This window comes from Zalophus californianus, chromosome 12 (assembly GCF_009762305.2).
Source record: "Zalophus californianus isolate mZalCal1 chromosome 12, mZalCal1.pri.v2, whole genome shotgun sequence".
NCBI classification, from domain to species: Eukaryota; Metazoa; Chordata; class Mammalia; order Carnivora; family Otariidae; genus Zalophus; species Zalophus californianus.
In genome coordinates this window covers 9404853-9670186 of record NC_045606.1, presented here as the reverse complement: position 1 = coordinate 9670186, position 265334 = coordinate 9404853, and the positions used below count along the sequence as shown (strand labels likewise).

General features: G+C 41.7%; 2 protein-coding genes, 1 non-coding gene and 1 pseudogene across 6 annotated transcripts; 1 reads left to right on the top strand and 3 right to left on the bottom strand.

Annotated features, from left to right (window-relative positions):
- Positions 1 to 28912: 28912 nt before the first annotated feature.
- LOC113911125 lies at positions 28913 to 29467 on the bottom strand (annotated as a pseudogene).
- Positions 29468 to 30463: 996 nt separating this feature from the next.
- Positions 30464 to 170064, top strand: VOPP1 (VOPP1 WW domain binding protein). 3 transcript variants are annotated; one of them, XM_027573799.2, is made up of 6 exons: positions 30464 to 30694; positions 77993 to 78051; positions 103567 to 103644; positions 108930 to 109066; positions 130140 to 130184; positions 131377 to 134006. In XM_027573799.2, exons 1-6 carry the CDS (start codon positions 30641 to 30643, stop codon positions 131565 to 131567), a joined length of 564 nt encoding a protein of 187 aa, XP_027429600.1. In that variant the 5' UTR covers positions 30464 to 30640; the 3' UTR covers positions 131568 to 134006. The 3 variants fall into 3 exon arrangements, with proteins under 3 accessions (XP_027429600.1, XP_027429602.1, XP_027429601.1); XM_027573801.2 differs by lacking the exons at positions 130140 to 130184; positions 131377 to 134006 and adding an exon at positions 169911 to 170064; XM_027573800.1 differs by lacking the exon at positions 130140 to 130184 and having other exon boundaries at positions 131377 to 131567.
- Positions 170065 to 170205: 141 nt separating this feature from the next.
- Positions 170206 to 227951, bottom strand: LANCL2 (LanC like 2). 2 transcript variants are annotated; one of them, XM_027573797.2, is made up of 10 exons: positions 227590 to 227951; positions 212732 to 212849; positions 187094 to 187146; positions 186790 to 186974; positions 185788 to 185935; positions 184196 to 184342; positions 182277 to 182459; positions 174606 to 174782; positions 174169 to 174241; positions 170206 to 170554 (listed from the first exon to the last, which is right to left on the bottom strand). In XM_027573797.2, exons 1-10 carry the CDS (start codon positions 227791 to 227793, stop codon positions 170451 to 170453), a joined length of 1392 nt encoding a protein of 463 aa, XP_027429598.1. In that variant the 5' UTR covers positions 227794 to 227951; the 3' UTR covers positions 170206 to 170450. The 2 variants fall into 2 exon arrangements, with proteins under 2 accessions (XP_027429598.1, XP_027429599.1); XM_027573798.2 differs by lacking the exon at positions 187094 to 187146 and having other exon boundaries at positions 186790 to 186997.
- Positions 195213 to 195319, bottom strand: LOC113912050. Its single transcript, XR_003516679.1, has one exon. It is a non-coding gene; the product is annotated as a U6 spliceosomal RNA (small nuclear RNA).
- Positions 227952 to 265334: the final 37383 nt, after the last annotated feature.

The window sequence follows — 265334 nt, the reverse complement described above, 5'->3', positions numbered from 1 at the left end:
ATATTCCATTGTATATATATATATATATATATATATATATATATATATATACCACATCTTCTTTATCCATTCATCTGTCAAGGACAAAAGAGACTCATTTTAGACCTAAGGATACCTCCAGATTGAAAGTGAGGGGATGAAGAACAATTTAACACACTAATGGACCTCAAAAGAAAGCTGGGGTAGCAATCCTCACATCAGACAAATTAGATTTTAAACTAAAGATTGTAGTAAGGGATGAAGAGGGACACTATATTATACTTAAAGGGTCTATCCAACAAGAAGATCTAAGAACTATAAATATTTACGTCTAACTTAACAGCAGCCAATTCCATTTACCAATTAATAACAAAGTTAAAGAAACACATTGATAATAATACAATAGTAGAAGATTGTAATATCCATGCACAACAAAGGACAGATCATCGAAGCAGAAGATGAAAAAGGAAACAAGGGCTTTGAATAATACCCTGGACCAGATGGACTTCACAGATATATTCAGAGCATTTCATCCTAAAGCAACAGAATATACATTCTTCTTGAGTGCACATGGAACGTTCTCCAGGATAGATCATATATTGGGTCAAAAATCAGGTCTCAAGTGGTACCAAAAGATTGGATTATTCCCTGCATATTTGCAGATCACAATGCTTTAAAACTTGAACTCAATCACAAGAGGAAATTTAGAAGGAACTCAAATACTTGGAGGTTAAAGAACATCCTACTAAAGAATGAATGGGTCAACCAGGAAATTAAGGAAGAATTAAACAAATTCATGGAAACAAATGAAAATGGAAACACAACAATTCAAAACCACTGGGATGCAACAAAGTATATAGCAATAGAAGCCTTTCTCAAGAACCAGGAAGAGTCTCAAATACATAACCTGACCTTACACCTTAAAGGAGCTGCAGAAAGAACAGCAAATAAGCCTCAATCTTGCAGGAGAAGAGAAATAATAAAGATTAAAGCAGAAATTAATGAAATAGAAACCAAAGAACAATAGAACAGATCAACAAACCTAGGAGCTGGTTCTTTGAAAGAATTAATAAAATCCATAAATCTCTAGCTGGACTTATCAAAAAGAAAAGAGAAAGGACCCAAATAAAATCGTGAATGAAAGGACCCAAATAAAATCATGAATGAAAGAGGAGAGGTCACAACCAACACCAAAGAAATTAGGCAATCTGGAAGAAATGCATAAATTCCTAGAAGCATATTCTACCATAACTGAAACAGGAATAGAAAACCTCAACAGACCCATAACCAGCAAGGAAATGGAAGCAGTAATCAAAAATCTCCTAACAAACAAGAGGTGGCCAACAGACACATGAAAATGTGCTCAACATCACTTGGCATCAGGGAAATCCAAATCAAAACCTCAATGAGATACCACCTCACATCAGTCAGAATGGCTAAAATTAACAAGTCAGGAAATGACAGATGTTGGTGGGGATGCAGAGAAAGGGGAACCCTCCTACACTGTTGGGGGGAATGCAAGCTGGTGCAGCCACTCTGGAAAACAGTATGGAGGTTCCTCAAACAGTTGAAAATAGAGCTACTATATGACCCAGCAATTGCACTACTGGGTATTTACCCCAAAGATACGAATGTAGGGATCAGAAGGGGCACCTGCACCCCGATGTTTATAGCAGCAACGTCTACAATAGCCAAACTATGGAAAGAGCCAAGATGTCCATCGACAGATGAATGGATGAAGAAGATGTGGTATCTATACACAATGGAATATTATGCAGCCATCAAAAGGAATGAGATCTTGCTATTTGCAACGACGTGGATGGAACTGGAGGGTGTTATGCTGAGTGAAATAAGTCAATCAGAGAAAGACATGTATCACATGACCTCACTGATATGAGGAATTCTTAATCCCAGGAAACAAACTGAGGGTTGCTGGAGTGGTGGGGGGTGGGAGGGATGGGGTGGCTGGGTGATAGACATTGGGGAGGGTATGTGCTATGGTGAGCGCTGTGAATTGTGCAAGACTGTTGAATCACAGACCTGTACTTCTGAAACAAATAATGCAACATATGTTAAGAAAAAAGAAAAAGAAGAAGATAGCAGGAGGGGAAGAATGAAGGGGAGTAAGTTGGACGGGGAGACGAACCATGAGAGACGATGGACTCTGAAAAACAAACTGAGGGTTCTAGAGGGGAGGGGGGCAGGGGGATGGGTTAGCCTGGTGATGGGTATTAAAGAGGGCACGTTCTGCATGGAGCACTGGGTGTTATAGGCAAACAATGAATCATGGAACAGTACATCAAAAACTAATGATGTAATATATGATGATTAACATAACAATAAAAAATAAAAAAAATAGTTTATGTGGATACATAAGGAAAATGCTATATTCTCCGTGAAACAACACTGTGTGGGAAGGATCTTTCTACTAACCTGTTCTCTCATGATATAGGTATGTTTCCAAACACCCTCTTAAATGAAGATAGAAGTGTTTTCTAATGTACGCGTGGAAGCTAAAGGAAAGTGCTTAATGAAACAATACTGTGTAAAAGCATCTTTCAACTAACCCCAATGTTTATAGCATCAGTATGCAACTAAATCTTACCTCAGAAAATAATAACACAGTATATGTAAATTGAATTTAAATTTTAAAAAGTAGAAAAAAATAAATGGGTTATGGGAATTAAGGAGGGTACTTGTGATGAACACTAGTTTTTATACATAATTGATGAATCACTAAATTTTACTCCTGAAACCAATATTGCAGTATATATTAAGTACCTACAATTTAAATTAAAACTTAAAAAAATAAAAAGTAAATTATAAAGTAATTAATTTGAAATCTTTCTTATTTATTTATTTTACATAGATTTTATTTTTTAATTTAAATTCAATTAACCAACATATAATTTCATTGTTAGTTCTTATTTATTAATATAAGCCTTATGGCTATAAAGTTCCCTTTGCCAGCAAAACTGCTGCATCCCATAAGTTTTGGTATGTTCTGTTTTCTTTTTCATTTATCTCTAAGTATTTTAATTTCCCTTGTGATTTCTTCTTTGATCCCTTGGTTATTTAAGTCTCTTGTCTAATTTCCAAAATTTTGTGAACATTCCAGGGGTTTTTGTTGTTGTTGTTATTTATTTCTAACTCAACCCATCATTGTCAAAGATATCATGATAACATCTTTCTAAATCTATTGAGATTTAATTTGTGACGTGACATATGGCCTATTCTTGAGAACCTTTCAAGAGCTTCCCATTTGTAATATGAAAATGGCCGCTATGAGCAGAGAGCAGGAAGAGGTCAAAGAAGGAGACAGGCCACTCCAGGTTGGTAGGTGACAGTGTCAATAACCAAAGTGAACTTACATATAAGGCTTGTCTTGAGTGGCAACAAGAAAAAAGAATTCCCACACCTGCCTACCAAATATTAGAAGTTAAAAAGAGGCCCCACCTGACCTCAGTCACATATACTGTGCAGGTATTTTGCACACGACATCACCATTTCAAGGCTATGTTCTTGGAGCAGCTTCTAGGAGTGGTAAAGGTAAACAGAACCCACATTTAAGGACAATAGATGGAATGAGAAATCTGGATCTGGCTTACAGGTCAATTGGTGGTCACATCATTTTGATGATGTTCCCCAAAATGCTACCCCTCATGACTGGCTTTTACAATCTCATCTGCTCCCTTTCCTGCAATGGGCTCTGAGTGGTCAGCAAGGCTTTTCACCAGCATGGAGGTGGCGCTATGGTTGTTGTCTTGTTGCATTGGAGGCTGATGCTAAGCCACAGCCCAGGCATATGAAAGGGAAAACACAGATTAAGAAAACAATTCCCAAAATTAGTGACAACTTTTTCCATCAAGAGCCCCAGGATCCAAACCATACACTTTTTAAATCTCCTAGGCTGGGGGTTGGATAACTCAGGGATAACTCGGGATAACTCACTTTTGTCCTCATGTGGTTTAATAAAGATGATATGTTAGCAGACTCACCAGGTATTAGCCCACACCACTGTTTGGCTAATGGCACAGGTGTCTCCTTGTGAGGCAGTAATAATGTCTAAGACCATTTTATTTTGGAGGACAACTTTTCTCATCAGAGGCTTTTCAGTAAGAACAGGATTTGTTGGCTATTATTTAATGCTTGCTGAATGAATTTAGTAGGTTTCTATGTGTGCTATAACATCCCCCTGGCCTGTGGAAGGAACAAAGACAGTGGCCAAATGGTCATACCAGTGAAAAAGCATTTCCCTCTGGCCTTAAGGAGAGGGAGGTTGGCAGCTTTAGAAACTTGACTTGATTGTATAAACCATACGTGCTGGCCAGGCTAGAGAAAATCGGCAAGCATGAGAAGATAAACTGGGGATGGGCTATGTCATTCTGAGATGCCCACGTTCTCCCCTCTTTCAAGGTGTTTCTTCCATTTCAAGCGTAGGGTATTTCAACAAGTCCAGCTTGCAGATGGATGATGAGATCCAAGCAGGGGGTTGAGCAGTTTCCCTTCACCCAAGGGTGCAAAGTAGCTTACCCATCCCAGAGGAATGTCCCCTTGTAAATTTCAACAGATAATTCATTTTCCAGATAATTCCTAGGGCTTGGTATTCTCAACAGCATAACATGTTGATCCTAAGTGAGAGTCAGGGTAAAGGCTGTTTCCCACAATTTTGACTCCTTTATTGTGCTAGATATTTCATCAGGGGGGCAGTCTGGTATATGGAGCAATATGCCCTACTGGTTCATTACCTAAATGTATTGAAGTCTGAGACAGTACTTTAGTACACCAGCCAAGATCATTTTTCTTGTTAGTAATTTAATTTGTTACTTTAATATTCCTTTTTTTATTTTCTACTAACCCTGCGATTTGTGAGCTATAGGGGAGGTAAAACTTCCATTCAGTGTCGTGTTCTTTTGCCCATTCTTGCATATTATACCCTTGAAATGTGAGTCCCCCCAGTCACTGTCTATTTTATGAAGGTATCCATACAGAGTATTCAGTTTCTCTAATTCCCTAGTGGTGGCAGCCTGGATTGTATGGCAGCAAGGGAAAGCTTGGGTTAGGCCAGATGCAATGACCACAGAAACCAGGGCATATTTAGAACATTCACTCAAAGGACAATCAATTTGCATTGCAATCTCTTACTGGTTAGGAATTCCAGGGAATGGCTCCAGATGTTTTGGGCAGTTTCTTTGGACATTATTTAGAACTCCCAGGACAGGCTGTTACTGCATTAACCAAGTCAATGTACTTCAGGGGCAATTCAGCTTGCCTGGCAAAATGCCATTTCATCTGGGTATTGAAGTGGCCATTCTTTCTATGCAACCAATGATGTATCTATTGAAGGGCCAGTAGTTAAAGCTTATACCCAAGCTAGGGCATCAGCTTTCTGATTGCCAGGAGATGTCAGTGTCTTGTAAGCTTGTACAATGAAAATAGTGAAGGCTGCCTTAGGCTCCTACAGACAGACCCAACTATCTTTCCACATATCTTGACTCCATAAGTGTTTATTCATAATCATCCAAACATTCAGCTTTCCATTGTCTGAGCCCTATGGTTAATCTCTTTAGAAAAGCCCAACTACAGTGCAAAGAGTTAACAGCCAGACTGCTGCTTTCCACCCACTGACTGCTATGGTTTCTTCCTGTTTACATCCAGATGGTGTCAGTATTGGGCTGAATAGTGATTGCCGTCTTTGTGAGTAGCTGCCCTTGACTAGACCCATCAGTATACCAAGTATCAGTGGGAATCTTCCCTACGCACTCTTTATAGGCTGCAGAAGCCACCATTAGGTATAGGTGCGGGGCATCTGGAAGTTCTATATACTCCACGGGGCCTGGTAGTGCCTGTATTTCTAGAGACAGAGGGCTGGTGGACAGGGTGCTCCTCTGCTGAAAATGGGCATGCCACTTAGTCAAAGTACAGGTTTGAGCCATAGCAGAGAGGGGTTGGTGGACATATTTTCAATCCTCTCCTTGATAGGCATAGAAATTCTCATCATAATGCTTTTAGTGAGAGGCTCCATCTGGAGGAGTGCTGTGAACACTGCTAGAAACTGTTGTTCTATGGTGGTATGTAGGATTTTCACCAAAATCCTAAAGGTGCTCACTCCTTCTGTTGTCCCTGCCACAATGCCCAACCCATGCCTTCTGGAGTCAAAGACATATCTAACTCAAATAGGAAACTTGCTTGACAGAACACAGAGCTTTAATCTGCTTTACTATTATTTTTACTTTCTCAAAGTTGGCTTGCTGGTCTGATCCCCCATCCCATATATGTTTTTTTTTTTTAATCAGGTGATATAAAGTATGGAGGCACTGTGCCAGGTGGGGAATAAAAGTCTTCCAAAACCCCCAAATCCCTACAAAAGCTCGTACCTCTTTCACATTCTTAGAGTTTGGGTAGGCTTGCATCTTATAAATCGCATCTTCTGGAATAATATGAATCTTGCCTAGCTAAAACCTTAAGGTAGTGACTGTGCCTTGAATTTTCCATGGATTTATTTTACATCCTTTCTCTTGCAGATGGTCCAGCAAAGACGGCAATGTGCCCTGGAGGAGAGGCAAATCTTTACACGTTAGATTGAGATCATAAATATAACGGTCCCTTCTCACCAATGTGGAAAAGGACAGAGATAGATGCCCAGATACCATCCATGACATATTGTGGGGGGGGAGCGGGGAGGGGCTATTCAGCTACCTGTCGGGGGAGAGGGGATTGGAAAGCTCATCATTGTCCCTTCCACATGAAAGCAAATTGATCTTAGTTATCAGACCTGTACTCACCAAAGTCTTCTCTATGGATTTCCTAAAAGCTGAAGCCATTTGGCAGAGAACGTTTTTCTTGCCAAAGCATCAGAACAGCAACAACAGACATTTAATGAAAGACTTAAAAATGGCCAGAGTTAAAAGATTTTATAAGAGTTCATTAGAATGCAGTTGACAAGGTACAGTGATCTGTATGTTAAAGAGTCTTCCTCTACCCCACTTTTATTTTCTTCAGCCTCTGTGGGCAATGTTTTGATTACCTGCTGGGGCGTTTACATTTCAAAGACATAAGATTTACAACTTCAAAGGACATGTTCATGTACCTTCTTATGGATTTTATTTAACTGTCTTTCCGAGTTTACTTATAGCTTGTCGAGTTTCTTCAGCATTGCTATTTTGAATTTTTTATCAGCTAGATTGTAGATTTGTTTTTTTTCCAGTTGCTGGAGAAATGCTGATAGCTTTTGACAATGGCATAATTTCTTGACTCTGAAATTCTTTGTATTACTATATTGCTGTTTTCACATTTGAAGTGTCTTTACTGGTTCTTCAGATAAGGAACTCTTTATTGATTTTGCTTTCAATGGAGATCATAAGTTTATTATAGATAGACTTGTTCTGTTGAATGGGAGAAAATATTTATAAATTATATATCTGAGGGGCATCTGGGTGGCTCAGTCAGTTAAGTGTGTCCAACTCTCAATTTCGGCTCAGGTTGTGATCTCAGGGTCAGGAGATCAAGCCCTGCGTCAGATCTGTGCTCAGTGGGGAGTCTACTTTCTCCCTCTCCCTCTCTCTTCCTTTCCCTCTAGCCCTCCCCCGACTCATGTGCTCTCTCTCTCCCTAGAATAAATAAATATGGGTAACTGGTTGATGGGTATTAAGGAGGGCACATGATATAATGAGCACTGCATGTTATATACAACTGATGAATCACTGAACTCTACCTCTGAAACTAATAATACACTATATGTTAATTAATTGACTTTAAATAAAATAAAATATTTTAAAAATTACATATAAAAATAATTTTAAATATATATATATATCTGATAAGGGATTAATATACAGAATATATAAAGAACTCCTAAAACTCCAAACAAGCAGCCCAATTAAAAATGGACAAAGTACTGGAATAAACACTTCTACTAGGAAGATATATAAATGCCTAATAAGCACAGTAGAAGATGCTCAACATTACTAATTGTTAGGGAAATGCAAATCAAAACAACAGTGAGGTATCACCTCACACCTAGTACAATAAATATTATTAAGAAAAAATAGAGGGGCACCTGGGTAGCTCAGTCAGTTAACTCTCTGACTCTTGGTTTTGGCTTAGATTATGATTTCAGGGTCATGAGATTGAGTCCCAGGTTGTGTTCCACATTCAGTGGGGAGTCTGCTTGAGATTCTCTCTCCCTCCCCACTGTCCCTCCCCCTGCGTTCTCATGCACTCTCTCTCTCTTAAATAAATAAATCTTAAAAAAAAAGAAGAGAAAAAATAGAAAATAACAAGTGTGGCTGTTAGCAAGAAAGTGGAGAAATTGGAATCTTTGTTCAGTTGTTGGTAATGTAAAATGGTACAGCTTCTGTGAAATCAATCTCCCATTTTCACCAAAAATTAAATATAAAATTACCCTATGATCTAGCCATTCTACTTCTAGGTATATATCTAAAAGAATCGAAAGCAGATTCTCAAAAAGATATCTGTACAATTATGTTTATAACAGCATTATTCATGATATCTCTAATATGGAAGTAACACAAGGGTCCACTGACAAATAAACAACATGTGCTCTATACCTACAGTAGAATATGATTCAACTTTGAAAAAGCAGGAACTTTTGACATATAACATGGATAAACCTTGATGACATTATACCAAGTGAAATAAGCCAGTCACAAAAAGATTATAACTTTGTGATTCCGTTTATACAAAATACCTAGAATAGTTAGATGCATAGAGATAAAAAGTAGAATCGTAGTTGCCAAGTGTTGGGAGGAGAAGGAAAAAGGGGAATCATTGTTTAATGAATACAGTTTCAGTTTTGAAAGATGAAAAGCGTTCTGGAGATGGATGGTGATGATGGTTTCACCATATGAAACATACATAATAGCACCAGACTGTACACTTAAAATGATTAAGATGGTAAAGTTATATTAAGGGTATTTTACCAAGGTCAAAATATGTTATTAGAAGAAAACAGAAAGCAATGGGAAGAAATTCGGGAGTTTTTAAGCAAAGAAGGAGATGATTTTTTTCCCCCTGTATTTTAGGAAGATTATTTTGTCAGCAGCATGGAGAACAGATTGAAAGCAAGTAACACAGAAAATATTGAGAGAAAATGTAAAGACCTGAACTAGGAATATATTTTTTTTGTAAGTAAAGGGCACACTCAAGAGACTCCTGTGCAATAAAATTAATACGCACCTTGAGAGGTAAGAGACAGAGAAATAGATGGGAAGCTCTCAGGATTTGGTCTGGTAACCTTTACAAGGTGGAGAAAACAGGAAAAGGGGCTGACAAAGAAGATATAAAGTTCAGGGTTTTACATAAGCTTGAAGATATATTACCCAAATGAAATTCTCTAGTAGGACACTGGATGTGGCCATGTTAATGTCATGCTCAGAAATACTGTGGATTGAGATAAAGATTTGAGGATCATGACCATATCAATGGTAAAAATCTGAAAATGAAAGAAATAATCCACAGAGGCTCCACAGATATTCCACAAGAGGTAAAAGGAGTATTTCATCTTTCCCAAAGTACAAGTCCCTTACTAAAATCTTTCTTATATATTAACTTGAATTAAACCTTTAATTTGATGTGAAATAATGATTAATACTTTTCTAGGAATTATTTTTCACACTATAAATCTGCAAGTATCATAGTTTTTGATAAGAAAATAAATCCTCTGAGGGGGTAAGAGTTATAACCTTAATTAAAAAAATATTCTCAACACAAGAAACAATAGGTGTTGGCGAAGGTACACTGTTCGTGGGAATGCAAACTGATGCAGCCACTCTGGAGAACAGTTTGGAGGGAACTCAAAAAGGTAAAAATAGAACTACCCTATGATCCAGCAATTGCAGTACTAGGTGTTTACCCAAAGGATACAAAAATACTGATTCAAAGGGACACTTGCACCCCAATGTTTATAGCAGCATTATCAATAATAGTCAAACTATGAAGAGAGCCCAATGTCCATCGACTGATGAATAGATAAAGAAGATGTGAGATTTATAGATATAATTATATATATAATGGAATATTACTCAGCCATCAAAAATTGAAATCTTGTTATTCGCAACAATGTGGTTGGAGCTAGAGTGTATTATGCTAAGTGAAATAAGTCAGTTGGAGAAAGACAAATACCATATGATCCCCCTCATGTGGAATGATAGATGAATATATGGGAAGGGGGGGAGAAAAAAAGGAAGAAATGGAAACAAGCTATAAGAAACTCTTAACAATAGGGGACAAACTGAGGGTTGATAGAAGGAGGTGGGTGGGGGATGGGCTTGATGGGTGATGGATATTAAAGAGGGCACTTGGGATGAACACTGGGTGTTGTATGTAAGTGATGAATCACTGAATTCTACTCCAGAAACCAATACTGTACTCTATGCTAACTAAAATTTAAATTAAAAAAAATAGTCTATTAATATCTGTGGATATTGCATGTTTGGAAGTAGTGCAATAATGTCATAGCACATATTCTTAGAAAACATACACTTGCAATTTTTCTACTTAGTCCAAAATTTAATAGCTAATTATTCTAATTATTAGAAACGTCTAGTTCTATGAAAATGGTAGGAACTGGTAGAATATTAGCTATATTTATGATGAGGAGTTTAGGCAGCCTGAAGGCAGAGTTATTGAGGAATACATTTTCTCTCCTAACAAAACCTTTGCGGAGCCAAACACTAAAATGTTTTGTTTTGTTTTTGCAGAAACTATTCTATAGTAAGTGGTCAGCAGTTCTTCAAGAAGGGTGTCAATATTGGGAAAGGTTTCTTGTTGAACACCATGAAAAGGTAGTGATTTTCCTCCTTGGATAGGAGTTAACCATCAAGTAGTACATAAATATTCTTGGAGTCAAATCTGTAGAAGGAAAGTAAGACATACCCATAGCACTATGGTAATTCATGGTTTAGAGAAGGCTATGATAGTGGGGGAGAGAATTATCTCTGAGTTTTGGGATGCAGAAATTGGCAGTTCACTTTGGCAAATACTCTGGGAGGACTCATCTCTGTAGTTACCCAAGATTTCATTCAGTGATAAATAGCACATTGAACATGTTGGGCAGAGCTTTCCAGAGAGACCAGTGTGACTGGAGTGTCCGGAGAAAAAAACCTGATGGACCTTTGGAGGCCAAAATTAGAATAAAACATCTTAGGAGTCTTCATATATCTAAATGCTATCGGGAGAGAGGGAGGCAAGATGGCAGAAAAGTCGGGGACCTAGTTTTATCTGGTCTCCAGAATTTAGCTAGATAACTATCAAATCTTTCCGAACACCTGTGACTTCAACCTGAGATGTAAGAAAAGAATTGCTGGAATTCTACAAATAGGAAAGCAACCACTTTTTGCAAGGTAGGAGGTGTGGAGAAGTGAATCTGAGGGGATATATTGGAAGCTGAATGGTGGGGGGAGTGAGATTCTGTAAGCTGGCTACCAGAAAGTGAGATAGCCCTGGAGCACAAAATTAGAACCTATAGAAGTCTGCTCCAATGAGAGACATCCCTGCTTGAAAAGTAGTCAGGTGGTGAAGTGGGGCAGAATCCTTGGTGGGACAGTGTGGTCTCAGAATCCCCAGGGTCGCAGAAAGAACAGGGTGTCTGAGCCGGCAGAGTTCCCAAGCACTGGAGCAGGGAAATTGATGAAGTTCAGTGAGCCTGGGAAGGAGGCCTCAGCTCGGTTTGCCATAAATTGTGAACCACAGCACAATCAGTGACCACTCTCCATGCAGGAGCCCTGCAAAGGACAGAAACTCCGCAAACGTCCACCTTCCCTGGGAGGATCAGTGTGGGCACCAACCACAGGGGTCTGCAGAGTTTGACACACACACAAAAGTGAAGACCACTTATCCCTGAAGATTTACTTGAAGACAGGGGACTGTGATCATTCAGCTCCAGAACTGGAGATCGGGGCCGGCCATTTTTATTTTCAACTTCTAAAGAGGCCAGGAAAGCCTTCAGTGAAGAAAAGACACAAAGAACAACCTGAAGCACCTTACACTGAGCCCCAACCCCTGGCAAGGGGTGGTGCAACTCTGCCCAGACAAAAACACCTGAGAATCAACGCAGCCGACCCCTCCCCAAGAAGACCAGCTGGAAGGACAGGGAACACCAAGTTTACAGAGCACACAGAACTGCAAAACTCCAGTGCTAGGGGAAAATAGTATATAGAAATTGAGGTTTCTTCTCATGATTCATTTATCTTTCAGTTCAAAATTTTCCTTTTCTTTTTTCTTTTTTTTTCCTTTTCAACTTGTTTCTTATTTTATCAACTCTTTGTTTTTAAGTCCTTTTTTTAACTTTCACTTTTTACATTTATATTTTATAGATATATTCTTCATTTTTGGCTTCTTTTCACTCAATTCAATTTTATTTTTGTATATATACAAGTTTTGCTTTCTTTGCAATATTGGGATTTAGTATCTTCTAACACACAGACCAAAATGCACTCAGGACCAAGTGCATCACCCTGTTTTGTCCACCTGGGAGATTATATTCTCTCCCCACCTTTTTTCTTTCTTTCTTTTTTACCTTCTGACCTCTTAGGATTTGTCTAGTGTGTATTTCACTTGGGTCATGGTTTATATTATTTATTTTATTCTCTTACATCCATTCTTCTCTGGACAAAATGACCAGAAGGAGGAAATCACAACAAAAGAAAGAACCAGAGGTAATATTCTGCCACAGAGCTACTCGATATGGATATAAGTGAAATATCAGAGCTGAAATTCAGGATAACAATTATAGAGTTACTAGCTGGGTTTGAAAAAGGCATAAAAGAACCTAGAGAATCTCTTAGCAGAAATAAAATCTAATCAGGCCAAAATTAAAAATGCTTTAACTGAGATGCAGCATAAATTGGGTGCTCTAACACCTAGGATAATTGGGTCAGAAGACAGAGTAAGTGACATAGAAGACAAATTGATGGAAAAGAAGAAAGCTGAGGAAAACAGAAAAACAACTAATGGACCAAGGTGGGAGTCTTCAAGAAATCAGTGATACCAATAAAGCTAAACAATATTAGAATTACTTGGGTTCCTGAGGAAGAAGAAAGAGAGAGAGAGAGAGACAGAAGGTATATTTGAGCAAACCATAGCTGAGAACTTCCCTAATTTGGGGAAGGAAACAGGCATTCAAGTCCAAGAGGTAGAGAAGACTCCTCCTAAAATCAATAAAAATAGATCAACACCTTGACATATAATAGTGAAGCTTGCAAATTGCAGAGATATAGAGAAAATCCTAAAAGCAGCTCAGGACAAGATGTTCTTAGCCTACAGGGGGAGGAACATTAGGCTGGCAAAAGACCTATCCACAGAGATCTGGCAGGCTAGAAAGGGCTGGCATTGACATATTCAGGGTACTAAATGAGAAAAACATGCAGCCAAGAATACTTTATACAGCAAGGCTGTCATTCAGAATGGAAGGAGAGATAAACAGCTTCCAGGACAAAAAGAAACTAAAGAATTTGTGATCACTAAACCATCCCTGCAAGATATAGTAAAGGGGATTCTATAAGTGAAAAGAGAGCCCAAAAGTAACATAGATCAGAAAGAAACAGAGACAATCTATAGAAACAAGGACTTTACAGATAATAAAATGGCACTAAATTCATATCTTTCAATAGTTACTGTGAATGCAAACAGGCTAAGGGTTCCAATCAAAAGACACAGGGTGTCTGATTGGATGAAAAGCAAGACCCATCCATATGCTATCTACAAGAGATTCATTTTAGACCTAAAGACAACTCGAGACTGAAAGTGAGGGGGTGGAGAACCATTTATCATGCCAATGTACCTCAAAAGAAAGCTGAGGTAGCAATCCTTATATCAGAGAAGTTAGATTTTAAACAAAAGACTGTAGTAAGGGATGAAGAGGGACACTATATCATACTTAAAGAGTCTTTCCACAAGAAGATCTAAAATTATAAATATTTATGCTCCTAACTTGGAAGCAGCCATTATATAAACCTATTAAAAACCAAATTAAAGAAACACATTGATAATACGAGAATAATAGTAGGAGACTTCCCTCCCCACATACAGCAATGGAAAGATCATCTAAGCAGAAGATCAAGAGGGAAACAAGGGCTTTTAATGATATATTGGACCAGATGGACTTCACAGATATATTCAGGGCATTCCATCCTAAAGCAAGAGAATATGTATTATTTTCAAGTACACATGAAACCTCCAGAATAGATCACATATTGGGTCAGAAATCAGGTCTTGACTGATATTAAAAGATCAGTATTATAATTAGATTATAATTGGGATTCTTCCCTGCATAATTTCAGACCAAAATGCTTTGAAACTTTAACTCAATCACAAGAGGAAATTTGGAAGGAACTCAAACACTTGGAGGTTAAAGAGCATCCTACTAAAGAATGAATATGTCAACCAGGAAATTAAAGAAGAATTTTAAAAAATTCATGGAAAACAATGAAAATGCAAACACAACTGTTCAAAACCTTTGGGATACAGCAAAGGCAGTCCTAAGAGAGAAGCACATAGCAATACAAGCCTCTCTCAAAAAATTAGAAAAGTCTCAAATACGCAAGCTAACATGACACCTAAAGGACCTGGAGAAAAAACAACAAATAAAACCTAAGCCAAGCAGGAGAAGACAAATAGTACAGATTAGAGCAAAAATCAATGAAATAGAAACCAGAAGAACAGTAGAACAGATGAACAAAACTAGAAACTGGTTCTTTGAAAGAATTAATAAGATTGATAAACTTTTGGCCCAATTATCTAAAAGAAAAGAGAAAGGACCCAAGTCAATAAAATCAAGAATTAAAAGGGAGAGATCATGACAACACCAAGGAAATACAGATAATTTTAAGAACATACTATGAGCCAAAAATTTGGCAATCTGGAAGAAATGGATGCACTCCTGGGAACTTATAAACTACCAAGACTGAAACAGGAAGGAATAGACAATCTGAACAGACCAATAACCAGCAAGGAAATTGAAGCAGTAATCAAAAGCCCCCCCCCCCCCCGCGCAAAAAAAAAAAGAGTCCAGGGCCAGATGGCTTCCCAAGAGAATTCTACCAAACATTTAAAAAAGAAATAATACCTATTCTTCTGAAGTCGTTTCAAAAATAGAAATGGAGGGAAAACTTCCAAATTCGTTCTCTGAAATCAGCATTACTTTTATCCCAAAACCAAACAAAGTCCCCATCAAAAAAGAGAATTACAGACCAAATTCCCTGATGAACATGGATGCCAAAATACTCACCAAGATATTAAAAGACCCCGAATCACTAGGGGAATGTTGAAAAAGAAAACCAAAGCTGGGGGCATCACAATGTCTGATTCAAAACTCTATTACAAAGCTCTGATCATCAAGACAGCATAGTATTGGCTCAAAAACAGACACATAGATCAATGGAACAGAATAGAGAGCCTAGAAATGGACCCTCAACTCTATGGTCAACTAATCTTTGACAAAGCAGGAAAGAAGATCCAGTGGAAAGAAGATAGTCTTTTCAATAAATGGTGCTGGGAAAATTGGACAGCCACATGCAGAAGAATGAAATTGGACCATTTTCTTACACCATACACAAAGACAAACTCAAAATGGGTGAAAGACCTAAATGGTGGACGGGAATCCATCAAAATCCTCAAGCAGAACACAGGAAGCAACATCTTCAACCTCGGCCACAGCAACTTCTTGCTAGATACGTCTCCAAAGGCAAAGGAAAGAAAAGCAAAAATTTACTATTGGTACTTCATCAAGATAAAAAGCTTCTGCACAGCAAAGGAAACAGTCAACAAATCTAAAAGGTAACCTATGGAATGGGAGAAGATAGTTGCAAATATCATATCAGATAAAGAGCTGGTATCCAAGATCCATAAAGATCTTATCAACTCAACACCAAAAAAAAAAAAAAAAACCCAAAGAATCCAGTCAAGAAATGGGCAGAAGACACGCACAGACATTTCTCCAAAGAAGACATACAAACGGCCAACAGACACATGAAAAAATGCCCCACATCACTTGTCATCAGAGAAATATAAATCAAAACCTCAATGAGTTACCACTTTACACCAGTTAGAATGGCTAAAATTAACAAGACAGGAAACAACAAATGTTAGCAAGGATGAGGAAAAAGGGGAACCTCTTACACTGCTGGTGGGAATGCAAGCTGGTGCAGCCACTCTGGAAAACAGTATGGAGTTTCCTCAAGATGTTAAAAGTAGAGCTACTCTATGACCCAGCAATTGCACTACTGGGGTATTTACCCCAAAGATACAGATGTAGTGAAAATAAGGGGCACCTGCTACCCCTGCAATGTTCATAGTGGCGATGTCCACAAACAGCCAAGCTGTAAAGGAGCCAAGTTGTCCTTCAACAGATGAATGGATAAAGAAGATGTGGTTCGTATATACAATGAAATATTACTCAACCATCCGAAAGGATGAATACCTACAATTTGCATCAACATAGATGGAACTGGAGGGGATTATGCTAAGTGAAATAAATCACAGAAAGATAATTATTATATGCTTTCACTCATATGGAACATAAGAAACAGTTCAGAGTATCATAGGGCAAGGAAGGGAAAACTGAATGGGAAGAAATCAGAAAGGGAGACAAATCATGAGAGACTCTGGACTGTAGGAAACAAACTGAGGCTTATGGAAAGGAGGTGGGTGGGGGGATGGAACAACTGGGTGATGGGCATTAAGGAGGGCACATGAGGTGATGAGCACTGGGTGTTATAGGCCACTGGTGAAATATTGAACACTATCTCACAAATGAATGATGTAGTATGTGTTGGTTCATTGAATTTATTTATTTTTATTTTTTTTTAAAGATTTTATTTATTTATTTAAGAGAGAATGAGAGATAGAAAGCACGAGAGGGAAGAAGGAAGAGGGTCAGAGGAGAAGCAGACTCCCCGCTGAGCAGGGAGCCCGATGCGGGACTCGATCCCAGGACTCCAGGATCATGACCTGAGCCGAAGGCAGTCGCTTAACCAACTGAGCCACCCAGGCGCCCGGTTCATTGAATTTAAATTTAAAAAAAGAAAAGATAAAAGGCTGCCTGCAGTTTTGCCACAGCACTTCTACGAATTCACTGATAATCACCATGCTTTCCCCTCTGTGTATATAATTCTGTGTAAGGACCCAAAATCATTTTCCATACATGTCCACTGTCTCATTGCATACTACATCGAAGGATCCTTTTTCTTGATGTATAAAAACAGACCCAACTGAATAATGTTTAAGCATAACTTTAGAACATAATAAAATAAAAGCTTTTCTCCAGAAAAAAAAAATTTAAAAATTAAAATAAAAACCTAAGCCTCTGTTTCCCTGTTGACTTTCTGTTTGTATATTCTGTCCATTGATGTAAGTGGGGTGTGATGGTCCCCTACTATCATTGTATTACTGTCAATCATTTTCTTTATGCTGTTTAGCTGCTTTATGTATTCGGGTGCTCCCATGTTGGGTGCTTAAATATTTACAATTATATCTTCTTGTTGGATTGTTCCCTTTATGATTATATAGTGTCCTTCTTTGTCTCCTGTTACAGTCTGTTTTAAAGTCTACCTTGAACAATGTAAGTATTGCTACTTTGGTTTACTTATTACTTCCATTTGCATGATAAATACTTTTCCTTCCTTTCACTTTCAGTCTGCATGTGTCTCTAGGTCTGAAATGAGTCTTTTGTAGGCAGCATATAGATGGGTCTTGTTTTCTATCCATTCTATCACCCTATTTCCTTTGACTGGAGTGTTCAATCCATTTACATTCAAAGTAACTATTGATAGGTATGTATTTATTGCCATTTTGTTACTTTTATTTTTGTTTTTGTAGTTCTCTGTTCCTTTCTTTTCTTGCTCTCTCCTTTAATGGTTTGTCGGCGCTCTTTAGTGATATACTTGAATTCCTTTCACTTTACTTTTTGCACATCTATTACCAGTTTTTGATTTGCAGTTCCATTAGGTTTGTATGTAACATCTTCTGCATGTGGCAATCTATATTAAGTTGATGGTCACTAAATTTCAACTCGTTCTTTACTCCCCCTCCCCACGTTTTTGGTATATGGTGTCATACTTGACATCCTTTTATTTTGTGAATCCCTTGATTTCTTTTTATAGATATACTTAATTTTACTGCTTTTGTGCTTTCTACATTTTTTTTTTTTTTACCCCTGTTTATGGTCTTTCCTTTCCACTCAGAGAATTTCTTTAACATTTACTGTAAGGCTGGTTTAATGGTGATGAACTCCTTTAGCTTTTGTTTATCTGGGAAACTCTTTTTTTAATTTAAATTCAATTAGCCCACACATAGTACATCATTAGTTTCAGATGGAGTGTTCAACAATTAATCAGTTGTGTATAACACCCAGTGCTATTTGAGACATATCTGTCTGTCTCCTCATTTTGTATAACTCTCTGTGTTTGTTTCTGTGTGTTAGGAAAGTCAGCTACATCTCCGGCTCTTAAGCAGTGACCTTTATGAAGAAGTCCTGTAGTGCCCTGTAGTACAATGTCCCCTCTTCACCAGAACGTGGTGCTTCAGGGAAGAAAGATTCCTGGATGCTTACATTCCACTAGTGTGTGTTATGGCTTTGTGTTCCCCCACGTGGAAATTCATATGTTGAAGCCCTAACTTTGAGTACCTCAGATTAACACCGTATTTGGAAATAAAGCCCTTAAAGAGATGATTAGGTTAAAATGAGGCTGTTAGAATCCAATCTGGTTGGTGTCTCATAAGAAGAGAGAATTTGTAGATCTTGGATACCAGCCCTTTTTCTGATATGTCATTTGCAAATATCTTCTCCCATTCTGTAGGTTGCCCTTTAGTTTTGTTGATCTTGATAAGGTGCCAATGGTTCACTTTGCTTGTTTCCCTGGCCTTTAGAGAGCGTGTTTTGCAAGCTGGTACAGCCACTCTGGAAAACAGTATGGAGGTTCCTTAAGAAGTTAAAATTAGAGCTACCCTACGACCCAGCAGTTGCACTACTGGGTATTTACCCCAAAGCCACAGATGTGGTGAAAAGAAGGGCCATATGCACCCCAATGTTCATAGCAGCAATGTCCACAATAGCCAAACTGTGGAAGGAGCCGAGATGCCCTTCAACAGATAAATGGATAAAGAAGATGTGGTTCATATATACAATGGAATGTTTACTCAGCTATCAGAAAGGGTGAATACCTGCCATTTACATCAATGTGGACGGAACAGGAGGGGATTATGTTAAGTGATGTAAGTCAATCAGAGAAAGACAATTATCATATGGTTTCACTTATATTTTTTTTTGAGATTTTATTTATTTATTTGACAGAGAGAGACACAGCGAGAGAGGGAACACAAGCAGGGAGAGTGGGAGAGGGAGAAGCAAGCTTCCCGCCGAGCAGGGAGCCTGACGCGGGACTCGATCCCAGGACCCCGGGACCACGACCCAAGCCGACGGCAGACGCCCAACGACTGAGCCACCCTATATGTAGGAGGGCATGTGATGTGATGAGCACTGGGTGTTATACCCAAATGATGAATCATTGAACACTACATCTGAAACTAATGATGTTAGTTATGTTGGCTAATTGAATTTAAATGGAAGAAAGAAGAAGAGAGAATTTGGACACACAAAGAGACATCAGGGCACAGAGAGACAACCACGTGAAAAGGCAGCAAAGAGTGAGGCCTCAGTAAAACCAATCCTGCCAGCACTCTGATCTGAGACTGACGTCCAGCCTCCAGAATTGTTAGAAAATAAATTTCTGTTGTTTAAACCACAAAGTCTGTGATAACTTTGTTATAGCAGCCCTAATGAACTAATGCAAATACTGCTGCTTTTGGAACAACAAACCTAAAAATCTGGAAGTGGCTTTGGAACTGAATAATGGATAAAGGCTGGAAGAGTTTTGAGGTATATGTTAGGTAAGCCCTAGATTGCCTTGAAAAGATTGTTGGTAAACCTATGGACATTGAAATTCCTTCTAGTGAGGCTTCATACGGAAAGGAAGAACATGTTATTAGACACTGGAGGAAAGATGATCCTTCTCATAAAGTATGGCAAAGAACTTGGCTGAATGTGTTCTAGTGTTTTGTGGAAAGGAGAAATCATGAATGACAAACTTAGATATATAGTTACATGCTCATAGCCAGATAGCTCTATTGTCCCATCCTGAAGAATTCCAGAAGTCCAACAGCCTTCTTCTATTTTATCTCGTTTCTGTCCCTTTAGTTCAATAAGGCAATGTTTCTGCTGGTTTAACCCCATTTCTATCCCAGGCTACTGCTGAGATGGCTGATTAAATCCATGAGTCACACCTGTAGTTTCTTTGTGGAGTGACTGTCTGACCGCTCTTGGGGTTCTCTCTAGAACACACTTTCTCACTGTTCGCAATATGGATAACTATCTGGCTGTGAACAGGCATTATCCTTCAAGAAAATGGAAGGATGACTCTGATGTTGGAAATATTTCTCCTCTTCAGTTCCAGAGGGTGGGACCACCACCTAGGTCTCAGTGGGCCTTATAGTTGAGGAGTTGCAACCCAGGGCTGAGGAGGCAATTCTGCCCCCCAGAAATGGACCCAAATTAGGACAGGGCTACCCAAAGGACAGAACATTGAGCTAAAAAGAATTATTCTCAAGCCTTAAAATATAAAGAATTTGCCCTGCTAGGATTTGAACTTGCTTAGAGCCTGTCACCCATCTCTCCTATTTCTCCCTTTTGGAATGGGACTGTCTGTCCTATGCCTGTCCCACCACTGTATTTTGGGAACAGATAGGGTGTCTGGTTTCTCCGATCCACAGATAGAAAGGAATTTTACCTGACGATGCATCACATTTTCACTCTTAACCCACACCCGAGTTAGATGATGTTTAGATGAGATTTGGGACTTAGCGTTTATCCAGGAATGGGTTAAGATTTAGGGGGCTGTTGGGATGGAAGTGAATGTATTTTGCATGTGAGAAAGACATGAAAGAAAGGCCAATGGGTGGAATATAATGAGCTGAATTTTATCCCCCCCCCCCCGCCAATTCATACGTTGAAGTTCTCAACACCTACACCACAGAGTGTGAGATAAGGCCTTTAAAGAGGTGATCCGACTATTATTTTTTTAAGATTTTATTTATTTATTTGACAGAGATAGAGAGAGAGCACAAGCAGGCAGAGAGGCAGGCAGAGGGAGAGGGAGAAGCAGGCTTCCCTCTGAGCAGGGAGCCCGATGCGGGGCTCGATCCCAGGACCCTGGGATCATGACCTGAGCCGAAGGCAGCCACCCAACTAACTGAGCCACCCAGGCGCCCCATAGAGGTGATCCAATTAAATGAGGCCACTAGTGTGGCCATTAGAATTCAAACTGACTGGTGATCTCATAAGATGAAATTTTTACACAGAGAGGGACACCAGGGCCACATGCACAAAGGTCGATCACATGAAGAGGCAATAATTAAGAAGGCAGCTATCTGCAAACTAAGGAGAGAATCCTCAGAGAAAACCAACCCCGTTGACACCTTGATCTTGAATTTCTAGTCCTCAAAACTATGTGGAAATATATTTCTATTGTTAAAGCCACCCAGTCTGTGGTATTTTGTTACAGCAACCTGAAAAAATTCTTCCCGTGGGTTACCTGCAAATACCTAGCACAAGGGAGACTAAAAAGTATAATCTTCACTATTCTAAAAAGTGTGGATTTATTTTTATGGAAGCAGAGGAGAACTGATATGGTGGGATTATCTCTTGGATTCTCGCACAACCCCTACAGAGATTCTGGATGCTGAGAACTTTTTCTTTTTAAAAAGGTTCATATAATGCTTAAGATTGTTAAACGCTGAAGTGGAATAACATCTGTAGTTAGGGGCCAAATTATTTTGTACTCACTTGGCAAGTGCTTTAGCAACCTAAGAATGAGAACTTGCAATTCTTTCAGTTGTTTAATTAATAATGGTTGAGTGCCAACTGTGCCAGGTAGCATAGGCCTAAAAAAACTGGATAAAGGTAAGACTCGAACGGTGCCTTAAGAGTCAAGAATTGGGACGTATGGTGCGGATTTGGTAGGAAGACGTTCCAAATTTCCCTTCATAGTTAGGATTTATTTAGGCCAAACTTTATATTACAGACCAAGAATCACAAACTGAACATAGCCCGCAGTAATTGTAAATATGATTTATATAGCCAGTTCAATGTTCTAAAAGTAACTGAATGAACCTTTTGCTAGACACCTACTTTTTATTTTGGCCATAGTCCTCAACTCTCCCTGTTGCTTTATACTAAGCTTCTTCCTGCTTCGACATTGACTGATGTCTCAATCATGCAGTCATTTGCATTGGCTCTTCCTAGTGTGTACTATATAACATGAGAACAAAATGTACAAGGCCAAGGGTTGTCTGAATTATCTCAGAGCTATTCTCCACCATTTGTCTCTTCTCTATGGCATTAAGAGATAGACATTGTCTTGAAGTTATATGATCTTAATCAGGAGAGTTTGCTTAAGCAGAAAATCAGTGGCCCTCAACATCGTGACTTTATGGTTATTTGGGAGAGACAGAAAGGAGGAAAACAGCATTAAGGAACTGACAGGACAGAGCAGATATAAATCAGGAACTATCAGATCAAGGCAAGCAGCCAAAGATCACTTGGCTGAATGTGCACAGCTCGCCCAGCAACCCTTTGTGCAGACCTGGGCTTTGAAACACGGTCAAGGGGATTTCTAGAGGACAATGGAATAAGCAAGGCTATGCTTAGGCTTAAGCTTAGGTTATGCTTAGCACAACTTTTAGTGGATTATTGAGGTGGATTTTATTCGCTAAATTGTTTCAAAGGTTCTGACAACGAAAACTTCCCCAACACTTTAAACTTTGACTCAGAATAATAATGTAGACATTTCACTAAAATTGCAAAATTTAGCAAAAAGACATCTCCAGGAGGGGATTTAGCAGGACTTTAAAACTCCATTTATAGCACATACTTGATACTCCTAACCACCTTTCTTCCTTTAACTTCTCTAACATATTCTTCCTTCCTTAAATATTTATTTAATGCCTACTGTTGTCTTTGACATTGTACCAATGTTTAGGGACACAAAAATGAATCTGACATACATATGTACTCAAAGTACACAGCTTAGTTTTGAGGCAGGCATTGAGGGAAGTAAAGTTTACAAAAAGATGTGTCAATTTTGTGTTAGATCAAATCTATGAAAGTGAGAGGCATCCACTAAACCTTTAGGTCTTTGTCTTTTGAAACATCTCAGAAGACCTCATCCGACTAAATCAGTCTAGACTCTGCTGCAGCTCACTGGGAGCAAGAAGTTGCTCTCATAACTCATCAATAAAATTTAGGCAGAAGTGCTACAATGGAGCAGGGATATGACCTGTCCTTTCTTTTTTCTTTTTTTTTTTTTTTAGTGAGTAAAGCAATAGAAGTTTATTAAGTGAAGATACAGAAAAAGCTCTCAAGAGTGAGAGGGGTTCCAACAGGGTTGCCCCCCCCCCCCCCTTTTTAGGGATATGACGTGTTCTTGCCTGGTACTCGGAGGTACCAGCTTGTCTGGTCATCGTAAAACATGTGTCAGGCCTTTGGTGCCAAACATGAATCCAAGGACATTTACTCATGAAGCAAAACCAGAGTCCTAATGTACCTTACTTCTAGTTATTACTCGAGTAGCTTTTCAGAAAAGCTGTTAGTAGCAAACAAATCAAGTGAAAAGTATGGCTTTAATTCTCCCTTTTGGCTCATTGGATCAAGATAATTTAAGACCATCCTCAAACAATGAAACAAAGTAAGAATCTAAGATGCTTGTTTTTTCTTATTAAAAGTGCTTCTCTGCAGTTCTACAGTTACTGAGGATTTAATGAGTGGAAACACTGCTCTTAAAGGAACTTTTTCTTTAGTGTAAAAAGGATGTATAGGCTTTGGAGCCAGATAAAATTCAGGCCTAGTATCACCTTATACTAGTTGACAGGTTTGGGAAGGTTACTTTTTGTCTCTGAATGGTAGTACCGAATCTGTGAAAAAGGCATAATGTTATCCACTTTCCACACCTGTTAAAAAATTAAATTCTATATTGTATTCAAAAGGTAGGTATAGCATAATATATGTCCAATTACTGCAATTTCCTCCCTTGCCCTTAGTATTTAACAAATGATGTTGCTTTAATTTAAAGGAAATGCAAATCAAAACTGCAATGAGATATCAGCTCACACCTGTCAGAATGGCTAAAATAACACAAGAAACAACAAGTGTTGGTGAGGATGTAAAGAAATAGGTGGGAATGCAAATTGGCGCAGCCACTGTAGAAAACAGTATGAAGGTTCCTCAAAAAGATTAAAATTAGAACTACCCTAAATCCAGGAATTCACCACTGAGTATTTACCCCCAAAATACAAAAACACTAATTCAAAGGGGTACATGCATCCCTATGTTTACTGCAGCATTATTTTTTGGTTTGTTTTTTAAAGATTTTATTTATTTATTTGAGAAGTAGGCTCCCTGCTGAGCAGGAGCCCGACATGGGGCTCGATCCCAGGACCCTGGTATAACCTGAGCTGAAGGCAGACACTTAACTGGCTGAGCTACCCAAGTGCCCCTGCAACATTATTTACAATAGCCAAATTATGGAAGCAGCCCAAGTGTCCACTGGTGAACGGATAAAGAAGAAGTGGATATATATATATATATTCCATATATACAATGGAATATTATTCAGCCACAAAAAAGAATGAAATCTTGCCATTTGCAACAACAACATGGATAGAGCTGGGTATAATGCTAGGCAAAATATGTCAGAGAAAGACAAATGCCATATGATCTCACTCATAAGTGGAATTTAAGAAACAAATAAGAATAAGAGCATAAGGAAAAAAGAGAAGACAAACCAAGAAACAGGCTCTTAACTATAGAGAGCAAACTGATGTTACCAGAGGGGAAGTGGGTGGGGGGGAATGTGTGAAATGGGTAATAGGGATTAAAGAGTAGACTTATCATGATGAGCACTGAATGATGTGGAGAATTGTTGAAGTTACTATACTGTTAAATTACTGTATTGTACACCTGAAACTAATAGAACACTGTATATTAACTATACTGGAATTAAAATAAACTTTAAAAAATAAAAATAGACACAAAAAATATAAAGAAAAGGCATACTATGTGGAATTGTGATCTGTTCACATCTAGTAGGAAAAATTTTTTTTTTTTTTTTTTTAAGAACTGTAGGGTCAGTTTTGCAAAGCCAATCTATGGGGTGTCAAAGCTACCACCACTGTTTTGTTTTTAAAAATCTGATTATTAAAATCTATGATTATTGACTAAATCTTTATCTCCAAACCATTCTATTTCTCATCCAGTCTCGTCAATTTTTCATTCTTATTCTCTTACATCAGCCATTTCAGGGAAGTAAAACTTTTCCTCTATCTTCTTAGGTTAATTCACTGAGGACCTGCAAATTAAACTAAGTAGCAGGTTAACATGAGAAAAAAAAAAGATTTATTCTTATATAGAAGAACTAACAAAACATGTAGCTAGCTTACTAAATGGTTAATGTTAGAGGTTTACGTACTTAATAGGTGAAAGGGGGTTGGGGAAAGAACTTCTGTGGGAAGAACGAAGAGGTTTCTTTAAAAAAGACAGTGGATTCTAGGAGAATAAATGGGAGATAAGAAGGTTTTTGTTTTTGTTTTTTTCATCTGGTTTGCAAATTTGTGCTGTTAACTGATTCACCAGAAATCTTTTTAGCATCCTTGTCAATTTTGTAATACACACTCATCATCATCATCATCATCATCCCTCCTCACACACACATTTTGGAGGGTATTTAAGATAAACTTCTCCAATCTTGTCTAAACAGGCAGACCTCATTTTTATTATTAAGCTGTTTGCTGAGCTTATAATTTTGTGTCCATGAATGGATCACAACTTTCTTGTAATTCACCTAGAACAGGACTCCTAAATCTGACTCCTGTTAACTTTTCAGGCAGTATCCTATAGATGTGTTGTACTGAACAACTCCCTAAAGATTTGTTGTCATCTTTTTTTTTTATTAGAACAGCTATACCCATCATCGGGGTCAAGCTATAGCCAGAATCCAAGTACTTCTCTCCGCTTCCATTCCTATTATAAGTCATCCCACCTCTTGCCTGGACTATTTTTTTTTTTTTTATTAGAACAGCTATACCCATCATCGGGGTCAAGCTATAGCCAGAATCCAAGTACTTCTCTCCGCTTCCATTCCTATTGTAAGTCATCCCACCTCTTGCCTGGACTATTGGGTCAGTTTCCTCACTGATCTTCTAGTCTCCGCCCTTCCCTTAGTCTTTCTCCACTGAGCTGCAGTCTGTTTTCAACATGGAAAAGGGGGTGATCCTTTTAAAGCACAGGCCAGATCATGTTACTTTCCAACTCGAAATCCTCAAACATCACATTTCTTTCAGAACTAAACCTCAAATCCTTATAATGGACTATCAATCTGGGTCTCATCTTGTCTTTGAATTCAAGTTCTACCACATCTAGAGGACCACAGGGCCTCGTCCCACTGATTCTGTCTGAAAGCTCCCCAGGCCCCAGCTGTTCCTGCCTTAGGGCCTTTGATTAATAGTCATATTCAGTTCTCTTCCCTCTCTTTGGGTCTCTGCTCCTGGCAATTTGCCATAGAGGCCTGGCCTGACACTCTTCTTTTCAATGATACCTGCCATACCTCCTAAATGTTTCGTGTCACTTACTTTTCTTCCTGGCACTTATAATTTGACATATACACATTTATTTCTTTCTAATTATCCCTTGCCGCTCACTGGATTAAAGTCTATACTTCAATCTAGAGGGCAGCTATTATGTCTATTTTTTTGTTTTTTTTTTTACTGCTATTATCCCCAATGTCCACAAGAGTGCCTGGCTGAAAGAAAGTGTAGATAAACATTTGTGGAATAAATGAAATACATGTCCATCATTCATGCACACTCCATGTGAGGAGAGTTGAGCTTTGCAATGGGACTACAGGTCAAGCCGAGTCCTTCCTGTATTTGCTTCCTTTTTTATATATATATATATATTTGCTTCCTTTGACAACACAAAAGCCCAGGTTCTTGGGTCTTCCCTCATCAGAGGCAGGTGAGCAGTCCTGGTTGCATGTCTAGTCCTGCCCCAAACCAAGGATCAGAGAATTTCTTCTCCAACCCCAAGTCATATCCTACCTGAGAGTTGTTGTAGTAGAGTTTTCTTCATCTTGATACTTTTTCAGAGCCTTTGTGTGCTCTTATGATTTGTATTCAGGGAAACAGCCTGGCTGGCCAGCCCTCATTCTGTTACCCACTTATGCCAAGCAGCCACTCATCATCTAGGACCAGGCAGAGGGCACACAGAAGAGATATCAGACTGGGAAGAAAGCATCACAAAGTTTTAGCTTTGTATTTTGAAGGAAATTTATATACATTATAGGAAGTTAAACTCAGCAAAACAACCTTCTTAGTGGAGATACAGAACCAGGAGACAGGCATCAGCATAATGTTCAAAATGGAATAGAAATGTAATTCACATACATGTCAATACATGCCAATACATAGTATACACATGTCAGGGTTCTATTAACGAAGGAACTGGTCGGATACGAAGCTGCTTCAAAGGAGAAGGCAGGCAACTGGTGTGTATACAGCTGAAGAAGCAAGGGGGAGGAAGGGACAACTCTTGGGATGAGATTGCTAAATTAGACACAAAATTGGCTAAGGTTCTGACCCTAGCAGAGGTCATTTGTATTTTTATGGGATTTACATTGCCATTGGAGAAAAAATTTTTTGTACCTCTGCCCTATAACAAGGCTTGCAGCTTAGTTTTCTCTAAGTTAACTTCTGCGCTTAAAAGAGTAGTAAAATGCCCTAATTGTAAAGAGTAAGTCAACGTTAGGAGAGTCCAGAGACCCTTGGTGGGCTCAACTGATGGTGCCTTTACCATGACGCTGAAGCCCACAGTCATCTTTCCTGATTTTCTTGCAAGTTCTGGTTCTAACAGGTACAGTCCAGTGGTGCATATTTTATTTTATTATTTTATTTTAATTAATTAATTAATTTCAAGAGAAAATATTTTAGTATTTAATGTCTTAGTATTAATCAACAGCTATTGATTCAAGAGTTAAAATGTTCCATCAAATGTACACGCTTGAATTATGAAAATTTAGAATTATAATAAAATCCTCAATATGCTGCCATTATGTAATTAGATAAATAACAACAACATCAACAGTCACTAGTAGTGTGCCAAAATCATGGCATAAGTTTATAAATATGTCAAGATTTCTTTTGTTTTATTATCCTCAGAAACCCAGGACCACTCAATGTTCATTTACTTGTCATTTTCATCAGAGATCATTCTTACTGATTTTGTATGCTACTGAATACTCTTTCCCTAATTATTCCTGTTTTACTAAAATGAAAATTAGAACAATTTTTTTGGAAACAAAATGAAGTCAAATTAATTCAACAGCTGCTGAAACTTCACCTGAAATTTTAAACAGCTCCAAAGCCACAAAAGGAGACGATAAACACATTAGCTTTAATATAGATATCGTGCAATAAAAATGGAAAGATTTATTTTGGGAAGGTTAACAGAAATAGAAAAATCAATTAAAATTATGTTCACTAGAAGTCTTATCATTAGCATTTTTATTTAGTACAATATATGCTAGAATATAATAACAATATGCCCTTTCTTATCATGGGGAGTCCCTTATACAACTAAAATTCATGGCCAACGTTTTATATGACAAAAGAAAAATAAACTACACCTGTAAATTCTCAGGAAAAGAGCAAGGATATAGGAAAATAATGTATTTTATATAAATTACAAAAGACAGTTAACGGTGAAAATCCATTACCTTCCTCTGACTCAATTTTACAAAATAAAGTCAACATGTATTCTGTAAACTAGCTGCTAAGAGTGCATGAACAGTGTGGCCCTTTCAAAACATAGTGGTCAAAGACTATTATCTTGATGCCATACGTAGTTCTTAACTGGAGTTGAGCTTCCTTTCATAGTCTTCTCTAAGCGGTGGTAGTTTGGCAAGATTTTCATCAGGAAATCCAACTGTAGTGTCTGGGGCTGTGGTCGCCCAGTCTGCACCTGATGAAGGCAGTCTGCACCATAGATCACTGTATTCTCAGGGATGACTTCAAACGTATTCAGGTTGCAGCAAGCCCCAGTGATGCCCACATATGCTTTTGATTCGATAACATTATCTCCCATTTTCATGGCTTGGGAATAACAGCCAACCAATGATCATAGGTTTCTGTTCTGGATCTTCAGCCTCAGGAGTGATATTATCGGGGTGAGCATTTATGATAAGCACCTGTTTTTCTATGAGGTTACCTTGAGCAATCATTATCGGCCCAGCGTCTGCAATAATTCGTGCTTTAGAGTGAATCACCGTCCTAGGTCCTACAGTTACATCACCCCGGATTTCACTTTCTGCACACGCAACGCAACTGCTCTAGGAGCAGTCTTCACACTCTTTTGAGCCTTCTCCGCCATGATTTGGACCATGAGTTTGCGTATTTTAAAATCATCAGATGAGTACACGTGATGAAGGCTAGAAAGTGTCTGGGATTAGCGTTAGGTGATAATGTATTTCCACGACTCCCTCCTCCACCTCCAGTCATCATTTATGTCCTTTATGCTCCTTTATTACCCTTGACCCCTTGGTCTCCCCACTCAGCACCCTGGATATGTCATAGTCATGTAAGTGACTATCCCTTTAAACTTCAGGCATTAAGTTTTCAAGAAGCCCGCATCTACATACTGGCCTTCCGGCTCAGGGTCTGGTACATCTTACAAGTTCAATAAATGCTTGTTGAATAACTGCACTGATGAGTTGAGATCCGAGCCACGTTGTGAAAAAAAAAAATATGGTGGGTGCTAGGCAGTGGAGGTGGAAGGGTGATTCAGCAGAGCTGAAGGACATCACAAACTCAGCAGTGGGAGGGTGGACTTGAACGTGGGACCAGGGGAAAAGAACGCAGACAGAAAGCACCGACATTTTAATGAGAAGTGAGGTGTAAGGAGCCTTCTATTCACAGTCCGTCTCCCTCTCCCTTTGGCTGTCCTTTCTGTCACACGTGGGTAGGGGGCACGGCTGCCGGCGCCCGCGGTTGGTAGGAATAGGAGGGAGAGTGAAGAACACAGAAGCACAGGATGCAAGACGGAGCGACAGGCTGATCTACAGCCACCTCCCTCCGAAACAAGCTTCACCACGCGAAGACTTTGCGTCTTTGCAAAACCTTCCTGGGTCTATTCGAGGGTGACAGGACGGTCTCCATCGAGGGAGAAGAAGACACCCGATAGCTCCTCTCCCGCTCGCCTGGCCCTTCAACCCCTATCCCGGCTCCCCGCGGGCGCCTCGAGGCGTTGCGGACCCGGGCTCCCAGCAGCGGTGTGGACCCGCCTGGGCTGGGATCCGGGCGCCCGCGGGCGCGAGCCCAAGCGGGCGTGCCGGGAGCGCGCGCGAGTCGGGGGCGGAGCGCGGGGCGGAGCTCAGCGAGGGCAGCGCGGCGCGTCTAAGCTTTGCCACCGCCGGCCGCCCCGCGCCCCCAAATCCGGCTGGCGCGGGGTCCGAACCCCCGCCCTGTCGCCAGCCCCACGGGGGACGTGCTGCTGACTCGCGCCTGCGACTCGATAGCAGGGCACACCCGGAGAGGACACGGAGCCATGAGCCGCCTGCCCCGGAGGGTGGCGGCGCTGCTGCTCGGGCTGCTCGTGGAGGTAGGGGCCGAGGCCCGGGCCGCGCTTCCCCCGGCGCCTCTCAGATGCGCTAGCGGAGCGCGAACAATGCCGGGGGCTGAGCGGGGTGCAGTGCCGAGACGCCCCCGAAAGACCATCTGGGAGAACCCGAAAGGTCGAGCGGCGGAGAGCCCCAGCCTCGCGGACCTGCCTAAGTCCGGGTGCTGACTGTGTGGGGTTCCTGGTGACAAGGTCCCATCCGGCCTCCCCCCTGCTCCCCTCTGCCCTCCGCTCCCATCCCCACCCAACACCGCCTACCCTTCCCCACCCTCCCTTCTCCCGCGCTCCGGGGTTGCTTATTTCTCTCGCTTCTCGCGGCGGGGTCTGGAAGACTGAGGAGTGACCTTTATGCGTTGTACCCCAAGTTCCCTCAAGGAGGGCGGGAGTGGGGAGGGGGCTGTGCGCGCCGAGGCGGGGGGGCGGTGGTCCCGGGAGCGGCGCAGGCGCAGAATCCAGGCCGCGTGCGGCTTGGGGTTGGAGTGGGTTGGAGGGTGGAGGTGCGAACGCGCGGACCCGTAGTTGTGGGAAAATGTCACGGAATACCAGGGAAGTAGCAGCAGTGAGCGCGAGGAAACATTCCTGCGTGTGAAAATGAAGCGCATAGTCTTCAGTTTCGAGAGAAAAATTCCACGGAGAGTTTGGGTGGTGGGCGTGATTTGCCGGAGCCTAGAGAGGGAACTTGTGGAAGCGATTGAGAGTGGAGGCGCCGGGTTGAACGCAACGCTCCTGCCCTCCCTCCAGCCCACCCCGCCCCGCCCCGCCCCGCCCCGGGCTGGAAAGTTGCGCCCCCTGATGTGTGTGTGTGGCGGGGGGAGTTCCCCGTTTTTGCTAAAGCGGGTACTTTAAAATGTGAGCTAGTAGGATTTTGGGGTGTGGAGTCTGAATTAGGGTTTGTCCGATTCCCTGCTCATCTTCATTATTTTGAAGGAAATTTGCATTAAATTAATGAAATCAGAGTGAATGGGTGATGAATACTTACACTCCTTTCTGTCTTTCGTATTTTAGAGGTCCGTAAAACTCTTTTAAGAGTTAGGTATCTGTGCTGGAAATGACTGGTTTTCTTAGTTGATTAAAAAGTAATTATTAGGAAATGTTGGATGGGAACGTCTTTTTAGCCCTCGAAAATAAGGTTGATGGAAAAGCTTCTTGCGCCAGGCCGACTTTTTGTTTTTCTTTTCTTTTGTTTTAAGATTATTTGGAGGAGAGAGAGAGAGAGAGAGAGAGGCGCAAGCGTACGAGCAGGGGGAGGGGCAAAGGGAGAGGGAGAAGCTGACTTCCTTTTGAGCAGGGAGCCCGATGGGGGGCTGGATCCCAGGAGTCTGGGATCATGAACTGAAGTGAATGAAGGCTGATGGTTAACCGACTGAGCCACCCAGGCACCCCTGTTTTTGTTCTTAATATCCCTCTGCCTTCTTATTTAATATTTTTGTGTGGTGCCTCCTCACTTGCATTCTTTGCATTTGTTCAGAATTTTAAGACCTTAGGAATCACATCTCTGTGACTCACTAGACAGAACGATGGTGAAGTGAATCTGAGAGGACTGTTTAGCTGAAAACCAATGCATCCGTACTTATGCATGCAATGCCCGCCTCCCAGCCACCTTTTAAAATCAGCTCTTGATAAAATTATCTAGCATTCCATTGTCCTGCCTCTCCCAGGTCTTTAGTGTGTGCGGTGCTGTGCCCTGTTAGGTAGCTGAGGCCGCTTCAGGGACCCAGTTCTTTCCAAAGAAGCTGTTGCATAGGAATTTATCCTCTTAGTAGAGTGTTCAAATCATGTCTGAAAGGTTGAAACGATCTCAACGGCAGAACTGTGACAGCCGTGAAAAGGAAATGACTAAGCTGATGTTTTCCCAAAGTCAAAAATCTAGATGATTGGTAATTTGTGTTTTCAATAGGATGGGTGGTGTAGCCCACTTTTATGAGATGATTATCCTAAGCACCTATTTTGTCTCTGGTGGAGAGGTGTCTCTCTGAAGAATTGAGATTTTTTTTTTTATTCAGCACATGGAATTTTATACATGAGATAGATTCAGAGATGTTTTCATCTTAAATTGATTGCTCTGAATTTCATCTAAAATTGGTTGTTGTCAGAGCACCTTTGACGCTCTTGAAGTCCTGAATCACATGCAGTAAGTGTGCAATAGCAGTTGCCAAATATGTGAGGAGGCAGAGTTCTCTTCACGTTAAGCACGTAAAAGTACTGATGGAGATATTTGGTGATCTCTGACAGCCAACTGCAATCCAGGAGAGTTGCCTCTGTTTCTTTGTTCTGCTTGAACTGGTTTAATTGTAGTTGTAGTGTAGTTGATTATATACTGCCTGGGAAAAGGGCACCCTCCTAGCAGCGGTTACTCCATTCCAAACCTGCAGCACTCTGTTCCTAGCCAGCACCACCCAGGATTGGGCAGGGAGGTTTTATTTATGTCAGCAAGAAGTCCTTGAGTAGGGAGGGGAACTAGAAGCTCACCATCCCTTTATAGAAATTCACTTACATATTAGACATAAAGACTGCATATTTGTTTTTTACTTATCAAATATTTATAGAGTGCTGATTACGAATATTCCCTTAGCAATTACTTTTATCGCCATTTTGATTTCAAATGGAAGCTGTTAGAAGTCCATGGTCTCACTGCTGTTAAATGTGAGGGATTTGAGATAAAAACCCAGGCAGCTGGGCTCCACCTCACGCTGCTGTTCTCCTGGCTCTCCTACTGCTGGGTCTACAGAGACGTGGAAAGAATTTGCCCAGAGTATGTCCTGAAACCAGTGGTGGACTTGGAGAGGTATGTGTTCCATGAAACAGGTAAACCTGCAAAATATGCTCTAGAACTCAGTCGCCCTTCCTTAGGGGACTCATATAATTTAGCATCCAAACTATGACACTTAGGAGAATGAAATTGGGAGCTCTTAATAACCGGACTTGCTCAGCAAGCATCCATCAACAGGGTTGCCCTAGGAAACTGGGTTGTGTGCTCACCCTGCAGCCTGGACAGGGCTTTAAGTAGGAACAGGCTGTTGAGAGCACCAACCCTTCCCCAGGGAGGCTTCTCGGGAGCTCATTACTGAGGTGACCTTTCCTTTCTATTAACCGAGAGCTTCCTACGAATTGCATGAGAAGCTGAGGAGGGCTCTTACTTGATCTTCCTGACTCCCCTGTCACTTTGCTAGAAGCTTAGGCCCCAGGCACCCAGGTCATGAATGTGGTCACAGACTCGGGAAGTCCCCCCAAGCCTTTTTTGGGTAGTAAAATTCTAAAGTTCTATGCTTCTGCCCTGAGAACAGAGCCTCCAGGAAGACTGAATGTGCTAAGCTGGTAAAGTAATTCCCAGGGGCCTTCAGTGAGCTGCAACAGCACCTGAGAAACCAGAAGAAAAAAAAAAAGTTTCAAATCTGACTGTGCTTTCGTTGAACCTGGGGAGTAATTAGGCCCTAAGGGTATGTGCTTCCCCCAGGGGCTTTTTATCACAGTGACTCATTTTCCAGATATTGTCATTGCAGGCTCTTTCTGGAGGTCAGGTTGTTGACACTTTTATAATAGGCTTAGTAGTATTTGTTCTAAGGGTTCTGAAATGAGCCGAGAAATATGTAGTGTACTCTTTAGTATAACGTTCCCCAGTGCAAGTGCTGGGTGTTCTGTTGCATCCATTCACTGCGGGGGGGTGGGGAACGAATTCTGCTGGGTTACTGTATTGGAGGGTCTGGCATCAGTATCTTTCTGTTTCTCCCCTGGAACCCCAAACTGGAAACCTTTGAGTGAGGCTGCTCTGTGTGTTTCAAAGTTGTTCCCACAAAAGAACAACCCTTCTTAGGCTAGAAAAAGGAGAGGTCTTCTCCTAGAAAGAGAGGGTTGGAAAGTGAACATTGTCTTTTTTTTTTTTTTGCCATAAGGACAGACTTTAATATGAATAACTTCAGTTTTATGGGAAAATCTTCCCAATTACCCATTCGTTTCTTCTTTTTAAATTTTATTTTATTATGTTATGTTAATCACCATACATTACATCATTAGTTTTTGATGTAGTGTTCCATGATTCATTGTTTGTGTATAACACCCAGTGCTCCATGCAGTGCGTGCCCTCCTTAATACCCATCACTGGGCTAACCCATCGCCCCACCCCCCTCCCCTCTAGGATGGGGTGGCTGGGTGATAGACATTGGGGAGGGTATGTGCTATGGTGAACATTGTCTTTTGCAACTAAGGAAAATAAGAGGATTACTGAGTATTTTTCTAAAGTCCTATGTATTTTGGTGCCTGGGAGTCTTGAAATTAGAACCAAGTCATGTTTAAGAGTGTTTTTTTTTCTTGCCAAATGTTTCTTGTGCCCTGGAATGCCAGCAATTGTGGCAGCCCTTGGGTGCCAGTTCTCTGAAATAAACCTTTTCAACCCTCCCACTTCTTAGAGCTTTTGGAATGTGAGCAACGTGCAATTTGAATGAAAAAGAAGACTCTAGGGAGTTTGTTATCTCTAGAGGCTCCGTGGGAGGCTGGGTGCTGATGGATGAGAGTTGGGAGTGATAAATGATCCCAGGGGCAAGCACTCGCTCTGAAGTAGGGAAAACCTGGCTCCAGGTATGTGAGGGGGGCCAGACTTGGGGCTCTAATTGGCCCTTGATCTCCTTTGTCTTGGGCACAGCTCTAAAGGCCAACTGGGGGCAAGTGACTCTCGAAGTACATGGATTAGCCTAGTGGTCACTTGATCTAGCCATAGGATGACAAGTAATTTTCCTGGAACTCATGTTTGTCATCTCTTCTTGATGAGGCCTCCCACATGTCACCCTCATTGAGGCCTGTCTTGATCACCCTATATAAAATTCCAGCCCAATTCCCCTCCCAGTCCCCTTGCTCAGACCAATTCCCTCCTTTCTCTGTATCTATTACCTCTAAGATATGATGGAATTTACGTTATAGGGGCAAAGGTTTGCTCCATTTTGTTACCTGAAATATCCCCAGCTCCTAGAACAGTACCTGCCACAGAATAGGACTCAGTAAATATTTGAATGAGTAAACAGATTAGTGGGTAATGACCATGGGTGAAGGAGCTGAGTAGATCTATAGTAGGAGAGGGGAAGGTCATTGATTAGCTGTGGACTCTGAAGAATGGAGCACCTGTACTAGGACTTAGTTCTAATCTGTTTGAACACCTGTAGTGATGGAAACTTACTATCTCTCAAAAACAATGCATCAACTTTTTGGACAAATTCAGTTGTTAAAGTTTTCTGTTATATTGAGGAGAAATGTTTGCATTGTTTTTACCTGGTTTTAGTTCCGCATTCTTGGGCTTTTCAGAAGAAATAGAATCACAGTGTCAACCCTTCAGTATTTGAACACAGCTGTAATAGTCCCCAATGTGTTCTTCTCGAGGTTCATTCCCTTCTGTCATTTCTCCGAAGATCTGGTTTTGAATCATCTTACCATCCTCACAGCTGCCCTTTGAAAACTCTGGAATTCTGTCAAGCTCAAGAAATTCTCACTGTCTGAAAATGATTGGTCCTAGAAAAAGTCAAAGCGAATCCACTTAAACAAAGACCAAAATTTTGTGGTTAATAGTGGGGAGAAAAAAACAAAGCTCAAGTTATAATAATAAGCTAATTTTATCTAAGTATCTTTTATAATTATGAATCAATTTTGGGGGTGGGGAGAGATTAATTTTTCTGACAAAAATCTATGATGAATAATAGGATAGTCTTCACTTGACATTGGAAGTTAGAGACATGATCATAGTGAAGTTTTCTTCTTTTTTTCTTCAGAATTATGTGCTCTAGTAATCAACCCTTCACCCCCAGTTCCCACCTGTAGCTTCTCATGGTCTTTTTTACTCATATCATTCTCCTTTGGTCATTATCAATGACTCAACTGCCAGATTCTCTTGTCCCTTCCATAGGCTTTATGACATACGGCATCTTTGTGAGATCTACAAGGTCATTTTGTTGTCCATTTGTGTGGTATTTGTGTTTTACTCTCCTGTGATCCTGTCATCAAAGATGCTGCTATACTTAGCTGGCTTGTTGATGCACTACTTTAGAAGCAATGAGTTCAGTGGTAAGTATGTTTTGTCATGAAGCCTTTGGCTTGCCTCCTATCTCTTCCCCGTTGTGACTTATTTGAACAATAAGGACACTGTTCTGTAGGTGTGACTGACTGGCTCTGTCACAACCCTGGTGAGGACCTTGTCTTACGCAGATAAGATAAACCAAGAGATTCACACTGAATTTTCAGTGGCACTTCAATCTTTTTAATCGGTGCTCCTGGTAACCCATAAATCCTCACAGCAGTTGTGGAGATGTTTATTATAATTTATTGTAATTTTAAAAACTGAAATTGAGGACTATATATTTATTCTAATTATATTTCACATTACATTCTTCATCTCATCTTGTTAAACTTGCCAACATCTGTTTGGATGGTGTCTCAGTCCATTTGGGCTGCTATCACAAAATACCAACTACTGGTATAAACAACAGAAATTTATTTCTTATGGCTGCAGAGGCTGAGAAGTCCCAAGATCAAGGCTTGGACTTGGTTTGAGCATGGTTGAATCCTAGTGAGGGCCCTCTTCCTGATTCATAGCGAAGCACATTCTGGCTGTGTCCTCACTTGGCGGAAGGGGCAAGGGGTCTCTGTGGGATCTCTTTTTTTTAATTTATTTTATTTTTATTTATTTATTTATTCATGAGAGACAGAGAGAGAGAGAAGCAGCGGGAGAAACAGGCTGCCAAGGAGCAGGGAGCCCAATGCTGGACTCGATCCCAGGACCCTGGGATCCTGACCTGAGCCGAAGGCAGATGCTTAACAATCTGAGCCACCCAGGCGCCCTGTGGGATCTCTTTTATAAAACTGCACTAATCTCATTCATGAGGGCCTTGCGAGGTAATCACCTCCCAGAGGCCCCACCTCCCAATACCATCACATCAGGCAGTAGGGTTTCAACATAGGAATTTTAAGGGGACATGAGCATTCAGACCATAACAGATGATGACATGACCATGTGTTGGAGAATCTCAGCTCTTTGTGTATTGGCTGGGAGTCTTTGAGGAAATTACTTACGCTCTCATTGACTCAGTTAATTCACCTGTAGAAAGAGATATGCCTCAGTGTTGAGGGAGGCCCTGGGAAAATCCCCCACTTGAAACCTCTTTGTGTAGGCTGGATCAACAGATTGTGAACATTTTCTCTAGGCAGGCCCCAGGCATCTTTATTTTTTAACAGATGCACAGTGTTTCTGATGAGATGATGAGATGACAGTCTTTAGTCAGCCCAGCCAGACTAAACTGTTTGCCGCAGGTCCCTGAAGGCACCACAGGATCTCTGCTTGTCTCCCTTCCCTCTTACTTTTCCATCTGAACTCCCACCATTGCTGAAGAGGATCAGGTGGCCTAGGAAGACTCTGCTATTTGTCCGCTCAGGTATGAGTTAAGTGCCAGACCTGGACAAGCCACTTCCAGGACCTCCTAGCTCAAGTATTTTAATTGCCTGTTTGTGGTCTGAACCCGTTAGATCTTAAGCTCCTAGGGGACCTTGGTTCCAAAGAGTTAAGCAGAGGCGGGGCAAGGGTTGGGGGGAGCGGAATGAGATCAAGAGCTTGGCTGTAGAGGTTTCCCTCAGGAAAGAGAATATGGTTTGAGTTGGGAAAGGAGGAGATGAGCAGGGGGGAAGGTGCAGATATATTTTAGGTTTAGTGGGGCAACTGTGGTGAGATATCTTGTTGTTGTTGTTGTTGTTAAAGTAATCCAAGAAGGTGAGTTGGAAAGGATCTGAAATTTAAGTAATGGCAAAGGTCTGAGAGAGCCATTGTGGGAAGGGCCACTCAGATGCTGTATACCCATGCATCGCAGAGCACTGATGGGTGAGATTTAAATGAACATTTCTCATAGTCCTGTGGATACAGCCACGTGTCCTGGCTTGCCTCTGAATGGCACGGGAGCAGAGGAATGAGGAGGTAGCTACTGGAGGGGATTGGCGCTGGGACCATAGTAGTACGTCAGGAATATGAGAGTTCTAGGAGGTTATTGTGAAGGTGGCTGATTTAGGGTCAGTCCCGAAGCTATAAAATTAGAAAGGGGGTCATGGATTGGAAAATGAAGAAAATTGGTCATGTGGAAGTGAGATGAGGGTATGGGGCAGATCCCCATAAATGTGAGCCCTTGGGAGAAGACAGTGAGGATATTGTGCTAAGGAAAAAGAACTTGCTATGAGGTCTGTATTAGTTTTCTGTTACTGCTGTCACAAATGAGCTCAAACTCAATGGCTTAAAACAACACAAACTTATTATCTTAAAGTTTTGGAGGTCAGGAGTCTTAAATTGGACTCACTAAAGTTAGGGTGTCCACAGGGCTCCTGGGCTGCATTCCTACTGGAGGCTCTCCTGGAGAATCTGTTTCCCTGCCTTTTCAGTTTCTAAAGGCTGCCCCCGTTTCTTGACTGCTGGTCCCTTCTCTCATCTTCAAAGAATAGCATCTTCAAGTTTCTCTCACTTCGGTCTCCCTCTATCACTTATATAGGCTCTTGTGAGTACAAGGTGCCTACCCAAGTTAGCCAGGATAATCTCTCCATCTCTAGATCCTTAACTTTTTTTTTTTGTAAGATTTTATCTATTTATTTGACAGAGACACAGGGAGAGAGGGAACACAAGCAGGGGGAGTGGGAGAGGGAGAAGCAGGCTTCCCACGGAGCAGGGAGCCTGATGTGGGGCTCGATCCCATGACCTCGGGATCGTGACCTGAGCCGAAGGCAAACGCTTAACGACTGAGCCACCAGGCGCCCCATCAAGATCCTTAACTTAATCACATCTGCAAAGTCTTTTTGCAATGTAAGGTGACATACAGGTTCCAGACATTAGTTTGTGCACATCTTTGGGGGAGAGGAAGAGGCATTATTTTGCCTAACACAAGGTTGAAAAAAATACTGCTTAAGATAAATACTGTAGCTAAATCAGCTGTCAGTGAAGTTTTTTACAGTCCATTACCACATTACAAGGTTATTCTGTGGGAAACTGACTTGTGCAGTCCAAAGCCTTGCTGAGATGGCCAGTGGAGTGAGTGAATGAGTGAGTGTGTACCACGATTCACTGCACTGGGCTGAAGTGAGGGTTTATTAATATAAGTCTTACGTCTGTTTCATGCTTTGAGTTCTTGGTAGAAAGAGTAAAAAAAATATGTGGTGGTCACCCCTGTGGAAGTTGAGGTTCATTTCCCACTTTTCTGAGTTGCACAAGAGGACAAATCACAGATAGGGAAAAGGTTTCTGTCATAGTGGAATTGAGACCACAGGTAACTTCATGCACTTGATGCTTTTTCCACTTCCTTGCAGGAAAGGAACTGGTCTTAAAAATTACGACACCTGGGCACACTGGTCACCTGAGCTGGATGTCAGGGGCCATCACTGTGGTGGCTGCTCTGGCTGCCACATGATCATCTCTGTGGCCAATGGCTGCCCTTGGAGACTTCCTTCGGGACAGGAGTCATACTATTCCTGTGAGACTAAAGGGGTTAACAAGGAGTCTGGGAAGATGGCAGAGTAGGAGGATCCTAAGTTCACCTCTACCACAGATATACCTACTAACAGCCACACTAGTGTAACTAACCCAGAAAATGAAGCAAAGACTGGAAGAACAGACGCTCCACAATTAATCGTAGAGAAGCCACATTGAAAAATGGTAAGAGGGACAGGGTCCTGGCCAGTCAGGAGCCGAACTGACCAGTGAGACGAACCCCAAATGGGAGGAATACCATGGAGCATGGAGCACGAAGGGACAGGAACACACCCCACACGAGGTACCCCAGACACGGGGGACCTGCACTGGGAAGATAAATCTCCATAGCATTTGGCTTTGAAAGCCAGAGGGGCTTAACTTTGTGAGTTTTTATAGTCAGTGAGACTTTTCTCCCAAGAATAAAAGAGCTGGCGGAAGCCATTTCTCACACCCGCCCCCTGCCTGGGCTAAATACCCAGACACCTGCAAGAACCAGCTTGAACACTCTCCATATAGCTTGTTAACACCATGTGTCCTACCTTGTGTTCTCCTCTGAATTTGCCCTGTCCAGCCTACCCTACCTGAAAGAAGTCCCACCAGAGCAGCCTGGTCAGATCTCATCCTTTAAGCAGTACCAGTAAGCACCTGCATAGACCTTGCTAATACAACATGCCCTGCCCCCATGTGCTGTGGACTTGCCCCATCCAACTGGCCCCACTTGGCAGGAGTCCCTCCAGAGCAGCTCCACGTCTCATCCTGCAAGAAGACCAGCGTGTATCTTGCTGACTGACACCATGTGTCCTGCCCCCACATTCTGCAGACTTCCCTATCCAAGCAGCCCCACTAGGCAGGAGTCTCTCCAAAGCAGCTCCAGAAGCTTCTCATTCTTCAAGCAGTCCCAGCAGTGGCCAGCGCCACTCCAAAGGGACTCCTGTCAGGGAGAAGAGAAGATAACCCCACACACCAGTTCCACTGCAGCCCCCGCCGTGGGCTGGAGTCACACATTCAAGCTGACTGCCACCCCCACACACCAACAAAAACTTCACAGAGAGCAACACAAAGGGGGAGCCCTGTAGTCACTGCAACCCCAAGAGATGGACTCGGGGCAGACGCCTAGTCTGACTGCAGGCCCTGCCCACCAACGAAAGCCTTTCAGGGAACAGCTCAGTGAGAGCACTCTGCAGTTAAGTGTGCCTGCAGCCCTGGCAAATGGGCTGAGGGCAGGCATCTGGTCTGACAGAACTACAAGCCCAGTGTGGCCCCAGACTGACCCCTTAACAGTGCAGTGACCAAACACTGACCACAACAAGCAAAGAGAGCCATTGTAACTAAGTGAACTGAAGGCAAACATGGCTCAACCACGGGAGTAGGGTGCATGCAGCACACATAGGAGACACTCCTGAAGTGCCAGGTTCTGGTGAAGCGGGAACACTGCACCGTCGAGCACTATAGGACCTCTTCTTCATAAGGCCACTACTTTTAAGATCAAGAGACATAAATGACTTTCCTAATACACAGAAACAAACACAGAGCGTTAGACAAAATCAGGAGAGGACTATGTCCCAAATGAAAGAACAGGACAAAATTACAGCAAAAGAACTAAATGAAATGGAGATAAAGCAATATTCCTGATAGAAATTTCATCTCTGATGGGTTCTTTTTTATGTTTTCTACCTCTATTTTTTAAGAACCAATCAGAGGTGAAGAACTCAGTAACTGAAATTAAAAACACACTAGAGAGAATAAATCATAGACTAGAGGAAGCAGAAGAACAGATCAGCAAGCTGGAAGACAGAGTAATGGAAAGCAATCTAGCTGAACAGCAAGAAGAAGAAAAAGGATAATAAAAAATGAGACTAGGTTAAGGGAACTCAGCAACACCATCAAGCTTAATAACATTGGCATCGTAGCGATCCCAGAAAGAGAAGAGAGAAGTGGGGGCAGAAAATTTATTTGAGGAAATAATAGCTGAAAACTTTCCTAATCTAGACCAAGGAAACAGCCATTCAGATTCAGGAGGCATGGAGAGCCCCCAACATAATCAACCCAAGGAGGTCCACATGCTGTACATTAGCTGTCCAGACCTTACACATCATGTGTAACTGAATTTTTGTACTTTTTGAACAATATTTCCCCATTTTTCCCCTTCTCCCAATCCTTGGTAACTATTATTCTATTCTCTGCTTTTGTGAGTTTGACTTTTTTAGATTCCATATATGATTGAAATAATGTAGTCATTTACGTGTCTGGCTTGTTTTGCTCAGTATAATGTCCTCCAGGTTCATTTTTGTTGTGAAAATGGCTGAATTTCTTTCTTTTTTAAGGATGATAATTTTTTATATATAAGCTTTTTTTTTTTTTTAAATCCATTCACCCATTGACACTTAGGTTGTTTCCTTAGCTATTGTGAGTAATGCAATGAACATGAGGGTTCAGATATCTCTTCAAGATAGTGATTTTATTTCTTTTGGATTTCTACCTGGAAGTGAGGTTGCTGGATGATACGGTAGTTCTATTTTTAATTTTTTGAGGAACCTCTGTAGTGTTTTCCATAACAGGTGCACCGATTTATATTATCACGAACAGTGTAAAACAGTTCCCTTTTCTTCACACCATCGCCAACAGTTGTTATTTCTTGTGTCTTTGATAATAGCCATCCTAATAGGTGTGAGGTGACATCTCATTGTGGTTTTGATTTCCTGTCCTTTTAGTGATGTTGAGCATCTTTTCATGTACTTGTTGACCCTTAGTATGTGTTCTTTGGGAAAATGTCAACTCAGATACTCTGCCTATTTTTTAATTGGGTTATTTGTTTCTTTGCTATGGAATTATTCCTTGTATATTTTACAGATTAGATAATATGGTTTGCAAGTATTTTTCGCCATTCCATAGGTTGCCTTTTCATTTTATGGAGTCTTTGCTGTGCAGAAGTTTTTTAAGTAAAATACAGTCCCCCTTGTTTCTTTTTGCTTTTGTTGCCTGGGCTCTTATTGTCATATTAAAAAAAATAATTGCCAAGACCAATATCAAGGAGCTTTCCCTCTATATTTTCTTCTAGGAATTTTACAGTTTCAGGTCTTACATTTAAATCTAACCTTGGGGCACCTGGGTGGCTCAGTGGGTTAAGCGTCTGCCTTTGGCTCAGGTCATGATCCCAGGGTCCTGGGATCGAGTCCCACATCGGGCTCCTTGCTCTGTGAGGAGCCTGCTTCTCCCTCTTCCTCTGCGGTTCCCCCTGCTTGTGCTCTCTCTCTCTCTCTGTCAAACAAATAAATAAAATCTTTAAAAAAAATAAATCTAACCTTGAAATGATTTTTCTCTGCTTGAATTTGTTGAGACTTGTTTTGTGAAATAACATGAATCTATCTTGCAGAATGTTCCATCTGCACTTGAGAAGAATGTCTGCTCTTCTGCTGTTGGTGGGAAGTACTGTATATGCCTGCTAGGTCCATATGATCTATAGTGTTGTTCAGTTCTGCTGTTTCTTTATTGATACTCTCTCTGTGATCTGTCCATTATAGAGAGTATTATTGTATTGCTATCTGAGTATTATTATATTGCTATGTATTTTCTCCTTCAGATCTATCAGTGTTAGCTTTATGTATTTATATGCTTTTATCTTTACATGATGACCTTCTTTGTCTCTTTTGACAGTTTATGATTGAAAATATCTTTTGTCTGTATAAGTATTAGCCACCCCTGCTCTCTTTTGGTTACCATTTGCATGGACTATCTTTTTCCATCCCTTTACTTTGAGCCTATGTGTGCCTTCAAAGCTTAAGTGAGTCTCTTGTATGCAGCATATAGTTGGGTCTTTTTTTTTTTTTTCAAAATCTGTTCAGCCACTCTGTGTTTTTTGATTGGAGAATTTAATCCATTTACATTTAAAGTTGTTATTGATAGGTAAGAACTTTCTCTTGCCATTTTGTTCATCATTTTCTGACTTTGTGGTAGTTTTTGTTCCTTTCCTCTTTTCTTATGGTCTTCCTTTGTGATTTGATGATTTGTGGGGTATGCTCCGAATCATTTCTCTTAATCTTTTGTGTATCTAGTATAGGATTTTGCATTGTGGTTGTCAGGAGGCTCACATGAAACACCTTATAGTGTAAGCTGTGAACTTACCTGCAGTTGCTACAAAAAATACACTTCTACTCCCCTCCGCCCACATTTTGTGCTGTTGATGTCACGTTTCTTTTTATGTTGTTTATCCATTACCACACTATTGTAACTATAGTTATTTTTTATATTTTTGTGTTTAACTTTTTATACTAGTTAAAAATTACTTACTAGCATTATGATATTGGAGTATTCTAAGTTTGACTTAGAATACTTCACCTCTACCAGTAAGTTTTATGTTTTGTGTGTTTTTGCGTTACCAATTAGTATTCTTTCATTTCAAATTGAAGAGCTTCATTTAGCATTTCTTGCAAGACAGGTCTGGTGGTGGTAATCTCCCATAGCTTTTGTTTGTCTGAGAAAGTATTTATCTCACCTTCATTTCTGGAGGACAGCTTTGCTGGGTATGTTATTTTTAATTGGCAGTTTTTTCTTCAGCACTTTGAATATATCATCCCACTGTCTCCTGGCTTGCACAGTTTCTGCTGAGAAACTTGCTTATAGCCTTATAGTTCCTTTATATGTGACAAGTCTTTTTTTCTCTTGCTGCCTTAAAAATAGTCTCTTTTATCTTTGGCTTTTGATCATTTAATTATAATATGTCTTGGTGTAATCTTTGGGTTGGTCCTATATGGGAACTTTTGAGCTTGAGGAGCCTGGGAAGATCTGGGAGATTTTCAGCCATTTTTCCTTTAACAAACTCTCTTCTCCTTTCGTTTGTCCTAGTTTCCTTCTCCAGGTCCCATAACACATATATTGATTCACTTGTTGGCATCCTATAAATCCTATAGGCTTTCTTCACTCTTTTTCACTTTTTTTCTCTCCGACTGAGTCATGTCAAATGACCTGTCTTTGAGTTTACAGATTCTTTCTTCTGCTTCATAGTGTTGAGGTCTCTATTGTATTTCTCTTTTCTTTCGTTGTATTCTTCAGTTTGAGAATTTCTGTTTATTTCTTTTCCTTTTTGTTGAAATTTTCATTTTGTTCATGAATTTTTCCCCCTGATTTTGTTGAGCTATTTGTATTTTCTTGAACCTCACTGAGCTTCCTTAAGACAATTGTTTTGAATTCTTTGTCAGGAAATTTATATATATCCATTTCTTTTGTGTTGGTTCCTGGGGCTTTTTTAGTTTTCTGTAGTGGTGTCAGTTTGCCTGATTCTTCATGATCCTTGTAACCTTGCGCCGATGTCTGTGTATTTAAGGCAGTAAACACTTCTTCCTGTCTTTACAGGCTGGCTTTAACAGGTAAAGGCCTTCTTCTTCTATGTTCCTGTACTGATGGGATTGCCTTCAGGATTGCAGTTGAGCAGGGTAACCTGGCTGCTGCTGGGTCTGCAGTTGGGTCCAACATTGGCCTGTTCCAGGGGCATGGGTGGTTATGGATCCTGCCTCTATCCCAGGTAGACAGCGCTGACTCTGGAACTTAGTTGAGTAGGTCTAGAGGCTGGTCATGGGGCCATTTTCAGGTCTGCAGCTGGTGAGCCTCTGACCAGGGAGGATATGGATGGGTGTGGCTCCAGCTATATCCTGAGTACACTTGTACCAGGTTTCTGGGTGGGCAACACTGCCTTATAGAACAGGGCTGGAGTAGGGTCACAGCGTTCTTCAGGATCTAAGTTGGGACTGAGGTTGGCAGACCTGCCCTGGGGGGGCCCATACAGGCATGTCTCCTCCAGTTCCACGACTGCACAGTATTGCCTTTAGACCACAGAGATCAGTCCTAGAACTGAGTCGGAGGGCTGCCACAGATGCCACAGCTAGGTGTGAGGTCAAAGGACCCGCTGCCAGGGGAAAAGATGGGTGTTCCTGGGTCCATGGGCCAGGAGGAGTGTCTCTAGACCTCCTTCTAGTGGGGTTTGGGGTCAGGTCACAGGAGGTACAGTCAGGTCTGAGGTTGGCAGGTGTGATAAAAGGGCCATGGGTGGATGTGGCTCCTCTGGGGTCCTCTGGTAGTTGTAGCTGGTTTCAGGACCATGGTCAAGCTGGGTTGGAGCCAAGTCCATGGGGACAGGGCTGCTTTCAGTCTGTAGCTGGGATCCCTGCCAGTGAGCATACCACTGGGGCATGGGCCTGCCTTCTCCAAGTGATGCTTCTTGGTCTTAGGCTTCATTGGGTTTTGCAGCTTCCTGCTTAGATCCCTAAATTCCCACAAAGAGACTTTTGTCCGTGGATGGCTGCCAAGTGCTTGTTTGTGTTGGGGCATGTGAGCCGGGCACCTGCTCTTCCACCATCTTGCTGATGTCCTGCAAGCACTGTTTTAAGCACTTGACATTTCCTCTCAACGGCCTACAAGTTCAGTCCATTTTTCAAATGAGCCAAATGAAGTACAAGTGATTAAGAAGCTTGACCAAGATTTTCTAGCTAAAGCCAGTATTCTCCCCCTGCATCAGTTTGACCTCTGAGTCTTTGTTCTTAAATACCGTGCTTCACCTCTGCCTCATGTTTATAAGTTTGTATCATGATAGCATTTTCTTCCATGCAGGTTCGTTGGGGCCTGGCCTGGAAAAGGTTCCTGCAGGATGACTCATATTTTGGGCTTTTTGAAATTCAGTCTTGTTTTCCTAAGTGATGTGTCTTTATTGTAAATAGGAAATGGAAATCTAGAAGATGGTAATTTTGGCTCATGGTATCCAGAAGCAGATAAATAAGCTTAAGAACTGAATGGTGGCTCAAAAAACAGTATGCTTCATTGGGTTGTCTTGGAGGCCTTTGAGTCCTGTGCAAATTATCATCTTCCACTGGGTTGCGGTCAGGGGCCCAGCCTGTTCATGATGGGAGGTCCAGAGGGGCTTGGCAGACTGTCTGGCAGCTGATGACTCCAGACAGAGCCTGCAGAGGTGCTTGGTGAATGCGGTGGCATTCTGCTTCATAAGTGTGAATGCTTGGTCCTGGCATAGGTAAACGGAGAGGCTCCTGGCACACAAATCCATTTTCTCATTGCCAGGTACAAATTACTAGGAAGGGAAAATCTAGGAAATTAGAATACATATGAAAGAAAGCAAAAAGTCAGTTTTGGTTCATGAACTATTTTGAGTATTTTAAAATTTATATTTATTTTCTCTATTTTATTTTCATTAGTAGACCTCATTGGAAGAATCCTGGTGTAAGTATTCTCTTATTTCCTTAGGATTATAGTTCTTGAAAGGTCTTTGTAAGAAATTATGTGAATGGAGTTTGGTTTTCTTTTTTAAAACTTTTCATAAGGAATTATATTCTTAGCCAAGGGCATGCTGCTCACATGAAGATAATTGACCACTATTACTATAATTAATGAGGTGAAGGGCACAGAAACTAGGAGAATCCTGTACCTAAAGAGCTTTTGGTACTTTGAAGCTTAGAAGAAGGGCCATCTAGAACCACCAATTACAGCTGGATCTGACCTGGCACCTGGTATTGTTCTGGTTGTATACCTTACCTGTGTTCCCCACAGTAACCCTGTGAGTCTTGTCACTCCGCTTTACAGATGCACAAACCAAAGTCAAGAAGTTCTGTGATTTATCAGAGATCCTGCGGGCAGTAAAAGGAGGTAGTAGGGGTTGCTTTTTTCCAGTTTTTATGTGTGAGGCACTAAACGTTAGGGACTGTCACAGTGTCTGTGCAGTATTAGCCTTCAAGGGCTGGTGTTTGGGTTGGGGAGAAGGGAGGGAGCGGCTGTGCTGATGGGTGGGACGCAGTTCATCATGGCAGCTGGGTGTGTCAACACAGCCCCTGCTCTCCCTGTCCCCTCCTGCCCCCCCCCCCCCCCCCCCCCCCGTCCCAGCTCCCATGTTTTACAGCTTTCCTTCTTTTTCTTTTCTGGTACTTCTCCAAAGTCTGCAGACAGATGGATAGTTTTTTAAGAGATTTTTAAAACGCGTATGTCTCTGTGGAACTTAAGTTTCAGATGGATTTGGCTTAGAAGCGTGCTTTAATGTCACGGTTTAACTTGGAAGGAGCATCTCTTCAGGAAGATAACCTTGCACCTGCTTTTCTCTTTTCTAGCACACAGCGGAGCATCCCCTCCTCCATTACCTTCCCAGACCACTCCTTTGTACCTTAGATGTTGGTGTCTCTGCGGTTTAGTTGAGGAACTTTCTACCCTCATTCTCTGAAAGGTCCTGGGGAATCTCCTCCACGGCTAAGTCTTCAGTGACCGTATTTATCCTCACGTCTCCAAAATCTATGTCTCTAGCCCAGGAATACCCTGCTGAGCTCCAGCCTCTGTTGATCCAGTTGCATAACAGAAATTTCTGCCAGGGCAGCTGACGTCTCAGATCCTGTACCTGAAACAGTTCATCCTTTCTCCCACGTGTCCCCTGTTTCTATCTCAGTGGCCATACCACTCACCCAGGATGCTGCCCCAGAAACCTAGGGCCATTCCAGCCCCACCCTTGTTGCATCCTCTGCAGTCTCTGAGTCCTGTCGACTCTTTGTCCTTCCAATTTGGAGAATGCTCCTCCCCCAGGCCTCTCGTTTCTCTATACCTGCCTCATTCCAGGCCATTCTGCCTGTGTATAATCCGCCTCCTTCTACCTGCGTGATCTTTTGAAACTCGAATGCAACCTGTCACTTCCCTAACTGAAAACATTAATGGACCTAAAATTCCAGCCAATCTTAAGTCACGGTGCCCTTCAGTGCCCTGTTATCTCCTTAGATGCTCTGTGGTTGAACTGTTCTGTCCCAAGCCTCTGTGACTCCATGCTCTTGCCCTAACCAGGTGCTGTGTCCAATAGTGAGGTAGCAGGCATTGCACGTTTGTGTATGTTTCTTTCGAGAATTAACTGATCACTTTACAGGTTTTGGAGTCTGTCTTATAGACAGGAAGTAGGTAAGGAGAAGTACCTTTGTGTGGGTAGTTCTCTCTGCCTCTCCTTTTTACCCTTGATCACATTCCGGCATAAGCGTTTGCATTTTGGAAATGGCAAAAGATGGGAGGGAAAGAGACCCAAGATTATAAATTTTGAACACGGAGAGTAGCAACCAGGGTTGCCAAGGTGCATCCCTCTAGGATGTGCCTGTCACAGTATAGTCTCTCTGAATGGCATTCCCCGAGTTGCACAGTGTACAGCCTGTGGTGCCAAACAGGACAGACCTGGGAGCAGCCCTGCTGTGAGGCTCCAGGGTCTGGACAGGAACGATGCCTGGCTGCTAGGCCTAGGAAGAATGTGAACGGAGGTATGGGTGCACGGGTACACGTGTACACGGGAGTGTGTGTGGGGGGGGTGGTAGGGTGGAGAACAGGGGCAGAGAGACTTATGTAGGATTGAGGGAAGTAATCTACCTCTGCCCCTACTTTGTTTCATTGGTTTCCTTAAGGGAAATATTTAAACCAAACCCAAAATTGTTAGGCCTAGATCTATAATCTAAATATTACCTGTTTTGTAGTAGATGAATTGGAGCTTACAACCAGACCTAGTAACCCTGTCTTTGGGTCTGTATCATAGGTAAACACCCTCCGTGTCCCTGGCTAGTCTTTTATTTTCCTCACTTTGGAAGCGGGCCCCTTACAGAGATTTGTATTTGTGAAAATTCCATTAGCACATTCTGACTCCTCCTCCCAAGTGGTGCAAAAGTGGAAATGAAAATACATCCCCATTAAATTCTGCAACGCGGTGGAACTGATTGTTAGGAATTACATTTAAAACTGTCCCCCAAACCCTTCCTTTTTGAAAAAACAGATTCTTGAATCTCAAATTTAAAAATAGGCAATCTAAGAGATGAACTGCAGGTCTTTTCTAACAGTGCCTCCTGGTCGGGGGACACAAATATTAGGAGCGAGGTTATGAAATACTTAAGTTCTGTACCTATAGTGTTGCTCCCTGAGTGCTCCCAAGTTTACTTTATTTTAGGAAGATCGGCAGTTGTAATTATGTTGTCAAGCATTTGTCATTTTGCTGTAGCAACAACATTAAAACCCAGACAAAACGCTCCGCCCTGACTTGGATTAGAATAGCGCAAGGCACAGATCTTGGTTGCATGTCTTTTCTAAAGTGTGTGAGCAGCTGTTGAAGTCTGCAGTCAGCAGTGTGACTACTTTCTCCTTTGGGTTCAAGGGTAGATTCTAGGAAATCCTGTGTCTTGTCTCCATGGTGTTCTGTCGCCTTTCTGGATTTGGCAGAGTTGAGCGACTCAGGCACTGGGAGGTCTCCTGGGGGAATCGGGCTCCCTTGGCTGCATTCTCGCTTCCGTCAGTGAATATCCTATGTCATTGATCTGGTAGATTAGACTCCTGCGTTAGGAGGGACGTTGGTCTACACGACCTGAGGTCTCCCCTTTTTTGGGTGTAATGTGGTAGGAAAAGGGCAGCTTTGGAGCCAGACAGATCTGTTTTAAACTGATTCCAGCATTTTCTTTCTGGGCATGTCACAGCTTTCCTGGACTTCATTTGTAACACTGGGGAGGGAAATCATGCTTGTATCGCAGGGTATATGAGCTTAGAGATCTTGTGTGCGTGGGGAGGTCTGCCAAATAATAGATGTCCAATAAATGGTGGTTGCTGTCCTTAAAATGTGTCATGTGTTTTTCGATAGGGACAGCCACTTAATTTCAGATGGTAATGAGAAAATCTTTGCTAACCCCATCCCCAGAGTCAGTGTGACGAGAACAGCTTTTTAAAAAGCCCCTTTGGGCTGCTTGGGAGGAGGCATCAGCTGACTTGTGTTCCTTCTCTCGTTGATGTTTCTAAGTCCAGAAGGTGCCTGTGTTGGTCATCTTTCCTAGTTCTTTAAAGGACTGCCTTCCCCGTACGGGGCACAGTAAAAACCAGCAGAGGGCACAGACCTTGACGATAATGGGCCCCACTCCTTCCTTTCCTCCCCTTTCACTGGTCCCTAACCTGGCTCCTAACACGGTCCCCCCACCTCTCCACCCATTGTCATTTCAACACCCATGTTTTACTGTTTTTCTGCCTGAACTCTCCTTTTTTCCTTCAGTGTTTTCCTGTTTACCCTCCTACTGTGTGCAAAGCGAAACACAGACCCTCTTTCTCTGCCTACCTGACTCCCTCACCACTCCACGTTTCCCTTACGAGAAAGGAATAAGACCTCCTTTCTCTCTCTGTTTTTGTGCACTTAGACATTTCGCTTGGATGGGACAGTTGGCCTTTGGGATATGCCTCGAGGAGTGCTCTGAATCAGAGTTGGCACTAAACAGTAGGGAATTTTCACCAGCACAGGTATTCAGAAGGGTGTGCTTACTGTAAACACTGGTTTCTAAAGTTTCGTATCCTAATATGCTAGGGCATTACTTTGATCTAACGAAAACTTACATTGACTGTAGAAGTGGCCAGACTCCAGCAAAGCATGGCCGCTTGTGGGTTGCATCCTGTAAGCTCCGGCTAATCCTTATGGAAGCCACAGCCAGCATTCACCAAGGAGGGCCTTGCTGAAAAGAAGTCTGAAGAAACGCTGCTGTGATTGAGGGGTGGAGTCAGCTCTGGGGGAGGAGGAGGGCGTGTGTGTTTTCTGTTGGTAATTTACCAGGCAAGCCAGAGTGCTGTGTGTTCATACTAGAACCTACCCACTTGCTTTTGCTTGTGCTGTGCCCTCCTCTGGGAATGCCCTCTCCCTCTGTCTGCCAGTTCCCATCTCAAATACGACCTTCTCCAGGAAGCTTGTCCTGATCCCTCAAGCCAATGCGGTCTCTGATTTTCAAAATTCATGGTTGAAACATTGCTTTATTCATTATGAAAGTTAAAACGATTCATTCTAATTGTGAAATCATTGGAAAAGAGAGAAATACACAAAGAAACAAGAACAAGGTACTCCTAATTCACCATTCTTAGAAAGCAACTTAGCATAGCGTAAGCTTTTCTGTCCGGCCAATTTTTTTTTTTTTTTTTTTTGCACTTTTCACCTAGTAGTTGTAACGTGTATGCCGCTTTGCATTCTTCTCTCATGAGCACTGCCATTCCGTTAACAAATACTCCTAAACATTTTAGTGGTCATATAATCTTTTATGATATGGCTATTGATTGACTCATCAGTTCTGATGTTGAATATTTAGCTTGTTGCCTATTTTCCTCTATCTTAAGAATCCTAAGATAAACATCTTTGCTTTTGGGATTTTTTTTTTTTTTTAAGGATAGATTTCTAGAAATGGAAAAATGAGCCTTTTCCTCATTTGAGAGCAGTATGTTTTTTCTTCAGAAAGGAGAGGAGTGCAGGCTTTTTAATATAGGATTTTTTTTTTTAATAGAAAACTTCTACACACTCTTTTCTGGAAAGAAGGTAAAGTGTTGTTCATGCAGTTGGATATGGATATGGTCTGTTTAGAGTGTAGTGTCTGGGGTAAAGGAAGTAGATAAAACAGTACTCATCAGCAGATGGAAAAACATACTGCTCTCAAATGAGGAAAAGGCTCATTTTTACCTTCTTTTGCTTTTGCTCACAGGGTAAGTTTACACTCAGTGCCCAAAGTGTCAGCCGTTGTGGCCCTTCTTCTAACAGTCACTGTAGGGAAGATGGAGAATATGGAGCAGACCCTGTTTCTGAGGATGGAAAAAAGGGTAAAAGTCCCTAATAACATGGTGTTCTGCTTCAGGCCCAGTTGCAAAAGTGATGTTTGAGGGTCTTTGCCTTCCTCAGCTTTTGTCCAGATGAGCCACAGATTTGGGCATTTTAGTAGAAATTAAGGCATGGGCCATATGCATCTGTCATCAGTCTACTGTTCCAAAAGGAGTATGTGTGCCTGACCTTAAGGGTCACCTGCCCTGAGTGAAGAACGAATGGTTAGGGGACTTGGGCCACTTGCTAACCTTCTTGTCCTGTGACTGTCTGTGTCAATGGGCCTTTGCTTAGATCTTTGCTTAGATCTGCCATTATCTACTGGCAGATCTCTCGGATGTGGTATTCTCCCTGCTAGGCAGGACCTCCTGTATCCTTCCCCTTGTCCCTTCACCTAGCTGTCATGCCTCGCAGGTGGGTCTGTCCCAACACCTGTATCTCCAGGGGGCCAGTCCCTCTGTGATCACCCCAGGCTGTTCCTAGACACAAATGGTCATCAAACAAGATCCCTCCTTCCCCAAAGACTGTAGATTTTGTTGGGTGTTGGAGATGCTGGGATTTCATCATTGTGAAGTACCTATTACAGAACCCATGTGTGCCATCTTTCCCCCATCTTTCATGTATTATCATAGATTATCAAAGCTTCATAGATTAGAAATCTGTCATGGTAAGGGTGCTGGTAATTATGGACTATGTTTCCCAGATTTCTATATGCAGTCTTGGGCCAAGAGGAATATAGTAAATTCCAGCACAAGGCTGATGAAAGTAAAGATGATTAAAGCCCATTAGAGAGAGTACACATAAAAGAGAGCTTTATAATTACCAATAGCAAACTTGATCACCCGCATGATATGTATTATTAGCCAGCCAGCACAGAGAAGCCAGTCTCTTTGGGAGCGTGTGTGATATCTGAATGCAAGACAGTAGGTTTGCTGCTAATGGAACTACTGTAGGTCACTGTGAGGGATGACAAAGATACATTTTAAAGCCTGTATTTTGAGAAAATGAGCAGGGAGGCTTGGTAGGCACCCTTCTAGGTATTCCGAAGTCCTGAGGAACGGAGGACTTGAGCCTTTGAGGTCCAGTCAGTTGGCATCTGATCTTCTCAAAGTGGGGGCACTATGATGTGATAGGAGAAAAGAAGAACACAGCATAAACCTAGCATATCTGCCTGGAGCCTCCTTAGAACTTCAAGTTTTTAGTGGGGAGGGGAGGGGGAGGTAGTCCTTTAGTTTATAAATAACTGAAAACATTATTCATGAAATCTAATGCAGCCGTATCATGGAATAGAATGCAGTAGGTATGAGTATTTAAGATAAAGCTCAAGGTGTCAAAAGAATTTGAATACCCATTTTTTGACTTGATTATTTGTTTTTTGGGGTGTTGAGTTTGAGAAATTCTTTGTAGATCTTGGATACCAGCCCTTTATCTGTAGTGTCATTTGCAAATATCTTCTCCCATTCTGTGGGTTGCCTCTTTGTTTTGTTGACTGTTTCCTTTGCTGTGCAGAAGCTTTTTATCTTGATGAAGTCCCAAAAATTCATTTTCGCTTTTGTTTCTCTTGCCTTTGGAGATGTGTCTTGAAAGAAGTTGCTGTGGCTGATGTGGAAAAGGATACTGCCTATGTCCTCCTCTAGGATTTTGATGGATTCCTGTCTCCCATTTAGGTCTTTCATCCATTTTTAGAGTTTATCTTTGTGTGTGGTGTAAGAGAATGGTCGAGTTTCATTCTTCTGCATGTGGCTGTCCAATTTCCCCAGCACCATTTATTGAAGAGACTGTCTTTTTTCCATTGGACATTCTTTCCTGCTTTGTCAAAGATGAGTTGACCATAGAGTTGAAGGTCCATTTCTGGGCTCTCTGTTCTGTTCCATTGATCTGTGTGTCTGTTTTTGTACCAGTACCCTGCTGTCTTGGTGATCACAGCTTTGTAATATAGTTTGAAATTGGGCAATGTGATGCCCCCAGCTTTGTTTTTCTCTTTCAACATTTCCTTGGCGATTTGGGGTCTTCTCTGGTGCCATACAAATTTTAGGATTGTTTGTTCCAGCTCTTTGAAAAATGCCATTGGTATTTTGATCGGGATGACGTTGAAAGTATAGATTGCTCTCTGTACTTTCAACACTATCCCAAACTGGAGGAGATGATGCTAAGTGAAATAAGTCAAGCAGAGAAAGTCAATTATCATATGGTTTCACTTATTTGTGGAACATAAGGAGGAGCATGGAGGACATTAGGAGAAGGAAGGGAAAAATGAAGGGGGGGAATCGGAGGGGGAGACGAACCATGGGAGACGATGGACTCTGAAAAACAAACTGAAGGTTCTAGAGGGGAGGGGGGGTGGGGGGATGGATTAACCTGGGGATGGGTATTAAGGAGGGCACGTTCTGCGTGGAGCACTGGGTGTTATATGCAAACAGTGAAACATGGAACACTGCATCAAAAACTAATGAGGTAATGTATGGTGACTAACATAACATAATAATAATAATAATAATAATAATAATAAAAGAGTTTGAATTCTACTGAGGAGTGTGATTGAAGACCACATCTCCATTTACTTGCTTCCATTCCCAGAATCTTGTCTTCATGCTCTTGGGTACTGTCAGGGGTACTTTGGTGAAAAGGTTTGAGAATTATTGACAAGGAAATGAAGCAGTCACTGTGAAACTGCTGGTGTGCTTGTGTGGAAGGATGAGATTGTGTGTGTGGAAGACACAGGGCCCAGGAGGTAAATGAACTTGTGTGACCGACTAGCTCCATCTAGTAGGCAGTGATAGGGAGGAAGTGTAGATAGTTAGCAAAGGTCTCATCATGGGAAAGGTGTGGCGGGGAGGCACCACTCAGAGCTAGCTGACTGTTGACAGGTTTTTGGATTTTTCACAGGTTGGAAATGGAGATTTTTCTGTAAAGTTTCCCTATCTTCAAACTATTGTGGGCCAAACAAAACACACCCATGGGTGGCTAGTGGAGATGACCATTCTCAATCAGTTCCTAGTAAGGGCTTGGCACATTCAGTTCTCTGTATACAGAGGTCTCTGTCAAGGTTTTCCCTACTCTTTCTCCAATTTGCATGATTCTGTAACTCCCAAGAAGCGGGCAAGATTTATTGGTATATAGAGACTTAAGTTTAAATTACAGATACTTGTATTAAGGAATTCCTAAATGTCAGAGAAGAACAGAATTTCATTATAAAATTAGCCAAATGCCCTGCCTAGTGTCAGTGCCTTATATGGCATCCTCGTTAGAAAGAGCCTCAGAGGTTACCTTGCTAATACTCCACAGTCTCAGAGATGTGATGGGGTCTGACCTGGATGTTCGTAGGCATTAGGTGTGCCTAATGGAGTGCTGTGGAGTAATACCCACCCCACTACGATATTCCTGGAGCGGTGCTGGCGCCTTCCACAACCTTACAGCTGACCTGGGGCTGCTAAACATCCAGGTCAGAGGGATGACGAATTGCCTGGCCTTCTGCCGGATTGGGCAGTTGGCATAATGTGGGTCCAGAGAGCTGATTCTTCCCCTCACTTCTCTGCTCACACGCTGAGTCATCTCTCTCCTGCTGGTTCATTCCTCTACGCTGAAGGCTGCCCATCTCCCCGTGTCCTGGAGGCATGCTGAGGAGAGTGCCCAACAGAAGCTTCCAGGAATTGAGTGACTTTCTGTCAGCCTCTGGAAAAAGACTGTAGTCCTTACAAAGGTGGCCTGCAAGGCCCTGGCTGACCTGGCCCTTCACTCCTGCTGCAGCCTCTTCTCTCCGGCTGCTACCGTTGCTCTCTGTATTTCAAAGCCAGGGACTCTGCTTCAGGTTTTTGTTGTTGTATATTTGTTTTGGGTACCCCCAAAATAAACATATACTTAGTTTTGGAATAATTTTGGATTCATAGAAAACTTGCAAAGCTAATATAGAGTTCCTGTGTGTTCTCTTACCCAGTTTCCACTGATTTAACATCTTATAGTGCCATGGTATATTTGCAACAAGAAGAGACCTCCATTGATATATTACCATTAATTGAACTTCAGGCTTTGTTTGAATTTCACCATTTTTCCCAATTTTTCTGTTCCAGGATCTGCTCCAGGACCCCATACTGAATGTAGGCATAATTCAGTTTTGCCAAAACTTCCTGCTTCCTGCCATCATCTTTCCCTTTTCATTAGGTGTTCACTTTGTACAACCATTCTCAGCTTGGTGAATGCCCTGGGGATAATTACATATTCATTTGTGGGCTAACTTTTGAACACAAGAGCTTTAAACCCCCTGCCAAATGATAGGTCTATTGGCTGAGAAGGCATAGCACCCACAACAAAGGTGAATGGTGGCTTCTCAGGAGCCTTTGGAACAGAATAGGAGCAGGTGGTACCTGGGCACACTTTATCCATCCCTGAGCTCTGTGGGAAAGGTGACCAGTGTGACTCACAAGCTGGGACTCCCAACTGCAGTCATGTCTGTTTTATTTTTTCAGTCATACCAGAGTATAATCATACCTGTGTTTATCTCTGGGTGAATTCAGTCATGCATGCTAGCCAGAAGGGGTGGTGATGGGGCAGGAAAGAATACACTTCTCCCTCCCCAGCTGGTGCACCTTTGACTGTGCCCAGGCCTGACATGTGTTGGTTGTGTGCTGCTTTGTGTTGGGGGTGGTGGGACATTGTCCAGGAACCGCGGGGTCTTCCCCATTGCAGCACCAGGGGCTGGAATGGTCCAGAAGGATACCCCTCCTGATGAGAGTATTTCTCTCCCAACCTGGTCTCATCTGGTACCTTCTTTGATAGAAGCGGTGATCATGGTTAATGTTGACTAAGTGGTTTTTGCTGTAAGCAACGACTTGATTCTGTTTTTCTAAATTATGTTTTTATTTTTAAGAAAGTAATAGAGTAATATAAATTGGCAAGGTTAATAGGGCCAGAGTTTAAAACTAAAAATAATAACTCCGTCATACTTCTATTATGGTCTGCTTCTCAAAGGCAACCGTTTTCAACCTTTTTTAGCTGGTTCTTTTAATATTTGCCTTCAAATTTTAAAACAATACACATATCTAGCTCTTGATTCAGTGGTGCTAGCCATTATCTGTTCCATCTTTCCTCTCTCTCGGTGTGTTTCGTTGTATCAACACACACACACACACACACACACACACACACACACACTCACACACACACACGGTATTCAGTCAGATCCATACTCAGTATCCTCATTATTATGACTGTTTAAATGTTGCGACTCTTGCCATGCAGAATACTAATACTTTACTTCTTTTATTGTACAACTTTTTTGTTTTTCCTTGAGTTCAAGCTGGCCTCATGTTTTCATTAGCTTAGTTTATTTCAAATGTTTGGTGGAGTTCCCAAGGTCTCCACCAGCTCTACAGAACTCAACAAAAATTTCCAGAGTTAAATATCAGATTATATCTGTCAGTCCCAGTTACCTTCTGGGGAGATTCTTCCAGAAGCCTCCTTTCCCCCGGGCCGATCACGACTCTTCTCCTTGGGAAGACCCAAAGGAAAGTTTTCATCACATTCCAATATCAGAAAGACTGTTCTCTTGAGAAGGACTGTCTCTTCTCTGAAATTTTTTTTTTTCCATCTGATGGCCCCTGCAATACTGTGGCTGATCATCTTTCCATCTGTGTGTGTTGGCCTCTGAGAGCTGAGGGTGGTCATCCCCCCCCCCCCGCCCCACACTGCCCCAAACTGACAACACCACGCCATCTTGTATATTTATTTTATTCCCATTTGATCACATTTTCCTCCCCTTGTCCCCTTTCACTCAGCCGTCATCTTTCTAAAACCGTATTTTACAAACCAACACAAATTCATACATGCAGATTTTTCTTGTATTTTTAAAAACAGCTTTATTGAGTTGTAATTCACATACCATACACTTTGTACATTTAAAATGTACAGTTCAGTATATTTTAGTATTCATAGCGTCGTGCAGTCATCACCATGATCTAAATTTAGAATATTGTTCATGTCCTAAAAGAAACCCATACCCGTTAGCAGTCACTCCCCATTCTAGGTGAGGGTAGGCCCCTCACCTAGCCCTAAGCAACCGCTAATCTGCTTTCTGTCTCTATAAGTTTACTCATTCTGGTCAAGTTGTATAAACTGAATCATGCACCATGTGGTCTCTTGTGATTGGCTTCTTCCTTGTTACAGCATGTATCTTACTTCATTCCAATACATTTGAGTTAATTCCACTTTTGGCTATTATGAAGAATGCTGCTACAAACATTTGGGTATGTTGTAATTTCTCTTGAGTATATTAATACCTAGGAGTGAAATTGCTGAGTCATATGGTAACTCTCTTTCGTCTTTGAGGAGCAGCCAGACATTTTTTTAGAGCGGCTATACTTTTCTATTCTCACCAGCAGTGTATGAGGGTTCTGATTTCTCACATCCTTGTCCAAACGTGTTATTGTCTGTCTCTTTTAGCCTAGCAATCCTAGGGAGTGTGGAGTGCTACCTCACTGTGGTTTTGACTTGCTTTTCCCTAATACTAATGCTGCTGAGCATCTTTTCATGTGCTTACTGGCCATTTGTATATCTTCTTTGAGAAGGGTCTACTCAAATCCTTTGCCTCTGAAAATATAGTATCTTTATTGACAAATCATTCACATCCGTGTAATTCACTTAAAGTGTACAATTCAGTGGTTTTTAATACAATCAGAGTTGTGCAAGAATCACTACCATCAGCTTAAGAACATTTTCATCACTCCCCCCCAAAAAAACCCTTTCCAGTAGCTTTTCCATCACGTGGGGGACTCTGTGTGTGCACACGCACGTGCGTGTGCAATTGTGTGTGATATATCTATATATGTGTGTATGTGTATAATCATGCTCATCCATTCATCCATATAGTTGGTTCAGCAACCATTTATTGAGCCTGCCTGGGGCTGTTGCTGTCCCAGGATGGTGGCCAGAAGGCAGAATACTGAGACTTCTGTCCTTCAAGACCACACAGTCTGTTGCAGGAGAACATGAACTCTCCCCGCAGCAGGGTCCGCTGTAAGCAGTGGGTCTCACCCATGAAGGAGCTGATTATCCAGCTGTGAATCACTCAGAGCCTTTGTTTGTCTTCCTTTTGGCCATTTCACAGCTCATTAGTTTTGTTTTAAGGATGGGTGGAGAGAGAAGAATAGGGAGAAACTGAATTCAGTTTGTTTGAAGCTTTGTTGTAAAGGGGTGAATACCAGTTGAAATGGCATTCTTAACTTATCTGGGGATTTCATCTATGTTGATCTTGCTCTTTATAGATAATTGATTTGGTGGTTTTAATTTTTTAAACAAAATGAATGCATGCATATGGTTAAAAAAGGTATTAGGCAGAAGGTGAGGGCTTCTCTTCTCCCTATTACCTCCCCAACCCTAGACTTTCTCTGCACAGGGAGCTACGACTAGTCTCTTTTGCAGCCCTCTGAATTTTTATTTTCTAATTTATGTACTCAGATACTTTGTTAAAAGTACACAGATCATATCAGACACAGTGTTCTGCATCTTGTTTCTTTTTTTCTTCAGAGATATTTCTATATCAATGTGTAAAAACCCACTGCATTCCCCTTAGAATTACAGAGTGCTCCTTTATGTGAATGATGATGACTCAATCAGCTCTCTTTTGATGGACATTTAGGTAGTTTCTACCTTTTTGCTGTTACACACAGTGCCCTGTGAAACTTTTGGACAAGTGTCTATCTCATGCTCTTCTGCAAGTTTGCATTAATGGATTATTATGTATGTCATTAAGCCATGAAAGGTCATAGTTTAAGTGATTTTCAGCTGGCTGAGGAATTGTGAGGATTCGGGTGGTAGTGTGATTAATTGTATGTGGTTTGGGTGCAGCCTGGTAGGAAAAGCTCATACTCAGATTTTGAGAAAATACTCGAACATTAGTTAGAAAAGGACCAAAATAGGGGCACCTGGGTGGCTCAGTCAATTGAGTATCCAACTCTTAATTTTGGCCCAGGTCATGATCTCAGGGTTGTGAGATTGGGCCCTGTGTTCTTGTTTTGGGCTCCGTGCTAGGTGTGGAGACTGCTTAAGATTCTCACCGCCCCCCTCCCCCCCCGCCACTGCATGTGTGCTCTCTCTCTTAAAAAAAAAAAAGAAAGAAAAAGACCCAAATATATTGTCCATTTCAGGGTGTTGAACTTATTCTTTGCATCTTTGTATTACTTTGGAGGCTGGATGGATCATGACTAAGTTTTGCTTGGGCTTGGAGACAGACGGAAGGACCAGTGTAGCTTGGTTAGAGAAGATACTTCCAAATAGGAAACAGGTAGCTGTCCCAAATGCAGATTGTGTAAGAGATAGCATTTGTGAATAGCACCTACCCATTCTGGTTTGTAGTAATAGACTTTTCAATAGTTCATGTTCTGGAAACACTTCTACAGTGAGCAGGTCCTGGAGACAGAATCTCTAGATTAGCAGTAAAAGTCTCCACCCTGGCAGCTGAAGAAGAGAGGTGTCTCGAACCCTGGGAGGTCTGAGGGCAGCTGAGGGGAGGCAGAAGGCAGCGCGTTGTGACTGAGTTAGGCTGGAGCTAATGTTTGAGGTCCGGCTCACTGTGAGCTGCAGTTTCCCACGTGGGGCCCTCTGGCTTCCTCATTGGCTTGTGGAAAGGAGCTAAGGAGAGAGATGAAGGATGTGGGCAGATCACTGCTCGGATGTATTCAGGCCTCCACCTAGGACCTGGTCTAGCCTGCAACACTTACTAGTGCTTACTCAGTGGATTTTAGGAGAGTGAACTTTTGCGGGTGGTTTGAGAATTGGATTTTCCTTTAAATGCTTTGGCATAGTTTGAAGTGGGAGCTGTTGGGAGATGATTGTTTCTTACTGGCCTGGGCAAGCAGGGACAGCCCCATTTTTTTGTGCTTTTACAAAACATTGTATCCTCACTGAATCCTTATAATACCGTCAGTGAGGTAGATATTGTTGTCTATATTTTAATGGATGAGGGTATTACCACCGTTTTATTGATGATCATTCTGTAATTGGTTTCATCCGTGTGACCTAATCAATGGCAAGTAGCTGTGGGCCAGCCAGTGCAGTGCTGAACTGAACACAGGATATTCTCACATGTGGGGTATCTGGGTGCCTCAGTTGGTTATGCACCTCTTGATTTTGGCTCATGTCATGATCTTAGGGTCCTGGGATTGAGTCCCGCATTGGGTTTCACACTCAGCGGGGACTCTGCTTGAGGGTTTCTCCCCCTCTGCACATTCTCCCTCTCTCTTTCTCTCTCACATAATAAATCCTTAAAAAGAAAAAAAAAAAGCCTAAAGCTGTAACTACTGGATTTGGTTCATGTAGATTTTCTCTTAGTAAAAACAGCCCTGGGTATAATATGTGAGCTAACGTGCCCATCAGACTTACTGAGGAGAGAGACTTTAGTGAGATGCTTGGCGCAATCTTGCATGACACAGCTGAGCACTCTGAGTGCTCGGGATGAAAAGCATGTGGGTTTGGCCTGAGGAAACCAGAAGAAGCTGTCAGAGCAGAGAGTATCAGAGCCAATTATGAGCAGCCTTTCTTTCCATGGAGGTCCCACTTGGTCTGGAGGAGGGGTTCTTAAAGTCCTGCCCAGTTAGATAATTAGACAGGGTCAGTTGAAAAATTCTTGATTAACCTTCTGCATTCTGTCCACTGCCAACTCCTTCCCTCCAGAAGCTTCTGACTAGAGTTTCTGTCGAACCTTCCACATTTCTTAGACATAACTTTAAATCTGGTTGTGCTGCAAGAGCCATGGATTTCACACCATCTGAATTTCATTCTGTTCACTTTCTGTTAACATTTGGGGTAGTTATGGTGAATTTCCTGTCCTGCTGAGAGTGAAGCTGGGTGCCTGCATTAATTCAGGTGGGTAACGCATGCCCTTTCCCTGTGGCCGATGCCCTGCCCCTGTTACCACTCAGCTCCGTGTTCCTCGACCACCAGTGCTTTGTTTTTCCAACCGTTTTCCTCTGCCACGTGTCATATGATTTCCATCATTCTTTATCTTTTTACCCTCATGAAAACTTTCAGAGACAGTATGGAATTTTATCCATCTCTGTCTCCCTCAGCCCCTCCCACAGCATATGAGGCGCTTTCTAAGTTCCCTGTCCTTGCTACGTGAAATCTTACCCGGCTGGGTCTTAATTGGAAAGCAAGCAGGGCCAGTTTCCAAACTACCGTCTGTTTAGTCAAAGCGAATTAAAACTTTTGAGCAGGCAGAGGAGGAAGAGGGGAGCATTTCCTGAACCCCTATCCTGGGCCAGAAACTGGAGCTAATAGGGTGAATAAGGCAGGGCCCTTGAACTTCAGAGGCCTGGTCTGTGGGAGAAGAGGCTAGACACTGCTCAAGTGGGTGGGCAAGAGTGTGAAACAGTGCACTGTCACCAGGGAAAGAATGAAGGCTCTTGGAGACGGCCTCAGACCGGCAGCAGGATGGTGGCCACAAAGGGGCAGCCCCTTTCTGATCGAATCATGGGACAGCATGCACAGGGCTAACCATGCCTCCTGGCTGAGCAGCCTGCCCATTCATGCAACATTTTAGGACCAAATAAGAAGATAAAGCACAACAGGGCACCTGGGTGGCTCAGTTGTTAAGTGTCTGCCTTCGGCTCAGGTCGTGATCCCGGGGTCCTGGGATCGAGCCCCGCATTGGGCTGCTTGCTCAGTGGGAAGCCTGCTTCTCCCTCTCCCACTCCCCCTGCTTGTGTTCCCTCTCTCGCTGTGTCTCTCTCTGTCAGATAAATAAAACCTTAAAAATAAAAGAAGATAATGCACATGAAAACCCTTGGGTGCCTAAGTGCTTATTGTTTTATTAAATTTCAGTCATAGCCCCAAGGAGAATAAGTAGCATCTCATTTTCTGGAATTTCAGGAAGTTTTCTTCCAAGCCCCACATGATGGAAACTCCAGGGAAGAGCGTTGCAGGCGGAGAGAGAGGATCTAGACTTGCCATCAATCAGGCACTTGCCTCCTGGAGGCAGGTGGATGGAAGGTGGCTGAGGAGGGAGCAGAGATAGGAGGCACTGGTGAATGAGGGGGCATGGTCAGGCTGAGGCAGGACCTTCCCTGTGAGTCTCGAGTTTAATCTGCCAGTGAGGCATTTTCAGGGTTCGAACAGGAGCTTGTGCTGTAGGAGCGCCCCCACTTTTTTGTGTTTGTGTGAGGGAGCCCTATATAGGATAAAATTGTATTCAGAAGAAAGGGATTTGTGACCTCAAGAAAAAAAAATGAAAGACACTGTCATGAATGGGGAGCCACTGGAGATTTCAAAGCAAGCACTTGATGTGCTGTGCTAGGTTCTCTTGGGTTGTCTCGAGCAGAACGCTGTGTAGCCGTCTGAGCATGATCAAGTCTCATGAGAAGTGAGGGAGGCGAGGACAGTGTCAACAGCCACTCAGCCAGGCCTTCTGAGGCGTGGAAGGTCATGTGGGCTGTCGAGGATGTCTGCCCAGCCTGGAGCTCTGCTCTCCTATCTCCACTGGTCTCCTCCTGCACCCTCATCTTCTTCCTCCCCCACAGGCAGGCTTACACTCTCTTTCCACTCGCCTCCTGGCCTCGATTGCCACCGAGGAGAGAGGTGCTGGGGAGGGACAGAGCTTGAGGAGCACGTGGGGTGGAGTGAGAAGAAGAGGAGCAGTGGACGCAGCATTTGGCTGATTGTGCCGTGATGGGGGGCGGTGCTATTCTTGGAAATAGGGAACCCAGGGGTCGGGGAATAGGCAGAGGCTCTCCGTTCCGGATGTCTGAGTCTCACAGTCCTGCAGGCACATGGTCAAGATGCCAGGGGCCCGCTGGGAAAAGGCCCTTGGCTTGTGACAGAACCTGCACAGCATTGTATCCTGGCATTTTGTTGTGGTCAAGACACGTGCGAGAGAGCTACTATGGAGAAATGTGGGGGTCGTTAGGTCAGAAATGGAGTAACTGCAGAGTGAGCTCAAAAGCAGAAGCCCGGTCAGTGGAAGTATTGAACATCGGACTCCGAAGGATGGAGACAGAGATGCCTCCAACCAGGGTAAAGCTGTAGGCAGCCCCAGCTTCCCAGACACAGCTGCTCACCATGGTGAGTGAGAACTGGCACGTGCCGCTGGTGACCATCACAGGACCGCGCACTTGCCAAGACAAGGGTTTAGAAAGTTATACGTGAGAAATGAAGCCAAGACAGGCCAGTGGAATTTAGATATTTGAACTAGAAAACACCAAAGAATGTCTGTCTGCCACATGTTTGTAGAATGCTTTTTGCCATCTGCTTGCATCTGCTTTTTCACTATGCTCCTGCGTCACGTTCCTTTTCTTTGTCCATCCCCCACCGACCCCCCCAAAAAAATCCCCACACAAAATGATATCCATCATAGATTTTATTTATTTATTTTAAAGATTTTATTTATTTATTTGACAGAAAGCGACACAGCGAGAGAGGGAACACAAGCAGGGGGCGTGGGAGAGGGAGAAGCAGGCTTTCTGCAGAGCGGGGAGTCTGATGGGAAGCTCGATCCCAGGACCCTGGGATCATGACCTGAGCCGAAGGCAGACGCTTAACCGACTGAGCCACCCAGGTGCCCCTCCATCATAGATTTTAAAAAACAGGACACAGGGGCACCTGGGTGGCTCAGTCGGTTAAGCGTCTGCCTTCGGCTCAGGTCATGATCCCAGGGTCCTGGGATCGAGCCCCACATCGGGCTCCCTGCTCCACGGGAGCCCTGCTTCTCCCTCTGCCACTCCCCCTGCTTGTGCTCTCTCTCTCTCTGTCAAATAAATAAAGTCTTTAAAAATAAAAATTAAAAAAAATAAAAAACAGGACACAGTGACAGCTATTAGAAATGATAGTTGGCAGAGTTAGGAGACAGAGCGATGAAAAATTTGCTGATATTCTTCCAGAAATGTGGTGTCTTGGATGGAATGCCATTGCTCTCTGCAACAGTTAAAACAAAGAATTGTTTACCTTGCAGACCAGAATTCTGCCGTTCTCCTTCCTATTTTCATTCATCCCCCACCCCCATCCCACATACTCAACAGGAGAAAAGGTAAGGAGGAAAATTCTGGGAGGGTTACACGTACCCAAAAACAGAGCATCAAGAGGGTGAGGTAAAAATGCTCAACACATGAATTGAGTGTAGCTGCAGGTTAGAGGTGCCTAAGGCAGGTCCGTCAGAGCACATACCCGGGGACTGTGTTGGGGGCGTATTGCCTTTCGTCCTCTGAACACACGTATTAAGTACCCTGTACATGCAAAGCAGTGTAGTAGCATTGGGGAACCAAACATGAGTTACGCTGATATGTGCCTGCCTTTGTGTTTAGGAGAATAAGGGGTGGTGAGCCCCAGTTAACACCCAATTACTAAACTCTATGTAATTACAGAGGAGAAGTCCAGAATGTATAAATGGTAGGGTCAGACTGTATTGGGGGTGGTCTGCAGAGTTCCGCTTTTACATTCAGACTTAGGAAGAAATTCATATTGCAGCTGAGACCTGAAGGGTGAGTAGCTGTTCGGTGAAATTGCAGTGGGTGCTGGGGGGTTAATGTGGGGCTGCCCTGGTAACTTGAAGACCCAGGGAACAACGGTGTGGGACTTTCTGGGGACAAAGAATGGGCTGGCGGTGCTTGGCATGAGATGAGGCATAAGTTGGACTGCCTTTTGAATGTGGGTGACCCCATGGTCGTTCAGCCTCTCATTGAGCTTAGCCAAATCTCAGCTCTTTTTAGGCTCTTGTGGCTCCTTACAGTTAGAATCCAGACTTTGAGCACTTTATATGCTATCAGAGAATCCAGCATACTTTCCATCTAAAGTGTAAGTCACACAGGGAGGCTAGTACACAGCCTAAGTTAGGAAGCCCTTATTTACTTTTTGGCGTTTTGCCCTTGAAGCTGCTGTGCTTATTAACCTTTGTAGGCATTTCTATCAACAAAAGATAAGAAGTTGATATTTTCTCATTAGTCTGGTGGTTAAGTTTTGGATCTGCTGAAAAAGATTTAGGCCCAACTGGAGAAGAGTGGCCTTTTTAAGCGTGTGTGTGTTATCCATTTGGGGGGCAATGTGTGATGGTTGGAAACGACTGACTTCACTATGCTCAGTCACTTCCTGTGATACATGGCATCCAAGCAGGGTGCCCACGTTATAGAGCAGGTGGTTGCCGAGCCGAGCTGTTGACCTTCTCATGACTTAGCTCTTGCCCTCTGGAGTCACGTTGAAAGGGGGGCCCTTCCTGGGTTAGGCCCTGAGGGAGAGTATCCAAAGGTTTCATCTCTGCTCCATGTTTTTTTTAGAATTGGGTCCGTGACTAAGGTTGATTATATTCATTTGTTGCCAGCAGATAACAGTAGCTCTACTATTTCCATCTGTTATCACTGCTTTCAGACCATTCTAATTAAATCTCCCAGTCATCAGTTTTTTGAATGAATGATGTTTCGTGGCATTTGGAAAATTTGTCACATAAACTTTTTTGGCTGCAGCTTGTGTATTCCCTTTGTGCTGTGCTAGCAAGTAGCACCTCTGTGTCTTTTTAGCAGCTAAGAACACTTCCTGAGCGTGAAGGTGGTTGGTTTGGCCCCTGGACAGGCTTTGGGCTCCTTGGGTTTGTGGTGGTTTGTGGCGGGTTGGCCGAGTCTTGGCCACGCTGCTAAGTGCTCGTGTCTTTTATTTTGCTCTTGGAGATGCAGTCAGTGATAGTGCTGAGACTTGAGGGGTGTTCTAAGGTCTAATTTCTAATGACTCGGAAAGTTTATTTTGGGGAGGATGGAAGTGGGGTCTTTCTTTTTAAAGATTTTATTTATTTGACAGAGAGAGAGAGAGAGAGCACAAGTAGGCAGAGCGGCAGGCAGAGGGAGGGGGAGAAGCAGACTCCCCGCTGAGCAGGGAGCCGGACGTGGGGCTCAATCCCAGGACCCCGGGATCATGACCTGAGCCGAAGGCAGCCACTTAACTGACTGAGCCACCCAGGCGCCCTGGAAGTGGGGTCTTTCATGTGGTTTCAGTCGTCATTTTAGTTTTCTTCGAGGCAATGAAATAAGGCCTGAGATAAATCTCATTCCGGCTCCCTGAGAGAGATTTGACAGACATTAACTAAGACTGGGATTATGAATTATTGTGACACATCTGTACCTCACCAGAAAAAAATGCACAGACGTTAGAAACCTGCAGACCTTATCCAGACCCCAACTTTCTGCTCATTTCCTGTGTCACCTTGCCAGGTGAAGTCACCTATCTGAGACCTTCATTTACGCGCTTGTAAGTACACACACCGCCTAACTCTCAGGGTTGTTAGGCTGTTCGGTGAGATTCCATACGAAGAGTACCCGGAGGAGAGTAGGCATTGCATAAACGGAGATAGAGTGAAAAGATGCTCTACCTCATTAGTCCTTAGGGAAATGCCAGCTAAAACCACAACAGGATACCAGTAGAGTATCAGATGGTTGAGATAAAAAAGCCAGGTAATAGCAACTGTTGGTGAGGCTGTGGAGGAACTGGAGCCCTGACACACTGCAGGTGGGAATGGAAGATAGTTTAGCTGCTGAGGAAGACAGTGTGGAGGTTCCTCAAGAAGCTAAACATTGAGTCACCAGATGGCCTGGCAGGTCCACTCCTGGGTATGTGTCCAAGAAATAAAGATGTATCTGCATGCAAATATTCATAGCACCTTGTTCACAATAGCCCAAACAAAGAAACAACTCAGATGAATGGATAAACAAAATGTGGTGCATTCATTCAATGGAATAGTATTCAGCACTAGCAGTGAGTGCACTGCTGATCTAGTTAACAACTAGATGGACAGAATCTAGACATAAAAGGCTATAAGTTTATGATTTCATGTAATTGAACCTTGTGGAAAAGGGAAGACAAAGCTAAAGGACTGATCAGTGTGGCCTGGGGCTGGGATAGGAGCTAGAATCGACTACAGAAGGAAAAGAGAACATTTTGGGGTGATGGAAATGCTCTAAAACTGGATTGTGGTGTTGAATGTACAAAGTATATAAATTTCTAAAATCTCGCCAAACTGTGCATTGAAAATGGGTGGGTGACGTTTATGGTTATGATACCGTGATTTATGCTAAGAAATACGTATTTGGTTTTCATTCCAGTAAAGGCATCTGTTGTTATATTAATGACTTGACTTTTGGAAAGCATCTAAGGATGGGGAGGCTGGTTGACTGGAGAACCAACCATATGATGGAATTTTCAGGCCTTCCCCTGATTCCCCAGGAGGGGAAAGGGGCTGGTGGTTGAATGATTACCAGTGGTTGTTGGTTTAATCACTAATGCCTACGTGACAAAGACTCCATAAAAACCCAAAAGGACTGGGTTCAGAGAACTTCTGGGTTGGTGAACACATAGAGATTTGGGGAGAGTGGTGTGTTCAGAGAGGGCATGGAAGCTTCACACCCCTTCCTTTTATCGTGCCCTGTGCATCTTTTCCTTCTGGCTGTTCCTGAGTTATATCTTTTTATAATAAACCAGCGATCTAGTGAGTAAAATGTTCTGTGGGCCATATTAGCAAACTAATGGAACCTAAGGAGGGGGTTGTGGGAACCTCTGATCTATAGCCAGTAGACCAGAAGCCCAAGGGACAAGGGGGAAGGTGGGAAGGGGCACTCTTGTGGGACTGAACCCTTGACCTGTGTGATCTAATGCTGTCTCCTGCTACACAGTGTCAGAACTGAGTTAAATTGTAGGACACCCAGCTGGTGTCACGGAGTTGCTTGGTGGTGCGGGGAAAGCCCCCACACATCTGGTGTCAGAAGTGTTGTGAGTCATGGAGAGTATTGGAGAAACATAGGAGTGTAAGTTTTCCGACATAATGGTATATATATTGAACCTCATGTTGAGCTAGAACTTGGATCCCATGACTGTCTCATAAATTATACTTTATGTTGATAACTGTTTTAAAAAAATAACATGTTTTTCAGAACTCTTGTGTTCAAATGGCATGACTAGGAATGCCTGTGTGCCTAAGGGTCTTGAGTCTTTCAGTGGATCCCGTCTTTTAAACTAATTTAGGACTCACGTGCCCTTTGCATCATGCCACAACAGCTTCTGAATATTGTTAGAAGAATTTAAGGCTCAGGTAGAGATTTTTGCAAAGTAACCCAAAAGAAAGCACACTGTCCCAAAATAACACTATAAATTTAGACTTGTACTGTCCCATTTTTCCTAAAAAAATACATATTTTTTTACATTGTTAAAATTAAATGTATATAATGTTTTTAAAATGACTGCATAAGATGAACATTTTTCATGATGTTAAACTTTTTATAAATACAGTTTTAATTGCTGACTGTATGAGTATTTGTTTCAATACACCCTTTCTAGCTTTGTATATTATTTTTCACAAACTTTGTTCATCTGTTACTTTTTATTTAATTTGTAGTAGAATAATGTTCACTTTTGTTAACCAATTATATTTCCTCATTTTAAATGTCTCTTTATGCCCACTCTCCACTTCTTTATTAGGCTGTAAGTGATCTGCTATCTATCTATCTATTCATTTATTTGTTTGTTTATTTATTTATTTATGATTTTATTTATGATTTTATTTATTTGAGAGAGAGTATGAGCAGGGAGGAAAGGGAGAAGCAGGCTCCCCACCGAGCAGGGAGCCCGATGAGGGGCTCGATCCCGGGACCCTACGATCCTGACCTGAGCCAAAGACAGACACTCAACTGACTGAGCCACCCAGGTGCCCCAGTGATCTGCTTTTTAAAGTAAAATTTAACAGAAATTTAGAAACAAAATGTTCCATACAGAAATTACATAGAGAAAACTTAGAAATTTGATTACCAAAATGAATAATGAAAAAAATCCTCTCTAATGCCACCAAAAACGTAACTTATTGTCATTACTTTGGCATATATCTTTATATATTATTTCCTCTCTCCTGTGATGTATAACAATTATATGCAATCCCAGTTATGCTATTTTATTGGCTTTATTTTTCTTAGCAAAGTGCTTCCATACAATTGTATATTTTTCTAGAATTTGATGGTATATGCCTACTGATACATCTTTTGGATGTATTATGATTTTGTTAACCAAACCTTAAGTAGGTGCATTAAAACTTAATACATATAGTACATCATTAGTTTCAGATGTAGTGTTCAGTGATTCATTGGTTGCGTATTATACCGAGTGCTCATCACATCATGTGCCCTCCTTAATGCCCAGCCCCCAGTTACCCCATCCCCTCACCCCCGTCCCTTCTGCAACCCTCAGTTTGTTTGCCAGAGTCCAGAGTCTCTCATGGTTTCTCTCCCTCTCTGATTTCTTCCATTCAGTGTTCCCTCCCTTCCCGTATGGTCCTCTGTGCTGTTTCTTATGTTCCACATATGAGTGAAACCATATGATAATTGTCTTTCTATGATTGACTTATTTCACTTAGCATAATACCCTCCAGTTCCATGCCGGTCGATGTAAATGGCAGGTATTCATCCTTTCTGAACGCTGTGTAGTATTCCATTGTATATATGGACCACACCTTCTTTATCCATACATCTGTTGAAAGACATCTCGGCTCCTTCCACAGTTTGGCTATTGTGGACATTGCTGCTATGAACATTGAGGTGCAGGTGCCCCTTCTTTTCACTACATCTGTATCTTTGGGGTAAATACCCAGTAGTGCAATTGCTGGGTCATAGGGTAGCTCTATTTTTAATGTCTCGAGGAAACTCCATACTGGTTTCCAGAGTGGCTGTACCAGCTTGCATTCCCACCAACAGTGTAAGAGGTTCCCCTTTCTCCTCATCCTCATCAACATTTGTTGTTTCCTGATTTGTTAATTTTAGCCATTCTAATTGGTGTGAGGTGGTATCTCATTGTGGTTTTGATTTATATGTCTCTGATGACAAGTGATGTGGAACATTTTTTCATGTGTCTTTTGGCCATTTGTATGTCTTTGGAGAAATATCTGTTCATGTCTTGTGCCCATTTGTTTTTTGGGTGTTGAGTTTGAGTTCTTTATAGATCTTGGATATCAGCTCTTTATCTGTAGTGTCATTTGCAAATATCTTCTCCCATTCTGTGGGTTGCCTCTATGTTTTGTTGACTGTTTTCTTTGCCGTGCAGAAGCTTTTTATCTTGATGAAATCCCAAAAGTTCATTTTCGCTTTTGTTTCTCTTGCCTTTGGAGATGTGTCTTGAAAGAAGTTGCTGTGGCTGATGTCGAAGAGGTTACTGCATAGGTTCTCCTCTAGGATTTTGTTGGATTCCTGTCTCCCATTTAGGTCTTTCATCCATTTTTAGAGTTTATCTTTGTGTATGGTGTAAGAGAATGGTCGAGGTTTATTCTTCTGTATGTAGCTGTCCAATTTTCCCAGCACCATTTATTGAAGAGACTTTTTTCTATTGGATATTCTTTCCTGATTTGTCAAAGATGAGTTGACCATAGAGTTGAGGGTCCATATCTGGGCTCTCTGTTCTGTTCCATTGATCTATGTGTCTGTTTTTGTGCCAGTACCCTGCTGTCTTGATGATCGCAGCTTTGTAATTTAGCTTGGAGTCAGGAATTGTGATGCCCCCAGCTTTGGTTTTCTTTTTCAACATTCCTCTGGCTATTAGGGGTCTTTTCTGGTTCCATGCAAATTTTAGGATTGTTTGTTCCAGCCCTGTGAAAAATGTTGATGGTATTTTGATAGGGATTGCATTGAATGTGTAGGATGCTTTGGGTAGCGCATTTCAAGGTTTTTTGATATGTACTGAAAAATTGTCTTCCTGAGACAATATTTCCAACACTATTATGTGATATGTCTTTTCCCTCATACCCTCATCAACAGTTGATACTAGGTTGTTTTTTCTTTTTAACAATTTGGTAGTGAAAACCGTACCATTATAATTTACATTTATTTTATTACTAGTGGATTTTATCTATTAAATAGCTTTATCGACCTTTTGTGTTTCTTCTCTGAAGAATTGTTATATCTGTTACTTTTATTTTTTTCCTATTGGGATATTTATCTTTTTCTTATTATATAAGCTCTTTATTGCTTAAAGATATTAACTTTATTATATTTGGATAGGTTCTTCTATTGTCTGCCTTTTAATTTTGGTTATTGATTAATTTTCATTTCCTGGAGATGAGGATTTTTTTCCTACTTGCATTAAGGACCTTGATGAAGCTCCCCTACCATTCTTCCGTTGAGCAGATAAAGCTAATAAGGAGACTATCTTCAGAATAAGTTATGAGAGTCCGCAGAATTTTCCCAGGGATATGCAGCTGGGCCTGATTTGTGTCTTGTCTACGTGCCCCTAGAATCTTTAGACAGTGCTACATCTCTAATGATTATTTGCTGGCAATATAGGAATGGCTGATTGATTTCTTCTGTAAGACAGTAGAGGATCTTTTATTTCTATTGTTTAAAGAGTTTCTCATCTTTCTTTCCTTTAATAAATGATGCTTGTGAGAAGCCTCATACTCTTATTTCTAAAAAAATCAACGTTCCTTGGAGATGAGATGTTCTGAAAAAGAAAATGTCCATACGCCAAAGGATTAAGTAATTAGCACTTAGGGAGTTGATTAAAATTCCAATACAGGAATTTTTACTCCTGTTTTAGTCCAGCATGTTCACTCCTATATATTATTTGAAATTCAGAGACTTTGCTATAATTACCTGGGTGATGGACATTGGGGAGGGTATGTGCTATGGTGAGCGCTGTGAATTGTGTAAGGCTGATGAATCACAGACTTGTACTCCTGAAACCAATAATACATTATGTGTTACTAAAAATTACCTGTTACTGCCTCCATAAATTCTTGCCCTCACTTCAACAAGGACTCTCCCCCGCCCTCTGCCTCTGTCCCTGGTCCTGAGCACCAATGCTGCCAGCATCCAGGAGGCTCCCTTTGTTCAGAGTCTGTGCTGAGTGTCAGTGCCCACTCTAATTGGGCTGGAACTGGCTGCAGCCTAGATCCTGGGGCGTGTGTCTGAAGTTCAGCCTTTGATGAGTGAGAAGGCAGCACTGAGGCGCAGCAGGGCATCTTTCCCCTTTGACAAAGAGAGTCATCAAATTGGTCCTCCTAGGGCCTTCCCTCCATTTTGAAGCAAGTTGTGAACTTATTTGCCCAGGACATACTAGTGAAGTAAGTTAAAAAAAAAAAAAAAAAAGAATCCTTGCTTTCCAGGTGTCAGTGGGATTCGTTCTGTTAGTGAAGCACTAGGTTACCAGTTTGCTACTCATTTAAAGATCCTGCTCCACTGCCCTTTGAACAGAAGGAGAGAGGGTGGAATTCCGATAAAATCCATAGTGTTTTGAATCCTTTCGTCCCTTAACTCTCCACTTGGGTGTGTCCCCAAGTCACAGCTTCAGTTCTCTCAGAGTCACCCGTTTATTACTGTCGTGCAACCTTTCTTTTACCTTGGATCAGGAGAAGGGTGTGCCCTTTTTTTAAACGGTGGTGTCTGGGGCCTCCTGTATTCAGCACAGATGGGCATAGAATAATTTATATTACTGTTGGGGATTAGCAAGGATTTGTTCCTTGGGCTTACTTAGATCCTGGCTCAATATGGATGACTATATTTAGGAGAGCTCAACTACTTTTATAAATATCCTAGTGCTTGAATAATAGATCACTGGGATTCTTCCCTGACTGCAGATGTCTTACAAGCCTTTCCAGGCTAACTCTTAGATTACCCTCGATTGAATGGCTCCTTACACGACGTGGTTCTCACAATCCTGCATATTCTACTTTGTTAATAGTTTATAAATTGTTGCTATTCTTTATGATCTCTTTGAGAAATAGATGGTTATGCTTATTATTACTTTCGTTGTACACATGGAAGGAGTATTACGTTATGAGTGCATTGAGAGTGTACTGTTTACCCAGAACCCTAGAGCACCCTGGCTGTTGAGGATGCCCCATCACTAACAGAGAGCAGCTGACCTGACCTTTCCTAACAAAATATATCTTCTGTTTCAGTAGATGGCCAATCCTTAGGAACTCATGATAGCATCACGGCAGTAACTATGGTAGAATGGGTAGGCCTGCTTTTAGGGTGGACGTGACCCTGAAAAGGTTTTTTTTTTTTCCCCTTAGTTTATATACTTAAATTTTTTTTAGAGAGGGGCTTGTTTATTTTAGGGTGATTTTGGAAAACTTTCCATGCAAATGTAAGGTACTAGATACATAGAAGCTTTGTCCTCAAGAGGTTTGGAAGCATTGCTTCTCTTTAGATGATAGGTAATCACAGTAGAATGAGACTTGGAAGTCATTTGTTGCAGAGAATTAGGAAAGCTTGATTCAGGACACACATTTAGAGATAGAATTGTTGGCTGGGTGTGAGATTCAGTGAACTATACCCTGATCTGGCCAGGCATTTGATGCATTCAATCTCGGTTACTTTATAAAGCCATCTTATAAATTCAGCACAGAAGGGAGTCTGTCCTGTTTTAAAAATAAGAAGGCTGAGGTCCAGACTGACTGGCACCATGGCTGGTAAATTCTCAGCATGAGAACCCAGCTCTCTAGGTTTTGATTCATCTTTCTTCTGTGGGACGGATACATCCATTCCTCTTGACTTGGATGTTTTTCCAGGGGACCCTAGCACAGTGCCTTTCTTCTGCCTCTCCCCATATCCACCCCTCTGCTTGCTCATTAGGTCACTCGTGAGAGCCCACCACTGTTTGGGAATGCTTTGGAAGCCCCCCTCCCCCTTACGCATCCCTCACAAACTCTCATTTTGACCACATATCCGAAGTTCCAGCTCTCTGGCTCTGCCCTGAATCCCAGTGCTTATGCTAGATTTGGGGACTGGAATTTATAGGGTTTGCCGGTAGACTTACACTTGGCAGAACCTGGCTCTCAACCCTGGGTGGTTTGTAATAGGGATCTTCCTCTCCACCTCCTATCCTATGGAACCTAATCTTCAGTCTTACTGTCAGGCTCTTGGATTGGTGTGCAAGCTGATTTTGACACCTGGGGTTCAGTTAACAAGCGTTTAGCGAAGGAAAGGCTCAACAATGAAAATTCCCAGGACTTCTTAGTCCTCATTCAGTGTTTTCAATTGAGTAATGAAGTATGTGACTCTGTGTTCTTCCTATTATCCAGCTGTAAAATGGAATAATACCCCATTTTACCTTTAGTGAAGTATAATATGTGTGTGTGTTATTACAGTGTTAACGTTCCTTACTAAGAAAGCCGTTGTAAAAGTCCAGCTACCAAAAACGATGAGAAGTTGCCTGGATAGTTGCACATTTCAAAAGCTTAAACTAATTCCAAGTAACGATAAAATGAAACTATGTTTTAGTGGTAGGTAGCTCAGTTCTCAAGGTGTTTTCTGTTTCAGGAAGCGTGACCATAAAATTTTCTTTTTTTTTTTTTTTTCTTTTTAAAGATTTTATGTATTAGAGAGAGACGCCTCTGTGTATGTCACATACCACCACCATGCAGGCAGCTGGGTGTTGAGGTGAGGGAGCACTGCCTTTCCCAGAGTTGGTCAGCCTGGTCATGGCAGATCTGGGAGCAGGATCCTCTGTCTTGATTGGCTTTTCTTTCCGCCATCCTGTAGTCAAAGGACAGTCTAGGGAGAGTTAGGTGTCAAGTTCAAAGAGAAGTGTGCCTATCTCCAGTAGGGATGGAGAATAAAGAAGAAACATTTAACATGCTACCTGGAAGAACGACCTGGTTTCTCAGCTTATCATAGAGGACGCTAGTGAAATGAATTGTAATTTAGGGCAGAGACCTGAAATTGCTCTTCCTTGCCTAAATAAATTGATTTCTTTGGTTGTCTGAACTTCATTTCTTGAACTGGGCAGAACTAACGTAGTCTAAATTAAACTCATTTTCCATTAATAAAACTGGGTCACTTCAGGCTGCCTGAGTGTGTTTCTGAGTGTCCTGAAGCACATTTTAAAAAACCCAGTGTTTCACGCTCTTTTCATAACCCATTTGATTTAGCCAGTGTAACACATAATATTTGCATTCACCTTTCCCTTGACACTCTGCTTTAGAGTTGGGGTCTGTTTCTGAAACTTCCTTTTAACTGTCAGGAAGACTGTTGCAGGAGGGCATTGCCATCCACCTGCTAGGGCTAGAAAAGGCAGAGGAAGGATGCCCAGGGGTGGGGGGTTGGGTGAGGCAGTTAGCCCCTGCCTTGCCCAAAGAAAGCTTAGTTTTCATTATGCCTTTCCTTGTTTTCCTGCTGGTGGCTTTGCACTATAATATTTTGAAGCTATTGTTTATACATAGGGTCCAATGAACTGGATCATGAATGTGGGAAGTTGTGAATTGAAAAAAATGATAGCACAAGCTGAAGAATTTTAGAAAAATCTTGTGCAGGTCCATGAGAGTGTTTCTGCTTGGAGCTCTCACTCAGCACTTGGTGCACGTACTCTCGGTTGTTGGAGGTGCGTGAGGTAGTCCAGTCCACCAGGGTCGCATTACACCTGCTCTGCCCTCCGTGTCCAGTGTCAGACTTCCTTGGAAAGCACTGGGGAGGCTCTGTTATCTTTCCTGGTCCTCCTCCATTTCTACTTCCTGGGAACGAGGGCGGGGGCGCTCTGGATGCTGGCAAGTGAATCCTGATTTACGAAGCCCTGCACATGTACATCCCCACCAGGAGAGCTGTGATTTGAATATGGCTTTTGGAATACTCTGAAATATAAAGATCTAGAAATGTTAAAACTGTGGGAAATACTTTTCAAAAATGACAGTTGGGGAAAATGGAAATATTTGTCATATTTTATTTTTAGCATATTTTAGATATTTGAAATATGGGACCATATGAATTTAAGAAAATGGGTTGTTTTTACCTTTTTAATGAACTGGTCATGCCCATATTTTTAGGGATATAAAAGCCTAGAAAAATTATAGGGAAATTGATGTTTTCCCATGTTTTCTTCCCTTTTAAAAAATTAAAGAAGTTAAAAAGTCATCATGGGGACGCCTGGGCGGCTCAGTCGGTTAAGCGTCTGCCTTTGGCTCAGGTCATGAGCGCAGGGTCCTGGGATCGAGCCCCGCGTGGGGCTCCCTGCTCAGCGGGGAGTCTGCTTCTCCCTCTCCCTCTCCCCCTCTCCCTGCTTGTGCGCTCTCTCTTGCTTTCTCTCTCTCAAATAAATAAATAAAATCTTTAAAAAAAAAAAAAGTCGTCGTGGGGATGGATCTCCCTCTGATTTCTTGTCTCCCCTAACCCTCTGTTTTCCACACTTCAAGGTATATCAATTCACCCGTCCTTGTGTCTTTTTGTCAGATCTTAACAATATGCAGATGACTTTCCACTGACAGTTTTTCTTCTATTTTCAGTGCACAGAGGCCAAAAAACATTGCTGGTATTTTGAAGGACTCTATCCAACATATTATATGTAAGTATTTGCATTTTTCTGTTGGTTTGATTCTGTGGTCACGTCTTTCTCTGGGAATTATTTCTTTCATAGGTTATAGGACTTGTTATAGGATGGGGGAAAACTCAGTTTGTGGAGGCCATCACCCTTGGTTTCACCTGCCTCTGCTCACAAATGTGCAGGCAGCCTCTCTAAGGACACTTTAGTCGGCTCAGATCACTTACTCTGAGGACAGCATGAAATACCAGGTGCTTTGTCCTGGGAGACATGTCCACTCATACATAATTGGTCAAAAGGGCCAGAGTTGTGTTGGTGTATACAGACTTTCCTAGGCAAAGGGGATGAGTGTAGGGGGAGTAGAATTCTGAACTTGAGTTGGATAGGAAAAGGGTCCGTTGCTGTGAGTGTGTGTGTGCATATGTGTGTGTTGACAGTAATCAGAAAGGCTACCTGGCCCTGGGCCCCCTCCCTAGTCAGGGACAGTTAGCCTTTCATGGCTCTTGGCTCAGAGCAGGTTATGCTTCTTCCTGTGCCTGGGTGTCTGCCAGTATTGCTCTAATTAAAGCATTATTGTATTTTACCCCTGTTGTTTTTATTTTTATTTATTTATTTATTTATTTATTTATAATATTGGCTGAGTTAGCCACTGGCTATGCTCAGCCACCTGCCTAGGTGGTCAGATTAACTCTCCAGGTTACCAGTTATTATTTTTTGTGTGTGTGTTTTGAAGCTCCACAGGTTTTGAGAGGAATGCCCCAAACCAGTTTTTTTCTGAAACTTCTTTTTGGTAGTAAATTCTGTAAAACATGAGATCTTTCAGTAATGTATGTAATTGTATTAGAGCAGAAGCACTGTATATCTTAGCATATAAGGAGATTGGACAGGAAATACATAATAGTAGCAAAGAATGTTATTTCTTAATTGGCCAAGATGTACATTTTTGTTACCTGCCATTCTTGTGGAATTTCTGATCTGAAAGAAACCACTATAGGAGGAGAAATGTTGCCTGCCTGTGAATGGGGACATACTGACAAGCAGGGGTCCTTGATGCCTCACATTGGAGGAGTCCTGGCAGAAGGCCTCCACAGCTGCAAAAAGACAAAACCCACTTGGAAAATAAAGCAGCATAAGGACTTTAATTACAGAGTTGTCAGCTTGAAGAAACATGGTTATGGGATAACGTGAAGATAAAATATTCTGGTTCTTAGAACAATGTATATTCCTTAGTAAACTTTAGTTGTTTTTTTAGAGAGAGTGTGTGCCACAACGGGGTGGGGGGGGGGAGGAGGAGAGAGGGAGAGGGAGAGGCAGAATCCTAAGCGGCCTCCACGCCCAGCACAGAGCTTGACATGAGGCTCAATCTCACGACCTGAGCCAAAATCATGAGTCGGACGCTTAATGGCTGTGCCACCCAGGCGCCCCTGAAAACAAATCTTTCTCAAATTGTTTTGTAGATCAGCTGATGAATCATTTCCTGGTGGTTTTTAAAAATATTTATTTATTTATTTGAGAGAGCGAGAGCATGCATGCAGGTGAGCATGTGAGCAGAGGAAGAGAGAGAATCCCAAGCGGACTCCCTGCTGAGCGTGAAGCCTGAGGCAGGCTTAGTCTCAGGACCCTGAGATCATGACCTGAGCCAATACCAAGAGTTGGTCACCTAACCCACTGAGCCACCCAGGTGCTCCAATTTCCTGGTCTTTTAGAGTTTGGGAGTTGGAGGTCATTGCTCTTCTTGTGTTTGCGTGTTTGTTTTTGCCTTTATTCATTTACTTATTCCTTCCATATTTGGGAAAGGTTTTTGTATTGACAGCACAGAGACAAGCCCTGTTCTTGTCTTGAGTGTGGTTTGTCTCCTGGTTTGGTTTCCTTTCACATCTCTTTACCACTGGTGAGGGCGGGTTCTAGAAATTAGAAAGTAAAGTCACGCTCTTATTTGAGTGCTGAAGCTAATATAAAAAAGTAATAATAGTAACGTTGAGCATTTACTATAGTCTAGGCATTGTCCTGTGCCCCTTACATGAATCAATGTCATTTAACCCACAGCCACTTAAAAACCCCAAGCATACACACTGGTCTTCCTGACCTGACCCCTGCTCTCTCCGTTCCCACTGCTTCACCTGAATCCACACCTGTGTTAAACGCTCTTGTGAACCATTGCATACACTTTGTTTTATCCAGCTTTATCGAGATATAACTGATGCATAAGTTTGTGTAAATTTAAGGTGTACAGCGTGTTGATTTGATATATATTGCAAAATGAACACCACCTTTAGCTAATGCCTCCATTATATCCCATAATTGCCATTTTTTTTTTTTTGTGGTGAGACTACTTAGATTGACTCTCCTTAGCAACTTTAAAGTATATAATACAGTATTGTTAACTATAATAACCGTACTGTGCCTAAAATCCCCAGAACTTACTCATCTGATAACTGGAAATTTTTACTCTTTGACCCATATCTCATTTCCCCCACCCCCAGGCTCTGGCAACCACCATTCTGCTCTCTTGAGTTTGGCTTTTTTGAATTCCACATATAAATGAGATCATAGAGTGTCGTTTTCTGACTTATTTCTGACCATAATGCCCTCACGGTACATCCATGTCGTTACAAAGGGCAGAATTTCCGTCTTTCTTGTGGGTGGTTAATATTTCATTTTATGTGTACATCACAGCTTTTTTATCTGTTCATCTGTTGATGGACATTTTGGTTGCTTCAATATCATAGCTATTGTGAATAATGCTTCAGTGAACACGGGAGTGCAGATCTCTCTTCAAGATCCTCTTTTCATTTCCTTTGCAGGTTTAGCTATGAGTGGGATTGCTAGATCATATATTGTAATTTTATTCTTAATTTTTTGAGGACTCTGCATACTGCTTTCCGTAGTGGCTATACCAGTTTACAACTCTACCTGTGCATGGGGTTCCGGGTTCCCCTGTCTCCATACCCTGACTGACGCTTGTTATCTCTTAACCTTTTTGGTGATAGCCATTTTAACATGTATGAGGTGATACCTCTGTGTGGTTTGATTTGCATTTCCCTGATGATGAGTGATGTTGAGCACTTTTTCATGTACTTGTTGGCCATTTGTTTGTCTTCTTTGGAAAACTGTCTATTCAGTTCCTCTGCCCATTTTAATCAGATTATTATTATTATTGTTACTGTTATTTTCCCCTATTGAGTTGTATGAGTTCCTTGTGTATTTTGGGTATTAACCCCTTATCTGATAAGTGGTTTACACATATTTTCTCCCCTTCCATAGGTTGCCTCTTTATTTTGTTGATTGTTCCTTTTGCTTAGAGTAGCTTTTTAGTTTGATGTAGTGTCGCCCTTTCTGTTGATGTTTGCGTTTGTTGTTTGTGCTTTTGGTGTCAGATCCAAAAAAATCATTGCCAGGAGTTGAGGAGCTTCTTCCCTATATTTCTAGGATTTTTGGTTTATCAGGTGTTGGGAGTCCTGGATCCATTCCAAGTTAATTTTTGTGATTGGTGTGAGGTGGAGATCCAGTTTCATTGTCCTGCAAGCATTTCTTTGGTTTCCCCAGCACCATTTGTTGAAGGGACCGTTCTTTCTCTCCTGAGTCTTGGCTCCCTTGTGAAATACTAATTGACTGTAAATGGGAGGGCTTGTGTCTGGGCTTTCTGTTCTGTTGTTTTGGTCAATGGGTCTGTTTTTCTGCCAGTACCATACTGTTTTCATTACTCTGTCTTTATAGTAGTGGTTTGAAATCAGCAAGTGTGATACATCCAGTGTTGTTCTTTCTCAGGATTGCTTCGGCCACTCCTGGTCTCTTGTTCCTTGCAAATTTTAGGATTGTTTTTTCTATTTCTGTGAAAAGTGCCGTTGGAGTTTTGATAGGGATTGCATTGAATATACAGATGGCTTTCTAATGGGTCTTCTTTCATTCCTTTCTCTCATCAAATTCTCACTTCTTTCTAAGTTACTGAAATTTTCATGTCACTTTCCTGCTTAAAAATGTCAGGAACAAAGTCCAAATTTTTAGCCATCTTTAACAGTAGATTTCCAAGATATTTGTCTGGTTTTATCTTCTTTCTTTATTGTGAGTCCCATGAGGACCGGACTATGACTTTTGAATATTTGAATTCCCAGTGCCTAAGATAGTGCCTGGCACCCAGCGGACATCCCTGAATGTTGAGTGGGTGCCTTTCTTTTCAGCCCCTACGGTAGGGCCCACACTGACTTCTGCAGGCGGCCCTGCATCCTTCCTAGTTCTCTGGCTGGCGGGCTCTTTGCTGGCTGGAAAGCTTCCCTTCAGAATTCATTCCTCCTTCCTCATTTTGGCTCTGATGTAGCATCTTGGATAGTCCTCACACAGTGTTGTATGTCCTGTGGGTGCTTCCAGGATGGGCTTGTACATCTACTCAACCCTGCTGCCTGACACAGTGTGTGGCATTGGGTGTTAACTGTCATGTTTGCACAGTTGATTTCCTACCTGCTTGGTTCTCCCCGTTTTTATTTCCCATGTTCTGCCACCTTTTCTTTTTAAAGATTTTATTTATTTATTTGAGAGAGACAGAGAACGAGCATGAGCAGGGGGTGGGAGAAGCAGGCTCCCCGTTGAGCAGGGAGCCCGATGCAGGGCTCGATCCCAGGACCCTGAGACCATGACCTGAGCCGAAGGCAGACGCTTCACTGACTGAGCCACCCAGGTGCCCCTCTGGCACCTTTTCCTTAATCATAGACTTTAAGCACTCCAGGGTCCCGAAGATCAGAGTTCAAGTATTTGCTCTATGACTTTCTGTTTAATTGAGGTGAAATTCACATAGCAAAAGTTAGCATTTTCAAGTGAACAGTTCAGTGGCCTATGGTATATTCATAGCGTGGTGAGGTCACTGCCTTTATCTAGTTCCGCACATTACAGCCACTGCACTCCATTCTTTACCGGCCTTTGGACCTGATTCTCAGTTAGCTTCTTCATGAAATGTGAACGTGAGTGTTGACCAGGGTGTGTAGCATGGGGCCTGTGTGTGGTCAGCACTGAAATCGTACGCAGACATATACACCCCCACGGCCCGTTTGCTTCTCCTCTGTGTGCACACGGGCTTGGTTCTACAAGCTGAGCTTTCCACTATGCTGCACCTGTGAGGTATTTCCACATGAAGCTTCTCCTCCCTGCTTTCCATCCAGCTGGGGATGAGTGAGGAGTGAGGAGAAGTGGCTTAGATGTATTCTACTCCATCCAAGCTTATGCTGCTCGAGGACGGATTTGCTGCAGGCCAGATGATAGGCCCAGAAAGATCACAACCCTGACTAGAAGCACTTAGGTCTGTGGAAGACACGGGGAGCAACTCTTGTTCCCCAAAGCCAACTCTGTCATGGTTTCCACGGGGTTGGCACAGGTGGTGGTACAGGTAAAGGTGACTTGGATCCAGCTTGAGCTCACCCTCACTGGGAGCCTGGATGTCAGCATGCAGCATCCAGGCTAGTGCCATATGGTCTCTCCACCGGAGAGCCAGGCCTGCCTCACAACACACGTGTCGCGTGCAGCATCTCGAGGGACTGAGCCAGCTGCGCTTCATTTGTTCTGTCCCCAGACACTTGTGGAGTGTCTGCCAGCGTGTTTGTTGCTGGGAGACTCTGGTGTAGGGAAGGCACTCGTGCTCCTGGAAGCTGCAGTATAATAACGTGTGACGGAGCCGTTATTTTTGAAGCACCTTTACCGTTAAGTTTAAAACCCATGAGTTAACAGATCTCACTTGGAAAAATACACTTCTGGTATATTCTGCCTTTCATTTCTTCTGGGTAAAGTGCTTTTTATATGAGAAGTCTTCAAGGTAGATAATTTCTTGAAGATATGTTGACTCAAGATGGCGTCCTCTCACCCCATGACAGGGTTTTTTCCCCTGCAGAAAATCTATTCCAAATGATACCTCTGTTTTGGGCCTATAATTTACCCTGGAATGCACTAGGGAGAGAACATCTAGTTTGCAAACTTGTTTTAGAGATTTTACTCTTATATTTGAAATCTAATTCCATTTGTCTCACCAGAAATCCCATATGGTACTCCTACTTTTCCTGCTTTTCTGCATGTTCCTGAATTTTATTTCAGCATTAAAGGTACTGAGCTAATGGGGGCTCACTTTTTAAGATAATTGGGCTTCCACTGTAGCTACCTAGATGTACAAAATTACCATCGCCTGTTTAGATCTCTTTATGCTAAATTATCTTTCTCTCACTGCCCTCTCCCTTCAGTCAATTTTTTTATTTCTTTCATTTGTTTTTTTTTTTTTAACCTCTGTTGAGCTGGAAGCCTGCATACATATATGTACAAACAAAATATTCTCCTTATTTTTGAAGAAAAAGTCCCTTTAAAATCCAAACAGAGGAAAAGCACATGTTTCAAATTTTTTTTCCTTTCCCCCACCCTTCATTCTACTACCTTTCTTTCTTATCTACAGGCTGCCCTTTCAAAAGCCTTTAATTAAAACGTGCCTTCTTTGTACTTTGGTTCAGAGCTTCCTTGTATCTCCTCCTAGCAACAGTATGAATTAAAAATAGCTAGGTGGTCACGTGGCCTCACCAAATCGAGTTCCTTCACTTTCATTCTCCCTCTGCTTGAATTGGTCTTCTACCAAGGACCTGTGCATTCAACCCTTTTTGTCCACATAGCTTAGAACTCAATGTGAGCCGCGGGAGGCAGGAGATGAGAAGATAACAGAAGGACCTTGCCGAGGAGCACGTCCTGGGGCAGTGGCAGGCACAGGGCCACATAGATCTGAAGGAGCACTCTTTGCTCTCTGTTTGTGTAGCATCCAGAAAGTACTGCAGTCAAAGGTGGCGTTTATCTAAAGGCAGCCTTGCATTCTGGAGCTCCCTTTATATGCCCAGGTAGCTGCAGGCAGTGCTCAGTTCCTTGTGCCTTGTCAGGTGCCTGGGAACTGCTCTTCTGTGTCAGGTAGTGCACCCAGTGCTCCTGAGTGTGCAGAGGGCAGCCAGGCAATGCAGGAGAGGTAGTTCTGGGCTCACCTGCCCTCACCCACTGAGCAGCTCGGCAGATCACTTGGCCTCTGGGCCTTCATTCTCCTGTTATAAAGGAGATGTGGTAATAACTACTGTATTCAGTTGCAGTCAGGGTAGATACTGCTGTGCGTGTTCATAATGTGTGTATCGTCACTAATACGTAGTTGCATTATGGCCTGGAGAGGGCTGGGGGTGTGTGTCCATAGATGACCAGGTGGGACCCCTGACTTAACATACAAGGATTGCCGCCCCAGAGGGACGGGAGGACTGGATGAGTTTGGCGTGGGGCATGCCCTTGGTGATTCTCAGAAGGGCCCTTCCCAGCCTGGCTCCGGGATCCAGAGATTGGCACAGGGTGCACTTCGTGCCTGAGTGGGTAGCGCCATGGCCATAACTGACCCCTTCCTGGGTGGAGGTTGGTGGGGGGGCGGTGCTCACAGATCAGGAGCAGTGTCTCCCCTCTCTACAAGAAACGTCATCCTTTCTGCTAAGATTTGCAGCCTGAGGCTGGCCCCAGCAGCTCTCTTGCCCAGAACCGCCATCCATGAATGGACACGCATCTTCAAGGGCGGAGGGGGGAGACAGCTTGGGAAGCAGAAGCCAGTGGAAAGTGTTCCAGTGCCGAGTCTATGATGGGCATGTAGATGGGTGAGTTTCCAAGTGTGGGGCTAGGGACCTCAGGGCCTTCTCCAAAGTTGACAGTGGTGGAGGAACCTCACATTGGAGGGCCCTGGCTCGCTCTGCAGTGGTCACCAAGATCCACCCACGTTTCCATGTCTCCCTCAGATCAAGACAGAGCAGAGTGTGTCCCTGAGTTTTCCCAGACTGCAGCTGAGACAGGGCCCTCCACGACATCAGGGGAATTAATTATAATTCAGAGACTAAAAATGACAACAGCTGACACGGATTGAGTGCTCACTCTGTGCAGTGCCCTTTCGAAGCTTGTTGTATGTATGATCTCCTCCAGAAAGCTTCTGATGGTGGACTCTCATCCTCTATCTCTGTTTCAGCTGAGGGGCGTCTATCCTTCTCTGGTCCTTTGGTACCATGTTCGAACCATCATCAGACTCACTGTCTCCTTCCTAGACTGGGAGTCTGTTGAGGACACGAGTTCTGTCTTGCTGACTTTCATGTCTCTGTGCTAACACAGGGCCTGACACAGGAGGCTTTCAGTGCACGTTCGTAACCTTGGAGAAGGCAAGAGCGAGTCACTGCCAGTCTTTAGTGATGGAAGATGTTTTAGGGCCTGGAAGTAAAGACCTTCTCTAGTCCTCCTCTGCCATTCGGTCGCTGTGTGATCATGGGCAAATCTCCTAACCTCCTGGGTCCTAGTTTCCTATGCTAAGTAGTCTTGCAAGGTCTCATCCTGCTTATTCAGTGACACCCTCCGGCTGTCTGTGCAAAATAATGTAGAGCATAGGCAATAAAAGATGAATGACCAAGTAGGCTTAGGAATTGTAGCAGAAACAAGCCTGCAGATGTGGGCTGGATTTTAGCTCATTAGGGGCCCACCCGTCTTGCCAAATACAAAACCACCGAATATTTTCTTTCAAAGGAATGAATCATCTTTCTTCCTCAGGTCTTAGTATTGACACAACAGTAGCAAGTAGATGTGAGTCACACAGTCAGAGAGTGGGATGGATCTAGGAGCCTGTGACCACTCACTCTTTCACATTTTGAGGTTCCTAAGGCATCGTCCTAGGTGCTGAGCTGAAGCTTTGCGACAGTCAGGTACATGGATGTTAATTTGGACAGTGACTTTTTTCATGTGATTTTAAACAAGCCAGAGAAAGCTTGTGATTTAGGTGTGCATATTTCCTGTTCTTTATGAATAGAAATGAATCTAGTAATTCTTTCCAGAAAATTGAGGGTAGGTTAGAAGTGGGTTGTGTCTTCTCACCTAGACACCAGTGATTTTGAAGTGAGATAACCTAGTGGCCCTCTGCAGAGCTGGCAGGTGGGAAAGGTTTGACCCCAAAGGTGGTCCTTGATTTATCTATATTTTCTTAGAAAACTAAGGAAACCTTAAAACCATTCCTACCTAGTTTTACCAATGAAATCACTGGCAACAGGAGAGGTTAAGGCATTCACCGGGGCCTGTATCCTCTTCGGGGGCCTTTTGCATAACTGGTCACATCTGTGGCTGCCACGCGGCTAGGACAGGGCTGCAGAGCATCTGAATTCTAGATGTTCCGTTTACTCACTTATTTTAGCCCAGATCTAAGTACCACTGAAGGAGAGAATGTGGGGAAATTTCTCGGAAGTCAGCCCCACCGAGACTCAAGGGAGTCCACACCACGCCTAGCTCAAAGAAGAGAATGGAATGGAACATATGGATGGAGAGTGTTTTGGTCAAATGCAAAAGGAAGATAGGATACATGACAGATAATGAAAGGAGACACCATCAGAGTCATGCGTTAATTCTGCTAACATTTGTTGAGTACCTGCTATTTCCACACCACCACCAAAGGAGGAGGGAGTGAGGGGAGGGACCATGGGAAGTAAAGGTGAGGGAGCCGGGACCTGCCGTCCAGGAGTTCACGGGCCACGGCCTATTGGGCAGCAGTGTGTGCCCAGCTCTGGGCAGCTCGGGTAGAGGCCGTTCCTTCCAGTACTGCTCTTCCTCTTCCCTTCCTGTTGATTTTGACCAGGCCATTTTCAGGCCCTAGCCCCGGGTCTCCCACTGGAGTGTTGAAGCTTCTTGTAAAGCACTCACATTACCCTGGTTTATTGTATCTCTCTGGGTCCATTTCTCTGTTGTGAATAATTAGTGGTGTGAGTGGATGGAGTGTTATTTGCCGATGTCAGATCAACAGCCCGGAAAACAGGCTTTGCAGAGCCAGAGCCGGGCCAGGCTGGGCTGCCTTCCCTGCCTGGCCTTGTGTTTCAGAGCCCCTGGAACTGATCAAGATTTGTTCATGATAAAAACTCTCAACAAAGTGGGTTTAGAGGGAACGTATCTCAACATAATAAAGGCCATATATGAAAAATCCATATATGAAAAAGACCATGTATGAAGGATTCAGTTCCAGGGGCTCTGAAACACAAGGCTACCTCTGAGGAATAGGAAGTGCTGGTATGCACCACCTCTCCCTAAGCCTTTCGGAGAGCTGCCTCTCTGCCACATCGGCTGGACTCCATGTGGCCCGCTCTCTTCCCCGCAGCACTGGGAGCTTGAGGGGTGTGCAGAGTGGAAAGGACTGGTGGCGGTAGGGAGCCGGTGCACTCCCTTCACTGTGCATTGCTCTGCGTGCCCCTTTACTGAACCCTTGCTGTTCTGCCATGATGGAGCCAGCTGAGCATAGCCTTTGCTTAGCAGCCTTGGGAGAGGAGGTGTCTGGTCTAGTCTAGGGACAGATATTCTAAGGAGGAATTTTTCTTCTTTCTCTGTTCTTACTGTTGGCTTTATCAAGGAAGATTCTTGGTGTAAGGTAGAGGCATTTTCTTGTCCTCAGAGCAGGGAGAAATATTTCCCTGGTTCTCCACCCTGAAGATCTCTAGACTCCTGCTGTGGTCTGAATGTTTGTGTCCTCCCATCGCTCCCCAAATTCATACGTTGAATCCTAACCCCCAAAGGTGATTATTTTGGCCATTTTTTGGTGTCTCTTTTGTGTCTTTTTTGTTTCCATATAAATTTTAGGATTATATATTCTAGTTCTGTGAAAAATATTATTGGTATTTTGATAGGGATTGCATTGACTCTATAGATTGCTTCGTGCAGTACAGACATTCACTATTAGTTCTTGTAATTCATGAGCATTATAGGTACTTTTCATTTTTGTGTGTTGTCTTTAATTTATTTTATCAGTGTTTTATAGTTTTCAGAGTACAGGTCTTTCACTTCCTTGGTTAAGTTTATTCTTAGATATTTTATTCTTTTTGGTGCAATTGTAAATGAAATTTTTTTCTTCATCTCTCTTTCTGCTACTTCATTATCAGCATATAGAAATGCAACATATCGCTCTTAATTTTGTATCCTTCAACTTTACTGAATTTATTACTTCTAATAGTTTTCTTTTTTTTTGGTGGAGTCATTAGGGTTTTCTATATATCTACATATAACTTCTTTACTTATTCCTTATTGATTTGGATGCCTTTTACTTCTTTTTCCCGTCTGACTGCTGTGGCTAGGATTTCCAGTGCTATGTTGAATAAAAGTGGTAAGAGTGGACATCCTTGTCTTCTTCCTGATCTTAGAGGAAAAACTCTCAGTTTTTCACCATGGAGTATGATGTTAGTTGTGGATTTTTCATATATGGCCTTTTATTATGTTGAGATATGTTCCCTCTAAACCCACTTTGTTGAGAGTTTTTATCGTGAACAAATCTTGAATTTTGTCAAGTGCTTTTTCTACATGTATTGAGATGATCATATGATTTTTATCCTTCATTTTGTTAACGTGGGATAGCACATAGATTCATTTGTGAATGTTGAATCATCTTTGCATCCCCAGAATAAATCCCACCTGATCATGGTGAATGATCCTTTTAATGAGTGTGATGTGCTAATATTTTATTGAGAGTTTTTACATCTATGTTCATCAGGAATATTGGCCTGTAGTTTTCTTATTTTGTAGTGCCCTTGTCTGGTTTTGGTGTCAGGGTAATGGTGACCTCGTAGAATATATTTGGAAGCTTCCCTTCCCCTTATTTTTTTGGACTAGCTTGAGGAGAATAAAATGTTTCATAGAGTTTGCCTGCGAATCCGTTTGGTCCTGGACTTTTGTTTGTTGGAGCTTCTTGATTGTTGATTCAATTTCATTACCAGTGTTGGTCTGTTGACCAACAGAAAATAGAAATTTTCTATTTCTTTGAAATGCCAGTTTTGGAAGATTTTATGTTTCTAGGAATTTATCCTTCTTCTAGGTTGTCTACTTTGTTGGCATATAATTTTTCATAGTAGTCTTTTATAAAGCTTTGCATTTCTGGTGGTGTCAGTTGTTACTTCGCTTTCATCTCTGATTTTATTTATTTCGGTCCTCTCTCTTTTTTTTCTTGAGGAGTCTTGCTAAAGTTTTATCAATGTTGTTTATCTTTTCAAAAGAAACTATTTTTGGTTTCATTGATCTTTTCTGCTGTTCTTTTTAGTTGCTAGTTCATTTATTTATTCTCTGATCTTTACTACTTCCTTCCTTCTACTGACTTTGGGCTTTGTTCCTTTTTTTTTTCCCTAGTGTCTTTAGATGTAAGGTTAGATTGTTTAAGATTTTCCTTATTTCTTGAGGGAGGCCTGTATCACTATAAATTCCTCTCAGAATTGCTTTCACTGCATCCCAGAGACTATGGACCATTGTATTTTCATTTTTATTTGTCTCCATGTATTTTTTATTTCCTCTTTGATCTCTTCATTGACCCACTGGTTGTTTAATAGTGTGCTGTTTATTCTCCACGTGTTTGTGTCTTTTTCCATTATTTTTTCTTGTAATTGATTTCTAGTTCATTCCATTGTGGTCAGAAGAAATGCACTATATGATTTCACTATTCTTCAATTTATGGAGATTTGTTTTGTGGCCCAACATATGAGCTATCCTAGAGAATGTTCCGTGTAAACAAATTTTTAAATAATTCATTTGGTAGCAAAAATGGATTTGAATAGACATAAGGTTGTTCTTTTTAAAATTCCATTTAGTATGATGTGTTAAAAGATTAACTGAGGCATATTAGAATTCTTGAGTTTATTTGAGTAAACAGTGATTCACATTGGGCAGTCTCATAATGGAAGTAGTTAGGAGCAGTCCGCCAACAGGAGCCTGGGGCAAGGATTTTATAGAGAAGCAAAGCAAGGAAATTATTGAATTGGCTGTGGTTTAAGTGGTTGCATTATTTGGGAAACCCTAGCTGACTGTTTGTAAGTGGTTGTTCTTAACCTGGAGGCATTTACAGGAATTGACTCTGGCTTAGATTTTGGTTTGCTTACATAGGTTCTGATGCCACCTCAGTCTAATGGCGTCCTTGTTTGATTATTTTAGCAGATGTTTTGTATATTTCAGTGCAGATTCTGCTCGGTTGCATCATATAATACGTGGTATTGCCTATCTTATCGTTCATGAATCCAAACGGTTCTGAGTTCTCCATGTATCTGGTCCCAGGAGTTTGGAGAAAGGATTTTAGCGTGCCCCACTACTCAGTGAACATCTTTTTACCTACTGTATCTTTATGTGCCACAACTTATGTTTGTCATGGGATAATTTTGCAAAAATAGAATTGTGTTGGCAAAGGTTATGCTTATTTTATAATTTTAATGAACACTGCGGGACTAACCTCCCGAAAGTGATCATGATGCAATCAGCCAAGAGTATAGAAGACACTTGTTTCCAACCATCCTCACCAGCTCTGGGTGTAATGTTATAATCGAAGTGCCCTTCGTACTCTGAGTTCATGTTAGTTACTGTGCTCTTATGTTTGAAGGAGTCTCCTTTCTGCTGCATTGTCACTTCTGCTTAAGGCAAAACCACTTATGATGTGCCAGGGGCCATGGCAGGCCCCTGGGCAGTACTTAAAGGAATGAGATAGGATTGCTCTTAAGCTCAGGGTCCTGTGTGAAGGACAGATGCTACTAGCAGTGAACACGATGAGAGCTGTGGAAATGGAGATCCAGCAAAGGGAGGATCATGGTGTATGGGGGAGGATGAGGGGATGGCATGAGGGAAGAATTTCACAGAACTGACCTTTGAAGGGTGAGGAGCAGTTTCAGAGGCTATGGTGAAGGTGTAAGGCATGGAAGTATGAAGATGCATCGTATATTTGGGGAACCACAAGGCTAGAGTTTAGGGTGCCTGGCAGGTGTGAGGAGATAAGACAGAGAAAGAAGGTGAGGCTCGTTGAGAAGGGGTCTGAGTGGTTGAGACTCCCTTCTGCATGGTGCATCCGCTTGCTCTTTCAGAAGGCTGTCAGGACAGTACGGGGGTGAGAGGTGGAGACAGGAAGTGAGGAGGTTTTTGCCGTAGTTAGGGCAAAATATGGAAGCTCTGACTCAGTGAAGGTGGAGCTAAAGAACACAGTGGTGGGCTTAAAGAGTATTTCACAGAAGATGTGGGGAAAAGGGACTCAGTTACTCCAGACACTTCTACTTGGGCGGACAGTGAGAGAGACCATGAAGAGAACAGGTTCAGGGAGGAATTTAGCAGAAGAAGGAGTGGAGGATGTCAGCTCTGTGCACGCTGACTTTGAAGTTCTTGCCGAACATCCCGAAGCTTTGTTTTTGCGGCTCAGGAGGAAGTCCAGAGACAGAGTGTAGATTTAAGAGTTCTGAGCATGTAAATAATAGTTAACCAACTCAAGTAAAAGTAGAGCTGAGATAGTAAGCCAGGTGTCAGCCTGACTAACTTTCATGATTTTTGAGCTAATGGGGACTAGAATCTGTCTGTTTTCAAGATTTTATTGGCGAATTCATATCGTTCCATTTTTATTTTCCGTGCCTGTGTATTTCAGTAAAATGAAATTTATTATCAGATTTAAATTCTGTAAGATCGTAGGAGAACCCTTGTTTTTCATTTTCCATAGTAATTCATTATTCTGGCCAGAATTTGGTTTCTCGATCTGAGAGCTAACCCAGTGCTACAGGGAATAAATCCTTTGTTTTTCAGGATAGAGTTGAACAGAACTGATTTTAAGTGATCAGCAATTTGCTGAGAGGAGAAAAAAGGAGAAATCTCTATCCCGGAAACACAAGGTTAGAGTCTCCAAACTTGGAGTTAGCAAAGGTCAGCAGTAGCTAAAGCTTCTTGGTCCATTTTACCTCACCTCCTCAACTCTGGGTGCACCTGCTCTGAGGCAGCAGTGAAGGCCAGAAGGCCGGGGAATGAGCCCTTTGTAACCCATTTAATCTGTTAATTTTAGAACTTATGATAAGCACTGATAGTATTTTCTCCCATAGTAAAGGTAAAGGTAAAAATTCTCTAGGTAGATCCCATATGCCACCCTAAGTACAACCAGTTCTAGTTTATCTAAGTTTGTGATGTGAATGTGTCTCTGGAGAAGAAACTCACAGGGCAGACCCTCAAAGTCTGAAGGTTGGTTTTCATCAGAGTCACTGTGGTCTCTTTAAGGCCCAGAGGTGTTTGACTTTGCCATGAGGTATGTCAGCCAGATCCACAGTTAAAAGATCATTACAACAGGACCTTGTCTCATCAGATGGGCACAGCTCTGCCTGTCAGGGAGAATACATCACACCAGGAAGGAAAAGAGGCTGACATATCAATGGTCAGCTGAGGTGGACAGAAGGAATGAACCATCAGTTCATCCTCAAGTCTGAAGTTTTTGACTTGACAGCCAGATAAAAGGTTTAAAACCTGTGATTGGAGAGATGAACGTCCTTTAAAAAAAAAGTCTTTTTCTCACAGATGTTCAGTATTGAAACTGACCAGAATATGTCTATTATTTTGGTTGTGATGATTGTATCACGGGTGTTTGCATATGTCCAAACAGCAAACTGCACATATTAAATGCAGATATGATCTGCCATATTATGCCTTCATAAGGCTGAAAATGAAAAATTTCATTAATGAATTGAAATAATGAAAAATTTCATAATGAAAATGAAAAATTATATTAAAAAAAGCAGAAGATAGTAGAAAGGGAAAAATGAAGGGGGGTAAATCAGAGGGGGAGACGAACCATGAGAGACTGTGGACTCTGAGAAACAAACTGAGGGTTCTAGAGGGGAGGGGGTTTGGGGGATGGGTTAGCCTGGTGATGGGTATTAAAGAGGGCACGTTCTGCATGGAGCACTGGGTGTTATGCACAAACAATGAATCATGGAACACTACATCAAAAACTAATGAGGTAATGTATGGTGACTAACATAATAAAATAAAATTAAAAAAAAAGGGGCATATGGGAAAGTGGAGGCTTCAGGAGAATCATCTAGAAGAGATTTTTAAAGGGTTATTTTGTGATCATTTACAACTAATTAGGGTTTGCCCCTCTAATGTCCTGTGAAGTTGGCCTAATTTTTTCAAAGGGACCATAAGACTGGGAGATCTGTGACTTGACAGTGTGCCTGAGTTTCATGGGGACATTTAATGGCCTCTCACACAATAGCTCAACAGTAAGACAGGGAATTCTAATCGAAATAAATAGGCCAGTTAGGTGGATTTGTAACTGGTACAAGAGCTGTACTGATAAAATGATGATTAATAAAATACCAAAATGGAAGGAAGGTGTCTAATGGAGTTCACCATTCACTCCATCCTCAGTACTTTGTCACTGATTTGAGTGACAGTGTGGAAGTCATGCTGTAGCGATCATACAAGTTGTAGGGAGGGCAGGTAGGTCTTGGATCCATTCTTCTTTCCTTTCTAAGTGAGTATATAATTCAAATACCACTTTCTTTTTATCCAGGCAGTGAACTGATCTGATTGGTCAACGTCTAGGACAGCTGATTAGAAGACCACTTAGTGGCGGGTTGGTACTGCACCTGCGAGGGTGGTCATGCTCCCACTCCTCCTGCATAAGCGCTCAATTTTTGTGCACGCCCCTGCCCACCCCCCAACATTCCATGCGGCCAGGCCACGAATCACTTACTTAGCAGGGTGGGTTTCTTTTTTTCTCTTCCTTTGATTTTCTTATTCCAGGCAGCCTGTTGGACTTTGGGAAGATCTCTGGCTCTAGATGTCAGCATTAAGGTGTGGAAAGAGTCCGCTTCATGGGCAGGCCCAAGCCTCATTCTCCATCCACCTGACCTTACTGTGGCATTATTGGCCTACTGCTGTGCCACATCATCTGTCGCAGGGTCGGGGCGGACAGGAAGAGCAGAATGGGCTGGGTAGTGATGGACATTCCTGGGTCCCAAGAACACTTGACTCGGATTCTTCCACTGAAATGACAGAAAAGTAGAAGGAATAGTGAATGCTTGGAGTGACAGAATGAGGTTTCAGAAGCTCCCGACTGACTGAAACAATGGACCAGATTTCAAACATGAAATTTAATTATAGATAACTCTTAGATCCCGTAGCGGATGTCGGCACCGTAGCGCTACAGTACAGGATGGGAAGACCCAACTTACTGACTGAAAAAAGCCTGGAAGATTTTTTGTTTTTTATTTTTATTTTTTTATTGTTATGTTAATCACCACACATTACATCATTAGTTTTGGATGTAGTGTTCCATGATTCATTGTTTGTGCATAACACCCAGTGCTCCACGCAGAACGTGCCCTCTTTAATACCCATCACCAGGCTAACCCATCCCCCACCCCTCCCCTCTAGAACCCTCAGTTTGTTTTTCAGAGTCCATCGTCTCTCATGGTTCGTCTCCCCCTCTGATTACCCCCCCATTCTTCCCCTCCTGCTATCTTCTTTTTTTTTCTTAACATATATTACATTATTCAGAAGTACAGAAGTACAGATCTGTGATTCAACAGTCTTACACAATTCACAGCGCTCACCATAGCACATACCCTCCCCAATGTCTTATCACCCAGCCACCCCCTCCCTTCCACCCCCAACTCCAGCAACCCTCAGTTTGTTTCCTGAGATTAAGAACTCCTCCTATCAGTGAGGTCATATGATACATGTCTTTCTCGGATTGACTTATTTCACTCAGCATAACACCCTCCAGTTCCATCCACGTCGTTGCAAATGGCAAGATCTCATTCCTTTTGATGGCTGTATAATATTCCATTGTGTATATACACCACATTTTCTTTATCCATTCATCTGTCAATGGACATCTTAAAAAGCCTGGAAGTTTTAGCTGATGGACTGTCATTATGATTCAGCTGTGTTATATGGTTGCTAAACATGCTAAACCTTACTACATGCCTAAGGCTGTAGTAAGTGTAAAAATGAGAGTGAGTGGACATTCTTCCTGAGGATAGGAAACGGAGACTGTACGAAAACTATACTTAACCCTTTCCTGGAGAAAAGAAGACTCTGGAAACCATGAGAATTCTTTCAGACATTGACAGGGCCACTCATTCTGTGGTGGCACTGTAAGGTGGGAATTGGACCAGTGAGGGCCAGTCATGGATTCTACATGAGGAAGAATGCCCTGAAACCATGAAAGGCATGTACTTTCAGGATCCTGCAGTAGGGAGTGGACAGCCTGTGTGTGAGAAAGTGGAAAGGAAAGTCCATCATGGCCTATGGTCAGAGGCCAGCGTCCTCCATACAAGTAAGGCACAGAGCTCTTGAAGAGATGGGCCAGGGAGATGCCTCAGGGGCATCGGGTATGCTGAGGATCAAGCTGACCTCTGCTCTGTCCCCTCAGAGTTTTACTTACCTTTTGGAGTTCTCTCCAAACCTTGTGGGGCTGTGTTTCATTTTTCCAAGGAGTCCAGTTTCTCACAGGTAATGCTGAATGCTTTCCCTAATTCTGACTCAGTAAGTCTTCTTCAGGCATCTGCCGTGTGCTTTGCTCTGTGGGAGCAAACAGATGATAATAAAAGTAGTGTAAGAAGCAACATGAAGTATATGATTCAGGAGACCAGATCACCTGTCATAGTAAGAAGCTTGAGGTTGGATGAGGAAAATGAGTTGTACTGGCAGAAACTTAAAGGAAGGGAATGGTTCACTGAGACTTAATCCAGCAGGTAATGGGATAGATTGGCATTTTAAATGACATGATGTTGATGGGAAGTTACTTAAAACTCTAAAGTTGTCATTTGTTAACCATGCCCTGTTCTCTATTGAACACTAAAAAAATGAACAGACCCCACAAACTCCATCTCTAGACCTCCACTCTGAATACTTAACTGATACTTTAGTTGTTCTACCAGATGGCTGAGATGATTTTTCCATGAATCAGTTTAAGTATTAATGACCATTTTATGCCACATGAAAGAGTTAACATATCAACATCTGATCATTTTTCTTTCCTGCAAAGATTTTGTGACTTCATTAATATTGAGCATTCCCTGCCCCGGGATGTAATCCTTTTCTGCTCTTGAGATTCAGACTCAACAGCTAAGAAAACACATGTCCAGTGCCCAGACCCACTTTCCTCCTGGACGGTGCCAGGTGTGACGTGTGCTTACTTCGCAGACTCCTGAAACACCCAGGGGCGCCATCCTGTCATATTTGCATTTCATCGCTGCTGTGACACATTTCTAACTGCAGGCTCATGCTTCCTTTTACATTACATATCCTCAGGACCTCAGCACCTATCACTTACTGGACGAGAGAGGCTGGACAGTCTCATTCTATCTCTGTAATGTACTTAATTACAAATTAACACCCCCTTCTCTGACCTCATCAGAAATTTGTGTTCGGATCCTGGGATACAGTGAAGAATACCTGCCTAACGGGAAGCAATACCAGGAACCCGATGCTGCTGATGTACATGCTGTTTTTACATCTTTGAAGCAGTTGTGTGTGTTTTAGAGTCCTGGACTTAAAATTAGTTATGTTGAGGAGTGGATTTACTTAAAAGTAATGTTTGTTCCTTTCCACTGCAAGTCTGAGAGGTGGCACACAGAGTAGAACAAGAAGGAAAATTCCATTCTGTTGTCTCCACCCTGATTTTTTTCTGTGTGCAGCACAGAGAAGGTAGTGGGCCTAGTTAGTCTTTAGCTGTCTTTTGGAACACCAGTGCCATTTCAGGCTTAGGCACTGGGAGCACTAGACCTGATGTGTCAGATGATGGCTTATTTAATGTGCTGGCCTGCCTGTTGATGTTTTACTACTTTTAATTCAGTTCAGTGTTACACTTAACTTTCCTTTTATAATCACAGCTGTTTGGAATGCCGGTAGGTATGTTCTGAGGGCTCCCATTTGCCAGCAGGTTCACTGGGGAAAAAGTAGCAGAAAGAAAGGGGGTAATAGTGTCACCCTATGGGTAATTACGTGCTCCTTCAAGAGGTTGGCACTCATCAGCATCCACACTGGGAGCCAGGCCAGGATTGCTGATGAGCAACAAGTACGCTTGGAGTGAATGGGTCTTCAGCTAAACAAGGGAACATAAAGCTTGCTCTGTTTTGAGAAAAGAAAGCAGATAATCAGTTGACAACAAATATTTACTGCTAGTGTTCCAAATTTGGATCCTGAAAAGAGCTAGAGCACTTAGATGTTGAATCTTGCCAATAGAGAGTAATTTGAATTAGGAACTCAAAATCATTATCCTTCTATCTCTATTCTCAGGCTGAGGGGAGAGAGAGAGAGAGTGTGTGTGTGTGTGTGTGTGTGTGTGTGTAGAATTAGAGACAAGAGGCTTATAGAGGTTCAAGTCTTACGCGTTTTTTTTCTAACCTGGGAAATAGGATGCTGCAGGGGCTTAGGTTTCAAAGTAGCAAATGCTTGCTTGTAAGTATAGCTGTGAAAGGGAAGCATTTTATCAAAATCAGCTCTTGAAAGATGATCCATTCACCAAATGTTTTTTTTTTTAAAGATTTTATTTATTTATTCATGAGAGACAGAGGGGGGGTAGAGAGAGAGAGAGAGAGAGAGAACAGAGGGAGAAGCAGGCTCCCAAGGAGCAGGGAGCCCGATGCGGGACTCGATCCCAGGACCTCGGGATCATGACCTGAGCTGAAGGCAGATGCTTAACCATCTGAGCCACCCAGGCGCCCTCCATTCACCAAATGTTTATCCCTATACCTGCTTTCCTTTTTTTTTTTTTTTTTTTACCAAGTTTACATTTACCAAAATTGGATGGACTCCCTGAGTATACCTTCAGCTCTGAACTGTGCCCGAGGCAGCTCTAGTTAGAGTTAGGGGCAAAGCCCAGAGGGAGGGACACAGGAAACCTCATGGTTCCAGTAGAGCAATGGAGAGATGAACAGTCTCATTTCTCATAAGCTGCAGGTATCTGCCATCTCTGTCCTCCAGCCCACCACAGCCACCTCCAGCCCTCCTTCAGGGGGTGCTCATAAGTAGGTGGGTAAGCAGGGGGCATTCCCACTTGAGAGGGCCTTCACGAGAGTTTCATCTTCTAGAATTTAATCATTGCAAGGCATCTTTCAGAATTAGGAATAAAAATGCAACAGCCATTTGACCAGTGTCACCCAGGCAGAGGTCATGGGGGACCTAAAAACAAGACTTTATTTTAGCCCACCACCATTGACAACGGGAAGTAACCTCCTAGTTGGACCTGAAAGCTGCCCTCAACCTACCAGGAGGACGAAAGAAGCTCATCTAGATACAACAGAAACTTGAGCTTGTCCATTTTGGGGGCTTACACAGCAGAAGCTTTGAAGAAATATCCTTTGTGTTGCGACCTAGTACACACCTATCTGTATGGGTGTATATGTGAGCAAAAGATCAATTTCACAAAACAGTTCTTGTATGTGACACCCTCTGATTTTTTTAAATCAATCTTTACCTTTATAAAATGGATATCACAACCTACCAACTTGATTTCACAATCCACTAGTGGGTCACAGTAGTTGAAAAACACTGTTCCGATGTATAATATTGTCGTAGCACTGGTAATTCTTTCCAAATGAACATCATACTTTTACCTAATATCACCTCTTACTGCATTATTTCTATCTTTTATGATTAAGTATCTGCCAGTTGTAGAGAGTTCTTGATATAGGGTGGTATAGGCATTTTGGGGGAATCTCTGTGGTCAATATACAGTTCCAAGTTAAAGCAAGAACCCCTACAGGCATTATTAAAGAATGGTTGCCAAATTTCTGTCTGTAGGCTCTGTCCCGGGGACCCGCTGCCATTTGCCTGAGGATTCAGTGCTTGTTTCACATTGTCTCAGTTTCTGTAGTCTTGCTGAATATCCCTCCTACTTCCTCGGGCTTGATTTGCCCTCTGGGAATGGCCCTCACCACATTAAACTTCACCTTCACCTTCGACATCTTCTCAGCCTCTTTTGCTGGTTCTTAGGCATCCCTTCACTGCCTTGCTTCTCTTTGTCTCTTCCAGTTGGTGCATTCACATGAGCCAAATGGTTATGGAGTCACTCTTAATAAGTATAGTCCCCACACACCATCACTGTAATGGATCGGTCCATAGCAGCTTGTAAAAGCAGGGCCAAGGAAGAAGTGGGGACAAAGAAGTTACCCTTTGGTAATGGCAGACTCAGTATTACCCAAGAGGCAGTGTCTGTGCCGAACACTTTCTTGAAACGCCGGCCAGGTCCATTCTTGGCTTTAGCAGATAGTGCCCTGGACTGAAATGAGGCATGATGTCCCAAATGCCCTGTTTTCTGAGCTTCCTTCAAACATGAGGCTAATAATACTTCCCTTGTGTGTGGATGCGCTGAGTGTTAAATGAGATAGTGGTAAAGCACCTGACCTGGTATCTAGAATGTAAGAAGTGCTCTCATAACCTGTAAGCTTTGTTCTTATTTGTATTAGTATTCTGTTGCTACATAATAAATTACTACAAAGTTAGCAGATTGAAACTATATGTATTTATTATCTTATAATTTTTATAGATCACAAGTCTAGGCACAACAGCCACTAGGGGTCCTTTGCTCTGGTTCTCATGAAGCTGAAATCAGGAGTTGGCCGAGTTGGGTCCTCATCTGTGGCTTGGGGTTCTCCTGCAAGTTCAGGCAGGTTGTTGGCAGAATCCAGTTCCCGTGGTTGTCAGGCTGTCCCCGTTCCCCTGCTGGCCGGTTGGGGGTTGCACCCAGCTCCTGGAGACCACCCCCAGTCCGAGCCACATGGCCGTCTTACCACACAGCAGCTACTTCTTAAAGCCAGCAGGAGAGTCTTACATTACATACCACCTCACGTAGCATACCATACTTGTGGGCATGGCCATTCCAGCATATTCATGGGATCCTCCAGGATCACGCAGGCCATGTTCTCTAAGGGGTGGGGATATTGGGGCCATCTTTGAATCCTGCCCATCACAGCATCACAGTTATCATGAATCTGACACGATTGCTGAGGATTCTTCTCTTTACAGATTCGTGATAGAAAATAGTTTAATCTCCTTTGTTTACCATTCATTGTTTGAACACCACCTACCCTAAAAGCAGGAGGTCCTTTTTCTCCCTTGAATACTCCCCCCCTTCTTCCACACAGATGTGCGCAAACGTGCACACACGCACACGCGCACACACATACTGGTTACCCAAGACCATTGAGATTCTTGAGGAGGAGGACACCAAGGAGTTCCTGTGGACAGTGCTGTGCATCACACGAGCAGAGTGTGCTGTTTGGGTGGTAGGGGGTCCTTGCTGCTCCAGCCCTGGCCCAGACTCCCCCAGCCCCCTGAACGGGGCACTTCATTTCCCCTCACATTCTGTGCTTAACCGTTCTTTCCCACAGTGCAGCCATGGTGTGTGAGCGCTAGGACTGGAGGGCTTGCACTCCTCCACCAACACTGAGGGCCTCGTGCCAGGCCGGGTCATTGCCAGGCCGGGTTTCTGCGTGGTCTCCACTCAGGTGTCACCTTCTCAGTGAGTCATCCCTGAACACCCTGTTTGAACTTGTATTACCTACCCCCCCGTCTCCCTCGCTTTCAACCTTCCAGCTTCTACTTTCCTTTTCACCAGAGTAGGACGTATTGCTGTCCAACATAGTTCATATTTTTCTTGTTTGTCTTTCTCTTCGAGAAAGAAAGCTTCTCCATGGCAGGGTCTTCTGTCTGGCTTTTCATTGCTCCACCCCCCAGGATCCAGCAAGTTCCTAGTAGCACCTTAGTGGCTTTTTGATGGGTGCATAGGTTGTAAGAACCAGCAGCGCTTTTTTTAAATTGTTTAATTCAAGTAGAATTCATATACAGTGTTACATTAGTCTCAGGTGTACAATATAATGATTCAACAATCCTACGCATTACTCATCACGATAAGTGTACTCGAAATCTCCGTCACCTACCCCCCATTCCCCGGCCTAGCTCCCCCCTGGCAACCACCCGTTTATTCTCTGTAGATAAGAGCCTGTTTTTTGTTTGTCTCTTTTTTTCTTTGTTCGACTGGCAGCATTTTTGAGCACACACTTCGGTGCTCTGCTATTTGTTGGTTGATTAAAGCAAGTTAAACAGATTACCTTCTGTCACCAACTTATGGGAGCATCTCGTAGGAATCATAACGAGTTCTACCTAGTACGTACAAGTTCATGTTTGTGGGCTGTGGGAGGACTGGATGTGAAAACGTGTATCATGTGGAGAATGTGTGTGTGCGTGGTTCTGGTGGTGGTGGTGGTGGTGGTGGTGGTGGTGGTGGTGGTGGTTCAGCGGGAGTCTCTCAGCTCAGTTTGTCCTTGAAATGATAGAGGATTTAGCAGCAGTCGGGTGCTGGGTGTTTAAAAACACAGACACAAACCCTGGGAGCCAACCAAGGAGAAACGGCATTGGAGCTCAGCTTTGCTGAGTTTCACTGAACTCATAACTCTCCATCTCAACTGGTCTTCACTTATATTTCCTAGGGAGCTATCTTCTACACATTTTTCTTCATAAAACAAGCCAATTTGTACTGGAATTATCTACAAATTCAGTGTCCAAGATCCTGGATCAAACTGTGTGTTTCTCCCAGCTATTTTTTTTTTTATTTGAAGTATTATTTTATTCCAAAAGGAAAAAAAAATTTTCTGAACTGGCAACTATTTCAGCTAGAGGAAGCTGTGTTTTTGCTTTAAAAAAAAAATCACATTTAGCACTCTCTTCCTCCAAACACGTGGAATGTTTCCTCCTTAAATTTTTAAGAGAAGAAAACTGGCAGGAACCTAGATCACAACTATATGATCACGTAGTATTATTGAGAAACAACCCACCTTGCTCCCTTTCCCCACCTACTACCGCTTGGACTCAAGTCACTGTAGTGAAAGTGTCTCTGTAAATACCAACGTGCAGAACCAAGGGGCTTCAGCTTTCATGGTAGTCTCTCTTTTCCAAAAAAAGGTTGGGGAGTGGAGTATTAAAGGAAGCTAACGTAACTCTTTAGAGTCCACACTGAGTCCTGAGGGCCTTGAATGGGCAGAGCAATTCCAGGGGAGGAACAGCCCCTGAGCACAGCCTGTGTCCCGCAGGGCCCCCAGCCTCAGGCACTGGGGAGGGGCAGGGGCAGCAAAGGCAAGGACAGTCCCGTCAGCAGATTGTATAAGGATGATGGCCTTAAAACTTAAAGCAGCACTGTAAGGGGGCCTGGTCTCCCACCCACTTTACTGGGACTGCAAAAACTCAGTTACGGGAAACTGAGGCTCACAGAGGTTGAGTGACTTGTCAGAAGCCCCACAGCCATTAAGTGGCGAGCCCAGGACTACCCCTCCTATGTCGTCTGACTTCGTAACCTCTGCTTTTAACCTCACTGGACTTGCCAGTGCCGTAGGGCTGTCTCGTGACCCTCATCAGGGATTGGGCACTGAGCAGGATCGAGGGCGCATGGACGCGGGTCTGTGGTGGAGCTTCCTTCCAGCTGCAGAGCTGATGGGTTTCGTGCTGGTCTTTGGTCACAGGCCTCACCAGAAGGAAGCCCCTGTGATCCAGCACATGGAGATCGTATAGGAGACATGGCACTTTGAATGACGCTCACTGCGTCCATCTGAGTACTTCCTGTCTGGGCGTCCGAACTGACAGCAGTCAGCTCCGCCAGTTTGTGATGAGACGGTGCCAGTCCCGTCCTTTGCTCTGAAATCAGCCTGGACCTCATGACTGGTTCGGTATTCCTTCCGAGCCAGGACACTGACCCGCCCGTGTTGCCCCCTCTCTCCACAGATGCCGCCCCTACGAGGACTGCTGTGGTTCCAGGTGCTGCGTGCGGGCCCTCTCCATACAGAGGCTGTGGTATTTTTGGTAGGTCACAACTCTTCCTGGTCTCGAATGCTTTACTCTCCCACCCGTCACCCATACCCGCCCCCCCCCCCCCCCCAGGGGCTCTGCCACACTCCGTATTATTACATCACCTTCACCTGAGCTCTCAGTCTCAGGGACAGCCTCTGTCAGGAAAACAGGTATGTTCAGCTTGGCTTCGTGACAAGCACTTCTGCTCACAGAGTTTGCAGAAAGCTCGTTCCCATTTTCACAGGCTGCAGCCGGGAAAGAGGAGTTAATCTTTTGGAAGGTGGGAGGGATGACAGTGTTGTCCTTCAGCAGCTGCTTCGCCAGGTGCTGGGATGGAACTGAGGATGACTGTCTGGAGGACTCAGAGTTAGCGAATCTTGGTACAACGTTTCTGCTGCCTGAAGGCCGTTCCCATTCATGCCGTGTCAGCCGAATCCTACCTTTCAGGACAGACAGCCTGCTGATGATCTTCCAGCTCTGCTGAGGGAGATCAGGAGCTGTCTGAAGTCTTTAAAATTCTACCTTGAGAGGGAGTGAGGGAGTATCGCTGACAGAGCATCCTAGAAGGATAGGGGTGCTGTTTCCGTTAACGGGAACCCCCCGCGTGTTGCTCTCCTCAGGGGATGCCCGTTTGGGGGTATGTCTGAAAATGTATTTGACTCTGTAGATGAGAGATACTGCTTCAGATCTCAGGGATGGCAGGGCATGGGCGGGAGAGGGTTTGCATGAAACCAAAAGAGCATTTCATCAGGGAAAACACCAGTACGTGGGGATTCCACATGTCACGTTGTCTTTGATAGGAAAGGTTGCTTTCCTGTTACTGTCACGACCTCCTTGATGGGGCATCAGCCACTTGGGGGCTCAGCTCACCTGTCACATCTGGCCCTGGCCTGGCCTCCCAAACAGCTGGTTTGGACATCCCTTGTCTTGATGTCACTGCTTCTGGCAAGCCCTACTGAACCAAGTGCCATGTTGGTGCCTAAAACTCTGTAGTAGAAGGTAAATTTTTTTTAGCCTAAGATTTTCTAAATGTGAACATCTCTGGGTGCACTTTAAGGTGGAGTGGACTAGTACCAAAGCAGGGGAAAGGAGGAGCGGGGGGGGGGGTGACCTTTCAGAGCTTTGCCTAGCTTCATGCATACTTGCCCTCAGAATTTTCCTCCATGGGGCCTTGTGTAGTAGAAGGAGACAGGACCATCTGGGGCAAGAATCCTGAAGTAGTTAGGAAGTTATGCCAGGTTGCCTCAAGCAGCGGAAAACCTGACCTAAAAATGAAAAAAACTCGTCAAAGTTTAGGTATTATGTGATTTTTTTAAAAAATGGAGAGTCCAAGGGGCACCAGGGAGTGTCATTCAGTTAAGCATCTGACTCTCAATTTCAGCTCAGGTCACGCTCTCAGGGTCATGAGATTGAGCCCTGCCTTGGGCTCCGTGCTGGATGTGGAGCCTGCTTAGGATTCTCTCTCTCTCTCTCTCTCTCTCTCTCTCTCTCTCTCTCTCTCCCTCTGTCCCCCTCTCCCCCCCCACCCCCACGCTCGCTTGCTTGTTCTCTCTCTTGAAAAAAAACTGAGAGTCCAGGAAAAATGTGAGGGCCTAGAAGCTAGAGCATTTTCTTTTGGCTTTCCCAGGAAGCTTTACCTGAACCATTGAGCTCCTGGCCAGAGTCACTTGTCAGAGTTGGGGCACATTAGTAAGATGGCATGCAGTGAGTTAGTGGGATCCCTACACAGAGACATCTTGTAAGTGCCATCAAATGAGGGGTGCCAGATGCCAGAAGATGTGGCCAAGCTCTTAGTGTTGATATTCTGACAAGAGGTTCTAAAGTGGGGATATAGCCAGAGAACACCTTGAGGTATAATTTTGAGGTGCCCCAGCTGCAGTCAAAGGATGCCTGGGTTCTTTCTGCTCAATGCATTCCTTCTCTTGGTAAACATTAAGTGTCTGTATGCACCAGGGCCCCATGGAGAGGCACTTACAGTAGTCAGTCTCCTAAAAGAGACAGATAGGTCTAAATAGGTAATTATATGTGGAAAGTTTTGTTTCTTTTTAAAGATTTTTTATTTATTTATTTGAGAAAGAGAGAGAGCATGAGCAGAGGGGAGGAGCAGAGGGAGAGGGAGAAGCAGACTCCCTGCTAAGCAGGGAGCCCGATGCGGGGCTCTGTCCTCGGACCAAGATCACGACCTGAGCCAAAGGCAGATGCTTAACCGACTGAGCCACCCAGGTGGAGAGTTGTAAACCAGTGTTCTGGAAACACAAGATGGAGCCTCTGATGCCAGAGAAGTTGAGGAAAGCTTGCAAAGCTTCTGACTGGGTCTCAAGAGAGGGTGTTCTGTGCAAAGGGACCAGCACATTGTTGGGACAGAGACATAAGAAGAGCCAATGTGGTAAGAGAGTGGCAGGAAATTCATGTGGGCGGCAAGTGTTTGGGGGAGAGGGACAGGGGATGCGAACCGTGGAGGGAAGGAAGGGCTGCCTCCAACCTGGGTCCCACCTTGTTTTTGAGGAAGTCTGTCTCCTTACCATAGAACAAAGGTTTTGGAGGAAAATACTTTCAAAAATCCCTGCCAGTTCTAAAATCTTGAGTAATCTTTAACCGACACAGTCTGAATGAAATCATTGGGATTAGAAAAACTAGACCGGTAGCACCCTTGCTAGAGCTGGGAAGCACACTAGAAAGTAAAACCTGGCAGGGTTAGCACCATGCATGAGCCCTGCTGCTGGGGGCTCCCACTCAGGAGATCTGGATGCACCTGGGTCCGCGTAGTAGTTCAGGGAGAGAACCACATGCTAGGGGGAGGACAGAAAGAGCTTGGAAAAAACAAATTGTGAATTGAACAAACCAGCTTACTTTTGGTGATAGAGAAGGCAGAAAGTTCCTCTCTTAATCCCTGGAAAGCTCCCCAAACCCGCTCAGCAATCAATCTCTGGTACTTCAAAGAACTGCCTTTCTTACTCTACCACTCCTTTTCCCTAACTGAAGTCCTGCTTCCTCTCTTTCCTTGTTCCTATAAGCTCATTTCCCTGTCCCTTACCAGTTTGTCTCTTAAAATAAGTTCTTTCAGACTCATATTTCAATGAGGAATGAACCTGATGATGATTGATATTGGCCGTTGGTCTCCTGCCGTGTGACTTTGTCCTGTCCTTGCCTTGTACTTACTTGCCATCCGTCTAAAGTCTCAGGTGCAATATCGTTCTTATTTGGCTAGGAGAAGAAGAATTCCATTTGATAGTGTAATCCGCAAGTCAGCTTATCTCCTGGAACAGACCCATATCTCAGATGGCTTCTGCCTTTTCCAATCCAGGGAGCCAGGGGGTGAGTCTCTTGGGAGTGAGTGGTAGTGTTATTTGAAAAGGTAAACCCTGATATACAGTCAGCCTCTCTGTGCTTTATATTCCTGCTCAGATACTTACAGTTGGACCCACTGTTGAATGTAAGATTATAATTGAGTCCCCCCGAGGGAAATTAGTTTTAAGAGCTGAAACAGTTCCCTTTGTGATTCCAGCATCCCAGTGCTGAGATGGCAGGCCCCTGCACAGTGGGGATCTCTTAGCTCCCCAAGACTGCAGCCCACAGCCACCCCCTGGGGCCTCTTGCTCACCCAGCTCCCTGCTGGGGCTCAGGTGCTGTTCTTTCCCCCCAGAACGTGCCTTTCCTCCTCTCCAGCTTGCTTCTTTCTTTCTATCCTTCAGAACTCAGCTCGGATGTTGAAGGGAAAGAAGTTTTTCCGATTGCCTCACTATAACACATACCCTTGTTTAAAACCTCTTGTTGCACTGACTTGTATGCTTAAAACTGGTAGAGACGGTCAATTTTACGTTATATAACACACACACACACACACACACACACACATACCCTATGATTGCACCTTCGTTTTTCTTTCATAGCACTTACCAGAGTTGTAAATCACTGATTTTGTAACTTTGTGGTTTGCTGTTTCCCTCCTCTACCAGAACTCAGGTTTAACTGGTGGGGAGGGACTCACCTTACTCTCTATAATGCACAACATGGTGCTGGGAGCAGAGCAGCTGCTTAAAAATTGTTGAATGAATAATGAATTAGAAGACAGGTCAGCAAGCCACAATTTCAGCCCTTTCCTGAATCATTTCCTGTCTTGTGCCTCTGATCTTTCTTCCTACTCCGTGTTCCAAGGTTGTCCAGTAAATACTTATTGACTGACTGATGGACTTACACCTAGCATCATATTAATATTCTTAAAATCTTTATTGTCTGCTTTTTTCCTAAATTTCATTCATGTGTGGTCAGATGCCTTTAACCATGATGCAGCGTCTCTGCCCCATGTTCATCTTTCACAAGGCAGTAAGCTGCCCACATAGTGTGGGTATCTTGGGTGAGGTTCTGGAAGATTCCATGAGTCCCATAGTAATGTCAGAGTTTCCCAGCTATGTGTGTGCAGGACAGACAGCTTGGCTCTTCTCAGAATGACTCCCCTTGTTTCTAGAAAGACAAGGTACAGCGCAAATGTGAGGTGGGAAGAATCCGTTTATTCATTTGTCAGTCATTTATCGAATGCCAGCAACGTGACAGTCTCTGAGAAGTCTTAGATGAGTTGGATGAAGATTCTGTCATTAAAGCAGTCAGCTCTACTGTTTGTTAGACTTTAAGGTCACGGTAGGAGAATGTCAGCCATCCTTAGAGATTTCACATCTGCAGCTTTTTTATCGACTGTATTTCCTCTAGTTCTGTAGTGTTTCTATAATTAATTAAGGTGTGCTCTAGGAAGGCCACCATTTAAAATCTCTTTGTCAATATTCCTGTAATAATGGAGAGAAAACTGCTAGGAAGGATAAAAGTGCTTATCCTTGTGGCTTTCCCGGTGAAGAATGGGAAGTGGGGGGCATGGACAGTGAGGCAAAGCCGGATCAGCCACGGCCTGCGTCCAACGAGATTGAGAAGGCATCTTCCGTTTTGACGGAACTTTTTGAATTGAGGTCAGCGCCATGGACGGGAAGTGATTGCACCAACCCTTTGAAGGCAGCTAACCATTTGGAGCATTTGAGACTTCTGGGACACCCCTGCACACAGCTGACTCACACTGAGAAGCTAAGAGAGCTCTGTTCAGGGGTGTGCTAGAAGTCTCCCCGGTGTTATCCACCCAAGAATGTCCTGGTAGAAACGTCAAGGGAAGGCCAGCCTGAGGAGCCAGGTGCTGAGCCCCTGTGACCCCTGCATCACGAGTCCCTGCTGGCAGACCCCCGAGTCCTAGGGCCTTTGAGCCTGGGCCAAGCCACTGCCTGCCCCAAGCACCACCTCACCACTGTGCTCTTGCTCAGGTTCCTCCTGATGATGGGCGTGCTCTTCTGCTGCGGAGCTGGCTTCTTTATCCGGAGGCGCATGTACCCCCCGCCGCTGATCGAGGAGCCTGCGTTCAACGTGTCCTACACGAGGCAGCCCCCGAACCCCGCGCCAGGTCAGCCCGTCCGTCTGTCCTTGTCTCCTCTCTGCAGTGTTTGTGTCCCCTGCAAGCATTTGAAAAGGTCCCTGCTGCCATGTCTGCTAGAAGAAAAAAATTCAGGCCATGTTTATTCATTTAAGTTCTGAGGATCAGCCTTACCGCGCATTTGTGCTAAGGAAAAATGCAGCATCTATTGGATTGTATTTCTGTTACCTCATATTCTTACCTAAATAGTGGTGTGCCTTTTATGCATATTTGTGCCGTTCACATATGCATGTCATTTGCTCTTTTTCCTTAAAAATCATTCCATGTAGAAATTCCTATGTACAAACAGTAGTGTCCCTGTTATTTATAATGCATCTGGACTAAATATTAATTATGCCACTTTAAATGGTGATTTGCTCAGATAGTCTGTCATTGCTGATCATTTGTTTTTTCATTCATTCAACAAGTATTGATGCAATTTGCTCGTATTCTGAATACTTATAAACAGTGCTGCTAGAGACATTTCTGTACAAGTTACATTTGGCCTAGTTAGGGAACATTACCCAAAGTGAGGCCACAGAGTCAAAAAAAATTGGTGGTTTCTTAATTCTTACAAAATTGCTTTAACTATCTAAAAACTCTCAGGGACGGTGGTGGGTGAATTCAAGCTTCCCTTGGGACATAGGCTGGTTCCCTATTTTTGACATTGATGTGAGATGTGAGATGTTTTCCTTCCCTTTGAGGGAACCTCCTGAGGAGGAAGGGATAGAGGGGTGGTGAGGCATTGCTCATTCGAAGTCCTGTCTTTCGGCCACTGTGTGCTGAGGCCACGTGGCAGGCATCACTCCCGTGCACCCTGCTCTCCTGCTCTCTGTCACAGTTGCCCCCTGGGGAGTGGAGGGCAGGGGTTCTCTCTATTGATTGCACACGACAAGTAGACAGAATTCTGGGAGCAGTTCCTGCCATGGTTTTTACATCCTAGAGATGTGCTATACAGTGTAGGGTTTATAGTTAACAGCACTGTTAAGATTTTGTGAAGAGGGTAGATCTTATATTAAGTGTTCTTATCATAATAATAAATTTGGAGGTAGTGAATAGATTTATGGCATATATTGTGCTGATGAGTTCACAATATATATTTATCTCCAAACTCACCGCATTGTATACATTAAATACATTCAGCTTTTTGTATGTCAGGCATAACTCAAAAAAGTGTTTTTGTTTTTGTTTTTTTTAAATTAGGGGAATTTAGTGTAAAAAGTTTTCTCTCTCCTGTTCGCATGGAGGACGTGCTGTTCTCAAGATGCAAAGGGAGTGGAGATGGACATCTGTTGATTACTTCTTTTACACCAGATACTCCCCAGTTTTTTTTTAAAGAATAATCTTTATTATTTTTCTAAATGTTACTAAAAGATCTGAATATGGATTTTCCATAACAGTTCAGAGGTTGCTGTACTTAAACTTTCAGTCAGGATAGTATGACTTTTCACGTGTAAATGGACTTTATTCTTTCATATTTGGAAATATCTGAATAGCTTTAAATGTGCTCCCTAGCATAGGGTGAGGTGCAAATTTTCAGTTAAAATTGGGGAGGGCGCAAAATTAGATTTCATCTGGATTAATTTGAGTCCTTTGATTTTTTTTTTTCTTTTCCAAGAACGAAACAGTAAATCAGAGAAATGGGCCAAACACTTACAAATTTCCTCTTCTTCTATCTGTGATCACTATGTCAATCTGTAACGCACAGGGAAAAACAGTCCATGTCCCACGTGGCCACAGATGCAAGATGCCACATGTCCTTTGTCCACAGTGCTGGCCAAGTGTCAGGTCTGCCATTCCTTTCCTGTCAGGGTGAATGCGGTGAGCAGGTGGAGCCCCCAGCTGCCTGACACATACTCCCCTTGAATGTCTATGGTGTCTCAGTCTTTCCAAATGAGAACGCTCTGTGTGTGCCATCTTTCCTCATTCTGCATCTCGGTGCTCCCTGCCTGGGGTCCTCAGTCCCCTTATCAACCACACCCAGTAAATAGGTGTCAGATCCTACCAGGTCTTATTTCAGACTCTTACCCCTGAGCAATGGCTGCTGAAAGTTTCCCAGTCACTGATATCTTCTAGCTCTTTGTCTACCACAGTGCGACCAGAAAGTTCTTTATAAAAAAATTAAAAAGCACGTAGGTCATGTTATTCTTCGGCTTTAAGGTTCTCTGCCAGCTCACTTTGCTCCCTGCAAGTCCACACTCCTTAGCCAAGGACTCGGAAGCCTTTACAACCTCATCCCTCCCCCCATGGCCTTGCTTCTGCTCAGTGCCCTGTGTGAGCCACCTGCTCTGTCAAGCCCTGCCGTCTTATGAGATGCTGCACATGCCCTCTGTTTGCCTGGTAAATGCCCCCTGGGTGAAATTGTCCCAGGCCCTTCATTGCCTTTCTCTCGTGGGTGCTTTGCCAAGTGCTTTAACAGCATTGATTGTGGTGAGTTTTAATCCCTTGTGTATACTTTGGTCCCCCCACCGAGCCCTGCTTCAGTAGGATTTACATCTCAGGCACCAGGCAGCTGAGTGAACTGGTCAGCCTGGGGTCAGGATTTACTGTGGCCGCCCTCAGAGCCTGGAGCCCTGGCCGGCTTGAAGTGCTCCTTCAGCCCATATATACTGCACAGCTGCTGAGGTGCAACAGGGACATGGGACACCGCAGCGAGCCTGGGTTCCAGCGCTCGCCCACCCGCTTTTGCATTGCGTCGTTTGCACAACTGTGTGTGAGAGCCTGTGTGATTGCACAAATGACTATCTAGTCACCAGCCACGGTGAGACCTGTGGCAGAAAAGGTCAGGATGCGGGGAAGCCATGTATGTGGGAGGCTCTCTGCAGTATGGGTAGATGGGAATGAATGTGTCAGTGGGGGTGAGCAGGGGAGTAGTGAGGGGCCAGGAGGTGGGCAGAGAGGCCCCTGTGGTCTTCTTTTCCCACCGGCCTTTAACACGCCCTCCAGGTCTCTGGAGCTGCAGAGCTCCAAACAGCTGTTGTCTGTCCTGTGACCACAACACCCCCCTCCCACCCCCGCAGGATACTACTGAAGGTGGCATAAATGTAGGAGAGTCCCCAGTACAAAACTGTCCCTTTATAGACAGCAGAGAAAGATCAGAAATGCCAGGGAGCAGCTGTTGGGGATGAAGCACAGGCACTTAAGCGTCTCGGGGAGTGTGGTTTGACCCCGTGCTACCTTGTGGTTGGAGGCATCCAGAGAAGTGGGGGCCATTCATTTTCTCCAAGACCTCCCATGATGCATCCACACTGGAGCTGCGTCATTCACCACCTGTTGAGAGACACTGATTTGGGTGCTCCTACGTCTCTGCAGTGAGTCATCACCTTCTTTCTTCCATTTGTACGCTTCATGTGGGCCTGTAGCAGTATGCAGTCGCCAATCCCAAAATATAGCAGGGCATCGAATGAGAGGAGGGTTTGCTTGTGTTCCGTGGGGGTTGGGCGGTTTCCATAATTGCACTACAAGATCAAGGTCTGTGTCATTTGGTCACAGCGCTGAGCTTGGAAGCAATGTAAGTCCTTTGATTTGATTCTTTAGAACTAGTCATAAAAAAAAAAAATAGGGTCTGTTGGCTTTTTAGTGATTCAGGTGGAGATACCCATCTCATGCTGTCGGTGGGCTTCATCCCCTCTGCAGCACTTTGTTGAGATCCTGTAACGCTCAGGGCACTGTGCCCCTGGGGATGTGCAGTGGGAGAAGGCCATGCAGGTCTCGGCAGCGTAGGAAGAGAAACTCAGTGAACTAACATTACACGGTAGGTTCACAGGATAAATATTACGCCCAGGAATAGGCTGCTGGGTGCTCAGGGAAACACACGTGTTTGTGAATTTGCTGGGGTGGCTCCATTTCTCTTCTGTTGGCCTGCGGGGGGGGAGGGAGTGGATTCTGGTGAGCTTTGCTTATTTGTGAAGAAGAACAAGCAGAAGGTCTTGGAGAACCCATACTCATGCACAGGAGGACAGGGGGAGGGTAGCGGCTCATATCCTGGTTTGCGAAGGGGCACACGGCGGCGTTCCATCCGGACCAGCATCCCGGTCCAGTGCGGCTGAGTGAAGAAAAGCAGACCTACACATTGCAGAGGTGGCTCCTGACGGGGGCACAGAGAGGACTGTGGCAGCATCGTGGCTTTAGGGGGCTGATGCGGGTGGGAGCAAGGCCCTGGGGAAGGAGACAGACAAACCAGGTATGCAACTGAAGTTCAAAGGTAGCGCTCCCAAAAGAGACAAAGGCTGCAGCCCAAGGCCTCCCATTGGCTCATTTGGGCCTTGAGCTAACTGAGGGCTGTTGGAGAAGCTGCGGTTTGGGGAACAGAAAAAGGCACCTGGACAGGGCATTAGGGGGCCTCAGGCCTCTGAGATCACGGTGGGCCCCTGTCCTTTCTGAGTCTAGGTAGGCGCTTAATCTGAAAAATGGAATCAGATGAAGAGCAGCACTCCTCGCTTTAGTTCGTCTTTATATACGGAGGTAGCCGACATGTGACCGGAGAAAGTCAGAGCTCCCTAAATGCTGCAGCCCCCCCCCCGAATCTTCCCACATCATGCTAGCTGGCAGGGCCCACGGACACGTCCTCCTGGGTAGAGGAAAGATAGACTTCCTTCCTTCGTTCAGAAAACGAGCTGACGGGCAGCCTCCACTGTGTTCATACAGGAGGAGATGCAGGACCAAGATACCGTCACTGCTGCCCTTCAAGAACCTGTAGAAAGGGGGGGCTGGGGAGGAGGGTTAAAACGTACAGACTTCCAGTAACAAGTTCAATACGGGCTGCGGAGGTAATGCACAGCATGGTGACTCTAGTTAATACTTTATTGCATATTTGGAAGCTGCTAAGAGGGTCGATCTTAGAAGTTCTCATCACAAAGAAAAAAAGATGCCGCCACGCAAGGTGGTCTGTTAAGTAACTTACTGTAGCGATCATTTTGCAATATAAACATGTATGTATCAAATCATTATGTTTATATCTTAAACTTACACGAGGGTCTCTGTCAGTTACACCTCCATAAAACTGGAAGAAAAGAAGAACTTTTAGAACCATGGGAAAAGAAAAAACATAAAAACCTTGGCTAGAGCAGGGCTGTGGGTCTGGAGGCTAGCGGGGGCTGGATTTCAGGAAACCCTGAGTGGTGGTCTCAACTGACCTTGGTGTGCACGAGATGCATGTAGGGACGGGGGGCGAAGGGGGCCACCAAGAAGAGATTCAATTATGGCCTCTCTTCTTTATAGGATATTATGTGGTCACCAGAGTTAATAGTGAAGATCAAGGCCACGTAACTGTGGCAAGACAAGAGTAAAGCTTGTCCTTATTTGGGGAGGAGGGCGGTGGGCGGTGTGTTATTTAGAGTGTGGATCCTGACTGTGTAATCACAGAAACGCACAGAGAGAATAAGCAATAATGACATCTGCGGTGTTAATGTGGCTTGTTTTCTTTTAAAATGGTTTCCTTTAATACTGATTAATGTGACTCACACTGATTTAAGAAAATAATAAAACAGAAGAAGATGGAGTATTCCATCCAGTGTTCCATTAGGAGGTACACTTGCGTCATTTGCATTTATGGAGAGTTTGTTGATGGTTTTCTGGTAGTTCTAATGGCTCAGTCTTATACTTGCCATGACCTGCAGTGACTAGTGGTCCGACTGCATGACGCCAACTGCAGGAAAATGGAAACAGCAGGGAGTATGTTTGACAGAGCTGAACCACGAACAGAGCTGCTTTGGTTCTGGGGACGATCTCTTTTTTTAGAGCAGGTGGGGTAAGCATGGTTCTACGTCAGTGTGACAGTGCTTCAGGTGTGTGGAGACGGAGATCGGACAGCCTGTTGCCGTCTCTAACCTCGGCAGCTCTAAGGGTTACGTTGTTTATTTTCTGAAGAAACTGGGTGAAGAGACGCTCTACCAGCTGCCCTGGGCTGGGCAAGCCCTGTGCTCCCCTGGGAGTCTCACCCATGGCCCTCCACTGTGGTGCTCTGGGGCACCCCCTTCAGGATGAAATCATCTTAGAATTTATGGTTTTGGTAAAAGAAAATAACTGGAAATATTTATTTGTTTAAAAGTCACAAATGCCAGTGTCCTAATACATACTTTCACAGCTACCGGAATACTCCTTACCGGTTCATCCCCGATGACGGAATGTGACTCGTTAACCAGATAATTAGGGCGAGGGAGGAGGTGTGGTTTTGAGATTATGGCCTCACAGCGTGGAGTTCCTCCTTGCTAACCAGAAATATTTTTTCCAGAAAGTTCCATGTGTCTGTCTTTCTGATTTTCTGCTTCTGTGTCTTACTCTTTCTGTCATTCTTACTCTGGTAATTCTTTCTAACTTTGATTCCACCCTTTCCTTTTCTGTGACAACTCAATTGCTATTTTGTATGATTTGCATTACTCAGTTCATATAAAGTACATACATCTAGAATGTTCTACCATATAAAAATGGGAGCTTAATTTTTTTCCTGCCATTTGAAAATGTGAGGGTTTTCCCCCCCATAAAAACATTTAATATCCTTAGCTACTACAGATAGATGACACACTTCACACAGAGTGCAATGCAATGCAAAAGGAAAGGCATTTTTTATAGCCTGCCCTGTTGGTAGGCAGTTCATATTGTTACTTTAATGACAGCAATGTTGCCATTTATAATCTTTGATCATCGGGGACAGAAACTTCTAGCACATGCTTATTATTCTCTGCTCTGCCAATGACAGAGCAAAGACAGAGTTTGATCCCCTTTCCTGCCCAGTGCACGTTCTTAAAAACCACTCATACTTAAGGGAAGATGACACGCGTTTGAAGTGTGCTCCTTACGTGGTTCCTAAGTGCAAAGCTAGTCGGACAGACTGTTCCCACTCACTTCATTTGCATTTAAGATCCTTAGATTACCTTTCAGGTCTGCTGTTTCATCTGTCCCGACTGCCTCACAGGCCTGTCATCATGAACTTTTCTCCCTAAATGTATTCAAAATGGCTGTGATTAGTCCTTTCAGAGCTGAAGTAAGGGCAGACTTGGGCCAAACTAGACAGAGGGCTCCTTGTTGCAGAGAGGTCCCCAAATGATGTTTTGTACACACAAAGTCTCCTTCTGTCACCTGTCAGTGTGCTTCAAGCACATGCACTGTGTGCCAAGTGCTGTGCTTAGCCAAGTGCATACAGTGGAGATCAAACAGACGGCCCCTGCCTCTGGGCTCCTCAAGAAGGACAGCGAAGCAGAATGACAGCAGTAGTAACTCCTGACCTCTGATCTAACAGAAAAATGTGGAAGCTGTAGATCCTGAAGTTAAAAATTATGAAGTTTGAAATTTTTATTCTCTTATCTTACATATTCGGGTTGCATATGGAACTTCAGCAAAAATAATACAACATGCATTTTCCACCTGATCTGCCTTTTACCTTTTCAGTTGACCTTTTATAAACTTTCAGTGTCCTCTAATACATTTCATCTTTTTTTTAGAAGACTTTTAATGTCTTGGGGAAATACTTTAAAATGTTTTTCTGCTTGCTCTTTGTTGTGTATTAATATTTTAACCCTTACAAAATACAAATCAAAACCACAATGAGGTACCACCTCACACCTGTCAGAATGGCTAAGATTAACGAGTCAGGAAACAACAGGTGTTGGCGGGGATGCGGAGAAAGGGGAATTCTCTTACACTGTTTTTGGGAATGCAAACTCATGCAGCCACTCTGGAAAACGGTATGGAGGTTCCTCAAAAAGTTAAAAATAGAACTACCCTATGACCCAACATTTGCACTACTAGGTATTTACCCAAAGGATACAAAAATACAGACTCGGAGGGGCACGTGCACCCTGATGTTTATAGCAGCATTATCAGCAATAGCCAAACTGTGGAGAGAGCCCAGATGTCCATCGACCGTTGAATGGATGAAGAAGATGTGGTATGTATACATAGTGGAATATTACTCAGCCATCAGAAGAATACAGCCTTGCCATTTGCAATGTGAATGAAGCTACAGTGTATTATGCTAAGGGAAATAGGTCAGAGTAAGATACCATATGATTTCATTCATATGTGGAATTTAAGAAACAAACAAATGAATACATGCAAAGGAAAAAAAGAGAGGGAAGCAAACCATAAGAGACTCTTAATGACAGAGAACAAACTGAGGGTTGAAGGAGGGAGGTGGGTGGGGGGATGGGCTAGATGGGTGATGGGCATTAAGGAGGGCACTGATTATGATGAGCACTGAGTGTAATGTGTAAGTGATGAATCACTAAAATCTCCTGAGACCAATATTACACTATATGTTAACTAAATAGAATTTAAATAAAAATTTGAAAGAAAAAATATTTTAACCTTACATCTCTGTGGAGGAAAAGCTGTCTGGTAGGAAGCTAGGCTGGCTACTCATTTGAGACCCATGAAGGGTCTCAAATTATTATTACTGAAAACAAAGTGAGCTTAGCGGTGGGTATGTAGCCAAGCAGGGATATTTTATTAGTTCCCTTTGATTTATTATAGGCACACAAGAGAGAAAAATCATAGAAAGTCACAGTAGACACCAGTAGGTCATCGGGTTCGCTCCACACCCTCAAATTGGCCTCCCGCCTGTCACCAGAAGCTTCAGTAAAAGAAAGCCAGCTCCAACATTACCTTTGCCATCTTTGGGCACTTCTGCACAGCATTTTTGTTCATGAGGCTTCTACAAACTGGAGAAGCACATGATGGGGTGGAAAGGGGAAAGAACATGTTTGTCCCCAGGTTCAGTTAAAGACTGGCAGAGGGGTAGAAGGAAGTCAGTAATGCTAATTTTCCACAAAAGGAACCCCAGCATTGAGTTTGATGCCTTATTATGCATCTTTATAGTACCTAGTCTTGGAATTAAAAGTAACATGTTGGGGCATCTGGGTGGCTCAGTCGATTAAGCGTCCGACTTTTGATTTTGGCTCAGGTCGTGATCTCAGGGATGTGAGGTCAAGCCCGATGTCAGGCTCTGCCCTGGGAGTGGAGCCTGCTTATGATTCTCTCCCTCTCCCTCTGCCACTGTTCCCTCCCCCCAAAAAAGTGACATGTCTGCATTCTAAATCAGCATCAAAGATAGTAATAAACATTTTTTAAGGCAAGGAAACAGAGTAGATGAGAAACATTGAGGAGACATAAAAGCAGAATATGAAAGTGGAAGATTACCTACAATATATATTCCAGTGGCTCTGAATGTGTTAAGATATCAAGTTGTGTTAAAAATCCAATTACATACTGCTTTAGAGAGAGACAGCTGAAGAATGTAACAGAAAAGTAATAGGAGTGCATTAGGGGGTGTTTAGCGTAGAATGATCAAAGGTGATTTGATAGCCACATGGGAGAACTTTCCGTGAGAATCACAGATGGAAGAAGAGGAACCAGACTGGCTGTCACCATCTCAGGAGGAGGCAGTGGTGGTCTGGGCCAGGAGGTCGGTGGCAACAGAACCGGGGTGGGGGGGGGTCCATCTGGGCCTAGAGTTGACAGGACTTACGGAAGAGTTCCAGTGAACCGAGGGACCTAATCTCTTTAGGACTCAGATTTCTCTTCTAAGAGGAAGAATAATGTTAGGAAGATCGATAGACACTTCTAAAGTGTCTAGTTCTTGCTACTCAAAGTTTGAGCTGGAGACATAAGTGCATCCCTGGGAGCTTGTTAGAAGTGCAGACTCTGGTACTGCAGAGATGCTCTACCAACATCTGTATTTTAACAAGATCCCCAGGTGCTATAGAATAGTACCCACACAGAGGAGTCTAGATGTTTGATAAGAAACAACAACAACAAAAAAGGAGGGGTGGGCCTTGGTGGTAATAACCGATCTCATACGAGCTAAGCATTAAAGCCTGTGTAAGAACCTTCGAGATCCACAGGACTAGAGTAGAATTTGGTCCTTATCTCTGTTGGGATGTGATCACTGTTGCTCTTTTTCTGCCTTGTGCTCTAGGATTTGCTCCTTGGAATACCACTGTATTCTTAGAACAATTATTTTGGCTTCTGTTGTAAAAAATTTTCAGTAGTGAGCAAAACTTTTCTTCACTCAACTTCTGATTTATACAGCCAGGAAAGAAAAAGTGAAAAGGTTTTGGTGGAAGGGTTTTATTTCCTACTTACCTTGCTCACAAAGCTTGTGGCTGCCTTTTCTCGTGAGACATTGGGGCCCCAGTGTTCATGTGTGTCTCAGCTGTATTTCAACTCCATACATAATCTCTATAAACCCTGGTGGGTCAGCATGAAGGTATTAGGTACCTAATACAGATACTCCTTTTAACTCCCTCCCCTCCTCCTCCTCCTCCCAAAGAAGCAGTAGAAAAAGGCCCCCCCCCTTTTTTTTTGTAATGGGTAATAAATGCAAGAGGAAGTATACAAAGCCATTTCTTCCCTGGTTCTCTTTTTTTTTGCAGCTTACCAGCATTCCCAGTCTTTTGTTTATCCTTCAAGAAATAACCCGTGATTTTCTGAATATATACACATATATAAAAGAACGCTGAAATATACACATATTTTAACGCTGATAAAAATAATTTTGACGGCGCCTGGGTGGCTCAGTCGTTAGGTGGCTGCCTTCGGCTCAGGTCATGATCCCAGAGTCCTGGGATCGAGCCCCACATCGGGCTCCTTGCTCGGCGGGAAGCCTGCTTCTCCCTCTCCCACTCGCCCTGCTTGTGTTCCTGCTCTCGCTGTCTCTCTCTCTGTCAAATAAATAATTAAAATCTTAAAAAAAAAATCTTAAATAATTTTGTATTGTGATGATGTAACTTGAGTTATGTATTGAATAAATTCAAGTGTATAACACGAAAACTTAGAAATGAGGGGAAAGCATGCTGTGAACTGGAGGAGTGCCCATGTATTACTATGAATCTGATCAAAGTATAAAAGTTCCTGGCGCATTTAAAAGAATTTGTCGAGTTGTACACTACCAAGAAAATCTAAATAAGTTTACAAAAGCAAAAATCATATACCTCAGGGTCTGGGCTAGGGTGATCGCAGTGTCATTTCTAACTTCATGCCCCTCTAGCACATCTTGGGAATGTGACTTGGTTTCCCTAAGCTTCAAGCTCCTCAACTGTGAGGCTGAGCTCATAAGAGACTTTCTAGGGGCGATGGCATCTGAGATGACCCACAGACAGTGGTTAGCTCCAGGCCTGAGGCAACGCTCCATAAGTGGCAGTAACTGCTACTATTAGTGGTTCTAAATTTGTAGTTTTAAGAAATCTACAAATGAGCAAATAAATAACCTGCTCCCACTTGGAAATAAAAGAATACTCCCTAAATCATTTGTCGAGCAAATGAAGGGTAGGAGTGAGGGCCTGGTATTTACCGCTCCTTACCCCAAGCCTGCCCACCCAGTCTTCCCATCTCAGCGAATGGCAGCTCTGTTCTTCCAGCTGCTTGGTCCTAAAGCCATCTTGACGTTTTCTCCCATCTGCCACCTTTTATTCAGATTCTCACCGGAGCCTCCCAGCTAGTCTTCTTGCTTCCCACTTCCCCTGCTTTGGTCTATTTCCTACAAAGCAGACACTGTCAGAGAGGTCAGCGCTTCCTAAGTGGAAGGCTCACAGCTCTCTAGAGACCACACACTGTGCTCACAGTCAGAAGTCTTTACAGTGGTCAACAAGGCCCCTCCCTGTCTCTCCCCCTCCTACTGCTCTTCTGTTCCCACTTGCCTCTCCTGCTGCTGTCTTCCCAGCTCATTCCACTCCCACTGCACACCGGCCTCTGGCTTTTCCTCAGACCTTCCAGGCTGCTATGTTGGTGTTTTTTGCACTGTGATTCCTTTTGCCTGAAAGGGTCTTTCTCCATCTAAACCCTCCCTGCCATATACACACGGCATGCTTCTCCATTACCTTCCCCCATACACTCAGGGTGGATTTCTTCATTTCTTTTAGGTCTTTCACCTTCTCATGAGACCCTCCCTGTTTACACAGTGGAAAATTGCATTCCCTTTCCTCCTCTGTTCTTTGCTTTTTTCCAACATCCCTGCTTTGTTTTCAGTTTTAACGCTTAATATCAAGGTACTGTATTTTTTATTATTTACCTTGCTTATTGTCTCTCTTTGCTGCAAGCATCATAAAGACTGAGATTTTGTTTTTGTCATTGCTGTGTCCTAAATGCCTGGAACAGTGCTGGCACATGGTAGGGATTCGATATTTGTTGAATACACAAGTGAATATAGGAATCAGTATGAATGTTAATACAAAAACATATGCAGTGTATGTAAGTTGACTTCTAGAGGTACATTCATAGCCTTATTCTTTGCTAAAAGTTTAAAATATGAAAGCAAATGAATTGACCTCTCCTTAAAAGAGATTCAGAAACTAATAAATTCACAGAAAGCAGTAAGAAGCAAATAATAAAAATATAAATTAATTGCACAAAGCAGAAGAATAGATTTGCAAATTTAAAAGTTAGTACTCAGTACAAAAGCAATAAAAGTAAATGTCATTGCAAGTCCTACCCTTGATGTATCTCATCTGTAAAACAAGGAAAAAATAAAATCATAAATTAAAACAGAGAAGATTAAACGTTATAAGGAAGTATTCATGAAATGGAAAGCCTTGGTAAGATTGGAAAGCCTTGGTAAGATAGGAAAGTGTATTACCAAAGAGGCATCAGAACCTTGAAAATTTCAGTGGACCTAGCAAGAGTTTGAAGAACTTTTCAAAGAATTAACTTCTAAAATGGCTGTAAATTCATAAGGTATCTTTGAAACTTTTAAGTATATAGAAAATCATGGAAAAAAATATAGAAATCTATTATCGTTTGCTTTATGAAGCTGGTATGACTTGGAAACAACAGCAGAATTAACTTATACTGAAATGCGTTTAATGAGCATAAATACAAAAGTCCTAGAAAGCTAAATTAAACAGTGTGTCAAAGAAGGAAACCACCATAACCAAGCATTGATCTTCCTAAGAGAGCAAGGATAGTCTAGTATTAGGCAAACTGTTAACATTGTAAGTTAGATCAAAAAGCGTGATTGGCAGAGAATTCCGGGAAGAAGTTGGAGTAGGAAGCACCAGGAACTTCTCTCCCCATCTAGCCAAAAATTGCAGAAACTGTCTGATGTAACTACACAGGAAGACCCTTGAACAATACAAGTTTGAACTGTGCAGGTCCATTTATATGTGTGGGTTTTTTTTTTTTCAATTAATACCGTACAGTTCTGTAAATGTGTTTTCTCTTCTTTACAATATTCTTAATAACATTTTCTCCAGCTTACTTTATTGTAAGAATGCCATATATATATAATACATATAACATACAAAGTATGTGTTAATTGACTATGTTATCAGTAAGCTTTCCAGTCCGCAGTTGGCTATTACTAGTTAAGTTGTGAGAGAATCAAAAGTTATACATGGATTTTAACTGTTTTCTTGGAATTTTTCAGTCTGTTGAAAGCTTGTAACTTTCGGGGAAGACTTCGAGGTTAAATTGCAGTTAATTTGGTCAATTTCAACTCTTAGCACTCTAGCAGCTACCCATCCTCAATGCAGGCCACTTGATAGGCAGATGAGCACGTACTCCTTGAGGAGCTTGTGCATAGTGTGCAAGAGCAGGGTGGGCAAAAAGGACCCTGCCCTCCAAATATGGGGGCTCTGCACTCTGATAGCTATTTGCTAGTACTGGTTTAAGAGGCACCTCCCCACACTGTTCCAAGGCCTTCCTCCTCCAGCTGAAGTGACCTCCGGGGAATTTAAATGGCCAGAGCCCTTCTCCCTGTCCCTTCATTTTTCACTTTTTCTCCTTTTAGAGCCAGACATTAAAGGCTAAGATGTTCAAAAACAACTGCATATACAAAAAATTAGAACGTGACTGCACATCCCAGGGAGAAGACTATAAGTTTATATCTCAGGCTGATTCTCAGCACAGAGACAGCCTACAACAATTAATTTTAAAAAATAAAAATAAAAATAGTAGCAAAGACAGCAGACTCTGGGGAAAGAGGAGGATGTGATTTCCAGAGTTACCACATTATTAGATTCAAATGTCCAGTGTTCAACAAAAAAAATCACAAATCATACAAAGAAATAAAGCATGGCCCATTCAAAGAAAAAATTAAATCAACAGACTGTTCATGAAAAAGACCTAATGCCATATCTGCTAAACAGATATTTAAAACATTTGTTTTAAAGATACTCAGAGAACTACAGGAATATGTGGAGAAGGTAAAGAAAACGACGTATTAACAAGTGGAAATATTAAAGAGATAACCTAAAAAGATGCCAACAAGAAATTCTGGAACTAAAAGGTACAATAAGTGAAATGAAAAATTCACCACATGGATTCAAAGACAGGTCTGAACAAGCAGAAGAGAGAATCAGCAAACTGAAGACAAGACAATAGAATTGATCAAGTCTGAGGAACACAAAAAAGATTGAAGAAAAGTGAAGAGAGCCTAAGGGGCTTGTAGGGCAGCATCAAGCAGACCAGCATTTGCATCATGGAAGTTTCAGAAGGAGAAGAGGGAGAAAAGAGGGCACAGAGAATATTTGAAGAAATAATGGTTGAAAACTTCCAAAATTTGATGAAAGACATGAATATCAACATCCAAGAACCTCAAGAAACTCCGCCACACCAAGACACATTATAGTCAGTCTTTCAAAAGCCAGAGACCAAGAGAGAATCTTGAAAACCACAGGGATCATCGCTCAGTGAGAATATAAGCAGATTTCTCATCAGAAACTATGGAGGACAGAAGACAGTGGGCTGACATATTCAGAGTGCTAACATAAAAAAATCTGTCAACCAAGAATACTCTATCTAGGCAAAACTTTCCTTCAAAAGTGAGGAAGAAACTAAGACATTCCCAGATAAACAAAAGCTGAAGGACTTTGCAACCGGTAGACTTGCCCTGCCGGAAATGCTCAAGGGAGTCCGGCAGGTTGAGATGAAAGGACACTAGACAGTAACTCGAAGCCATATGGAGAAATAAACATCTCAGTAAAGGTAGGTTCCTTGGCAATATAAAAAGTATTATTATAGGGGATGCCTGGGTGGCTCAGCCGGTTAAGCATCCAACCTCGGCTTAGGTCATGATCTCAGGGTCCTGAGGTCCAGCCCCAAGTTGGGCTCCGTGCTCAGTGGGGAGTCTGCTTGAGGATTCTCTCTCTCCCCCTCTTCCTCTGCCCCTCCTCCTGCTTGCACACGGGCACTCTCTCTCTCTCTCTTTCAAATAAATAAATCTTTTAAAGAAAGTATTATTGTAGGGACACCTGGGTGGCTCAGTTGGTTAAGCGTCTGCCTTCGGCTCAGGTCATGATCCCAGGGCCCTGGGATCGAGTCCCACACTGGGCTCCCTGCTCAGCAGGGAGCCTGTTTCTCCCTCTGCTTGCCACTCTGCCTACTTGTGATCTCTCTCTCTGTGTCAAAGAAATAAATAAAATCTTTAAAAAAAAAAAAAGAAAGAAAAAGAAAATTCCCAACAAAAAAAGCCCTGAATCTGGTGATTTCATTTCTCATACTTTCCCAAAAATTGGAGAGGAAGCAACTCTTCCTAACGCATTATATGAGGCCATCATTAATAACCTTGACACCAAAGTCAGACAAAGACACTACAAGACAATTGTAGGTGACCATTGTCCTCAGTGAACATTGATGAAAAACCCCTCAACAAAATACTAGCAAACAGAATTCAGGAGTATTTTTAAAGGATTATACACAGTGACCAAATGGCATTTATTCCTGAATTGCAAAGACTGTTCAACAAATAGAAATCAGTGTAATAAACCACATCAACAGAATGAAGGAAAAAAACCACATAATCATCTCAATTGATGCAGAAAAAGCATTTGATGAAATTCAACACCCTTTTATAATAAAACACACACACAATCAGCAAACTAAGAATAGGAGGTAACTACCTCATCAAAACAATAGAAAAAAATCAATGAAACCAAGAGCTGGTTCTTTGAAAATATAAAATTGGTAAGCCCTTAGCCATATTTATCAAGAAAAAAAGAGAAAGGACCCAAATAAATAAAATCAGAAACAAAAGAGAAGTAAAACCTGACATTATAGAAATATGAATGATTATAAGGGAATACCACAAAAATCATGCCAACAAATTGGACAACCTGGAAGAAATGAATAAATTCCTAGAAACGTATAATTTTTCAAAGCTAAATCATGAAGAAATAGAAAATCTGAACAGACCAATTACTAGTACTGAATTTGAGTTGGTAATCAAAAAACTCCCAACAAACAAAAGTTGAGGACCGGATGGATTCATAGGTGAATTCTACTGAACATTTAAAGAAGAGTTAATACCTATTTTTCAACTATTCCAAAAAATGGGAGAGGTAGGAAAACTTCCAAATACATTCTACAGGGCCAGCATCACCCTGATGCCAAAACCAGACAAAGATGAAAGAAAGAGAGATTGGGGGGCGGGGGGTGAGAAAGGAAAGAAGGAGAGGAGAGGAAAAAAAAGAAAGGAAGGAAACTACAGATGATATGATCTTATATGTAGAAAATTCTAAAGATTTGACCAAAAAAAGATATAATAAATGAATTCAGCAAAGTATCAAGAAACAATCAACAGAAAAATCAGTTAAATTTCTATACATGAGCAGTGAACAGTCTGACAAGGAAATTAAAAAAAATTCCACTTACAGTAGCAGTACAAGATAAAATAATTAGTGATTTAACCAAGGAGGTGAAAGACTTGTACAGCGGAAACTATAAACATTGCTGCAAGAAATTTTAAAGGACATAAATGGAAACTGACCTCATGTCCATGGATTGGAAGACTTAATATTGTTAAAATGTCAATACTACCCAAAGCATTCTACAGAGTCTAGGCAAACCCTATCAAAGTCCCGATGATGTTTTTTACAGAAATAGAAAAACCCATCCTAAAATTCATATGGAATCTCAAAGGACATTGATTAGCCAACAGTCTTGAAAGAGTAGGCAAAAATTGAAGGATTCACACTTCCTGATTTCAGAACTTACTAAATAGCTACCCTAATCAAAACAGTGTGGTATTGGCATAAAGAGAGATAAGCAAACCAATGGAAAAGAATAGAGAGCCCCATAATAAACCCATGCGTATTTGATCAAATTACTTTTAGCAGGAGTGCCAAAGGCCATTCAATGGGCAAAGGATGGTCTGGTCAACAAATTATGCTGGGAAAACTGGAAATCCCTATGCAAAAGAATGGAGTTGGACCCTTACCTAACACTGTGTACAAAAATTAACTTAAAATGGATCAAGGACTTGGGGTGCCTGGCTGGCTCAGTTGGTAGGGCATGTGACTCTTGATCTCGGGGTTGTAAGGTCAAACCCCACATTGGATGTAGAGATTACTTGAAAATAAAATCTTTAAGGGGTGCCTGGGTGGCTCATTCAGTTAGATGACCAACTTTTGATCTCAGCTTAGGTCTTGATCTCAGGGTCATGAGTTCAAGCCCCATGTTGGGCTCCATGCTAGGTGTGGAACCTACTTAAAAAAAAAAAAGAAATCTTAAAAAATAAGTGGATCAAGGACCTAAATGTAAGACCTAAAACAATAAAACTCTTAGAAGGAAACAAGGACAGGGGCGCCTGGGTGGCTCAGATGGTAGGGTGTCTGCCTTCAGCTCAGGTCGTGATCTCCGAGTCCTGGGATCGAGCCCCACATCGGGCTCCTGGCTCAGCGGGGAGCCTGCTTCTCCCTCTGCCTCTGCCTCTGCCTCTCCCCCTGCTTGTGTGTTCTCTCTGTCCCTCTCTCTCAGATGAATAAATAAAATCTTTAAAAAGAAGAAGACGAAAACGACAAAAGTATCACAACACTGGATTTGGCGATGATTTCTTGGATATGACACCAAAGGTCTGAGTGATAAAAGAAAAAAAAAATGCAAGTTGGACTTCATGAAAATTTAAATATTTTATGTATCAAAAGACACTATCACTAGAGTAAAAAGGCTATACCCACAATAGGAGAAAATATTTGCAAATCATATCTAATAAAGCAATTAATATCTGGAATATAGAGAGAACTCGTAAAACTCAACCAAAACAAAAAATCAAATAACCCTATTCAAAAATAGGCAATGGACTTGAATAGACATTTCTCCAAAGAAGATATACGAATGGCCAACAAGCACATGAATACATGCTCAAGATCACTAATCATTAGGGAAATGCAAATCAAGGCTACAAGATAACCACCTCATACCCACTAAGATAGGTACTGTCAAAAAGCAGAAAACAAGTGTGGGCAAGAATGTGGAGAAATTGGAACCCTTTTGCACCGTTGGCGGGAATGTGAAATAATATAGCCACTATGGGAACAGTATGTCAATTCCTAAAAGTTAAAAATATAATTACCATCATACATGATCCAGCAATTTCACTTCTTGGGTATAAAGCCAGAAGAACTGAAAGCAGTTTCGAAGATAAATTTGTGCACCCAAGTTCATAGCAGTGTTATTGACAATTGCTGACACATAGAAGTAACACAAGTGTCCATTGACAAATGAATGGATAAACAAAATGTGGCATGTACACACATACACAATGGGATATTAATTTAGAAAGGAAGTATGATGTACTACAACATGGGTGAACTTTGAAGATACTGTCCTAAGTGAAATAAGTCAGCCACAAAAAGACAAATATTGTATGATTCCACTTATATGAGGCACTTAGAGTAGTCAGAATCATAAAGACAGAAAGTACACTGGTGGTTGCCCAGGGCTAGGGAAAGGGGATAATGGGGAGTTATTGTTTAATGGGTATAAGATTTCATTTTTACAAGATGAAAAGAGTTATGGGACCTATCATGGTGATGATTGCACAACACTGTGAGTATATTTAATACCACTGTATTGTAAACTTAAAAATGGTCGAGGTGGTAAATTTTAGGTTATGTATATTTTACCACAATAAAAAATGCAAAACAAAACAAAAAATGAGTACCTCAGTAGATGCTGAAAAAGCTGTTGATAAAATTTGATAAAATTCAGTATAAATCCCTTATCACAACTCTTTCAAAACCATTAGTGTACTGTAAACTAGTAATGTAACTGGTATTGTAAGGCTTTTTCTTAATATAATAAAGACTGTGTTCCTTCAGGGTCCTGGAAGGCAAGGATCAAGTCCTCAGTGATATACCCCCAGTATTACCAGCTGTGCCTTTTGATGTTCAGTAAGGATGAAGTAAATTTATACTCTGGGCCTGCTGCCAACGTCATTTTTAGTGCAACAGTAAAAGTATCCCCATTAAAAAATTAGAATATTTACTATCACCAATATTTAACGTTGTTCTAGAACTTCTGGCTAAAGTATTAACATGAAAGATAATATTTTACCATTAGGAAGGAGACATAAAACTATTTCTAATTGTAAACAATATATCATTACATATCTAAAAAAATCCTAGAGAATGAACGGAAAAATATTTTTAGTAGCTGAGACAATTTAGCAAAATGAATAGATATAGTATAAGAAGAAAGAAAGGGGCAAGTAATGAAGGCGGGGGGAGACTTGTCTATCAATCACGAAAATGTTCTCTGCAAGAATTCGTTCTGGTATTTTGGCAGCAACTGACACCCCAGTTTTTAAGAGTTACCTCTTGTGATAAAAAGTCACAAAGAGGGAGGCTCCTGGTTTAACTCCGTGGCTTACTTTGCAGCGTACAGGCACTCAAGCTCTTTCCTTCCATCTGAGTACGCTGCCCACCCCAGCTCACTCTTAGCTACTTCCCCTCACTTGCTGCGGGATGGACTCCTTGTTTCTTACAGATCCAAATATCGTCCAGTAGAAGAAGATCCTCCTGGGCAAATTACGTACAATTTTTGGCCTTGAGCTTTTGCATCTACAAAACGGGAATAAGTGATGCGCATCTCATAGTATTAATGCAGGGCTTGAATGCTGGTTTTCTTCCTCACTTCCTACACAGTGGTACTTTGTCAAGAGTCAGACCATCCGATTGTTCTCCCCAAACCCACCCTGTTATTACTTATCTTAGAGTTCTTTTTCCCTCATTTTAATCTCCATTTACATTTCAAACCATTTTAACAAGAGAATCAGACTGAATGTTTTTCTTTGGGCCATTTGTTTTCTTTCTGAATCTTCTTTATCCTCCATGCATACATTTTTGAAAAGGTTCTTTTTTGTTCAGTTTTGTGTCAACCCTTAGCTCCACTGGATTTTATTTTACCTGGTTCCATTCTGGTGATAGGTGCACTTTTCAATTTTGTTCTTTAGGATCAGTCACACTGGCTTGGTTTGCAAACTTTGTCTCTTTGGCATTGTAGAGGACCAATCACTTCTTCCTTAAAAATTCTCCTTTCCCTTTGCTGCCATAACACAACCCCTACTTCACTGTGCTTCAGTATTTCTGCCCAGTCTCCTTTGCATTCTACCACCTGCACGCTTGGTGTTTTCTTCCTGTCTTGAATGGTGGTCTTTCCTGCAGTTCCCTCCTCAGCCGACTTTTCTCCCTCCCTGCACAATTCCTGCCTGGTTTTAACCACACCCACGTTTTTGTCCCCACTTTTACAGGAGAGTCCTGAGGCTCCAGCAGGCCCAGCATGGAGCTTTCATTGGCCCTGCCCTTCCCCTGCACCCCCTCTTTCCTTATATCCCCTGTCTTTCTTGTTGGGCCCTTTTCTCAAGACGGGAAACCAGGGTCTGTTCGAGGCAGGCCTCTTTCTATCCTCAAGCATTTCACACTGAATTGGTCCCCAGGGCCTTTGGGTTATTCCCCTGAATACCTCTCATTCTCTCCTTCTCTCATAGTCACGGATTTCTCTCATAGTCAGTCTTTTCCAAACTATTACAATTGCCTGTTTTTTTTTTTTTTTAATCTTTAAGTAACTTTTTGTTTATATAAAATATACAGGGATCCAGAGATAAATAAATTGCAATCTCTGCCCTTGGGAAACTCATGGTCGAGGCTGGTCATGGGCTTGTAAGCAAATGCAGCCCAGGGCAGTGGGAAGATGCACAGATAGGAGCAGGTGCTAACTGCTGGGCCGTACAGGTGTGAGATGAGGCAGTGATTGATAAAGCTGGCATTTGTGGCTGATGGCTCTCCTACTGACACCCGGGGATGCATTTCTGGTCTTCAGCTTCTGTCTTACATTCTCTCCTTTCGCACCTTTGTAGATTTCCCAGATCTGACACAGGCCAGGTTTGCGACATCTTACGCAGGTTGGTGGGCATCTTTCTTAGTAAACTGACCTTTATTCAGTTAAACTGTGGCAAGAGACATTTGAAAAAAGGAAAAAAAAAAATAAAAGCCCTAACCGATATACACACAGGGATGATTTCTCTGACACTCCGAGTAGCTTTCTGGGTTAAATGAGGCCTAACTCCAATAGACCTGAGTCTACCCACAAAATTAGCTTAGCCCGGGACACACCCAAAGCTCGCAGTTTTGTTTTGTTTTGTTTTTCTCGATTCTTTCTTTATATATTCAGTACTCTGTAGCATTATCCACATGATCAGAGTGAGCAAATCTAAAACATAGACTCGAAAGTAGCAGCTCAAATATTCCTGCCCATTAAAATGAGAGTTACGACTCGATCTGGGACAGGGTGGCCAGCTTGTCACATGCTTTGTTTTCTGGGTGCCCCCCTCCCATGTCCTGCACCCTGGCCTGAAGCAGGGGAGTCAGCCTGCATCCTATAGCCTCACCCGTGGAGAAAACCGTCTCCTCCAGCAGTGCCAAAGACAAATGGAGATTCCATAGATGCATCAACCCACCCTTCTGGCATTTGCTCCCATGGTCTCCCTGTCTGTGAACTTGGGCTCACCTGGATGACCAATATCCGCCACCCTGATAAAATGTTAGCCCAGCGGATGGAAATGGAGGCCAGACTTCAGGAATGGACTTCAGCAAACTGTGTTCTCAAAGGGCTTATGGAGCTGCCAGTGATAATTCTGGCAAGAGTCAGGAAACCAGTAGGGAGCTTCGAATTGGCTTACCTTACTGTGGCCCTGGTCTTCTTCACTTGAAAGTGGACACGGCCTTCTCTGTTGGTAATTTTTTCAGCACGCACTTCCCCAGCTCTTTGCAGAGCCTCCTTGGTTTATCATTCAGGCTTTGGGTTAGCGACATGGGAGCCCCACCACCTACTGTACCTGATCCTGTTAATGTCCGTCCTGTCGCTTAGCCACCCTGGGGAGTTTGTGGGTGCCCTTTCAGCCGTCTGCACCCCCAGAGCATGGGCAGCATGAGGCTGGGGACTCATGTGTGGCTCTGGTTCGTTCCCATGTCCCGGGTGCCCCACTGTGTCTGGGCATTTGGCCCTCAGTCCATGTCAGCTCAGGGGATGGCCGGGGGTGATAGGCAGTTTGCCTTTTTTCCACTCTGTTCACATCTGCTCATCTGTCTTTTCAGGAGCCCAGCAGCCGGGGCTGCCGTATTACACCGACCCTGGAGGACCAGGGATGAATCCTGCTGGAAATCCCATGGCGATGGCTTTCCAGGTCCAACCCAGCTCACCCCAGGGAAGCACAGCCTACCCTCCGCCCCCCTCTTACTGCAATACGCCCCCGCCCCCATATGAACAGGTGGTGAAGGCCAAGTAGCAGGGGGCACGGCCTGTGCGACCTCACAGGGGAACAGGGAGGGGCGCTTTCACCCCACCTCTCTGTCCCCATCGATGTTCGCTTCCAGGAATTGTCTTCTGAGCCACTAAGGGCAAATTCCTCATTGATATCTTCAAAGCAAGCACAGCTCCCTTTCAAGTTTTCTGTGGAGAACCAGTATTTGAATTTATCCTGTGTCTCCTCTGTTGCTTCTGTTTCTGACGTAATCTGAGCTCTGGCAGCGTGTGGACAGTCCCCAAGGGTTGACACCCAAGATCCTCGGGAGAGAGACTAAGGAGAAGGAGCCACAGCAGGGCCCATGTGTGTAGGCGGAGCACAAGGAGGGGCTGTTCTGGCCTAGGCAGCTTCCTCCCAGGCACACAGCAGTCAGCTCACAGAAGTGAGGGCCCGCGGGGTCCACTCTTGGAGCCCCACGTGTCCTGTCAGTCTTCCTCTTCAAGAAGCTGTTAGACTCCGGTGTGGGAGAAGCTTCATAGCACTTTCTATGTCCATTCACTTCCTAGAGATGAGAGCGGCATCCCTTCTGCAAAGCCAGGGCTGGGAGAAGACTGTGTACATCATCGAGGAGATGAGGATCCAGGTTAGGTCAGGTTGGATGTCTACAGTTACCTGAAAATCACTAAGGAAAGTTACTTAAATTTGTGGGAAATTGATTTCCTGCGTCAAACTGAGATATTGCATTTTATGAACTCTTGGTCTGACTTGGCAGAAATAAAATGTTTCCCCCCCTTTTTAGTGAGTTTGTGGAAGCTCATGTAGAGTCCCGTCCTTGAAAGTCAGACTCAGAGTGTCTTCTCTGAACGTCAGCAGCTGTCTGGCCTTGGTGCCTGACCAGAGGTCTCCACGCCCTTCCCTGTGGCAGCCCTGGTGGTGGTTGTGATGGACACTTTCAAAGCGGAGAGGCACATCTGGCTGGGAAGTCACATCAGCCCCTTGGGGAGAGTGTCCTGGCAGGGTCCGGCCAACGGTTTTGACGGGCAGCCAGTGGTTTGATCTCAGCAAGGTGTGTGTGTGTGTGTGTGTGTGTGTGTGTGTGTGTGTGTGTGTGTGTGTGTGTGTGTGTGTGTCAGCCTCTGAAGAGGAAAAGCTTGCTGAAAAAAAGACAGGAATGCAAAATCCCAGGACTGCCAGAAGATCTCTTCAAAAAGTACTGAATAGGATTCACTGACAACGTAATCAAAATTAGAATCAAAGATGTGGTTGGAAATGCAAACCCTGGCTAAGAAACATGTGTCACCCTGGGATCTAACAAGTAGTCACTGGGTTATAAGGAAGTTCTGTTCCTCTGCAGCAAATAATGCTGGTGGTGCATTTAAACCCAGATTGAGATCTGACCAGTTGTGTATAGGAAGACAAAGCAACGTAGCCAAGATGGGTAGATCTCCTGTGTGTGTAGTAGTGGAATGGGCGGGGGGGGGGGGAGCTTATTTTTGTAAAAACTAATTGGAGCCTCTTGAGAAGTTGTTACTCATTGAACCTGAGCATCAGAACATCTCGCTGGAGTTTTCATCTCCCCAGACCAGGAGTCTGGGTGTCCCTTTGCTACCGGGATGTTTATGTAGGGTAAGGGTGAGAAATCAGAACAGGACTGCAGCAACTGCTCAGACTTACCTTCCTGCAAAGATGGAGAATCTGCAAGCCTCCCAGGGAATTCCACAGGAAATGCTGGGAGCCAAACACAAACCCTCGGAAACACAGTTTTTAAACGCAGATGGTGCTGCTGGAGTCTTCAGCTACCCTCGTGTGACCTCCCAACTCCTGCCCCTGATGGCAGTACCTCTCCTCACTCTGGTCCTTGATCCAAATGAGGCAACAAAGCACAACATTTGCTGTTTACAGCCAAGGACAACTACATGGGTCCAGAAGGTTCCTCTTCTTCCGGGTCATTCGTTTTGCATTTTTGACTGAAATTTCTCCCTTCACTTTTTTTTTTTTTTAATAACGAAGCACAGTAAGAGCTGCCCCGGAATTGGATCAGGGTGCGGTTGAAAAAGCACCCAGATATCCGTGACTAAATTTTATTTATCTTTTTGATAGCAAATGATCTCAGAGATTGAATGATTTAGGTAGTGCTCAACAATTTTGTATTCCATGTTTGTGAAGATAAATTTTGGTTTCCCTTGAACCTGGGTGAGAACCCTTCTACAGTGAACGCTGATACTGTGTGTAGAAATTCCACTTGTGGTGACATTTCTTGGCCATTCTCATTCCGTCTGTGCTGGCAGTGGACTGTGTCCCCCTCCTGGAGTGAGTCCAGCTCCTGGTGTGTTGAAGTCTTATAGAGTCGGTGGTTAGGAGTAAACTGGGAGCAGATCTGTGCATGTTTTTCCTCTGCAACATTTGGCTCACACCTCTTTTTTTGTTCTCTTTTCATAGGGTCCCATTTCCTATGTGTGCAAAATAAAAAAATGAATTTGGGCACATGCTCCGATTGTTTTGTTGGGAAGTGGGGAAGAGGGTAGAGGTAAGGGTTCTAAGGAGGAAGGGCCCACAGTGAGTCATGGGTTCAGCCAGGTGGGGGTGGCATGGAGGAGGCTGCGTGGTGCACTCAGCCTCAGGAGCTCCAGAAGTTAGAGGCCGTCAAAGAATGTAAGGAACGTTTGGTGCCTCAACACATTTTAAAAATCTGGCTAAGGAAAAAATAATCTGAGGCAAGTAGAAAGACAGAAGCATTAATTAGATAAACTCACAGGTAACACTGACATTAGTTATCCAGGGGGCCTGGATCTGCTTTCCACAGGTAGGTGAGCCTTGATTTTAAAAATGCAGCTCTTCAGGTGCCTGGGTGGCTCAGTCGGTTAAGCGTCCATCCAACTCTTGATCCCGGCTCAGGTCTTGATCTTAGGGTCGTGCGTCCAAGTCCTGTGTTGGGCTCCACGCTGGGCGTAGAGCCTACTTAATAAAAAAAAAAAGGAAGGAGGGGAAGGGGGTGGGGAGGGGAGGGGGAGAGGAGAGGAGAGAAGAGAAAGGAAAAAAAAATACAGCTCTACTGGGTCAGAAACCATATTTCTCTCGCAGATCTATTGAAGGAGAAAGCTGCTACAGGCTGCATTTTAGATGAATCCCTAAGTGAGATAGTATTTATAAAGAAGCATATGATTTTAAAACAGGACAGGAAATAAGCCAGAGGGGGTCAAACAGCTCCCCCTGGCGAAGTCAGGGCTGATTTACACACCTTACCTAATGTACAGGACACCCCACCAGGTTATCAACTTGCCCCAGCAAATTGGAAGCAGCCTCATTTATGTCAAAGGTCATGACTTGAGATGGCAAACAGTGACTGAGTGCTCACTTTTATCTGTTCCTCCCAAATTTCATTGAACTTCAAGAAATCTATAATGGCTCTCAAGGCAAAAAAAAAAAAAAGGTACAAGGGCAGAAATTCTGAGTAATTCTGAAATAGAAGATGGCAGGTCAGGTTGAATAATAAAGACTGAAGCAGGAATGTTAAGGTGGCTGGGGAGGTGAGGGCTTTACAAAAACTCACAGGGAAGCCAGCAAGGGCCGAGAGCAAGCATGGGCAAGGGGCCTATGCCAGGGTAACGTTGACCTGTGGGTGTGCCGTGTTCTCTGCCCCTGGCCCCCAGGTAAGGGGGACAGCCAATTGCAGGAACTAACGGCCCCGCAGCCTGCTTTCTCACAAAGGGGACGCTCTGCATTGCAAGGTGTTGGGAGGTGGGCTAAGTGGTATCATTATTTAATTTTTAAAAACTGAGTTAAGCATCTTCTAATGTATCAGTCGATTAAAACAAGTATTTTCTAATGTGTCAGTCACTTAAAACATTCATGAGCTGGGCTGCCATCCCTTTCCCACAGCCCCTGGATGCAACGTTGTAGAGAGAGGCCTGCAAAGTGGAAACCCAAGCACCTGTGAGAAATCATGACCCAGTCACCAGCACCACAGATGTGGAGGTTTTCTCTGGCACCAGAGGAAAGAAGCTCAGCCGAGCTTTCTCCTGACTTGCACTACACCAGCCTTTCCACCCAACTGGCCAAGCATCTCTCAGCTGAAATGATCCTTAATAATTTGAGTTCTCAACTGCTAACACTCTGAATGCCAAAGATGACAGCACAAAGTAGACATGAGGGCAAGCCACAGGGGCATAACTACCCATTGTGGTATCATGGCGAGACTCTGGGCTCTGAGGATGGACAGCCTTGCTCCAGTCCTGAGTCTACTGTTTGTTAGCCGTGTGTCCTCAGACAAATGACTTAAGTTTCAATCACTCGAATGATCTCAAGTCTGTTTCCTCAACTTTACACCAGACTTGTACCCGGCACATTGTGGAGAGTCAACAAATAGTTAAAATCCTCTGTTCTCCCTCACTCCACAGTTCCTTGAGCAGGAGAAATTGAAGCACAGTGGGAAAGAAAACTCTCACCTAATCCTTTGCCCGTCTGATGAGACCCGGGGTGTGGGGGAGAAGATCCTTGAATACATCCTCCGTGTAGTTCCCATCTTTCAGACCTTGATTACGTAAAGGTAGATAACAAGTGGTTATCAACTTGTTATCTATCTACTGCTCAGCAATGGGTGTGTTTTCCCTCACCATTTATTTACGATGAGATTGTGAGCACCACAGAATAAGCCATGAATTACAAGCAATATGTTTGTATGTTTATATTACTTTGGGTATTTCTTTTGCTGCCTTCCATCCCCCCACAACTTTTTATTGTAATGTTCCTGTTTTGGATTGGCTGTCTTGCACTGTCCAGGAAGGATCCTGCTCATTCCTGGGCACAAAGCCCTCCTAAAATGCTCTGGGGGGTGCAGGGATGATTATCAACACGCTTCCCTCCCGGCTACCATCCTTGAAGAAGGGAGTTCTTGTGCTGGTCCCAAGAGTGTGTTGAGAGAGGAGGAGCATCACTCCATCTCTTTTCAACAGTAACAGGAATGCTGGAGTGAGCTGCATTTGTCTCTCTCTCTCTCGACTCTGGAAATCACAAACAGTCCCGAGATCCTGAAATCATTTGCCACGGACCTGGTACTCATCGTACAGGAACAGGAGAATGATATCAAGCATGTACCTTTGAAAAGTGCCTGGACACTTAAAATTCTTCATGTTTTGTGGAAGAAAGGAATGTTGCATTTTGCTTTAAAGTTTACAGGGAGAAATACTTTTAGATAGATATTCTAGACCAGCATCATCCATGAAAAACATACTGTGAGCCAAATATATTAAATTTTCAACAGCTTTTCGTTAAAAAAGAAAAATGAAATTTATTTTCATCATGTCAACATATAATAATAGAAAATTTATTAAAAAGAAATGTTAACATCTTTTTTATTCCACACTGTCACCAAAATCCAGTATGAATTTTATGCTCACTAGCACAATCTCCAGTGTGCAGTAACTCCACAGCCCTAGTGGCTACTTTCTTGGACAGTGTAGGACAAGACTGCATAAGAAAATGTTCAGCTCTTAGGTTCTTGCAGGTTACTTACAGCATAATCCAGTAAGGTTAAAAATTAGGTTAATTATAAAAAGGTTGAAGGTAAAATCCAACCTCCTGTGACCTAGTTTGCAACTTGTAGTGAACCAACACAATTCTCTGGGTATCTGATATTGCAGATCCCTGTAACAACACAGTTACAAGTCAGTCTTGGGAGGTGAAAGGTTGAACTGCTTCTTGGCACTCTGTACACTGCGCATGAGGGTTGTTGCCCTCCATTGTAGCTCACTGTTTCATTCCAATGTCCAAAGGTGCTGGATGGTCAGTCCTAAAACAGCATCAAGGTGCTGCTAAGGAATACCCAAGAGACAGCTTTAGCGGGACCCCAAAATTGCTTCTAAAATCATGTGTTCCTGGTCTGGTAGATGATGCCAGGACCAGCCCTGAGGTCTCCTGCCCCAAACGTGTGCCAGACACAAGTCTGTCACTCCTTTGGTTCTCACCAAGTTCTCCAAGGAACTCGGATGCTCGGATGTCTCTGGAAGGAGCAGGTTGTTATCAGCAACTGAAGGGAGGACAAGGCAATCATAGTTCCATCACTTCAAGCTTGTCATTGTCTGGAAGAACTTCCCAGTGTGACAGTGTGGATGCACAAAGAGATCTAAGATAAAATTGCAGAAATCATGCCCTCCCGTCAAGAGTGCTCATCCCTAAAACTGCTGGCCACTTGAGTGCCCTTGGACAAGTGTTTCCTCTAAAATATGACAAGGTTGACCTAAAAGTTGTCCGGGACCTCTTGCATCTGACCTCTATGACTAAGCCCTAGAATACAGGTACAGAAGGGGTGGTGGTGCAGAGGGGGACTAAGTAAGGGGGGGACAGAATCAACAGAGTCTGATGGGTGGTGAGGGCTCCGGCCTCCTGGGGCCAGGCTGGCTATCCCCCATGCTGTCCTTTGCTACTACCTGCCAGGACAGGCCCTGTGTGGAAAAGCCCTCTGTGCGAGCAATTACCTAAGAACTGTGGTCTCTCCACCCCCTTCTCTGTGCTCCCCAGGGAAGAGGCAAAGCCAGGGACCCTTCTAGGTGACCCCTAGCCCTCACAGAGACTTGGAGGCCTAGCAGGGATAGTCTGTTGGTCTAGTGCCCTGAAGGGGTATCTCCGTTCTGGGAAGTCCTGGGGAAGGCATGTCCCCCTTACAGCTCCCCTTCTAGCCCAGGTCACTGCCTGCTGTGTTAACCCCACAACCTGCAAAGGACACGCTGGCCGTGCTGACCTTGGAGATCGTCTCCATTTTCCTGCCTTCTGCTCTTGCTCAAGTCATCCTTCCTCAGAAGGCCTGGCCTCATCGCCCTCAGGCCGGGGCAGGGGCAAAGACACCGGCTTTGCACTCTAGGAGAGAGGACACAGTGGGACAGGTGTTCTTGGTGTGCACCCTGTCCTAGAGAGATCGGGGCCCAGGCAGAGCTGCAATGTGACCGCGGGGTGGGAGGCAGGGCCAGTCCCTGGGTACAGCGACTCCAGCGTGTCACCCCACCGCTGGGGTCCTGGGAGCTCCAGATGTCTCCGTTTCGCCCTCTGGAAAATAGGGCTATGGAGGCACACAGGTGGGGTGAGGACTCAACAGAGCACTCGGGGTCTCACCGGCACTACTCGGAGAGGGGGAGGCACAAGGGGAGCGGGGGTGGGGGGTGGGCAGGCCGGCCCCAACCAGTTGAGCTCAGGGCCCACGCCTCCTGGGGCCACTGCAAGGGTGCAGGGGCGGGGGTGGAAGTAGGGGTGGGGGCGGGGAAGGGCCCAAGGGGGCGCCCACAGAAGATCCTGCTTCATGCATCTTGACAAGATCCCTGCTAATAGTCTTCATTCAAAAGAAGCCAAACCCACGGATTTGTTTTTTTAATCTAATTATGAAAGTAATATGTGCTCACTACAGAAAATGTAATGTAGACTGAACACAAAGCACTAAGGAAAAGGAACATCACTGGCAACTGTCCCAAGATAACAGTTGGGTACCTCTCCAGGCTTTCTAGCTCTCTTGCTTTAAGGACACACATGGGAATAAAATAGGAATATTTTGTACCCTGTTTTACTCCAACATCTTTTTTCATGGCATTAAAACATTTCCCTTCCTCTTCCCTGTAAAGATTAAATAGTAGCCTACCATATGGCTGCTACACAGTTTACTTATGCTCCATTCTCTATAATCTAACTTTCAGGTTTTTGTTCCATTTTGTTCATTTTTTTAAATTTAAATTTTAGTTAGTGAACATACAGTGCAATACTGGTATCTGGAGTAGAATTCAGTGATTCATCAGTTAGATACAACACCCAGTGCTCACCATAGCAAGTGCCCTCTTTGATACCCGTCATCCGTCTAGCCCATCCCCCACCCAACTCCCCCTATCAACCCTCAATTTATGCTCTACCATTAAGAGTCTCTCATGGTTTGTTTCCCTCACTCCTTTTTTTCTTTTCCACCTTCCCATATGTTCTTAAATTCCATGTATGAGTGAAATCATATGGTATTTGTCTTTCTCTGACCTACTTCACTTAGCATGATACACTCTAGCTCCATCCACATTGCTGCAAATGACAAGATGCCATTTTCTGATGGCTGAGTAACATTCCATTATATATATAAAATGGAATTATATATACATGTGATGGATTATATATATATATATAATGGAATATATATAGGCATGCCATATCTTTATCCACTCATCAGTCGATGGACATTTGGGTTCTCTCCATAGTTTGGCTATTGTTAATAATGCTGCTATAAACATTGGGGTGTATATAGCCCTTCAAATCTATATTTTTGTATCCTTTAGGTAAATACCTTGTAGTACAATTGCTAGATCCAGGGTAGTTCTATTTTTTAACTTTTTGAGGAATCTCCAAACTGTTCTCCAGAGTGGCTGCACCAGTTTGCATTCCCACCAACAGGGCAAGGGGATTCCCTTTTCTCCGCATCCCTGCCAACACCTGTTATTTCTTGGGTTGTTCATTTTAGCCATTCTGATAGGTATGAGGTGGTATCTCATCATGGTTTTGATTTGTATTTCACTGATGATGAGTGATGTTGAGCATCTTTTCATGTGTCTGTTAGCCATCTGCATGTCTTCTTTGGAAAAATGTCTATTCATGTCTTCTGCCCATTTATGACTGGATTATTTGTTTTTGGGTGTTGAGTTTGATAAGTTCTTTATATATTTTGGATACTAACCCTTTATCAGATAAGTCATTTGCAAATATCTTCTTCCAGTCTGTTGGCTGCCTTTTAGTTTTGTTCATTGTTTCCTTCACTGTGCAAAAAGGTTATTTCTTCATGAGGTCCCAATAGTTCATTTTTGCTTTTGTTTCCTTTGCCTCAGGAGATATGTCTAGTAAGAACTTGCTGTGGCTAAGATCAAAGAGGTCTCTACCTGTGTTCTCCTCTAGGATTTTGATGGATTCCTGTCTCACATTTAGGTCTTTCATCCATTTTGAGTTTATTTTTGTTTATGGTGTAAGGGAGTTTCATTCTTCTGCATGTTGCTGTCCAGTTTTCCCAACACCATTTGCTGAAGACACTTTTTTCCATTGGATATTCTTTACTGCTTTGTCAAAGATTAGTTGACCATATAGTTTGGGGTCCATTTCTAGGTTTTCTATTCTGTTCCATTGATCAATGTGTCTGTTTTTGTGCCAGTACCATACTGTCTTGATGACTACAGCTTTGTAATATAGCCTGAAATCTGGAATTGTAATGCCTCCAGTTTTGTTTTTCTTTTTCAGAACTGCTTTGCCTATTTGGGGTCTTTTGTGGGCCATACAAATTTTAAGGTTGTTTATTCTAGCTCTGTGTAGAATGCTGGTGGTATTTTAATAGGGATTGCATTAAGTGTGTAGGTTGCTTTGGGTAGCACAGACATTTTAATGATGTTTATTCTTCCAATTCATGAACATGGAATGCTTTTCTATTTCTTTGTGTCCTTTTCAATTTCTTTCATAAGTGATCTATAGTTTTCAGAGTACAGATCTTTTACCTTTTCAGTTAGGTTTATTTCTAGGTATCTTATTGTATTTGGTGCAACTGAACATGGGATTGATTCCTTGATTTCTTTTTCTGCTGCTTTGTCATTGGTGTATAAAAATGCAACAGATTTCTGCACATTGATTTTATATCTATCAACTTTGATGAATTCATATATTAGTTCTAGCAATTTTTTGGTGGAATCTTTCTACATAGACCATCAAGTCATCTGCAAATAGTGAAAGTTTGATTCCTTCCTTGCCAATTTGTATGCCTTTTATTTCTTTTTGTTTTCTGATTGTTGAGGCTAGGACTGCTGGTACTATGTTAAATTCTAATGGTGAGAGTGGACATCCCTGTCTTGTTCCTGACCTTAGGGAAAAGGCTCTCAGTTTTCTCCCCATGGAGGATGATATTAGCTGTGGGTCTTTCATATATGGCTTTTATGATGTTGCTGTATGTTCCATCTATCCCTACTTTGCTGAGGGTTTTTATCAAGAAAGGATACCGTATTTTGTCAAATGCTTTTTCTGCATCTACTGAGAGGATCCTATGGTTTTTATCCTTTCTTGTATTAATGTGGTATATCACATTGATTGATTTGTGAATATTGAACTACCGCTGCAACCAGGAATAGATCCCACTTGCTCATGGTGAATAATTCTTTTAATATACTGTTGAAGTTGATTTGCTAGTATTTTATTGAGAATTTTTGCATCCATGTTCATCAGGGATATTGGTTTGTAATTCTCCTTTTTAGTGGAGTCTTTGGTTTTGGGACCAAGGTAGTGCTGGCTTTGTAGAATGAGTTTCGGACTTTCCATCTCTATTTTGGGAACTGTTTCAGAAGAATAGGTATTAACTCTTGTTTAAATGTCTGGTAGCATTCCCCTGGGAATCCATCTGGCTGAGGACTTTTGTGTGGGTTGGGAGATTTTTGATGACTGATTCAATTTCTTTGCTAGTTATTAGTCTATTCAAACTTTCTATTTCTTCCTGTTTCAGATTTGGTAGTTTGTAGATTTCTAGGACTTTGTCCATTTCTTCTAGGTTGCCCAGTTTGTTGGCATATAATTTTTCATAGTATCCTCTTATATTTGTTTGCATTTCTGTGTTGTTGATTATGATCTCTCCTCTTTCATTCATGACTTTATGTATTTGGGTCCTTTCTCTTTTCTTTCTGATAAGTCTGGCTAGGGGTTTATTAATTTTATTAATTCTCCCCAAAAACAAACTCTTAGTTTTATTAAATTGTTCTACTGATTTTTGTTGTTTCTATATCATTTGTTTCTGTGCTAATCTTTATTATTTCCCTTCGTCTGCTGGCTTTAGGCTTTATTCGCTGTCGTTTTCTAGCTCCTTAGGTGTAAGGTTAATTTGTGTATTTAAGACTTCTCTTGCTTCTTGAGGTGGGCCTGTATTGCAATATACTTCCCTCTTAGAACTGCCTTTAGTATATATCAAAGTTCTCTGACTGCCATTTTTTTTCATTTTCATTTGCTTCCATGTATTTTTTTTTTATTTCTTCTTTAATTTTCTGGGTAAGCCATTCATTCCTGAGTAGCATGTTCTTTAACCTCCATGTATTTGAGGTCTTCCCAATTTTTTTCTTGTGGTTGACTTCCAGTTTCATAGCATTGTGGTCTGAAAATATGCATGGCATGATCCTGATTTTTTTTGTACTTGTTGAAGGTTGATTTGTGACCCAGTATGTGATCTATTCTGGAAAATATTCCATAGGCACTGGAAAACAATGTGTATTCTGTTACTTTCAGATGAAATATTCTGAATATATCTGTTAAGTCCTTCCAGTCCAGAGTGTCATTCAAAGCCCTGTTTCCTTGTTGGTCTTCTGCTTAGATGATCTGTCCATTGCTGTGAATGGGGTGTAAAAGTCCCCTAACTAGTATTGTATTATTATCAGTGAGTTTCTTTATGTTTAATATTAATTGATTTATATATTTGGGTACTCCTAAGTTGGGAGCATAAATATTTACCATTGCTAGATCTTCTTGATGGATAGACCCATTCATTATGATATAATGTCCATCATCATCTCTTGTTACAGTCTTTGTTTTAAAATCTAGTTTATCTGATATAAGTATGGCTACTCTGGCTTTCTTTTGATGTCCATTAGCATGATAGATGGTTCTCCAATTCTTACTTTAAATCTGCAGGTGTCTTTAGGTCTAAAGTGAGTCTCTTGTAGGCAGCATATAGATGGATCTGGTTTCTATCCATTCTGATACCCTATATCTTTTGATTGGCACATTTAGTCTATTTACATTCAGAGTGATTATTGAAAGATATGAATCTAGTGCCATTGTGTTACCTGTAAAGTTGGTGTTTCTGGTGATGTTCTCTGGTCCTTTCTAGTCTTTGTTGATTTTGGTCTTTTTTTCTCCAAAAAGTCCCCCTTAAAATTTCTTGCAGTGTTGGTTTAGTGATCACAAACTCCTTTAGTTTGTGTCTGGGAAGCTTTTTTTTTTTTTTTAAGATTTATTTATTTGAGAGAGAGAGAGACAGAGCAGGGGGCAGGGACAAAGGGAGAGGTAGAGAGAATTTCAAGCAGACTCCCTGCTGAGTGTGGGGCCTGGGACAGGGCTTGATCCCATGACCCTGAGACCATGACCTGAGTAGAAATTAAGAGTCAGATGCTCAACTGACTGAGCCACAGGGGCACCCCTGTCTGGGAAACTCTTTATCTCTCCTTCTATTCTGAATGACAGCTTTGCTGCATAAAGAATTATTGGCTGCATATTTTTCCCATTCAGCAAGTTGAATATTTCCTTCCACTTTTTTCTGGCCTGCCACATTTCTGTGGACAGATCTGCTGCAAACCCGATCTGTCTTCCCTTGTAGGTTAAGGACTTTTTTTCCCTTGCTGCTACAATATTCTTGTCTGTATTTTGTGAATTTGACTGTGATATGCCTTGGCGATAGTCAGCTTTTGTTGAATTTCATGGGAGTTCTCTGTGCTTCTTGGATTTTGATGTCTGTGTCCTTCCCCAGATTAGAGAAGTTTTCAGCTATAATTTGTTTGAATAAAACTTCTGCCCCTTTATCTCTGTCTTCTTCTTCTAGGACTCCTATGATATAAATGTTATTAGGTTTTAATAAGTTGCTGAGTTTCCTAAATCTACATTCATGGTCCATTACCTTTCCTTTTCTCTTTTTCTCAGCTTCATTTTTTTTTCATACTTTTATCTTCTGTATTACTAATTTGCTCCTCTGATTCGTCCATCCTCATTTTTATGACCTTTAGTTGGGATTTCATCTTGGTTATAGCATTTTTAATTTTGGCCTGACTAGATTTTAGTTCTTTTATGTATGCAGTAAGGGATTCTGTAGTGTCTTTTATGCTTTTTTCAAGCCCAGCTAGTATCCTTATAATCACTGTTTTAAATTCTGTTCAGACATTTCTTATCTCTGTATTGATTAAATCCCCGGCCATGAGTTCTACTTCCTGTTCTTCTTTTGAAATGAATTTCTCTTTCTCGTCATTTTGTACAGAAAAGAAAAGAAGAAAGAAAAAAGCAAAACAAACAAACAAACAAAAAAAAAAACCAAAGAAAACAACAACAACAAAACCTAGAACCTGGGTGTGTTTTGGTCTGCTTGTTAAACGAATCTAGATCCCAAAAGAAAAAAGGAAAAAAAAACTAAAAATGTTAAAATATATAAATAAAAATGTATACATTTTTATTTACAAATTAATAATAAAAAGTTTAAAAAGAGAATTGAAAAAAAATTAAAAAGTAAAAAGGAAACTAGGTCCCATTTCCCCTAGAGCTGAAGCTTTGCAGCACTTTATGACCAGTAGACTTTGTGTCATGCAGTTGTTTGTGCTAATCTTCTGAGGTAGGAGCCTGCTGTGCTAATTCTCAGGCTGACTTGTTTCAGTGGAAATCCACCTCCAGGGCACAGGGGGATGGGGCTTGGTTTAAGCAGCTCTGGCTTCCACTAGGTGGTGCTGTTTTGTTCCCTGAAAGGTTTCAGTGCTGATGAGTGGGATTAATAAGGTGGAGTCCTGGTCTCCAGCCCAGGAGTTGAAAGTTTGCACCCCCACTCTTCAGTGAGACCTCACAGAAGAGCAGTCAATCACCCCTCTTGTGTTCCTGGTTTCCGTCTGAAAACTGTGTTCATCCTGCCTGTGTCTGAGCTTTTTTATTTCAGGAGCATGACTGAGTTTCAAAACTCCAAATTTTAGGGACTCCCCGTGGTGAAGACCCGTACTGTTCCTATGGATTGGGGGGGGGGGGGTCTTGCCAAGCTTTTGCCAGTTGCTAGCTGGTCCCAGGAAAGCAGTTACACAACCACACAGCAGTTTGCCGTTTATGGCAAAACAGAGCAGAAAGCTGGCACCAAGACCTGCTGTTCTCAGCTGGCTTCTCACTCCTATGCCTGGAAACAGTGTAGCAGGTTGGCACCATCCATTCTTCTTGTGACCCAGGGGATTCTCAGACCACACTTGACTCCCGGGATTCTGACCAGCTTCTCCACCTGAGCACCTTTAAGCCAGGCACATCACCCAAGGGTAGCAGACTTCTGAAAGTTCAGATTCTGTGCTCCGCTGCTTATAGTGTTTTGTGGTGGCCGTGGTATCCTCCTTAAGCAGAGCTCCCATACCCACAGCTACATCTCCCCCACATCAACTCTTCACACCTCCTACCTTCCGAAATGTAGGAGGTGTTTCTACTTGTAGACTTGCACTTTTTGTTCTCTCAGACCTCCAGTTGATTTCTTGGGTGTTCAGAATGGCTTAATTAATACCATCTAGCTATAGTCGATGAATGAGACAAGATTTGGGTCCCCCTACTTTTCTGCCATCTTAATTCCTCCTCTGTTTTTCATTTTTAAATAAGAAAATATTCTCCACATTCAAAAGAATGAGTGTAACTTAGGTTAAGATGTTGTGGTAGATGCTGGCTAGATGCTTAGAAGAGAGCATCCATCTTCAGCTGTGCCCACCTCTCCCTGGCAGCCAGGCAGGGGGCTATGCTAGTTGTGGAGTGAGGATGCTGGTAACCCAGGCCTACAGGCTCTCCCTCCCCGTTCTGGAGCCTGGATTCAGAGTCTCACACTGTGGAAGCTGGCAGCATCGGGGTCCCTGGATGGCCGTGGGGCTGAGATCTACAAACTGCCAGGAAAGGGACTCCAGTGAAAATCAGTCTTCATTGTGATGGCTCATAGTTTGTTAGCATAACTGGATGACGCAGACCAAATTCAATAATAACATGAACACACCACATTGCCTTCCCACTTAAGAAAACAGAGGTCCCTAGGACTCTCTACTTCATTGCACCCCCTACCATTATCCTGAATTTTGTGTTAAAGTCCCCTTACTTTTCTTTATAATTTTACCATATATGTCTTTTGCTTCCTTTTTAAATTTGTGGTAATAATATAGTTCTCCAACTTGCTTTTTCGCACAAGTTGTTGCTCATTTTTCTCTATTGTGCATAATATTGTACTGAGTATGCTTGTTACTATTTTTTATGTGCATCCACATTTATTTCCTTAAATTGCTGGGTCAAAGCATATGTAGATATTTTAGGGCTTTTGATACATATTACCTTTAGAAAGATTATACTGATTTATTCCACCAGCCTTTGCCAATACTGTATATGATTGTTAGTCCATATAAAATTACCAATTTGAAGGGGGAACAAGAAGCCCCACTTTTTGTTCAAGTTTGCATTATTTTATTATATGTATCCCTCACCAACTGTGGAAAATAACTGCTTGAAGTGTGTGTAGTTGCCAAGACAAAGAGTGGCAAGATTAAGCTCTCATAGAAAAGAGAAGTTTAGGGGTGCCTGGGTGGCTCAGTCAGTTAAGCGGCTGCCTTTGACTCAGGTCATGATCCCAGGGTCCTGCGATCAAGTCCCGCATTGGGCTTCTTGCTACGTGGGGAGCCTGCTTCTCCCTCTGCCTGCCATTCCCCCTGCTTGTGCTTACTGTTTCTCTCTCTCCCTCTCTCTCTGACAAATAAATAAATAAAATCTTAAAAAAAAGAGAGAGAAGAGAAGGTTAGGAAGAATATGAGATATAGCATTAAATATGTATTTACGAAATATATGTGAAATATAGCACTGGATATATATATATAACATTAAATATATAGAGACATGAAATATACATTAAATATATATTAAGGGTGGAATAAATAGAAGTCTTTTAAGGTATCCACTTAGATACCTGTGGACACTAGCAGGCATCTCTTCTACTGAATGGCCTTCTTCAGTTCATTATCCAAGTGTCAACATCACTGTCTGAGAGCAGTGTCTCTTCTGTTCTTTGAGACTACACAGATCCTACCTCTTCTTAAGTGTTCAAATCACCTCAGACTCAGGCAACATCAGTTTTCATCACCATTCTTCAGTGAGCATGCCTTACTCATCATGGGCTTTGGAATCAAAACATTTCTGCCACTTACTCACTTGGTAACCTTGGGTGAGGTATTTTGCCACTCTGAGCATCAGCTTCCTTATCTGAACCATGAGGAAACACCTTCATTACCACCATTCCCTTGCCTGTCTGTTCTACAGAAGCTGGATGAGCTGCACATCATTGTCATTTTCCCGTCATATTCATATGGGTGATCATGACAGTTTTGGCCAATGAAAGATGCTATGGAAGTCTACTCTGGGACTTCTGGGAGAGATTGAACTTTTCTCGTGAATGAGACCGAAGTTGCTGGCACTACCACATGCCAGTTCATTCTGCTTTCATCATTGATGTGATATCTAAAGCGGCAGCAGCTATCCTATGACCAAGATGAAAAGATAATTACCAAGAAAATCACAGAGGTACCTGCTTTCACATTGTTGAATTGCTGAACCAGTGAGCCATTTCTTATTACCTGAAAAAATAAATTCCTGTTAATCAGATTTTCTGTTCATAGTGTACCTCTTGGGTGGTTGTGAGAATTGTGGAAAGTAATTTTTTTAAAAGACTAAGTACAGTGCCTAACACCTAAGTAGTCAATAAAAGGTATTTTATGATTATTAGTTGTGGGGTTAGCAGTACCAACTGACCTCAGGTGCCACAAGATATTTTCAACTCTGATGTATGAGTCTGGCCAGGAGTAAGAAGATATTTGTTGAAGGTCATTTCTTTGCTTCATACTAGCATCAGTGACCTAGGACAAGTCTTGAGCCTCTGTGGGCCTCAGTTTCCTCACATGTTTATAAAAATGATATCAAAATTCCCTTTCAGATCTAAAATTCTTTTATTCTGTTTTATTTTCCTTACAAATCTTTTCCATCACAGGATGTAAGATCCAGGCTGACACGACCAGAGAAGGATGTCTAGAGTAGGGAAGAGTGTGATATTTCTAGTTACATGTATACAATTTATAAGTCACTTGGGGCACATTAGAACTCCCAGCCAGGTCTCCTCATGTGGTACAATATGAAGTACCAAATATCAGCTAAGAGGTCATCATGGGATCAAAGAAGATGGCAGCTAAACAGGAGGACCCTAAGCTCTTGTCCCATGAATACAACTAGATAACTATTAAATCATCCTTAATATCCCCAAAATTGTCCTGAAGACTGGCAGGACAAACTCCACAACTAACGGTAGAGAAGAGGCCACATGGAAGAAGATAGGAAATGTGAAGACATGGTTTGGGAGAGAAATAGATCATGGCTGCTGCAGTGGGGAAGGAGCTGTGGTCGTGGAGAAATGCAAGAGACAGACTAGCACACAGATCATAGGGAAAATGAAACCCCATAGCAATTGGCTTGGAAAGTGAGAGGGGCTGAATTTCATGAGTTCTTGCAATGAGTAGGGCTTAAAGCCTGGAGTTTTAAAGGTCAGCATGCTTAGCTCTGGGAGAGGTCAGAGGCATTGGAACTGCTCTTGGAGAAAAGGCAGGCAAACAACCTGGGAACACACAGCATCGAAACAGTCATCTGAAGAGTACCTGGGACATAGCGGGGAGGTTATTTGCTCATGTCAGAGCATGTCCCAGAGAGACAGCATTCATGTACAGATCCCTCTGGGAACAAAGAAACTGGCAGGTGCCATTTTCTTCCCCAGCCCATCAGCATAAATAGAGCCACTTGCCAGAACCAGCACAGCACAGATACTCACTACCTAACTTGCATACACCAAGCCTGCATACCCCACATTCCTGTGGAACTGCCCCTCCCAGTCACACCTACCTCAGTCCCAGCCTGGTGGACCCCCTGCCTCAGAAGACCACCCAAACCAATGCTCACAATGTGTCTCCCCACTTGCAAGTTTTGCAGAACCTCAGTTCTGGTGGCAGTGGCAACAAAACTCATTCCATAAACACACCAGAGCACACCTAGTTAAAGCATGCCACATTCAGGCCAGTCACCAAACACTGCCCTCAGCAGACAAAGAGAGCCTCTGCAGATGACTGGCTTAAGGGTACAGTGGCCAGGACACAACAGCAGAGTGCATGCAGCACACACGGGAGACACTCCTGGAAGTGCCAGGCCCTGGAGAACAGGGGGCACTACATAATAGGTCACTACAGGACCTCTTCTTCATAAGGACATTGACCTCAAGAACAGATGTAGCTGACTTTCCTAAAACACAGGAACAGGCACAGAGACTTAAACAAAATGAAAAGACAGAGAAATTTATCCCAAATGAAAGAACAAAACAAGGCCACAGCCAGAGATATAAGTAAAACAGATGTAAGTAACATGCCTGATAAAGAATTTAAAGTAACGATCATAAGGATACTCACTGGACTTGAGAAAAGAGGGGAAAACATGAGTGAGACCCTTAATACAGAGATAAAGAATAACATAGCAGAGATAAAGGACACAGTAAATGAAATCAGAAACAAGCTTGATGGAAGGAAGAGAAGGCTGAAACAAACAGGAATGAATTAATGACTAGAAGACAGAGTAATGAAAGTAATCAAGCTGAACAAAAGAGAGAGAAAAGAATTAGGCAAAATGAGAATAGACTTAAGGAATTCAGTGACTCCATCAAATGTAGTAATATTCATATTGTAGGAGTCACGGAGGAAGAGAAAGAAAAGGGAGCAGAAAAATTATTTGAAGAAACAATAGCTGAAAACTTCCTGAATCTGGGGGAGGAAACAGACATCCAGATCCAGGAGGCCCAGGGAATTTCCACCAAAATCAACAAAAGCAGGGGTGTCTGAGTGGCTCAGTTGTTAAGCCTCTGTCTTTGGCTCAGGTCACGATCCCAGGGTCCTGGGTTTGAGCCCCGCATCGGGCTCCCTGCTCAGCGGGAGGCCTGCTTCTCCCTCTCCCACTCCCCCTGCTTGTGTTCCCTCTCTTGCTGTCTCTTTCTGTCAAATAAGTAATAAAAAATCTTTTAAAAAAATCAACAAAACAGACCCACACCAAGACTTACGATAATTAAACTGGCAAAATATAGTGATAAAGAAAAAATTTTAAAAGCAGTGAGACAAAAGAAGAGAGTAACTAACAAGGGAAAACCCATAACACAAGTAGGATATTTTTAAACAGAAACTTTGCAAGCTAGAAGGGAGATGCATGATATATTCAAAGTGCTGAATGGGAAAAATCTGAAGCCAAGAATACTCAATCTAGCAAGGCTATCATTCAGACTAGAAGGAGAGATAGAGTTTCCCAAACAAAAACTGAAGGAATTCATGACCATGAAACCAGTCCTGCAAGAAATATTAAAAGGGACTCTTTGAAAGGAAAGGAGAGACCAAAAGTGACAGCATAGAGGTAGGAAACACAAAAGCAGTAAAAATGAATATTTCTATGAAAAGTCAGTCAAGGACCTCACAAAATAAAAGGATATAAAATATAATAGCATATACCTAAAACATGGGGAGGAGAGGGATAAAGAATGGATTCAAATGTAAATGACCATCAATTTAATGTAGATGGCTATATGAGATGGAGTTATATACAAACCTAATGCTAACCACAAATCAAAAACCACTAATACACATGCAAAGAATAAAGAAATCCAAATATTAATAAAGAAATTAGCAAACCATGAAAGAGAAAAAGGGATCAGAGAAAATCTTCAGAACCACAAAACAAGTTAAAAAATGACAATAAATACATATCTGTCAATAATTACTTTGAATGTAAGTGGACTAAACACTCCAATCAAAAGACATAGGTTGACAGATTGGATTAAAAGAAAGCAAGACCCATATATATGCTGCCTAGAAGAGACTCATTTTAGACCAAAAGAAATCTGAAGAAATCTGAAGATTGAAAGTGAGGGGATGGAGAAACATCTATCATGCAGGTGGATATCAAAAGAAAGCCAAAATAGCAATATTTATATGGGACAAAACAGACTTACAACAAAGGCTGTAACAAGAGGGGGGCGGGGCGGAGTTAAGATGGTGGAGTAGTATGGGGACCTAGAGCTTGCCTCATCCTTCAAACATAGGTAGATCAACATCCAAACATCTCGAACAACTAGGAATTAAGGACTGAGGATTACAAAAACAATCTGCACAGTTGGAGGGAGAGACATGGCAAATGCAAGGTTCAGAGCTGTGAATTGGAGGAGAGGAAAGCCATGCAGCTGCAAAGGGGAGGGAACCCTTTTTGCAGAGCAAAGTCAGGGAGAGGGAGAAAGTGGGAGAGAGCGGAGCAGGCAGGGATTGCACAATAAGCCACACCAAGGAGATCCCCTGGGTTGTGCTGGGAGAGATCGCTCCCCATCCCAGAGTACATTTGGAAGAGCGTTTTTTGCTTCTCCAAGGACAAAAGGCCAGCTGGGAGCCACTGAGCGGTGTTCAACAGCAGGGTCAGAGATGTGCACAGTGGGCGGAAAGCCTCTTAACAACTTTTTGCTGTGAGCCACAATAGGCCTAAATCTCTGTGTGCACACAAGAGTGACTGCTTTTCTGCAGCAGAACTGAGCAGAGACAGTGGCAGACTGCAGATAACCTGACTGCTTCTTTTCACTGTCTGCCACAGTAGAATCAAACCTCCGCGACTGCTTTTCTGGGACAGAACAGAGTAGGGTACCGAGTAGGGAGCAGACTGCCAATAAGCTGGTTCCAGCTTTGCACTGAGCGTTACAATAAACTCTAGCCTATTTGTGCACACTATGCAACTGCTTTTTGGGGACAGGACGGGACAGTGCAGGCTGTGAGGCTCTTCTCCGGGGACAGGGGGTGGAGAGTGGGAACACAGCTTGCCAGGCCCTTTAAAACTCGGAGTTTTGATCCCAGCGACCAGCCTGAGATAAAGTACGGGAGATCTATGGCTCTAGGAGTGCCAATGGCCCAGGAACAGACAGGTTAAGGCAGGGAACTGACAAAAGCATGGGACAGAGGAGATTGTTTGCTTTTCTGAGAGGGCCTTCTGAACATCAGTGGCAAGGAGTTCCCCTTGCCAGGGACAAAAGGGCGGGGTGACACCATATTCTTCCTCCTTCACCACTCCCCCACCCCGCCAGCACAGTCAGACTGCAAAGAGAAACACAGCATGTCCAGTGGAGGCTGGAGTCCCCTACATTAAACCCTGCCACCCTGCACCAGGCGGGAACATCTTTACAAGGGCAAGTAACCTTGTAAGCCAACCTACGGGCCTCTCCCTCAGAAGACCAACACATGCCCCTGCATCCACCATGTCTCCTGATTAAAGAATGCTCCAGTACACCAGCTTCTGGTGGAAATAGGACTAGGCTTGCTTCTTTTTTTTTTTTTTTCTTTTTCTTCTTCTCTTAATGTTTAAATTTAAAATTTTTGAATTTTTCTATTTCATATTTTCAATATTTTATCTTATATGTATTTTTTCATTTTTTTTCTTTTCTCTTCATCTTTTTTTGTTTGTTTCAGGCTTATAATTCATTATAATTCAGGCTTATAGTTCATTTGTTGGTTTGTTTCTTTCTCTTATTTTATGGATCAGGTTTCTAATTTTTTTTCTCTTTTTTTCTTTCCTTACTCTTTTTCATTCTTTCTTTCTTATGCTTTGAAATCAGGCTTGTAGTTTTTGTTTGTTTGTTTGCATTTTTGCTCCTTTTCCTTTTGTCTTGGATCAGGCTTTTTTTTTTTCTTTTTTTCTTTTACAGGCTTATCTTGCAAACAAATCAAAGCACACCTAGTTAAAGGTCCAAACACTCTCCCCACTACAAGCAAGGAGGAACTCTGTAGAGGACAGACCAGTGGGAAAGAGTAGCCAAAATGCAACAGAACAGGTGTATGCAGCTTATACCAGAAACACTTCCTGAAGTTTTTGTTCTTCTTGTTGTTGCTCTTGTTTCTTTCTTCCTTTCTTTTCTAGAAAAATGACAAGACAGAGAAATTCACCACAAAAGAAAGAGCAGGAGGTAGTACTCACAACCAGGGATTTAATCACCATGGATGTAAGTAAGATGTCTGAACTAAAATTTAAAACAACGATTTTAAAGATACTAGCTGGGCTTGAAAAAAGCATAGAAGACACTAGAGAATCCCTTACTATAGAGACAAAAGAAGTAAATCTAGTCAGGCAGAAATGAACAATTAAAAACGCAGTCCCAAGTGGAGACCGTGAAAATAAGGATGAATGAAGTAGAAGAAAAAAATCAGTGATATAGAAGATAAAATGATGGAAAATAAGGAAGCTAAAAAGAAGAGAGAAAAAAACTATAGGTCACAAAGGGAGACTTACAGAACTCAGGGATTCCATAAAGTAAAATACTATCTGGATTATCGGGGTCCCAGAAGATGAGGAGTGGGAGAGGGGCAAAATGTTTATTTAAACAAATTGTAGCTGAGAACTTCCCTAATCTGGGGAAGGAAACAGGCATTCAAGTCCAGGAGGACAGAGAACCCCCCTCAAAAAAAAAAAAAAATAGGTCAACACCTCAATATATAATAGTGAAGGTTGCAAATTTCAAAGATAAAGAAAATCCTGAAAGCAGCTTGGGACAAGAGGTCCTTAACATACAAGGGTAGACACTTAAGGCTGGCATCAGACCTATCCACAGAGACCTGGCAGGCCAGAAAAGACTAACATGATATATTCAATGTGCTAAGTGTGAAAAAATATACAGGCAAGAATACTTTATCTAGCAAGGCTGTCATTCCGAATAGGAGAGATAAAGAGTTTAGAGGACAAACAAAAACTAAAGGAATTCGTGAACACTAAACCAGCCCTGCAAGAAATGTTAAAGGAGACACTTTGAGTGGAGAGAGAGACCAGAAGTAAAGAAGACCAGAAAGAAACAGAGATGATCTACAGAAATTGCAACTTTACAGGTAGTACAATGGCACTAGATTCTATCTTTTGGTAATTACTCTGAATGTAAATGGACTAAACGCTCCAATTAAAAGACATGGGGTAGGAAAATGGATTAAAAAACAAGACACATTGATATGGTGCCTACACAAGACTCATTTTAGACCCAAAGACACCTCCCGATTGAAAGTAGGGGGGTGGAGAACAATTTATCATGCCAATGGACATCAAAAGAAAGCTGGAGTAACCATCCTTATATCAGACAAACTAGATTTTAAACCAAAGACTAGAATAAGAGATGAAGAAGGACACTATATCCTACTTAAAGGGTCTATCCAACAAGAAGATCTAACAATTGTAAATATTTATGCCCCTAACTTGGGAACAGCCAAATACATAAATCAATTAAAACAAAATTAAATGAACTCATTGATAATAATACAATAATAGTAGGGAACTTTAACACCCCACTCACAGCAATGGACAGATCATCTAAGCAGAAGACTAACCAGGGAACAAGGGCTTTGAATGACACACACTACTAGGTATTTATTCAAAGGATACAAAAATAGTGATCCAAAGGGACACGTGCACCCACATGTTTATAGAAGCAATGTCCACTCTGACCAAACTATGGAAAGAGCCCAGATGTCCATCAACAGATGAATGGATAAAGATATGGTGTATATAGACAATGGAATATTAGCCATCAAAAAGAATGAAATCTTGCCAATTACAATGACGTGGATAGAACTAGGGGGTATTATGTTTAGTAAAATAAGTCAATCAGAGAAGGACAAATACCAAATGATTTCACTCATATGTGGAATTTAATAAACAAAACAGATGAACATCAGGGAAGGGAGGGAAAAATAAAATAAGATAAAAACAGAGGGTGAGGCAAACTATAGGGAACAAACTGGAGGGGAGGCAGGTGGGGAGATGGGGTAATTGGGTGATGGTCATTAAGGAGGGCACTTGAAGTAATGAGCACGAGGTGTTGTAGGCAACTGATGAATCACTGAGTTCTACCTCTGAAACTAATAATGCACTATATGTTAACCAACTTGAATTTTAAAAAATGTTAAAAATAGATCTACCCTGTGATCCAGCAATTGCACTACTGGGTATTTACCCAAAGAATACAAAAACACTAAATCAAAGTGATACAGGCAGCCCTATTTATAGCAGCATGATTCACAATGGCCAGGGTACGAAAGCAGCCCATTTGTCCATGAGCTTGCGAATGGATAAACAAGATGCGAGATAGCTACATGTATATCTATCCATAATGGAATATTATTCAGCCATAAAACAGAGTGAAATCTTGCCGATTATAATGACATGGATCTACTAGCGTGTATAATGCTAGTGAAATAAGTCAGTCAGAGAAAGGCAAATCCCATATGATTTCACTCATGTGTAATTCAAGAAACAAAACAGATGAGCAAAGGGGAAAAAAGAGAGGGAAATACAAATTAAGAAACAGACTCTTAACCGTAGAGAAGAAACTGATGGCTACCAGCGGGGAGTGCGGAGGGCAGGTGAGTTAAACAGGTGATGGGGATCAAGGAGTTCACTTATCATGACGCGCACAGGGTGATTTATGGAATTTTTGAATCACTATATTATACACAGAAACCTAATATTACACTGTACGCTAACTAACTGGAATTAAAATAAAAACTTAAAAAAAAGTAGTCATGCCAAAAAAGTTTATTCTATATAGAACAGTCTAGTGCTGTGTTATCCAATAGAACATTCTACGATGATGGAAATGCACTGTATTTGCGCTGTCCAATACAGTCACTACTAGCTACATGCGGCTATTGGGAACTTGAAATGAGGTCAGTGAGATGGAGCAACTGAATTTTTAAATTTAAGTTAATCTTCATAAAGTAATTTAAATTCAAATATTTGTATGTGGCTAGTGGCTACCACACTGGAAATGTAGCTCTAGAGTCTAGGCCTATCTTCTAAGTTACAGGAAGTGGGAGATGGCAGAACATGTTAAATGACACCATGGGGAAAGAATCAGACAAATCCATAGGGGGAAGTTTTGTAAGACAATAATACAGGAGTTCTCAGAAAGTCAATGCCATAAAAACAAAATAAAAAACAAAAAACAAAAAACAGGTGGGGACAGGGGGATTATCTTAGGTGAGAAGAGATGAAGAAAATATAAAGCATTCACCTGGATTGGATCCTGACTGAAAAACAACAACAACAACAATACAAACTTAAAGGACAGATACAACATAGTATTACAAAATCATTGTTAGTTTTCTCAGGTATGATATTGGTATTGTAATTATGTGGCAGGATATTATTTTTAGATGATGCATAATGAAGCATTTATGAGCAAAGGGTCATATTGTCTACACCTCACTTTCAAACGATGCAGCAGATGTATGCGTACATATGCGTGAAGAGAGAGAGAGAAACCTAAAGCAGATAAAATTTTTTTTAATAGTCCTATCGTACATGATATCTCTTCTAAGAGAGTAGAAAATGTATCTATTGAACTGAGTGACTTACAAGATTTCCAAGCAGAATCTTAAAGATGCTGCCTGGCTGCTTCTTACTCTTTATAGAGTACAGGCATGCCTTGTTTTATTATAGTTTGCTTTATTATGCTTTGCAGATATTGGATTTTTTACAAATTGAAGGTCTGTGGCAACCTCATGTCAAGCTAGTCTATTAGCACCAGTAGCATTTGCTCAATTCATATCTCTAGGTCATTGGTAATTCTCAGAATGTTTCAAACTGTTTCATCATTATTATATTTGTTATGGTGACTTTTGATCAGGGATTGACTTGCTGAATGCTGAGATGATGGCTAACAATATTTTTTAACAATAAAGTATTTTTTTAAGATTTTATTTATTTTTTGACAGAGAGAGAGCGAGACAGCGAGAGAGGGAACACAAGTAGGGGGATTGGGAGAGGGAAAAGCAGGCTTCCCACTGAGCAGGGAACCCAATGAGGGGCTCGATCCCAGGACCCTGGGATCATGACCTGAGCTGAAGGCAGATGCTTAACGAATGAGCCACCCAGGCGTCCCAACAATAAAGTATTTTTAATTAAGGTATGTACATTATCTTTTTTAGAAAAAAAGCTATTGTGCACCTAATAGACTTCAGTATAGTGTAATCATATTTTTTATATGCACTGGGATACCAAAACATCCATTTGGCTCGCTTTATTGTGATATTTGCTTTATTGAAGTGGTCTGGAACCTAATCTGCAATATCTCCAAGGTGTGCCTGCAAAATGTATGAGCTGAGAAAGAAGCTAAACAGAGGACTCTCAAAGGGGTCAGGACTTGCTGGTTTTGGAAATTCTCAGACCTCTAGTTGGCAAATAATGTTAACATTAAGAAATAGTTTCCAAGCAAAGATAAAATTCAGGGTATTGTCAGAAAACTATGGTATAAAGATGGAAGGCAAGAGTGTAGCTATAAAATCTTTTTTTAGGAGTTGTGTTAAAAGAAACTTCTAGGGTCAAACCTCAGACAATTGTTCAGATAAACAAGAGCTAAAAACCTGAAGGTCATTGTATTTAACAACCTAACAGAAGCTAATGTTGTAATGAGATGAGCATTTAGGAGGCCTGGGGAAGGGATGAGTGTATTTTTCAATTGAAGAAATGTGTATCATGTAGCCAGCTCCAGGGTGGCCCTCAGTGGTCCTGGTCTCCTGATATTTGTACCCTGGTCTAATCCCCCCACAATGAATACAACACAGTGGAAGTGATGGTATATGACATTTGATGTCTGGCCATAAATGAAAGGCCTTGGCTCTCTTAGATCCTTGCTCTGGGAGATCCATTGGCCATGTCATTTGGACTCTCAAGCAGCTCTATGAAGAGACACCACCCCCCTAATTTATGTTCTTTCCAAACCCAGACATGACCTTATTTGGAAATAGGGTCATTGCAGATGTAATTAGTTAAGATGATGTCTTACTGGAGCAGGGTAGGCCCGTGATCCAATATGACCAGTGTCCTTGTAAGAGTTAAAAAAGGAGCAACAGACTGGGGCACCTGGGGGCTCAGTCCGTTGAGCATCTAACTCTTGATTTAGGCTCAGTTCATGATCTCAGGGTCATGAGATCAAGCTCCATCTCAGGCACTGTGCTGGGTGTGGAGCCTGCTTAGGATTCTCTCTCTCTCAAAATAAAATAAGATGAAAACAGAGAGGGAGGCAAACCATAAGATCTTAACTATAGGAAACAAACTAAGAGTTGCTGGAGGGGTGGTGGGTGGGGTGATGGGGTAATTAGGTGATGGGCATTAAGGAGGGCACTTGAAGTAATGAGCACGAGGTGTTGTAGGCAACTGATGAATCACTGAGTTCTACCTCTGAAACTAATAATACAGTATATGTTAATTAAATTGAATTTAAATAAAAAAATTTTTAAAAAGATTCTCTCTGCCTCCCTCTCCCTCTGCCCCTCCCCGCCCACTCACATGCACACACATATTACTCTCTGTCTGTCTAAAAAAAAAAAGGCACACATGCACACGGTAGAACACACGTGAAGACAGAAGCAGGCATTGGAGTGATGTGTCTGCAAGGCCAAGAGTGCCAAGGATGGATGGCAATAGCAGAAGCCAAGAGAAAGCAGTGGACCAGATCTCTAGATCCCTCAGGGGGAGCATGGCTCTGAAAACACCGTGACTTCAGATTTCTAGCCTCCAGAACTGTGAGAGAACAAAGCTATTGTTCTAAGTCACCCAGATTGTGGAACTTTGTGCGCCAGCGCCAGGAAATGAATACAGACCGTAAGTGAGGCCTCCTGCCAGCAGTAGCACCAAACTGACAGCCAAGTGGGTGAGCCATCTTGGAAGTGTTCCTCCAGCTCCAGGTGACATCTAATTGCAACCTCATAGGAGACCCTGAGCCAGAATTGCTCAGCTAAGTTGATCGTGAATTTCTGTCCTATGGACACAAATATGTTTATTGTTATTTTAACCCACTAAACTTTGGGGTAACTTGCTACACAGCAATAGATCAGTAATACTGTAAGGATCTTGCGGGAAGGCCATACCTTTCAATGAATAAATAAGTTCACTTATATATTTGATAAATTATGTGCTCTGGTCTAGAGCTTTGATGATGGTTTGGACACTTGTCTTGAGTGATCAACTGAAACAGATTATCAGAAACAGCAGTTTGGGAAAATGGCATGGCCTTAAGCACGGTTGAAGGACTATAATTCCATTCCACAGGCACTGAATCCTGAGCCATTCATTCTTGGCTTTCCTCTGAACACTGCTTTTCTTTCAGTTCTTTCCAAGAGACACGTCCCTTCCTCTCTAACCTTATTCCTTCTTGTCCAGCCACTAGTCTTCTGTGTCACAGTCCTGGTTTCCCACCATTCTTCTCCAAATCATTGTATCTCCATGGTCCCAATTTCAGTTAGATCCCAATTATAGGAAATTTTTAAAAATACATCAGAACAAGGATTAGAATTATGAACTCTTAGGTACCCATCACAAACCATCAAAAATTATAAGCTCATGACTAATCTTGTGTTATCCATCTATATTACTTGTGACCCTTTCCTACACTATTTTGAAGCAAATGTCAGACATTTTGTCTATAATTAGTTAAGCATATAGCATTATCACACTTAAACTCAACAATCATTCTTTAATAGCTTTAAAGATCCAATGAATATTTACATTGTTCCTGATTGTCTTGCAGTTTCTTGAAATAAATTTGTTTGTATCAGGATTCAAATAAAGTCATACCATGAAATGGATTTCTAAATCTCTTTGAATCTGCAGGTTTCCTTTCCATCTCTTTTTTATCTTTTTGTAAAACAAACCAGGTTATTTATCCTGCAGATATATCCACAGTCTGGAGTTTGCTAAAAGCATCTCCATGATATTGGTATTTCTTATAAACTAGTAAATAGAGAAGCTTGATAAGATTCAGATCCTTTTTTTTGTTTTGTTATGAAGGTCTACTTGAGAAGTGGTGGTGTATATTTCTATCAGAAGGTATATAAAATGTCTACTTGTCTCCAGATAGCCATTGGTGATCATTGCCTAGACTCACTAAGTAATTAAGGGGCAAAGCAGTAACATTTACATTCTATTGTTCCCTGCAATGTATAATAGGGTGAATCTGTGAGAACCATGCTTGTTTGAATAGGGTATAAGACAAGAATATGAAGCTCATGTGCATGATTGAAATGCTTTAATTTTGAGCACATCTTTTAGCTGCTGCTTTGTTGTCTCTGTCCACTAAGCTTACTAAGCTTTAGATGCTTTGCTGTCACTGTACGGCTCATCCTAACGGCTTGTCTTCCTTCACTACCCTCACCCTTCAGCAAGGATGGAAATTAGCTCCATTTTTATCCTGGACCTTGAAATATCCGATGCTACTCCCATTAATTTGGGTCTGGTTGAATCTCTGCCCTACAACTCAGTTACATTGGGCAGCTCTCCTGATCCTGAGTTGTCTCATAGCTAGTAAAATGTGGCTCAGAAAGCTCTGCACAGACTTCTGTCAGGCCTGAGTGGGGTAATTGAATGCAATGATGCTTATCAAGTGCTTCACACAGTGCCCGGCTCAATAAATGATCGCTATTACTACCATACATTAGAAATGAAATGCACTCAAGTGATTAAGCCCATTAAAGATATGAGAGCCTAGAAGAAAGAATGTGAAGAATCCCTATTGTTATATCTCTTGAGTGGGCCACTGGGAACATTACCAATAACTCAGAAGGTGCTAGTTTTAAATTAAATACCACATCTTTCTGGAAAGAGTTAGCCATATGTGGGGTGGGTGTGTGCTGAAGCTGCAGCACCTAAGTGGGAGGAGCAAGCAACTCCCTGAGAAAAGGTCTTGTGATTACCAGAAGAAGCAGGCCAGTGGTGCTGGAATGGGCAAATGATGATGACATCTGCCTTACCTGGCTTACTTCTGGGGTAGTGCCAGCTCAGAAGCATTATTAAAAACTTCTTTCCTTAGAGAATCATTCCTAATTTTTAAAGGTGACATTGATTTTGTGAACGTTTGTACTGTGTTAGCTGCTTTGCTCAGATTATTTTATTTAATCCCCCCCAACAACCCTGTAAGGAAGTACTGAGTGTGGCAGAGCCCAGACTGGAACCCAGAGAGTCTGGCATTAGAGACTATTCTTATCTCAGGGCCTGTAAATGTTGATGAGATATTGAATAAAATGTACCGCCATCTCCCCAGGGCACTTCACCTTTACAGCTTCTCTCTGGATGTGGAATACGGGAATTTCAGGTGTCAGCATATGTCTGTAAGGTTGAATACTTTTCGAAGCAGGGGAGGTCGAGGGGGAGGGAGGGTGGCTGGCTTTGCGGCTGTGCTGCAGGCCCATTGCAGCTCCTATTTCCTCGCTGCTTCCCGCACCCCTAGCCACCTAGCTTCTGTTCTTACTGACCTTCCAGGTCTATTCTTTCAGAAATGGCTAATATTTGTGATGGTAAAACGATTGAGAAACTACGGTGTTTTGCAAACACTTGACTTCTTCATTTATGAATTTTCCCATTTGACAAAACTAGCAGGCTTTCCACAGGGGACGAAATCACAAAATTAAGATGTTAGCAAGATAATTCAATGTAAGAAAAATTCAGAAAGCCAGAGTGGTCTGGGGTGTGCCGCGCGGCAAGCAGCGCCCGTCTTTCACTAGTCCCTGTTTGAACACATGATAGTGATGCTGACAATTGAGTAAAAAGAAGTTTAAAATCTGCTCAATCTGTGATGATCATGGTGGCTGGGCAGTGCTTAGTATAGCTTAGGAAGAGTCCCAGAAAAATTATGGAGATAAAAACTCTCGGGGGCTCAAAAATATTGAGCCATTCCTGGCCTTTCAAGCCAGCCAGGGAACCTTGGGAGAGTGAAGCTGCAAGGTTGAGGGGCACACTTGGGCTCCCTCCCAAGGTCTGCTGGAGTGCAGCATGCCGTCCCTCAACCCCCAGTTTATTTTGATAAAGAGAATGAGATCAGCAAGGGAGGAAACAGCCACGCATTTGGGGAAGCCAAAAAGCAGATGGATGAGTGATTAATGACTGAGCAGAGGAAGGCTGAGGGAAGGAGGAGCAAAGGGAGTCCAGAGCCCCCAGGAAGGAGAGCAAGAGGTGCCTGGTCAGGTACCCGGACCCTGCTCAAGGCTGTGGGACTGACAGCTCCAGGGCCTCTGGGTGGCAGTGAGGAGACTGAGTCTAGTTGGTTTAAACCTAGTCCGCTCTCCAGATGCTTCCCGCACCTACCCAATGGCATCACAGCCCCCTCCCCAACCCTCGCACAAAATTGAAAACTTTTTTTCTGAAAAGAGTTCTGGTCTTTGGCCCAGAGGACACTAGATCTAGCTGAAGGTCAGACTGCCATCTGATGACGGTGGCCACCCAGCTTCCTGCCCCTACTTCCTTCTGCCACCTGCAGAAGGTCATCTTAGTAGGGACTGACCCCCGCAGTTCCCCAACAGAGAGGTCGATGAGATCACACCACATGGACCAGAATTTCCATCAGCTTCAGTCTCTTCATAACTCAGCAGTTTTTGAGTTGAGGGAGTTAAGAAGGCACAGTAGCAGGGGAACCCCATGCTTGCCTCGTCCCTCAAACACAGCTAGATAAATATCAAGTCATTCTGAACACCCAAGAAATCAATCTGAGGACTGAGAGAACAAACTGCACAACTAGAGGGAGAAAAGAGGCCACTTTGCGGAAGATAGGAGATGCAGAGACTCATAATTTGGGGAAGAAAAGGATCATGGGTGCTGCAGAGGGAAGGGAGCCCTGATCATGGAGAGAGGAGAGAGAGAGAGAGAGAGAGAGCGAGCGAGAGATAAAACATGCACAGCACACAGGGAATTGCACAAGAAAAATACTTTCTCAAACCGTTGACTGGGAAAACAAGAGGGGCTGATTATCATGAGTTTGTACAATCAGTGGACCTCAAAAACTGAAGTTTTAGAAGTCCATGCCATGGCCAGTGTGGAGCCTGGGATGTGCAGCGTTGTTCCTGTGGAGAAAGAGGGCAGAGGCCTGGGAGCAGACAGCATGGTCTCTGGATCCCCTGGGACACACTGGGAGCGATAGTTCCCCTTTTTGGAGTGCATTTGGGAGGTGTGGCACTGTCTCTCAAGGGACAGAAGAGCCAGTGGGTGCCATTGCATTCATTAGGACAAGGGCAGAGACACCTGCTAACGGCAGCCAACCTGGATGCCTGCGTTTTGCTGTGCTTTACCCTAAACTCCAACCTCCTGTGTGTTGGTGTGATTACCCTTCTGGGACAAACTGGCACCAGCCGCAGCGCCGTGAGACCCGCCCCCCAGAGGATCAGCATGGGTCCACGCTGCCCTGGGCCCCTAAAATGTGGAGTCTTGAAACTCAGCCTGTGTGCCTGAGATAAAACACAAGTGCACTGAGCTACCAGCCCAGACAGAGACAGGGTGAACGCAGGGATCTATCTGAGGGATCCCTGGAACACACGAGTGGAGATTGTTTGCTCTTCTGTGAGGGCTTCCTGTATAGCGGAGGGTACAAACTCCCCGCTCTGGGACAGGGGAGCCGCCTGGCACCATTTTTCTCCCCCACCCATCAGCACAGACTTCAGTGAGCAGCACAGCACCCACAGTGGAGACTTGAGCCTCTTATGCCACGCCCTGCCCCCTGAGTTCTGCAGGTGCTTCTGTACCAGGGCAAGAGTTCAGGTTGGCTCCCACTATCACTTGGGTGGGGGTGGGATGTACTTGAGGGAATTCAGCATCTCTTCCTTCTTGGCATTCTCCTGATGCCGGAACTGTTTGCCTGGGAAGCCGAGTTTGACCAGGCCCTGGGCCCAAGACCCCGCTACAGCTCCTTCATCTGGCACCACATTCTCCATGAGCAGCACCTTGCCCCACAGAGAACCCAGCCAGCAGGCACAGAGCGAAGGCTTACATGGAGCCATGAGAGCGCACACGGTGGGCTATGGGACAAGAGTGCAGAGCTTTGTCCTTGCTGATTTTCTGCTTAGATGATCTGTCCATTGCTGTGAGTGGGGTGTTAAAATACCCTATTAGTATTGTATTATTATCAATGAGTTCCTTTGTGTTTGTTTTTAATTGATTTATATATTTGGGTGCTCCCAAGTTGGGGGCATAAATATTTACAATTGTTAGATCTTCTTGTTGGATAGATTATTATGAAGATATAGTGCCCTCCTTCATCTCTTGCTACAATTCTTGGTTTAAGGGCGCCTGGGTGGCTCAGTCATTGAGCGTCAGCCTTCGGCTCAGGTCATAATCCCAGGGTCCTGGGATCGAGCCCCGCATTGGGCTCCCTGCTCAGCGGGAGGCCTGCTTCTCCCTCTCCCACTCCCCCTGCTTGTGTTCTCTCTCTCTCTCTCCCCCTCTCTCAATAAATAAATAAATAAATAAATAAATAAATAAAATCCTTGGTTTAAAATCTAGTTTGTCTGATATAAGTAGGGCTACTCTGGCTTCCTTTTGATGTCCATTACATGATAAATGTTTTTCCATTTCCTCACTTTCAATCTGCAGATGTCTTTAATGAGTCTCTTGTAGGCAGCATATAGAAGGGTCTTGTTTTTTTTTATCCTTTTTGACACCCTATGTCTGTTGATTGGAGCATTTAGTCCATTTACATTCAGAGTGATTACTGACAGATATGACTTAGTGTCAGAGGCAATGCCGGAAGCTAGATGACAGTGCAGCAATGCCTTGAAATTTCAGCAGAAAAGTGATTTCCAGTCCAGAATTCTATAAACAATCTGTGATTTAAGTGTCAGAGCAGAACAAAGACATCTTTCAGGCATGCAAGGTCTCACGACATTTAGCCCAGGTGCGAAGAGGAAATGTGCTCCTCCTTCCCACTACTCCTTCCTGACTCAGGGCCTAACTTATCCCCCTTTTAGTCCCCAACAGCTGATACAGTCTGTGATAACTTCCTCTGTAAAGAAATGGTTTGAAAAGCCGGCCTCATCCATTCTTGGGACCATGGGGAATATTTATGATTATGGGAGGATGTGTGATTGCGTTGCTTGGTACCTGTTTTAATTCTCTTGCGGGCAGTACTTTAAAGGGTGGGGTGGACTCCATTGACATGTGACCTGCACTGCTTCTGTCTAGTGAAGATCCTGTGAAGGCCACGACAGGCCACCTGATACAGAACTGGGAAGGTCTCTGTGGGTCACTAAACAAAGAATAGGCCAGCGAAGTAGAGGACCCAACCTCTCTCACCTTTCAGATTTGTCATAGGCCTGAAATTGTTGCTTGGTTACTCCTTGCCCCTATGGGATTTCCTCCCCTTGAAAGACCCTGGGGCAGTGAGGTGCGCGTGCACACGTGCGCGCGCACACACGCACAGGTTGCAGGAAGCTCCAGCATTGTCATGAAGCATGGGATTTTGGAGCTGGACAGTTCTGGGTTTTCATTCAACTACTTAGGAGAGTGAGCCTGTTTCCTCACATTTTAAAAGCACTACACCAACACCTTCACTTGCCCCAACAGAGCACTCACATGTGGCTAGACACTTTCTCTACTTATTTCATTTTAATCCTCCCACCAACCAAATGAAGTTGTCCTGATTATTGTCCTGATTTTCTGGAAACAAAACGAAACAAAACTTGAGGCTCAGGAAATTTCTTGTCTAAGTTCACACAAGTGGTTGAATTCAGAGGTAAACATAGGCATTCAGCTTCCCAACGCCCAGTACATATGCCCCTTGGTGGCTGGGACCAGCCTCATCATCATGCCAGAGGGCGTCATACTGCACAGCTGGGTGATTACTTACCTGGGGTCCTCTCCTGCCGTACCTGGAAGACGCACACCGCCTTCTTCACCCAGGAGGCTTACTGCCCCCACCCCCCAATGCAGAGGAGCTGTCTGATGTCCTATTAAGGGAGGGCCTCCCCTGCATCTGAGCTCAATGCTACTCGCTCCCAGCAGGTGTTCACCAAGCAGGACCGTGAATGCAGGAGGCCAGTATCCATGACCGTTTGTCAGTTCACTCTCAGCACTTAGCCCAATGCCTGGCACACTGTAGGTGTGCAATTAAACGCGTGCTGAATGAAGCACTCAAGCCTCCCACCTCTTAAGTGGGAGGGGAAAATGGGTGCAGTGGTATTTGTGAAGCAACTGGACCTCATAATAGCCCCAAGCATCTGGGATCACTGGTGCTTCTAGCGATCCAGCTCCAGGGAGCCAGTCTTGGTTAAAACGGGGCCTTGAAGGAGACTGCAACCTTGCTCTGATCAGGAAGGGCAATGATGCAACACAGCCTTCCAGGGCCATGGGCCCGTTGAAGAGCAGGCTGACGGGCATCAGGAGGTGACAGTCATTTTGAACATTGACAGCTGACTCTCCTCAAGTCAACGTGATATGGAAAAGTTGAGACCTGAAGGTAGCATCTTCCACCGTGATAGGGGTCTTCCTAAATGCGCGGGTGCCTTGTGATTCCAGATACCCCTGCCATGCCCATCTTCCACCGCATCCCTGCTCCCTGTTTTGAAACCCAGCTTGCTAACATGCATTCTTTACTCCAGAACCTGAACTTTTTACCTTTTGGAGTCAAAGGCCACTTCAAAGCTCTGATGAAACTAGGAACCCTCTCTCCGGATAAATATTCATATGCATATGCACAGAAAACATTGCACACACCTAGGATCCCCAAAACAACCATGGCCCCAGCCCCCCCTACAAACCTAGCCTCATGCCGGACTTAAGGCCCAGGAAAGGAAGAGACCCTCTAAGCTGCAGCAGAGAGCCTGGGATGGAGTAAGGACAGTCTGTCAAAATGTTCAGGGAACCTGGACTGTAAATTTGGATCACTGCTCTTGTGAATTCAGCAAATGAAGTAATAGACGCTAAAAGCACTACACAATTACACTAACGGTTGCAGTCCCCCAACCCAGCCTGGAGGGCAGTAAGCTCGAGCAGGTGACAAGGACAGAGAAAGAGGCCCTGTTCCTCCTTCCCTAGGCATGTGCTCTTGTGCAAGGCCTCTCCCAGGTTTCAATTCTTACTTTCTGTAGGGGGCACCTAGGGGAAGGGGTATTGGGTGCAAGAGAGTATGACCAATGGCAAAACCCGCCTGTCCTCCATTCTAGCGGTTATCCTGGGCAAGGCTGTCAGCTTTCTCAGTTGTAAAACAGGGATAACAGTGCCCACCTCCAGCAGTGTTGTCACCATTTGTCACCGTTAAGGACGGTGAGGGCAAAGGCCCGTCACACTATGCCAGCTAAATATAGGATGCTCTTACCATCATCGTCCAGCTTTCAGGAAGCCTTGGGATTAAAAAAAAAGAACGCATGTGTGGATACCTTGTTATCGTTCTAATGAATTATTCAGTACCTCGTGATGTGGGCAATTGCCACATTTTTAAGTGAAGAATGAAATCTTCAGAATGGTGACCAATGCTCCCACCCAACCTCACTCTCAAATGCAGACGGAGGTGAGAACGAATGAAGAGCCCGCAAGTCGCCATCCACGAAACTGTCTTTACTAACGAAACCAAAGAACCCCACACACTTTTTGTGGCCATCAACTTTTTTTTTCTTTCAAATTTTAAAATGGTATTGTGCACACACATAGTTTTTAAATTTAGACACATTTTGGAGATCACAAACAAATCAAGAGATCACTGTGAGATGTTCTGAGATCTGAATTCCAACACTTAGAATTACTGAACCGACCTCCATTAAGTCTTCTGTTCCTTGAAGTGGATGCCGCTTCTTCTCTGCCTTCAGGGACTGACCCTGGAACCGTCCCTTCTGCAGCAGCTACGTAACAGGTGCTAGGAAGGGGGGTAACGGAGAGTCCAAGAGCTGCGCATCTGTTAACATCTAGTGGGTAAGCAGGAAGGCGTCGACCCGGTTGACTTAAAAAAGGAAACCCCATAAATAAAAGCTCCATTTATTCCACAAACACTTTATCTTTCCCTCAGTACATTAGTTGGAAAGAAGGCTGACACTTAACTTCTCATAGATGGTGAGATGCCCAGGTAAGTGAGTGAGTCTCCCTTGCTGTTTCTGGTCTGGAGACATGTGCCCAGAATCAGGGGCTTTGATGTGCTCCCCCTGGCTGAGGCAGGATGTACCGGGGGTGTCTGGGGCCAACCCCTGTGCTGTCCCACTGGCTTCCCCTGAGGAATTCAGTTTGGGCAAAGCTGTTGGCCGAAGCCTTGAGGCAGGCAAGACCTCCCGAGCTCTGTGTGTTTGGTTTGGAGGAGGTGGGCGGCAAGGGAGGGAGGGTGCACGGTTGTTTGGCTCTCCTGCCAAACAGTCCCCCTCAACTGACTCAGGACGGCATATCCTGACTTTAGGAATGGGGTACTGGGCTGCCTGAGAAGCACTGGGCCGGTCCAGGAAGTCGGTTAAAATATAACCATGAGCATTTATGCCCATGGAAGCCATCTACCTAACTTGAGAGAAGATAGTCATGACTTAGAAACAGTGTCTGCAATGAAGGCATCCATGAGGCTTCATTTAGAAAATGAAGGTCCCGGGGCGCCTGGGTGGCTCAGTTGGTTAAGCGTCTGCCTTCGGCTCAGGTCATGGTCCCGGGGTCCTGGGATCGAGCCCCGCATCGGGCTCCCTGTTCTGCTGGAAGCCTGCTTCTCCCTCTGCCACTCCCCCTGCTTGTGTTCCCTCTCTCGCTGTGTCTGTCAAATAAATAAATAAAATAAAATAAAATAAAATAAAATGAAGGTCCCATGTTTGGCTGCCAGGCCCACAAAGAAGGTTCAGCAACACCTGACGAACTGCATATGCATGAAGATTTGTCTTCTGCATGGATATTCTTGCTCTTTTATGAAAGGAGTGGAAACTAGGGCTGATAAGTGATTAGACAGACCCTTACGGACAAGGACCAGACCAGCAGAGAAACCTATCTAGGCTTTTATGACCCGTGCCTTAGCTCACAAGAGGAGAAGTGCCTGGAAAGTCCTAGGCCACTGGTACGGTGATGACAAAACTCTTCTAAAACCTGAAATCCACACGACAGGATTATTGAGAATATGCTAATCCAAATTAATGTCCATCTTTTTAGATAAAACAGGTCAGGCAGATTAATAGCACAATTTTCTTGGTTAGATTATGTTTCCCATATGTATAAATGCAGACTAGTCCTTTTATTGCTTCATATATTTCAATCAGATGTGAGATTTCAATGACCAAAAATGACCGTATTCCTCCCAAATTTACACTGAGATAACTTCTTAAATTTTGAAGTAAGTGTAATTGCAGGGACATGGCAACAGGTGAATATCTGCTTATCTCCATCTGGAATTTTATCCACTGAACTTATAATAGGTTATGATGATGATAAAATTGAGGTGTAGTCTGTTTTAATAATGTAAGCCAAATCTAGAACTGCCAATGCTTAGTCATCCCTACTTGATTTACAATGTGGTCATGGCAAGGCTTCCCTTGGATGTTTTCTGGTATCATGAAGTCCAGCGCCCAGGGCACTGGCTGGTCTGGACTGGGACTGACAGGCGCCTCTGGAACTCCACACAGGTTCCCGGAACTTCAGCTGAGAACAGAGCGCCCCAGTAGAGCTGCAATGCACGCCCTCTGGCTTCTGAAAAACACTAAGGGGGAACAAAACACAAAGAGGGAGCGGAGTGTTTGGCGACCTGGTGCAAAGGCTCAACCCACACCCCCCACCCCCAACCATTCCAGCCAGACCCCCCTCTTAATCTGTCTTCTTTCTTTTCGGTTTTAGGAATGGTCTTTCCCTCGTGCTTGTCTGCAAGGTACTCACAGAGAGTGCTGACAAAGCATCATGAGGATATCACCTTAGAGACGCTTTGTGGTATATGAGAGAGACACCGCCTGCCTATTCCCCGTCTGTCAACACAGGAGACCCGTCCCTTGGAATCTTATATACAGAGAAGTGGCTGCCGCCGTGCTCTCGTGTGCGGTCGGCTCCGGGCTCATGGGAAGGGAAGGGCTTTCTGTTTGGAACAACTTACACCTATAGACAATGAACACCAAGAAACATGCAAATGCTACAGAAGGCCGGAGGTGAAGAATTCATATTTTACACCAGTGAGGGGAACACTGTTACAAAACGCTGATGGGATGGTTTCTGTCATTCATGCTCTAACTTGAGGGTCTTTGCAACAAAGGGGGCCCGTGAAGGTGTCTGCTTCTCTCTCTCTTTTTTTTTTTTTTTTTGGCCTTCTTCAAGATTCACAGTTGGTTCTGTGTCAGGCACTAAGCAATCTGGCTTTTGGTCCAAACAGGTGTCTTAGTAGTCTCTTCACATCTTTTTGTTCCTCTGCGAAGGAGCAAGTTCAAATGCTGGGAACTGGGATGTCTCCGGTGCCAAGATGTCGGAGAGAAAGTGAATGGCGCCAGCCATGCCTGCAACATACAACGTGGATCCTTTTATTCAAGGGCATTAGGGGAGCGTCTGAAACAAAGTGACCTGTAATCACTGCCTGTACCAGGGGCGACAGGGATGATGGAAAAGGTGCTGAGGACTTTACAAATGACTTCACAAAAAAACAAAACCAAAACCAAAAAAAAACACAAAGAAATCCTTATATTAGCACCCAGCAGATAACAATACCAGTTGTTCTTCCCTTCTTTTTTTTTTTTTTTTTAATTGGGTTCTGGGCTTTAATCTTGTATCTTGCAACTCTAAGATGATCTCATAGAATGGCCACCTAAAAAGTTACGGGTGCTGCTATTGTGCTATTTCAACTATAAAACTTCCTCTCTCAGAGCTTTATTCCTAGTCCAAACAAAAAGGCTGCATTTTGTATCTTCTTTGAATTTTAAGAATGCCACTTTAATTTTTAAAAACTTTTTAAAGTTTAATTCCAGTAGAGTTAACACACTATATTAGCTTTAGGTGTACGATGTAATGATTCAACACTTCTCTCCGTTCCTCGGCGCTCCTCACGTGTACTCTTCAGCCCCGTCACCTGTTCCCCACCCACCTCCCCTCCGGCAACCTTCAGTTTGTTCTCTGTAGTTAAGAGTCTGATTCTTGGTTTGTCTTTCTTTTTTTCCCTTTCTTTTGTTTCTTAAATTCCACATATGAGTGAAATCATATGGTGTCTTTCTCTGACTTAGTTTGCTTTAGTACAATACTGTCTAGCTCCATTTATGTTGTTGCAAATGACAAGATTTCATTCTTTTTTATGGTTGAATAAATATTCCATTACACACACACACACGAATGCTACTTTAAAATGAACTTTGTTTTCGAGGCGCCTGGTTGGCTCAGTCGGTTAAGCATCTGACTTTAGCTCACGTCATAATCTCAGGGTCTTGGGATGGAGCCCTGTGTTGAGCTCTGTGCTCAGGGGTGGGTGTGTGTGTGTGTGTGGCGGGGAGAGTCTGTTTGTCTCTGCCCCTCCCCCTGCTCATGCTCTCGCTGAGACTCAAATAAATAAATAGAATCTTAAAAATAAATAAAATGAACTTTGTTTTCATCGAAATCCCCACCGCAAATCACTGTAGTCTGCACCAAGATCGGGCTTTAAATAGACCTACAGGAAGGTGGGCGAGGAAGCCTGCGAGCTGGCTGGCTCCAGCCTCTAGGCCCCTTATCTCCCTTTTCAATCAGAACAATTCCTCCCTTATTGGACTTTTGTTTATAGCTTTTCTTTTGACGTAAAATTTACATGCCCCGAAACACCCAAGTCCTCAGTGGACTCCTCTGAGTCTGACAAATGCACACACTTGTGTAAATCAAACTCCTATCAAGAGATATGGACCATCTCCATCGCCTCCCCACTGTGTGTTCCTCTCTAGCTTACCCCCGCCGCCATCCCGAGCACGGAGTAGTCTGGCCTGTTTCAGAATGTCCTTTGAATGGAACCCCACAGTATATATAGCCTGCTCTGTGTGGTTTCTTCCCTCAATGATTTTGCAATTCATTCACATTTTGTGTGTGTCATTAGCTGTTTTCCTACATTTTGGTTGTTCTCAGACTAACCCTGTAAGTTTTTGTTTGAAGAAAGGGTTCCAGTAGCTTAAGAAATCTGAAAAACACTGACTTATTAGAACCTATTACAAAAAGACGATGACCCATGACACCCTAGAGTGTGGTCCATTTGTTTTCCTGTTTTGGTGGGGTGGAGCAGCAGATTGACCTCGACGGAGCGCTTGGACAGGAGAAAGCTCCAGAAGGGGTTACCGGTGTCAGTGACCCTTTCAGCCTAGTCGCCTCCCCAAAGGCACTAGAAGTACTCTCCACCCACCCCACAAGGATCTACCTAGAGCCCACTTCCAGGCACTTGGGAGGCATAGGGGAACAGATGAATCTAACTTCCCAGCCTTTAGGAAGTTGTACATTCAAAGATTTTGACCTACTCGGACTTTGGAGCTGCCATTAATAGACCTGAATGCACTCCACTGAGAGTTCAGGTATTAACTCTGTTCTATCTAATGCAAATACACTGCATTTTAATGATGTAAAAGACTGAAATTTTTTTCTGAGGATTATTTTTTCATTATGACTGCTTTGAATATTAAAAGGATATTAATCTGCAAAAGATAATGGCAAGTGCTCTATTTTCTGCTTATATTTCTAATATATGATTAAAAAATATACCCAAGAGCAGAAGCAGAATAGGGCCTATCACTACAGATAATTCAGACATCAGAAGGGAAATAAAGGATTAGCTTTACGCACATCAACTTGACACGTAGGTGAAACAGTACAATGTCTCAGAAATACAAACTACTGAAACTTACCATATGTGAAATGGAGAACTTGAACAGCCCTATAAACTAACTAGTCCCCACCCAAATCTCTACTCCAAGGTTTCACTGGAGAATTCTACCAAACATTTATGTTAGAATCAACACCAATTCTTCCACCAAGTAATACATTATCTGTTCCAGAAAACAGAAGAGCAAAGGATACTTCTCAATACCGTTTATTAGGTCGGTATTACTCTGATGCCAAAAGCAGGCAAAGATAGTACAAAAAGGGAAAACTCTAGGCCAAATCCCTCATTAATACAGATGCAAAAATCGTCAACAAAATATTAGCAAATACAATTCAGCGATATATAAGAAGACCAAGTGAGGTTTATCCCAGAGATGCAAGGCTGGCTTAATATTTGAAAATCAACCAATATAATCCACAATGTTAATAAAGAAGGAAAAAAATTCACACGATCATTATCAACTGATGCAGAAAAAAGCATTTGACAAAATTCAACACCCATCTATTGTTTGATTTTTTAAAAAAATATTCAATCATTTATTCCTTTTGAAGTTTACTTTGGAATTAGTACAAGATGTAGCTCTAAAGTAATCAAAAGTTATCACCAATTTATCCTAATACCATTCAACCTTTGCCCTTTGATTTCTGTGGCTTACATTACAAATTACCTAATTCACACACAGAGGCACACGCACAATATAAATACAAAAAATGTATGAGTCCTCTCTGTAGGGTTTCTATTTTGTTTTCCTGAATTATAGTCTATATAAGGTGCTTTGCAGCAGACTTACTGCGTTTGCTCATTTCCTGTCTTTGCTTGTTCTTGAGTATGCTACTATTTTTTCCAACTACCTATTTTCCTAACTACTAATACTTTTAAGTTACTAATATCAATTAGTCATACTTCTTTATATATCTGAAATAATTAAACATTATTTAAATAACTAAACAAGTTTCCTGTGAATAGATCAATATTATATACACAGTGTTATAGACAAAATGCAGAGGAGTAACCTTATTATTTCTTCTATTACTGAGCAGCAAACATTCTATGTTGTCTGCACATATTCTTCAGAAATATTGGAAGGACGCTCACGGGTGCACGAAATAGGTAAGGCACAGAGACTCGACATAATTTTCAGCGATAAACTACTTTGTTCACAGTTGTTTTACAGTTGTGGAGTTATTACTCAAAGAAGGGCAAATGCAATAGGGCCAGTGCAGAGACACACAGAAGGACCAAATTCACCCACCCAGATATTTAAACCTAGCGTTTTCTGCTCACACTTACCTTCAAAGAGAGAGTAGGGTCTGTCGGGGATGCGGCACCCATGTGCTCCATATTCTAGACACCACTCTGCAAACTAAGAGGAAACATATTTAAGAGCAGAGATTTCGCTTGGTGAAAAGGCAGCAAATGAGACACTGCAGTGAATTCACCAAGCACTCAAGGAAAAGGATTCCCGGGCAAGGGGTACTGCTGGGCCAGGAGAAACAGGGGAGACCACAGAGCTGGGAGAAACCAGTTAAGAGAAGGAGAGGAGCTGTAGTTCTGGATTTTGTGCGTGCTCGGGGGTATTCCAAAGTGGTCTCGATAAAGACTCCTTACTTTGCTCCCTGCTCGGCAGGGAGTCTGCTTCTCCCTCTGACCCTCTTCCCTCTCGTGCTATCTCTCATTCTCTCTCTCAAATAAATAAAATCTTTAAAAAAAAAAAAAAGACTCCTTACTTTGCAAGCTCGGTAGAGATACTTTTTCTCCTGCGTGAGATGGTACAGGGACAGGAACGAATAGCCGTTCCCGGCTGCCCCGTGGCAGATCCCATAGCCCTTCCGAAGCAAACCTCGCTGCCAGATGACATCACTACACTCCATGGCATCTTTCAAGTATTTCTCCTCCTTAAAGACCTGCGCAGTGGAAAGCAAAAGAGTGTGAGAAAGATGTTTTCGATCACGAGTTAGCCAAACAGCTTCCCTTTCAGGCTAGTCAATGACGCGTCAGGAAACCCGAAACAGCTCTGGGGGGAACCACAAACACCACCAGCAACACCACAGTACCGCACCTCACAACCTTAATCTCCCCACCTCTTCCCCTCGTCCTCCCAGTTCATGGTTTTGCAAAACTAGTTCTAAAATTTAGCTAAAAAATTAAAACAAAAGCTACCAGAAACCAGGAAGCATTCTCTAATTCCTGGAGCAACATGCCCTCCAGCACTAACACTTACGCTCCTGGTGAAGTCAACTGAGGGACTGATGGTTCCACAATATCCTGTCAGCTAGGTCGAGAATACTCAATATCCTGGGTCAGCCACATTATCAGTAAGACCCTGATGGCCTGGCACTATCGGGGCTGGTGAGACCTGTCATAATCCATCCCACGGAAACCAGCACGAAGCTGCCTGCAGTTCCCGGAGCAGACATGCCTGGGATGCACAACATACTGGCACGGTCTCCACTGAGTGGTTTCTATGTAAAGAGACAGATGAGCTTGACGAAGACAAATGCCCAGCAGGAGGAGGCTGTCTGTTTTTGCCTCCTCAAATTCCCTTTTAAATTTTCCTTTCTTTCCCCTCATGTTTCATTTATTTTCTCTAGTCCTTCCCTCAGAATCTGCTGTCAGTAATCTCCACTTGCTTAGCTCATTCCATGCTAGCGTAAACGAATTAGAGGCAAAAGGGTCCTAGAGATGATCTCCTTGGGGGGAGCAAACAGGATTCATCTACCTGTGACTGATAAGTAGTGACCTCACAAAAAAAAAAAAAAAGAGAGAGATGAAGTATGTGCACCAGTGTATGCAGAGGGTAGAAGGGGAAACAGAGAGACATTTGCATTTCACTCACTATTCCTGATGTAGAATCTATTCACCAGGGTCAGAAGCAAGACTCTAACTCATGAAAGCAACTGAGATGTGTGCTCTGGGGTCAGACTGCCTGAGTTTGAATCTCAGCTCTGTCACCTTGTTAACTGTGCAGCCTGGCCTTGGACAAGTGGCTCAATGTCTCAGTTTTCTCAACTCTAAAAGGATACTGGTTCTTCAAGTCAGTGGCTTGTTATGAGTATTAATGACACCAAATCAATCAAATGGGGGAAAAGAAAAGTCTTTCCAAGAAACAATGTAGGAACAATCAGATATCCTGATGCTTACAAAAAAGAATCTCTCTTCTTGCATCACATATACAAACCTAATATACAAAATACACATGTAATATATAAACCGTAGTTAGAGATAGCTCATAGTTCTAAATCGAAATCCGTGCAGCTTGGAGAAGAATACTACCTGTATAACCTGGGGGTAAGTAAAATTTTGTGACAATTAATAAAGGGAAACCTCACTAAAGTGGAGCTGGGAGGTTAGAAGGGCAAGCCTGCCACTCTACTCAATTCCAGAAAGACTTGTCAATTACAGACCCCAACAGAAGAGGAAACAGGAAAGAATCATCAATTATAGGCCCCAACAGGGAAAAAAGGTTCACCGCATCTCCTACAAGAAATCGACTATCCCTGCAACTCAGCCAATGAGAAACTGTCATGACCCTGAACTCCTGCTGTTTTCCAATGGACTTACATTCAAAACAACCTCTCCCCGACTCCTCCTTCTCCTCCATAAAATAACGTTCATCTCCTTTGTTTGTTGGACTTGCCTACGGTTTTGTCATAGCTTGCATATCCCAAAATGTAATTCTCCGCTATTCTTGAATAAGCCCATTTTGCTGGTAAAATAACTGGCTGTTTATTTTTTTTTTGGTTAACAATTTCTTAGACAAGATACAGAAAGAAATTACCATAAAAAACTTGATAAAACACAGACTTTATCAGAATTAAAAACTCTATTCCTCAAAAGATACCAGAAGGATTACGATTAGGCCAACTACAAAATTATTTCCAGGATCGAGCCCCGCATCGGGCTCCCTGCTCCGCGGGAAGCCTGCTTCTCCCTCTCCCACTCCCCCTGCTTGTGTTCCCTCTCTCGCTGTGTCTCTCTCTGCCAAATAAATGAAAAATCTTTAAAAAAAAAATTATTTCCAAAACATCTATCTGACAAAGACTTGTAACCAGAACATAGGAAGAATCCTTACAACTCAATAATAAAAAGATAAAAGACTATAAAACAACGTGGGTAAAAGGAATGAACAGACGTTCAACAAAGCAAGATACATAAATGAGCCATGAACACAAGCAAAATTGCTATCCATTAGAAACTACAATGAAATATCAGCCAGAGTATAATTAAAAAGCCTTTCAGTACCACATGTTGCCAAAGATGTGAACCCTCTTACATTGTTGATGGAACAGCTGTTACTTTGTGAAAAGGTCTGGCAGTTTCTTACACTCACTCTGTGATCCAGCAATTTTACTCCTGGGTACTGGTCCAAAAGGAATGAAAACACATGTCTACAAAAAGACCTGTACAAGAATGTTCCAAGCAGCTTATTCATAAGAGTAAAAAACTAGAAACAACTGGAAAACAAATTGATAAAGTGGTAGATTTATATAAGGGATGCTTACACTCAGGAAGGTATCAACCATCTTGAGGAAGAAGGAAAGAAAGTATAATTTGAAAGACTCTCTCCAGCTGATTCTGATATGCACTCCTTCAAGATATTCCATGTTTCAAATAATCAACTTACAAATGAGCTTTTGGAACACCGTTTATATGAAAACAATTTCTGATGTCTGGTCAATGGCTGACCATTGGAGAGTATTTCTTTCTTTTTTTTTTTTTAAGATTTTATTTATTTATTTGAGAGAGAGAGAATGAGAAAGAGAGCATGAGAGGGGGGAGGGTCAGAGGGAGAAGCAGACCCCCCGCTGAGCAGGGAGCCCGATGCGGGACTCGATGACGGGACTCCAGGATCATGACCTGAGCCGAAGGCAGTCGCTTAACCAACTGAGCCACCTAGGCGCCCTCCGAGAGCATTTCTAATACAGCTCTATTTTGGGGTTTTCAGCATAGGCACGCAAGTACAGGAGTGGGGAAGGTGTGGTGGTTTCCTACTTTACGGAATCAAAAGATTATATCAATATCACTTTGGTATGACTTACATGGTTTTCCTGGGCCGCATATTTGTAAATACCTTTCCAAATACAATTTTCATTTGACCAGTGTTAGCATCTGTTTACAGTGGCTGAATCCACATACTGCTAATGCTGGCAGGCCCATGTGTGTAGTTAGAAGGAAGAATTGGTTACCATCACCTGTAGTTTACTGTCAGATAATCAAGAACTGCTCAGCAACATAGGTTCCGGTTATAGGGCCCACAAATGTACTCTGCTAGAAAATCATTTGCAAGTAATATAATTCCTAATATAGCATAGAATATTATTAAAATCCTGACATTTTTCAAGGATCATCTAGAATACAATATAATTTTAAATTAATAGTATATATTCATACAAAGTAAAGTCCACCCAACTAACACACATGATTGGCATCTCTAGGAAGGGAAAACAAATTAAGTGAAACTAGACTCAATTTATAGTTTTATTTGTGAAGGATATTAATAATTTTGCAAACACTTGAAAACCTTATGTTTTCATCAGCATTCTTGAAGAACTTATGAGTTCACATGCCAGCAAGAGAAAATGTTGAAAACTTACATAAAATGCAAGCACTTCCTAATTCTGAGACAGCCTCAATGAATGCAGATATTGCTCTTAATTTAACAATAACTTGAGAGAAAATGGACCCTCGAGCTGTGTTTCTCTAGCTTTGCATTTCCACCCCACCCCCTACCCTGTCTCTGCCCACCCCACCCTCCACCTTGGCCGAACACCAATCTCACACGTCACTCATATATTGTAAAATTATATTATTTATGCCTTTTTAAATTACCACTGAAGCCTTCTGCCCCCAAAGATTCTGATATTCCTTGCCTTCCTCGTGTTTGAGAATCTTGATGTAAATGGACAGAATTAAGTTTTAGTGACTAAGTATGGGATCGTAATGTCTTTGCTCTATGCTTAAGAGAAGAGGGAACTTGCTGTTTCGGAAGAAGTAAGGCAGGGACAGACATTCCGATGATATTCTGAGCCAAAGCCGGATAGGCAGCAGCTGCTGGGAGGCATCTGTGGTACTGCCGCGAGCAGGCTCTGCTATGGGTGGTTTGTGTGCTCCCCGTGTGACCAGCGGCCGTAGAAACAGACGGCATGACTGCCAACGGGGCTAGGAGAAATGGATCTCCTTAGGCTGATGGCCCCACTGGACGTGTTGGCTCCCGACTACCTGCTTACCGCTGGCTCGCGGGGGGGGGGGGGGGGGGGGCGGACGGGACCCTCAGAAGCCGAGACGGTTGGCCACCAGGAGGGCCCACCTGCACTGCTTGCCCTCCTTAATGTGAAAGAGCAAAAGGCGTCTGACAAACAAAAGCTTTCACTTTTTCTCGAAGTCATACATCTGTTTTAAATATCGAAGGGTCCTTGTTTGTCAACAATATACTCGTCATGGTTGGACAATTATAACATTAGAGACTTATCTCGATGTCACTGAAGTTACAACAATCATTCTAAGGCTCTCAAAATGGGAGGCACTGATTTGAACAGAATTTTATTTTAATTTAAAGACTGAGGTATTGGACGCCTGGGTGGCTCAGGTTGGTTGAGCGTCTGCCTTCGGCTCAGGTCATGAGCGCAGGGTCCTGGGATCGAGCCCCCGCATCCGGCTCCCTGCTCAGTGGGGAGTCTGCTTCTCCCTCTGCTGCTCCCCCTCCTCATGCTCTCTCTTAAACGAATAAATAAAATCTTAAAAAAAAAATCAAAATAAAAATAAAGACTGAGGTATTGTTAAGAAGATGAATCCTTAAGTTCTTTTGATTTCCAAAGAGTATATTTCACTATGCTTTTTCTTTTTATCATAACTTTCTGAGTTATTTTCTTAAATGCTCATACCTGACTTTTGTATTTGAATATCTTAGGTGTTACTCTTGTAGGAGGACTAAAAAATTCTGAAAAATCAGGCAAAATCATGAGATTCCCCACAATTTTTCTAAATTATTATGGTTAGTCACAAAGGGAAAATAAAATTGATTCGGGGATTAGTTCTTTTGTTATTTCTAGGTAGAAATATGAATTCTGCTTCATTAATTCTATCTATTTCTACAAAACTAAGAGACTTTGCCAAAACACTAATCAATCATTGTGGTTACTGTTATATACTTTGATATATGAACAACACCTCCAACATCAAATATTACAAATAAAGATGCATTAAAAAGATAAAATTACAAAAGAAGCATTATTTACAATCCAATTAAAAAATGGGCAGAGGACCTGAATAGACACTCTTGCAAAGAAGACATACAGAAGGCTAACAGACAATGAAAAGATATTCAACATCACTAATCAGATTAGCAGGGAAGTACAAATCAAAATCATAATGAGATATCATCTCACACCTGTTGGAACGGCTAAAATCAAAAAGACAAGAAATCACAAGTGTCGGAGAGGATATGGAGAAAAAGAAACCCGTGCACACTACTGATGGGAATGAAAATTGGTTCAGCCACTGTGGAAAACAGTATGGAGGTTCCTTAAAAATTTAAAAACAGAGATAACATACGATCCATTAATTTGACTACTGGGTATTTACCCAAAGAAAACAAAAACACTAATTCAAAAAGATATATGCACCTCTGTTTATTGCAGCATTATTTATAATAGCTAAGATATGGAAACAACCTGAATGTGCACTGACAGACAAATGAATAAGATGTGGTGTGTGTGTGTGTGTGTGTGTGTGTGTGTGTTTGTAATATATCACTCGGCCATAAAAAAGGATGAGATCATGCCATTTGGTACAACATGGGTGGACCAAGAGGGTATTATGCTAAGCGAAATAAGTCAGACTGAGAAAGGCAAATACCATAAGATTTCATTCATATGTGGAATCTAAAACAGAAAAATGAATAAACAAACAAAAAGCAGACTCATACCTGTAAATACAGAGAACAAACTGATGGTTGTTGGGGGTGCTGGGCAAAATGGGTGAAGGGAGTAGTAGATACGGGCTTCCGGTTATGGAATGAATAAGTCACAGGAATAAAAGGCACAGCATAAGGAATATAGTTAATGATACTGTAACAGCACTGCATGGTGACAGATGGTGGCTACGCTTGTGGTAGTCACAGCATAACGTATAAACTTGTAGAATCACTATGTTGTACATTTGAAACTAATACAACATTGTGTGTCAACTACATTCAAATAAAAACATTTTTTTCAAGATTTTATTTATTAAGAGAGGGAGTGAGCCTGAGGGGAGGGGCAGAGGCAGAGGTAGAAGCAGGCTCCCCGCTGAGCAGGGAGCTCAACGCGGGGCTCAGTCCCAGGACTTCGGGATCATGACCCAAGCCAAAGGCTGACGCTTAACCGACTGAGCCACCCAGGCGCCCTCAAATAAGAAATTTAAAAAACAAAACCAAATGTGGCATAGTGTTCTAAAAAACTTGCTTGAAAACATTGTTTTCTTTAAACGTGAATTATTTTTCCAAGAAATGTTAAAAAACTTAAATGTTACAGGGTACAGTAAAGCTGTTTGTAATTTCAACTTCTATGTAATAAAATATTAAGAGAACGCATTTATGGGGCGCCTGGTGGCTCAGTTGGTTAAAGCGACTGCCTTCGGCTCCGGTCATGATCCTGGAGTCCCAGGATTGAGTCCTCCATCAGGCTCCTGGCTCAGCAGGGAGTGTGCTTCTCTCTCTGACCCTCCCCCCTCTCATGCTCGCTCTTTCTCTCTCTTCTTAAAGAAAAAGAAAAAGAAAACACATTTAAAGACAACTTAAAAAAAAAAAAAAGAAGCATTGTTTGCTTTCAACTTACAAGGTTAATTCTTAGTCCAGGAGAAAAATCGAATGCATTCTTAATATTGTGCCCAAATAGTATCTTGAGACTACCAGAATTATTCAGTAAAGGGACTGCCTATTTTTCTATAATACCCCATATGTGTAAAACTTTGAACATCACACTTCTCCCTTATGAATAATTTTATAACAATTTTAAACTCAAACTTAAAGGGCCCCAAATAAGCATCCTCATCCAACAATAAAGGCTTATTCAACCAAGAAAATAAATGACGTGAAGTCAAACAAAAAAGCGCTTAGTTATAATAGTGCCTACTGCCTTCTCGGATATTCACACGCAGAATAAAAATCATTACTATGCTGTCCCCCAGGTTTTCTTTTTACATATGAATATAATCCCTGTTAAAACGCACATACATACCCTTACAGCTCCAACTACAGGGATGATACAGTGAAACAAGGAGACTTTACTTTGTAAACACATTAATTCAAAAAGGTTTTTAGTTTGCAATCAAATGTGCTGGCCAAAATCAAACTCAGAACCTGGTGGAGAAAAGTGGATTTCTAAACATTAAATGATTATGATACAAATGGAGGTACTGACCTTGTAAGCTTGCATAAGCATGTGGATGACACCTGGTGCACCATGGCACCAGTGGACCAAGCGATCTGTTTCATTGCTTAATGATGACGGATAATTCCCAGATCGGAATCTTTTGTGGCGCACATAATCAATACTAGGTTTCACCATTTCTGTCAAGGTTTCTTGGTCCACTTTTGCTGCCGGCTTTAAAACAAATAAAAAAAAACAAAACATTTATTTTTCCTTAAGTTTTTTTTTAAATTTTGTTACGTTAGTCACCATACATTACATCATTAGTTGTTGACGTAGTGATCCACGCTTCACTGTTTGCATATAACACCCAGTGCTCCATGCAGAACGTGCCCTCCTTACTACCCATCACCAGGCTAACCCATCCCCCCACCCCCCTCCCCTCTAGAACCCTCAGTTTGTTTCTCAGAGTCCATAATCTCTCATGGTTCATCTCTCCCTCCGATTCCCCCCCTTCATTTTTCCCTTCCTTCTCCTAATGTCCTCCATGCTGTTCCTTATGTTCCACAAATAAGTGAAACCATATGATAATTGTCTTCCTCTGCTTAACTTACTTCACTTAGCATAATTACCCTCCAGTTCTATCCATGTCGGTGTAAATGGTAGGTATTCCTCCTTTCTGATGGCTGAGTGATATTCCATTGTATAAATGGACCACATCTTCTTTATTCATTCATCTGTTGAAGGGCATCTCGGCTCTTTCCACAGTTTGGCTATTGCCGACATTGCTGCTATGAACATTGGGGTGCATGTGGTCCTTCTTTTCACTACATCTGTGTCTTTGGGGTAAATACCCAGGAGTGCAATTGCTGGGTCATAAGGTAGCTCTATTTTTAATTTTTTGAGGCACCTCCACACTGTTTTCCAAAGTGGCTGTACCAACCAGCCTTCCCACCAACAGTGTAAGAGGGTTCCCCTTTCTCCACAACCTCTCCAACATTTGTTGTTTCTTGCCTTGTCAATTTTTGCCATTCTAACTGGTGTAAGGTGGTATCTCAATGTGGTTTTGATTTGAATTTCCCTGATGGCTAATGATGATGAACATTTTTTCATGTGTCTCTTAGCCATTTGTATGTCTTCTTTGGAGAAGGGTCCTTGACTTGCTAGCTTTGTGATTTTTGAGCATTAGTCACTCTGTTATGGGTGTGGTCGATAAAGAAAGGCTTAATTGGGGGGGGAAAAAAAAGTCTGTGTACCCAGCAGGGAAGGGCACCACGGGCCAAAAGGCTGGAAGCAGGTTGAAGCACGATCTGGGGTGGAGTCTCTGCCCGCTTGACGGATCGGGGACTACTCAAGTCACGCAATGTCAGGCATGACTGAGAGACAAGATCACAACCACAACAATAAACTAGTTGAAAGTTTAGAACACAACCGAAAGCAAGTTGGGGGTATGTGAACAGGAAAAAGTCTCTGCCTCAGTCGGGATCCTGGAGGCCCTTTCTGCTCCCTGAAGGTTCCCCTCTATTCAAAGAGTTAACGACTCCGATGAGGAGAAGGACATGGACCGAAGAAAAATGTGGCCACTAGACAACTAACCCAGTGCAAAACCACACGTAGAATGTGCTCTTAGGGCACCTGGGTGGCTCGGTTGGTTAAGCGGCTGCCTTTGGCTCAGGTCCCAGAGTCCCGGGATCGAGTCCTGCATCGGGCTCCCTGCTTCTCCCTCTCCTGCTCCCCCGTCATGTGCTCTCTCTCTCTCTCTCTCTCAAATAAAAAAAAAAAAAAAAATGCGCTCTTAGCACTTCAGTGCTTGGGGTTCACGAAGCAGAGCTTAAGTATCCACGATTCAATGCAGGATCCTTATTTCAGCCTGCTTGACTTATACTAAAATTTCAGTCCCCATTTCCTATCTGGCCGAATATTTGTATACCATAGTCACTGTATTAGTGTTTCCGAGTACCCTTCTTTACCTGCATTAGCATGTAGTAAATCCCAGCCATGCCGTGAGCCGCTCCAACATACTGCTTCCTGTGCCACTGGTATAGCAGCGGGCAGCGCTCGGCCTTCCTCTCTTCCCTCGACAGAGTCTTGCCGGACTCGATGATAGCACTGACTACCTACGGAGATAAGGAGACAGCATATGCCTAAAGAACTGACGTGTATCCTGCTTTCGCCTACTTAACACTAATAATTCTATACAGATTTCTTAACCCAAAAATCTAGAAGCAGTCAGTAGCCACCCCATTATCTTTAGTTTATAAATTAATAAATACACGCAGAGAGAAATCAGAAGACGATCTCAGAAGACAAAAAGAAATTAGGAAGTCAAACCACAACATTAAAAGTCCTTTGTGTCACAGATCGGTACCTCTGAAGCAAATAATATATTATATGTTAAAAAAAGAAGACAGCAGGAGGGGAAGAATGAAGGGAGGCGGAATCAGAGGGGGAGATGAACCACGAGAGACGATGGACTCTGAGAAACAAACTGAGGGTTCTAGACGGGAGGGGGGTGGGGGGATGGGTTAGCCCGGTGATGGGTATTAAGGAGGGCAGGTCCTGCGTGGAGCACTGGGTGTTATACGAAAACAATGAATCATGGAACACTACATCAAAAACTAATGATGTAATGTATGGTGATTAACATAACAATAAAAAAATAGATTTAAAGAACATAAAAAAAGTCCTTTGTATGAACAGTTTACTAGAATCTAGAAAAACTTCCTATAAAAACTACCCTAGACTACTTAGTTGCCTTGTAACTGCAATGTTTTCTCCAAAAGACTGGCAGTACATCTTCTAGGAAAGGCTGGAGGAATTTAGCCGTATTTATGAAAGGCTAATGAAATGAGGTCTCTTGTGGCACGTAGATTTTAGTTAAGTCAAAAGAATATCATATCTGTAACGACTATGTAGCAAAGACACGATCGTTCCCTCACATCCTTTCTCCCTCCATCCTTTTGGTAACAGTGCTCCAAGTTTTAGCTGGGCGTCTGGCCTCTCAGCTACAGAAAGACACGGATGGTCCTTTGGCTAAGTTCTGGAAGTAGGATGTGAGCAGAAGTGAAGTAGACCACTTCTGGATCGTGGCCTTAAAAAAAAAAAAAAAAAAGAAAAGGAGCTGCTTATCCTCTACTTTCTCCCGGGTCTTGAGCCGAGGGGTGCTCAATTAGCTATGGGCATGCAGATGAGGGCACGCGCCTCGGAGAGGGCAGGAGACAAGAGAAGAACCCAGCTCCTTAGCCATATTCGCTGCGACTGCCTACCAGTGCAGATGCTTCAGGAAAGAGACATAAAGATTCTATCTTTTTGCAGCTGCTGTTGTTTGGTACTAGGAAAAACAGGTGAATTAATAGGCCTAAGAGGAGGACAGATTAAAAAAAAAACAAAACCTTCCTAGAAAGGAAAAAAAAGCAGCTACTTATTGCTTTTATGAGATGCCTTAAGATTTCACTCCTAGCTAGAAGCAGAGTCCAGCCACTAACATAGCTCTGTGCTAACAGCTAGGTTGGGATGGTAGAGACGACAGGATGCCCACGGGCTGACGGCAACCCCACAGTACCTCTTTAATAGCTGACTCACACACGGTGCCCGGACCGATCTCCGTGTTCAGGTAGAGTAAGGCATACAGATAACCTGCCCGTCCATAAAGCAGCTCATCAGGGAGGTCTGAATCTCGGCACACGATGGTTCTCTGGAGCTGCAAAAGTCTACCCAATAAGAAAAATTCTGTTTTCCTGGAGAAATTCCTGTGAAACTCCTCTTCCTGAAACTGTTAGTAACCCTATCACTTTAGAAACTACCTGTTATTTATTTTTAATTTAAAACTGATTCTAAGAAATACAAACAAAACTCAAACAATAAAAACTTCACCACTACACTAATTTCCCTCTCAGACAGCACATTAATAACAACACACCTTTCTGTTCAGACTATCTACCTTGATACCTAGTCTAAACCATGTAAGAGATGATACTCAATTTTGAAATAAGAATTAGAAGAAAGTGATTTAAAACTTAAAAGAAATTAAAAGAAATAGTACTAAAATGTAGTCAATGTTTGGGAATTAGCTTGACTCATTCTTTCAACAAACATCAACTGACTAGCGTGTGCCAGACACTCCACCAGACCATGGGAGTAGGCCCTGATTTCTACTTCGAAAAAGAATATAAACCAATAGGTGCAATAAAAGTTTTACACTCTCTAACTGTCCCAAAACAAAAGAACCTAAAAAATAACTTAGTTAGGACAGTGAATCTAAGGCATAGATATAAGCTAATTTTCATGCAATGAAGGCAACCAAAAATTATTTAGGAAAAAGAGTAAGGTAACACGAAGAAACATGTCTATTTCTCCCCAGATTAAGGCAGACACAAGCTTGGATAGAAAGGAGGCATGTGATCTCGTTACGCTCAGCGTTAACACACAAACCTCCTTCACTTCTTGGAAAGATCTGTTGCCAACAGCAGATGAATTAAAAAATAATTTCCTTTTTGAATGTCTTTCTACAGTAAGACCTCGAATTGAGAATTTAGAGAAAATACTTCCAGTTTGAAAAACTCACTTAGTGATGCATTCCTGGGACTCACAGTCGCTCCTGAGTTTGTGATACACCACAGCTCCTACAGCAAGGGGTCCGGCGTCTCCACAGAGGAAAGTGACCCTGCGGCCATTCAGGTTCCGAAGCGTTCTCTTTACGTAATCCAGGGATCGGAGCAGGTAGGTCTGGTCACACGTGACCCGGTACAACTGCAGGTACAAAAGGGCTATGCCTGGAAAATGCCCCCCACCCGGCCCCAAAGAAAAGCATCATTACCTTTCTTTTTCCACCTTCGCGACATTGTTTTATGATCACATGAAAAACTTACATAAACTCTAAGTTTCTGAAGGGGCATCATCAAACAAGTTACATCTGATACATCTTTTAAAAACAGAAAGAGAGAAAAAAAAAAACCCTTCAGGGTAGAAAAGGCGTAAACCAAGTTTAAATCCATTATCTTGCTAATTGCTCTGTTACAGTGATTCAGTACCTCCTAGACAAGGTAAAATATTAAGACTTCCCACACATTCCCATTTTCTGTACGTTCATTTCAAGATTTTATTCCTTCTCCACTGTATTTTAAGCTAACTTGGATCCTTTTCTTTTTACTTCTCATATAATCATTTCCAAATTAAATCATTACTTTCTAAATTGTACACCCCTTTCTTTCTAATTCTTCTATTTCTTACAAGTTTGCAATCTTCTTTAGTGACCAAGCTATCCCAATGAACAACCAACCAGTGAGTTAGTCAACTCACTGTTTATGGGACAGCGATATGATGCAGAGTAAGGTAACAAACACAGAAGACAGAGTTCACCACCTATGCAACCTTCCTATCTTAAAGATTTTATTTATTTATTACTGAGGGAGAGAGCAGACTCTGAGCTGAGCATGAGCCCCACGCAGGGCTCAATCTCATGACCCTGAGATCACGACCTGAGCTGAAATCAAGAGTCGGGTGCTTAACCGACTGAGCCACCCAGGTGCCCCATAACCTTCCTATTTTAAAGAACAAATCCAGACACTTAAGTGAACCAGAGAGGGGTCTTTTTCTGAAAATCTACAGAGGAGGACCTATAAAGCTTCTGAAAGAGGCCTGCTATTATTCCTGGACTCCAGTCACTCTGATGGCTAAGTAAAAACAACAACAACAACAAAAAACCTGTATAAATATATACTTAATAAAATATATTACAGAGAAAGTATTGAAGAAAAGGATATGATGGTGAAAAGGCCAAACAGAACATTTATTCATGTTTGAACTGGGATTCTCTAATATTATGTTCTTTGTCTAATATCCTACTCTCACTTCTATTATTTTTCATTTTGCTTTTTAGTTTGCGTTGTTTTAATTGTTTCACGTGCGTATAACCGACACACAATATTACAGCACTTTCACGTGTACAACACACCATCTATGTTCTGCTAGGCACTTTGCTTTTTAAATTTCTCTAAATAGGTAGGGTTTTTTTTGGTCCTTTAATTCTCTACTTCAGAGTACCCTACTTCCCTTTCAAATGCTCCACATCTCTCTCTACATGTATTTGGAAAGTTCTTTTCTCATTATCCAATTCTTGAAAGTTGTTTAAGTCAGACAAATGCAAAAGTACCACATTTGTAAGCCTTGGAAAAGTATCCTTCCATATGAATTATTTTTGAGGTCCTGTATTTAAGTTGTTTTTGTATTCAAGAAGTTGAAATTACAAACATAGAGAAAGCAGGCTAAAAGTTAAGTACCTAGAAATTTCAAACATGCTCATTTTAAAAGGTTTACAAATAAGTACTTCATGACTGACTCAGAAATCCTTAAAAAATAGAATGATGATGTGGTCAGCCTATGAACCTTAAAACCTATAGTTATATATGCATTCAATGCTTATTTTAATTAATTAAATAATTATTTTTGGGGGGGAGGGGCAGAGGGAGAATCTCAAGCAGGCTCCATGTCCAGCACAGGGCCCAATGTGGGGCTCAATCTCACAACCCCGAGATCAAAATCAAGAGTGGGACGCTTAACTGACTGAGCCGCCCCGGCGCCCTATTTATTTTTTTAAATGTTATAGCCAGGTCTTTTTTTAAGTTAATTAATTTATTTTTAAGCAATCTCCACACCCAACGTGGGGCTCGGACTCTCAACCATGAGATCAAGAGTCGCATGCTCTTCCAACTGAGCCAGCCAGGCATCCCAGTGCTTAAATAGTTTAAAGTAAATGATAGGCAAAATATTTTTTAAAAAAGTCATCCTAACATTCTGCCCTTGAATACTTCAGTATGAATATCTAAAATATATAAAGCCAAAATAGCATTATAGCATTATAACTACCAAACTAATAATTAGTAAATGAGACTGAGCTGTGGTATATTTTTTAGTAAATCTTTATGTCAGTTTTGGTACCAGTATCATCCTTGTTTCATAGGATAATAGGAAGTATTCCTTATTTTCTTCTTTGGAGAAATGTCTCTTCATGTCTTCTGCCCATTTTTAATTGGATAATTTGTTTATCTGGTGTTGAGTTGTGTAAATTTTTTAAAATATTTTATTTATTTATTTGACAGAGAGAGAGAGCACAAGCAGGGGGAGCAGCAGAGGAAGAGGGAGAAGCAGGCTCCCCATCAAGCAGGGAGCCCAATGCGGGGCTTGATCCCAGGACCCTGGGATCATGACCTGAGCCAAAGGCAGATGCTTAACTGACTGAGCCACCCAGGTGCCATGAGTTGTGTAAATTCTTGACATATTTTGGATACTATCCCTTTATCAGATAAGTCATTTGCAAATACCTCCCATTCTGTACGCTGTCTTTTGGTTTTGTTGACTGGTTCCTTTGCTGTATAGAAGCTTTTTATTTTGATGTAGTCCCACAAAAAGAGTAGCACTGGCATATCCTGTTCTTTGAAAGAAACTGTCTCTTAATTAGTTTATTGTTTGCTTCCCCCTAGTTTTATTAAGGTATAAGTGACAAAACTGTATATGTAAGTGTACAACAGAGTGCTTTGATATATTTATGCACTGTGAAAATATTACCACCCTCAGGTTAACAACTCCATCACCTCACATACCATTTATTTAATGTGTGTGATGAGAACACTTAAGATCTACTCTCTTGGCAAATTACAAGTGTGCAATACAGCATCATGAACCATAGTCATAATGCTCTACATTAGACCTAAAGAACTGCTATATCTTGTACCTGAAGGTTTGTACTCTTTGACCACCATCTCTCCCATTTTTCCCACCCCGCAACCTGTGGTAATCACCATTCAACTCTGTTTCTGTTAGTTCATTTGTTTTTTTTTAAGACTTCATATATATGTGAGATCATGGTTCCGTCTGGTTTATTTCACGTAGCATAATGTCCTCTAGGACCGTCCATGTTGTCACCAATGACAGGATTGTGTTCTTTCTCATGGCTGTTTCATTACATCCACATAGATGTAGGTACAGATACAGATGTACAGGTACATGTAAATATAGATAGAAATAGATAAAAAATACCACAACTTCTTTATCCATTCAACCATTGGTGGATACTAAGGTTGTTTCCGTATTTTGGCTATTGTGAATGATGCAATGAACACAGGGGTGCATGTATCTTTTCGAGTTAAGTTTTCTCCCCGTGGAAAAATACCCAGAAGTAGAATTGCTGGATCATCTGGTAGTTCTATTTTTAATTTTTTACATTTACATTCTCACCAAAAGTGTACTAGGGTTCCCCTTTCTCCACATCCTTGCCAACATTTGTCATCTCTTCTATCTTTAATTAAAAGCCATGTTAACAGGTGTGAGGTGATATCTCATTATGGTCTTGATTTGCCTTCTTTGGTCCTTGGCCCATTTTTTAAATTGGATGATGATGATGATCATTTTTACTATTGAGTTGTATAAATTTTTTATATATTTTGGACAATGACCCTTTAGCATAAATATGGTTTGCAAACATTTTCTCCCGTTCTGTGAGCTACCTTTTTTATTAATTGCTTCCCTTGCCGTGCAGAACTTTTTAGTTTGATGTAGTCCCCCTTGTTTATTTTTTCTTTTGTTGCCTAAGCTTTGGGTATACAAATAACCATTGCCAAGACCCCTGTCAAGGAGCTTTACCCCTATGTATTCTCCTTAGAGTTTCATGGTTTCAGGCATTACATTTAAAGTCTCTAATCCATTTTGGGTTAATTTTTGAGAGTGGTATAAGATAGAGGTCCAGTTTCATTCTTTTGCATATGACTCTCCAGTTTTCCCAATATGATTTATTGAAGAGATGATTTTTCTCCACTGTGTGTTCTTGTTCCCTTTGTCAAGGATTATTAACCATTTATGCTGGGTTTATTTCTGGGCTCTCTATTGTGTCCCATTCTGCTATGTGTCTGTTTTCATGCCAGTACCATATTGTTTTGATTACTATACCTCTGCAATATATTCTGAGATCAGAAGTGTGATACCTCCAGCTTTGTTCTTTCTGAAGACTGCTATTGTTATTCTGGTTGTTTCGTAGTTCTATGCAAATTTTAGGATTTTTTCTTTCAATTTCTGTGAAAAATAGCAAAAAATTTAATAGAGATTATATTATCTATAGATCTCTTTGGGAAGCATGAATATTTTAATAACATTAATACTTCCAATCCACAACAATGGGATATTGTTCCATTTATCTGCATCTTCTTCAATTCTTTTATCAATGTCCTACAATTTTTAGCATATAGGTCTTTCCCCTCCTTGATTAAATTTATTCCTAAGGACTTTTCTTTGATGCTATTATAAATGGAATTGTTTTCTTAATTTCTTTCTCTAATAGTTTACTGTTAGTCTATAGAAACACAACTGATTTTTGTATATTAATTTTGTACTGAATTTGTTCATCAGTTTTAACAATTTTTTGGTAGGATCTTTAGGGTTTTCTGTATACAAGATCATGTTACCTGCAAACAGAAACAATTTCACTTTTTCTTTCTGATCTGGATAGCTTTTATTTCTTTTTCTTCCCTAACTGCTCCGGGTACATGTATATATTTGGTATTTCCTCTTGATGAACTAACTCCTTTATCATTACATAATAACCATCTTTGTCTCTTGTTAAAGTTTTTGAAGTTGAAGTGTATTTCTTCATAAGTATATCCACCCCTGCTCTATTTTGGTTTTCATTTGCATCAAATGTTATTTTTTCCATCTCTTCACTTTCAGCTCTTTCACTTTCAGCAGTCCATTAAAGCTGACATGAGTCTCTTGTAAGCAGCATATAGTTAGGTCTTGCTTTTTATCCATTCAATCACTCTATTTCTTTTGGTTTGATAATCCATTTAAAGTACTTACTAATATGTAAGGTCTTACACATCATTTTATTCATATTCTGGCTATTTTATATTTTCTTTCTTCCTCTTTTGCTGTCTTCCCTTGTAATCTGATGATTCTCTGTATTGGTACACTTTGGTTCCTTTTTAAAAATTGCTTGAATACTACTTTAAGTTTTTCCCTTATGGTTTCTATAACATATAACATTCTATTTTCAGCTGATAAGCTAACTCTGACCTCATACAAAAACTCTACTCCCTTCAACATTTTGTTTCTAATGTCACAATTTACATATTCTATATTGTATATGCGTTTAAAAATGCCATAGCTATAGTATGACTAATATTTTTGTCCTTTAACTTTTGTGGTAAAGTGATCTACATTATTACAGTGCCTGAGTTTGATTATACACTTGCTTTATCAGTGTTTTATATTTTCATGTTTGCATCCTTTCATTTCAACATAAAGAACTAATTTCAGCATTTCCTGGAAGGCAGGTCTTGTGGTAATGAACTCCCTCAGCTTTTGTTTGTCTGTGGAAATCTTTGTCTCTCCTTCATTTTGGAAGGACAGCTTTGCTGGGTATAGTATTTTTACTTGGTATTTTTATCCTTTAAGGACCAAATATATCAACCTACTCTCCTCCCAGCCTATAAGGTTTTTGCTGAGAAATCCACTGATAGGTTGATGGGTGTTCCTTTGACATAAGGAGATTTTTGTCTCTTGCTGCTTTCAAAATTACAAAATTATCTGTGTCTTTGATTTTAGACATTTTATTATAATGTGTCTCAGTGAAGTACTCTTTGGGTTGAAAATATATGGGAATTACAGGCTTCATGAACTTTGATGCTCATTTCTCTCCGCAGATTTGGAAAACTGTCAGCCATTATTTCTTCAAATAAGCTTTCTGTCTTTTCTCCCTCTTTGTCCTTCGGTGATTCCTCTAATGCATATGCATTGTTTCACTTGATGATATCCCATAATTCACATAGGCTTTCTTCACTTTTTCTTCATTCTTTTTACTTTTTTTCTCCTCTGACTTTATAATTATAAATTACGTGTCTTCAAGTTCACAGAGTCTTTTGTTCTGTTTCTTTCTACTGCTGATGCTTTCTATTGCATTATTTTCATTTCATTCATTGTATTCTTCAGCTCCCCAATTACTCTTTGGTTCTTTTGTTTTGTTTTGTTTTTGATTTCTATCTCTCTGTTAAACTTCTTGTTTTATATATTGTTTTCCTGATTTTGCTGGGGTGTCTTTCCGTGTTTTCTGGAAGCTCACTGAGCTTCTTCAAAACAACTAATTTGAATTCTTTCTCAAGCAAATTGTAGATCTCCATTTCTTTTGGAGTAGTTACTAGAATATTATTTTGTTCCTTTACTGGTATTATTTCTTTGATTTTTCATGTTTCTTTAAGCCTTACATTGTCGTCTTAGCATTTGAAGAACTACTCACCTCCTCCAGTCTTTACTAACTGCCTTCGGGGGGAAAAATGCCTTCCGTCAGCCCTGCTAGGGATTCTGAGGCTTTATCATACCTTCTCTACGAATATGCCTATTCCAAACTTCTTGTCCCCTCTTAGGAGTGAATTCTTATGATTGTATGCCTTCTCCTAATTCCACGAAGCCAGGCTACATGCTATGAGTCTCCTGTTTGCTTTCCCTACAGCAGTGCTAAATGCCCAAGTTTGTATGTTCTCTTTCACTTCAACAGGGTTGAGCTGGCTTTCTACTTATTCTAACTGTCCTCAAAGACTTGTACTCTGCAGTTATAGGGTGGAGCACCATGTGGGTAAGGAGAATGAAATGTCAGAGATGCCCGTGGGTCAGATGGGGGGATTCACAGGTCAAGTGTTCCCATCAGCTAGTGGCCAGGCTTCCTAATGGAGTGTGTGATTAGTAAGATCTGTGTTCCTTGTTGAGTTCTGAACACTGGCTGTTATGCTCCCAGTCTCTCCCTGCCCCTCAGTCATGTAGATCACCCCTGTATTCTGAAAGAGTGAGAGAGAAGTGTCTTTGACAGCATCCTTCACAGCTGGGGAAGTAGGAAGCTCACTCACATGCTCTCACTCTTCCCTGTGGGAGAAACTGCAGGCCGAGTTCGTCTTTTCGCACTGAGCTGTGTCACCTTGGAAATGGGGTGACATAGCAAAAGTGAAACTGTTCTGCTTACTCTCTTCAGTGTTCCCAATCTCAAGATTTTTTTGTCCTCCCAGTGGTGTGCTGGAAGTTCTCTCCTGGATTCCTGGGTCCCACAAAGGTACTCTCACCTGTGTGTGATTGCCACCATCAGTGTTCTTTGGGGTAAAGATGGTAGAAAACTCCTGTTCCACCAGCTTGCTGATGCCATTCTCCTTGGATTTCCTGTTCTTCCAAGGTTTGGTAAAATTTCCCAGTGAAATTTTGGGGGTAGATCTTGAACAACATTCTCAAGTTTTTATTTGGAAGTTTGTCTATTTAGACATTACACCTCTCCTGGGGTGAGGTTTGGTAGATTATGTATTCACAGAGAATTATCCATTTCATTTACATTGTGAAATAAATTTATACATGGTGAAAAGGAGTGTGGCTTCTAAAATTTCCTGTTTCAATGGTTTATCTACCTCATTTATAATGTTTCTGTACCTGCTTCCCCTATCTGCAAACTTCTGTTTGGATCTTAACTATATAATTAAAAGTAATCAATGTCACTATAAGTTTGTGCCTACGTTCCCTCAATCATATCTTGGATATGGTCCTCTACTACAGGGTTGGCCACCCCCCCTTTTCTTGTAAAGGGCCAGATGGCAACTTTATGTTACTCTTTAATGTCCCCATTCAGTCTCATTGCATATTCTTCTGTTTATCTCAAAATTCTTTAGAATAAAAAAAAAGAATATAAATATATACTAGCAACAAGTGAAAGCTCTGGCTGCTGCACATTGTCATCAGGAATTGGTATTGTCAGTGTTTTGGAGTTTGTCAATTCCCTAATAACATACGATGCTGAACATCTTTTCATATACTTACTTCACATCTGTATTATCTTTTTTGGTGAGGGCCTTTTAGATATGTTGTGATTTTGTAGTTTACCTCACACAAACTTTGTACATATTTTGTTACATTCATACCTAACCATTTCATTTGGGGCAGACTGCTAATATGAATGGTATTGTGTTTTTTTTTTTTTTAATGGACTGCTTCATGAATGTGTGTGTCATCCCTGCGCAGGGGCCATGCTAATCTTCTCTGTATCGTTCCAACTTTAGTATATGTGCTGCCAAAATGATCACAAATGGCATTGTTTTTAATTTCAAATACCACTTACTCATTGCAGTTACACAGGAAAGTGACTCACTTTTCTATATTAACCTCATATCCTGTAACCTTGCAATAACTGCTTGACTTTTTTTTGGTATTTCTGATTTTCTGCATAGAATGATCATGTCATCTGCAAAGACAGTTTTATTTCTTCCTTCCCAATTTGTATACCTTTTTATTTCCTTTTACAGTCTTATTGCATTAGTTAGAACTTCTGGTACAATGATGAAAGTGGTTGTGAGAGAGAACCTTCTTGTCTTGTTGCTGACCTTAGCAGGAAAGCTTCAAGTGTCTTATCATTAAATATGATGTTAGTTTTAGGCTCTTTGTGGATGTTCTTCACTAAATAAAAGAACTATTCCTAAGTTTCTAGAGATTTCCTATCAAGAATAGGTGGTAGATTTTGTCAAATGTTTTTCTGCATTTATTGATATGATGATGTGATTTTTCTTATTTAATCCCACTCCACTCTCATATCACACTGTATCATTTCAAGGATAGAGCCAGCACCTCATAATAACAAAATATTCCTAATTCCTCCCTCTCGTCCCTTGTATCTCGATGTCATTCAATTTACTTATATATATTACACACATTTAAGCATATATATCATATAAACATGCATGATTGAGTAATGTTATTTTGAACAAATATTTTACACAAATGTTATTTTGAACATAGAGTTTGACCCATTAAAGTAATTAAGAATAAAAAAATAAAAATTATTATTCCACTTTCACTTATTCATTCTCTGATGTTCTTTTCTTTATGTAGATCCAAGTTTCTGACCTATATCATTTCCTTCTCAAAATAACTTGTTTCAACATTCTTGTAGGTAGGTCTACTGGCAATAAATTCCCTTAATTTTTGTTTGAGGTTTTTATTTTTCACTAACTTTGTAAGGCTAACCGAGGAGGTTACAGAATTCTAGGACCCTGATTCTTTCCTCTCAGTATTTTATATACGTCACTCCACCCTCACCTTGCTTACATGGTTGCTGAAAAGAAGTCTGGTGTAATTCTTATTTTTGCTCTGCTATAAGTAGGACATTTTTTTTCCTTCTGTCTTTGAAGATTATTTATGGTTTTATGAAGTTTGAGTATAATAGGCCTATGTGAAGTTTTTTATTTTTGGTCTACCTGTGGAGGTTTTTTTTTTTGGTTGGAGGGCATCTATCCTATTTGGTGTTCTCTGAGCTTCCTGGATTTATGGTTTGGTGTCTGATGTTAATTTCTAGAAACTGTCAGTCACTATAGCTTTAAATATTGCTCCTGTTTTTTTCTCTGTTCCTTCTCCTTCTGATATTCCCATTTCATATATTTTATGCCTTTTGTCACTGTCCCACAGTACTTGAATATTCTCTATTGGATATTTTTTAGACTTTTTTTCAATTTCATTTTCAGTTTTGGAAGTTTCTATGTCATTCTCAAGGTCACTAATTCTTTCCTTAATTGTGTCTTGTCTATAATAAACCTATCAAAGGAATTCTTCATTTCTGTTATAGTACATTTGATTTCTAAGCATTTCTGTTTTATTCTTTCTTAGAATTTCCATCTCTCCTAGGGTTTCAAAGATGGCGGTGGAGTAGGCAGACCCTAGACTTGCCTCACCTGAAAAATACAACTAGGTAACTATTGAATCATCCTGAACACCTCAGAAATCAACCTGAAGACTGAAGGAACAAACTCCAAAACTAAGGGAAGAAAAGAGGCCACATCGAAGAGGTAGGAAGCGCAGAGACATGGTTTAGGGGAGAAACCGATCATGAGTGTTGTGGGAGGGAGGGAGCAGAGGCGGCAGAGAAGGGCAAGAGAGAGGAGCACACAGGGGGACGGACAAAAAACATTTCCCCAAAGCCACTGACTTGGAAAATGAGAGGGGCTAAATTTCGTGAGTTCTTGCAATCAGCAGGCTTAAAATCTGTTGTTTTAGAGGTCAGCGGACTTGGCTGCAATAGAGCCCAGAGGGCACTGTCCAAATCCTAGAAGGAAGACAAGCAAACAACCTGAGGGACAGACAGCATGGAAACGGATCTGAAGAGTGTCTGGGGCACACAGTGGAGAGATTATTTGCTCTTCTTGGAACATGCCCCTGAAGAGCTGTATTTAAGTGGATGCCTCTCCAGGAACAAAGGAGCTAGCTGGTGCCATTTCTCTCTCCTGACCTGAAGCATAAAGAGAGTCACTTGTAGGAAGCAGTGCAGTGGCAAACATTGGCTGCCTAACTTTTTGCACCAAGAAGCCCTACCCCCCTGTGCTCTGGTGAGACTGCCCTTCCAGTCACACTTCCTTCAGTCCCAGTGCAGAGGGTCCTTCCTCCAAAGACCAGCAAAAACTCATGCCCACATCACGTCTCCCAAACAGGGAGTTCCGCAGGGCCTCAGTTCCAGTGGAGGTAGTGACAGGCTTCATTTCAAAAGCAGAAGAGCACGCCTAGTTAAAACTTGCCACATTCAGGCCAGGCACCAAACACTGCTCACAGCAGGCAAGGACAGCCTCTGCAAGCGACTGGTCTGAAGGACAGAGAAGCCAAAAACATCAGTACAGTGCATGCAGCACACACCAGACACACTCCCTGAAGTGCCAGGCCTTGGGCACTACATGAACACTTTTCATAAGGCCATTACATTCAGGAGCATGAAACATAAATGGCTTTTCTAACACACAGAAGAAGGCAGAGATTTAGACAAAATGCGAAGACAGAAGAATTTGTCACAAATGAACAAGATAAGGCCATGGCCAGAGATCTAAGTGAAACAGATATAAGTAACATGCCTGATGGAGAATTTAAAGCAATGATTATAAGGATACTCACTGGGCTTGGGGCAAAGCACAGAAGACATCAGTGAGATCCTTACCATAGAGACAAAAGTTAAAAAAGAATCAATCAGAGATGAAGAGTGCAATAAAAGAGATCAGAAACACAATTAAGAAATAAAGAGCAGGCTGGAAGAAGTAGAGGAACAAACTAATGACCCAGAAGACAATGTAACGGAAAGAAATGAAGCTGCATGAAAGAGAAAAAGGAGAATTATGCAACATGAGAATAGATTTAGGGAACTCAGTAACTCCATCAAATGTAGTAATATCTTTATTATAGAGGTCCCAGAAGAAGAAGAGAAAGAAAAGGGGAAAGAAAATTTATTTGAAAAAATAATAGCTGAAAACGTCCCTAAATTGGGGTAGAAAACAGAAAGCCAGATACAGGAGGCACAGAGAACCCTGAGCAAAATCAACAAAAGAAGGTCAATACCAAGACATACTGTAACTATATTTGCAAAACATATTGATAAAGAAAAAAATCTTAAATGCAGTGAGACAAAAAAAGTCTTTGACTTACAAGGGAAACCCCATAAGGCTAGCAGGAGATTTTTTTTCAACAGAAACATGGCAAGCCAGATGGGAGTGGAATGATACATTCAACATGCTGAATGGGAAAAGTATGCAGCCAGGAATAATCTATCAAGCAAAGCTATCATTCAGACTAGAAGGAGAGATAAAGAGTTTTCCAGACAAAAACTAAAACCACTAAACCAGCCCTGCAAGAAACATTAAAGGGGACTTTTTGAGTGGAAAGGAGAGACCAAAATTGAAAAATACAAGAAAAGATTAGAAAAAAAATCTCTAGAAAGAATGACAAAACAAGTAATAAAATGGCACTAAATACATTATCTATCAATAATTACTCTGAATATTTGTAAATGGACTAAATGCTCCAATCCACAGACACAGAGTAACAGAATGCATTAAAAAAAAAAAAAAGACTCATCATATGCTGCCTACAAAAGACTGACTTTATTTTATATAAATTCAAGTAGCCAACATATAGTACATAATTAGTTGTTGATGTAGTGTTCAATGATTCATCAGTTGCGCATAACACCCAGTGCTCATCACATCACGTGCCCTCCTTAATGCCCATCACCCAGTTACCCCATCCCCCACCCACCTGCCTTTCCACAACCCTCAGTGTGGTTCCCGAAGTCCAGAGTCTCTCATGGTCTGTCTCCCTCTCTGATTTCTTCCCATTCAGTTTTCCCTCCCTTCCCCTATGATCCTCCGCACTAATTCTTATATTCCACATGTAAGTGGAACCATATAATTGAAAGGACTCACTTTAGACCTAAAGTGACATGTACATTGAAAGTGAAGGGACGGAGAAATATTTATAATGCAAAGAGATGACAAAAGAAAGCCAGAGTTAGCAATATTTATATCAAACTAGATTTTAAACCCAAGACTGTAATAAGAGACAAAGAAGGACACTATAGGGTAGGAGTTAAGGTGGCAAAAGATTAGGGGGACCCTAAGCTTGTGTCGTCCCTCAGACACAGCTAGATATTTATCAAATCATTCTGAACACCCAAGAAATCAGTCAGAAGTCTGAGAGAACGAAAACTGCAAGTCTACAAGCAGAAAAGCGACCATCTTTTGGAGGTTAGGAGGTGCGGAGAGTTGAACTGGGAGAGATAAAGCTATGGAAACAGTGGCAGGGAGGAAGCCTACTCACAGAAGCTACGACAAAGCATATAAGCAAAATCTGAACTTTCAGAAGTCTGCTACAGTGGGGAACATGCCAGGCTCAAAGGTGCTCAGGTGTGAAGTGGGGCAGAATCCCAGGTGTGACACCGTGGTCTGAGGATCCCTTGGTTTGCAAGAACGGGTGGCGCCTAAGTGCTGCATTGTTCCCAGGCACTGGAGTATGGCAGCCAGCTGAGAACAGCGAGTGTTGGTGCCAGTTTTCTGCTCTGTTTGGACATAAATTTAGAAAGGCTGGATGGTTGTGTGACCACTTTCCTGGCATGGCCCAGCAAATGGCAAAAGCATGGTGACACCCTTCCCTGGAGGAACAGTATGGATCTGCGCTAGAGAAGTCGATAAAATTTGGAGTTTTGAAACTCAGTTTTGCACCTGAGGAAGAAAAACCTCAGACACAGGCAAGGTGAATGTAGGGTTCTGATGAAAACAGAGGACACAAGAGTGATTGACTGTTCTTCTGTGAGGCCTCACTGAAGAGTGTGGGCATGAACTTTCACCTCCCAGGCTAGAAAGTGGGATACTGCCATATTCATCCTACCCATCAGTGCTGAAAGCCTTCAGGGAGGAAAACAGCACCACCTAGTGGAGGCCGGAGCTGCTTACACCAAGCCCTGCACCCCGTGCCCTGGAGGTGCATTTCCACTGAAACAAGTCAGCCTGAGAATCAGCACAGCCGACCTCTCCTCCAGAAGACCAGCACGAACAACTTGCTCGCACTAAGCTTCCTGATCATAGAGTGCAGACACCTGCAGATGGGAAGTGAGAAATGCAGAACCATGTATCATGCTAATGGGCATCAAAAGAAAGCTGGGAGTAGCCATACTTATATCAGACAAAATCGACTTTAAAATAAAAACTGTAACAAGAGACAAAGAAGGGCAGTATATCAAAATGAAGGGATCTATATCCATCAAGAAGATCTAACAATTATAAATATTTATGCCCCCAACTTGGAACATCCAAATATGTAAAACAATTAATAATAAACATAAAGAAACTCATTGATAACAATACAATAAAAGGAGACTTTAACACCCCACTAACAGCAATGGACACCTCATCTAAGCAGAAAATCAACAAAGAAACAATGGCTTTGAATAACACGCTGGATCAGATGAACTTAATAGATAGTTTCAGAACATTTCATCCTAAAGCAGCAGAATACACATTCTTTGAGTTTACATGGAACATTCTCCAGAATAGATCATATACAGGGTCACAAATCAACCCTCAACAAGTACAAAAAGACTGAGATCATATCATGCATATTTTCAGACCACAATGCTATGAAACTAGAAGTCAATCACAAGAAAAAAATTGGAAAGACCACAAATACATGGAGGTTAAAGAACATCCTATTAAAAAATGAATGGCTTAACCAGGATATTAAAGAAAGAATAAAAAAAATATATGGAACCAAATGAAAATGAAAAGACACTTAAAAACCTTTGGGACGCGGCAAAGACTAAGAGAGAAGTATATTGCAATACAGGCATACCTCAAGAAGCAAGAAAAATCTCAAATATACACAAAAAAACCTTACACTTAAAGGAACTAGAAAAGGAATAGCAAATAAAGCCTAAAGCCAGCAAAAGGGAAATAATAAACATGAGTGCAGAAATAAACGATATAGAAACAAAAAAAAAATCAGTAGAACAATTTAACAAGAGCTGGTTCCTCGAGAGAATTAATAAAATTGATAAACCCCTAGCCAGACTTATCAGAAAGAAAAGAGAAAGGACCCAAATACATGAAATCATGAATGAAAGCAGAGAGATCATAACTAACAACACAGAAATACAAACAATTATAAGAGAATACTATGAAAAATCATATGCCAACAAACTAGGCAACCTGGAAGAAATGGACAAAGTCCTAGAAACCTACAAACTACCAAATCTAAAACAGGAAGAAATAGAAAATTTGAACAGATCAATAACCAGCAAAGAAACTGAATCAGTCATCAAAAAAATCTCCCAACACACAAAGTCTTGGGCCGGACAGATTCCCAGGGGAATTCTACCAAACATTTAAATGTGAATACTCAAACTGTTCCCAAAAATAGAAATGGAAGGAAAAGTTCCATTCATTCTATGAAGCCAGCACTACCTTGATCCCAAAACCAGACAAAGACACTAAAAAGAATTACAGACCAATATTCCTGATGAACATGGATACAAAAATTCTCAACAAGATACTAGCACATCAAATCCAACAGTACATTAAAAGAATTATTCACCAAGATCAAGTGGGATTTATTCCTGGGCTGCAGAGGTGGTTCAATATTCGCAAATCAGTCAACACAATACACCTCATTAATAAAAGGATGAGAACTATGTGATCCTGTCAATAGATGCAGAAGAAGCATTTGACAAAATGCAGCATCCATTCTGGATAAAAACTCTCAACAAAGTAGGGATAGATGGAACATACCCCACCATCATAAAGGCCATATACGAAAGACTCACAGCTAATATTATCCTCAATGGGGAAAAACTGAGAGCTTTTCCCCTACTGTCAGGAACAAGAGAGGGATTTCCACTGTCCCCATTACTATTTAACATAGGACTGGCAGTCTAAGCCTCAGCAATCAGAAAACAAAAATAAAAAGCATCCAAATTGCAAGGAAAAAGTCAAACTTTCACTCTTTGCAGATGACATAGAGAAAATCTATGTAGAAAATCCAAAAGACGGGGAACCTGGGTGGCTCAGTTGGTTAAGCCTCTGCCTTCAGCTCGGGTCATGATCCTGGAGTCCTGGGATCGAGCTCCCTGCTCAGCGGAGTCTGCTTCTCCCTCTCACTCTGTGCACAGACTTGCCCTCTCTCTCTCTCAAATAAATAAAGTCTTAAAAAAAAAAAAGAAAAAGAAAATCTGAAAGACTCCACCAAAAAATCACTAGAACTAATATGTGCATTCATCAGTATTGCAGAATATAAAATCAATGTGCACAAATCTATTGCATTTCTATACACCAATATCAAAGCAGCAGAAAAAGAAATCAGGGAATCGATCCCATGTGTAATGCCCCCCCCAAATAAGATACCTAGGAATAAACCTAAGTAAAGTGATAAAAAATTTGTATTCTGAAAACTATAGATCACTTATGAAATAAATTGAAAAGGACACAAAGAAATGGAAAGCTTTCCATGCTCAGGGACTGGAAGAACAAACATTGTTAAAATGTTTTGGCTATGCTACCCAAAGCAACCTACATACCACCAGCATTTCTCACAGAGCTAGAATAAAATATTAAAATGTGTATGGAACCAGAAAAGACCCCAAATAGCCAAAGCAATTCTGATAAAAACAAAACTGGAGGTATCACTTATTCCAGATTTCAAGCTATTTTACAAAGCTGCAATCATAAAGACAGTATGGTACTGGCACAAAATCAGACACATAGATCAATGGGACAGATAGAGAAACCAGAAATGGACCCACAGCTATACGGTCAATTAATCTTTGCCAGAGCAGGAAAGAAGATCCAATGGGAAAAATTCTGTTCAACAAATGGTGTTGGGAAAACAGGACAGCCACATTCAAAGGAACGAAACTGGACCACTTTCTTACACCATACACAAAAATAAATTAAAAATGGATGGAACACCTAAATGTGAGACAGGAAATCATCAAAATCCTAGAGGAAAGCACAGGCAGAAACCTCTCTGAGCTCAGCCATAGCAACTTATTTATTAGACATGTTGCCGGAGGCAAGGGAAACAAAAGCAAAAATGAATTATTAGGATTCATCAAGATATAACCTTCTGCACAGCAAAGGAAACAATCAACAAAATTAAAAGGCAGCTGGCGAAATGGGAGAAGATATTTGCAAATGATATATCTGATAAGGCGTTAGTATCCAAAATCTATAAAGAGCTTATCAAACTCAACATCCAAAAAACAAATATTCCAGTTAAGAAATAGGGAGAAGACAGGGTGCCTGGGTGGCACATTCGCTTAAGTGTCCAACTTTCAGTTTTGGCTCAGGTTGTGGTCTCAGGGTTGTGAGATCAAGCCCCGCTTCAGGCTCTGTGTTCAGCTTGGATTCTGCTTCAGATTCTCTCTCCCTCTCCCTCTGCCCCTCCTGCTCCTGCTCTCTCTCTCTCTAAATTAAAAAAAAAAAAAGAAAAGAAGAAAAGAAAGAAAAAGAAAAAAATGGGCAGAAGACATGAACAGACAGTTTTCCAAAGAAGACATCCAGATGGCTTACAGACATATGAAAAGATGCTCAACATCAATCATCAACAGGGAACTACAATCAAAACTATGATGAGATACTACCTCACACCTGTCAGAATGACTAAAATTAACAACACAGGAAACAACAAATGTTAGTGAGAACACGGAGAAAGGGGAACCCTCTTGCACTGTTGGTGGGAATGCAAACTGGCACAGCCAATCTGAACAGTTTGAAGGTTCCTTAAAAAGTTAAAAATAGAAGTACCCCTACGAGGCAGTAATTATACTACTAGGTATTTACCCAAAGGATACAAAAATACAGATTTGAAAGGGCACATGCACCCCAATATTTATGGCAGCATTATCAACAATAGCCAAACTATGGAAAGAGCCCAAATGTCCATCATTTGATGAATGGATAAAGAAGGTGTGAGTTATATGTAAAATGGAAAAAAATATTATTCAGCCATCAAAAAGAATGAAATCTTGCCATTTGCAACAATGTGGATGGAGCTCCAGTGTATTATTCTAAGTGAAACAGGTCAGAGAAAGACAAATACCATAGGATCTCACTCATATATGGAATTCAAGTAAGAAAACAAACATATGGGACAGGGCAAGAAAAAAAGGTGAGAGTGAAACAAGTCATAAATGACTCTTAACAATAGAGAACAAACTGAGGGTTGATGGAGGAAAGAGGGCAGGATGGGCTAGACAGGTGATGGAGATTAAAGAGGGCAATTGTTGTGATGATCACTGGTTGTTGTATGTAAGTGAATGAATCAGTGAATTCTACTCCATAAACCAATATTGCACTGCATGTTCATTAAGACTGAAATTGAAAGAAAAAAAAAAAAGAAGGGGACTATATAATCATAAAGGGGACAATCCAATAAGAAGATATAAAAACTGTAAATATTTATACACCCAACATGGGAGCACCCAAATATATAAAACAATTTTTCATGTATTAGATCACACAACAGGCTTCAACAAACACAAAAAGACTGAAGTCATACCATGCCCCTTTTCTGACCACAACACTATGACACTAGAAGTGAACAAGAAGAAAAAAATCTTGAATGACCATAAATACATGGAGGTTAAACAACATGCTACTAAGCAATGAATGAGTGAACCAGGAAATCAAAGAAGTACATGGGGGGGCGCCTGGGTGGCTCAGTCGGTTAAGTGTCTACCTTCAGCTCAGGTCATGATCCCAGGGTCCTGGGATCGAGCCCTGCATCAGGCTCCCTGTTCAGTGGAAAAACTGCTTCTCCCTCTCCCCACCTCCACTTGTGCTCTTTCTCACTATTTCTCTCTCTCTCAATAAATAAATAAAATCTTAAAAAACAAAACAAAACAAAGAAGTAATGGAATCAAATGAAAATTAAAACATAACAGTCCAAAACCTTTAAGATGCAGCAAAAGCTGTCCTAAGAGAGAAGTGTATAGCAATATATGTCTACCTCAAGAACGAAGAAATATCTCAAAGAAACAACATAACCTAACTGAAGGAGCTAGAAAAAGAACAACAAACGAAGCCTAAAGCCAGCAGAATAAAGGAAATAATAAAGATGTGAGCAGAAATAAATGATATAGAAACTAAACACCAACAACAAAAAACAAGAGTTCTTTGAAAATATTAATAAAGTTGATAAACCCCTAGCCAAACTTATCAAAAAGAAAAAAGGATCCAAATAAATAAAATCAGAAATGAGAGAGGACAAATAACAACTAATACCACAGAAATACAAACTATTATGAAATGTATATGCCAAAAAATGAACAACCTGGGAGAAACGGATAAATTTCTAGAAACACATAAACTACCAAAGCTGAAACAGGAAGAAATAGAAAATATGAACAGACCAATAACCAGCAGAGGAATTGAATCAGTAATCAAAAATCTCCTAACAAATAGAAGTCTAGGACCAGGTGGTTTCATAGGAGAATTTTGCCCAACTTTTAAAGAAGAGTTAATACTTATTCTTCTCAAACTATTCCAAAAAATAGAAATGGAAGGAGAACTTCCAACTTCATCTTGTGAGGCCGGCAATACCCTGCTACCAAAGCCAGGTAAGAATTCCACTAAAAAAAGAGAACTATAGGCCAATATCCCTGATGAGAATGGATACAGAAATTCTCAATAAAATAGGAGCCGACCTAATCCAACAAAATCCATTCACCGATTCATCCAATCCGACCTAATCCATTCACCACCATCAAGCTGGATTTATTCCTGGCTTGTAAGGGTGGTTGAATATTTACAAATAAATCAGCATGATACATCACATTAATAAAAGAAAGGATAAGAACCATTGGATCTTCTGCAGAACAAGCATTTGACAAAGTACATCCATTCATGATAAAAACCCTCAGCAAAGTAGTTTTAGAGGGAACATACCTCAAGATGATAAAGGCCATCTATGGAAAATATCATCTGCTAATATCATCCACAATGGGGAAAATCTGAGAGCGTTTCCTTAATGGTCAGGAACAAGGCAAGGATGTCCACTCTCACCACTGTTATTTATAACAGTACTGGAAATCCTAGCCACAGTAATTAGATAAGAAAAAGAAATAAAAGGCAACCAAATTGGCAAGGAAGAAGTCAAACTTTCGCTATTTCCAGATGACATGATACTTTATATAGAAAATCCAAAAGACTCCACCAAAAAATTGCTCCAACTGACACAAGAATTCAGTAAAGTTGTAGGATACATAATAAACGTACAGAAATCTGTTGCATTTCTACACACCAATAATGACGCAGCAGAAAGAGAAATTAAGGAATGAATCCCATTTACAGTTTACACCAAACATAATAAGATACCTAGGAATAAACCTAACCAAAAAGGTGAAAGATGTGTACTCTGAAAACTATAAAACACTGATGAAATAAAGTGAATAGGACACAAAGAAATGGAAAGATATTTCATGTTCATAGATTGGAAGAACAAAGTGTTAAAATGTCTATACTACCCAAAGCAATCTACACATTTAATGCAATCTCTATCAAAATGACAACAGTATTTTTCAGAGCTAGAACAAACAATCCTAAAATTTGTATGGAATCACGAAAGACCCTGAATAGCCAAAGTGACCTTAAAAAAGAAAAGCAAAGCTGGAGGCATCACAATTCAATTCAACTTATATTACAAAGCTGTAGTAATCAAAACAGAATGATACTGACACAAAAACAGACACACAGATCATTGGAACAGAATGGAAAACCCAGAAATGAACCCACAGCTATATGGTCAATTAATCCTTGACAAAGCGGAGAAGAATGTCCAATGGGAAAAAGACCGTTCAACAAAGGGTGCTTGGAAGACTGGATAGCAACAAACCAAAGAATAAAACCAGACCATTTTCTTACGTCATACACAAAAATAAATTCAAAATCGATGAAAGACCTAAATGTGAGAGCTGAAACCGTAAGAATCCCAGAAGAGAATATAGGCAGTAAGTCGTGTGACATCAGCCATAGCAACTTCTTTTTAGGTATGTCTCCTGAAGCAAGGACAAAAGCAAAAATTAACTACTGGGACTACATCAAAATAAAAAGCTTCTGTACAGCAAAGGAAACAATCAACAAAACTAAAATGCAACCAATGGAATGGAAGAAGATACTTTCAAATGACATATGTGATAAAGGGCTAGTGTCCAAAATATATAAGGAATTTATAAAACTCAACACCAAAAAGACAAACAATCCAATTAAAACATGGGCAGATTTTTGATAACAATGTGTGTGGGGGGGCAGAGATCCCAGCAGAAACATGAACAGACATTTCTCCAAAGAAGACATCCAGATGGCCAACAAACACATGAAAAGATGTTCAACGTCACTGATCATCAGGCAAATGCAAATCAAAACTATAATGAGATACCACCTCACACCTGTCAGAACGGATAAAATCAATAACACAAGAGGCAACAGATGCTGGTGAGGATGTGGAGAAAGGGCAACCCTCTTGCACTACTGGTGGGAAAGCAAACTGGCACAGCCAATCTGCAGAACAGTATGTAGGTTCCTTAAGAAGTTAAAAATAGAGCTACTATACGACCCAGCAATTGCACTACTAGGTATTTACCCACAAGATACAGAAATACTAATTCAAAGGGATACATGCACCCCAATGCTTATAGCACTATTATCTATAATAGCCAAAGTATGGACACAGCCCAAGTGTCCATCGACTGATGAATAAAGAAGATGTGGTATATATATATATATATATACAAAGGAATGTTACTCAGCCATAAGAAGGAATGAGATCTTGTCACTTGCATTGACATGGATGCAGCTAGAGGGTATTGTGTTAAGCAAAATAAGTCAGAGAAAAACAAATACCATATGATTTCACTCATATGTGCAATTTAGCAAAAACAAACAAAGCAAACAAAGAAACGGACTTTTAACTACAGGGAACAAAGTGATGGTTATCAGTAGGGAGGTTGGTGGGGGTGTTGGGTTACACAGGTGATGGGGATTAAGGAGTACCCTGGTTGTGATGAGCACTGGGTGTTGTACGGAAATGTTGGATCACTATATTATATATCAAAACTAATATTATACTACTGTATGTTAACTAACTGGAATTTAAATAAAAACTTAATAAAAAAAGAATTTCCATCTCTCTACTTACATTATTAATGTATTCTTACATGTTTCCTTTTCCACTAAAATCCTCAGCATTATTAATCAAAGTATTTGAAAATTCCCGCTTTGATAATGTCAACATTCCTGCCGTATCTGATTCTGGGTCTGACGTTGACTTAAGTCACTTCAAACTGTTTTAATTCTGTTTTACTTTTTTCCCTTTTAGTATTCCTTGTAAATTTTTATTGCAAGGTGAACATAATGTACTGGGTAAAAGAAACTGCAGTAACCCGTCCTTTAGTAATGTGGTGGTAAGGAATAGGGGAGTAGAAGCATTCTATGGTCCTATGATTAGGTCTCAGTCTTTTGGTGTGCCCCTGGACTACGACCTTTACTAGTGCTTTTCAGTGTTTTCTTTCCTGTAGGTTGGACAGGACAGTTACAGGGGGCTGGAGTTGGGTACTTCCCTTCCTGCAGGGAAGTCTGGCTTCAATAAAACTCCAGTAGGTTAGGTTCTGGTGAAACAGTTTCTCCCGAGGGCCCATCTGGTGAAGAAAAACAACGCTCTCACATATTTCAAAATGGTTCCTCTTTCCAGCCCTTCCAGAAGCACAAAGGGATTCTTCTCCAATCTCAGTGAGAACCCGAGAGAACTCCTGGAGTTAAACTTGAAAAAGTGAAGGGTCCTTATAACTGGGTCCATTTAGAGGCATTTAACTCTCATAACTGTTCACACTCAGCCTCTAGCAATTCATCAATTAAGGTTTAAATTTCTTATCCCCACACTCGTTCCCATGGATGTTCCTTTGTGTGGATCTCTGCTCCAGTAAATTGTGATTTTCTGTATCTCCCTGTCTATCTCTCCTATTTTTGGTGTAGACATCTGCCCTATGACCTCACTTCGTTAATGGATCTAAGAATTGTTTATCTTTCAGTTTGTTCAGCTCTTTACTCTGCACTGACTTTTTTTTTTTTTAAAGATTTTATTTATTTATTTGAGAGAGAGAGAGAGTGAGAGATAGCACGAGAGGGGGGAGGGTCAGAGGGAGAAGCAGACTCCCCACTGAGCGGGGAGCCTGATGTGGGATTTGATCCCGGGACTCCAGGATCATGACCTGAGCCGAAGGCAGTTGCTTAACCGACTGAGCCACCCAGGTGCCCTGCAGTGACAACTTCTAAACTCATTTCCCAGACCAGAAACTAGAGTTCTCTCTTCATTTTATGTTTTTTCATTTTTATGGTATTGCTGTGCTTTCTGTAGTGTCAGTTCTTTCTTCAGCCCCTTGTCATTTGGACTTTATTTCTGAAGTGATTTTTTTCTTGTCCTTCAATTTCTTTTCTTAGTTCTTTCAGTTCTTATTTCACATCATCTTATCGTCTTGCCATCTCTTTTCTGGGTTCCTTTTATTTCCGCTCTGTGATACAATTGCTTGATTAAGTTCCAAAATTAATGTTGAAAATGCTGCAATTCTTCTCCACATTGTAATGGCATTTTCCTGGTGTTTTTTTCTTCTTCCACTGACAAAATCTGATATTCCTTTGTTTCTAGTATTACGTATACAATTGAATTTTTTCTTAAGTTTCAATTAGGTGAATTTTTCTGAATCAACTATTAACAGGAGGACTCTCTAAAAGAGGGAAAACGTTAGGATAGCTTTCCCTGTTTTTTTAATCTCAAGGGCATCCTCTTCTTACTAAGCGACAGTTTATTTGTATATGGTGACTTGTGGTGACCAGATTTCCTTTGATTCTCATATCCTTATTTGTTTCACAAGGGCTCCTACCACTGACTCACTGACGTTTCCTTTTTGACTACACTACCAGCCAGTGCCACCAGGGATGAAGTTCCTGAATAATGCTGTTTAAAAAAATTCTGTAACATCTGTTCCCTGTATGCTCTCCATACCATTTTTCTCTGCCTCTCTTCCTTGCCCACTTCGCGTTCAGATATGCCCTCAAAAATTCCCCCAGAGGTGTGTCTCATCCTTCCGAGAATAATTATTAATTGATTTGGGAGAGGGGGAAGTGCAGAATATATTTTGCCACCCATGGGTCATTTGGCTTCCTCACCTGGACACCACTGTCACTTTCTACAGTTATTTTGGATTCTATTTGTTTTTCATACATTATTATTCGGTGTATTCTCTATCTCACAATTTTGCTAAAAAAAAAATAAGTTGTGGGTGCTTTACTCATTCTTCTTGTACTGTACAGTTTTAGGAGAAAAGATAGGAGGTATGGGTGTAAGTAGATTCCATAGTGCTACCTGAATCCCAAAGCCCTAAATATTATTTTTAACCATTCACACCAAATACCTCCACGATGGCTCTATCATTGATTCCAAAAGATGACAACAAATGGGGATTTTTAAGAAATACTGATTCTTGGACTCCTCTGCCAGAGATCCTCATGTAATCATTCTGGGATGGAGGCTGATAATATGTTATTATAAAGCCCTCTGTTTCTGATGCATAGCTAATTTAGAACCTACTAATCATGGACTTAAAACCCCTATTTGAACAAGAAATGTTTTAAGTAAAAGACTTTTTAGGGGAAATCTGTGATTTCCCCTAAAAAATAACTAAGTTATTTTTCCTTTAAAAATATCCTTCTTGGGGCGCCTGGGTGGTGCAGTCAGGTTGAGCATCTGCCTTTAGCTCGGGTCATGATCTCTACGTCTGGGACTGAGTCCTGCATTGGGTTCCAGTCCTGTATTAGGCTCACTGCTCAGTGGGTGTCTGCTTCTCCTTCTCCCTCTGCCCCTCCCCCCAGCTGACGCTCTTTTTCTCTCTCTCAAATAAATAAAATCTTAAAATAAATAAATAAATATAAATAAAAATATCCTTCTTTGCTTTTTACTTCAAGTTAGCTAAAATTATCTTGGGGCTCCTGGGTGGCTCAGTCAGCTGAGCATCTGACTCTTGTTCAGCTCAGGTCATGATCTCAGGGTTGTGAGATCGAGCCTTGTATCAGGCTCTGCACTCAGCAGGGAGTCTGCTTGAGGTTCTCTCTCTCTCTCTCCCCCTCTGCCCCTCTCCCCACTCACAGGCACTCTCTCTAAAATAAATATTTTTTAAAAATCCTTCTTTGCATTGTAATTCAAGTTAGCTAAAATTATCTGAATTTACATTTAAGGTAAATTTCTTTGGTTCTGTAAGTTGAACTAGCTCCATGTCTTTCTGAGTTTAATAGTTTTGAAAAATTTAATTTTAATGTCATTATGTAAATGTTGTATTCATAATAGGGAAATACAAATAAAGCATCACAGAAATAAATATAAAAATGAACACAAAAAAAAGATCAGGGCCATCATGTTTGGTTGCGCACTGCAAAAGCAGGTATCAATCAGTTCTCAGTAATTCTAACATGAATACTTATGTCTATGCTGTTCATTGACTACACTATAAAAACTTAACAAGGGCTGTAAATGGATACGTAAATTATTAGCAGTAACCATACTGCAGTCTCATCTCTCAGAAGAAGGTCTTTTATTTCTTTTATACTCCCTAAATAGTTATTACAATGTTCGGCCTATATGGTAAAATAATAAGAATGTAAAGAATAGTTAAGGCAAGCTAATTTTGAAATTAAGTTTTTTGATGTAATGTGTACTACAGGTTGCTTATTCAATTATTATCACTAAATTCAAAATCGAAATCTTTATGTGTACAAATGAGTAAAATGAGTACAAGCAATGGGTTAAACAGTTTATGCATAACGGAGAAATCACATACTACAACTTGTCCCAAAGATCAAAGTAATAAAGGCAAACAAAAAACTGACCCTAGAGCAAGTGTTCTCTTATTATGCATTTTCATAGATACCCATATATTAGGTCATATATGCTATAAAAATCTGACATACTACACATCAAACTTCAAGCAGAAAATATTTCTTAGAAATAAAACTCCAAAGCACTCATCACTGAAGAAGTTCAAGGTATCATTTGAAGGGTATAAAACTTGACTATTTTCAAAGAAGAAAAATTTTAATTCAAGTCTTATAATTATAAATCCAAAATAGAACATACCAATTACTTGTATCCCACATTCTCACCTGTCCAACCGGTATAAGCAGAGCAATCATGTGGGTCGGCTGTCTTCAGCCCCTCCTCCATTTGCTGTAAAAGATCTTTGATTTTGGTCTGGATTCGCCTTGTGAAATTATGAATGATCTGAGAACCAAAAGAACACAGAAATTTATATTGCATAAGAATAGAGCAATATTATAATAAATACTTAAATAATCTAAGACGTCAGAACGTAAGAGGTAGAAATTATATTACCTGGCACATTTCAATGCTTCATTGGTGTCTACCTTGATTTCATAAGGTAAGTTTTTAAATGAGATAATGCCCTATATGGACTATAGGCATTGGTAGGATTACAAAAAATAAGTTGCAGAAACCAAAGGAAATAAAAATTAAAAAAAAAAAGATGGATTTGACTACACAAACATGTTAACTTCTGTAAGTTAAAGAATATAAGAAAGATGGCTTAAAAATTAATGACAAGGGGGAAACATCTGCAATATAAAACATTATAAGTAAAAAAAGACCACAACAATACAGAAATAGACCTAAAATTATCAATGTACCTTACAAAAAGAAAAATATGAAATGACAAACATATAAAAAATGTTAAATTACTTAGCAATTAATGAAATGCAAATAAATGTAAGTACCACAGTTTGCCTTATCAGATTAACAAATAATAAAAAAATTTAAAAATATTAAGTCACAAGGCTGCTAAGAGCTAAGGAAACAAGTATTCTTATTCACTGGTAGCCTTTCTCAAGAGAAATTTAGCAGCATTCTTAAATAAGTAGTTGATAGTGTTCAGATTTTTTTTTTTTAATTTTATTTATTTATTTAGCGAGAGAGGGAACACAAGCAGGGGGAGTGGGAGGGAGAAGCAGGCTTCCCGCTGAGCAGGGAGCCTGATGTGGGGCTAGATCCCAGGACCTTGGGATCATGACCTGAGCCGAAGGCAGACGCTTAATGACTGAGCCACCCAGGCACCCCATTAGTGTTCAGATTTTTCTGTCTTTGATGATTTCTGAAAAATCTAGCTGAGAGAGAAACTGCTGAGATATATTAAAATCCATGACTATGATCGTGGAATTTTCTATTTAACCCTTTACTATTTTTTGCTTTCATGTATTTTGTAGTTCTGTTATTAGACACAAACTTATGACTGTGCGTCTTACTGAAGGACTGACTTGTTATAAAAATGTCCCTCTATGAGACTATGGAGAAAATGTTTTTGTGTTACCACACAGTTTAGGGCTTTCAGGGCAAATTTTCCTGAAACTTGGGATTCTAGACTAAAAGCAACCCTTAGGAATTAAGTTACAATTGTATACATTGTAAGAAGTCCAGAGAGGTTTACTTAACCCTGGAGGTGTGTGTTTATATTTGACGGGGATGAGGCCTTAAAACAGGGAGACACTGGGCGCCTGAGTGGCTCAGTCGGTTAAGCAACTGCCTTTGGCTCAGGTCATGATCCGGGGGTCCTGGGATGGAGCCCCGCATCGGGCTCCCCCTGCTCTGCGGGGAGCCTGCTTCTCCCTCCGCCTCTGCCTGCCACTCCCCCTGCTTGTGCTCTCTCTATCAAATAAATACATAAAATCTTTAAAAAAATTAAAAATAAAACAGGGAGACATTTCTGAGTTGTATAACTGAAGAGTAACGCGCTTATCTTTTTCATAGAGAAATCGATTTACATTCCAAAGACTTAGAGTATGATATTTTTAATGAAACTCTCCCAGAAGGAGAAGGGAAGACAGTTGCCTCTTTTCCATTTGTAAAAAGCAGAGAAAAGTTACTTTTCTCCCTTATTTGCCTACAATACACAGACGTTGTGTATGGAGGACATTTGGCATAGGTTTCATTGTGTTGCCCCACAGGGAAGAGCTGAGACACTGGTTATAGTCTGTCTGATAAATAACAAATCTCTGATCCAGAAACCTCTTGTGTACATTCAGGAAAAAAATAACAGATAAAGATCAAAGACCTAAACCAGGGTGACATCAGCGTCACTGCAGCATTAGGATTAGGCATCCCTTGTTTTTGTCCTCCCTTTAACAAAAATTAGGCATCCATCCACAAACAGAAGTGCTTTTGTGTGAGCTGTGGAACCCAGCACCTTACACCAAGGGACCCGTGGGAGGTCTCGCCCACCAGTCTATCAGGTAATAAGCAGAGATTTTGGTACTGGCTGTGGAACCTACAGGAGACTGGGAACTAGTTGTCGCCCCCAACCCCCAAGCTGTGATCTGAGAGTGCATGCAGAACCCCAAGTTGAGCAATCACTTTCAGATCAGAAAACCTTTGGAGAAGTCCAGATTTTCAGAGGAAATGTTCCAACAGTCCATTAGAGGAAAAAAAATGAGTTTGTATGCATTAAATTGGGAAAGAGCTTGTCTTTATCAGCATTACTGCTTCCCAAAGGTGGAACAGTATAGGACTAAATATATGGCCCATGTTTTCTCCCACAGGGAAAAGGGAGAGACCTTGAGTGAATGCCCAGTTTTCAAATCTGTGCAGGACTCTGCTGAAGAGACTCATTCTTCTTTCGTGGCATTCAGAGCATTACTGAGAGAGCTCTATGACTGGGGAGAAAAGGAAAATTGGGGCAATAGCATATAAGATTCCCAGAGGAGAGCGCATGAAATGGATACAGTTCCTGCAAATGTGTTCTGGACTCAGACGCAGGTTAATGAAAAATCAGGTTAATGAAAAATCAAGGATACATGACATACCCAAAAGATCACAATAATCTTCCACTAACCAAACCCAAAGACATGAAAATATATGATTTATCCAATAAAGAATTCAAAATAGCTGTCTTAAGGAAACTCAGTGAGCTACAAGGAAATACAGAAAGGGCTCCTGGGTGGCTCAGTCATTAAGCATCTGCCTTTGGCTCAGGTCATGATCCCAGGGTCCTGGGATCGAGCCCCGCATCGGGCTCCATGCTCTGCGGGAAGCCTGCTTCTTCCTCTCCCGCTCCCTCTGCTTGTGTTCTCTCTCTCTGTCAAATGAATAAATAAAAATCTTCAAAAAATAAAAATAAAAACAAAAAAAAAAGAAAATACAGAAAGAAAATTTAATGAAATCAGAAAAAGAACACATGACCAAAATGAGAAATTTAACAAAGAGATGGGAATCATAGACAAGAATCAAAGATAAATTCTAGAGCTGAAGAATTTAATGAAATAGAAAACACAGCAAAGGGTAGACCAAACAGAAGATAAAATCACTGAGAAGATAGGAACTTCAAAACAACCCAGCCTGAAGACAAAAAAGAAAAAAACAGTAAAAAGATTTAAGAAAACCTATGTGATCTACAGGACACCTTCAAAACAAAACAACAATATCTGCATCAGTTCCACAAAGGGGGCACAACCTTATTTAAAGAAATGATAGCAGAGAACTTCCCAAACCTCTTAAAAGATCTGGACATAATAAATAGATCACCCCATTATTTTAATCTGAAATGTCCCTGTCTAAGACACACTATAATAAAACTAGCAAAAATCAAACTGTAGGAGTGCTGACAACACTGACTCGATCTTTGGCCCTCCATCTTGTTCTTCATGTTCACTTGATGACCTCTGTTGAAGCTACATGTTCTGGGCCCCGGAAGATTAACATACATACCTTAGAAATGCCCATCAAGGCCAGGATGGGGGGAGGCTTGCTTTGACCTCCCATGAATCTGTTAGAGATAACATAGTCTCACCCCTTCCTGATGCACAGGTGGTGCCATAAGATGTAATTAAAGATTAACTGCCAATTAGATACAGGCAAGCCCTTTGAAATGCAGGCAAACCCTCCGTGATCTCACTACAATGCCCTTCTGTGTGTCCCCTCCCTCTATAAAATCTCTGGACTAATGTCTGGGTCATTCTCCACCCGATCCCCCAACAGTAAGTTCCCCTGAATAAAGCACTGTAAACTGTATGAAGTCGCCTGCTTTGCTTCCCAGTCTCAAAGTCCCTTCTCCACTTGGGGGATGATGTAGGAAAGACGTCAGGGTTCAAAGCCGACGGCCAAGAAAGAATTCTTGAGACATCTTTGGTGTAAAAAGGTGATTTTGTTAAAGCCGGGGACAGGACCTGTGGGCAGAAAGAGCTGCAAAGAGGTCGTGAGGGATGGCAATTATATACCCACAAGTTGGGAGGAGCTTTAGGGATAGTGTAAGTCTCTAAGGAAGTTTGAAAACAAGGTTTTCAGGACCTTGAAGGGACTTAGCCATTGTTGGGAAAAGGTCATTTATTACCGTTTAATAAAATCTTAGTCCTGAGACCCTTCAGATGGGTCATATGCTTGGGGGATGATTGCCAACACATATCTTGCAGGGTTTAGAGAGAAAGGAAAGTTTCTGAAGGAATTTTTATACGTTAAAGCAGACTTATGCGGGGCAGGGGGTTGGGCTAAGTGGGCCTTCTGCCCTTAGCAAGGTGTTGACATTGAGGCTGTGGAGTCCCTGGAGAAATTGTCACTCTGCCTGTTTCAAGGACTTGTCCATGGGCTGTGAGTAATAAGGAAATTTAATAATTTCTTTTCTTTTCTTCTGTCTCTGTTTCCCACATCAGGGATACTTTACTGTCCTTCTCCTACCTTCTAACACAACACAAAGAGAGAAACCTAAAGATATCAAGAGAAAAGATTATAGATAACCTACAAAGGAACCTCCGATGGGGTTTCTCAGCAGAAATCTTACAGTCTAGGAGAGACTAGGATCATATATTCAAAGTGCTGGAATTCTGAGACATGATTACTGGGCACAGGTTTATCTACTCTTGGCTTCTTATTACCAAGGAACTAAAGATATCTGGGTCCATTGGTAAACAGGTTTGCCACACTGAAAAATCTACTATGAGGAAGAATATACTTCTAGAATTGTGAAATGTATTCATAAAATAGCCAATTCACAGAATGCTTGTGGAACAGACAATCCGTAATTGTTTACTCCTTAGTTTTCACTAGAAATTAAGGTCCCTAAGGGTTAAGAATTCTAAACAATACATGCCATTAAAACTGATAGAAATAACAAGACTAAAAGGAAACAACTGTTATTAAAAGGCTAAGAAAAAGTAGAGTTGTTTTGGATAAGGAAAGATATGAAGAACATATTTTTTGTTAAAGAAAAAAAGTGTAAAGGCGGAGCAAGATGGCAGAGGAGTAGGAGACCTAGATTTCGTCTGGTCTCAGGAATTCAGCTGAATAGGGATCAAACCATTCTGAACACCTACGAACTCAACAGGAGATCGAAGAGGAGAGTAGCAACAACTCTCTGAACAGAGAAGCGACCACTTACTGGAAGGTAGGACGTGCGGAGAAGTGAATCGGAGGCGATATTCGGGAGGATAGACGGCGGGGGAGGGGGCCTCCGTCGGCCGCTTCTGGCAAGTGCTAGAGCCGCGGAGCACAAAATCGGACCTTTTAGAAGTCGGCTCCGCGGAGGGACGTCACTCCAGTGGCTAAGCAGGGGGTGGAATCCTCGCGGGACAGCGTGGTCCCAGGACACTCGGGGTCACAGAAAGACCGGGGGTGCCCGAGTGCGGCAGAGCTCCCAGGGATCGGAGCAGGGAAGCCGGCTGCAGAGACGGAGCCAAGGCGCGGGCTCTCAGCTCGGGGTGGCCATAAACTGTGATCGGTGACAGTTGGGCCACTGCTCCTCCAGCAGGGACCCAACAAGCGGCAGAGCTGGGGAGACTCCCCTTCCTCCCCCGGGAGGAGCGGCGCGGGAGCGCACCGCAGGGATCTGCTGGGTTTGGAGACTCCACACGGGGTCGGGTGCCAGAGATAGAAACGCTCGGTCACAGGCCGGGTGAGCACGGAGTGCGGCCAGAGACCGGGGACACGGGAGTGACTGCTTTTCTCTGGGGGCACACTGAGGAGCGGGGCCCCGAGTTCTCAGCTCCTCCAGGCAGAGATTGGGAGGCCACCATTTTTGCCCTGGTCCTCCAAAGCTGTACCAAGAGCTTGCAGGGAACAAAAGCTCCTGAGAGCAAACCGGAGTAGCTTCCTTAGCCCGGAAGGACAAGGGCAGGGCAATTCAGCCTCCGGCAAAGACATTTGGAAACCACAGCAACAGGCCCCTCCCCCAGAAGATCACCACGAACAGCCAGCAAGCCAAGACCAAGTTTACCGATCAAGGAGAACGGGAGAACTCCAGTGCTAGGGGAATACTGCACATAGAATTCATGGCTTTTTTTTTTTTTACCATGATTCATTAGTTCATCAAAGTTAATTTTTGTTAACTGTTTTTTTTTATTTTTCTTTTCCCTTTTTCAACCAACATCTTATCAATCCCTTTTAAAAAAAAATTTTTTTTTTATTTTTCATTTTTAGAATCATATTTTATCCCTTCATAGTAGTTACCCTTATTTTTGGCATATATATATAAGTTGTTCCCTCTTTAAAATTTTGAGATACAGTTTCTTCTAACAAATCAAAATATACCCTAAATCACTAGTGTATGGCTTTGTTCTAGTCTCCTGCCTGATCAAATTCTCTCCCTTTTTCCTTTTTTTTTTCTTAAATCTTCTTTCTTTTTTCAAACAACTTATCTTACCAAGTCCTTTTATAAAATCTTTTATAATTTTCATCTTTACAGTCATCTTCCATCCCTTCATTGTATAAACCCTTATTTTGTACATATATGTCTTTCTTCCTTTAAATTTTAGGAGGCACTTTTTTCTAACAGACCAAAATACGCCCAAAATCTAGTGTGTGGCACTGATCTCTGCACTAGCCTGATCATATTTGATCATATTCTGCTTTTTTTGTTTTGTTCTGTTTTTGTTTTTATTTTTTTCTTTTTTTTTTTCTCTTTCTTTTTTCTTTCTTTCCCTTTCTTTTCCCCTGGTTTCAGGTCTTTTCTGATTTGTATACAGTATATTTGCTGGGGACGTTGTAAACATGTTAGCATTTTGTTCTCTCATTCATCTAGTCTCCTCTGCACAAAATGACAAGACAAAAAAATCACCTCAGCGAAAAGAACGAGAGGTAGTACCGTCAGCCAGGGACCTACTCAATACGGACATTAGTACGATGTCGGACCTAGAGTTCAGAATCATGACTTTAAAGATACTAGCTGGGCTTGAAAAAAGTGTGGAAGTTATTAGAGAAACCCTTTCTGGAGAAATAAAAGAACTAAAATCTAACCAAGTCGAAATCAAAAAGGCTATTGATGAGGTGCAATAAAAAATGGGGGCACTAAATGCTAGGATAAATGAGGCAGAAGAGAGAATCAGTGATAAAGAAGGCCAAATGATGGAAAATAAAGAGGCTGAGAAAAAGAGAGAGAAACAACTACAGGATAACGAGGGCAGAATTCGAGAGATAAGTTATACGATAAGACGAAACAACATTAGAATAATTGGGATCCCAGAAAAAGGAGAGAGAGAGAGGGGCAGAAGGTATATTGGAGCAAATAATAGCAGAGAACTTCCCTAATGTGAGGAAGGAAACAGGCACCAAAATCCAGGAGGCACAGAGAACCCCTCTCAAAATCAATAATAATAGGTCAACACCCCGACATCTAATAGTAAAACTTACGAGTCTCAGAGACAAAGAGAAAATGCTGAAAGCAGCTCTGGAGAAGAGATATGTAACCTACAATGGTAGAAACATTAGATTGGCAACAGACCTATCCACAGAGACCTGACAGGCCAGAAAGGACTGGCAAGATATCTTCAGAGCACTAAACGAGAAAAATATGCAGCCAAGAATACTATATCCAGCTAGGCTATCATTGAAAATAGAAGGAGAGATTAAAATCTTCCAGAACAACCAAAAACTAAAGGAATTTGCAAACACGAAACCAGCCCTCCAAGAAATATTGAAAGGGGTCCTCTAAGCAAAGAGAGAGAGCCTAAAAGCAGCAAAGATCAGAAAGGAACACAGACAACATACAGTTAACAGTCACCTTACAGGCAATACAATGGCACTAAATTCATATCTTTCAATAGTTACCTTGAATGTAAATGGGCTAAATGCCCCAATCAAAAGACACAGGATATCAGATTGGATTAAAAAACAAGACCCATCAATATGCTGTCTGCAAGAGACTCATTTTAGACCCAAAGACACCCCCACATTGAAAGTGAGGGGGTGGAAAACCATTCACTATGCTAATGGACACCAAAAGAAAGCTGGGGTGGCAATCCTTATATCAGACAAACTAGATTTTAAAACAAAGACTGTAATAAGAGATGAAGAAGGACACTATATCATACTTAAAGGGTCTATCCAACAAGAAGATCTAACAATTATAAATATCTATGCCCCGAACATGGGAGCAGCCAATTATATTAATTATTAATTAATTACAAATTAATAACAATTAATTATAAAGCAATTAATAACAAAAGCAAAGAAACACATTGACAACAATACAATAATAGTGGGGGACTTTAACACCCCCGTGACTGAAATGGACAGATCATCTAAGCAAAAGATGAACAAGGAAATAAAGACTTTAAATGACACACTGGACCAAATGGACTTCACAGACATATTCAGAACATTCCATCCCAAAGCAACGGAATACAAATTCTTCTCTAGTGCCCATGGAACATTTTCCAGAATTGATCACATCCTAGGTCACAAATCAGGTCTCAACCGGTACCAAAAGATTGGGATCATTCCCTGCATATTTTCAGTCCACAGTGCTTTGAAACTAGAACTCAATCACAAGAGGAACGTCGGAAAGAACTCAAATACATGGAGGCTAAAGAGCATCCTACTAAAGAATGAATGGGTCAACCAGGAAATTAAAGAAGAATTAAAAAAATTCATGGAAACCAATGCAAATGAAAACACAACTGTTCAAAATCTTTGGGATACAGCAAAGGCAGTCCTGAGAGGAAAGTATATAGCAATACAAGCCTTTCTCAAGAAACAAGAAAGGTCTCAAATACACAACCTAACCCTACACCTAAAGGAGCTGGAGAAAGAACAGCAAATAAAGCCTAAACCCAGCAGGAGAAAAGTAATAAAGATCAGAGCAGAAATCAATGAACTAGAAACCAAAAGAACAGTAGAACAGATCAACGAAACTAGGAGCTGGTTCTTTGAAAGAATGAACAAGATTAATAAACCCCTGGCCAGACTTATCAAAAAGAAAAGAGAAATGACCCAAATCAACAAAATCATGAATGAAAGAGGAGAGACCACAACCAACACCAAAGACATACAAACAATTATAAGAACATATTACGAGCAACTCTATGCCAGCAAATTAGATAACCTGGAAGAAATGGGTGCATTCCTAGAGATGTATCAACTACCAAAATTGAACCAGGAAGAAATAGAAAACCTGAACAGACCTATAACCACTAAGGAAATTGAAGCAGTCATCAAAAATCTCCCAAGAAACAAAAGCCCAGGGCCAGATGGCTTCCCAGGGGAGTTCTATCAGACATTTAAAGAAGAATTAATACCTATTCTCCTGAAACTGTTCCAAAAAATAGAAATGGAAGGAAAACTTCCAAACTCATTTTATGAGGCCAGCATTACCTTGATCCCAAAACCAGACAAAGACCCCATCAAAAAGGAGAATTACAGACCAATATCCTTGATGAACATGGATGCAAAAATTCTCACCAAAATACTAGCCAATAGGATCCAACAGTACATTAAAAGGATTATTCACCAGGAGCAAGTGGGATTTATCCCTGGGCTGCAAGGCTGGTTCAACATCTGCAAATCAATCAACGTGATACAATACATTAACAAAAGAATGAACAAGAATCATATGATCCTCTCAATAGATGCAGAAAAAGCATTTGACAAAGTACAGCATCCTTTCTTGATCAAAACTCTTCAGAGTATAGGGTTAGAGGGTACATACCTCAATATCCTAAAAGCCATCTATGAAAAACCTACAGTGAATATCATTCTCAATGGGGAAAGGCTGAGAGCTTTTCCCCTAAGGTCAGGAACGCGGCAGGGATGTCCACTCTCACCACTGCTATTCAACATAGTATTAGAAGTCCTAGCCACAGCAATCAGACAACACACAGAAATCAAAGGCATCCAAATCGGCAAAGAGGAAGTCAAACTCTCACTCTTTGCAGATGATAGGATACTGTATGTGGAAAACCCAAAAGACTCCACCCCAAAACTGCTAGAACTCATACAGGAATTCAGTAAAGTAGCAGGATACAAAATCAATGCACAGAAATCAGTGGCATTCCCATACACCAACAACAAGACAGAAGAGAGACAAATCAAGGAGTCGATCCCATTTACAATTGCACCCAAAACCATTAGATACCTAGGAATAAATTTAACCAAGGAGGCAAAGGATCTGTACTCAGAAAACTATAAAATACTCATGAAAGAAATTGAAGAAGACACAAAGAAATGGAAAAACGTTCCATGCTCATGGACTGGAAGAACCAACATTGTGAAGATGTCAATGCTACCTAGAGCAATCTACACATTCAATGCAATCCCCATCAAAATACCATCCACTTTTTTCAAAGAAATGGAACAAATAATCCTAAAATTTGTATGGAACTAGAAGAGACCCCGAATAGCCAGAGGAATATTGAAAAAGAAAAGCAAAGCTGGCGACATCACAATTCCGGACTTCCAGCTCTATTACAAAGCTGTCATCATCAAGACAGTATGGTACTGGCAGAAAAAGAGACACATAGATCAATGGAACAGAATCGAGAGCCCAGAAATGGACCCTCAACTCTATGGTCAACTCATCTTTGACAAAGGAGGAAAGAATGTCCAACGGAAAAAAGACAGTCTCTTCAACAAATGGTGTTGGGGAAATTGGACAGCCACATGCAGAAGAATGAAACTGGACCATTTCCTTACACCACACACAAAAATAGACTCCAAATGGTTGAAAGACCTAAACGTGAGACCGGAGTCCATCAAAATCCTAAAGGAGAGCACAGGTAGCAACCTCTTCGACCTCAGCCGCAGCAACTTCTTCCTAGAAACATCGCCAAAGGCACGGGAAGCCAGGGCAAAAATGAACTATTGGGATTTCATCAAGATAAAAAGCTTTTGCACAGCAAAAGAAACAGTCCACAAAACCAAAAGACAACCGACAGAATGGGAGAAAATATTTGCAAATGACATATCAGATAAAGGGCTAGTATTCAAAATCTATAAAGAACTTATCAAACTCAACACCCAAAGAACAAATAATCCAATCAAGAAATGGGCAGAAGACATGAACAGACATTTTTCCAAAGAAGACATCCAAATGGCCAACAGGCACATGAAAAAGTGCTCAACATCGCTCGGCATCAGGGAAATCCAAATCAAAGCCTCAATGAGATACCACCTCACACCCGTCAGAATGGCTAAAATTGACAAGTCAGGGAAGGACAGATGTTGGCGGGGATGTGGAGAAAGGGGAACCCTCCTACACTGTTGGTGGGAATGCAAGCTGGTGCAACCCCTCTGGAAAACAGTATGGAGGTTCCTCAAACAGTTGAAAATAGAGCTACCATTCGATCCAGCAATTGCACTACTGGGTATTTACCCCAAAGATACAAATGTAGGGACCCGAAGGGGTACGTGTACCCCAATGTTTATAGCAGCAATGTCCACAATAGCCAAACTGTGGAAAGAGCCAAAATGTCCATCGACAGATGAATGGATAAAGAAGATGTGGTATATATACACAATGGAATATTATGCAGCCATCAAAAGGAATGAGATCTTGCCATTTGCAACGACGTGGATGGAACTGGAGGGTGTTATGCTTAGTGAAATAAGTCAATCAAAGAAAGACATGTATCATATGACCTCACTGATATGAGGAATTCTTAATCTCAGGAAACAATCTGAGGGTTGCTGGAGTGGTGGGGCGTGGGAGGGATGGGGTGGCTGGGTGGTAGACATTGGGGAGGGTATGTGCTACGGTGAGCGCTGTGAATTGTGCAAGACTGTTGAATCACAGATCTGTACTTCTGAAACAAATAACGCAACATATTTTAAGAAAAAAGAAAAAGCAGAAGATAGCAGGAGAGGAAGAATGAAGGGGAGTAAGTTGGAGGGGGAGACAAACCATGGGAGATGATGGACTCTGAAAAACAAACTGAGGGTTCTAGAGGGGAGGAGGGTAGGGGGATGGGTTAGCCTGGTGATGGGTATTAAGGAGGGCACATTCTGCATGGAGCACTGGGTGTTATGAACAAACAATGAATCATGGAACACTACATCAAAAACTAATGATGTAATATATGGTGATTAACATAACAATAAAAAAATTTTTTAAAAAAAGAAAAAAAGTGTAACTGTGTCCTAGAGTAAAATGACTGGTTGTTCCAGGATAAGAAAGAGGTAAAACCTGAATGGATGGGAAGGTTGTAGAAAAGGAGTCTTGGGAAAGGAATTTTCTGCGTGAGCAAGCAGGCTAAGACTGGAATGAATTTAAGTTTTTAAAGAATGAGTCTAAATATCACAAGTACACATGCAAAATTAGAATTCGGTCTTCTCCCTGTTAAAAGGACAAACTTTTCTTGAAATATTGGTCTATAGAGAGGCTGTGAAAGGTTTGTCTTTACTTTTTAAGTAATGTGCCCAGAAAGCAAAGATTTTGTGTCTTATCAAAGTAATTTTCTGTGCTTAAGTGTCATCTGTATCAAGATTTTAATTACTTCGAAGGGAGTCTTCTATATTTCCGAGTTAAATTTTGTTCTCAACTATGTAACCTTTTGGATTTGCCTTTAAAATCTTGTGTTGCCACTTTGGTTATGTGAATCACTATTTCATAACGATCTACGATCCTATTTAGTCAAGTGCTCAAAATTTTTGACATTTTGACAACTTTCCAAAATCAAATTCTAAATGGTGTCTTTGCCATTATAACAACCTAGATTTCTCTGAGGGTCCCTGGAAAATCTCAAAGGATTTGTCTCTTACATTGTAAAAAATAGATGTAGAACGAAATACATTTATTTGGCATGTTAAATTACATGGGAAGCACTGACAAATAAGTGATGATAAACCTTCTTAGGGTATTAGGGCGCAAGAGGAGGCAACCCCAAGATGGGCCCCTTTGGCATAAACATTATTTTGAGTTAAAAGTAATCAAAACCCAGGGGTGGCTGAGTGGCTCAGATCACCATCCCAGGGCCCTGGGATGGAACCCCGCATTGGGCTTCCTGCTCAGCGGGGAATCTGCTTCTCCTTACCCCTCTGTCCCCACCCCCCACCCATGCTCTAAAATTAAACCTTTTTTTTTTTTTTAAAGTAATCAAAACCCAGCAGATGCAGGAAAAGCTCTCTGCCTCCCCCACAACTGCCTAAATTTACATTGTAAAGGAGAGCCTGTAACGGGAAGAAAGCTAGTAAAAAACACTCCCTTTTACCTAAGGAACTCATCTGCATAATATGGCAACCTTGTTTTCCCAAACACCCCCTTTCACCTCCTTGCTAATGGTCTTTCTCCCCCTTTGTGTCCTCAGACACCCCCCAACACACACGCGCCTCTCCTTAGCTCTTAAAAGCTTCCCGGTGCCTAATTGTCTTTGGAATCGCCTGTCTGTATGGATTCCCTATAAGTACACCTATTAAATTTGATTTTTTCCTGTTAATCTCTCTTACGTGGGTTTGATTCTAAGTCCAGCTAGAAGGACCACAGGGCAAAGGAAGATCTTCCTCCTCAACAGGTGTATGTGTATGGATATATGTTCCAATATGTCCAATTATCTTAAACTGTTTCACACCACAGAAATAACTACATTTCTTTATCAAATGAACTCTCATCACATCTTTAACCATGGCCATTTTTTAAGTGTTTTGTCATTTACAGTCATTGTTTTACTCTGATCCTTCTACAAATGTGCTTCATCTTCAGAGAGCTAGCTACACAATGGTAAAAACTCTGGCAAGTAGTCTAGAATACAGATTTCACCTAACTTTAAGATCAGAAAACTGAACTAGGTAAGAAATTCCAAAACTAATGAAAAAAAACTGGACTCGAGCAGAGCAAGAATTAACAACATGGGACTGAATGAACTGATGAAGATTATAATTTTTTCTTACAACTTTTTCTTTGAAGCGTTGCTGGTTCCTTTTTTTTTTTTTTCCCTCCAGATTTAAGAAACCTCTTTACTCTTACGCTACTTGTGACTTAAAGATACAAAATACATTGGGGAACCAGGGAGGGGAATTGGGACTTGGAACACTTAGGTCAGTGAAAAAAACAATAACCTAACTGGTAAACGTCTGCTTTTACCAAACATGAACAGTTATGCTGATATTCACGTCCTTTATTTTCACTTTTCCCCTGCGAAATGAACGTTTGTTCAAATACCCCGTTTCAAAGTCCTGGGCACTCAAACAAGACCAATCCGAATGACACTACTGTTTGTGAACAACGCTTTTGTTGTTGTTGTTCCTATGCCGTAAATCCCAAGGGCAGGGGACCAGGGGCCAGGCCTGATGATAAAATCGGTCTCAGGGAGACGAGGAACAGACTGTCAGGGGGTACGCTTGCAGCTCCAGAGGCTGGAGCGCGTGCGAGGGCCCCCGATAGAAAATAAATCTGCATGTCAACCGCCACTACAGCCCTGATATTCACTTCCACGTGCCAAGAAACAGAGGCTTCATCAATGTATTTCAAAGGCATGAGAGGCCAGGAGGCGCCGATCAAAAGGCAAGCTGTCAACAAAACAGAAATCCATAACCCTTCCTCCAGGACGCAGGGCTTGGTAACAGAACGTGCGCCCACAAACCGTTCTTCCCGATTCCCTCGAGCTCCCAGGTTGGGACTCGCGCGGCGCCCGGCGCGGAGAGGTGACGTAAGCGCGCCTTGGGGGCGGGGCGGGACGGGTGGACGCTACCATCGCCACCCCCCCCCCCCCAACCTGGCGCGGCCCAAGGCTCGGCCGGCGCCGACCGCCGACCGCCGACTCACCTTTCCGTCGTTGTGAAAAGGGAGGCCAAGCTCGTCGGTGGTGGGTGGGGGGCGAGTACAGCCCGTCTCCTCGGCCGCTCCGGCGGCGAACACCGCGGAGGCAGCGGCCTCGTAGTCCGGGAAGGGGTTGGTGAACGCCCGCTCCTCCATCTCTGCTTCCCCGCCCAGATGGAACTTCAGTCTCTTTGACATGGTCTCGCCCATCTCAGCCGCGCGCTCTTTCCCTACCCCTGGGGCCGCGCGGCACGGCGAGCGGGCGGGGACAAACCTCCTGGCGAGGCGCTTCGCTTCGAGCAACGCTCTGGGAGCCCGGGAGTGCTCCCGGCGCCCTCTCTCCGCGACCCTGCGCGGCGGGGGTCGACGGCTTTCTCTACGAAGGCTGCCAGCTGCGAGGACGAGCGGGGCTTCGGAGCGGGCGGGAGCCTCTCTGGGGGGGCCGGCCTCGCGGCGGGGCGCCGGCACATCTGGCGGCAGCTGTTGTGCTGCACGTGCTGCCCCCGCCCCGCCCGGACGCCGACTGGGCCGCCGATGCCCGGTGGCGCGGGCTCGGGTAAAGCTGCCCGGCGGGGAGCGAGCAGGCTCCGCGGGGGGCGCTCAGGCCGGAGCCTCCGCTGCGCTAGGCAGCTCAGAGTCCGCACACGCCTGGCCGCATCGCCCCTTCGCCGCCGCCGCCCGCTCTCAGGCTGCGGCCCCCGCGGGGACAGGGACCCGCGGCTTGCACAGCCGGTCCGCGGCGACGCGCACGGCAGGGGTCGGAGTCTCCGGGCTCTGGAATCGCTCCCGTGATCGCCGCGCCCGGCTCCTCTTCTGCGTCCGAGACCCTCTCCAGATTTTCAGAGAAAGCCGAAGGACCGCGCGTGGCGCTTCGCGCAGGAAAAACCTGTAGAGAATAATTCGCTGTCACTCAAAGTGTGTGCCGTTTGCAGACCAGGGAAAGCGCGTCCGTAGACGCGCCATCATCAGTCTGCATTTTCACCAGCCGACAGGTTCCGCGGATGTCCTCTGCCCCCGGTGCGCCAGCCACGCGAGCAGCAGCAGCTCTTTGATATTAAGGAAAACAAAATATCTAATAAAGAAAAGCATTTCAAAACAGCCTAAAACACTGCAAGGATAGTGTCTCCCCGGGGCGGGGGGGGGGGGGGGGGAAACAGTCCCTCCTATTCATCACAGTTGGGAGGGGGGTGTCTGGAGGAGGAGCCACAGGCCTTTTTTTTTTTTTTTCCTTTTCACGTTTTATTTCAGTCCCTTTGTTTGAATAAACATATCTTTGGTAACAGGAGGTAATGTTAAGCATACTTAATCATCTAAATATTTAATTGGCCTGAAAGGTTCCTCTTTCTTATTTGCCCCGGGAACATAACATGCATAGTAAAAGGACACAAATAAATCGTGCCATTTATGTAATCACAGTATGATCAACAACAGTCTTTGCTGGTTCTCTTTGTTCTTGTTGTCACTTTAATTATTTGGGACCAAATAGATGTAATGATTTCTCCTTGAGGAAAATATCTTATGCCCCCCCCACCCCCAATTAAATATTGATTGAATGCCAGATGATGCTAGGTGATGACGAATAGACATTAAAAAAGGTAATTTCTGCCCTTCGGGTTCCTACAGTTAGTGGGTGAAAAAGGTAAAGATTACAGCATAGGAAGAGAAAGTTGTTTTTTATTCTGGAACCAAGCAGGATGCTTTAGTATAACAAAAAGTGACGTGATAGAGGAAAACACAGTATCATATAGGAAGGGATCAATCCTCCTGCCTCTGGCCTGGCCCCCCACTACTGCCTGTACTATTGTCTCCCCCAACTGTTCATGTGAAACACCCCCTATGATGGGATGGCCACCAGCGATTACAGTGCAGGGGGACATCATTTTAAAGGGATTACTCAGCATAACTATGCTCAGAGTTCAAGGAAACAACTGTAAAACAGCGTGCCCATATAGCTGCATCCCTTGAGGGCCTGCTCCACTTTCTGCTTCATTTCCTTGTCCTGGGGTCCAACCTATCAGTGAAGGAAATTTTCTTACTGCTCCCAATTTTCATGCTTTCACCTGGAGGAAGTTTAATCCCCTAACTACTGATGTTCAGCTGCTTTAGGAACCATCCCTCTCCCACCTCAGGGACTTCACTAGACAAAATAACCCACAGCAGATGTTCACCAAAGCCTGTGTTACTTAGACTAGAACACCACTGGCAGGTGTGGCAGAAACAGCCAGGGCTGGCTTTGCTATGGTAAGTCTGGTGACCTTTGCTCTCTCCTCAAACCCATTCTCTGTGAAGTGAAGATCGTTTTTCTCATTCTTTAAAATTTGGTGGGTACCTGTGGACAGCTGTTGGCAAGTACACAAACTTACACGGAGGACAACCAATATTTTCAAAGACTGAAAAACGTAAAACCAATTTAAGGAGTTGGCATCTTTTCCTAAATACTGTCTGATCGGCAGGTCTGCTGTTAGTGGAAATTTCACTTACACTGTTTTGCTGAGGAGCGACAGATCTTTCTTCAACCTCCTGTTTCCTGGAGGCTCTTTAATACAGAAGACTGGGGATCCGTTCTGCTGCCCTTTCAAGCTGCAGGACCAATATCCTCTGGTAGCCACGCTAGTAGCACAAAGACTTGGGCCAGGGCCTTGAAATTACAACTTTTTATTCACTTAGGGCCAAACCAGATTCTTAGGGTGCCCTTCCCTACTCATCTATGTAAGTAAGGGGGGGACAGTACAAGGATTAATGTCAAAAACAAATACCTACGAGTGGTGAGGACAGTAGGCAATTCCTGACAAAGGAATCTAACTGGGAGAGGGGAACATCTGTGTTCACCTAGCTGAAATTAGGACACCACTCAAGGCTGGGCACTCTGAGAGGGTCCAGGGAGTGAGGCTTCCTCTTGTAGGAGATAGGTTTTCTTGAGAAAGTGAGTGGGGCTGCATGACAGGATCTTCCAGGTAGCATGAATGTTGGGAAAGGGGTGGGGTGAAGGAGCATCTCTTGAGTACATGTGAAGGCCTGAGGTTTTGTTTGTTTGCTTGTGTTTTGATTTATTAAATATCTTTTTGTTTATTCTTCATGTGTGTGTCAAATGGCAAGCTTCTAGATTTTTCTGTGTTCCTAAGCCACTGAGTGGGTCCTCCAGTCCTATCTGTGTTTGCCAGAGCTGCCCAAGCCTCCATGATGAAGACCTTTCCCTTGGGTAGTACAAGGGGAAGCCCCAGTAGGCAGACCACCAAATTCTCTTCTTACACAGCAATTCCCTTTTGAGATTGTCCTACACTTTGTCCATACATCAGGGTCCAGGTTGTTGGCTTGTTGGGGAGGAAACAGGCTAGCCCAGCGGTACAGAGGGGAGATTTGCTTTACCCCTATTCTCTGTTGATACATAAGATTGTTCCTTCCAACTGTAAGCCATATATGCTATACAGCTCTAATTTAAGACAAATTTGATCCTTTAAGCCAGCAACTGGTTCTCAAAGTATCATCAGGGACTTTTTGGGGGCAGCTGTAAGGCCAGGCTTGCTTGCTTGCTTGCTTGCTTGCTTGCTTGCTTTTTCTTTTTCTTTCTTTTTTTTTCTTTAATTTTGAGAGTAATTTAATATGTTAACATAAACATACCACTATATTCTAATGTCATTATTTGAAATATAAAGAAACAGATCCTCACAGAACTAAAATAACTCACAGACCGTGAGGTTGTTTTTTCCTTTTCCTTGTCTTTAAATTTAGACAAGTTTGTACCATGATGTAACAAATAAGGTAAATGCCATGAATACGAAAGCAGCAGTTTGCAATATGCCCCATCTAGAACCCAGGGGAGGTGCACTAGACAGAAGTGGTAGTCATCAGTATAGCATAAAGAATATCGTCGATAATACTGTAATAACTGTATGGTAACAGATGGTAACGATACTTATCATTGTGGGTCTTACACAACGCATACCATTGTCAAATCAGTATTTTGTGCACCTGAAACTAATATAACATTGTATGCCAACTGTACTTAAATAATAAAAACTAAAACAACAACAACAAACCAATTAGGTAACCATGAAAAGTTGGTTTGCAGAATTAAAACTCTCCATTTAAATTTCTTTTTATGATCGGAAGTCTCATATTGTCTCCAGTTTCTTCATTGTATTTTGTGTGAAATCCATCATAGAATGGGAATTTTTGGACCACCAACAATGGCAGCACACACTGGGGTTGTCTTTCTGGATCTGAAGGTTTACTGTAGATTTGCTGCAGTGATCTTTAACATCAAATCTTTTGTAAACTAGATAAGCAATTGCAGCTGTTCTGGTCGCACTGGTGACTCTGCTGAAACCCGTTCAGCTGGTGCTCTGGAAGTCAGACTCATTGCCTGCAAGGCATGTACACAGGATGCTGAGCACAAATGAGCTTGTGTGGACAGTGGAGTCGAGGTGCGAGAGGAGTTCTCAGACATTCTTTGCCTTTTTCACTGTACGCTCATGAGTGTACAGTGGGGTTTTCTAGAGGCAACGTGATATAAGATATCATAGCAGATTTAATAGAGAAGCAAATATGAGACTTTAGCTATCTTCTCTTAGCCAGGTGTAAAGAAATTGGTAAAAATGTAAAATGCCACTTTCCTCATGCACATTATTTTGGTTTTGAAAATAGTGACGTTTCATAAAAATATGTTGTTTACATTAACCTATAGCACGTAATTTATGTTATGTTGCCAAATTAATAAATAATTAACATTTTTCAGTAATAATTTCTAAACTGGTACATATTAATAGATATTGTCCATACAAAAATTCTTTGGGATTCTCAATAAATTTTAAGTATAAGGCGATTCTGAGATCAAAAATTTAAGAATTGCTGCCTTCAAACCTACGGAATGGGAGAAGATATTTGCAAATGACATACAGATAAAGGGCTGGTATCCAAGATCTATAAAGAATTTATCAAACTCAACACCCAAAAAACAAATAATCCAGTAAAGAAATGGGCAGAAGATATGAACAGACATTTCTCCAAAGAAGAGATACAAATGGCAACAGACACATGAAATAATGCTCAACATCATTCGGCATCAGGGAAATAGAAATCAAAACCATGATGAGATACCACCTCACGCCAGTCAGAATGGCTAAAATTAACAACACAGGAAACAACAAATGTTGGCAAGGATGTGGAGAAAGGGGAACCTTCTTACGCTGTTGGTGGGGATGTAAATTGGTGCAGCCACTCTGGAAAACAGTATGGAGGTTCCTCAAAAAGTGAAAAATAGAACTACCCTATGACCCAGCAATTGCACTATTAGGTATTTATCCAAATGATACAACAACAGTTTTTCGGAGGGGCACATGCACCCCAATGTTTATAGCAACAGTGTCTGCAATAGCCAAACTGTGGAAAGAGCCAAGAGGTCCATTGACAGATGAATGGATAAAGAAGGTAGGGTATGTGTATACATATAGTGGAATATTATGCAGCCATCAAAAGGAATGAAAGCTTGCCATTTGCAACGACATGGATGGAACTAGAGGGCATTATGCTAAGCAAAATAAATCAGTCAGAGAAAGACAAATACCATATGATTTCACTCATATGTGTAATTTAAGAGACAAACAGATGAACAGAGGGGAAAGGAAAGAAAAATAAAATAAGCTAAAAAGAGAGGGAGAAAGGGAGGCAAACCATAAGAGACTCTTAACTCTAGGAAACAAACTGAGGGTTGCTGGAGGGGAGGTGGGTGAGGGTATGGGGTGACGAGCATTAAGGAGAGCCCTTGATGTAATGAGCACTGGGCTGGGTGTTATATGCAACTGACGAATCACTAAATTCTACCCCTGTAACTAATAAACAGTAAAATTAAAAAATAAATAAATAAATAAATAAATAAAAGGAATTGTTGCCTTCAGCAAGCTGTTCCATTAGGCATATTTCATTTCAGAGATATGGAAAATACAAAGCAGTCCAATGTGTGGATGAATACTGCAAAGTGTACCTGGCAAAGAGCACTTACCTCCTGCTATTTCCTGTCTCCTGTTGTCTTTTTTACTCTGTCTCCCTGTGACAGCTCATGTATTTTGAGGTCATTTATATAATTTCTTGCTTTGTGGGACTCAATTTATGACTGAAAGGTAATGATCAAGGAAAGGCTAAGTGTCCCTTCAAACATGTCGAAGGAGAGTTAGGAACTGATCCAAATTTTGTGTCTGGTCATGGATGTTTCAATAGATTTGAGGCTTGTGCTGAAATTCAGAATGTAAGTTGAATGGTAGGGCTTATACGATACTTGTGGAATCCAAAAGCATTTTAGATTTTAACCAAGTCTGGGTTCCGTAAGCATTCCCAGGAAGACATGATGGCACATTAGAGAGCATCTTTTTCTGCTTTTGTCCCTATGGCAGTTGTCAACATGGGTTCTCTGCAGCACTGCACCTGTTGCTGAGGACAGGGCCATTGTTCTCATAGGACTTAGTAGGGGCTGCTGAAGAGGTTCTTAACAGAGGAGGGCTTGGTCATCCTTAAAGTCTCTGAGTCAAAACAGACAATTTCAGACTCTTCCATACTCTCTTTCTACTTAGGATCAAAATCTATCATGATTATCCGAAATATCTAGGTTGATTTCTAGGTTTCTGTAGGAATTAGTGAGGATTTAACTTGTATCAGACTGACGGATAGACAACGAGGCAAAAAGGAACCCAGGAGCTGGTTAGATCCCAGGAAAGGTTATGGAGGAGCAAAAGGAGGTGCAAGCACAATCTCTGCAGGACTCAGTCTGGGTGCTACACCTCATGCAGTCTTCTGTAGAACCCAAGGTCAGGACCTAAGGCGGAATGAGGAACTGAACTTAAAACACGGTGCTTATGAAATCTGGTAACTGGACTTCGTATGGGAGGCTTAGACCAAAAGTTGTGGTAACATTACCATCTCCACCCCAGTCTCTCGTCAAGGCATGTGTCTGTGGGGCACCATTCCTCTGCTGTCCTTCTGGAACCTGACCTTAGGAGAAAGGCCACACTAAGAACAGCATGCTCTTGAGAGAAGCTCATCTTGAGTGCTCCAGAATATAAGAGACATCAGGATTTACTCGGATAGGAAATTAAAGGTACAACAGAGATCTCACTGCTGGGGTTCAGATATCTCTGAGAAAGTCTGGGGACCTGCAGGCAGCCCCAGCACCAGGCTATTTGCAAGAGTTTGTCTTCTCTTTATCCTCTGAGAGCCAGATATAACCATCTGGGGCAGCAACAAAGCCTCAGTTGTTTGCAGGCCTGGGGTGATTCTGAGAACAATGTGGGTGGGATTGGGGCTTGTCCTCAGCTCAACCCGAGATGGGTTGTAGGAAAAGAGAAAGTCGCATTGAAGGAAAGATGGGCTTTATCAATCTTGTGCATTTCCTCCTTCTTACTACAGACCAGACACAGCCAGTCAGGTGCCAGACATAGTGGTAGAGGCAGACTTGGGGGAGCAGACTTATTCGTGAACATAGGAGACATATTTTGAAGACTCCCATATATTTGGGAGGGGGTCAGTTTGCAGGTAGTGAGCCAGTGAAATATGAATTACTACTGTTCAGGTGACCTTATTCACGAGCTAGGGGGATCTGCCTCTGTATACCTGGTATACAGAGCAATCGCAGAGGTAGGGTCTTTCTGGGGGAAAAATACAGTATTTTTTGGTAACAGGTATTGTAAGATAACTTCTCTACTCAGGTGGCTGCTCTGCCTCCATCTAGCTAATTATTTCCTTTGCTCTTCTCCATGCAAGAAATAGGCCTCTCCTGATGCAAGCTGAACTTCATTTGGGACAGCCCTCCCCACCCCTTCATTTACGAAGAAGAAAGAGTTGACTAACTAGTTAACTCCCTGACTTCCTAAGCAGATAATGACATGGAAAGATCGGCCCCCTAGCCTACACACTGCATTCCATTTATATGAACTACTCAGAACAGACTAATCTACAAAAACAGAAAATAGATTAGTGGTTCTGTGGGACTTAAGGGAGTGGAGATTGGGAAGTGATGGTTAGGAGGTACAAGGTGTCTTTTTGTGGTGATGAAAATATTCTAAAATTGGTTGCAGTGAAAGTTGCAAAACTTTGTGATACTGAAAACCATTGAATTGTATATTTTCAACAAGTGAATTCTATATGAATTACATCTCAATAAAGCATTATACACAAAAAACAATGCAGGGACTAATAGCCAATTCCTAGATAGCAGAGTGCTATGATCCTACTCTACAAAAATATAGGTGAAAGAAAGGATTGTTCTAACTTGCACTATGTGAGACTCAAGACACCTGGGCTCCATGTTGGAACACAGATTTATTATCGATTATTGTCCAAAAAGAAGGTTGTGGGAATGGGCATTACATGGTATTGTTCAAATGTGCTCTAATATGGTGCCCATGAGACTTAGCAGGGTGACAGAGATAACATAATACCTCCCTAGGCCCTTCCTCAGAATTCTCTCTGTTCCTCTTGCATCCTAGGATTGGTGAAGTCTGGCAGTGCAGTCTGGGTGGGGAGCCCCAAGCGCTGACAAAACATACAAGGGCCCGCTCCCATTTCTTTTCTTCAGAGCACTCACCCTACAGGGTACAAACCAGATGCTCCAGAAGCTCCAGGAGTAGTAGCTCGGGGGTTTTCCTGGGGTCCCCATGCCTATAACCCAGATTCTAAGAGAGTGGCCTAGAGAGTGATCAGGCCACAAGAATGAGGCTGATACACTGATTCAAATTGTTTATGTAAATGGTGGCCCTGTAAAACATCTGCCATGGGCCCTACATACCCTAAGGTATGCCTTCCCCAACTTCAGAAATAAGGTTAATGGAGAAGAAGGAATGTCATGTGACTGTGTCACAGACAATACATGTGGTCAACTAATCTTCAACAAGGGTGCCAAGAATACACAATTTCTCTTCCAAAAATGGTGTTGGAAAATGATATCCATATGCAAAAGATAGATCCTTATCTTATACCATACACAAAAATCAACTCAAAATCCTTAAAGACTGAAACATAAGACCCCAAACTATAGAACTCCTAAAACAGAGAAAAAAGCTTTATGGCATTGATCTTGGCAATGATTTCACTAATGTGACACCAAAAACACAGGTAACGAAACCAAAAATAAGCAACTAGGGCTGTATCAAACTTAGAAGCTTCTGTACAGCAAAAGAAACAATCACCAGATAAAAAGGCAATTTGTGGAATGGGAGAAAATATTTGCAAACCATATATCTGATAAGGGGTTAATCTCCAAAATGTACAAGGACCTCCTACAACTCAACGGTAAAAAACTAATAACTGGATTTAAAAAATGGACAAAGAACCTGAACAAAATAGTCAAATTCATAGAATCAGAAAATGGAATGGTGGTTGCCAGGAACTGAGGGAAGAGGGAAATGGAGAGTTACTAATGAACAGGCATAAAGTTTTAGTCAAATGAAGTGAATAAGCTCTGGAGATCTGCTATACCACTTTGCACGTAGAGTCAACAGTAATATAGTGTGCACTTAAAAATTTGGCAAGAGGGTAGATCTTGTTAAGTCTTTTTTTCCCACAATAAAATAACAACAACAACAAACAAACAAAAGGTATGTTCAGTTACATCTCCCCTATAATTTGTGTTGTTGGCATGTTTATATATCATCTATGTATGTTATAAACATTGCAATACAGTGTTAATCTTTAAACATACGTCTTTAAAATAAATTAATAGAATTAAAAAAATTCAAACTCTGTCTCCCCTGCAGTGAGCAGCAGCTGAAATCTCTATTATTTCAATTTTCAGCTGTTAATATTTTGCTGGGCTCACTGGAGTCTCCCCTGGCATGTGTAATTTAGCAAATCAGCCAAGAATTTGGGCAGAGTTTACCATCAGATTTTGGAGTTTATTCCTTCTGTCTCCCTGTCGTCCAGGATTTATTCCCTAACCTTCCATCTGCTTTGCCAGCCCCCAGTTTTGTCATTGGACATTTCAAGCCAGTAAGGCTGAGGCTTTCAGCTGCCTTGAGCTGCCTGTGGACTGAAGCTGCATAACTGCAAATCTCTTGCCTATTGGGCTTCCTGGTTTTCAAAGAATGACTGCACTCCAGTTTCTGCCTGCTTTGGGTCATACACCAGTGCCTATATACATTTAAAAAGATATTTTTAAATTTTTTATTCAGATTTTATAATAAGCAAAGAGTTATAGTTTGGCAAAATCATTCCATTATAGCAGAACTCCTTCCTGTTCCATATTCTTCCGTAGCAGGATTTTATTGGCTGCATAAGATGCCGCTGTATGACCTACCACATCTTATTTTACCAGTCCACTATTATTACACATTTAGTTGTTTCCGTGTGTTTAGTAAGTAATAAATAACAAGAAGATATTAATGGCCACCAGATGGCCACCAAAGTGATCATGTAGCAGTACCACTGCATTGTCCAGCTTTGGGTGAGGCCATTCATACTGCGTTATACTTGAAACATCCCCCAGAACACAACTTAGAATGCGTTTAGCACACTGTAGAGCTGTGCTATGCTGTGGCCATATCTAGGAGACCCTGGGACCCTGTCAGGGAAAAGGGGGATATGAAACTCTTGGGGATCCCAGTGAAATTATGAGTTGAAGTCATGGAACTAAATAATATCTTCGTTGTTAATCCTAAAATTACAAGGCATGCCCTTATTTGGCTAAGTCTTGTGCTGCTGTGGAAAGTATGGATTACATATGGTATCAAACTCCCTGGGTCCTTTCTTCTTTTATTCTTACCTGCTTTGTGCTTAGGTTCTTTGGTCTCTCTGAATCTCTTTCACCTTGTCTGGCCCTTCAGCCATTTCCTTCTCCACTGTTCCCAATACTCAGCTCCAGGAATTAGCGTGGATCTGTGTAAGCACAGAGTGGCACCTTGATAATAGGACATTTTTGAAGACTTGCCTAGGGAAGAAGAGAACAATCTTTATTGCTGATTTACATTTAGGAACTCTCTTGCTGGGTACTGCTTGGCTTAGAAGACAAAGCATCTTCACACACAAAAAATGACATTAATTATACTTTTTTTTACTGACCTGGATATTTTAAAGATTCTTATTTTGATTGAGAGGACTATGGATATAATGAGACTTTAAACATTGCATTTACTTTCCTTTATATTCCTTTCTAGAATAATATCTTGACTGACAATTTATATATAAGGCTACACGCCTAAGACAATAAAATATTATCTATTGCAAAAGAAGGAAGGGAGGGAGGGAGGGAGGGATGAGGGAGTGAGGGAAAGAAAAAGGGAAAAAGACAAAAGATGGTTGGAGGGAAATGATGAACACTGGGTGTTATGTGTAGGTGATGAATCACTGAATTCTACACCTGAAACTGTTATTACACTGTATGTTAACTAACTGAAATTTAAATAAAAACTTGTAAAAAGAAGAAAAAAAGAAGGATGGAGGGAAGGAATGAAGGGAGAGGAAAGTACCTTGTGTGGGTGTCTCAAGTGACCAATCTCCTTCTGGGTGAAGTCAGTTGGGGTCCCATAAGCCAAATCTTTTCAAATGAGTGTTAATATTATATTCCTACAAGTGACTAAATTTTAGAATGTTAAACCTACTACAGACACAGTTGTGGATCTTTCATCTCTTCATCTGTCAGGGAAGGAATTGGCAAGGGTAGAGCTGACTCACATGATGGTAACTTCTTCTGGACTTGTATTATTTCCCTGGCCATATGAATATCATGGGCATTCTATGTGCTTGAGCAGAAAGTCTCTCTATGCTTTTTGTTATTATTTTTAATAAACTCTATATACCGAGAATTTATATCAGCACTGCAGGTTTCAGTTCTTAAAAGGAAATGAGGATTAACTAAGATTGGTTCCATCTCTACTGTGTCCTGTCAAATGTGGGATTCATCTTCCTCCTAGTACCTAGTTAACAAAGATAGAGAGATAGCCCAATATAACCCAACCAGATTAAAAGGTAACCCACCAAAGAAAAATTATAGATTGGCTATCATGGATCTCATTAATGTAAAGTTTATTGTTTGCCAGTACTAATGCATGAGTATCTGTGGTTTTCTTGGGCTCACAGACTCTTCAGATATTTTATTGGTGGATAATGACATGATAACCTATTGTAGGTATCGTAGGCCGTGAAAAGCCCATGGCTAGGCGAAAGTTGTACATTCTGACAAGGGTTATTTAAATCTAAAAAACATTTTCCCTTAAGTCTAAAAAAATCTTTTCCCATCAACATAACAACTCACAATTACCTTTGTGGAAACATGATTAGGAAGATATGAAGGTTGAGCCTACTAGCATGATTTTGACCTGATTTCTGAGATATTTATCTTTAGAATCTTTAGCCCATACACTTATGGTATTTATTTATTTATTTATTTATTTATTTATTTATTTATTTATTTATCAGAGAGAGAGAGCATGAAGAGGGGGAGTGGCAGGCAGAGGGAGAAGTAGGCTCCCCGCTGAGCAAGGACCCTGGGATCATGACCCGAGCCAAAGGCAGATGCTTAACCAACTGAGCCATTCAGGCATCCCACACTTAAGATATTTTTATTATCTTTCAGCATCTTTTAATATGTGTATCCAGCTGGATCTGGGGGCTCCTGATGTATTTGCATCCTACATGTCCTCCTCAGGTTCAGCATCAGTATGTCAGTAAATGCCTACAATATATAAAATGCAATAACGTTTTTTCCAAAGCAATCTACAGATTTAATGCAATCCCTATCAAAATACCACCAGCATTGGGGGCAGAGCAAGATGGCAGAGGAGTAGGAGACCTGGAATTTGTCTGGTCTCAGGAATTCAGCTGGATGGGGATCAAACCATTCTGAACACCTATGAACTCAACAGGAGATCGAAGAGGAGAGTAGCAACAACTCTCTGAACAGAAAAGCGACCGCTTACTGGAAGGTAGGACGTGCGGAGAAGTGAATCCGAGGGGATATTCGGGAGGATAGACGGCGGGGGAGGGGCCTCCGTCGGCCGCTTCTGGCAAGTGCTAGAGCCGCGGAGCACAAAATCGGAACTTTTAGAAGTTGGCTCCGCTGAGGGACGTCGCTCCAGTGGCTAAGCGGGGGGGGGGGGGGGGGGGGGGGGGGGGGGGCGGGGGGAACCCTCGGGGTCACAGAAAGACTGAGGGTGCCTGAGTGCGGCAGAGCTCCCAGGTATCTGAGCGGGGAAGCCGGCTGCAGAGATGGAGCCGAGGTGCAGGCTCTCAGCTCAGGGTTGCCATAAACTGTGATCGGTGACACAGTCGGGCCACTGCTCCTCCAGCAGGGACCCAACAAGCGGCAGATCCAGGGAGACTCCCCTTCCTCTCCTGGGAGGAGCGGCGCGCCGCAGGGATCTGCTGGGTTTGAAGACTCCACACGGGGTCAGGTGTCAGAGATAGCAACGCTCGGTCACAGGCCGGGTGAGCACGGAGTGCGACCGGAGACCAGGGAGACGGGAGTGACTGCTTTTCTCTGGGGGTGCACTGAGGAGCGGGGCCCCAAGTTCTCAGCTCCTCCGGGGTGGAGATCGGGAGGCCGCCGTTTTCACTCTCATCCTCCAAAGCTGTACTGAAAGCTTGCAGGGAACAAAAGCTCCCGAGAGCAAACCCAAACAGATGACTTAGCCCGGACCGACAAGGGCGGGGCAATTCTGCCTCCGGCAAAGACATTTGGGAACCACGGCAACGGGCCCCTCCCCCAGAAGATCAGCAAGAACAGCCAGCCAAGATGGCAGAACTCCAGTGCTAGGGGAATACTGCACATAGAATCCATGGCTTTTTTAACATGATTCTTTAGTCTTTCAAAGGTAATTTTTTTTAACTGTCTTTTTTTTTTTGAATTATTTTTCCTTTTTCAACCAACATCTTATCAATCCCCTTTTTAAAAAACATTTTTATTTTTCATTTTTAGAGTCATATTCTATCCCTTCATAGTAGTTACCCTTATTTTGGGCATATATGTAAATTGTTCTTCTCTTTAAAATTCTGCGATACAGTTTCTTCTAACAGATCAAAATATACCCTAAATCTCTAGTGTATGGCTTTGTTCTAGTCTCCTGCCTGATCACATTCTCTCCCCTTTTTTCTCTTTTTTTTTCCTTTAAATCCTCTTCTTTCTTTTTTCAAACAACTTCTTATCAATTCCTTTTATAAATTTTTTTATAATTTTCATCTTTGCAGTCATATTCCATCCCTTCATCATATCAACTCTTATTTTTGTACATATATAAGTTTTTCTTTCTTAAAATTTTGGGAGGCACTTTCTTCTAACAGACCAAAATCCACCCAAAATCTAGTGTGTGGCACTGATCTGTGCACCAGCCTGATCATATTTGATCATATTCTGTTTTTTTTGTTTTGTTTTGTTCTGTTTTTGTTTGTTTTATCTTTTTGTTTTTTCTTTCTTTCCCTTTCTTTTTCCCCGGTTTCAGATCTTTTCTGATTTGTTTAGAGTATATTTTCTGGGGATGTTGTTACCCTGTTAGCATTTTGTTCTCTCATTCATCTGTTCTCCTCTGGACAAAATGACAAGACAGAAAAAATCACCTCAACAGAAAGATCAAGAGGCAGTGCCGACTGCCAGGGACTTACTCAATACCGACATTAGTATGATGTTGGACCTAAAGTTCAGAATCATGATTTTAAAGATACTACCTGGGCTTGAAAAAAGCATGGAAGTTATTAGAGAAACCCTTTCTTGAGATATAAAAGAACTAAAATCTAACCAAGTCGAAATCAAAAAGGCTATTAATGAGGTGCAATAAAAAATGGGGGCGCTAACTGCTACGATAAATGAGGCAGAAGAGAGAATTAGTGATATAGAAGACCAAATGATGGAAAATAGAAACTGAGAAAAAGAGATAAATGACTACTGGATCACGAGGGCAGAATTTGAGAGATAAGCGATACCATAAGACAAAACATTAGAATAATTGGGATCCCAGAAGAAGAAGAAAGAGAGAGAGGGGCAGAAGGTAAATTGGAGCAAATTATAGCAGAGAACTTCCTTAATGTGGGGAAGGAAATAGGCATCAAATTCCAGGAGGCACAGAGAACCCCTCTCAAAATCAATAAAAAGAGGTCAACACCCCGACGTCTAATAGTAAAACTTACGAGTCTCAGAGGCAAAGAGAAAATCCTGAAAGCAGCTCTGGAGAAGAGATCTGTAACCTACAATGGTAGAAACATTAGATTGGCAACAGACCTATCCACAGAGACCTGGCAGGCCAGAAAGGACTGGCATGATATCTTCAGAGCACTAAATGAGAAAAATATGCAACCAAGAATACTATATCCAGCTAGGCTGTCATTGAAAATAGAAGGAGAGAAAAAAAGCTTCCAGAACAAACAAAAACTAAAAGAATTTGCAAACACAAAACCAGCCCTCCAAGAAATATTGAAAGGGGTCCTCGAAGCAAAAAGAGAGAGCCTAAAAGCAGCATAGATCAGAAAGGAAACACAGACAATATACAGTCACAGTCACCTTACAGGAAATACAATGGCACTAAATTCATACCTTTCAATAGTTACCCTGAATGTAAATGGGCTAAATGCCCCAATCAAAAGACACAGGCTATCAGATTGGATTCAAAAACAAGACCCATCGATATGCTGTCTGCAAGACACTCATTTTACACCCAAAGACACCCCCAGATTCAAAGTGAGGGGGTGGAAAACCATTTACCATGCTAATGGACACCAAAAGAAAGCTGGGGTGGCAATCCTTATATCAGAAAAATTAGATTTTAAACCAAAGACTGTAATAAGAGTTGAGGAAGGACACTATACCCTACTTAAGGGTCTATCCAACAAGAAGATCTAACAATTGTAAATATCTATGCCCCTAACATGGGAGCAGCCAATTATATAAGGCAATTGATAACAAAAGCAAAGAAACACATCGACAACAATACAATAATAGTGAGGGACTTTAACAACCCCCTCACTGAGATGGACAGATCATCTAAGCAAATATCAACAAGGAAATAAAGACTTTAAATGACACACTGGACCAAATGGACTTCACAGACATATTCAGAACATTCCATCCCAAAGCAACGGAGTACACATTCTTCTCTAGTGCCCATGGAACATTCTCCAGAATAGATCACATCCTAGGTCACAAATCAGGTCTCAACCGGTACCAAAAGACTGGGATTATTCCCTGCATCTTTTCAGACCACAATGCTTTGAAACTAGAACTCAATCACTAGAGGAAAGTCGGAAAGAACTCAAATACATGGAGGCTAAAGAGCATCCTACTAAAGAATGAATGGGCCAATCAGGAAATTAAAGAATTAAAAAAATTCATGGAAACCAATGAAAATTAAAACACAACTGTTCAAAATCTTTGGGATACAGCAAAGGCAGTCCTGAGAGGAAAGTATAGGCAATACAAGCCTTTCTCAAGAAACAAGAAAGGTCTCAAATACACAACCTAACCCAACACCTAAAGGAGCTAGAGAAAAAACAGCAAATAAAGCCTAAACCCAGCAGGAGAAGAGAAGTAATAAAGATCAGAGCAGAAATCAATGAAATAGAAACCAAAAGAATAGTAGTACAGATCAACAAAAGTAGGAACTGGTTCTTTGAAAGAATTAACAAGATTGATAAGCCCCTAGCCAGACTTATCAAAAAGAAAAGAGAAATGACCCAAATCAAGAAAATCATGAATGGAAGAGGAGAGATCACAACCAACACCAAAGAAATACAAACAATTATAAGAACATATTATGAGCAGCTCTATGCCAGCAAATTAGATAACCTGGAAGAAATGGGTGCATTCCTAGAGATGTATCAACTACAAAAGCTGAACCAGGAAGAAATAGAAAACCTGAACAGACCTATAACCACTAAGGAAACTGAAGCAGTCATCAAAAATCTCCCAACAAACGAAAGCCCAGGGCCAGACGGCTTCCCAGGGGAATTCTACCAAACATTTAAAGAAGAATTAATACCTATTCTGAAACTGTTCCAAAAAATAGAAATGGAAGGAAAACTTCCAAACTCGTTTTATGAGGCCACCATTACCTTGATCCCCAAACCAGACAAAGACCCCATCAAAAAGGAGAATTCCAGACCAATATCCGTGATGACCATGGATGCAAAAATTCTCACCAAAATACTAGCCAATAGGATCCAACAGTACATTAAAAGGATTATTACCACGACCACCAGACTGCCTGGTCTGAATAGCAACTCTGTTCCTTACTAGCTGTAAAAAGAACCTTGGACAAGGTACTTAAACTCTCTGTGCCTCAGTTTTCTCATCTGTAAAATAATGATAGTAGTAGCAAGGGTTATATGACATAAGTCATTTAAAACCTGGTAGGGTGCTTAGTATACAGTAAATGCCCAATAAATGGTAGTTATTGATAATATATTAGTATGCAGCCTATTTTTTCAAACTCTTTGATCACTTCAGACATTAAAGCAATCCAGATGTTAATGTAATCTACTATATTGCTGTTCCGGCTCTGTTTAAGAAATTGTTGCCACCTCAAAGCCATGACGCTATTTTCATGTTATCATCTGGGAGCTTTATTCTTAAACCTTTCATATTAATGTCTATAACCCACCTGAAATTACTAATGTGTATATTATCAGTAAGGACTATTTTTAATTTTTTCCCATTTGGATATCCAACTGACCCAGCATTATTGCCTTTACTCATTGTCCTATACTGCCAATTTTGTCAGAAGTCAAGTATGCATGCATGTGTAAGTTTGTTCCTGGTCTCTATTCTTTCCTTTGGTCTATTCGTCTATTCTTTTCCCAATACTGTTTTAATTATTGTTACTTTGTACTAAGTCTTAGAGTCAGAAAGAAAAGTTCTACTACTTCATTCTTCTTCAAGATTGTCTTGGTATTCTTGGTCATTTGCAATTACAAACACATTTCAGGATCTCCTTGCCAATCAACAAAAATAAACTTCTGGGATTTTGATTAGGTATTTTGTTATTCCATAGATCATTTTCGGTAGAAATGACTTTAATAATTCTGAGTCTCAAATCCATCTCATACAAATATGTGCTTATTTAGATCTTATAAATTTTCTCTTACTATTACTCTATGACTCTCTGTATAGAGATCTTACATACGTTTCTTTTTTTTAAAGATTTTATTTATTTATTTATTTGTCAGAGACAGAGAGAGATCACGAGCAAGGGGGAGGGGAAGAGGGAGAAGCAGACTCCCTGCTGAGCAGGGAGCCCAATGTGAGACTATATCCCAGGACCTTGGGATCATGACCTGAGCCAAAAGCAGACGGCCAGCTAACTGAGCCACACAGGTGTCCTGTGCTGAGAACTTATAAGAAGACATCACTAAGAGTGTAAAGTTAAGTCATAGGCTAGGAGCAGGTATTTGTAGTACATTAAACTGACAGAGGGCTTGTATCTAAAATATATAAAGATCTATTTTTTGAAAAAGACAATATAGTGGATAAGATACGCAAGAGAACTGAAGTGACACTTCACAAAAAAGAATAATGAAGTGACTAACAAAGATAAACATGCTCAACGTCATACATCTTTAGAGAAATGCAAATTAAAATCAGACAATGATTTAGCAGGAAGGTAAAATTAAAAAGAATTTCCATATTAAGTGTTGGCAAGAATGTGGAGTAATGGGGAACTCTCGTGCGCCGTGCGTTGGATTTCCTTGGAAAACTGTTTGGCAGTAACTACTAGAGTTGAACTTGTACACACCCTATGATCCACTGTTCCACTGGCAGGCATATACACAACACAAATGCATGCATGAACTGAAAGACATATATAGGAATATTTTTATTTGCATTATTTGTAAAGCTCCAAACTGAAAACAACCAAAATAGCCATCATTTTTTTATTTTATTTTTTTAAAGATTTTATTTATTTATTTGATAGAGACAGTGAGAGAGGGAACACAGCAGGGGGAGTGGGAGAGGGAGAAGCAGTCTTCCCGCTTGAGCAGGGAGCCCGATGAGGGGCTCGATCCCAGAACCCTGGGATCATGACCTGAGCCGAAGGCAGATGCTTACGACTGAGCCACCCAGTTGCCCTAGCTGTCAATTTCAGAATGGATAAATAAATTGTAGTACAGCTGAAAAATGGCCCACCAATGATATTAAGCTGTAATCCCTGAAACCATAAATATTACCTTCTTTACTGTTATGATTAAGCTGAAGTTCTTGAGATGGGGAGATTATTCAGGCAGGCTCTAAAGGTAATTAGATATACCTAAAAAGAGGAGAACAGAAGGAGATTTAATATACACAGAAAAGGAAGAGAATGTGACTCAGGAAGCAGAGACAGAGGATGTGGTCACAAGTCAAAGAATGCTGGCAGCCACCGAATGCTGGGAGAGACAAAGAATGGATTCTCCCTTACAGTCTCAGAAAGAAGTACAGGCCTACTAATGCTGTGATTAGAGCTCAGTGATACTGACTTTGTATTTCTGGCTTCCAGAACTGTAAGAGAATAAATTTCTGGTGTTTGTTACTGTAGAACTGTTTGTTACAGTCCAGAACTGTAAACCACTGAATTTCTGGTAATTTGTTACAGCAGCAGAGGAAAGGAATACATCATAGAATGGAATACTGTAAAGCAATAGAAATAAATGACCTACTCTACACATACCAACATGGATGAATCTCAAAAACATACTTCTGAAGGAAAGATGCCAGAGTCAAAAGACAACATACTTACGATTCCACTTATATAAAGTTAAAAAGTAGTCAGAACTCTCTATGATGTTAGAAGTCAAGACAAGGATGCCTTTGTGGAGGGGACAGTAACTGGGAGGAGCATGAGTGAATTTCTGGAGTCTGGGGAATGTTCAGTCCTTTTAAATCTAGGGGTGTGTTCACTCTGTGATATTTCATGGAATTGTAATCTTATAATTTATGTACTTTCTATATGTGTGTTTCACTTAAACAAAAATTAAACAAACAAACAAACAAATAACTAAATGAAATCTGGTCCAGTTGTACCTGATGTGAGTCTTCCCTACCATCACCGCTATAGGGATGTGGCTCGAGGGCTGGAGTGGGACCTTCTCTCTGGACCTACCCTGCTTTGGATTGTTTCAATGTGGTGCTGGTGGTTTCTCTCCTCTGCTGTTCTCTATATAAATAGTATCTGTGCTTGACTTGGGAGGGGGTAGCATTCAGCTTCACTCAGGCTTACCCTTTATCATAGAGTATTCCTTCAAAAGGAGGCCACTGTTCTCCTGGTAGCCACATCAACAATCCAGGTCTCCATCTGTTCAGGGTGGAACTTGCTCTATTTGACCCTTCGCCTACGTGACCCCAGGGCTCCTGCTGTCCTCTGGCATCTGTGCTCCACAATGGAATACTTTAGTTCCCTTTATGTCCCCAAGATCTTCAGACGTCTGGGATGGATGGCACATCCCACAGTGGGTCCTTCTCACCTTGCTGGCCTGGAATACTTGCTCTTCTGGATTACCAAAGAAAGCATCAACCAGGGAGAGAGAGGACAATATTTTTTCAGGCAGTTACAATTCCCAGAAATGATTCTTCCAATACCTCTCTCCTCTCTTGGCTTTTAGGTGGGAATAAATGGGTAAGAGAAGCACTTTCTTCTTTTCTGTAGAAGGAGAAAAGAGAAGGCTCTCACCATTAATGCTGGGCAAGACCACAAGGTAACTCAGTGACCTATCCACCCCAACCCCTCCTCAGTCTGCTCCTCCCGGTAAGGCAGGTAGAGGGATGCGGTTGGGAGACAATCTCCTTTTTTAGTCCTAGAAGCAGAGTTCAATATCTGACTTGGACTGTAGTGGTATACTTTCTATCCTTGGCATTGGACCTTAGTCACTAATTTGGGAAAAATAGAAAAGTCCCACTTGATCTGTTATACCAAGGACCACTACCAATCTTTGCAAATAAAAGGATGCTCAAAAGATGGATTCAAGCAAAGAATGCAAGCAAAATTTTTTCCTCCTGAAGTATCCAAGGATACTTAGAAGATAGGCTCCAATCCTTGGTAACCTAGATTTTTATAAACTTGTATATTTTTGTCTGGTTGGACCCCCAACTATAGTTATAACTAGAGAAACAAACTATATTTATATTCCTTGACCTCTGGAAGTTTACTCATAATTGAGAATAATAAACCTTCATTCTAGTATTTTTGATACTAGCCTTTTTGGGTGGTATAAGGTGATATCTCATTGTGGTTTTAAATTTGCATTTGCCTAATGATTAGTGATGTTGAGTATCTTCCCATGTGTTTGCTGGCCATCTGTATGTCTTCGTTGGAAAAATGTCTAATCAGATCCTCTGCCCATTTTTAAATCACATTATTTTATTTTACTTTTTTTGGTGTGGGCCATATGAGTTATTTATATATTTTGGATTTTAACCCCTTATCAGATATATTATCTACAAATATATTCTCCCTCTCAGTATACTGCCTTTTTATCTTCTTACTGGTTTCCAACACTGTGCAATTAGATGTAGTCTCAATTGTTCATTTTTTGTTTTGTTTACCTTGCCTCAGGGAATGTATCTCAGAAAATGTTGCTACAGCTGATGTCAAAGAAATTACTGCCTATGTTTTCTTCTAGGAATTTAATGGTTTCAGGTCTCAGACTTAGGTCTTTATTTCATTTCAAGTTTATTTTTGGGCATCGTATAAGAAAGTGGTCCAGTTTTTATTTTTTTGCATGTAGCTGTCCAGTTTCCCCAGTATCATTTATTGAAGAAACTGTTTTTTCCTTGTATATTTTTGCCTCCTTTATCATAAATTAATTTACTGTATATGCATGGGTTTATTTCTGGGCTTTCAGTTTTGTTCCACTAATCTATATGTCTGCTGTTGTGCCAGTACCATACTGTTTGAATTACTATACCTTTGTAGTATATCTTGATATCTGGGATTGTAATACTCCCGGCTTTGTTCTTCTTTCTTAAGATTGTTTGTCTCTTTTGTGTGTTTTTTTTACAAATTTTAGGATTATTTGTTCTAGTTCTGTGAAAAATACTGCTGGTAATGTGATAGGGATTGCACTGAGTATGTAGAATGCTTTGGGCAATATGGACATTTTAACGATATTGGTTCTTTCAATCCATAAGCATCATATGTCATTCCTTTTATTTGTGTGTTCAATTTCTTTCATCAATGCCTTAGTTCTCAGAGTATAAGTCTTTACCTCTTTGTTTAAAATTATTCCTAGACATTATATTCTCTTTGATGCAATTGTAAATAGGATTGTTTTCTTTATTTCCCTTTCTGCTTTTTTGTTATTAGTATATAGAAATGCAATAGATATCTGTATATTGATTTTGTATCCTGCAACTTTTTGAATTCATTTATTACATAAATAGTTTTTGGTGGAGTCTTTAGGGTTTTCTACAGATAGTATGTTGTCAGTAAATAGTGACAGTTTTACTTCTTCCTTACCAACTTGGACGGTCTTTTATTTCTTTTTCTTGTCTGTTTGCTGTGACTAAGTCTTCCAGAACTGTGTTGAATAAAAGTGGTGAGAGTAGACATCCTTGTTCTATTCCTGATCTTCGAGGAAAAGCTCTCAGTTTTTCACCATTGAGGATGATGTTAGTTGTAGTTTTGTCATATATGGCCTTTATTGGTGAAGATGTGGAGAAAAGGAAACTCTTGTGCACTGTTGCTGGGAATGTAAATTGGTACAGCCACTATGGGAACTAGTAGGGAGATTCCTCCAAAAATTAAAAATAGAAATACCATATGATCTAGTAATTCTACTTTTGGGTATTTACCCAAAGAAAATGAAAACACTAAATCAAAAAGACATATGCACCCCTATGTTTATTGAAGCATTATTTACAATAGCCAAAATATGGAAGAAATCCAAGCATCCATTGGTAGATGAATGGATAAAAAAGTTGGAGGTTATATATATATATATATCAATTATGTATAATGGAATAGTACTCAGCCATCAAAAAGGATGAGGCCTTACAATTTGTGACAACATGGATGGACCTAGAGGGTATTATGCTAAATGAAGTAAGTCAGACTGAGAAAGACAAATACCATATGATTTCACTTATATGTGGCATTAAACAAAACAAATGAATAAATAAACAAACAAAAATCAGACCTATAAATACAGAGAACAAAGTGGTGGTTGCCAGAGGAGAGGGGGAGTGAGGGGATGGGCAAAATAGGTGAAAGGGAGTGGGAGATATAGGCTTTTCCAGTTATGGAAAAAGTAAGTCATGGGAATAAAATGTACAGCATATGGAATATAGTCCATGGTACTGTGTTAGTGTTGCATGGTGACAGATGGGAGCTATACTTGTGGTGAACATAGCATAATGTAGAGTTGTGGAATCACTCTGTTGTACACCTGACACTAATATAAACTATACTCAAAGGAAAAAAAAGATGTGTATATATACATTAATCGAATATTACTCAGCCATAAAAGAAGGAAATCTTGCCATTTAAAATATGGATGGACCTAGAAAGTATTATGCTAAGTGAAATAAGCCAGAAAGAAGACAAATACTGAGTGATTTCACTTATATGTGGCACTTAGAAAACAAAGCAAAACAAACACAAGAACAACAAAAGAGAGAAGCAGACTCATAAATATAGAGAAAAAACTGGTGGTTGTCAACGTGGAGGGGGTTGTAGGGGTGGGCAAAATGGGTGAAGGGGTTAAGAGGTACAACCTTTCAGTTATAGAATAAATAAGTGATGAAAAGTATAGCATAGGGAATGCAGTCAATAATATTGTGATACATGTATTGTGGTGAGCAGTTGAATCACTGTGTTGTACACCTGAAACTAAGTTTAATATTATATGTGAACTATACTTCAACTGAAAATTTAAAAAATTTTAAAAATCTTAATTTTACCTGCCTTCATCTATATTCTTGCACTGGGAAAATAAAACCCTTAGTTTTTAAAAAAATTAGTAGATTTTTTAGCAGTTTTAGGTTTACAGAAAACATTAAATGAAAAGTACACAGGATTCCCATATAGCCCCTTTACCCATCACCCTTTTAATTTCCCAAATTTCTAATATCTCACATTAATGTGCTACATTTGTTGCAATTGATGAGCCAATATTGGTACATTATTATTAACCAAAATCCATAGTTTACTTTAGGGTGACTCTTGGTGTTACACATTCTATGGTTTTTAAAAAAGTATAATGACATGTATTCATCATGTTAGGTATCATATAGAATAATAGTTTCACTGCCCTAAAATCCTCTTTGCTCCATTTCTTCATCTCTCTTCTGTTCCGTCCCTCCAACCCTTGGCAACCACTGGTTTTGTTACTGTCTCCATGGTCATGCCTTTTTCAGAATGTTATAGAGTTGAAATCATACAGTATGTAGCCTTTTCAGATTTTTTTTTTTAATTTAGTAATATGCATTTAAGGTGCCTCCATGACTTTTCATGGCTTGATACTAATTTCTTTTTACTATTGACTAATATTTCATTGTCTAGGTGGACCACAGTTTATTTATTCATTCATCTACTAAAGGACATCTTGGCTGCTTCCAAGTTTTGGCAGTTATGAATAAAGCTGCTATTAACATCTGTGTGCAGGTTTTGTGTGGACATAGTCTTCAACTTCTCTGGGTAAGTACCAAGGAATGTGATTGCTGAATTGTATGGTAAGAGTATATTTAGTTTTGTAAGAAATTGCCCAAAGTAGCTGCACCATTTTGCATTCCCACCAGGGGGTGTGTAATGGTATCACATTGTTGCTTTAATTTGCATTTCCTGAATAGCATATAATGTGGAACATCTTTTCATATGCTTATGTGGCACCTGCATATCTTCTTTTTCTATGTTCAAGTATAATTAACATACATTAGTTTAAGTATAATTAACATTACATTAGTTTCAGGTGTACAATATAATGATTCAACAATTCTATACATTTCTCAGTGCTCATCAAAATAAGTGTACCCTTAATCGGCTTTATCTATTTCTCCCATCTCCCTATCCACCTCCCCTCTAGAAACCACCAGTTTGTTCTCTATATTTAAGAGTGTGGGATTTTTCTGTCTCTTTTTTTTCTTTGTTCATTTATTTTGTTTCTTAAATTCCACACATGAGTGAAATCAAAAGATATTTGTCTTTCTGTGACTGACTGATTTCACTTAGCATTATATCTTCTAGATCCATCCATGTTGTTGCAAATGGCACAATGTCATTCTTTTTTATTCCTGGCTAATATTCCATAGTATATGTATGCCATATCTTCTTTCATTTATTCATCTATCATCTATCATCTATCAATAGGCACTTGAGTTGCTTCTATATCTTGGTGATCATAAATAACGCTTCAATAAACATAGTGATGCATGTATCGTTTTGAATTAGTGTGTTCATTTTCTTGGGGTATATTCCCAGTAGTGGAATTACTGGATCATATGATAATTCTACTTTTAATATTTTGAGGAACCTCCATACTATTTTCTATAGTCACTGTATCAATTTACATTCCCACTAATAGTGCATGAGGGTCCCCTTTTCTCCACATCTTCATCGACCTTTGCTCTTCTTTTTCTAGCTCCTTTAGGAGTAAGGTTAGGTTGTTTATTTGAGATTTTTTCTGCCTCTTGAGGTAGGTCTATATTGCTATAATCTTCTCTCTCAGAATATTTTTGCTGTATCCCAAGTATGTTGGATTTGTTATTTTCATTTTCATTTGTCTCTCTATATTTTACATTTCCTCTTTGATTTATTGGTTGAGACATTCATTGTTTAGCAGCATATTATTCAGCTTCCATGGATTGTATTCTTTCCAGATTTTTTTCCTATGATTGATGCCTAGTTTCACACTATTGTGGTCATAAAAGATGCATGATGTTATTTCAAACTTTTTACATTTATTGAGACTTTTTTGTGGTCTAACATGTGATTTATTTTTGAGACTGTTCTATGTGCACTTGAAAAGAATATGTATTCTGCTATTTTTGGATGGAGTGTTCTGAGTATATCCGTTGGGTCCATTTGGTCCAATGTGTCATACAAAGCCACTCTTTCCTTGTTGATTTTCTGTTTGGATGATCTATCCATGGATGTAAGTAGGTTATTAAGATCCCCTACTATTATTGTATTACTGTCAGTTTCTTCCTTAATGTCCATTAATAGTTGCTTTATGTATTTAGATCCTCCAATGTTGGGTGCATAAATATTGTAAATATTTACAATTTTCTTGTTGAATTGTTCCCTTTATGATTATGTAATGTCCTTTTTTGTCTTTTGTTACAGTTTGTTTTAAAGTCTATTTTGTCCAATATAAGTATTGCTACTCCAGTTTTCTTTTTGCTTCCATTTCATGTAAATGTTTTTCCATCCTTTCACTTTTGATCTGCATGTGTCTTTAGGTCTAAAGTGAATCTCCTGTAGGCAGTGTGTAGATGGCGGTTTTTTTTTTTTTTTTTTTATCCATTCATTTACCCTATGCCTTTTGATTGGACCGTTTAGTCTATTTACATTCAAAGTAATTATTGATAGGTAAGTACATACTTATTGCCATTCTGATACTTGTTTTGTGGTTGCTTTTGTAGGTCTTCTCTGTTTCTTCTCTTGCTCTCTTCTTTTGTGGTTTTATGGCTTTTTAAAGTAATGTGCTTGAATTTCTTTCTTTTTATATTTTGCATATTAGTAGTTTTTGATTTGTTGTTATTAGGCTCATATATATCATCTTATGCATATAACAGTCTATATTAAGTGGATGGTCTTATAAGTTTTAACCCATTCTAAAAGCACTAAGTATTTACCTCCTTGTATATTTTATATATATAATGTCATACTTTACTTCTTTATATTTTGTGAATCCCTTGACTGATTTATAGATATAATTGATTTTACTATTTTTGTGCTTTAACCTCCATGTTAGTTTTATATGAATTATCTACTACTTTTATTATATTTGTATTTAACTGTGAAATTTTTTTCCTTTCTTAATTTTCTTACTCCTGATTATGGCCCCTCCTTCCCACTCAATGAATTTCTTTTAATGTTTCTTGTAAGGCTGGTTCAGTAGTGATGAACTCCTTTAACTTTTGTTTGGGAAATGTTTTTCTCTCTTTCTATTCTGAATGATAGCTTTGCTGGCTAAAGTATTCTTGGTTGAAGACTTTTATCTTTCAGCACTTTGAATATATCTTGCCACCCTCTTCCAGCCTGCAAAGTTTCTGCTGAAATATCAGTTGATAGCTTTATAGGGTTTCCCTTGTATGGAACTGTTTTCTTTTCTCTTGCTGCTTTTAAATTTCACTATTTGTCATTACTTTTTGCGATTTTAATTATTACGTGTGTTGGTGTGGACCTTCTTGGGTTGATTTTGTTGGAGGATCTCTGTGGCTCTTGGATCTATATGTCTGTTTTTTAGCCCAGATTAGGGAAGTTTCTAGCTATTATTTCTTCAAATAAATTTTCTGCCTTCTTTACTCCCTCTTCTCTTTCGGGGAGTCCTATAATGTGAATGTTATTATGCTTGATGATGTTGCTGAATTTCCTATACTAATCCTCATTTATTATTATTATTTTCTTTTTGCTCTTCAGCTTATTTTCCATTACTCAGCCTTCCAGTTCACTGATCTGTTCTTTCATCTCCCCTAGTCTACTAATGATTCCTTCTAGTGGATTTTTCTTTTTTTAATTTTTTTAAAAAAGATTTATATGTTTATTTGAGAGAGAGAGAGACAGAGAGCATGTGCCAGAGAGTTAGCACGAGTGGTGGGGGGGAAGGGCAGAGGGAGAGGGAGAGGGAGAGAGAGAATCTCAAGCAGACTCCCTGCTGATCACAGAGCCCAAAGTGGGGCTTGATCCCATGACCCCGAGATCATGACCTGAGCCAAAATCAAAAGTTGGTTGCTCAACCAACTGAGCCACCCCGGTGCCCCAATATATTTTCTATCTCTTTTTTGAAGGTCTCACTGGGATTACCCATTTTTTTCTCAAGTCCAGTAAGTATCTTTATGACCATTACTTTGAATTTTCTATAAGGCATATTGCTTAGCTCCATTTTATTTAACTCATTTGCTGAGGTTTTGTCCTTTTCTTTCATTTGAGACTTATTCCTCTGTCTCCTAATTTTGTCTAACTCTTTGTATTTGTTGTTATGTATTAGGAAAGTCAGTTATGTTTCCTGATCTTGAAAGTAGTGACCTTATGAAGAGGCCTGTTGTGTCCTGTAGCATAATGTCCCCTGTTTAACAGAACTAGACATTTCAGGGATGCCTCCTATGTAGGTTGCATGCACCCTAATGTGGCTAGACTTCATTAGTTTTTTTTCAGTCTGCCGAAGTGGCCTATTTTGCCTCTTGTGGGCAAGGTTTGGTCCCTGTGCTGTGAAGGGGCCAGTCTGGAGCCATCATGGGCTTGTAGTTGAGCAGTGTCAGCAGTCAGACCAGATTCCTGTCCTCAGACCCTTTGCTGAGGTCACTCTGAGCTGCAGGGCACCCTCCCTGTGTTGTCCCCTGAGAGGCTATAGTTGGTGGGTAGGGTCTGCAGACAAACCAGATAATTACCTCCAATCCATCTGTCCAGGCTGCAATGACCCTGAACTTCAGGGCTCTCTCCCTATGCTACTCCTGAGAGGTTTTTGTTGGTGGGCAAGGCTGACAGTCAGATCAGATGCCAGTCCCTAGTCTGCTGGGACTGCAGACATAGTGATCAGTAGGGCACTCTCTGTACTGCCAGTTATAAGGTTTGCCTGCTGGTGCTGCAATCATATTAGTGTATGTGGTTATCTTCCTCTTTCCCCAGGGTAGAAATCACTTTGGAGTGGTGCTGGTCCTTGCTATGACTACTTGCAGGATGAGACAGGGTAAGAGCTGCTTTAGAGGTACTCCTGCTGGGTGGGACTGGTTAGATAGGGTGGATCCACAGGACAAATTAGTACTGGGTCATATGGTGTTAACAAGCTAAGTGGAGAGTGTTTGCACTGGTTCCCACAGGTGTACTGCTATCTAGGCTGGGGATCCGGGGAGGGAAACGGTGCCCACTAGATCTTTTGTTCTTGAAGTCTCTTAAAGATCCTTGCATCTTCAGCACCTCTTCTGAGATGAGTAAATAAATCTCCTTCAGGTATACTCTAGGCACTTTTCAAACTGCTACTTCTGTGCTGTATCTCAGTGGGTCGTTTGTTATGCTATCTCTTTAAGGGAGGGACTCAGGTACCTGTCATCTGTAGGCTCTTCCAGAGCCAAGCCTGCTGATTTTTAAAGTACTTGGAGTTAAGCCCTGCTGGTTAAAAAAATTCACAAAGGTAAGCCCCTCTGGTTTTCAAAGCCAGATGTTATAGGGACTCATCTTCCCAGTGCAGATCCCCTGTACCTGGGATGCCTCGCGTGAGGTCTGATTCTCCCCTTCTTTGTGCTTGTGGTGTACTCCCATTTGTGGTTTGTCTCACAAGGAGTTTGATTACAGATCACATCTCCACACCTCCTACCAATTTGATGTGACCTCCTTTCTCTTTTTCCCCCCACATTTTTATGGTTGTAAAATACATATAAAAAATTTGCTATCTTAACCATTCTTAAGTTCAGTGGTATTAAGTACATTGATATTGATGTGCAACCATCACCACTACCCAACACCAGAACTCATTAAACAATAACTTCCCGTTTCCTCCCTCCCCCATCACTGGTAACCACAATTCTGCTGTCTCCATACTTTTGACTACTCTAGGTATTTCATGGTGGTTCCTACTCTGCCATCTTCCTAGAATCCTTTCAAAATGCCCTATCTTTGAGAACATTATTTCATTATTCCTTGATTGAGAAGAAAGCATCATGGTATGGGAAGTTCCATTACCTCCATATGAAAAAGGAAGATGGTGTGTGTGTGTACTGATTTCTAGAGAAAGCACAAAAGTGAGGCAGTTTAAAGCAAGTCATCTGGTATTTATAGGGTCCACAGATAACCAGAGCTTCCTTCAATTTTGAAGCAAACAAAGGCAGGTCCATGACAGTCAAGCATACAAAGAATGATTATGATTTGAAGGATTTTTTCTCTCTCATGGGCAAGTGATCTTGACTTCCTTTCTAACATAGTAATGGCATCAACAGTGCTGATTAGTCCACTTGTGCTTTGTATTCTTTTATGCTTCAGAAGTCTTTTGAGATGGAACCCATTGATTTCTTGTGGAGTTTATGGCAGTGGCCCACAGTTGGCTGGAATTTTTGAAAAGACTTTTAAATGGAGGAAAACATTTATAGAGATTGAACAGTGTTAAAGGACAGAGTATTTTAAGGCACCCAGAGACTAACACCACTGGGAAGTTTTATCAGGCCAGTATCCAAAGGGGCAATGGTGTTACCAGAGCCTGCATGGAAACTAGATTTCTGGAAAAAAATCTAGTCACAGAGTGATGCATTGCCTGCCGCAAACACGCCAAAGCAGGGAAAAAGGAGATACATCTTTGGCCTCTCTCACTCTTCTCTCCCTTTCAGACCTTAGTCAGTGCCTTTCATTGGCCAAACCTTCAGAAAGCCAGAGGGTAAGACAGCAAAAGGAACCTCTGTGTCCACAGAGGTCAGCTTTCTGAAGCACAAAACAGAACAGAAGAAGGTGTAAAATGAATTAAGGGGTTAGGGCTGGAGAGGAGCAGAATGTAACCAGCACAGATATTGAGTGATGTTGAGCATTTTTTCATGTGTCTGTTGGTCATTTGTGTCTTCTTTGGGGAAGTGTCTGTTCATGTCTTGTGCCCATTTCTTGATTGGATTATTTGTTTCTTGGGTGTTGAGTTTGAGAAGTTCTTTATAGATCTTGGATAGCAGCCCTTTATCTGTTGTCATTTGCAAATATCTTCTCCCCTTCCGTAGGTTGCCTTCTAGTTTTGTGGACTGTTTGCTGTGCAGAAGCTTTTTATCTTGATGAAGTCCCAAAAGTTCATTTTTGCTTTTGTTTCCCTTGCCTTTAGAGACATGTCTTAGAAGAAATTTCTGTGGCCTAGGTCGAAGAGGTTACTACCTGTGTTCTCCTCTAGGATTTGATGGGTTCCTGTCTCACATTGAGGTCTTTCACCCATTTTGAGTTTGTCTTTGTGTATGGTGTAACAGAATGGATCCAGTTTCATTCTTCTGCATGTGGCAGTCCAATTTTCCCAGCACCATTTATTGAAGACACTGTCTTTTTTCCACTGGATATTCTTTCCTGATTTGTCAAAGATTAGTTGACCTAGAGTTGAGGGTCCATTTCTGGGCTCTCTATTCTGTTCCATTGATCTATGTGTGTGTTATTGTGCCAATACCGTGCTGTCTTGATGATCACAGCTTTGTAATATAGCTTGGAGTCAGGCATTGTGATGCCTCCAGCTTTGGTTTTCTTTTTCAATATTCCCCTGGCCATTCGGGGTCTTTTCTGGTTCCATACAAATTTTAGGATTGTTCCAGCTCTGTGAAAAAGGCTGATGGTATTTTGATAGGGATTGCATTGAAATTGTAGCTTGCTCTGAGTAGCACAGACACTTTAACAATGTTTATTTTTCCAATCCATGAGCATGGAATGCTTTTTCATCTCTTTGTGTCTTCCTTAATTTCTTTCATAAGTGTTCTGTAGTTTCTAGAGTAGAGATCCTTTACCTCTTTGGTTAGGTTTATTGCTAGGTATCTTATGGTTTTGGGTGCAATTGTGAATGGGATGGATTCCTTAATTTCTCTTTCTTCAATTACATTGTTAGTGTATAGAAATGCAACTCATTTCTGTGCATTGATTTTTTTATCTTGCCACATTGCTGAATTGCTGTATGAGTTCTAGCAATTTTGGGCTGGAGTCTTTTGGATTTTCCGCATAAAGTATCATGTCATCTGTGAAGGGAGAGGGTTTGACTTCTTCTTTGCCAGTTTAAATGCCTTTTATTTCTTATCATTGTCTGATTGCTCAGGCTAGGACTTCTAGTACCATGTTGAACAAAAGTGGTAAGAGTGGGCATCCCTGTTGTGTTCCTGACCTTAAGGGAAAAGCTCTCAGTTTTTCCTCATTGAGAGTGATATTTGCTGTGGGCTTTCCATAGATGGCTTTTATGATATTGAGGTATGTTCCCTCTATCCCTATACTTTGAAGAATTTTAATCAAGAAAGGACGTTATATTTTGTCAAATGTTTTTTCTGCATCAATTGAGAGGATCATATGGGTCTTGTTTTTTCTTTTATTAATGTGATCTATCTCATTGATTGAACTGTGAATGTGGAAACACCCTTGCATCTCCGGAATAAATCCCAGTTGGTCGTGATGAATAATCCTTTCGATGTACTCTTGGATCCTATTGGCTAATATCTTGGTGGGTACTTTGGCAACCATGTTCATCAGGAATATTGGTCCACAATTCTCCTTTTTGAAGGGGTCTTTGGTTTTGGGATCAGGGTCATGCTGACCTCATAGAACAAGTTTGGAAGTTTTCCTTCCCTTTCTATTTTTTGAAGCAGCTTCAGTAGAATAAGTCTGATTTCTTCTTTAACTGTTTGGTAGAATTCCCCTGAGAAGCCATCTGGCCCTGGACTCTTGTTTTTTGGGAGGTTTTTGATTACTGTTCAATTTCCTTGCTGGTTATTGGTCTGTTCAGATGTTCTACCTCTTCCTGTTTCAGTCTTGGTAATTTATAATTTTCCAGGAATGCATCCATTTCTTCCAGATTGCTTAATTTGTTGACATGTAGTTGCTCATAATATGTTCTTACAATTGTCTGTATTTCCTTGCTATTGGTCGTGATCTCTCCCCTTTCATTCATGATTTTATTAATTTAGGTCTTTTTTCTTTTGGATAAGTCTGGCCAGAGGTTTATGGATCTTATTAATTCTTTCAAAGAACCAGCTTCTAGTTTCATTGATCTGTTCTAATGTTCTTCTGGTTTCTATTTCATTGATTTTTGCTCTAATCTTTATTATTTCTCTTCTCTTGTTTGGTTTAGGCTTTATTTGCTGATCTTTCTCCAGGTCCTTAAGTGTAAGGTTAGCTTGTGCATTTGGGATTTTTCTAAATTTTTGAGAGAGGCTTGGATGGCAATGTACTTCCCTCTTAGGACTGCCTTTGCAGTATCCCATAGGTTTTGAACCGATGTATTTTCATTTTCATTGGTTTCCATGAATTTTTTTAATTCTTCTTTAATTTCCTGGTTGACCCATTCATTCTTGAGCAGGATGCTTTAACCTCCAAGTGTTCAACCTCCTTCCAAATTTCTTCTTGTGGTTGTGTTCCAGTTTCAAAGCACTGTGGTCTGAAAATATGTAAAGAATAATCTCAATCTTTTGGTATCAGTTGAGATCTGATTTGTGACCCATTATGTGATCTATTCTGGAGAAAGTTCCATGTTCATTTGAGAAGAATGAGTATTCTGTTGTTTTAGGATGGAATGTCTGTATGTCTGTGAAGTCCACCTGGTCCAATGTGTGATTCAAAGCTCTTGTTTCTTTGTTGATTCTCTGCTTAGATGATCTGTCCATTGCTGTGAGTGGGGTGTTGAAGTTCTCTACTCTTTATGTATTATTATCAGTGTGTTTCTTTACTTTGGTAATTAATTGGTTTATATAATTGGCTGCTCCCGTGTTGGGGGCATATATATTTATAATTGTTAGATCTTCTTGTTGGATAGACCCTTTAAGTATGATACAGTGTCCCTCTACATCTCTTGCTACAGTCTTTGGTTTAAAATCTAATTTGTCTGATATGAGGATTGCTACCCCAGCTTTCTTTTGAGGTCCCTTAGTATGGTAAATTGTTCTCTACCCCCTCACTTTCAGTCTGGAAATGTCTTTAGGTCTAAAACCAGTCTCTTGTAGACAGCATATGGATGGTTCATGTTTTTTTTTTTTTTTATCCAATCTGATACCCTGTGTCTTTTTATTGGAGCATTCAGCCCATTTACATTCAGGGTAACTATTGAAAGATATGAATTTAGTGCCATTGTATTGCCTGCAGTCCCTGTTTCTATAATTGTTTCTTTCTGGTCTATGTTACTCTTGGGGTCTCTCTTCACTTACAATATCCCCCTTAATATTTCTTGCAGGGCTGGCTTGGTGGTCACATATTCTTTCAGGTTCTGCCTGTCCTGGAAACTCTTTATCTCTCCTTCCATTCTGAATGACAACCTTTGCTGGATAAAGTATTCTTGGCTGCATGTTCTTCTCATTTACTACCCTGAATATGTCTTGTCAGCCCTTTCTGGCTTGCCAGGTTTCTGTGGATAGTTCTGATGTTATTCTGATGTTCTTGCCCCCATATGTAGGGAAGCTCCTCTCCCTAGGTACTCTCAGGACAGTTTCTTAGGCTGTAAGATTTGCAAGCTTCACTATTATATGTTGGAGTGTTGATCTATTTTTACTGATTTTGGGAGGGGTCCTCTCTGCCTCTTGGACAGGAATGCTTGTTTCCTTCCCCAGATTAGGGAAGTTCTCAGCTATGATTTGTTTAAATATACCTTCTAGCCCTCTCTCTTTCCACTCCCTTGGACAGCCCAATAATTCTGACATCGGTTCTTTTCAATGCATCATTAAATTCTCAAAGCCTTTCTTCATGGGCTATTGCCTTTCTCTCTTTTCTCAGCTTCCTTTCTTTGCATCATCCTATTCTCTAGATCACTTATTCTCTCTTCTACCTCATTTACACTAGCTGTTAGAGCATCCAATTTGATTGCATCTCATTCGTAACATTTTTAAAATCAGCCTGATTAGATTTCATTTCTGCCCTTAGGGATTCTGTATGTCAGTTATACTTTTTTTCAAGCCTAGCTATCAACTTTTAATTGCTATCCTGAATTCCATCTCTGACATCTTACTTATATCCGTATCTGTGGTGGAGAACATTGCCTGTGGTTCTTTTTGTGTGTGTGAATTCCTCCTTCTAGTCATTTTGCCCAGATAAGGATGGGTGAGCCAATGAGCAGAGTCTGAAATATCAACCATGGCCCAACCAAAATATATCCTAGACAAATCTGAAGTATTTGGAAGCCACAACAGAAAAAGGAAACAGAATCAAAATGAAAGAAAACAGAAATGGGGGTGGGGGGAGAGACTATAATCTTGCAGGGTGAACAAAGCAGGGTGGTCCACTTGTTCCTGATTGCATTTTCTGTGTTAGAAGACACTACATCCCAAAATTGCAAATAAAGCAAAACTTATATATATTTTTAAATACAACTTAAAAGAGTGAAGAAAATGACTAAATTGAGGCATATATCTATAAAATGTAGATGTAAAAAAACATTAAAAAGCGACTTAAAAACATAAGTTGGTAAAATAAGAATCTAGTTGAAATGGGAAAAAGGTAAAAAAATAAAAAGAAATGGAAAATTTTAGACTGAAAGATTAATGAACTGTGAGGAAACACCTGGAGCTCAATATACTATTTTCCCTAGGGCTGGAGTTTTATGGTCTTGTGGGATGATAGAATTGTAGTTCGTCACCTCTTCTTCCAGTCTGCCTAGGATCCTGAGGGTGCTAGCTATTGTTAGGAAAAGGTCAGTTATTACTCTTTAGTTAAAAACTCAGTCATGAGACACTTCAGATGTTTATTGGTGGGTCATATGCCTGAGGGATGATTGCCAACATGTATCTTGCAGGGTAGAGATAAAGGAAGGTTCCAAAGAAATTTTTATATGTTAAAGTAGACTTACAGGATCCTGGGGGTTGGGCTAAGATTGCCTTTTGCCCTCACCAAAGTATTAACATCAAGGCAGCTGTATTCCTAGAGGAATGTCACTCTGCCTGTTTTAAGGATTTGTAAATGGGCTGTAAGTAGTAAAGAAATTTAATTTTTCTTTTGCCTTTGTTTCCCACATCATCTTGATCTGGGCGGTGGTTACATGAGCATAAAAATACGTAAAAATTCTTTAGACTTTGTGTAGTGTAGGTAAATTTCACCCCAATTTAAAAAGAAAAAGAGAGAGGATTAGGGGAAGATGACAGAATAAGAAGTACCATGAATCTTTCTCCCCACCTAAACAACTATTACACAGGTAAAAAATTCAGTCTGATGTAATATTTTGGAACTCTAGAGCCTACCGAATGTTTGCAACTTCCAAGGAAAGGCTTTAATAATAAGTTGTGGTTCACCTTGTCAATTTCAGCTCTTAGCACAATACCATCTATCCATCCTCCACTCCTCACCCCTGTAGCAAGCAGCCATGCATATGTTCCAGGAGCAGCTTGACACAGTTTGCAGGAGTGAGAGTGGTAAAAAATGATCCTGTCCTCCAAATGTTAGGGGTCTGTGCTCTTATCTCAGATGGACGCTTCCAGTCACAGAGATTCAGAAAAAAGAGGTAAGGCCATTATTATCGCACCTCCCCTAATTGTTGCAAGTCCCTTCTCTCTGGCTGAAGTGATTTAGAGGGGATTTAAAAGGCTGCTGCCTTTTCCCTCCCCTTCATTTTCTTTCTTTTTCTTCTTTTGAGAGCCAGTCATTGAAAACCAGCTTATTCAAAAGCAACCACATAGACAGCAAAAACTAAGAAAGTCATCATGCATTCCTAGGTGAAGGCAGAGGTTCAGGAAAGATCTGAGAAGACGTTAAGCTTATGCTTAAGACCATAGTTGGTACATAGACAGCCTATAATAAATATACAAACAAAAACAATAAGCAATAACACAAAACTGCAACCCAGGGGGATAGGAAGAGTTTGATTTTAAGAGTTACCACATTGTTAGATTCAAATGTCCAGTGTTCAACAAAAAATCAGAAGGCAGTCAAAGAAACAGGAAAATATGGCCCACTCAATGGAAAAAATAATCAATAGAAACTGTCCCTGAAAAAAACCTAATGACATACACTGAAGACAAAGACTTTATTTTTTTTATTTTTAAAAAAGATTTTGTTTATTTATTTGAGAGAGAAAGAGAGAGAGAGAGATTGAGAGAATGAGTGGGAGAAGGGGCAGAGGGAGAAGCAGACTCCCTGCAGAGCAGGGAGACCAATGCAGGACTCGATCCCAGGGCCCTGGGAACATGACCTGAGCTGAAGGCAAATGCTTAACCAACTGAACCACCCAGGTGCCCAAAAAAGACTTTAAAATAGTTGTTTAAATAGGCTCAAAGAAGTAAAGTAAACAAGTATAGGGAAAGTAAACAAACAAAAACAAAAAACAGTGTGTGAACAAAATGGAAATATCAATAAAGGAATAGAAAACTTTAAAAGAAACAAAAGAATTCTGGAGCCAAATGTTCAATAACTGAAATGAAAAACGCACTACATGGATTCAAAGGCAAATTTGAACATTCTGAGAAAAGGATCAGCATACTTGAAGATAAAACAATGGAAATTTTTACTCTTAGGAACAGAAAGAAAAAAGATAAAAAAAAAAAGTGAACCAGGCCTAAAAATTTTGGGGGGGATGAATCTTAAAAACAGCATGAGAGAGGGGGCGGAGCAAGATGGCGGAGGAGTAGGAGACCTGGATTTCGTCTGGTCTCAGGAATTCAGCTGAATAGGGTCAAACCATTCTGAACACCTACAAACTCAACAGGAGACCGAAGAGGAGAGTAGCAACAACTCTCTGAACAGAGAAGCGACCACTTACTGGAAGGTAGGAAGTGCTGAGAAGTAAATCCGAGGTGATATTTGGGAGGATAGATGGGGGGGGGGGCGCGGGGGCTCCATCGGCCGCTTCTGGCAAGTGCTAGAGCCACGGAGCACAACATCGGAACTTTTAGAAGTCGGCTCCGCTGAGGGATGTCGCTCCAGTGGCTAAGCGGGGGGTGGCACCCTCGCGGGACAGTATGGTCTCAGGACCCTTGGGGTCACAGAAAGACCGGGGGTGCCTGAGTGCGGCAGAGCTCCCAGGGATCGGAGCGGGGAAGCCGGCTG

What these genes read in the sequence shown, in the direction of transcription:
- VOPP1 (XM_027573799.2), top strand. Translation starts at nt 30,641, where the DNA reads ATGAGCCGCCTGCCCCGGAGGGTGGCGGCGCTGCTGCTCGGGCTGCTC. An exon ending in GCCCCCGAACCCCGCGCCAG is followed by an intron (nt 109,067 to 130,139) that starts GTCAGCCCGTCC and finishes GCACCTTTGTAG; the next exon opens with ATTTCCCAGATCTGACACAG. An exon ending in GTTTGCGACATCTTACGCAG is followed by an intron (nt 130,185 to 131,376) that starts GTTGGTGGGCAT and finishes CTGTCTTTTCAG; the next exon opens with GAGCCCAGCAGCCGGGGCTG.
- LANCL2 (XM_027573797.2), bottom strand. Translation starts at nt 227,793, where the DNA reads ATGGGCGAGACCATGTCAAAGAGACTGAAGTTCCATCTGGGCGGGGAA. An exon ending in TGCTTATACCGGTTGGACAG is followed by an intron (nt 187,147 to 212,731) that starts GTGAGAATGTGG and finishes TGTTTTTAAAAG; the next exon opens with ATGTATCAGATGTAACTTGT. An exon ending in TTCAGAAACTTAGAGTTTAT is followed by an intron (nt 186,975 to 187,093) that starts GTAAGTTTTTCA and finishes TTGTACCTGCAG; the next exon opens with TTGTACCGGGTCACGTGTGA.